The sequence below is a fragment of the Manis pentadactyla genome, chromosome 6, assembly GCF_030020395.1.
Source record: "Manis pentadactyla isolate mManPen7 chromosome 6, mManPen7.hap1, whole genome shotgun sequence".
Classification (NCBI taxonomy): domain Eukaryota; kingdom Metazoa; phylum Chordata; class Mammalia; order Pholidota; family Manidae; genus Manis; species Manis pentadactyla.
The window spans coordinates 140045548-140333905 of record NC_080024.1 but is presented as its reverse complement, the minus strand read 5'-3'; the positions used below and the strand labels follow the sequence as shown (position 1 = coordinate 140333905).

The window sequence follows — 288358 nt, the reverse complement described above, 5'->3', positions numbered from 1 at the left end:
GCATCTCTTTGGAGTGGTGTTTGGAAGTATTATTATTATTTTCCATAATAGTAAAGATGACACAGCCCACATTGTGGGTTGAATAGTGTTCCCTGTCCAAATTCACACATTGACATTCTAACACCTAGTACCTCAAACTGTGCCTGTATTTGAAAATAAGTTCATTGCAGATAATTAACATGAGGTAATCAGGACAGGTCCCAGTTCTGTATGACTGGTGTCCTTATAATCAGAAGCAACGTGGACATAGACACACACATAAGGGAGAGGCCATGTGATGGTGAAGGCAGCAGTTGCACTGTTTCCACAAGCCAGGAACACCAACGATTGCCAGTGGACCCCACACAGTAGGAGGGAGGTGCAGAACAGATTCTCATTCCGAGCCCTTGGAAGGAACCAACCGTGCTGACATTTAGCCTCCAGAACTGTGAGGCCATAAATTTCTAAGTCACCCAGTTCATGGTACTCCTTATAGCAGCCAGCAGACTACTGTGGCTCCTAGGCAACAGCACAGGGTCACAAAACAGGTTTTCCGGGTCCTTGTCTACTACTACTTTGGGCATGCTGTGGCAGTGGGGAGCTGAGAGCACCAGGGTCAAGTGCTACTTGTATTTCAAAAGCTTGTGAGAAAGCATCTTTGCCTTTCACATGAAGTTGCCTGGACTTTAATGACTGAACCCTGAAAATCACAAGTACCATTTTCTCCACAGTCTGTTGATCAAAGCAATCGCAGAGGTCCACCCAGATTCTGGGGGAGGCTCAGAGCCCTCCCCTCTTTATGGGAGGAGAATCAAATACCATGTGGCCGTTAAACAACAACAGTGGTGCTCTACTTTTCCATCTGCTGAGGGACAGAGAAAAGAAGGAAAATCTCTACTTTTTTCCAGTCTCTACTGTTCTGTTCCCAGGACTTAGATAGAGCTGGCAGGTGTGGGGTGTCCTCTGAGAGCCACTCACAGCTGCCTATTTGCCTGCCTGATGGTTGAAATGGTGTTCTTAGAGATCAAAATCTAGGTCCAAGGGGTGTCCAGCTCTAAGCTAAGAACCTCAGATGGAAAGGCCCACGTGGAAATGAGAAGGTATTGAACAGGACCTCTTCACAAGTCAGCAAGCTCCTAGATATTTATTATCTTGGCCCATCATCTTCCTGCTTCAGAAATTAGTCTCCCAAGGCTTCTCACATTAAAAGCAGCCATGAATGAACCACTCACCTAATTTATTTACTATCTGCAGAAGGTTAATGACAGGCCAGGTAGTGTGGAATAGCAAAGCTCCTAGGAGAAGAGGAGGCCACACCATCAATCTGTGTCCTTCTAAGCACACTTCTTAAAACATCAGCTCTATAAACAAAATGCATGAAGAAAAGGAACTGGGTGTTTTGTTCTTTTGGTGCTTCCATTTATTGTACTGGTCTCTCACCATGTCTGTCTTGTTTGGGGCCCCCAAGTCCGTCTGGATTACCTGGGAGGGTGACACCTACAGAAACCTGAAACTACTGAGGGTCATTATTCAAAGCATTCTACCACCTATTTGGTCCTATCATACAAGGCACAGGAAAAAAACAGACCACATGCAATCACTGTTTGATCCCAATATTATAGTCTTGTGTATGTGTGCATACATGTGTGTGAGCATGAGTGTGAGAAACAGAGGGAGAAAAAGAAAGAGAGTCATATATCACTATCTGGAGAATAAATTTCTTGAAGAGAGCAACTATGTGATAACTTACTTTTTGCCTTCCCCCAAATCCATAGTAATGTGCTTAGCAGATAGTCGGTACTCCCCAAATGTTTGTAGGCAGAAAGAAGGGTCAGTCAAGCCAGTCTACCTTTTTCATTCCTTGCAGGATTATAGTGGAACCCTGGTATATACCTGTGCATGTGGTGGCATGCAAACAGGAATGGAGAAGAGGAGATATTGAAGCTGGAGATCTTGAATTGTAAAGAGTGACTGAGAATGAGTGGGTTGGTGACTAGCTCACCTGGATTAGCTTTGGACATAAAGTGACAGGGACAGGAAAGGGACCTAGACTCATCACCCATTGTAAGAATGGAAAAATTTTATCAGGTGCCAGGTTCACCTGCTATTTGAAGAGATGCAGGGTTGGATTGTCCATTTTTGGGTTTCCCGTAAGGGAAATGCTGGTTTTTGTGCCTTTTTAAAACTTGTTGCCTATGTGTCCTACGCAGGCCTGCCTTCCAGCTGCTCACAAGATATTTCCTCTTCACTTGCCATACACACATCTGCCATGGAGCTTTTAGCTCCAATATCTTACTGTAACTTTTCTCTAAAGTATACTGATAAGCTTGAATTTTAAAAATGGGTTAAGTTTTCTAGTTTTGATTCTTGTAGGCTTCATCATTTAATGAAGTACCCAATCTATACTTTTTTTTGAAAAAAGTTATTTCATTATATAAATATAATTGCTCATTGTCAGCTCCAAAGTCCACAATGACAGGTAATTCCTGCTGCTCTGGTAGAGGCCTCAGAGGTTTGTTGTCTGCCATCATTTTAGAAAGCTTAATGTCAAGGTGGTGGCCAAGCTGGTGGCAGAGTCACGTCAGGAGGGCTTGGTAGTGATTCAGTGGGGGAGGTGATAAAAGCTGATACCAAGTGGACACGAGAGGCAATTTTGAAGAAGAATAGACAGTTTTGAAGAAGAATCAAAAATATTCACTGAGTGACTAGATAAGAGAAAGTAATCTGAGATGGTTTTTAAGGTTTTGAGCAGCATAATTATGATATAACAGCTGACTGAAACTGAGAAGTCTGAAAGGGGATTTGGTTTGGGGGAAAAGATAATGGTTTGGTTTTAGACAAGCTAAGTAAGAGGCTTTCCAGATAAGAACTGTCACGTTGTGGATGTGGGTTGGTGGTACCCATGAAACTTTTGCTCCCCTCCTTCTGTGCCTGAGGAGGAGCCCCAATATGGTTAAAATCATACCCAGACATTTGGGGTAAAGGCATCAGGGAGGAGCAGGGTGGTTAGGGCTCTCTTCTGCATGCAAGGGCCATTTCCTCTTTGCATGGTCTCCATCTTAGAACGGTCTCTTTATGCAGCTGGTGTGGTAAAGCGGGTGTTGGAACTTTCCCTTCTATGGAAGAATTCCATTCTATCTTTAAACGCTTCATATCTTAGAAACCGACACAGAAACCAGGGCAGGGCCTTCCAGAAAAGTGGGGGAGAGTCTTACCCTGACCCTGTTTTTCCTCCTTAGGTCTTAAACTACAGGGACAAAATTAATCTTTATATTTTGCAAATGGTCCAGAGGTAGGAGACGAAGGGTTATCTGAGTCCAACCTTCCAGCTGGAAATAATGTTTTTTTGCCTGGGGCTGTAGCAGGAGGGTCAGTCCACAATAGGGGAGGGGATGTAGCCAAGGACTTGAACCTGGACTTTTTTATGACTGATGTGTAATTTTGCTGGTGCTTAGGAGAGCAAATAGGTGGGAACATAAAATTGTAAGTATAAAAACATAAAATACAAAGAATAATCCAATACATAATTATTGATGAAATGTGTGAAGCAAAATATGCTTAAAGAAGAAACAAAAATGGACAAGTATCTCCCAACCCAGCAATTCTACTCCTAGACAGTCACCCAACATTAATGCGCACATGCATTCACAAAAGATGTCTGTAAGAATGTTCATAACAGCACTACACATGACAGCAAAATAGGAATCAACCCAAAAGCTGATCAATGGTAAATAGATTAGTGAACTGTGGTTTGTTCATTTAAGGGAATAGTATACAGCAGTGGCCATCAATAGACAATAACCACAAATGGCACCGTTGAATCTCATAAGCATAATGCTGGGTGGAAGAGGACAAACTGAGAAGTGTGCATACTGTATGATCACCGTTATGTGAAGACCTGCTGTTAGCAGCCAGGAGGGCACCTACCTTTTAGGAGGGGCACAGGGACTCCTGGGATCCTTTTTTTTTTTCAGTCCTTGATCTGCATGCTTATATACCAGTGTGTTTTCTTAAATTTTTTAGTGGCGAACACTCATGTCTCACATCTGTCTATACATTATATTGTGATAAAATTGGCAAAAAGAAAAAAAAACAGAGGGCAGATCTTTTAGAAAATATCTCTTTTAGAAGCTAAGTACAGGAAAGTAAACTAGAAAATTCCTTTAAAAAGTAGCAGGAGTGCTTCATTCTGTTCCATAGATGCTGAGGACATTCTGAGAGATGTAGGTAACTACATAATAAAAATGTTTAACTTATTACATCAAAAGCAAAGAATTAATAAGATCAGAAGTCAAGCAACACTCTGGAAAATATACTTACAGCCATAAGAAACTGGCTTGCATGATTATGGAGGCTAAGTTCAGATCCAGGAGAGCTGATGGTATAATTCCAGCCTAAATTTGAAGGTCTGAGAACCAGGAAGGAAGAAGGTATAAGCTCCAGTCTGAGTACAGATCTAAAGACAGAAGACAGATGTCCCAGCTCAAAGACAGTCAGAGAGAAACAATTATTTCTTACTCAGCCTTTTATTCTATTCATGCCTTCAACTGATTGGATATGGCCCACCCATGTTGGGGAGGGTAATCTCCTTTACTCAATCGACTGATTCAATCTCATTCAGAAACATCCTCACAAACACACCCAGAAATAATGTTAAACCAAACATCTGGGCACTCTGTGGACCAGTCAAGTTGACACATAATTTAAGCACCACAACTATGTCTAAATATAAGTGATCAAAAGGCATGAATGGGGGATATTAACAGTTGATAGCAGCAGAGGACATCTCAAGTCAAGTATGCATATGGTCATACAATATGAAACTCCCAGCAATTCAACAGAGTCTGAAATATAACTTTTCCCAAATTCAGAGATGAAGAATTTAGAGTTGGAAATATGAACTAACTTGGCCAAAGGTTGGATACTCAAAGGGGTCAGAGGGTTTTCCTTAACAAAATAAACTAAGACAAAAATTGTTTAGAACTGAGTCTGGAAACAATAGGCTCAGAGGTGAGATAATTCAGGAATATAAAGTCATGGGTGAACACAGGCTTTTCACTAATTTTGGAATACAAGAACTAGGAAGCTGGAAAAGGCCAGAAGAGTGTTGACAGACCAGAAACTGGCTTTTCAGAGAAACACATTCTCTTGAAACTTGAGAACAAGCACAGGTAGCTAACTTGGAATGTGACTTAGCATCAGGGAGCCCACGTTGGAGCTTCCTCTGCTAGAGAAAACAGGAGCCGAGAAGAGTTGCACTAGCAACCGGTGTAATGCATTAGGGACATGACTTCATGTTTTGAAGTGGAGGGAAGTGAAGTGGAAGGGAAGTGAGGCTGCCTGCCAGATATCCTTTGCTGTCTGAGAATCAGATGGTCCCTGGATTAGTGCAGCGGTACCTTGGACTTTGCAGAGAACTCTTTCTCTCTGGTTTAATATCACTTCCACCAGCAAGTGATACAAAAGACAGCCCCAAGGTCAAAAGCAATGATGATGTGAATTGGGGCAGATGGGGATCCTCTGGACCACCCTTGGCCTTCGAGTTTCTGCAGTGTCAAGTTCAGTGGCCTCAGCAGCCCAGAGGTGGTGAAAGACGGACTGCACAGTGGGGCTGCCATTTGAATTCTACTCTGGCAGAGGTGGTAGGCAGTGGGGTGAAGGTCCACATCAGCCCAGCCCGCCGGTCCCCTATTCTATTCCTTAATGCTCTCTCAGACTTACACAAGTTTGAGGGCCACTGGCCTACCAGTGTCATGGCCAGAGTCAAGGTCAGAGGTAATATGGATGGGTTGGGTCACAACCACAAAACATTAAGATTTGCATTAGACTCCTATAGCTCACAAAGTATACTCATGGACAATTTTCATAATTTGTAAGTTCTCACATAATAGATAATGCAGTTTCTCTACGATCATGTGAAAAACAAAGAGATGAAAATAAACTTTAAGAAATTAATCTCATTTAGTTGAAACTTCTACCTCTCCATGCCATAAATCCCACTGGATTGCAAGGAGCTTAAGCCAAGGGATGTGTCGTCCACACCTTTGCATCTCGGCACCTAGTGTAATGCTTCAGTTCATGAATAAGCCATTCATGTTTGGCTCAGTGGGTTATGGTGCCCCTGGCTCACTGTCATGCCAGGCTGCCCTTGATTCGGACTGTACAACTCTCATTCGAATGGGTATATTGATCCCCTGGACAAGCCAGGGATGGCTTTGATATATCTATAAACATTGCTGCTCATTGGCTTCTTCCTAACCAGGTTTTTTTGGTGTGTAAATTTGTCTTACAGTCTTCACATGATCTAAGTCTCATTAAATTTAGATAGAAAATGTTATACCTCTAATTGAAAATCCCTAGTTCATTTTAGGACTCAGAGTTGTCACTGATAAGACAGAATGTGTCATTCTCATTGAATAGCAGATAGATATTAATATCAGTATTCTAAAACTGCAGCAGCTCAGAGGAATTTCAAGAGAAAAGAAATCACTGTAGATTGTATGGCACTGACATACACATAGATATGTATGCATATCATTTGTGTGGAAATTACTTTATTGCAAGTTCCACAGGTACCTAGTTGACACTACTTTTACACTTTTTACTCTTGGGAGAGTTAATTACAAACAATTTAATTAAGATCTCTTACTCATTAATGTTCTAGTAGCTTAGCAAGTTTGGGTTAGCTCAGCAGGTTGCAAAGGTTTAATTTTATCAGTTATCCTCCCATTAACTCATACACCATCACTACTGTGCTTGTTTTTTATCCTTCCCTGCCTGGGGTACCAACAGAATTTAAAATATCATTAAAACTAAGAATTCAGAAAAGCCTCTTAGTTGCCACCTGTCCTGATGAGGCTTGGATTTCCATTCTGAATCTTTAGAACAGAAGATCAAGGATGTCTCAAAAACATTCCCTTCCATAAGAACAAACACAAAAATTTTATTTTTATTTATACTTAGAACAATCATTTGGTTTTCATTAGCTTTGTGAGAAATAGAGATTTCAAAGAAAAAGAACTGCTCTATATTTATTAAAAGCTCAAACATTAATGATACAAGTTTTGGCTAAAAGAGAATCATAAGGAATATATGTAACACTAAGGAAAACATAAGTCGGGTCTTCATGAAATATTTTTCTCTTTCTGAGGATGTTATACATATAGGTGCAATTTACATCTTGAGCTTAAGTATCACTAACATGACTGCCTAGAATGGAATATTTGATCTGTAAAATAAAACCATACTTGTTAAAAGCCAGTGCAGTTTTTTGTATTTAAAAAAAAATTGACCCTTTTTCAGATATAACTGGTTTAGTAAATAAGGAGCAATTAGCTACCCAATTTAAAAAGTAAATAAAAAACAGTTAATGTTGTACTAAGCTGGTTTTGTCCAAGACTCTGGCCATGAACCTTATATTCTCTTATTAACTATTATGTTTACTAATTATTGTTGGGCTTGGCTCTCCTTTATGTTCATGGGAATGCAGGGGGATAGATACCAAACCTTATAATGCTTATAAGGAAATTAGTGGTGAAAGGAAAGACACTTCGGCTTCAGCTCCTTCTTTGTTTTTAGTTCTACAGGCCTTGGAATAACCTGGGAACATTTGTTTTGAATTGCATAAATTCTAATATTCTATGATCATATTCAGAAATGATCACATCTTCATAAGAAATATGATAGATTCAAAATGCCTTTATAATAATGGGAAAATAGAAATAATATTTCTCTAAAAATCTAAAGATTAATGATTTAAAAATTAGTTAAATTCAGATTAGCAAAAATACTTCCTGTAAACTGATAAAGGAAAACAGAGGGACAGCGAAGCCAGGGACTGTGAGCCTCTGAAGATAACGTGACCCAGGCAGAATTGCAAGACTGAGCAAATCAAAATATAGAACTTCCAGTTAACTTTGAATTTCAGATGAGCAACAAATAATTTTTTAGGTTTGCCCAATGTAGTGTTCGGGATATGTTTATCCTGGAAAAGTGTTTTATTGTTTATCTGCAATTCAAAATTAGCTGGGTGTCCTGTGTTCTATCTGGTAACCCTAGACTCATGGAATTCAGGTGGTGGGTTCAAGGTCATAGGACTACTTTTTGTGACACATTCACCACTAAGAACCTGGGGCTCACAGAATCAGATTATTTCCATTCCAGAATATGTTGCTATACATGATTGTCTTATGGACAAACATCTTTAATCAGTGATTTTTTTAAAATTAAACATTTTTCTTTCATTTTTTCAGCTGTCTCATGGGCAAAGACAACTTTTTCAATTCTATAAAATGGCACTATTATGACATTCAGCTCTCCTGATTGTTTGTAAAATGGTTATTTTAACATGGAGTTTCAAAACTGTTCTTCACTCTGTGATTTTATAGCTAAGTGATTTGACCATGTTTGAAAACTTAAGGAGAATCATAACCACAAAAATTGCAACTAGGGATCAGACTTGCAATATAAAACTTTGAAAACTCTCATAAAAGCCATTTTTTCCTCCTCTCTATTATTTTACCATCAAGAATGAAGGCAGAGGGTGGCTACTTACCGATGAAATGTACAAACACTATCTAAAAAGACAATGATTTTTGCAGCTGAGAAATCTAGATGGAAATGGGCAGCAGTTTGTTTCAGTGGTTGTGAGTTTATAACCTAAAGCTGTGTTTTCTGGCAGAAAAATTCAGTGCCTGGACGAGAAGTGTGAAGACATGAGGTCCTCTGCAGAATGCTGGGAAATGAGATTGGTGATTCCCACAGTGTCCGAGGCCACTAAAACAGTGGCCAGTTTGGGGATGGGGGTGCGACAAGAACCTTAAGAACCAGAATCTAACACACTGTAGTTTGTTTCCTCATGCTTTCCTGATAGTTGATCTCGAAGGGAAATAACAAAGGGTCTGATTTGCTTCCCAATGTGCCTGTGTGGGTTAGGGACTGAGAGCATAGCCAGCTGTGGGCAGAGGGGAGCTGATCTATTCAGTGCAGTATAATTTGACCAGCTTCTATCTGTAGGCTAGGATCTCAGGCTTCCGTGACCTTACCATCTAACACGAGAGACAGTCTGGAAATACGTGGACTACCAATTTTGTTCTAGTTGGGAACAAGTCAAGTATCATGGAAGCACAAATGAGGGAGCCCAGAGGTTTCTTGGAGAAGCTACTTCATTTTCTTTTAGAGAAATCCCCAAATATGTGCAAATGGTCTGATAGGATATTTGAGACTTGCTTCACAGTGATATTGCTGAGAGAGAGGGAGGGAAACTACATGAATGAAGTTAGCCATGAGTTGATATTATTTGAAGCTGGGTTTGAGTACATGGAGCTTAATTATACATCCTGTCTATTTGATATGTTTGAACTTGTCCATAAAAAAGATATAACGTGTGTGTGTGTGTGTGTGTGTGTATGAGTGTATGTCTCTGTGTCTATGTCTCTATGTGTGTATGTGTAGATAGAGAAAGGGATAGAGGTGGATGAATGAGATTGTAAGGCAGGGCAAAGGTGCATGGGGAAAGTGGTGCAGCCCAGAGAGAACATCGTTTCAAGGCACCAATTTGCAAAACAGAGGAGATTCAGTTCTTGCTCGGCGACTGCAAGAATATGAAGGAGGCCCATGCACAGACAGCAGAAGTTCCCAGCACTGCTCCTGGCAATTAGTGAGGTCTTTGAAGGATGGAAAGGGGGTTCTACTTATCAGGTTGGACAAAACTGCCCAATCAGGTTCACCTGTAAAGCCCATTATACCTTGATTGTCAAGTTCTTATGAGTTCTTCCCAGGACCTGGCAAAGAAAGCATGGACACCTGCAGTCAAGGAGCCTGGATGAATTCTCCAGACACTACCCAGAGTGCTAGAGCACAATGCAGTCCTCCTGCCTTTCTCCTGGAAAATCACAGGCTCATGAGCCCCTGGGCCAATGTTCCTTTGTTTTCTGTAGTTCTACATGCACTCTGTTGGTCAATATGGCCAGTATTTGTCAGCCTCCAGCTGTTTGCTGAGCACTGGGTTTGGGTATGTGGTGGATAAGGGGCTCACTGTCCCTGTATGAGGAGGTTCAGGGTTTGTTGATGACTTCACAGTCTTGCAGGGTGTGAGCAAGGGAGCCCGTATGCATGACCTCTTAGGAAGCAAATCGAGTGTACCCTTTTTAAACGTAGCCATTTAGTCACAAAAGAAAGCTTAGTTTGAAACCAGCCCCTCTCCGTCCTGCCTCGGCTGGGTAATCTAATTTGAATGCAAGGAAGTCTGGCAGTTGCAAATGCTAGCTGGCAATAGAAGCGCATTTTCATTGAGTTCCTGGGTTTCTCTGCCTCCCTCAAATATTTTGGATACAGAGAACATGGCACAGATTCTTCAGCCGGTGCTAATGATGAGAAGCACTGCATAATGGAGGGTGAGCCTCATCCAGACAGAGAGAAGTCGTGCAGATGAACGCAGCCCGCCCCAAAATGGAGGCCTCTTCCAAGGCTGCCAGGCTGGCGACCACGAGCGGCGAAGACTGTGACATCCAAGTGCCGCAGCTCCAGTCAAAGTCGGCGGAGTCTGCCAAGTGAAGACAATTAACAAGCGCGACTTCTCAATTGTGTTGACAGATGAGGGAGAAAAATCAAATAGATGTGAGAGCAGTGTTTATCCTGCTGCAGTGTTTTGCGATATTATGTCTATTGATTTTCTTTTTGTTCCTGAGTTATTGGGTAGATGGTGCACAGCTCTGCCTGTCAGCCCAGAGAGCTTGCTGTCACAGCTGCCTGGCAAGTGAGAATTCCTACACAAATCACCCCAACCTGTCTCACAGGGGACATTAGGCCAAAGATATTCTGTTATGATTTAATGGAAAGGAAAAAAAAAAACCTGGAGCATGTGGCTCAATTTTCTTTTTATAACAATTGGTTATAGCCTTTGAATTCTGTAACGTGGTGCAGCCCACTGTAATTGGTTTTGAGTGTATTCTACAATCCAGGAAGGTGGGCTGGCTGTGGGTGGCTGCTATCTGTTGTCATGGCTGACCCGCCTACGGAAATACGATATGAATTTCCATTGCCTTTCCATGCATCATCGTACCTCTCAAATGGAGATACAGTGGTCAGTCCATGGAAGGGTATATTTCAATTTCACAAGAATGTGAAACCTCTGAGATGTCCACAACTGTTAAAGAAACAGAATTGGCTTTTGCTGTTCTGACTTTCTCTGTCTTACAGTACCCCCTGCACTCCTGGGCACAGAGGAGCCCCCTCACTTCCCAGGGTGGGATGCTGCCCCCAGCTGGATCCATCCTCTTTAACAGGGCCCCTGGTCCCACACCATTTCTAATTCAAAACTTTATGTAAAAATGTATAATTCATGGACCATCTCAAAGAGCCCTGTCTAACATCAAGGAAACAGATTTGGGATAACTCAGGACCATATGATAAAAGCTTTCTACACAGTCCTCGGTGTCACATTTACTTGGAGACAGGACCTTATACAAAGGGACAGCTTTACAGCAGGAAGTCTGGAAGAATTTGGGGCCCTAGGACTTGGGAGTATCCCTCAAGTCAAATTTCACACTGGGCTTCCTCTCCTTTCATGGCTAGCCCCAGTCCTGCCATACCTCAGAATCATGGAACATATCCTTACTCCCCACCTCTGCATTTATTAATTTGCTTGTAAGTACTCCGCACACGGGCACAGCCATGGGGTGCCTCAGTTCAGCATCCCTACATGCGGGCTTCAAGGCACCCTCTCTGTGGAATGGGTGTTAAGCTGTGTCAGGAAGCTCCAGAAAACAGAAGCACATATTTCTCAGCTATAAGAACAATTCTGCATTGTTGGCATGTGTTCATGTGAACGAATTTTTTCTTGGTATTACACATCGAAGCCCCAGTGTCCAACTCATTCACTGGTAGAGAGTTAGGTGCATTTAGGGAAATGCATTACTTTCCTGAAAACAACACAGGGACTGTTAAGCAAACAGCAGGAAGACGGCTCAATTTTAAATAAAATTTACAGGCCCAGAATGAATGCCCCTCCCTAAATAACTAACATACTACCAGGGAATTTCTTAGGCACTGGGGAATTAGAAACACGGATTCTAAAGTTAATTACAATACATAAACATGTATTTAAAAAGATAATTATTTGACATTATTTTGGATCTTGTCTGAAAATTGCTTCCTAAGGATGGAAGCTCCTTCTGCAGGGCCTCATATGACTTAGTGCACAATGAAAAGGCATGTATCACACAGCAAGTGGGACTCTTTCATAGCCATGCATTCTTTTAAAAAATCAGTGTTTCCAACTCTTTGTTCTATCTCCCATTCCGTTATTTCCTGTCTCCAGAGGCATCTTCTACTGCTACCTAAAATGTCATAAATATCATCATGGGAGAGAATGCGGTCTAGTGCAGTTTTATTAAAAAGTCTCACACGTTTTGCAGCCAAATCATCACCAGCATATGCTGTTCCCAGCCTGTCCTCTGTTTCAACAGGTTCACAGGGAATAACATCAGTAGCATTGAACACTTCACAACTTTTCCACTGCTATTTTATTCATTTAGAGAAATATCCATTGAGCGCCAGTTATGTGCACAGCATGCTATAAATACACAAATGGGTTCCAGCAACAAAATGCCGACCGTCTAGCTGTGATCGGACGTTCACATGGAAACATCCCTCATGGGCTCTAACAAAAGGCAGGCACTCCAGGCACGGCCATGGGGCCGAGGGTCCTTCAGGACAAGGAGGCTGCCTGCCCTATTTCCAGGTGCGGCAGGTTACACGTTGGAAATCTGGCCGCAGTTAATCCTCTTGGCAAGTCTGGGAGACAGGCGTTTTCGTCTCTGTTTTACAGCAGTAGGATCTGAAAGCCAGGCAAGTCAAATGACTTGTCTAAGATGGCAGACCTGGCGACAGATGCCGAGCCCTGTGAAGGTCACAGCGGGTGATGGAAAGGCAAGAGCGTGGGGTCTGGTAGGACCTCGTCTCAGTCTCAACTCGAGTTCTTCCCAGTGGGGCAGGCTCTGCTGCCTCCAAGTGAGTCGGTAGCAGCTACTTCGTCAGCTTTTGTGAGAAATAAATGAGGCGCTTGCTTTGTATTTCCCCGGTTCTGAACTATCACTTATTATAAGGGACACTGTTATTTTATGTTTCACTGAGAGAGAGAAAAATGCTGCCAATTAATCTACAATCTTCCTTATTATTAATTCTGTATAATTAATTTACGTAGACTTTTTATTTATTTGCTTAGCTCTTTTAAACTTACTTAGACTTAGGCTTTCTTTTTAAAATCAAATATGACTCTGGAGCGTCTCTAAAAGGGAGAACAGAAAAGAAAGGAATGGGTTAAATATTTCTAGACTTCTTCATATCTGACCTGTCAAGGTTAAGGATAAGCAGAGAAATTCTGTAACTATGGTGGCATAAGAGTGCTTCAGTGGTACCTTTTGATTCAGAGTTCTCCATGTCTATGCTTTCCCTACAACATCATCTTCTGGGTTTGCAAGAGCAAGACTGATGAGCACTTCCTAAAGGAAAGTTGTACCCTAATAGCTGGGATTTCACCCACAATGCTCTCACTCATGGTGCCAGTTCTGATGCTGGGTGTCAGAAGGTTTTCCAACACTAACCAGAACTTTCTTTCCTTATTTAAACGGTCCTTAAGTGTTTTGTTGACTGAAACGGCAGAGGGTTGGAGTTGTCCAGTCATCCCACCAAAACTGGACAACGACAGTCGTGTTACAGCTGCTCAATGGTCAGTGGTGGCCAGACACAGCTGGTGGAGGAGCACCCTGATTTCAGAGGCATTCATATCTGAAAACTATTGTATGTTTTAGAGCCCATGAGATGCAGATCTATGCAGTAGAGTGCCCAACACTTAGATGGTTTAACAAGAATGGTGTTTCCCCTTCTTTTTCATACACACAGTAGCTGTCAAGTTGGTGGTATGGCCAACAGAGATGATGCTTCAGAGGAGGAATCAGGATCTTGCAGCAGGGAGATAAAAATCGCCTCAAGGAAGAAATGCCCTCATTTGAAAGAAAGGAGAAGCAGAGATATTCTGGAAATACAATTTACTAGCCAATTGCTTAGTGGTACTTTAACTTCCTCCCCCATACTTGCCATCAGCCCAGCCAGACACAATGGACTTGGCTTGGCAAATGCAACTTTAAGAAAAATTCTTAGCACCCTTCTTCCAACCTATTGCCATTTCTAACTCCAGAAATGCTACTGCAGTTGCAGACATAAGAACATATATGAACAAAATATATATGGTATTTTTGGGTGAGTGGGTAGTGAGCAGGAGCACTGAGACATCAACTTGAGTTGCAGGGTTGGGAGTGAAACTGACCTTGGTCTTAAGTCCGGCTCTTTGTCCTTAATAACTATGTGAACTTGGAAACATTTCTACATCTTTCTCTATCTCAGTCTCCTCTTTCATCACATAGAGGGAATATTTACCTATATTGGAGAAGTATTCAATTTAAAAAGAATATGAAATCAGGTATATAAAATAATTTGAATTTAAATTCTATTTTTAAATTAAGTCAAAATTTTTATTTTATATACATTCTAAAAATCTATATAATTTATATAAAATGTAAACAATAAAATACTATGTATATAAGATATTTCAAAGAGTGCTTGGTTCATATAAGCACTCTACAGTGTATTCCTGGTTAAGGTCCTAGTGGCAAGTGATGGGTCAGTACAGAGCTCAGAATAGCAAAGCCCATGTGCCTTCAAATGACACCTTCAATTAGTCCTACGTGTGCCACCTTTGACAAATTACTTAAACTCTCTAGGCTTCAGTTTTCTCCTTTAGAAAATAAGGTTACCAAAAAAATCTATTCCACAGTGAGGATTAAATGAGTATGTTATTTTTAGTAATTTAGACAAGGAGTGAATTAGGAAATGCCAAATAAATGTTAGCCAGTATGATCTGTCCTGGAGGTAGGTACCATTTGCAGAGGGCTTCTGGAGATGACAGTAGTTTAACCTAATCACTTCATCAATATTATAAAATACATACAAAATTATATAATACAGTAAAATGCCAGGTGATAGAGCAGAGAATTCAAGTCATTTGGGGAGTAATTTGTGAAGAGAGAGTTTTTAAATAAATACTTATTCTAACCATGGGTCTTAGCCTTGAACTCTACCCAACTTTTACAATCAGTTTGATGGGTCTCTATAGAGCTGAGTGTTAGAGCTAATACCTGCCTTCAAGCCTGAGTTAGAACAGGATTTGCTTTAGACTCTGACTCCCAAATCCTAACAAAATAGATTGGATGCAAGACCCTCCTCCCCACTCTCTCTATGTTCAGGGCACCCATTTTCCCCACAGTTGAGAAAACAAGGCAACAGAATCTTTCCCAACAATCAAAATCAATCTGGAGACTTCCCTCCTTTACTGCTCCAGGCAGCTTCTTAGAGCTCCATAATAAAATGTAACACCTTTATTAGCTCTTCTCAAATTATAAACTGAAAACCAGGAAATTGTATTGCCCTCTGCTGTGGTTCAAAATTAAAATTATGGCTCAGTACAGTTGCCATGCCACATTTACCAAAATGTTGTGTGCTCAGTCATTTTCAATGAGTCATTTATTTAATTCATCAACATTTTTTTTCCCCCTTTGGTTTGGGTGAAAAGCAAGCTAATCAGCGATGTGGCTCAGATGTTCTGATCCTCCAATATATTATGTTGGTTGCACTCCAGAGTCACATTTGAATTAAAAAAAGGAAAGAGCAAGTCATTTCTTTTCTAATAGTGTTTGTTCTCTTTCGCATTTAGTCTGATTCTTTTAGCAGGTACAGATCCAAGCATTTAATTTTACCATTTTCAATTCCCCAGGAAGACAAATGAAAATAGTATATTTCTCTAAAAAGATGTTTCAGAAAATGGAGAAAAGATAACCTCCATGAAGAGTCAAGATTTAATTTTTTCTGTCAGAATTAGATCTCTCATCTGGCTGCTCGTTACCTTGGCAGTTGCTTGCCTCGTGAAACTACTGTCCCCTCAAGTCAATAACTCATTATCTTTAGGACCTTGAACCTTTGTGTGCTCTGAGGGTCTTTCACTCCTTTCTTCTTGGAACACTCCCTTTTGTCTTTCAAGATACAAATAAGATGCCACCTTCTCAGAGGACTTTCTCCATCCTCACCCTCCTGTCCTCAGGACAGACTTGGCTTCTCCTCTGTGGCTCGTGGGCATTAAGATCTACACCTCTGGTAGAGTGCCCAGTCCATCAACCACCGGTCCATTTCTCTCTCCTACTCATCTTTCATGATCTGGACTACAGTTTTTTATCTTTTGTTCCTGACTTCTGAGAACATACCAGAATCAACAAGGGCATTCAATAGATACTTCCTACCAAATGGTTACCAAAAGCCTCCCAGTTTATTTATGGTGTTTTATGGAGAAATGGGCAATGATGAAATTCTCAGCAGTGATGAATATCTACAGCACCCTGAAGACACACTCATGAAAGCCAACTGTGTCGATTGATTTATTACCTCAAAATATGCCCTTCCTTGTGTACTGCTCTGTAATAATGGAGTTAGGCTCTGTAAATACTTCTCCTCTGCCAAGTGGCGAAGTGTTAAGTGTTGTCATTGTACAGGGAGGGAACCCGGAGGGGAAAGGGGCTTCTCTCCCATATTCTAGTGTGCCTCACTTGCCAGATTCCTGCCTGGTGCAATTTCCCTGGTACCTGGCTCCTGTGTGGGGAGGCTGTACTAGATCCCAGGTCCTGAAGCTTAATGTGACCCACAGCAGCCAGCGGTTTCTGGAGAACCCCGTCTGAGGGCTTCAGAGCAGGGTGCTGCCAGCAAGGCACAGGTCCACAAACAGCCTTTCCCACAGCTCTCTTGGGTGTCTTTACTGAGGCAGGGTACCTGCCTATGGATGGCTTTCCCTAGCATCTCAGAGGACGTATTTCCAGCAAGTCCTACCTGCATGGCACCTCAGCTACTTCTTACAATCAAGTGAGCTGCAGCCGTGCCCTCTTCAGTGAAGTCTGTTTCTCAGCCTTGTCTGGGGAGGGCTATTCTTTGGGTGCTCTGTCACAGCTGGAGGCATCGTGGGTGCTCCTGCTACCTGGTGTTTTAACTCTTACTAATCAAGTCCCTGTTACTCCAACCCTCTGTGAATTGTTCTTTTTATTACACCATCCTTAAACAGGGAGGACACTATGTGGTTTTTGTCTTCTAATTGGGCCTTGACTAAACCATTAAGTGTTAAATAAATAAATGTACAAAAAATTTTATATACTTATTTTTTTAGTGAAGTATAGATGATATATAATATTATATTGGTTTCAAGTATATAACATTGTGATTCAGCAGTTATACACATTATTAAATCCTCAGCCCAACTAGTGTAGCTACTATCTGTCAGCATTGAAAGATGTTTCTGAACTATTGACTGTTTTCTCTATGTTGTACTTTCATCGCTGTGACTAATTTATACTATGATTGAGATTTTGTCCCTTTTTATCCCCTTCATCTATGTCACCCACTCCAATGCCTCCCCAATGGTAACCACCAGTCAATTCTCAGTGTCTATGAGTCTACTGCTATTTTATTCATTTTGTTTGTTTTGTTTTTATATTCCACATATAAGTGAAGTCATATGGTATTTGTTTTTCTTTGCTGGCTTATTTCACTCAGCATAATACCCTCTAGGTCCATCCATGTTGTTGCAAATGGCAGGATTTCTTTCTGTTTTTGGCTGAATAATATTCCATTGTGTGTATGTACCACTTTATCCATTCATTTATTGATGGACACTTTGGTTGTTTCCATATCTTGGCTGTTGTAAATAATGTAACAATAAACACAGGGATACATATATCTCTTCAAATCAGAGATTTTGTTTTCATGTATATTCCTAAAAGTTGAATTATTGGGTCATGTGGTATTTCTATTTTTAGTTTTTGAGAGCTTCTATATTCTTGTGCTAATCCCATACTGTTTTGATTACTGTAGCTTTGTAGTAGAGCTTGAAGTCAGGGAGCATTTATACCCCCAGCTTTGTTCTTCTTTCTCAGGATAACTTTGGCTACTTGGGGTCTTTTGTGATTACATACAAATTTTAGGGTTATTTTCTCTAGTTCATTGAAAAATGCCAATGGTATTTTGATAGGGATTGCTTTGAATCTGCAAATTGCTTAGGGCAGGATGACCATTTTGACAATATTAATTCTTCCTGTCCATGAGCATGGGATATATTTCCATTTACTTGTGTCTTCTTCAATTTCTTTCACTAGTGTCTTATAGTTTTCAGAGTCCAGGTCTTTCACCTCCTTGGTTAGGTTTATTCATAGGTATTTTATTCTTTTTGATGCAATTGTAAATGGAATTGTGTTCCTGATTTCTCTTTCTGCTAGTTCTTTGTTAGTATATAAGAATGCAACAGATTTCTGTTTGTATATTTTGGAACACTGGAACCAATGTCAGAGTTTAGTGATGTCTATAGAGCTATCTATCTCCACATCAGACATTTAAAGTCAATTACACTAAATTTTGAATATTGAATTTGGAGATGGTCTCTTATACTTATGCCAGGACTGGAACACTTGAGAGAAAAATTATGAATTCATATGCCCCCAATTTTGAATGTTTAATAATTCAGATGGGGGATGAATCAAAGCTCTCCTTACAAAAAATGTCTTGTATTTTAGTATGAATGAACAGCATGGTTGTATCTGCAAAGATGAGGTTTTGAAAGGACCATCCTGTACTCAGTCATACACAATATTTTCTACATGGGAGGTCCTTAATAAATGTTGATAATGCTCTAATTGCTGGGGGTGAATTCAACTAAATCTTTCAGTTCATTAAATGAGTTTTTCTAAGACCATTTTCTGTGATAACACCAAGCCATCCTATCTGGATTTACTCATCTACACAGAAGTCATATTTCTCATAGCTCTAAAAATAATCTCAATCTCTGTTAACTAGATCCAATTAGAAGAGTATTAATGTTTGTGGCTCTTGTTGCTGGTGCCCTTTACAGTTCTTATATGGTAATTTAAGAATGCATTGAGTGTTTGAATATAAATTTTACCGAATAGAAGAAAATTTAGAGTCACCTACACTCTACAGACTCTTCTGAGAAATCAGAGACACATTAGAAAACTAAGTATCACTTAGATTACATTACTGAGCTAGGGTTTCATGTCTGAATCAGTTAGTTGCATTAGTAAAGATATCTCCCATTATTAAAACCTTGTAAGGATCTCATTCACTGCCAACTGCTACTTTCAGACTTCCAGCAGAAATGCATGCAACAATCGGGGACAATTTACCCTTATATTGGTTTGGATGATAGCGTTTGTTTGTAATGGCTCATTCTGTCTGACTAGAGTATTATTTGTAGGCTTTTCTCCATATATGATTTTCTTGGCTGTAAAATTTAATGTGGGCCTGCTTATTGATGAAATGGATTCCTCATTTTTATTTATACAAAGAGAGAATTTTTTGTTTTTGTTTTTGTTTTTGCCAGTATTCATTCTTTTCACCTTTCCAAGTCTTTTCCAGCTAACGAGCACATTTGAGGCTGACCATCCTAACTGCTCTCTCTCTCTGATTTATTTACAGAAATTTTATAATATCTGGAATAGGAGTCAGCAAACTTTTTTGTAAAAATCCAGACAGTGACTATTTTAGGCTTTAAGCACCATACAATCTCTGTTATAACTACTTAGCCCTGCTGTTATAAATGCAGCCATAGACAATATGTAAGTGAATGAACATGGTTGTATTCCAATAAAATTTTATTTACAAAAGCAGGCTGCAGGACAGATTTGGCCCATAGCCTATAGTGTTCCATTCCCTTATCTAAGCAAATGACCTCAGTTTGGGGTGCACACAAAAGCTTTTTAGAGGGTGCCTGGACACAGATAGCTTTAAAGGAATCACTCTTCTAATTATGAAGTTCAGTCACACTGAACTGCAATTAATCTGCTTGAGGTCTGTGGTGGTGGGTCAATGCTCAGCCTATTTGGTTATATGGGAGATATCGTCCACAAACTGAGTGAGCTAAATCTGCAATTCAATTGCAGCCCAAAATATTTTGATAAAAATATATTCAAAACGCTGAAAGAATATATACTATAAAACATCTTTTTGGAATGACAAATACATAATAAAATGTGTGTACACACATTAAAAATGTCTAAGGTGTACACATTTTTAAAACTTTAGCAGGTACATAAAAATTTTTTTGAATTTTTTAGTCTAGAAAAATCTTTGACAATTACTCATGGATTGCTTCTTTGTGCCTGTATTTTGTCTTAAAGCTTATTGAGATCCTTAATTGTGCAATTTTTCATATATGTTGGGTATTGTCTCCTAAACAGATCAGAAGCTTCTTAAGCTTTGTGTTATGTGTCTATGCCAATTCTCTCTGCACTTCCTTCAGTTTTGAATATGTATTGTGTACAAATAAATGGCAGTCAAATTTGCTGATTTAGTTTGACTTGAATGTAGCCTATCCACAAAGGAAGCTACTGTTCCTGGCTTTTCAGAAAAGAACTGAGAATGAAAGAATGCATTAAAGTGCACAGATCAATCATTCAGGAAACATTTACCTGAATCCTGATAGTAACTGAAGGACTTTGCTAGAATCAGGATGTAACGGTAAGGAGAAACATGCCCTGGTTCTGCCTTCAAAGACCTCAACATTTACTGGATGGAAATGAGCATTAATTAAATGGTTCTACAAGTAAATACAAATTGCAACCTTGATAAGGCTGCACAGGAAATATTTGTTCCTCATATGGTTCATTAACTAGGGTAGAATGGCCTGTATTATTTTTTCAAGCTATACACAAAACTTGGAACGCGTTTTAAGTACTCTTTGAACAAAGTAACAAAGTCTTTTTTTCAGACTTTGTAATTACTTTTCACTCTTAATGTTTTCAGAAGGTGGTAGTCTTCTATCATGTTTTCACAATTTTTCTTTTGTTAATGCTTTCTCATATTTCAAATCATTTTTTTAAAATTGTTCAAGGCTTCACTTTTACCCCATCTCCTTCATTTTCAGTAACTGAGATCATGGTCTTTTGATCCTGAAATCCTTCAAATTTCCCATTTTCCCATTTTTCTACCTGTCATCACATAATCTCTACCATCTCTAATTTATATTTATCTTTCCTCTTCACCTCTCCCCTCTCTTAGGAAAAAGAACCCTTTCTCCTAGGTCCAGCTTTGTACATTTATTCCATATCCCATTTTTTCCTTCTCTTTCCCTTTGAATTATCTCCTCTGTGACTAGAGTCCTCAGGGCCCTCCTCTTTGTTTCTCTCACTCTTCTGTTAAAACCATTTATCATCTCTATCACTTCCTTAACCCGTGATCTCATTTTTCTTAGTTTCCATCTAATAACAAATATTTACAGTTCCCAACACCTCCATGATTAATCTGGTGTCTGACCCAAAACTGCACTAAAATGGTTTCCAAAGGACCCAGTTGTATTCTGTCCCATTCGAGTAATCTTTCCCTATATCCACCCCAACTCTTCTGCTGCATTTGACACTATCACCTTCTTCATGAAAGGCTCTTCTCTCGTGGTGGTCATTATACTCCGCTACCCTGGTTGGTCTACAAGCCTTTAGATGTATACTCATTCTATCTTCGTTCTGTCCTCAGGAATTTGTTTCAATGTCCTAACTTTTGTTGAATTCCCCCACTTCAACTACAAATGATTCCTTCACCTACAGCCCTGACTTGGTTTCCAACTTGATCATCCACTAACATTAAAAACCAAGTTATTCAAAACCCAATTGTCATGTTTCTCCACAAATAAGCTCTTGCTTCTGACTTCGCTATATTTGTTAAAAATTGTCTCCTTCTGGGTACTTGGGCTCACAGTCTTGAAGGCCTCATTAGCTTCACTCTTTCCTTCATCTCCCTGTCCATCAGTACACTCCTTTCCAGTCTCACCTCCACTTGTCTAGTTCAAGACCTTCTTTTATCACAGTTGAAATGTTTCACTAGCTTTCTCGCTAGTCAGCTGTCAACCCCAAATGCATGTAAATATCACGTGGGGAGGTTTAAAAAATCTCAATGACCAGGTTATACCCAGTCCAATTACATCAGAATCTCTGGAAGTATGTCAATGCACCAGTATTTTTTAATGCTCCCCAAAGATTCCAATGTGCACAACACAGGATTGGGAACTCTGCCCTGGTCTCTCCTTTTGCAATTCATTTCATGTGTCAGAGTTGGTTTGCATATCCTAAAGGGCAGATCTGATTTTGCAACTCACTCAAACTTTGTTCATAATTCCCTAATGACTAAAGTATAAAATGAGGTTTCTTTGCTCATACTTATGATTATGGGCTGCTATCAAACTAATTTTCTAGTCTTAATTCCAAATATTCCTAAAAATAAATTATAATCTAGTTCATCTAAACTACTTAAACAATCTGACAACTCACTGTTTTTCTTTGATGTTCTCATTATCTGACCTGACCTTCTTGTGTCATCACATATTAAATTACTACATATTTTTTAAGAAACAACTTCCTCCATGTTGCCATCTAATATGTCACCAGCCAGGAAGTGTGTCTGGTTCTTCTCTTTCATCCTTTTATTTAATTTAGTGTGCAAACATCATGTGACACTTAGAATACTGTGTGTGGCCTTTGGTGTGACTGTCTCTTGTCTTCTGTTGAGTTGAAAAATACTCCAAGACTTGAACATTTCCTAAATTTGTACTGTACATGGCACCCAAAACAGTACTTTCTCCTTAGTTGCTGAATAATTTGTTGGAGGAAAGGATTAATTTCTTCTTGACATAACTTGTTATATGTTGTTAATATATGTAGGGTGCCTAGAAAATGTCTATCATATAACGAATGATCCAAAAAATCTTATTATTATAATAAAGTCTCTGAGGACAATGATAAGTTAAAGGGGAAAACTGAGATCCTACAACTAACATCATCCTTGTCAAACATCAAAAAGAAACCCAGTCTCAATATGTTATGTGATTTAAAGAACTTACTAAATATTAATGCTAGGTTATTTTTCAGAAATAAACAATCCCCAAATCTCAGTAATTTCACACAGCAAGAGTTCATCTTTTGTTTCACTTGCGTCGTCAGGGTGCTCTGCTCCACCAGGTAGTAAGGGATCCAGGAAGGTGAGACTCCTACATGAGACTGTACCATTTTGAATACAGTCTCATTAGTTGCTAAAATAGGAGAAGAGTGGTTGTCATGCACTGACTATTAATGCTTCAGCCTATTGGCTCAAATGACATGAACCTTCCTAAGTAGGAGTTTGGAAGTGCTCTTTTCCAATTGCCCATGCAGTAGAGGCACTGGATATAGATGAGCAATAGTCATGTATGCCACACATGGTTCCATAACTATGGGTGTGCTAGAGATTTGCTTCAAGTATCACTTTAAATATTCACAGAGAATGAATTATAAAAATATTCAACTATGAGAACTGCTTAAATTTAGTTACATTGTATCTGTATGGTGGAATACTATGCAGTCATAAAAATGTTCTAGAACAACACTCCACAACATGGGAATATGTTCATATTACAGTAAGTGAGAAAGAAGGTTCTAAAAGAGAAAGCTTAGTATAATGTCAATTTGGGAAATAAAATACCTCCAGATAAGGTTAGGAGGTTAAATATCAAAATATCAATGATTATTTTTGAATTGTGGCATTATAGGTGATTTTACTTATTCTTGGCACTTTTCTTATTTTCTAAGTCTTCTATAATGAACATATATTTGTTATCAGCAAAAATTATTTTGAAAAAGTGTTTCCCATATGTGTACTTGAACAAATAACGTTGTGTAATATTTTATTTTTTGTCTACTTACCTCTGGTATGCCTCCTCTTTCTAACATGACTGCAATTAAAACTTTCCTTTTATACCAGCTTGCCTGTGTAGCCTAGTATAAAATCAGTCACATAATCAACTCTCCAAAGTGATTCATGGTAGAAGGATTTTCTACCCAGATTAAAAACAAACAAATAAACAGCAACAATGACAAAAAAAAAACCTAACATTTTGAGAAAGCTCAGACTTTTCTCTATTTTTAATTCATGAAAATATTTAAATAAACAAAAATCAGAATCTAAGCTCCTCATTTTTCTGAAAAAGACTGCCATATTTTCTGAGGTTTATTTTCTCCACTCAATTACCCTGCTGTTCTTTGGAGTTCCAGTTTCCTTTGGAAGAACTATGAGGCAAAGATGGGAAAGCGATATAAAAATCTCAGGACTCACAGGATGCTTAGAATTTGGGACAGATGATTTATTTAGTTCTGAGATCAAGATAGATATTATAATATGGTGCAAATTAGAATGAAGATACTAAATAATTTACGCTAATGCTCTCAGTTATAGATAACTGCCTCACTTTGCAACTGATATAAATTAGGGGAATATATTTAAATGTATATTTTAATCAATCAAGAAGGTTCAGTATGCCAGCCAGCCGGTGTCAGATGCTAATGCGTACTCTCAATGAAACGGTCTGTTTTTTTAACTAATTAAATGCCAACTGACTGAGTCACTGAATTCAGACAGAGAAATGATGACAGTGTATTGTTCTGGTCATTGGGTATGTTTCACAGTGAGGAGTTCAGCCTCTATCTAACTGTGAAACAGAGTTTATTGCTAAATGTCCTCAGCTGCTGTTTATCCAAGAGGTGAGGTCTGTGATGGGATTAGGAGAAATGAGATATCAGAAGTAAGAATTTACTGCAGAAAGTACTGTTAAGAAGGACTTGCTCATAAATTGAGATCCCTGGTTCCCTGCTTCTGCTGACCAGCTGCTGAGCACACAGTAGGATGCTCAGGGAAGATTTGTGAACTGAATGCAATGAAGCTGCATGCATGATTAGATGTCCTGATGAGCTGGGAGAAAGACATCTTTTCAGGGAAGCTTGGGGCCTTGATAAAAAGCATATCTAAATAACTGCCAACATCAAAGGAGGTAGAGTAATAAAAGAGATGGAAAAGTACAGGTATAGGGAGTGAAAGCAGAACCAACAAATTAGGTACATTAACAGCTCAGGGAGCACAAAACACAGAAGAAAAGGCTTTTGAAAGGAAAGCCAGAAGAATGAGATGAACTGGAAATTCACAATCAGTACCATTTCCTTCCTAATCAAAATCCATTTTTTCAGCTTTTTATTTTTTTCTGCACTGGCATTTTTCTCACACATCATGGGCATAGAAAATAAAATCAGCCAGAAAAGTGGCAGCTCTTCGACACCGCCAACGAATCGCTATCAAACTTATCTTATTTTCAGGTTTCTTCTTCTTCTTTTAAAATTTGCCTGCTTTATTTTTGAAATTAAACAGGAAAACCTGGAGATGATTCATACTGAATCTAGCCTGCTCAACTAATATAGTTACTAAAGAAAATCCCCCTATCCAAATTTCATCCTCAAATGAATTGCCCTTTTCATGATATGTTAATTTTTTTGCATCTTAAGGACTCACAAAACACTTTAAAAATGAAGATTAGTGCACTGACTAGAAGGCAATTATGTGAAATGTGGTAGTTACTGAACTTAAAGCAAATGTAAATATCATTTTGATTGGAAGTAGTTAATATCTTTTTCAGCCATAAATGTGAAAGCAGAAAGAGAAGCAGAAAACCGTTAAGTAGCAGATACTCTACAGAATTCTTAATATCTATAATTTTTGAAGTTTTATTTTTGTCCTTTTATCTAGCTGTGTTTTGATTCTCTATACATCTGGAAAAAGCTTCCACTAAAGGGTCACATCAAACTGGAGGGCTTATCTAGAGGGAACATCCTTTTTCATGGAATCTGGGGGTGGGAGAACAATGCAATGGTCTTTTCTGGCACTTGGTCATTTGCGCTACTTTGATGAAGGAGAATGGCTTGAATAATGCCTGCCCCCACAGTCCTAAGATGGGTGTTGAATTGATTTTTAAAATTACAGTGCTGTGAAAGCCCTAAGAAAAAAGATAAGTCAACAATGCCTAGGATGAGTTCCTTAATTCTTCTTAACTTAGGTAAATACCCAACATGATTTTGGATTTGTCCTGCTAGTAGCTTAACCTGGAGTTATTGCCTATATGGAGGACAAAGTGCTGGTTCTGGAAAGTCTAAGTGAATTCTGTAAATGGCCCAACTTCAGTCAGGATGCTCTGTGCTCAAATTTACTTCTTCAGAGAAATGGTGATAAAACCTCTGTCCTCAATCCAGCATTTCAGCTCAGAAAAACCATGGATTTTCCAGAAACTATAAATACTTTCTTTGTGTCAAGTTGGTATCAACCATGACGTTAATGTTTATGTTGATGAGAAGAGGAATTCTAATGTTGCGTAAGTGCACATGGCCAGGTCAAGATCGGCTGTACTTTCTCCCACAGTTCACGGGATTCTGAGGCTGGTCGCACCTGTCAGAACCACGCTATCTCAGCTTCCAGGACTGAGTCCCAGGGCAGTGCCATTACAGTTACTCAGCTTCTTTTTATCCCAGTCTAACAGGGATAAAGAGATGCTAACATCTCTTTGCAGGTCAGAAATTGTACCAAGGGTGGCCAATGACTTCTTACTGATGAAATGCCAGCTAATAAGGAGCTGGATTCCAGTTACTTTGGAAGCTTTTATCTTTTTCTCCTTCTCTCCCAGGCCCTTTCACCTAAGGATAACATTGTAAAAGGTTGAAAAGGAAGGTTTGGTAGGAGTTAGGGAAACAGGATCATTTTCATTTTATTCCAGGCCATCAACATTTTGACAAATCTATCTTATTTGGTTTCCCATTTTAACTTCGCTGTCTCTTCTTATTGCCCATTAGCAAGTTAACGTAGCATCGTATCATTGATGCGTTGAATAAAATATTGAATAAACATTGGGTACCTAGCGCTGCCTGACATACTCTCCATTCAAAATGTTTCCTTTTGAAAGTAATAAATATTTCCTTTTATTTTGAATTTTAGGAAGAAAGGAATATATCTAGCAAGTTGTCCCTATTTATAAAATTAAGTGGAATGTACCACAGAGCTAGTGATATTGAGAAAAATTGCATGTCAAAGTTGGAAGTGTTCTTAGGAATTAGATCTTTAATTGTCTCATTTCATAAATGAAGAAACTGAGGCCCAGGAAGGGAAAGTTATGTGTTAAAGGTCACACAAGCTTATTAGAGGTAAAGCAGGAATTTGAACCTAGATCTCCGAGTCTTTGACCTGTATATGTCCTCTTTGTCTCATTGTATCTTGTAATAGTTCTTTGAGGATATATGGGATACTTTAATACCATAGTCCCAGGATACGAAAAAATATTCAAATGAAAGGTCTGCTTTGAGCTATAGTTCTTCTTTCTACATTTGTATTTAAGATCAGCACTTTATTTTGCCCTGAAATAAAAAGAACAAATGTACAATATTACATGTGAACATTTCTAAAGTGCCATGAATCACTGGAAATGATATAGATGCAACAACATTGATATAGTCTATGCCAATTATCGTGCCTCTCTTATGGGATAATTAGGAGATGTTCACTGAAATATGCTTTTCACTTTCATTCACTGGTAATGACCATGCGCTCCTTCAGAGATTTATTTTCCCTCCACCTCTGCTTCTTCTAAGCTAAGCACTTATTCTGAACTCATGTAAATGAAAGGTGTATACTCCATGCAAGAGAGTGTGTGTGTGTTTGTGTAATTAAGACATACATATTAACTTTTTAGCTGACACAGAAGATACAACTTCAAAATATTGGAAATTTGCTTTAGATAGAACACATCTTCATGTGCTCCATTCTATATGAAACAAGCGATATTTACAGGAATAATTCTCTATGTAATTACACAATTATTAAAAACATAGTAGTGAAGTAGGAGCTTTTATCAAGTCATTCAAATTAGTGCTATTTCATACTAATCACTATCTACTTGAATGTGTATTGCTTGGATGTGACTGTAGAAAGCTCATTAAATAAATTTTCTTTAAAATTTAATTACTGGGAACTTCTTCAGATAATAATGATTATGGGTATAATTAGGATCTTTGTTCCTCTTTGTTGTTAGACGAAAAGGTACAAAGACTCAGAGAAAAAGAGATCGAAATTGCAAATCCAACACTTGGAGAAGTAGTTGTCACAGGCGTTGTAGAATATTAAAGAGCCCCATCCTGTGCTGGAGCCCCCAGATCGAAGTATGGAAATTGCATTTTGGCGTTTCGTTATTTAGTCTTTCATTTCCTTCCTAAATTGCCTGGGTTGTATCAGTGGACTCTAAGTGAGAAACAAGGAAAGGCCATTGCCTTTAATGTCACTGTAGAAGATGTTCGAAATTTATATCTCCCCTTGCAAAGACTGCAGGACCCAGATCCTGCACTTGGTATTGAATTAGCTTACATGTGATGTGCTGTGTGTTTCCCTTGCCGTGCTGAATACAACTAGCATGGATGCTCACTGGCATTAATGCCTTTGGACCCTCGGATTGCAGAAAAAGGCAAAAACACCCCGACTGATGAAGTTTCTCAGACCCTCTTTATAAAATGGTGATCAAACTTTTGTATAAAGGTTAAAACAAAGTATTTCTTACGATTATGTCATTTGGAATGATACACACTCTGAGCAGAACTGCTGCATGTAATTTCTGGATTCAAATACTATGACAATCCCCCAAATCCTCAGTCAAAGACAGTTCCAAAACAGTATTTGAGTATGCAGGAACGCTCTCCACTAGGAAACTCTGAGCTAAGAAACGGATTGTGAATATTTTGTCAAAGACTTCTGACAAGTGTAAAAAGTGAATATGCTTTAGCTCATCTAAACCTGACACAAATTATGTTTGTAAAGTATTCATTATAAGAAGTTAGGAGATACTATAGCTAGACTGGAAAGCTGCTATGTACGAGGGATGAGGAAGGCTAGACTCTTGTTCTTACATCAGTGGTAGAGTAGAGGATGCAGGGGGGTCCATATATGTTAGCAAAGACGAGGACTTTAGGTGGTGACCCTCTGACCTAGAGCCTTCCCATTAGGACCTTTGTGTGCAAGCTCCTGTGCAGGGCATCCCGGGCGGCATTCCTACTCTCCATGTCATCAGAAGGGTATGGAGAACCAGAATGTCACCGAGCAGGTCCACGCATGTCCAGAAAGATATAATGAGCTGTGTGAGAAGGAAAGTAATTGATATTTACCTTGTGTTTGGGTTGCTCTTGGCATTAAGAGTCATACAATTTACTTAGGTCCCTGAACTCAGGTAGAGGTAGGTTAAATAACAGACCCTTGTTTTCCCTTGCATATGGGGTAAATGAGGAGAAGGAGAAGGTATACCCCCACCATCCTCAAACCAATAACAACCAAAACACCACCACCATCCACCAGCACGACTCGGACATTTTTTTTCCTCATCCCCGAAAAAAACATTTTTCTGTCAGGAATGCTGGAATTTCCTTGACTGGAAATTAAAGTGTGGGTGCAATCATCTTCTTTTGGACTCTTTCCCCAGGTTTCTGTATTATTTCCCCAAGGATAGACCTCTCTGTTTCATCCCAATGCTCAGTGTGAAATGTAGGATGGCTGCATTTACTGATGAAATTCTCGGTTTGTATCAGTAGAGACAGTTTTTAAAGCCATATTTAGCAAAGGGCAGAAATTGGAGGCCCACTTGGCAGTGGGGTTGCCCTGAGATTCCTGTTGTCAAGACTGAGAAAATGAGATCATGGAAGAGCCCAGCTAGAAATCTCACTGTCCATTTTAGTGGCCAGGATATTTGGCCTGGCTTACTGATGTATCAGAGACTATGGTTCTGCGTCAGCCTTTCATTTCTCAAAGGCCATCAGTGGGTTCAGCGTGAAGAAAGGTGCAGGATGTGGTCTTCGTAGGCAGCCAAGTCTGAGATTTATGGGAGGCATGGGTGATAGCTTCTGTCTCTGGGCATTTTAAAGAACTTTGGGACAAGTGCCTCATCTACCTTTGTGATTACCATTTAGCACAATGAGAGATGCTATTCTCACTCATACTTAGAGACTTACATATAAATAATGCTTCATTCTTTTTGGATGACTGCTGCTTTTATTCTCTAAATCGCTAAAATCTGTTTAGGCAGAACTATTCAATTGTAGTAGGAGTTTTGTAACTTGAATTCTTGGATTTGAGATACATAGATAAAACTGCTATGAAAATTATATACAAGTCTTTGTGTGGGCATAAGTTTTCATTTCTTCTGAGTTAGCTGCCTAGGAGTTGAATGGCTGAATCATATGGTAGGTGTATGGTAGGTGTATAATACTTTTTAAGAAACAGCCCAACTCTTTTCCAAAATGGTTTACAATTTTCTCACCAGCAGTGTATGAGAGTTCTATTTCCTCCATATCCTCAGTAACACGTGGGGGAGTCAGTTAAAATAAATTTCAGTCATTAAAATAGGTATATAATGGCATCTCATTGTGATTTCAATTCACATTTCCTAATGACAAGTGACCTCAAGTATCCTTTCCTGTATGTATTTGCCATCTGTATATCTTGGGTGAAGCAAGTACAAATGTTTCATCCACTTAAAAATAGATTGTTTTCTTATTACTGAGTTTTGAGAATTCTTTACATATATTCTGGATACAAGTCTTTTAACAGGTAAATGATTTGCTAGTATCTTCTCCTACTCTGTAATTTGTTCCTTTCATTTTCTTAACAAGGATTTTTCAAGAATACAACTTTTTAATTTTGATGAAGCTTGATTTATCAGTTTGTTATTTTATGGATCATGCTAAGATATCTCTGCCTAACCAAGGTCACAGTGATTTATTCATATGTTTTTCTTCTAAAGTTTTAACAGTATTTGGCCTTACATTTAGATCTGTAATGTAGTTTGAATTAATTTTATACTAATGCTAGGTATAGATCAAAGTTAATTTTTTTTTTTTTTTGCATCTGGAAATCCAATTATTCTGCCACCATTAGTTGAAAAGACTCTCCTTTTTCCACCAATTGCTTTTGTATCTTTGTTGAAAATCAATTGTCTGCATATCATACATGTATATATGAGTCTATTTCTGGACCCTATTAAGTTGCACTGACCTATTCATTTGTCTTTATGCCAATTGCCATATTGTCTTGATTACTATGGCTTCATAATAAGTTTTGAAATCAGATAGTGCTTGTCCTTGAATTTTGTTCTTTTTCAAAGTTGTGTTGGTTTACTGTGTTTTTTTAATGTATCCTTTTAAGTTCCTGGTTTTACAAGAGCACCATAACCTGAAAGAGTGGGCCATGTTTTATTCTATCTCACCCACCTGAAAATGTTACCACGCACACTAACTACTTAGCCATTCTTTTTCTTCTAGTGATTTTATCTGATTTACATTTTCCTAATAAATGTAGAAACACGGCAGCATTCCCCAGTCTCTTGGAACTTGTTCTTGGCATTTTTCAGAATTCTCTGAGAAGTTTTGAAGTGTGACAGTTTCCCCCAACTTTAATCATACATGAAGTGCTCACATGCTGAAAAGCCAGCCATTGTATATGTTGGAGGCACGCTTTTCAGCGTAGAAGAAAAAAGAGAGAAAAAAAGTCACACACATTAGTGCACAATGCCGCAGAAGGTGTTTTCCTGAACCCTAGACAATGGACACTAATGGATCGTTTGTGCTGTGTGCTGAAGCCTTTTGAATTCACAACAAGAGAAATCATCTCCAATGATGCTTTGCTCAGCCAAGTTCTCCAATCAGCCAAAATACAAAAACGGAAACTTCAAGGAATGAGAGCATCTTTGAGAGGACAGAAAGTCTTTCTGGCAGAATAGCACATGGAGCAAGCTGGAAAATTGTCTAGAAAGGTGCACATGTGTACAGGGTCCATCATTCTGTGTGTTAATACTGTTTGACCCTTCCCTTGTTTTAAGTAAGCAGTCTCAATGCTTCCTTTGTGATGCAGGGATGGCGGGCTTCTCTGACACATCCACCCCGACCCACCAGCTCAGAGTCCAAACAAAGCACATGACATAGGAACGAGCAAGTGTTAGAGCAGCTTTTCATTATCCTAGTCAGATTCTCCAGCCACTGGATTGAAATCACTGCCACCAGTCCCAGGAAGTGGTTTGGGAGCATAAAACTCTCCTTTTCATTAAACCCAAATGGAAATGCAACAGCTGGAATACCAGCTTTGTTCAGAATCAAGGCAAGGAGTCGTGACCAGGGCCTTCCCTTAACCAAGATACCCCACAGATGTGAGGTAAACACTTTTAGAAGCTTCCCCGATGAATGTACCTTGTAGGGGTAGGTGGAGAAAAAGGCCCGTCCCTGTCCTGCTATCCTGTCCAGAAAATGAGTCTTCATTGCCACTCCATGTCCTAGGAAGCTGGAGCAATGCTATCATGCGTGGTCATTTTATTGTGGTATGAAAAATTGCCCTCTGACATCTCCTCTTGTACTAAAGACTTCACACATTTTAAAAACAAGGACTTCTCATCAAAATATAAACACCAATTCTGTAACATTTCCTTGTTCCCAAACATAAAGTACAGCTACTAAAAAATTAACCTATTTTTTAGAAAAATGATTTTTCTTCAGCATAAACTCTCTCAGTGTAACATTGAGAACATTAGTGGAACAAAATCTATCTGGAGAGGTTTCTTTGATATTATTTTCATTTTCAGTAATGGATAATTCATCTATTTAACAAATAGGTGAGCACCTGTTATGAACCACTGTTTAGGCACTAGGAATAAAGTAATAGACAAAACTTCATGAACAATCATTCCTGTTCGTACTCTAGATGAGAGGAACCTGAGGAAGTTGGTTAGTTTGTTGGTATTCTGGTCATGAAGCTAGGTCATGATTGACAAGTTTTGATGATCTCCACAACAGTAAATGGTATACTAATGCCTTTGTGGCATTAAACTCTAAGCTCCACAAGGACAGGCTCGTAAGGTTTTTTCCCAAAAGTGGATATCCTGTGTTTAACATGGTCTTTATCATATATTAAGGTGCTCAGTAAGTACTACACAATATGAGTAAAATTAAGAAAATATAAATGTTGCCTGAGGTCATGAAATATGAGGGAAGAAACTGAAGATTCACAGAAGTTCAATGTCTTGGTATTTGTAAGTTAGGCAAAGGTCTGATAGTCTTTCATTTATCCTTATCACATTCACTTTTAATTTGTTGGTGAAAATCTTTGACATCAAACCAGCATTTGAAAACTAAGGGTCAGTCTTTGAGTCCACAGTAGTAAAATGATGGGTCTTTATTCTTGAGTTCCTTCCTCAATAATATACATGTGTCAAGGTACCTTTTATTATGGATGAATTTGACCATGAGTATTGTTGTTGCCAAGGCTAATGGTATTTGTAAAACCCAGTTTCACCTGTCTGTGTTTCCATTTAATTTACTCAAGTTTGGTGCCTTTTATTTATATTTTTAATATCAAACTGTGAAAGGAATAAAACCTAGTTTTACAAAACCCAGACCTTATTTTTGATGGTGTCTGGGAGAAAAAAAGCCAAAGCTCTTACTTGAGCATTTTTCATCTGGAGATGAATCATAGGCAATTAACAGGAACAATTCTAATTAACTGACATAATTAAAAAACTAATAATGTTTAACATTGTTTTATACAATGACATTAGCTTTAACAGCTTAGCAACACATCAAGGCCTCATTTCCATAGTCACAGAATATATTATTTATCCTGGGTTTCTCTGGTAACCAGTTTGACAATAGTAACAGCAATGTGGGTTCCTAAATTGTTTTGCCTTACAGCTTCATAATTTATGCCATTGGCAGTAATTGTAATGTCTGTATAATTTCCTTTTAATTATCAACTAATGAAATTTACATTCATTTGGGTAAAACAAATATTCACATTCAACTTCCAATCACCTGTCCATGTTTCCATTTAATTTACTCAAGTTTGGTGCCTTTTATTTATATTTTTAATATCAAACTGTGAAAGGAATATTAACCTTTATTTTCTGATTAGTGTTTAGGGAAATATTGATTATGTGGTTCTTTTCCCTTCTTTGCCTTTAAATTTTCAGTGTGTGAATCTTTTTAATTCTGGAAGAGACACATTTCCTAGTTTCTTTCACATTGAACTCCAAGGAGTTTAAGTGGAATTAATTTAGTAAACTTTAATTGCAGAATAATCTCTGCCTGCTCCCTTATCTCTTGATTTATTACAGGCATTTATTTCTACTTTGAAAAATTTTCATCAGTTTTCCCAGGGAATTAATTTAGATTTCTAAAAAGAAAAAAAAACAACAAATTACATCTAAATTCAAATTAAGATGCTAATTACAATAATTATTTCATCACATTATATAGAAACTTTGTACGTATGAGTATAGCAATTTTGAGGAAAAAGTGTTATTTTTTCACAATCCTGATTCTTGCAATTTTTGAACAGATGAGTTCCTTATTTTAATACACTGTACACAAAAGACACTGCCCCTCACAAGAAGTTATGCTCAATGCCAATCAACTTCTAATTTGCAAAACTGATAATAGATACTCTTTATCAGTGAGCTGAGTGCCAATATTAATCCACTGAAATGAGATGAGCTGTGATTAGTAAACCAGGGGGGTCGATCATTAACTGCATGAACAGTATGCTTTGGACCAGAGAGCGCCACACTCATGGACTGTACTTATCCAAATGGGGAAAATCTTATTTAAAAAGTGATTATAACTTTTTGTCATTATTAAAAAGGGAAATACATCAGGAAGAACATTAGTTTATTCTGCACTTGGGTCCGGATCATCTGGGACATCTTCCCATGGACCCAGGCCTTGATGTCCACAGGCTCCAGGTTTGAGTCTGCTGATGAAAGGGAATATGCCCTCAATATATCTGGGGAAGGAAGATTTTGCTAGTTCTGGCGTGGTCTTTTGATTGGGGGAAAATGTCAATGATTTTTTACTCTTTTTTAGGTGAATTCAGGTGATTTCTCCTCGAGCCTCCAAAGGTAAATGTATAGTTGGTGCCTACCCATAGGTAATACACACATACTCAGAGTAGTAAAAGGGGTGGATATGTTCCTATGCATCCTTTTATTTTTTGGTAGGTTAGAACAAATGTGTTTCAACTTAACATATTTGTACAATATATCAATTACAGTCATTCCTTGTTTGACCTTTCCTGGAGAGGAAAATCAGGTATTGGACCTAAGGTCTGCTACTGACCTATGCTAAGATTATGAGGCATGTTATATTAGGAAGACCTTCGGATTTGGACCCAGAATAAATAGGCCAGCTACTTACTGTTTATGGGACCCTGGAAAAGAAACTTTACTTTTCTGATCCTTGATTTCATATTTTGTAAATGGGGATGGATAATAATACTTGCTACTTCAGAATTCAATGAGAATTAAATGATATAGTAGAGGTCAGAGTCATTTATGAATTATACAATCCTGTTTAACTGTAAAGCATTGTTATGATTATTTTTCTCTAGTCTTCAGTTAAAAATGGCACTAACTTAAATACAACTTCCATTTTGTAGAATGTTTGCATCTATGAACAGGCACTTACGGTACATATTTTCTTAGAGTATATCTATAGTATATCTTTGGAAAGTGACAACTGTTTTTTCAATATAAATTATATAGACTTCCTAACTTATCTGTTCTAAATTAAACTTTTTGCATATTTCTATTTTTCTTCTAAAATTGTATACACTTTTAGTAGTAAGTCTCTGATAGATCTTAACAACCACAGTATTAATATTAAAGTTTTTTCTACTCAATTGATTTTAATAGAGACTGAGACTATACTGTTGACATTTTAACAGTGATGAGTAAGTAGCTATATGTTACTCCCTGAAGTCACTAAACTAAACTACAACATCTAAAATCCCATAAAAGTTCTCAGGTTAATTTTCTGCTGCTCAGTTTGGGAATATACTTCTCGATCCTTCAGTTTAAGAGATTTCTTTGCAATGTAGACAAACCCAAAATAGTAAATTCATTTAATGTACAAAATGAGCCACTACTTGTTAAAACTGAAACATGGGCAGTGAATGGAATATCTATGTCTTAATGATTATGTGAGCAATTATTTTAATATTTAGAAGGTTTTTGGCAAAGTGCATCAGTCAGCACAGGTGTGTGTTTATATTTGGGCACCATATTACTTGTGCCATATCCCTGTCACTGTAAGACAGCCTGGACTGTAGTAGAAAATACTATTAGAATCCGTGCCTCTTTTTGTTATCCATAGTTTACAATGCTTTCCAGCACAGAACATCATTGACATCAACACCGTCTGTTGACTGATAGTGTTTGAGTGACAAAGGTATGTTATATGGTTCTTCTTTTCAGGATGGTTTTATTTGATTTGGGAAAGGTGAAAAACTACAAGGTAGTTTATGGCCAGTGTGATACGAATGGCCAGGTAGCAGGCTTTAAAGGAAAATTTCAGAATTGTTGGTTCGGAGCAGAAATATCAGTGTACTTGATGAAGTGCAGGATGTCAGGGTGTGAATCCTATTGGAACTCTTACCACTCTGGGACCTTGAATGTGACCTCTGTGACCTTGAACAACTTTCTCTGCATCTCAGTTTTCTTTTCTGTAAATGAGACTAATTATAATACCTACTCCTGAAGATATTTTATATTATTATTTTTTATATTATTTTCATCTAGTATTATTATTTCTTCCAGATGAGGAATCTGAGGCACAATGAAGGTAAGTAACTTACCTAGAAATATGTCTTGGATTTAAGCCAGGCTGTTAAACCCCATGCTACCTTCTTCTCAGCAACTCTCTGTTTACAAATGTACAGACCACCTCTGAGAAAAAGTGCATTTCAAAGTTTAACACAGATGATAAAAATGTATCCCTAAGTTATCACCGAAACTTGAGTATCTGGAATTCATGAGTGAAACTCAACAATGGAGGAAGCCCCCAATTTAGTTGAAAAAAAAAAATTTAATACATGGAAGTACACAAGTGAGTTGTAATTAATGCTTTAAATATGAGTTTAAAACAATGACAATGAGAAATGTCAAAAGACAGTTCTTGATGAATTGCCAGTTAAGTGGTTTAGCTAACAATCACTACACTAGGGACTATTTAGAGAAACCAGGAGAAAGATACATTTTTCCCCTGATTGAGGAGCACACCACACCACCCCAGAGGTGATTCCAGCCTCTGTTAGGTTCAGAATAACCCAAATTAACAGTGACTTAAACAAGATAGAAGTTTATTTCCTTATCACTTGGTCCAGAGCTGGTACTGCAAGGACATGGTATCAGGTTTCCTTCTATCTTGTTCTCCCATCTGTGGCTTTAACTGGCAGTGATTCTTACGGTTCAAAGTGGCTGCTGGAGCTGCAGCTATTAAGTTCACATTCCAGCCGTTAGGAAGGAGAGGAGACAGAGAGAGAGCCCAGTGTTGGGAGTCCATCAGAGCATAGAGATGCTCAGGAGATATCATAGATGACTTGTCAATCCCAACAGGGCCTCTGATGATATGCCTCCCCCCTGAAGCATGCTTCCTGGAAGCTGTACATTCAATTTCTGTCTTTGCTATATTGGCCAGAAGTTAGCTGCCTGACTCAACTAAGTGTGAGAGAGCTGGGAAATACAGGCTCCTCCCCACCCCACGCCCCCGGTGGCTAGATGATCAGATAAAAGCATTTCTGCTACTGAGGAAGGTGTCAGAGACGATTGGCAGTCTCTTAAGTAACCATTTATAGGCACCAGCCCACACGTTTTTTGACAGGCCAGCCCACACCTGAAAAGATGCAGAAGAAAATGGATGAAAACAACTGTCATTTTCATGTCCTTGCCATAACATTTTTCTTGTCCTGGCTGAGTGGCTAAATGGCTTGGTGGAGCTAGGTTACCACAACCATGTCTTGTGTTCTCTCCGAATTTGTAGGCATCAATCACTTGCAATAGTGTTTCAAATGAAGGGTATTAGTGAAATAATCCCAAATCAACTTTTGCAAGCAACATACTGTGATCCCATTTTACTGAGGGAACAGTGGGCTAATATATTCTCCACTTCATTCTCAAAAATTGAATGTGTCCTCATCCTCACAGGCCTTCTGAGAAAGCCCCCCTATCTTTGTAAAGAGGAAAGGAAAGATAAGCATGAATTTGCAAAGGACCACCAGAGGCCATGCTTAGGCCTATGTTTAAATAAGAGACTGATTGTGTGAGCAGACGGTGGGCTAAAATGGAGTCCCAGATCCAAATTTGTAGTTATTGTTTTTGTTATATTGGTGCCCCACATGGTCTTGGAAGATTTATTCAATCTCTCTAAGTGTCATTTTTTTTCCTCTTCTGCAAATGAGAGACCAAAATTAGTACCCTATTCCTTTCCTCTCAAGGGAGACAGCTAATTAGAATAAAGCTGGAGCAATTATTTGAGCTCTGTGAAGAAAGGTATAAGCAATTTCTTATAAATTCCTGCAGGGAAGATCATCATTATTAATCTATATATGTTTCTCTACCTAGAAACTTCTTCTAATCCATCTCTGCATCTCATTCTTCAGGATAACGTCACGATCTCCCCCTGGTTAAATGTGGACGTGCTTCCTATTTCTCTGACACTCATGTGAGTCCCAACCCTTCCGTTGTGGATTTAAATATTTAACATGACTTTCAGGATCCTGTCTTGGACAGCAGTTTTGAGCCAGGCCTGCTTTTTCCCTGTTACCGACTGGATGGTGGCTGGTTAAGCACTCAGACTTTGGGAAAGAAAACGATATTCACACTCCACCTCTGACATTTGCTAATTTTGTAAACTTTAGTAATTCAACCTCATAAGCCACCATTTCCACAACTGTGAAGTGGATATAATTAATACCTGTTTCATAGGACTGTTGCAAGAATTAATTAAAATGATGTATGTAAAGCACCTTAATAGATCCAGCTACAGAGTAAGAGCCTAATAAGTGAATGCTATCACCCTTTTAGTAAAATTGTCAAAGATAGAGGTTTTCTTCATTGCTGTGTCCTCTGAGACCTAAATATTTGTTGGATAAGTGGTTGATAAAAATATTTAGCATTGCTTGTGTGAAGTGGGTGGTAATCATAAGATCGTACAGTGTACAGCTGGAATTTGAATCCTGGTCGTCTGACTCCAGACTTTCTGCAATTAGTTAGCACCCTCTCCTGCAGACCACTGAGATGCTCGTAAGGTGGCATATAGATGTCTCCAAGGACTCCCACAGGTTTTGCCTCTGATGATATTTTTGGGGCTCTGTTGGGATTGACAAGTCATCTATGATATCTCCTGAGCATCTCTGTGCTCTGATGGACTCCCAACACTGGGCTCTGACATTTAACCTTGACCCAACCTTAGGCCCTTCAGAGCGGGAGATGGTGCCATTTGCCACAGAGCACTGGAACAATTCTGCCTCCAGAACACGGTACCTTGCAAATCGCAATTGCTGCCCTGGCCCTGGTTCTGTAAATGCTCTTTCAGCAGCGGCCCATGGCAGCGCCAGCCCTGGTCCCCACGGTGCAGACGGAATGTTCCAGCATTTTCCCCCGTGAATGTGGAGCTAAAGTATAATACTGTTGATTCTCAAATACCCATGCTACTGGAGAGGAGTAGACATATTCACTGAAAATATTAGAATTGACTTGGGAGTCAGGGAAAATAGACTCTTAAAAAGATCTGCTCTGGTTGTAAATGTGTATTTAGAAACACACCTACACCACACACACACGCACACACATCCTTATTCACATAGAAGACCCCTCTGGGACACCCTGCCGCCTTCATTTCTGGCTCACCCTATGGGGAGGTAGAGCAGAGGAGTGTGTGTGTTGGGGGGCAAGGGCTTTTGAGAGATGGAGAAATCTAGAGTTCACCTGTTGCATAAATCACACATACAATATTAGGTCTTTACTCTCCATGATGAAGCGTGCCTGTAGACTGAATTGAATGGTCTTTGCAAAACTTACAGGAACTTCTACAGACACTTGAATATTTTACCTTCATCTGAGTATTTTCTATCTTCACAACGAGAACTGGAGGGTGTTGGTGCTGTCATCATTTTGCTGTTGGCCAAAACTGCTTTGAAATTTCTTATTGGAATAACAAAACTGTTGTACAAATTTCTAAGTAGTCAAATGCTGCAAGATACATCCTAGAGTTGGTTTGTCCATTTTAGAGAAATTGTTCGAGATCCCTGGAGCTAACTTTGGGAGAAAAGGAGGGAGATCAGGCTGGATAGCCACATTTAAAATTAAAAATAACCAGTGAAGACAAAATTATGTCATCTTCCTGTGCTGCTCAAGAGATAACTTCGAGGAGAGTTTTCAAACATGAGTTAGGAAAGTGTGTTTCTGGCAATGACACCCCTCTGGGAATAAAACGCGTGGACTCCTTAAAGTGTCTGATTCAAAAGGGCTCAAACAAAGCTGAATATACAAAATCTGAAGTTTGTTAGAAATTGCAGTCTTTCCTCTACAGTTATGCTTCATTCGCTTTAGCTCTTTACTTTTTCAGATCAGTGGGTGACTCTATTCTTTGGGCTCGACCTAATTTTGGGACTTTTAAAAGGAAGCAGTGAAGTGGATATTTCTTGGTGTGACCAAGAAAGGGAGACCGGAGCACTTTCCCTCTATCATTATTCACCATCTTGAGTGTTAAACTTCACCTAAGGGCTACCCACACTGGTTCCAGTCCTTGACTTAAAATAATCTTTTTCCAAAAATCTAAGCCATTTGATGGGAAAGCAGATACAAGGCAAACTGCTTTAAATGGAGGTGTTTTTCTAACTATTTTTATTACCTCCTTCAGGCAGAAATGAATGACTTTCATGAAAACCAATCATAAACCCATTACCTTATGTGACATGAGGTCAGCAGACCCCTCTATAACTTGCAGCCACATCAAAGTAAACAAGCATGATTTTGGAGAGGAAAGATTTCTTAAAAGAATTTGGCAATCATTGTTGCAATATCCAACATTTATCTTTGGGAAAACTTAAACTTTTTAGTATCCTTTGCTACAATCGCATGATTTGTTCATTGTAGCTTTTTTCTGTAAGAGAGGGAAAAAAATTATTAGTTGTACAATGAGTGGGCTTCATGTCTAGGAAGGGAAATTTGACCAAAGGTCTCCCAGATTTTAGTGCTTCTCAAACTATAATGCGGTCAGGAGCCATCTGAGGATCTTGCTGAAAATAGAGATTCGGATTCAGTTGGTTGGGCTGGAGCCTTAGTATTTAATTTCTAACAAGATCGCACAGGATGCTGCTGGTCTGAGGGCCGTCCTTAGAGTGGCGAAGATCTCAGGAAATATTCCTTTCTGAAGAGTCCTCATCAAAAATAAATAACAAATAAGAGGTATACCCTCCTGATTACAGCTTAGACACATGCTGACTATGAATCACAGCATCCGGAGGAGTCCGCTCTGGAAGTCATTAGGAAAGTCTGTGCGGCAACATCCACCTTTCCATGTGTACAGTGTGTGGGACCAATTAGGGCTGGACTGAACCAGGTGCTGTGTGATTGGTGAGCAGCCTGCGGAGTGAGCCTTTGTAGTTCTTTTAGATGTGGGTGTGTTCCGTTTTTAGAACAATAAGAAACAGAGCGTGCGGTTTTAAGGACCCTAAAACTCAGGGGCATATGGTACCTTTAGGTGAGCCCATAAATCTTTAATTTTGAGAATGGAAAGGAACTCGGGTTTCATTAAGAAATTTGTTAAAAGCAACAACCCTGTCAGATATTTTTGCTTTGATGTTAATTCTTCAACAAAATTAGGGGCTTAGGCATGATGAAGATCGAGGCGGTTACAAATGCAATGCAAAACATGAAAACAAAGAGCTCTCCCTAGGAATGCCATCAGGATTTTCTCTAGGTTTGCTGTTGGCACTTACTCGGCAGTGTGCTGTGTTTGAGCATGATATGCAAGGCCTAGGCCTTAGCGTCCAAATGTGTTTTCTTGTATCGGGGGAATTAATCTATCGGGGGAATTGATCAGCATCTCAAGAATGGAAGACACAGGCTACCATGGCTGGGTATTGTGGAAACACGGATACAAGAACGCGTACTGTTCACACAGAATCAGATCACAGTGAAGGTTTAACGGCGTGTTTAGAGAAGAGCAAAATCGCTTATCAGTTTGTAATAAGAGTAAAGAGTTTTAATCGATGTAGAGCTGGCAATTATTGCAAATGTCTGCTTATACGTATTTACTAAAGATACTCAAATTGACCAAGAACTTGAGTTGTGTTGGGCATATTCTTTGAAGGATATGGATCCAGTGTCTTATAAACCTCATAGATTAACCAATTTATGTTTTGTCAGAACCCCAGTCCTACATGGTATTTTGAAACATGAGTGCCATTTTCAGTGTATTCGAACAATGTTGCAGATAATATGTTCCTCATCAGGATTCACACCGCATTCTAATCAAGTAAAGGCTCTGAGGCATCCTGTGATGTAAGGGCTCCTGTTTAACATTATTTCTCACACTGGTGAATTGTTAACAACACTTTTGAGAAAGGAGATTCCGAACAAGCTTTTCTATATCAGTGGTCATTTTCATACTATCAAATATCTGTGACTTCTGTTTATTGTTTGACTGTAGCATGTTATGTTAATTGTATGAAGATTCCAGATAATTTCAGTGAGATGGAAAGGCTAGCAGAAAAGACAGTGCAGTTCCAAGCTAATTCCAAATCTGTAATACAGTGGTAATTTTCAATCTCTAGTATATAGTTATAAAACTGATCTCTTGTGGATCTTACATTTGCTTGTTTCTATAGGAATCCCTAAATTAAGTTTTAGAGTGAAAAATTAGGAGCCTATTATGATTCTTACTATAAAAATGCAATCAATAACCCTTTTATTGATTGATTGACTAAAAAGTGTCTATAGAGTAGCAGTTACTATAGGCCTTGGATTGTACTGCGTGCTTCAGAAAGCACAAAGGGAAAATTTTCTGGCCTTTAAGAATTGACAACATAATTAGAGAGACAAGACTGCCTCCTTTGAAAAGTTAAATAAAAATAAAGACCAGATGTGCTTCAATGCCACATGCATGTAGAGGTATTTTGTACAGAGGATATTTAGTAAGGAAGCTGTTGCATGCTCCTGAGGGTGAGACCATTTATTCCTCCTTCCTTTGCTCCCCCTCAGAACCTACCACAGAGTGTTGATGAACTGCATGGGATTTTATTGGTGGGCCTGAGTGGTCAAAGTCAGCTTCACAGAGGACAGTGGGGTCTTGAGCCATCTCATGTGCTGGATATGTGGGCTCATAAGGCCTTCCTTTATTTAGGTTAGAGCAGCCTCACGCAGAAGTAATTGGCACCAGGGCAAGCAGGAACCTCAGAAAAAAACCAGATGAGAGGATCTCCAAGCTTCGCCGTGTGAAGCCGCAGTGTTTGACATACAGGCTTAGCCGACGGAAGGTAAGCGACTGCTCTCAAGGGCAGGTGCCCTGTGTCCCGCTGCTCAAGGACGGCTCCCAATGGCAACCAGAGCCAGAACCCAAGACAGAATTCCCTTTGTGCAGAATGGTGGAGAAACTCACACAGCTATTTTTGCCTTCTCCTTCAAATAAATATTCTCACACATGGCACCCACTTCTATAATGTCAATCTTGTCAATCTTAGAACACATGCTGTGTCCCACACAAGATACTGTAGGTCCTACAGTCCTGATACAGCCACCACAAATGTATCTGTCCTGCGGGATTTTTTTTCATTTCCTCTGAAATGTAAGGGGAACAACTTCTCTTTGTTTCTGTGGATTTAAAGTTATTTTTAATTTTTACTTCCGCTATGTTTGTTTCTCTAACTTGGGACTAATTATGGAAGAGATTTACTGGCAGGGAGAGTAAGGGAGAAGAATGAAGAACCATTTGGGCCCAAGCGAACGACATCCTGATGCCTATGTACTGATTAAGATAATCTGTTACTTAGGGAGTAATTGGTTTCTCTCAGTTTTCTCTTGCCCATTATTCCCACGCAGGTGTTCAGATCCCACTGCATCTATATATCCACTGTGATGCATTTGACTACATTTACTCAACTCTGGGAAGGTTAATGGGCCATGGAGAAGAATCTGATGGACAGATGACAGGGGATGCAAGACAGTGAAGGGTAGCAGGGTTGGTGAGATGCTATGGTGCAAGGGACTTGGGGGAACATGGTCGTTCCCATAGGAGCTCCATTGACTCTTGCCTCTTATAGCCTCGCTGTCCCCTGTGACTGGCTGTGGGGCCCCTGTCAAGTCACTGAACCTCTCTGCGCTTCTCTTTTATGATGGTGAGCTTTGAATGATGCTGCCTACTAGTTTGTAACAGGCTTCAGGATCTCTGCATGCTGTAAATTGCTTGATATTAACAATAATTGCCTCCGGATTTTTCCAAACCATTTACATGAGGGATCTTTGCAATAGGAGTTTAAATTATCATATGCTAATAATCAATATCGGACAGTATACTTTGCACACTGAGCTGCCACTTAGCCTGCTCAAAGCAAGTGCATTCCCCTTCGTACTTAAGATTTTTCTGGTTCAGGCTTGTAACTGTCTTGGTGTTAGGGAACTAAAATCATCTTGGCATAAGCTTTTCTCTAACCCTTACACTGTGCCACAGTGCTTTGGAAACCACACGTGTATCTCCCTTCCTGAAAGAGTGATGGACACGTTCCCGTCCAGGTTGTGTGCAGCTGCGGTGAGACGCCATCAGAATTCTTGTGAACAAAGAAGGCTCTGTGCTGAAATGTAGCTTATGCTGAAATGTAGCTTAAAGGAAGGGCATTCAGCAAGAGAAAATTTGCAGGAATCTACCAAAAAGAGAGGTTGTATGAACTAAAGTTCAACCAAGAACAATGTAAATAAATCTAACTTGCACAGAATGTATAAACCAGAGAGACAGTGGAGAATGACTAGAAATGTAAATGACCTGGTCCAGGTTTCTGACCCACTTTGAAGGACATGTGGTGGGTGATAGGCTGCTGGAAAGGTATTTTTGGTAAAATTTACAATTTCTCCCCTTTGGCCAAGATATTAGTCAGCCAATGGGACTTTATTATAAAACTACCAAGTGGAAAAAAATGAGCCATGAAAGAAGCACAAATCCCAGTTTCTCATCTTCTAAAACTTCCCTTCTCTTTAACTGAAAATCCTCAATCCATAAATGGGCAGGCAGGGCTGATTTGATGTATTTTTAAGGTACAAATGAGGCTACTTGGTGTTACTTATATTTTCAAAGGTGGCTGGTATCTGAGTCTGACACCTCATTTGGAGAAAGCCTCTGAGAGCTAGTTTGGGGCCTGGGACTTCTCGAAATCCACCATGGCTGTTTCAAGCCACCATCCTCCTGTTTGGGGATATTTCTCTGTGCTCCTCCTGCACTGCTCCTGCCCACCTAGGAGCCAATGGGAAGCTGGTTTTGCAGCTTCTTTGCTATGCGCCTCCTTCAGCCTTGCAGGCATGGCTGCACAGGAATAAAATATGTGAACCCTGAAAGCCTAAAGGGTGAATTCACACTCATGAATATTTAGCAGCCACCTAAAGTTAGTCTAATCATAAGCACACCATACCGCAAAGACTAACAGGATGGACTTTGATAGACTCGAGTTTTCAGTTCAACCCTACAACAACCAGCCCCACTCTTGGCTTTTACCATTTTTTTGAACCAGACACTGTGTCGGGAACTTTACCTATATGGCAAGTACTTCCCAGAATTTCATAACCCATGAGAGTGAATTCCCTCTAGCATCTGAATCACAATAATTTGAACCCTCATCGTGCCTGATAGCTAGAGAATCTTTTACTTGGTGTTTCTGGAAATCCCTAGGGAACACTTAAACCTTATCCCCTCAGGTACCTGTGTGCTGTACTCAGAGTCTGTGCCCAGCAGCAGGGCTCACTGAGATGTTTCTCCTCCCAGTAATCTAGTGACAATGAACGGGAGGTACATGGTGGATTGTCTGTAAAGATGGCCACCATTAATGCTCCCCATTCCTCCATGGGCACGCTGCCTCTCCTATCAAGAGGTAGACTGTTTTCCCTGCCCTTGTATCAGGCTGATCTTGTATTTGCTTTGACTAATAGAAGGTGACAACAGTGACCGTTCTCCAGTTCTGGCCCAAGACCTTCAGAGCTCTGGCAGGGCCCACCTTTGTCTTGTGTAAGCCATTACCATGTAAAGAACTCAAAAAGCTTTCTGGAGTGAGAGACCATGAGGAAAGAGAGAGAGGTTAGACAAAATTCTTAATGGTAGATGGCTAGGCAGTGGTGGATTTGGGATTGGGACTCAATTTTGTCTATCTCTGAGGTGTGTGCACTTAACTTTTTCCAGTTCTCAGGTACTGTGTAATTATTTACCTCCTTATAAGACTACTTTCCTAATGGGAAGTAATGAATTTTTATATAATGGAATAGTTATAGATTCAGAGATGATTTTAAGAATTAACAGAAATAACATTTACAAAATAGTCAACTGTGTATGTATGTGCACAGTGCACAAACATATGAAATGCACAGAAACTTGAATGGCCACCACATTGACTTACAGAAATCAGATATTTGTATTGATACCAAACACAGGTCAAATGGTCACTTGTGTAAGTGATAGTTATTTTATTTAAATTACCAAGTGATACAGATCATTGCAGTCAAGATGCATGGCAAAGGATGCATATTTTCTCTAAGCTTGACAGTGTAGGATTTGCTGGTCTTCAAAGCTGCAGGACTGGTCATGTGTGTGGATAAGATGTGGTTGAGTAAAGGTCATATCAGACCTTCTGGAAACATAGCAACATCTCTGTGAGTCCCTCCCCATATGCAGAGGAGCTTTCTACATTAGTTAGTAGACATCCAGCCGGGCCACCTTCCCTGGACCAGGTACCACTCCTGGATCTCAGAGTGATGCATTGCACTGAAGGCCGCAGAGTTCTGTAAAATTCAGGCACAAATTCCCTGCTTGGGCTATTACACTCAGACTCCAGGGACGTACAACCTGTGTCCAAGACCTCACTAAACTCAAGGCCACAGAACTAAAACAAAAGCCATTTCAAATTTCCGTTCAATTTTCTAAAATTGTAGATTGGCGGTGTCTTGTATAATGAGATGTACTGGTGATTTCTTTTTAAACAGAAACATACACCAGGGGAAAACTGAAAAGTAGGATTTACAACCTTACGTATAATTACAGAGTAATGAGGCTGATAGGTGACATGTGGCTCCCAATCTGCGTAACTCATACATGTAGACTTCACCGCTGCCGCAAAGTCTTTCTTGCCCAAGTGCTGCTCAAATGCAACAGGGTTGTAAAATCTGTTCAAGGAACTAACTGTTAAAACTTCTTAGAAAGGGAACTATGGTAGGAAGGTCTATTTTTTTTCACCCATGTATACAATGTTTCATAATTTTATCACTTATATGAAGAAAATAACGGTCATCTTAGGAGGTGTGGAAAATATAGGAAAGCAAAAGAAAAAATGGAAGGCACCCCAAGGTGCATAATATTTAAATAACTACTAATATTTTGATCTATTATCTCCCAGTATTTCTCATACAAATGTATTTATTAATATTACATATTTTGTGAGCAAATATATATGAGCTCTGTTTTTAAGAGCTGGAGTGGTTAACATAATAAAATGAACATTTTATGACATTATTTAATTTTTTTTCACTAATTGGATCAATCCCATAGTCTAAATCCACTGACTTCTAAAGCAGGATAAACAACAAATACATCTACTTGAAGTGTTAAAGAATACACATCGTTCTTAAACCTATAAGCACTAAATCTTTCATTTTCAGTAAATAAAAATCGTTATCTCTTTAATTTTCAGAAAATAGTTCTGTAGTTACAAGAGATCTAACATTTTTCATGTGCTTATTGGCCAATTATATATTATCTCTTACAGATCCCTGGTCATGTAGTTTGGTGGGGAGGGAGAACAGGAGGATTTGTCTCTTACTGGTTAGTAAGACCTGTTTCTGTAAAAGAATAATAAACCTTTGTAATTCACTGCAAATATTTTTCTCAGTTTGATGTTTGGCTCTCTTACGGTCATTTTTAGTCATGGAAATGGAATATTCTTATGCATACAAATGTCAGGGACTTGGAAAGAACCACGGATGTGAACACGTAAGTAAATAAATCTTTCTAATCAGGACATTCCTGAAATAGTTTGGACAGGGTAGTGCGTGTATTTGTGTACACAGGTGGCTCCTGGCTGGTGCTGGCCCGGCCTCCTCCAGTTCCCCTAACAGAGTGACTGGGTTTAAAACTCATTTGCCAGAATCACTTAAGGAAACGTTCGGGGCAGGTATGGTGCTCTTTCTGCTGCCCAGAGATGGATAACCTCGCAAAGGACGCAGTCAGGGAGTGAGTTGCTTAAAATAAAATGGGATGAAGATTCGTAAGAGGTGAAACATCTGTGATAAACTAATTTTTGGGGTGGGCACCAATGGGACTGCCTGTCTGGGTCGGCTGAGCAGCGTCTCTACAGCAGTCGAAAATTCATTTCATTTCATTATCAGAACTGTTCAAGCACCCCGGTTTGGATCAGGGAATGCTTCTGAAACCTGCGGGAAGCTCATTTACCCCTGCTGAGGCTCCAGTTCCCTTTCTGGCGGGTAGGTAGACTCGGCTCGCTTACAAATCCTGGCAGATACGTATATTCCCTGATCATATATATATAAATATGATTGCATTGAAGGAACGGGAACATTTCCCAGCACCCTCCATCTCTAGCGGCCTTAATATTATCCTTTTTCTGTTTGATTTGGGTCTGTTTCAAGGCCACTTTCCCATTCCTCTCATCTGTTAAAAATACTGCTCTCAGCGCATTAGTAAGCAGAGCCGTGCTCTGAGGTGGTGTGCAGTGGAACAAAGAACAGAGCATCAATTCTCTCAACAGCCAGCAATAAGGCAAGTTGGAGAATTTTTCAAACAACAAACGCTGATTGAGAAAACTTTTAAAGAATCCCAGATGGCATTTACAGATTCAGAACCAAATTAATGGAGGGGGGAAAAATCCATATAATTGAAGCCTTTACAATGAAAGCCGTAGACTTCTATCTGTTCCTCGATTGCGACGCTTCTGTGCTCAAAAACCACAATTACAAGCACATTCTTGGATCTTCCATGACAGAGAAGGAGCCAGAAACCAGCAGACACATGGAGGAGGCTGACTAGGTGATACAGAGATGTGAGGAGGCAGCACACTGTTGGGATGGGGGCATGCTGACTGGGGGCACACGCAGGTACAGGTAACAAGAGATGCACAGTCAACTAGTGTGTACCAGTGTCCCAGGAATCAGGGAAGAGGTGCTGCAGAGAAATCCTGACAGCCGGGCTTAGATCAGGCTGAGGGAGTTTAGAAAGTGAGTAACGTCAGAGAGGAGTTCTAGAAGAACACTCAGCACAGGCCTGCATGCCCAGGTCACTGGCAGGAATAAGCCAAGTCTTCCCTTTGGAAGGAGCCCTAGGCAGGTTACTAAGGCACAGACCCAGGTCATGGAAACAGATATGGTTCCCTAAGAAGTGCAGCTGCCCCACAGCTAAGCATTGGCAGGGCAGGTCTGCAGAGGGTTCCACTTGAGGCTCCTTCTCCATGGCTTGGGTTCCGGCTCCTTCTGTTCATCCCACTAAATATAGGATTGGTCTCACTCCCAGGATGCTATGTTTGCAGGAGCCAGAGAGTCCAGTTGGGCTAAGAGCAAATCTCTGTAATAATGTGGCCAAGTTCTGCATTTCAGGGAGCTAAAACTGAATATACTGAATGAATAGTATTTCGCTAATTCTCAATGCCTGGCAGATTGTGTGGGTTTTTTTAATTGAACTTTCATGTAAGCTGATTAAATATTTCCAATGGAAAAGACCAAATTGGAAATTTGTAGGCAAGGTGAGAAGAGGAGGGGTAGGGATCAGAAGCCCCCTGTATACCAGAAGAATTTTAGCAAGAACCTTAGTTCTAAAGGATTTATTATGCTCATTTTGCCCCCCAATCTATTTCTTTTCTCCAAGAGTGAGAGCCATGTTAATGCATATTGCTAGACTAGAGACATCTCAGGAAAGTCAGGAAACTGGCATTGTGATAAGTCACTAGAACCAGTTCTGGCCCAGGGAGAGCTGGGCTACTCTGTGGGATAAAAGGGTGGGTCATGTGCTGATGGAGGGCAGTGTGGAAAACAAAACTGTGGCAGACGCCCTGGGATGATCACTTGCTACAGACCACTCATTACATAAACTGTTTCCCTTGAATTATTTCATTTACAAAAGCCCTATAAAGCTGGTACTATTTTTTTGGTACCCACTTACAAATGAAGAAAGTTAAGTCTCAGTGTAAATAAAACATCCCCAAGACTATACAAATAGGTGATAGAACTTGCACATAGATTTCTCTGACTTGGAAGCATACAGTGCTATATAATGTAGAAAGCCTTCTTGGGCTAGTAATATGCATTGTATATAGTCTCAGACTCAGCCTGATGGATTCACTGCAGTACTAAAAGTACCCATCACATTTCTTGCCAGCACAGTTAGGGTATCATTTGAATTCCCAACCTTCAACTGATTCACCCTTTCCCCATGTGAAATTAGTAAAATGGCTACATTAACATTTCTTTTAGTGCTCCTTTTTTGAAGAGTACATTTTTAAGCACGGAAATAATGCATTTAAATGTGCTCTACAAAATGTGCATTTGTTTCTAATAGGCCAAGAAAATTGCAAATGCAAAAGTACAAATTGCTTTAGACACGAGCAATTTTTATACTTATAGTACTTATAACAGCCTGAAATACACATTTTAGTGTATATGTGCTGAGAAATGTGTTTTTAAATGTTGACTTGTAATATAGACATATCAAAAATTTCTCATTAATTCCAAATATACCCTAGTTATTACCTATTTCTCGAATTGGAACAATATCTACCTCATTTTAATGATGAATGTGGAACAATTCACATACATGTAATTTATGAGTAGGAAGCAAGGTGGAAAATAAATGTAAAAATATAAGTCTGCTACCTCAAAAGACAAGCACCTTTATTTTATGTATTAAAAAACCTGCACTTGCACTATATGAACAATAAAAGTAGAGACAGGGAGAAAGAAAAAAAGAAGCTATAACTGAAGGAAGGAAACAGGAATAAAATTAATGGAGAGAGGTAAACAGGTAACATTTATTTATCCACATGACAAATACAAAATGAGTGGTTTTCAGCAGAAATACTTTAAGATAGACCGTGCCCTTTTTACTCATTTATGTTAGGCTTAAGTGCCAGAAAAATGTTATTATTTTGCCTAATCTTATTTATTAGAATTATTTTTTAAATATAGTTTCCAGACACCCATCTGTCATATCAGGACAAAATTTTCCTCTTTCCTTCTTTCTCTTTTTCTTTTAAAATATGCTAGAAGAAATGAGATAAACTAATGTAATGTAATTATTTATTTTCTCCACTATATATGAATGCATATGTTTATTAGGAAAGCTTTGAAAAAAATAGAGAACAATCAATATTCTCACCACCCAAAGAAAAACAAATCTTGACATTTTAGTGAATGTCCTTTCTTCCAGCCTTTTCCCCTCCCTCACTACATAAGGATTTAAACCAACATTTTAGCAGCCTGTTAAAATATCCAGAGTTTAATAATTGTTAGGTACATCATTACTATTTCCTTCCAAATTGAAAAGAAGTAGCAAATTGCTTCAGGATCCCTAGTTCATGTATCTTGCTCCGAGTCCAATAGAAATGATGCTTTTGTCTAAACTGAGTTAATTTCAACCTTGCATCCCTCACCGCTCTTGATCAACCATACATGTGACCGAACAGAGCTTATACTGTCCCCAAGTCTCTCTCCCAAGCTCACTGTAATGATGGTACAGCCATGAAGGCAGTATCAGTGAAGAAATTACACAATTCACAGCATCAGTGCAGAATAAATCTAATGGACTTAACATCTCAGTAAGTATCCATTGGTTCCAAATTGGGACATAATACATGGTAAGAGTTTTCTTCCTGGAGACGGTAGCAAGTAACATGCCTGCTTTGATTCCATTAGCTTAATTTAAAGTGTAAGTTGTTCCCGGCACCACTTAGTCGTTTACCAAAGATTGATGGGGAAACCATCTACGTCGTCCAAATGAAGGCAAGCGTCGATCGTTCTGTGGGAAATTCAGGTCCTGGAGGAGCAGACTGTGCGTCTGAATGTGCCATCCATGCTTTACCTGCACCTTAAGTTTGTGCTTGAGTGACGACTCATGAGACCTCAGAAGTTCAGTCACTGAGCAGCCTGATCCTTATTCTGTTGTCTTCAGCAGGAGGGAAGTTATTCTAAATCTGAGAATGGAGATTTTGCATTGATCATAACTGATGTGGTTTACAGACTTAATCATTACAAGTGCAAACAAATTAAGCATGCTTATTCAGATGTTAGCATTTGGTGTCTTCATACGCTGGTGGCCAACCCTACACAAGAGCAGAAATTTCTTTCGTACGAAAGTAGTTCTGGCCTGTTGTTTTACCTGACTTTTTGCTGTGGAAAGGTGAGTAACGTTAGAGAGGAGTTCTAGAAGGACACTCAGCGCAGGCCTCAGTGTCCTGGGTTCACAAAGGCTATATAACCTTGTGCAGAACATTATCCAACCATTATCTCTGGGTAGGCTGGATGTTCTTATGATCTTCATATATTTCCCAAGAGGTTGAAGTCTACTTTCAGTTAGTCAGGGAATTTGATTTTGCTGACCTTTCTAGGCTCTGTTTTCTCTGCCTTAATCATTTTATAGTCAATGTCAGCATTTGTGATATGCACACACAGATACATTTTTAATGGGTATATACATCGCTGATCAATTTCTGTATTTTATTATTGCCATGGAGTACAGACCCACATGGCATTAAGATGGCCTTCTTCGTTAGCCTTAGTTGATAATAGGAACTCTTCCTTATCCTTCCCCCATCCCTCCAATGGGATTCTGCCCCTTGGCCTCAAAAAAGCCACCTCCTGTTTATTCCTTGATGTTGTTTGCTTATGTAATCACTTGCATCCATAGTGGTTACTACTACTGGTTTGCTTGCTAAAAAATGAATCAGGGTAACTGACTCTCAGACCGTCTGTCTCTTCCTTTAGTATTTCTCTTAAGTGTTGCATTTTCTTCAGCTCCCATACATTCTTCTCTGATTCCTTGTATTGTCTTTATGGTCTGGATGAGGGGATGACAAACTTTACCTGTTGAGGGCCAGATAGAAATACCTTAAGCTTTGCTGGCTATGCAGTCTCTGTAGTAACCACCCAAGTCTGCCACTGTAGCACAAAGGCATGGTAGGCAATATTTAAACGAATGGGTGTAGGTCTGATCTAATAACATTTATTTATAGAAAGAGTCAGGAGACCAGATTTAGCCTGTGGGTCACAGTTTGGCGACCCCTGTTCTGAACCATCACCTGCCAGGTCAGACTTGCCATTTTCCCTTAACACTTCTGGCACATGAGGAATTTATAAATAGTTACCTGCACAGTGTGTTAATTATTAACCATAATTAACCATGAAAAACTAATAAGAATGGTGATGGTGTGGTGGTGACATTTCTTAAACATGTACTATATCCTAGCACTGTAATAAGCACACTAACGAATTATCTTATTTAATTTGCTCCTTGCCCTTATGAGGTCAATTCTAATATTAGCTTTATTTTATAGATGGGGAAATTGATACACAGAGAGGTTAAGTATCTTGCTCGCGATCGCCTGTTAAAAGGAATCCAAGGGGTCTGCCTCCAGAGCCCCTTCTAGTACACTGGTTAGTGTTGCCTCTCTTACACAGGAGCACATGACTAGATGTGAGGCCTATAAGCCCCATGGCACCATGGCCAGAATGGCCACATGAGTTGGTTTTAACTAGCGATGACCAAAGAAATAGCGACAGTGCCACTGCTGATCGCCTGCTCCTCGGTGATATTAATGGCTGAGTATAAATACTTCAGAAACCCCATAAAGCATTTTAGCCAATTTCCCTCTTTTTCATGCTACTTTTTGATGATCCATAGAGAACTGAAGGGGAAATTAACTATTAGTCTAGAACATATTTATTATATGGAGCACCAACATAATTTTTAGTTTGCAGAAGCAACCCACACAAGTGTAGGAATAGCCCATCCTCAAGGGTTTACGCTGTGAAACTGGTAAATGGTATGCTTTTTGCTTTTTAGGCTATAGATACGAGGTGAGGGATCAGCCATCCATATTTTATCTCCTAGTAGACCCCTTTGCCTCTGTGATAGATGTGTATGTATTTTTAAAAGTCTTGGTCTGTGTAAGAAAGCTACAAAAAACTCTCTCTTAAGTAAAATAGTTTAAGGGCAGCCTGTGTATGAAAATGTCCTCAGAATTTTTGAGGCAATGTTTTATGCAAAAAAGGGATGGCTGGTCTCTTATCATTCATTATATAAAAATATGTATTCGTTGCTTAATATGTCACAGGTACTGCTAAATGGGACAATAAGTAGGATATCTATCATACAATTTTTAAAAACCTCAAATAACCTTTAAAAAAACCTGATGATAAAAAATTTGTTCATTGTAGAAAATCTGAAAAACAGAGAAAGACAGAAAAAAATGTTTTGAATCCATTTTAATTCTCCATCCAAAGAGAAACATGCTGCCAGTTTGAGGCATTTCATATTTCCCTGTGCATTCTACATGCAGATCACTTGGAAAAAAAATAGATCAAATATCTACTATTTCCTGTACTCACTCCATTCATAGATCTCTATTGGAATAATACAGAATAATAGCTGTACATCTTCTTTTACCATTCAACATTATAGAGTGAGCATTTTCCATATCATTAAATTTCAGGCAAAAGTATCATTTAAATGGTGCATTGTATTCTAATTCATGCTCACAGGGTAATTGGATTTCCTTCTCACAATTATCTGGGCTTCACTTGGAATCCTCATCTTTTAAGAAATGAGGAAAATTTGAGACCTTTCCATTACAATGGTTAAAATAAAAACTTTGTGGGTTTAATTTTGGTTTTCTGGAAAACTCACTTATGCAAAAATGTGTAATGGTAAATAAATGAGCTGTTAATGAATGCACATTGTGTCTAGTCCAAAAATGTCTATCTACATGACAGAATGAAATTACTATAGCTTTAAATCACTGTGGAAAGGTAGAAGCCGTGCTATCAATAAAGCTGTATTTTTAAAGGAAAATCCAAAGGATGATAGGTGTACAGAATACAAAGCAAATGGATTACTTGACAAAGTTAACTGATGGGCATATTTACTGGAATTCAGACATCCAAGAAATTTTTTTCAAATTAACATTTTTAATCTTGCCACTCCATTCCCCTTCAAAATACATAACACTCACACAACACATACACAACAGGCACACACACAGACTCATGAACACACATCATATCCCTGGTTTAGTCAATCAATCCTCCATGTTGCTAGAGTTTAATCATAAGGTTTAGTGACAGATATTTTTCATATCTTGTCATATCTAACTTGTAGAATCACATACATATGGTGAATTTTGGTGCAGAATCATGACCAGATTTTTTTCTAAAAGCACCAATCAAAACATTTTGATCTTTCCTTTAATATAAGCATTAACACCCCCTTGCTTTACCTTTTTTTTGTAGCTTTGTCAAACGTGATTTAGGGTGGGGGTGGGAGCTGGTTTCACTGTATCAGAAAACATCTTGAATCCCTCTGCCTTTTTTTCCCCCTCCTCCTCAAAGGTTTTTCAACTTGGAATTCAGCTCAAAATCTGAGTCTAACTAAAATTCAATTTAGTTGTTAATCCCGTAAGGGGATACAATAGCTGCTACACATTCTGGCAGACTCAAAAATCTACAAATTTTTACTTTTAATAATGTTTTTTCTGTCTCTAATTTCCTGTGTAAGAAAACATTCTCTTGGACAATTACCCCCGTAATGGCCTCACCAGAATCAATTTCAACTTTAGCTGTCTCAGAGAGTTCAGTAGCAGAAGGAGGTATTTTTCCTATAATTTTCATTTTGTTGCACAAGAAACCTAAGTTTCTTTTTCGTTGAAATGCTTTCACATATTGTTAAATACACATAGGACAAATCTGTATTAACATTATTTATTAGGACAATATTCAGACATTCAGACTGTCTCCTACTTACAAATGGGTTAAGTTCTAAAAATTCTTTTATCATTCATGTGGAGCATGTTACATATCTCCCTAGATAAACAGTAGTAGCATTAAAGGGTAGATTCCAAGAAAAACAAAAATACTTTAAACCATAACGCATCAGTATAAAGCATGTTAAGCAATATTTTAATGGCACCTAGCCACCAGTGATAAGAAATTCATGCTGGATTCCAGTAACAGATACCAGGAATACATCTCTCCCCATTCAATGGTTTCTCTGCAGGGGACACAGGAATGGCATGTGGAGTTAGGAATGGGTGACACAGGCATAAATAATCTCTCTGCCAATATCTTGTTAACACTCTCCAGCTTCAAAAGGAAGCACATTTTCCAGATAAATCACACTCCAGGGGGTCCAAAAAGGAAAAAAAGGATAAATTTATCCAGAAGAAATGGGAGCTCTAGTCTTCAAATATGCATTGGCCTGGTATTTGTCTATCAGATTCTTTTATTCTTCCAATAAGAAAAGAGTAAACTTTTTTCTTTTTTAGTAACTTAAAAATGTAATGAAATTCAACTTGCACAATATTGGAAGCTGAGAAGCTACTCTCAGTTCACTGCTGCACGTATGAGAATTTACTAAACAGAAGTGACCAGAAAGCTGGCTTCAAGGAGGCAAGATAGAAGCATTACCTAGGGAATACATCACCGCCGAGGGACCAAATGGCAGCTTTGTGGCATATTCACTTCCTGTACCGTCACTCATCTGTGGCCCTATTGTTGCCTGATGAGCCTGAATGAGTTTTCAGAATCTCTTCTTACAATGGTGCCAAATTATTTTATAAAAAGAATATATCAAAAACCAATAAATGTACTCTACCATATTATCATACCAAGCAAGAAAAAAACACATGATCATAACAAGAGATGCAAAAAAAGAAGTATTAGACAAAATTCAATCATGATAAGAACTCTTAGCAACCCAAGAATAGAAGAGTATTTCCTCAACTTGATAATGGACTCTGAAGTTTTTCACAGAAGAGTGCCCAGAACTCACTTAGGGTCAGGAATAGGACCTGCTCCCATTAGCCAGACTGAAAAAAAAAAAAAAAAAAAAACATCTTGTGATTCACAGGGCATTGGATAGTAGCAAACGAACTCAAGTTGATAAGAGTGTCTACAGAAATGGGTAACATCTTATTTAGTGATGAAAGACTAGATGCTTCCCCTCTAAGATCAACTAAAGGACATGGATGTCCTTTTCACCACTTTAATTCAATATTGTTTTGGAGGTTCTAGCCAGCAAAATACAACAAGAAAAAGAAATAAAAGACAACCAGATTTGAAAGACAGCCTTATATGGAGAAAGACAAATGCCATATGATTTCCCTCATTTGTGGAGTATAACAACGAAGCAAAATTGAAGGAACAAAACAGCAACAGACTCACAGACTCCAAGAAGAGACTAGTGGTTACCAAAGGGGAGGGGTGTGGGAGGGCGGGTAGGGAGGGAGGGAGAAGGGGACTGAGGGGTATTATGTTTAGTACACATGGTGTGGGGGATCACGGGGAGAACAGTGTAGCACAGAGAAGGCACATAGTGGATCTGTGGCATCTTGCTGCACTGATGGACAGTGACTGCATTGGGGTATGGGTGGGGACTTTATAATATGGGTAAATGTAGTAACCACATTGTTTTTTTTATCTGAAACCTTCATAAGAGTGTATATCAATCATACCTTAATAAAAAATTCCAAACAAAAAGAAAGACAGCCTTATATGCAGACTACATGATCCTATGTGTAGAAATTCAATGGAATTTACAAAACAAGACACTATAATGAGTAAGTGGGTTCTGTAAGGTGATGGGATACAAAATCAATATAAAAGTTAATTGCATTTTGATGTATTAGTAATGAAAAAGCAGAAATTTAAAGTAAAATAACATTACCATACATTACAATGAGAAGTTTAAAAAGACCTAAATAGAGAAATATATTGTGCTCACTGGTTGGAAGACTCAACAGTGAAGATGGCAGTTCATCTCAACTTCATCTGTAGACTTAATGCAATCTCCCTTAAAATCCCTACACCTTTTTTAGTAGGAATTGGCAAGGGATTTTGAAAAACACATGGAAATGTAAGGGGCCTAGAGAGACTAAAAACAATTTTGAAAAGGAAGAGCAAATTTGGAGGATGAATGCCACCTGATTTCAAGACTTACTATAAAATGTCAATAATTAAGTAGGGTGATATTAGCATAAAGGTAGACAAATTGGTCAATGGGATAAATAGAGAATCCAGATGTAGACTTATACATACATGGACAACTGATTTTCAACAAAGGCACAAAGACAACTTTTTATTAAAAATAGTCTTTTCAATAAAGATGTTGGAAAAATTGGCTATCTGAATGCAAAAAAAACACCCAACCAAACCAAAAAATAAATAAATAAATCACTTTGATCCATACCTGCATCATATGTAAAAAATCAGTTCTCAATGGATCATAGACTTAAACATAAAACCTAGAATGATAAAACTATTAGAAAAAAATCATGGAAGAAAGAAAACCTTTGTGGCTTTAGGGTAGATAAAAAATTTTTAGATATAAGCCCCCAAAAAGGGATTCATAGCAGAATAAATTGATAAATTGGACTTAATCAAATTTAAAAGTTTCTGCTATTGGAAGAAAATTATTATGAAAATAAAAATCAAACCAGACTGTGATAAAACATTTTACCTCACGTGTTTGACAAAGCATTTGTATCCAGAATATATACAAAACATCCTTAAAACTTAATTACATAAAACAAAAGAACCCAACTTAAGAACTGGCAAAAGATTTGGACACATATTTTACCAAGGAAGATCTATAAAGAGATGCTCAATATCCTGAGTCATTAGGGAAATGCAAATCAGAGCCATAATGTGATACCATCACACATCAAACAGAATGCCTAAAATGAAAAAGTCTCACCACACCAAGTGTTGGGCAGAAAGTGAACTCCTGGCAGGAATATGCAATGGTGCAACCATTCTGTAAGACTATTTGGCAGTTTCTTGAAAAGTTAAATACACACATAGCATATAAGTCACCCATTCCACTAGGTATTTCCCAAAGGTATTTCGCTAAGAGAAATTAAACTGAATACCCATTTAGAGCCTTGCACATGAATGTGCATAGCAGCTTTATTTGTCATAGCCGAGTATTGGAAGCAACCCAACCATCCATCAGCAGGTGAATAGATATGCAAGCTGTGGTGTATTCATATGTTGGAATGAACAAAAAAGAATGAACTACACAGGGAACATGAACAAATTTTAAAATCATTTTGCGAAAAGAAGGCAAAAAGAGTACATACTGATTATATTTACATAAGATTCTAGAAAATGTAGAGTAATCTAGAGTGACAGAAAGTAGACTTGTGATTGCCAGGGGACCAGGGGGTGGGAATGGTAGGAAAAGATTACAGAAAGGTACAAGGAAACTTTGGTGTTTCACAGGTGGATTCATAAATCAGAATGTATCAAATTGTATACTTCAAATATCTGCAGTTTACTGGATGTTAACTATGCCTCTGTAACGCTGTCAAAGTACTAAAAAAATGTTTAAAAAATCATCATTAGGAACATGTATTCAATTCTTCAGAGAGGAAGCCAATGGATGGATAGTTCAGTTTCATGCAAGAAAGTGGGATTAGTGTTCAAAACTGTTAAACAGGCAGGAAGTTAAAGGAGTATTTCAATTCCTGTCTAACCCAGCAACTCTTACCAAACTATACTAATCATCTTTTTAAGTAAAAAATAAAATGGGCTATTTATTGGCAATAGTCAACAAAAAGGCAAATGTACAATGATCTGCCTGGTTTTTCGTCCATTCTTCTTTCAGGGCTGAAGATGGTGAAAGTCTAGCTGGGCATCTCCAGCTCAGAAATGGATGTGACTAGTGATGGGGAGCCTTCTTGGACCATTCAAGGCCCCCAGGGGAAAGAAGGCATCCCTTGTTTTGGGTCTTTGAAGGGAAAGCACAGCACTCTCACCTCCAGACCCAGACTCACCTTGTACGGTGCTCCCATTTCTCTCTCCAGCCCTTTCAGTCCAGGCCGGCTCCTAACTGCTCCTTCCCTCCCACAGCCGGGCCTTTTCTCATCAGCTGACCCACTTGTAGTGAAGCCATCAGTTCTGGTTCTTTTTCCTGCAATGGGAGAGAGTTTAATCACTGTGTAGAATCCCATCTTTGTTACACTCAAGTCTCGCTGACCAGCACAGGTGCTGATTCAACATTCTAAATAAAATTTAAAATCTACACCTGAACTCCAGGGTTATGCTTTTTACTACTCCTACATCTCACGGTGAGAAAATCCTGAATAAGATGATATGCTATATAAAAAAGTCCCTGGAAAAAGCTCCAACCCATCTCCTTTCCTCACCAATCAAAGGGAGATTAAAAAAAAACAGAATTTAAGGAGCCCCCCCAAACCCTAGTGGTTGCATGACCTTGGGCAAGTCACAACTTACCAGTCCTTGATCATCCCAGCTGTAGAAATGAAAAGATGATACAGAATGATCTCGAAGGTCTCATTCAATTCTATGTAGACACATATGTTCCCAGGCCTCAGTGGGTTGGCAATCTGGTACGAGGGGAAGACTAACCATCCTGAAAAAAACAGCAAGCATTACTACAAAAAAATACAATTAGGTGTTCAATTATGTGGTACGGATTCTGAATGTTCTAAGAATTTGGTGCACCCTAATTTCTGAGGTTGAAGAAACAAGTCAATGCTTCATGGAGAAGTGGTTTCATTTCAGTCATAGACATGATTTATTAGCGCTGTAATGCCAAAATCCATTGGGGCGGCGGCTAATTTTCAGGGCAGGAACTGTGTCTTCCTAATTGTTGTACTTTTCCTCCCTTGAGCTCCCTGTCTACGCCATCGGATTTAGCTCCAAATCCAGTCTGTCTTGTCCTGTTTACTGTGGACTCTTGCATGCTAGTCCAGCTCTGTTGGAAGCTGAGAGTCAGGATCTTGGTGTACATTTCTGGATCCAGATCCACCAACTCTGTGGTTCAAACCAAAGTAAATCATACTCTTTATGTCACGGCCTTTTCTAAATTCATTTCATGTAATTGAAATAAACTTACAATGTGTGAAAAGGGCAGGTTTCAAAGGAAAAGAAATTATTAAAGGATTATTAAAACCCTGGGAGGCTGAAAGGGAAAGAGGGCGATTGTGGTACTTCTGTGGTACAGGTTGATGGGCATCCACACCATCCTTTGATGGTCACGGGCTGAAGAATATGGGCCTCAGGCTTTTTGATTGTTTTGTTGTCTCTTGTTTGTGTTTAGCTCTATGGCTTTCTACCCTGTTTCCCATCTTTTAAAATCCTTCCTTCATTCTTCATAATCTGGAGGCCATGCTGAGATCATTAGAGAATCGTAATCTAGTGATAACTGTGTCTGCCTCCCTCCCCTAGCCTCCACTGTGGGGCTGGGTGTAGAGTGATGCTTTATAAACTATCTGTTTCTTCATTGATTTATTTATCCCTTACATTTAATTTTTCCTTAGGTAATTGAAATGTTCTTTGCTTTATTAAATTAGGATGGTGTCAAATTTTAGAGCAGAATTAATTCTGATGCAGCAATTGGCTGAGGCTACAGGTTCCACTGAACCTAGACCTGCTGGAACAGTGTGGACATTTGGGACATGATAGCTTAGGGGACTTGAGCTTGGCACTTGAGTATGGCTTATGATTAGGCTCTGTTCAGAGAGTGGGCCAAGAAGGGTGCGGTAGGTTGTGTTAAAGGGCCCAAATACTCTTCATTCCCTCTTTATCCCACATGGTCCTTTGCCATGTGATTTTGTAGTTTTAATAAAGAGGTGAATTCTACTTCCCCGGCCCTTGAGTTTGGGGCAGACTTACAACGTGCTTTGGCCAAGTGAATGCAGCAGCAGTGACCGTGCCGGTTGGAAGCCTGCACCCCAGGACTGCTGGCATGTTGCCACTTGCTCTGCTCTTGCTCCTCAGCCACAGCCATGAGAACGTACCCCGTAAGCCTGCTGGATGCTGAGACGCAGGAACATCTGTGCTGCCCACCCATCCCAGCCAAAGCCAAACTACACAGAAGATCCCAAGTGTATGTATAAACCATCCAAAAGCAGCTGTGCCCAGCCTGTGTCAACTGAACCCCACAAACATGGGAGTCCCCAAAACACTCTTGTTGTGTATCACTAACATCATGAGGTGGTCTGTCATGCAGCATTACTGCGGTGACAGGTCACTGATACAGGAGGCTTCACTGCGGCCATGGCAAGGAGGGTTGGCGTTCAGCGGCAGCTCTTTGCAGTCACTCTGACAAACCCCTGCTAGGGGAGTGGTCAGACTTTACGTTCCTGGACTTGTCAGTCCTGTCTGTTGTTCAGAAGCAGAGCTGGCCGCTTCTGGACTGATAAAAGTTCTTGGGCAAGTGGGGGAGCACAAAAGCCTTCAAGGTGGAGATATTATACTTCCTGCTCAAAAGAGGGGAGAGGTTTCTTTTTAGTTAGAAAAAAGTAAAAGAGATACATATTTTGTACAGAGGCCATGCCAATTACGTTATATTTACAGTTAACTTGGGGAAATAAAACAAAAAAAAACAACTAAGCATGGTAAAATTCCTATCTAAAATAAGGTCTTTTGTATCTCTGAAAATGTCTCAAGTAGTTGGACTGATCTGTTCATCCATGCAACAAGTATTTACTCAGCTACTACTATATGCCAGACACTATTTTGTATATCGGAACTACATCAATTTCCAAAACATAAAATTTCTTCTACTTGTGGAGCTTTTGTTCTAGCGGAAGGAGAGATATAATAATAATAAAAACTATAATAAGTACATTTTATAATATGCTGAAAGGTGATACATGCTATTTTGGAAAGAGAAAAAAAATAGAGTCAGGTCGGGGGCACTGGAAGTGCCACAGGGGAGGGTGGGGGATAGTTACAATTTGAAGGTGACCCTTGAGCAAAGATTGAGAGGCAAGAAGTAAGTGACGTGTGTGGAGATCCAGGAAGGAGGGTCCAGGCAGCTGCTGAAGTGATGGTCCAGTGTGGGGTGTGTGAAGAAGAGCAAGCGTGGATTAAGAAGGAACGGGGTGTAGAGGAGTAGAAGAAGGTCGGAGACGTAGCAGGGGGCAACATTGTCTAAAGCCACAAAGTCTATGATGAGAACTTTGTCCTGGAGAAAAAATAGGAGACCTTGGGGGGTTGTAAGCTTGAAGATGGTCATGATCTGACTCAGCTGTCAGGCTAGACAGCCTAGGGCATGGTAGAGACCAGTGAGGAGACTCTTCCAGAAATCCAGTGGCATATGGTGGCACAGTGCTGGCAGAAGAGATGGGAAGAAGGTGTGGATCTTGGTGCATACTGAAGGTAGACCAAAACGGTTTGCTGATAGATGTGTGTGGCACATAGGACAAAGAGAGGAATCAGGACGACCACAAGGCTCTGAGCCTGAGAAACAAGAATGAGATTGCCCTGAACTGAGCTGGGACACTGTGGAGGGACAGGGTGCAGCAGAAAGTGGAGGAGTTCCACTTTAGACGTGCTAAGGTTGGGCTGTCTGCTAATTCGAGAGATAGCCTCTGCCAAGTAAATCTGGGACCTAGCTTTCTGTATGCAATGGAAAAACTAGATTCTCCTCTTGAAATCATACACGCGAACCGAGAAATCCATGAATTTCTGGTTTTCTAGAAGGATGGTGATTATTAATATGTTTGCTTTTTGCCTTTTAAATGACATCTCCCTTCTACTGAATGAAACATTTGCATCCACAGTGTAATTATTCCTCATCCAGATAGGTCCCTTTATTTATTTCCAAGTCTTGAATTTTGTTTGGTGACGCAAATTACCAGTCAATATCACAAAATCTCTCAAAGCGTCCCCTACATCATTCCAGGTGCAAAGTAACAACTGATTTGAGGAGACCAACTCATCATCAAATTGTATATTTAGGATTTTAATTTTAGATATATCTATGCTTATTTTATTCATCCAATATTTGCTGAATAAATACTCTGAGCCTGGCATTATGCCAGCTACCAGAGAGTCCAGAACTATTTTTTAACTATATAAGGTGGGTTGGGAAAGTGAGGGGTGGTGACAGGGTTGGTAAGGGGTCAGCAAATAGATTGAAATGTTCATTATAATATATCCAAGTGCTCTAAATAAAGCTTTGAACAAATTCTTCAGGGAGCATTGGAGGGAAACACAATCTCTTTGCTTTGTTCCACATGAAAATGACTTGATTTACTAGTTCTTAGATTCAACGCTCCCTCGCTTGTCTCCCAGCAAGAGGAGCTGGATGGGCTCGGAAACAACAGGCGGAAAAGGGCTAATTAGATCCAGTGTCCACAGCTCCTGGATTTCCCTCCCAGAGAGCAACGTTTTAATCCTTAAAAAGTGGCCCCTAGGGTTTGAATCCTGGCCGTGGGCGGTGCTTTCTCAGGCAGGAACTACTCCAAGTATCGTGCACGTTCGATAAAGAGCATGAAATCACCCTCCCAGATGCCGTATTTTATAAAATAAGGTCCAGTCCCAATCATCTGCACAGGATAAAATGAGGGAGTTACCTCTGTTCAAAGAGGATCTGGACTCTGCTTTTGAAACTCAGCTCCACAGCTTGGGGCCAAGGGTCTTGGGTAGATTCTTTAATTGTCTTACGCACTGATTTCTTCATCTATTAAAATGAGCATTATAATACTAAAAAGGTTGCCATGAGGATTAGATGAGATAATCTGGGTAAAGCCTGGCACAAAGTAGATACTCAAGAAACGTTAGGCATTTCTATCTTCTCACTTAAATCCTTAATTTTAAAACTCAAATTTTGGTGAGTCTAGAGCCTCAACAAGCGAGCTCTTGACAGCGTCAAAGTTCCCTCTAGGCCTACGTTTCATGATCCCTAAGTACGGATACCAGGAAACTGAATTTTATAAAATGTCCACTAGGTGGCAACATGTCGTCATATTTACTGTCCTAACCGTCTAATTTTGTAACAGGAATCCGGAGAGATGACTTTCACCTTATGTGAAAAAAAAGTTATCACAAACAAAAATGGGTTGGCTATAGTCTTGATCTGGAGAAAAAAACTCCAATTAGTGGCTTCTTGTTTATAAAATAATATATTTTTAATTCACATGTTTGAATTAGTTGTCTTCATATCAGAAGAGTAATACAATGTTGACTATTACACGCCAGGATTTGTCTATTTCCTATTTTTAGGCTTTTCTTTGTTTGATTTTTAAGTGTTCTGCTTTAACTCAGTGGTTGCCTGAAAAGGATGAAGAATTTAGGAGATGTTCATCTCGATGATTGACAAAACGTCATTGAGTGCCCTTCTGTTCATTTGCTGTGAGATTTAAACTTCAGGGGACGAAGGATAGTTTTCCTTCTCATGGATTTTATGTTCTCAGATAAAAGTATTGGTGCAGACATAAAAAGTCAGGTATACAGCACATGGGATTGAATGTGTGATAAAACAAGGATGGCATTTTTTCACACATATTACTCTCTCTAAAATGAACCAGTGTGTTTATTTAGAGAGGGCATAGAAAAAGGAATGAGGGGAGAAGTTGGTGAATCTGATATAAAAGGAGGCTTTAGGAAGCAGTTATCAATGAGAGAGCAAGGGATGAACAGGAGTTTGTGAATAAGGAGAAAACATTCCTAGATGGGTACTGGCATTGACGAACTCCATCCTGAACCTGAAGATGAGTTTAGGTTTAAATGTGAGACACAGTTATGTAACAAAAGCACTATAAGGGGATGAAACCATTCTAATGCAGTATTTGGATGAGGAAATTTTATAATACTTTATATAATACATATTTGAGCATATTGCTGCAAGTGCTTGAGAATGTTATGACACATTGGATTGTTTGCTCACATTTACTGTAAAGCATTAAATGGTTGGGGAAATAGCTGATGTTAACAAACGAATTTCCTGAACAAGCGTGGTCTGTGGGCATTACTTTTGAAATCCCATTGCCTAGAATAAGCAGTCATGTGTTCTTGATCAATATACATGCTGTCTTTACTTTTTAATTGGAACAGTCATTAATGATCCAACTAGTGCCTGGAAGTTAACCTTTGACCTATTATAAAATTAACATTCTCGAACTTACATTTTTGATCAAACTTTTAAAATTACTTTTGCTGTTGTCAGTGATGGTGCTGGGGTCCATGGTGTAAAAAGAGGAATATTGATTACAATACGTGTTATTAAGGAAGGATCATCTAGCATAAGCCTCTAATTACGTTGACAGTTACCCTGTGGTAATACATAAATAATTGCAAATGTATAGTAGCATTATATCTGGTTTGCAAAGACTACACTGTCAATACATGAAAGGCTTAGAACTATTTAAAGTTGCAGTTGAGAGCTAGACACAGCCTTAGCAAGGACAAAGTATATCGTTGTTCATTAAACAAATATTAATGAGTTCCTGATACAGGCCTGAGGAATTCAGTGGTGATCCAAATAGACATAGCCTCTGCCCTCACAATTGCTCATAGGTTCAAATAGGAAAACAGACAATAAATAAATGATTACAATACCTGTTGTAATGTTGGGAAAGCAGGCTAGTGGGAATTTAAAATAAGAAAGTTTACCTGGGGTACACACTATAATTAAAGTCTACTAAATAAATGACTTGTACATGTAAAACAAAACAAAACAAAATAAAAATCCCATGTTGTTTAATAAAACTCATGAATAATCTTTCAGATAATCAGTCAACAAGTTGCACTACCAATTTGTTAGTACCCTGCTATCCTTCAAGCTAGAACAGAATCGACAAAAGAAACTCTTTATCTGATCCCTACCTGACTCACTGAATTTAACCTCTAGCAGTTGTTACACTGATAAAATCCATGACTAATGCTTAACAGCCACTGGATACCGGCAGCTGGTGAGGTAACTTTCTAGAACGACCATCCCCCCCCACCCCCCACCCCCCAAATACCCTCACCCGGCAAGTTTGCTCACACTAGTGAGTTCTTTCTTTATTAAGTAGCAATTGCATTTTTTTCCAAACCTGTTTATGCCAGTTCTACTCAACCCTATAGTTTTGTAATTTTTAAAAATATTGTATAAGTTGATGTAGTGCAAAAATGAGTAGTTGTTTTAATGAAAAATACATTGAATGCTTTGAAAAGACTCAAAGGTGAGTTGCTAAAAAATTTTTGCTAGGTAAGAAAACTGATGGATTAGGAGAAATGGTAAAAATCTGGAAAGATCCTGCACTTAGAGTGCTTCACAAGGGGGTTGAAGCTCTTGCTTTTCTTTAAAAGAACTGAATTTGAACATTTCAGGCCATGCCCATTTGGGTGTGTTTATGTAAAATCAAGATGCCCCAGAATGATTCATCAGAGGTCAGCCACTTACCAAAGACTTGAGCCCTGCTTCAAAATACTGGTGGATAAGTGTACCCTTATGTTTTAAAGTAAAAATGTTGAAAATTTACATACCATGTTTTATGATTCTACCACTTTAACCAACTTTTTGGATTCCACTGATTTTTTTTTTTTCTCACCAAAAAATTCTTTAAAGAGTAGTCAGACGTCCCCTCCGTCCCTTTCTTTACCTCCTTGTTCCTTAATCCCTTGAATCAAGGCCTCAGTGATCTCAAACGGTTCCCCAGAGAGTCTAACCACCAGAGCCACGGGCCTGCTCTCGCCTGTCTTTCATTTCCTTTCCATTCCCTCCCATTTCCTGTGCAGTCCAAGTTCAGGTCCTTACATTTTTTAAATTAAAATATTGTTGATATACAATCTTATGTTGGTTTCAAATATGCAATACAGTGGTTCAACATTTACCCATATTATTAAATCCTCACCCCCTCTAGGGTGGTCACTGTCTGTCAACGGAGTAAGATGTGACAGAATCACTAACCGTATTCTCCGTGCTCTACTACCGTCCCGGTGTCAGGTTCTTAGGTTTTGCAGAAGCCTCCTGGCTAGCTCACTGACTCCAGCTGGCCCTCGGCAGAGATGCCAGATTAATCTTGCTGAGGTACAATTTTATTCAGGTTGTCCAAGTCCTACTTGAAAAGTCTGTTGGGCTTGGCAGGAATAAGTTTGCTGAAGGGGAGTGGGCTACGGGGAGGAGGACCGAATGGGGAGGCTTCCGGGGGTTCCAGAGCCAAGCTGAATGAACCATGTAGACCGAGTCAGTGAAGTCAGCAGAAAAATCTAGACTGTGGTCAAGGGGAGCCAGGGAAACCATGCCTTATGAGGGAACTGACGGGAAAACCTTTATGGAAATAGGATTAGAGGACAGCAAGTTGGAATGTAGTATGGAATGTGGTCTGAGTAGCAAGAAGGCTGTATGGAGGAAGGCGAGCTGGGGTTGGCTCTCTGAGCTCTGTGGCATGTGGGCTGGGATCAGGCTTGAGGTTAGGAGCTGTGGTGCCTTCTGAGTTTGCTACCTATCTTTGAGGATTCCTTGGAATATTGTCTGTCCCGACACATTCTTGATTGGACTATTGAATAAGATGCTTTTCCCAACATTGGCCAAATGATGAACAATTGACACATACAAGCCAATAAGATTCTCTCTCTTAGAAATTTGAACCTTGGGTAGAGAGAACCAAATTGGTTGGAGTTGACTCACTAACATCCGTGTCTTGGGAAGACTTCCATTGGATCCTGCATCTTGGTCCCTAGTCTAGGAGAGCTGTCTGGGTTTCTTTTCTTCCTGAGCCCTGGTTGTTTGTTCAGCTTTTCCTTCGATTCTGTGACCTCTTTCCAATTTATTAATCCAATTAATTCGGCTTGGGGTGTAATTTCTGTTGCATGCTTCTGAGAGTCCAGTTTAAAGAGCTATCCTGGACCAAGAGTATAGGGCTTTTCTGCTCAAACGTTCAATCGTTCCCTATGATCTGCAAAGTAAGTGTACACTCCTCACCATGGTATTCCAAGTCTTTCAAAAATAAAATGGCAATCTACTTCTCAAGTATTATTTCCTACCATTTCCCTTATAGCCTGCTCTATGGCAGTAAATTACTGTCTGGGGTAAATCATGGTAGTAAAGACTGACAGTGAATCATGCTCCTGGTACTCAATCCTTTGTGGAGTTCCTCCAACATTGAGTCTGGGCTTGGCCACATGACTTGCTTTGGCCAAGGGGACATTAGCAACTATGACAGAAGCAGAGGCTTGAAAAGTGCTTGTGCACTGGGGCTTGACCTCTTAGAACATTGCTGCCACGAGGGACAAAAATCACATCTTTTTGAGGGTGAAACAGCATTCTGTGAGAGAGGCTCTGATGTCCCAGCCTCTAGACAGCCTCCAGAGGACGCCTCCTGAGCAACCCAAAGAATCAAATCATAGGAATTGATCAATGATTGTTCTCATAAGCGACTGAGTAGTTTGTTGCATAGCCATCCATAACGTAATTGTTCTCATCTCCTTAATCAGAGCCATATGTTCATTAGATATATTTTTTTATCTTCCAAGTTATCTTTCAGGCACCCGCTTGCTCACCTGGGTCTGGCTCAGCATCCGTCCCAGTCTTGCGACGTCGCTGTTCTCGCTGCCCCTCCTGCTGCCACCAAGTCTCCTTCTTGCTCCTTAGCCTCTGCCTGCGGTCTGGTCACAAAGTCAATTCCACATGTTTTTAGTTTTTTGTTATGGCAGCATCTGCACAACCAATTTCTGTCTCTTGAAAAAAATTGCAGTCATATTTTTGAATGTAATACATTTTTAAAAACTGACCTTACCTGCCACCTCTTCCATGAACCTTCCCTTGTTTACAGTGTGGTGTTTCCCATTTCTGAAACCTTCACAGTACTTTGAACCTCTCTCCTGGGACTTATGCTTTGCATCATATTTTTTCTTGATGTCTTCTGGGTAGCTTCCTCTGTGGCATTTTACCAGATGTGAGACCATCGTCTCTGCAACAGTTATGCTTTGCTCCTCAAAATGTGGTCCCCAGACCGGGAGCAACGACATCACTTGTGAGTTTGTTAAAAATGCCAAATCTCAGGCCCCCTCCCAGAAATACTGAATCAGAATCTGCATTTCGCATGGACATCCCGATGATTTGAATGAATATTAACGTTTGAAAAGCATTACTTTACTTTAATGCACAGTATGCTGCTGCACATTTGAATAATTTGAGGCTTAAAAAAATACATATAGCCCAGTGCCTGGGTACCACACCAGATGAATTAAATTAATTTATGGTTTGGGCTGAGACCCACTGTTGTAATGTAGAATTGGCAGATTTAGCAAATAAAAATACAGAGCAGCCAGTTAAACTATAATTTCAGATCCACAGCAAAGAACTTTTAGTATAAATATGTCTCAAATATGGCATGGGACATACTTATACTAAAAAATTGTTTGCTGTGGATCTGAAATTATAATTTAATTTAGCATCCTAGATTTTATCTTATCTAATGTTTAGTCTGGAACAGTGAGTGGTTTTCAAACATTAGAGTACAACAGAATGACTTGGAAGGGTTTACCAACATAGAGTCCTAGACTCCAGTCAGTCCTCGGAATTTCTGATACCATAGAGCTTGGAAGAGGCACAAGAATTTGTATTTCTGACAAGTTTCCTGGGTGAACCTGTTGATCAGGGAACCATATTTGAGATTCATTGGTCTAGTATTAGATTTGGCTGAATGGATGCTTAAATGTACACAAATCAGTGATTGGAAAAAAACTTCTAAATAGACACCATGGCTATATTCATCAGCAATAAGGAACATGAAAAAAAAACTTGTAATGGTGATAAAGATTATGTAAGGATCAGGTGCAAAGGTAAGAGAATAAATTCCTCATTGGACCTAATGAGCTTCCAGTACCTACTGGGCCCCTATGTGGAGGACTCCCTCCTGGGGCAGTTGGAAGCTTGTCTCTTCTCTAAGGATATGGCTCTAAACCAGAGCTGTCCCAGAGAAACACAACGTGAGCCACAGACATCATTTTCAAAATTTTAGGAGTTATATTAAAATACTTAAACAGATAAATTAATTGTAGTAATAGATTTCATTTAACTCTATATATCCAAAATCTCATCATTTTAATCTGTAATCATTATAAACAATTATCAATGGGATCATTTGCATTCTTTTTTTATTCTAAGTCTTTGAAATCCAGTGTACATTATGCTTGAATCACATTTCTATTCAGACTAGCCACATTCCAAATGCTCGCTATCCACAGGTGGCCAACGGCTGCCTTATTGAACAGTGCTGCTAGAAACTGCTGCCTGACCCTGCACTTGAGGACATGGTCCAACCTTGAACCCACCACCTGGTCCAAGCACCTTATTCTCTGACTACAGGCTTGGACTAGTTCCCAGACCGTTGTACTCTGTGATGTTTCCTTTTCCCTAATCCCTAGCCTTGGCCTCCCCTTTCTCACTCCTCAGCCCTTGCTCGAGGGGATACCACATGAATGGAAATCTCAATGCCAAAAATAACTAACGAGGCCTAAAGGGACCTTGCTGCCCATCCACAGTAATGTTAAGTGGCTGCAATGTTGTGTGAGACCATTGAATTTTTGCATCGGACAGGTTTTTCCATCATACAGGAGGCTTAACCAAAGGCTCTGCCAAGATGCACTGTTGAGGCCTTGTTTAATCTAGTTTTAGAATCATAAAGGCCAATGAGACTAACATTTCCCTAGGATAGCTTGAATCCTATATCTTTCATTTTCAAGGAAATTGGCCCTATATAAGTAGCACGAGAAAAGAAGAAAAATCACCATAAAGTAATAGGCCAAAAGTCTTAAGTTTCTGGAGAAAATTGTAATTTTGTTGTAAATGAAACCATCATTTGCATTTTTTTACATTCAGTGGCATATTTATCCCATATTTGAAACTCTTTCAGTTGTCAGGTATCATAGACTTTAGTAATTTTACAGTTAAAAGTCAAAAGAAAGTATTTCTCAGTATATATGAGACAGTAAAAGGCATATGCACAGATTTTCTGTGTATGGGATCGATTTTCTGTGAAAGGAAGGTTCAGCTAAGTTTCAGCTGTGGGCTCGAGACGCAGGGAGAGCTGGAGGTTGACCACTTTAATGGAGGAGCAAAGACACACAGAGAAGATTCTAAAGCTATGATCACTGCTGTGATCTGGAATTATGTTTGAGGTCCTGAGACATGGGTTAAATTTAACTTAGATCATTAACTAGATGAATTTTCGGCTAGGATTTCAGCTGTAAACAATCTGACAGGGTGATTGGCAGCCTCTCATTAGAGAGGCATAGTGATTAATTAACACAGAGCTTAATTAATTTTGTAAGGCAAGGAACAGTATTTCTTTGCAGGGAAAAATCAATATTTGAATACTTGGAACCCCTTCTCTGAATTAATTTAACTCAGATACTTAACTCACTTTAAATTCTCACTTCTTAGTAAATGTTATATGCTTCCAACTATTAAGATAATTGGGAATATTTATGACATTCTACCTGAAGTTATTTTTGGAAGATTGTGAATTGTAAATAAATACATCCCTTTATTGTTTCAATTTCAAAAAACGTGTTTCTATTATTGTCCTCATCAGCACATTAAACTGCATTATTGAAGGCAAAGATGTACATAGAAACTATGTACAACTATGGAAAAATATCTCCCCTCACCCACATTGCGTTGGGTAGGAGTTATCTCAGTGTTTTGCTCAAAGCATATTTAAATCATTTTGCCATTGTCAAAGCCTGGAGAATTATTTCCTTAAATATTGGAGTGAGTCTTAGGGACCCCAAAGAAAGGAGTTCATTCCCTTGGTATGCAACTTAGCAGCAATATCTATTCTGCAAATAAGCCAAATCAGGAGGTTTTCTTCAGTCTGGAAAAGTAATTTACTGGGAGGGTCTGAAGAGAACTAAGAGGTTGGAAGTGGAAGTGCTGGGATTCTCTTTCTGGCTGGGAAAGATAGATACCTACCAAGCAGCTCAGGATGAAGACTGAGCTAGTTAGGCACTTGGACCACCTGAAGTCCAGCCTCAGAGTAACGGACGAAGATGTTCACTTCCCTGAGGAAGACAGTGATGAATGTGACATTGACCAGCTGTGCTGTGCAGAGACTCAGAGAGAGATGGGACAAGGTGGGCACTCTGGGACATCCCTGTAGAATGTGCAGGAATGTGTGACAAGACCAGAAGTCCAGCGAACACAAGGGGTCATCTTCTTTCTCCTTCTGTTAAACCAAGAACTAGAGCAAAGCTTGAGGGGCCCTAGAAGGGCAGATTGAGGAAAGCAGGTAAGAAATGACTGCTCAGAAAGGGCCAGGAGGACCGGCAATTATTAGGGCAGTTTGCAGACTAACAATGTCCTGCCACACCTAAAACCCGTGCGCGGCAATGGAACTTTACGTCTGTGAGAACTCCATGCAAAACAATTCTCTCCAAAGTAATTTAGTAATTATTTGGTTAAGCTAAGTTTTTAAGTAACTCACTGTTAGAGGCTCTGTAAAGCTGTAGAGAGGGGACCAGTGTCTCCTTAGGACTCAAGTGTGGGGTGTCAGGAGTGGTCTCCCTGCCTAAAAGCCCAGGGAGAATCAGCTCCGAGGGACAGGAGCAGATGAGGTGCCAGAGGGAGAATTTCAGGGTCATCTCTGGACACCCGAGGCCCCCAATGTCTGCTCGTAACCAAAGCCAGCTGGAAAGTTACTCCCCAGGCATCGGTGACCACTGATACCAGTCAAACAAATCATGTGTCCACGATAAGCACATTTATTGCTACTAAAGATAACCTGTGACCTTTGGTCACTCTCTGCTTTCAAGAACAGGATGCAAATTAGATTTCTGTCCAGATTTTAAACTGATTCACCTGTTTGAACCATCCTAAACATTTTCCTTTTTAATTTTTAATAAATTATTTCACAGTTTGTCATCATGAGAACATAGATACATAATCTTTAAATGGTTAGATACTAGTCTTCTTATTTATTGGTTATTTAGACTTCTGATCGGACCCTTCTGTTTTCATGACGTCATGGAATTTACAAACAAAACTTGAGACTTCAACACTATGTAAATCCAGTTTTGCTCCCAATTTGCTGACTGTTTTTTCTCAGTCTTTCTGATGGGATCCTCCACCTATTTCTGTCATCTCAATACTTCCTTTATACTCATTCGCTCGATTACTTCAGTTTCTATATTTTTTCTATGCCTTTAATTGTTCATATATTCTTAATTTTATATGTGCATATTCAGTTTTGAATTCCAGACTCAAACATTCAACTGCCTAATTGTTACCTCTCTCCATTGGATATCTAATAGGCATTTTAGTCATAAAAGTTGGAAAATGAAACATTCAGTTTTCCTCTAAAATTTGGTCTATGTTCTATTCCTCCAACTTCAGAAAATAGTTTATTTGGCAAGTATTGCTGAGTATACCTTTTATGCCAGCCATTGCTTAAGATTCACCAGCGATCAAAAAGAGAGAGGAGGCAGAAAATAGGCAGCAAATAAAACACCTAAATAAATAACTGAGTGTGTAAGAGGGTAACAAGTACTTTGTAAAAATGAAAAAGAAAATTAGATTGGAGTTTAGTGGGAAGTGGTGTGCATCCTTAAATAAAGTGGTCAGGGAAATGTCACCAAGAAGGTGGCATCTGAGTAAAGACTGGAAATGGGTGAACTAGTTCAGCATTTGGAATTGGTTTATGAGAGATTAAGAAAAGAGAAATTTGAGATAATGATTTTTTAAGGCATTTTGCTGTACATTGATACAAAGGAAAGGAGATATAACTGGCAGAGAAGGTGGAATTGAGACATTTTTCTTTGGTTTTATTAAATATTTTAATGGAAGTACAGCAAAATACAGAGTGTACAAAAATTCTAAGTGTAGACTGTGAAGTGTGAGCTATGTAGACTATTCACATGATGAACTCTACCCAAATCAAAATACAGAATAGTACTGGCACCCCGGAAAGTGCCCTCGTGACCCATCCAAGGCACTACGCACCCACAAGTAGCTACTATACTGACCTAATTCCATAAATTCATTTTTCCAGTTTTTGAATTTCATATAAAAGGAATCATTTAGTGCAGACACTTCTGGGGTTGGCTTCTTTCTCTGAAATATGTTTGTGAGATTTATCTACACTACTGCTTACGGGAGGAGCTAATTTAGTCTCACTTCTGTACATATTTAATTGTATATTATGCCACTCTGTCATCTGCTTTTTACTCTTTTAATGATGAAAACTGATGAAAAGAATTTATTAAGTTTAACATACTGACATTTATCAGTCGTCTCCTTTATGGTGTGTGACTTGATGTCCTGTTTAAGAAGCGTACCTGTGCCGAAGTTATGAAGATATTCTCCTATGTTAATGTCTAGAAGCTTTGTTCCTTTGTCTTTTAAATTCAGATCTATAATCCACCTGGAATTAATTCCATGTGTATGGGGTGAGATAGAGTATAAGATTCTTTACAAGCACTGTTACTGAAAATAACATCTTTTCCAACCACTTCCTTTCACAAATTATGTGACTGGATATATCTGATGTGTCTCTGGACTTTCTATTCTAATCAGTGTTTGTTATTGTCTATCTTTGGGCCACTTACAAAGTTAAGAACTGCAGCTTTTTGCAAAGCCTTGATATATGATTGTGTAAGTCCTCCAACTTAGTTTGAGTTTGTCTTGACTATTTTTGGACCTTCACATTTCCACATAAATTACATCAATAACTTGTCAACTTAAATTTAAAACATCATTTTGATTGTGAACTTATTAAATCTAAAGATATGAATATGAGGATAGCTAACATCTTTATAGTTTATCTTTCACTTTACAAATTAGGCTTCCAACCTATGGACCTATCATAGACCTCTGTTTTTTATAGACTTTTTCAGTATGGCTCAGTCTATTTTGTAGTTTTCTTTGCAGAGACCTTGAATTTATTTTGTGTGATTTTTTTCTCCAGTATTTTATGTTCATTGGTGCTATTGTAAATGATATTTTTCTAAAAATCGTCATTTTCTATTGTTTCTATCCAGAAGTAGAATTGATTGATTTTTGTGTGTGTGTATTGATCATATATTTGGCAGCATTGATAAACTCTCTTTTTTTTTTGGAGGTAATGGATTTATTTTATTTTACTTTTTAATTGAAGCATCATTGATACACAATCTTATGTTAGTTTCAAGTATACAACACAATGGTTCAACAGTTTCCCATATTATTAAATCCTCACCCCCTTTAGTGCAGTTACTATCTGTCAACATAGGAAGATGTTGAAGAATCATTGGCCATGTTCTCCATGCTGTGCTACTACCCCCATCACCAATTTACGTTATAACTGAGAATTTTTGTGTCCCTTTATCCCCCTCAATCCCCCCAACCACCCATCCCAACCCCATCCCCATGGTAACCATCAGTCACTTCTCAGTGTCTATGAGTCTACTGTTGTTTTATTCATTCTATTTTGCTCTGTATTTATATTCCACAAATAAGTGAAATCATACAGTATTTGTCTTTCTCCACCTGTCATATTTCACCGAGCATAATACCCTCTAGATACATTCATGTTGTTGCAAATGGCAGGATTTCTTTTCTTTTTATGGCTGAATAATATTCCATTGTTATATGTACCACAGCTTCCTTACCCACTCATCTATTGATGGAAACTTTGATTGCTTTCATATCTTGGCTATTGTAAATAATGCAGCAAAAAATATAGGGCTGCATGTATCTTTTCAAATCAGGGATTTTGTTTCCTCCAGGTAAATTACTAGAAGTGGAATTACTGGGTCATGTGGTATTTCTGTTTTTAGTTTTTGAGGAACCTTCATACTGCTTTCCACAGTGGCTGCAGCAATATACATCCCCACCAGCAGTGTGGGAGGGGGTTCTCCTTTCTCTGCATCCTCACCAACACTTGTTATTTCTTGTCTTTTGGATAGTGGCCATTCTGACTGGTATGAGGTGATATCTCATTGTGGTTTTGATTTGCATTTCCCTGATGATTAGCGATGTGGAGCATCTTTTCATGTGCCTGTTGGCCATCTGTATTTCTTCTTTGGAGAAATGTCTGTTCATGCCTCTGCCCATTTTATGATCATTTGGCGCTTTTTTTTTTTGGTATTGAGGCATATGACCTCTTTGTATATTTTGGATGGTAACCCTTTATCTGAAGAATCATTTATAAATATATTCTCCTATACTGTAGGATGCCTTTTTGTTCTGCTGATGGTATCCTTTGCTGTACAGAAGATTTTTAGTTTTTTGTAGTCCCACTTGTTCATCTTTGATTTTGCTTCCCTTGCCTGAGGAGATGTGTCCAGGAAAAAAATTGCTCATACTTATGTTCAAGAGATGTTTGACTATGTTACATAAGTTTTATGGTTTCATGTCTTACATTCAAATCTTTGATCCATTTTCAGTTTACTTTTGTGTATGGAGTTAGACAATAATCCAGTTTCATTTTCTTGCATGTAGCTGTCCAGTTTTCCCAACACCAGTTATTGAAGAGGTTGTCTTTTTTCCATTGTATATTCATGACCCTTTTATTGTATACTAATTGAACATATATGCTTGGGTTTATATCTGGGCTCTCTATTCTGTTCCATTGATCTATGGATCTGTTTTTGTTCTGGTGCCATGTTTTTTGATTACTGTAGCTTTGTAGTATAGCTTGAAGTCAGGGAGCATAATTCTCCCAGCTGTGTTCTTGCTCAGAATTGCTTTGGCTATTTGGGGTCTTTTGTGGTACAATATGAATTTTAGAACTATTTGTTCTAGTTCATTGAAAAATGCCATTGGTATTTTGATAAGAATTGCATTGAATCTGGAAATTGCTTTGGACAGGGTGGCCATTTGGACAATATTAATTCTTCCTATCCATAAGCATGGGATAGATTTCCACTTATTGGTGTCTTCTTCAATTTCACTCATGAATGTCTTGTAGTTTTCAGAATATATGTCTTTCTTTTCCTTGGTTAAGTTTATCCCGAGGAATTTTGTTCTTTTTGATGCAATTGTAAATGGAATTGTTTACCTGATTTCTCTTTCTGCTAGTTAATTGTTAGTATATAGGCACACAAATTTCTGTGTATTAATTTTTTATATTTCAACTCTGCTGAATCCAGTTATTAGTTCTAACAGTTTTTTCATGGAGTCTTGAGGGCTTTCTATGTATAACATCATGTTATCTACAAATAGGGACAATTTAACATAATGATTACCAATCTGGATGCCTTTTACCTCTTTTTGTTGCCTGGTTGCAGGGCTAGGACCTCCAGTACTATGTTGAATAAAAATGGTGAGAGTGGACATCTTTGTCTTGTTCCAGACCTTAGAAGAAAAGCTTTTAGCTTTTCACCGTGGAGTATGATGTTAGCTGTGGTTTGCCCTAATGGCCTTTCTTATGTTGAGGTATATACCCTTTACACCCATTGAGAGTTTTTATCATGAATGGATGTTAAATTTTGTCAAATGCTTTTTTAGCATCTACTGAGATGATCATGTGGTTTTTATCCTTCTTTTTGTTAATGTGGTATATGATACTGATTGATTTACACATATTCCTTATTTATTTTCTGTCTGGTTGATCTACTGATGCAAGTGGTGTGTCTCCTAAAATGAATATGTTTTAATCAATTTCCCCCTTTAATACTGTTGTATTTGTTTTACATATTTAGGTGCTCCTATGTTAGATGCATAGATATATATAATGATTATATCCTCTTGTTGGACTGACCCCTTTATTATGATGTAATGTCCTTATATGTCTCTTGTTACTTTCTTTGTTTTGAAATCTAGTTTGTCTCATGCTTTTTTTCTCCCTATTGTTTGCATGAAATATCTTCTAGCTCTTCACTTTTAGTCTGTGTATGTCTTTGGGTCTGAAATGAATTTCCTTTAGGCAACATATAAATTGGTCTTGTTTCTTTATCCATTCTGTCACTCTATGTCTTTTGATTATATTCAATCCACTTAGACATTTAAGGTAATTATTGATAAGTATGTACTTATTGCAATTTTATTAATTGTTTTCTGTTTGTTTTTATAGCTCCTCTCTGTTCCTTTCTTCCTCTCTTATTCTTTTCTCTTGTTATTTGATAGTTTTCTTTAGTGTTGTGGTTGGATTTCTCTTTTGTAATTTTTTGTGTATGTATTATAGGCTTTTGGTTTGTGGTTACCAAAGGTTCAAGGAGAGCTTCCTGACTATATAACAGTCTATATTAAGTTGCTGATTGCTCTATTTCAAACACAATCTGAAAATACTTTTTTCTTCTTCCTCTTCCATACTCTGTATATTTAGATGTCATAATCTGCACATTCTGTATATTCTTTGACTGATTTTGTCTACAGTTGGTTTTACTACTTTTGTTTTGTTCTAATTTCATACTTGCTTGGTAATTAATTGATCTACTACATTAACTGTGGTTTTATTTTCACTGGTGAAAACTATTTAGCCTTAGGAACATTTCCATCTACAGCAGTTCCTTTAACATATCCTGTAATGCTGGTTTAGTTGTTATGAATTCTTTGAGACTTCATTTATCTGGAAATTGTTTAATCCATGCTTCAAATTTGGATGATAATCTTACTGGGTAGAGGATTCTTGGTTGAAGGTCCTTCTGCTTAGTACATTAAATATTTCTTGACACTTCCTTCTGGCCTGTAAAGTTTCTACTGAGAAGTCTGCTGATAGCCTGATGGGGTTTGCCTTATAAGTAATTTTTTTCCTCTCTCTGGCTGCTTTCAATACTCTCTCCTTACCCTTAACATATTCCACTTTAATTATTGTATGTCTTGGTGTTGTCTTCCTGCAGTTCCTTTTGTTAGGGGCTCTCTGCTTCCATGACCTGAGTGTTGTCTATTTCCTTCCTCAGACTGGGGAAGTTTTCAACAATTATTTCCTCAAAGAGACTTTGTATCACTTTGTCTCTTCTCCTTTGGTACCCCTATTATGTGAATATTGTTTCATTGGATTGATCATACAGCTCTCCTATCATTCATTCATTCCTAGAGGTCTATTTTCTCTCTGTTCCTCAGCTTCCCTGTGTTCCTGTTCTCTTAATTTCCATCTCATTGGTTGTCTCCTCTACTTGCAGCAATGTGTTATTCATTCCCTCCATTGTATGTTTCATTTCAGTTACTTTATTCTTCAGCTCTTGTATCTCTTTGTTGAAGTCCTTACTGAGATATTTAATGCACATAAAGTGAGCATATTTATGACTTTTACTTTGAAATATTTATCAAGAAGATCAATGATCTCTGTTTCATTTAACCCTCTTTCAGCTGTCTTATCCTACAGTTTTGTTTGTAACATATTCCTCTGTCTACTCATTTTGTCAGGGTTTCCGTGTTTCTTTCTTTGTATTAGATGGATAGACTATGCTTCCTGGTCTAGAGAGTAAGCTTTATGAAGAAGGCAGCCTGTGTTGCCCAGAAGCTCAGGACACTTTCCTCTCCAATGCCTGGTACTCCTTTGCTGTGAAGCCTCAGTTGCTGTTGGTGGGCTATGGGTGGGGCTGCCTTTCTGTCTGCTTGCTGCAGTGGTTTACCTCAGCCTGCTGAGGTTTATCTCAGGTTGCCTCAGCTGGCCCTTTGTGATCAGAGCAGTGGCTATTGCTGGGATTGCCACCCTCTGCCTGCCCTGCCATGATGGTGTTGCAGTTGCATAGAGAGCTGTCCAATGGCAGGGTACACAGGCTTCAGCCTACAGCAAGTCTCCGGGTTGTGGAGTTTGGGGGCATTCAGCAGTGCGGCAAGTGGTACAGCAGAAGGACACATGGAAGCAACACATGCAGTGGGAGGGCACAATGGCACACATGGGCTCATGGTGTGGGAGGCCACAGCAGAGCAGCAGCATACAGCTTCTGCAGCAAGTTGCATGGGTGCCCCTTTGCAGTAGTGAGGCATGCAGCACCAGCTTGGCTACCTTTGAAGGAAGGAGCTCTCAGAGCTGGCACCTCCCCAGTTGGGCTGAAACAGGGCTGTGAAAGTTGGGAAAGTCTCCCTCTCCCCACCAGGCAGCAAAGTCCATAGCTGTGGTGCACAGGAAGTGCTATGGGGCTGAGCTGCCAAAAATGGGTATGGAGCATCTGCAGCTCCCATGAATGCCCAACCTGTTGGGCTAAGGGTAGGCTGGGGAGGTGTCATCCACCTGCCCTTTCTCCTGCAGGGATAGCTTCATCCAACCCTTGCCCCTCTGGCTCCCCTCCCACTGCTGACATGTCTTTCAAACTGCTGCCTCTCTGTTGGGTCTCAGCGGGACCAGTGGAGCTGCCTGCCCTCCACAGGTGCTGGGGTCTCAGCCTCCCAGAGTGCTCCAACTGTCCCTGGTGTCCAGTCCTGCTAATCACTAGACCCCAATGCAATGTGTACCTGTGTTCCCAGAGCAGAACTCCAGGGCCAGGTATGCAGAGTTCCTGGGCACCTCTGCCCTCCCTGCGCTGTTCCTCTTCCTCCCACCTGTGGGCTGGGATGAGGGAAGAACTTGGGTCCCCTTTGATGGAGGCTCTGTCACTTTACTCTTCTCTTCTTCCCCAGGTATGGGTGGGGTGTTCGGCAGTCCTAAGTTCATTTTCAGGGCTAGTTTTATTTGCTGTAGTTGCTTCCTTGGTGTGTGTGGGGGAGGAGGTGTCCACCTTGCCTGCTTACTTGGCCATCTTGAGCCTCCCCTCAAACAAAATGAATTCACTTCTTAATCTACTAGTTTATCTGTAGACTCTTATGGGTATTCTACATATACAATCACATTATCTGCAAATAAGGATGTAATTTTCCTTTTCAGTATTTATATATTTATTCCCTTTCTTGCCCTATTTCATTATATGATCTCCAATATGCTATTGCATAAAAACTGTGAGGGAAGCATCCTTACCTCATTTCTGATCTCAGGTCAGAGGCTGTCAATTTTTCACCATGAAGTGTGAAGTTATCTACAAAGTTTTATAGATATTCTTTAATCAAACTGAAGAAGTTTCCTTCTTAGTTTTCTAAGAATTTTGTTTTTAAGTCATGAGCAAGTGCTGAATTTGGACAAATGATTTTTCTCCACTTGTAAAATTATCAGATATTTTTATTTTTTATTTTCTTAATGTGGAGGATTATGTTGATTGATCTTTGATAGTTAAACCAATCTTGCAACTTTGGAATAAGCCCATCTTGGTTGGTATATGTGATACTTTTTGTATCTTGCTGGATTCATTTGATAATATTTGTTTGAGAGCTTTACATATATGGTCATGAAAGTCATTGGCTTGTCACTTTCCTTTTTTGTAGTGGTCTTATTACATTGTACATGGCCTAACTGTGAGTGCCAAGACATCTCCTAGCAACACCAAGAAGAGCTGATAGTTCCATGCTGTCCGTTGGCTGACAGGGGCTGACTTTTTCTTTCTTATTCCCTGCCTTTTGGGGCAAGGGTAAGCAATGTTAGATCCCTGGGGCATTAACCTAGGATATGCAGCTCTTTACCACTGCCATGATTTTGATGATCATGTGGTTGCCTGTAGTAAAGGAATAGTTTGTGTTTTCTGCTCTTTTGATGGCAGGATGAGTTATTCAAGCCTCTGATGTCACAGTGGCTGAGCAATAGCAATTAAGAATCTGGAAAAGATGTATTTTGTTGTTTCTGCAAACCAGGTGATTACACAAACTGGCCACCTGTGTATTAGACTCTGAAGCAGAGAACTGGATTATTATGCCAGTATATAAAAACATGCCCCAAAGTTCAGCTGGTCTTTTCTAGAGACCTGGGTGGTTTTCTCAACCTCACAATACAGGGGGGAGTGACGTTTATCATTCCAGCTACTACTAAGGTGGAGTGAACCAAGCTCATCACAGAAAGAAAGGTTATAAAAATCAGAATCTATTAAGTCCAAATGCATATACCCATGTGTGGGCTTTGAAGGGGTATTTTTACAGGAAAATAAAAGAACATTCTGTTTTGCTAAGGGAACAGCAACAGTTACAAATAGTGATGTCCAGGGCTGACTTTGAGCTGTTTCACACTGGTTCATCCCTACTCGTTCATTCATACCATTATAGCTGGCAGCTTTTCTAAATGGTTGGTGCCTTTGCTCAACCGGCAGGCACGTATTTTGAACATGACATTGGTTATGTCATGGTTTCTGTAGCCATTGTGTAAAAAGAATCTTAGACAAAGATTCACCTGTTCAGATAGACTTGAATATACAGACACTTATTTATTGTTCATAAACATTTGCCAAGTGTTTCACTAATGAACTCACAGCAACCAGAGTTTAATTTCCTACAGTGATTTTTTTCCTTCCTCTCTTAGCTGAGACGAACAAGAAAAATACACCACCTGAGCCTTTTGTCTTCTGCACAGTCTGCTCCCACCTTCCTGCTTCATCTCCTGCTAGTATCCTGTGGTCCAGCTGGATGGGTCCACTTCGTAGGTCCCAGATCTGCCTGAACATTACTTGTTTTGTGTCTTTGTCTGTGTCTGAGCTCAAAAGGTTCCCACAGAATTGAACCCTAGGGGCCCCCTGAGTCCCAAAAAGATGGAAAAGACCAGAGAATGAATTCTTCCCAAGAGCCTCCAGAGAAGAGCACAGCGCTATTGAAGTACTGATTTTAGCCCAGTGAGTACCCTGTCGGACTTTTCACCTACAGAGCTGTAGGTTCATGAATATGTATTTTTCAAAGCAACCAAGTTTGTGGTCTTTTGTTACAGCAGCCATAGAAAACTAATACAGTAACAAATGCAGTTGAAGCATTTTGTGGGAAGGCCTACGTGAGATGCCCTGCGTAAGCTGGGGGCTCAGGGAAAGGCTTCCCTACATAAAGCAAATAAAGTGAGTTTGCAGGGCCAAGAGGAGGGGGAAGGGCATTCTAGTCTGTGGGGTGAGGGTGTGTATAGGAGAAACAAGAGCAAAAAGCGGTAAAGTGAGAAACAAGTGCGGGTTTGGATCCCACCTTGCTAGTTAATAACTGTGGTGGCAATGTGGCAAGACAGGAAGCAGGAGAGACAGGGGCCCCAGGACTTCTCTGCCCTGGGGAGAGGACTAACTTTAAAACCGAGGTTGCCAGAGGGTAGTGAGGTGTTTTAATGAATGAGTGGGGGGTGTATTGGAGGGTTGGAATGACATGGTACAATTTGCATTTACAAATATATACTATATTTAACTTCCTTTTAGCATATAACCCTCACACAGAAATAAACAACTGATCTCACATACGAGCCCCAGTCTGAATGTCACAGGACAGGGCTCTGACTGTGGGAACTTGATCTACAGTTAGACCCTCTTTCAACCTGGGCAACAGTATGTAGCAGACTCCAGGAAGGCAGACTGCGCCTGGGCCTTTCTTCTGCCCCCTAACTCTCTCCTCCTTTTTGGATGCCCCGCACAGGGGCACAGTATTTACTCAGTGAGGATGCTGAGAGTGGTTTGGGGGTACCTTAGTCCTCATACAATCTCCATCCAATCCACCCAAGCCATTCCAAAAAATATGTAAATCTACTACTTTTTAAAAAATATGGATAATCTGAGGTAAAAAGTGAAGAAAAGCAACTTTAGAAAATTTGGCTCTTAAAAATAATTTATGCATATTCTGTCATAAAAATAACAATCAAATGCTATCGCTGGAAGAGAAATCTGTAAACTTCTATCTGCCCTCCTATAATTTCCAACCTCTGAGACACACTAGAGTTTTAAATTAAAGGATGCCTAATAGAGCCTACTGCGCAGCACTGTGGAGGTTACTGATATTTTATAATTCCACATTCTCATTAGTCCTGAGTGGTTTCCTGATCCCCTCTATATAAGACTTATTAAAATTGTTTAGGTAATAGTGAGACAGGGACCATGGATGTAGTCAGAGTAGGGTGAGGGCCTCTGGAGGGGGCAGGGCGGGATATTTGCAGTCAGAGCAATGTAACTACATGCAAGGAAACCCCCCTGCTAAAACTCCATGTTAAACATTGAGCTCTAGAATCATTCTTCAGTGAAATCAGTTAATGTTCCCCAGATAAAGAAGAGTAGCACATGTTTTATTATGCTAAACATTTGTAACCATGTGGAAGATTCACTTTAGCATACTAAAAGGCCCAGGCCTATGTGCTGTTTTTCCTCCTTCAGACTTGACTAGGTGATTCTGCAAACTGAGCAACTAACTTAGCATGCAGACCCAGCTGTAAACAGCATAGTAAAGGGCAGGAAGAATTCCATCTTGAAGATAAGATTGCATTTTAACACCCAGGAAGTTCAAGAGGCAGGATTGTTTAGCAAGTAGACAATACCTCGGCCCACCTTGGGAGCTGAGCAAGCAGCCTTTTGATATGCTCCCAGACCCAGGTGCCGGTGTCCCGGAGAGAAATCAAGGCAGGAAATTCCTTATGTTAAGTTAATTTTCAATATTCAGGGTCCACTTAAGAAGTCCACACCCCTAAACTCTTTTTCACGTTCTCGAAATATCCTCAGCTGCCTATAAAACCCCTAGACAACGCACCAACATGGGCTCTCTTGTCCCCTCCTGGCGTGAGCCGGGAGCTCTGTCCTTTCACTGTATCTCTAAATAAAAGCCTGTACCTTGCTCTCCTACCTTGACTGTTTGTGAAGCTCATTCTTCGGCTCCGCAAACAAGAACCCCGGCATCAACAGTACATGTACTATGAAGTACAGTCAGTATTCCACACTCATTATAATTGTTGCTTTCAGTTAAAGTCTGTCTCCCTCCAGAGAAATGAACAGAAGCCTCACATTCACCTCTGATCTTGTCAGTTTCTTCTGGGATATGGTGGAGCTTAAATACCAAATGGAAAACATTTTTCCAAAATGGGAAAACACCTTAACTGTTATTATTTTTAGTAACTTTGTAAAAAAAAATACTTGAACGATAAAAAATTACTTAGTTTCTGTGGAGCTGGGTCACTTCCTCAGCCATCCATCCTGTGTTTACCCGGTAAAACCTGGACTAATGGAGTAGATTTCCTCTCCAAGTAGAGGTAAGGCCAGGAAGGGAGGTGATAGGGTCTCAGAAAGCAGGGCAGCATCAAATGCTGAGTCAGACCCCAGCTCAGTAGGAGGAAATGCCGTGTTGATGGGACCAACTAGCAAATGCAAACACCAGCAAACCGAAGCAATATAACAAAGGCTCCTCCACAGCGGGATTTCTTCAGTGTTTAAAGTCGCTATAAACATCCATGACTATCTTTGGAACACCATTTGCCTGTTATTTCTATTTAATGAAAGCACAAGGGTTAGTTAAACAAAACTCACCTGAGAAACATTAACTTTCACTTCTCCATTTGGGTCCCAATTCACAAGTTCATGTGCTGGGAAAACAAACAAGAGATCATTTCTTTTCCCTTCCTCTTACTGGAGAGGGTATCAGTCATTATAGGATTCCCAGGAAGATTTTGAAAAGCACTCGGATATTGGGGGATTGGGGCTGCAGTTTTCCAAATCTGTTAAATGTGGAAAGGGCCGAGCAAATAATTAATGAGGTTTTTTTCTTTTCTCCAGCCCTTAAAAGTTTCAGAACTTTCAAAGAGACACAGAAGCCAACCTGAAAGAGTTCCCAATGGTCAAAGGAGGAACAACTTGAGCAACAAAATAATGTGGTATTAAATTATAGCTCAAAGCATAAAATAAATATACATGAGCCCATAATGATATAAATGATTGAATAAAAAACTGGGGGAGAAGGAACAAATCTTCCCTACAGAATAATTCCAAATAATATATGTAGATATCCCCATATCCAGAGTTGAAGTTTTATTCTCTCACCCACCGTTCTTGGGAGTACCCTGAACTTAGTGACCCTATCCAGAAAAGAGAGTATGGAAGAGGCAAATAGTACCTCTGCGGGAGGGTCCTGGCAGATACTACTTGAATCAAGTGGAAAAAGTTAGTATCACTGGTAATAAGCGAGCTTGCTGTCATGCACCCCCTGTTAGGAGGCTATATGGGAAAGGCACTTCACTTTTGTGGTCTTCCTCCAGCAAACCCATAGCCACAGTCTAATCATGAGGAAATCATTAGACAAAACCCAACAGAGATATCCACAGAATTGCTTGTTATAATTCTTCAATACTTACTGTCAAAGTCAAGAAAAACAAGAAAAGGCTAAGACACTGTCACAGACCAGAGAAGATGAAACGGACCACATAAATGCGGGGTGGAATCCTGGATGGGATCCTGGACTAGAGAGATATTTAGCGGAAAACTAGTAAAATCTGTACAAAGTCAAGTTTAGGTAATAGCAATGGACCAATGTTGATCTCTTAGTTTTGACCCAAGTGCCTTGTACACATGTAAGGTGTGAATATTACGGGACACCGGCCCAAGGGTTCAGAGCACTCTGTACTATCTCTGCAACTTTGTCGTACATCTAAAATGACTTCAAAATGAAAATGTTTATTATAAACCACAAACGCTGATGAACTTTGAGAGCAAGCGGAACTCTCTGGGACAGCCGCGGCAATCCGCCTTGGGCTCCGCCGAGGAGCGCGCGGCGGCGCCTGGGGCGCGGGGCGGGGCGGGGCGTGCGCGCGCCCGGAGCGCAGGAGGCTCCTCCCCGGAATCACCGCGCCCGCCGGACTCTGCCCGGGGCGGGTCCCGCAGGGCGGGGCCCGGTCTGCCGGCGGCGAGGCCACCAGAGCCCCGCGGAGACGACCCTGACCGGCGCGAGAGCCTGTCCATCTGCCAGCGGCGCGCCCCGGTCACCCCAGGTGAGTGGCTGTCCTGGTGCCCTTGGAGCCGCTGCCCCCCGCGCAACTCGGCGCAGGTCCTTGGTGAGGAGGCTGTTCCTCCCTGTGCGCTTCTCTCCTGGGCTCGGATGCCCTGGGCCAGAGGCTCTGCTCCTCCGGGAAGAGAAAGAGTTGCTTTCCCCTCGGAAAGGATGGCCCCTCCTTAGCTCGATGCACACCTCCTTTTTTAGGTTGCTGTTATGAAATCCCTTTGCCAGGGGTCGCCGCGATTCAGAGGCCGTGGAGAAAGCCCTCCGGGAAACTCGCTCTTCTGTGTCTTACCCTTCATTCATTCGTGCGAGCTTCTGCAGCTGCAGGTGTTCCAAATAGAGAACAGCCCATTGGTTGACAGTTTCCACTGTCATGGGCTGTTAAGAGTTGGAAGTTACAGAGACCTAGGCAGTTGTACAAAGGAAAGTATTACTGAAAAATAGTACAGGACAGTGCAAGGTAGTTTCTGGATTGGTTGATGACATGGCTGTGAATTTCCAGCCTTCTGCAAAAGGAAAACACACACACACACACACACACATATATAGAACATAAGAATCAGAAAAAGCAATTAGCCCCAAACATAACCGAAGCTATTTATCATTATATTATAGTTTTATTTTAGGAATCAAAACCTCCTTTACTTTATTGTTACATATAGACTAGATGCAGCGTCCAGAAGGGAATTAATTATTCTGCATTTGCAAAAGAGAAAAGATAACCTGTCCTTTCTCTGTTACCTGATGCTTTTAAATATTCAGTTCTGCAGAAGCTTGGTTTTTCAGAAATATGATCCGAGCTGGAGTCCCAGGTACCCTGGCAGACACAATTGGTGCTTTGTTTCCTGTTGCTTACCTGTCCCCCACCTCTCCCCCTGCATGCTGGGAGTTTTGAGAGTGAACATTACTGACACAGAGGAATTTGTGCCTAAGGCAGGGAATACCTGTGTGGCTTCTCAGCTGCTTCCAAAAGATTGAAAAAGCTTCCGCGTCCCACGACCCTGGTGACCTTCATAAGAAGGTCCCTACTTTTGTGACTGGCTAAATAAATTTAGTATGTACACCAGCACTAACTAAAAGGAGATGTTTAACATACAGACACCAGTGGTATTATTCACCTTTATGATTTTGTGAATTAATAATAGGCATGCTATTTGTTACCTTACTGATTTACAATGTGCTGGACAGTGGGCTTGAGTTGTAACCCAAATTCTGGCCAAAGCTGAAAAATGGGAGCTACATTTGGCCAAAAATGAAAAATGAGGTGTATATTTATTTGCTTGGGATAAGGACTGATACAGGATAGAACTGAAGCTTTTGAAGGACATTTAAAAGTTTTTTAAAATAATGGATGCAAATCTTTTGCACTGAGATATTTACATCAAAATTACATGGTGATTTATTGACAGAAAAATTTTGTGATGGCAAATTGTTACTGTCAATTTAGTAACACATCTAAGTGAATTTACATTTTACTAAGTATGAAAGTAGTGATTTTCTAGATGGATTTGGAAAATAAAAATGTGTGTGTACATTCAGTTTTAGAAAATATTTGGTCTGTGGACTTGTGGGCCTATTCATGCCTTCTTTGAACCGATATTTACTGTGTGCCTGTTGTGCAGGGCACCATGTTCTATGTTAGAGATGCAGGGGAATACATCCTTGTGTAAATAAGACACATTCCTGCCCTCATGGAAATCCCCCAGCGTTGGAGTCCTCCAGGACACCCTGAGACCATAAATTAGGAACCACATCAATGTTGACAATGACTGAAACTAGATTTGTTTCAGATCACACTCTCTCTTACACTGATTTAAATATTCAAATCTAAACGTTATGGAGGCATTTATGTGTTATTTAGGTTGGTAGTTTTCCCTTTTGCTGAGGCTGGGGAAGAACTTAGGAATCATGTTCTGGGTTTAATATTATGATATACTGAGATATTAAACCTGAAGAACTAAATATCAATTCCATGCAAATTAAACAAAAACTAAACCTGTGGTAGTGGATACCAATGATATGGGGGGAAGAAATCAATGAGTGAAAAACTTTAAGTCAAGAAGATTCTATCCATCAAATTAGTTTTTCCTGTAAATTAGAAATCTATGACTACAATTATATTTTCCCCCAGAGGAAAAGACTAACTTTGTTCAAGGCTTTCTTGCTTTTTTTCTTTTAAGCAGCTTTATTGGAGGCATAATTTATGAAGTATAAAGTACATCCAGAGAGTGTACAATTCAATGATTTTCAGTAAATGTACAGAACTGCGTAGCTGTCTCCACAATCCATTTTCATCATCTTGGAAAGATCCCATGTGCCTGTTTGCAATCACTCGCCATTCAGCCCCAGACAACCACCTATCTACTTTCTGTCTCTTTAGATTTGATTTTTTTCAGGCATTTCATACAAATGGGATTATATAATATATGGTCTTCAGCATCTGGCTTCTTTCACCTAGAATACTGTTTTGAGGCTCATTCAGATTCTAGCGGTAGCTGGATCCTTTTTATTCCTAATATTCATACCATGGTATGGCTCTACCACATTTGTTCACCAGGTGGTGGACGACATTTCTGCAATTACATTTTAATGGTAAGACAGATACTTTGGACCAGCTTCCAAGGTAGAATATTAAAAAATAACTGATAGAAGCCAACCTCTTACTTATATTTATGAAAAATATATTCCTGGTATGGATTACTGGTACTTTTCTGAATGTGACATAACTGTGACCTTTCGTGATACTCCCATGAAAATCGTACACAGTGTACTCGTCCAAGTACAAGAAAGCATCCATCATTTAGCATTCTAGGTTGCACTTGGAAGATGTTTAACTCTTGGCATTAATATTTATAAAGAGCATACATTTCCTGTGCTATATTTTCTCCACAAATGGCATGCCTTTAGAGTTGGGGAATTTCAATGATTGTTTGACTTAACAATGATAATTGAAGTACTCTTAAACACATGAATGCTTCTTAATGACTCATATGAGTGGCTCACATCATAAAGGGTGAGACATGCATAGTGTAAGGCAAAAAGTGGAAGGGAGTGCATCTGGATTTATATGTTTTAGTTTTATCATTTTGTAGTTTCTCTGGCTGTGCTGAAGAATGAGCCTGATACAACAGTTTTGGTTTATTTACCAAAAGAGGCACTGGTTTGAGCTCTTAGATCAGAGTAAATCCAAAACAGAAGAAATGCCACTCCGTTTTTCTCATGGACCTTAAGAGCTAAACCAAAATTTTAAATGATTTCTGGTTCCTATGAAGGAGTGGTGTCTTTCTGTGTATAGTCTAGAGTCTAGAAAACAAATCAAGTAAGAACTTTCTAACACTGCGAAAGCATTGACTTTTGGTCCACTTCTTTCAGGAAACAGGAACCTAGAACCTTCTATAAAAAGTTGGGAGATTTATGAGCTAAAGAGAAGACTGATGCCTGTAAGTTACTGCTGAAATTGCAGTTCCTACTGGTGAAAAAAGAGAGCATTAAAATAACTTGAAGGTCTATTTTACTGATGACTAAATGAAAAGAACTTAATTTTTAAACTTCTAAAATTAGGAAACAGAGTCTTCATTAAAAAATACAGTTTTCCAACGTTGGATGTGCTTATTTGGAGCTCAGTTTTTCTGCCTGACATATGAATACAACTTGCTAAAACTCCTGGATGAGAACACTGTAGTCTTGAGGATCTGTGATTAGATGAATTTATCAGTCTCCATTGGTAATGTCTCTTCTTTTTAACTTGGTAAGGGTTTAAAAGTTTCTAAAACAGATGCAGTTTTTCTAGTCTTACACTGACAATATCATTCCAAATGTCCTCTGAGTCATACGCCAATTACAGGAGTCCATTTTCATTTATCTAGCCTCCATACACTTCAGAACTGAGCGGGCACACTCCCTGTATTATTTCCAGTTCACCAACAGGAAGATGGCTCGGCTCCATCAGCCTTGAGCTGTAAACGGTCTTCTAATGTGTTTGATCCGCTCACTCACTCATCTTTTATGTTGACACAATCTGGCTTAAAGAACTTAGTTCTACCCAGAATGAGAAGCTCCTTCTCATCTTTGTATCTTTCTGTTATCGCCTGGATTTTAGTAGGATCCTGAGCTCCAATCAGTATGACGTCTTCCTGATGAGGAAGGGTGCAGGCAGGTGGCTGCAAAGCATAGTGTCCGGGGTGCTTCCGGTGGTGGCCATCCTGAATAAGCTTTGTCATCACTGACCCAATAGTCTACGTGCAGATGGGCAACTGTGAAGAATGAGAATTTGTTATACATTTAGGAACCTATTAGGGAAGGGATGGGTAGATGAGCTGAGTTCCAGGTTCATGAATTAGATTTAAATCTTGTTCTACATATTCTTACATGCTTCTTATATAGTCTTAAATATTTTCTCCTACTTTTCCACCTTAGTAAATAATAAATATGATTAACTTTTTTAAATGTTTAGGATTTCCCTGGACATCTGTCACCACATTGAATGTCAGGCTTCACTGACTAGTGTAGCAGCAAATTTCTCCCTACCTATCAGCAGCTTCTTAACAATCCTGATTCTGCTGCTATTTTTTGACATTATAATTCAGTGGGTCAATAATTTGAATGAAGGAAACCAAATCCAGCTAATTGTGGCTTCTGGTTAATTACAATAAAATCAATGAATGTCCTTAGATTTTGAAATTGCAATTGCAATTGTACTTTGCTTTTTTTTAAGGTATTAAAAAAAAATAAAAGTATATCTTTCTATAGATAGACATAGAAATAGATATAGATATATGGATAATAATTATACCACCGCATGCTATAATGGTTAAGTAATGATTTTTTGGTAGATGGCATAATGCTTTGTCCATAGTATGTGTTTGCATATTGTGTTTGTACCAATATTTCAATTCTTTTCTTCCCAAAACAAAATAGCTTTTATTTCACACCTTAGAACTTTCTACAACTCTGGCTATGGCATAAATATATGTGTGTGTACAGATGAGTAGCATTTACAAGTGAATAAAATTAATTGTACTTTAAAAATCTTAGATTATTACTTTAAAAGTTTGTATTGCTAGGGTTCAGAGTTCACATGCATGTCTTTGCATCTCTGGTACATCATTTTCAGGTAACCTGCACGGCCACCTGAGATTTAGCCAGCTGACACTGGATGTCACCATTGTGCTGTGTGACATAGCTGCAGAGCAAGTGTGCAGTTTAATATTCAGGAAACAGCCTCTTCAAGTGTTTGGAGGTGTGTTACCTTTTCCCCCTCCTGTAATCTAAGTACCCTTTCACTGTAGCACTTTTATTGTAACTTACTTTTTCAGTTTCTAATATCTGAGCTCTGTATCATAGTGATGGGGAATGATGAAATAACATTTAATATTGTTAGCTCAGAACTGAGAAACTGAAAATTCAAAAACTGTGCAAAGAAACCATCAGGGCTCTTGGTTGCAAACCAGAAAATTGACTCTGGCTAACTTAAGTAGAAAAGGAATTTACTGGAAGAATTGGGAGCAGCATTAAGAAATGGTGGGAAAACTAGGTTTGGGAATGGGAGAATCCAGGGTGCTAGTACTTTGGCAAAGTTCAGGCTGTAGTTAAGGCCTTCTGGCATTGCCTCTGGTCAGGAGATACAACCACTGGTGTTCCTGCCACTGGACACACAGCATCTCTCTGTGCCAGACCCCTTCCCTTCCCAGAATGAGAACAGGGTTTTCACTGCTTCCAGCTTCAGCTCACCTAAGGGCCAGTCCCTTATGGGCATTTGCAGGTGGGAGTACTCTGTTGCCCCAGGGAGGGAGGAAGAACAAGTAAGGGGCCTTTCTTGCAGACCTGTACAGATGGTGGCTCTGCATAGCTGAGAAGGGGATTCACGCGCCGGACAGCCACAACATGCCGCTCTTCCACCGTGGTTCTGTTCAGTCAGCACCCGCCAAGGTGAGCTGAGAATACCGCTGTGTGCTCAACGGGCCTTTGCCCGCTCTGTGGACTGACTTGGAGTCAGCTGTATATGCCTGTGGCACCCAGCAGTGCCCCCGTTTGCTGCACCCTTCCTTTCCTTCAGCCCAGAGGGAACCGCACCGGCCAGAGCTACAGCTGTTTCCAGTAGCTAAGGAGACAACTCTGGAGGTCTTAACAGGTTTCAGTCTATTAAGAAAAAATCCTGCTATTAAAAGAAAAAGAAAACAATATGCTAGGCAACCGTGCATGCCTTGTTTTTAGGACACTACTTTAGGCAGGTTCCTGCCTCTGCTCTTGCCTCTCCTTTGCCCACAGTCTTTTTCTCCCAGAGGACCACACAGCCTTACCTCCTTTCATTCCAGTCTTTTGCTTAAATGCCACCTCTCCAGCTTGGACTTCCCTCACCACTCATCCAGAGCAGCACCTTCTTTTATTCTGTTACCCTGCTCTGCTTTTCATCATAACGCTGTCACCACCTGTCCCCTAAACATTATGTCCCCTAAACATTTGTTGTTTTGTTTAATGTCTGTTTCCCCCTCTGAACTGTAAGTCCCACGAGGGCAGGATTTCTGGTTCATCTCTGTGGGCACAGCTCCTGCCCCTGCTGTGCCTGATCAGTATTTAATGTATGGATGAATGAGTGAAGGATTAGCTAAAGGAAGGAAAAACACTTTTGTTAGACTCTCTAGAATATAAGCGGTGCCTGTACTCATTTCCTAGGGCCACTGTCACAAAGCACCCCAAACCGAGTGGCTTGAACATAGTAATTTCTTGTCTTACATTTCCGGAGGCTGGAAGTCCAAGACCAAGGTGTTGGCAGGGTTGTTCCTTTTGGGGACTCTGAAGGAGAATCTGTTCCATGCTGTCCTCCAGCGCCCGGTGGTTTGCTGACAAGTCTGGTGCTCGTTGGCATGGAGAAGCATCACTGGGTCTCTGCCTTTGTTTTCACATGGCATTCTCTCTGTGTGCATCTGTGCCCAAATCTCCCCTTTTGGTGAAGACACCAGTCTTGTTGGATTGGAGGTCCACCCTACTCCAGTGTGACCTCATCCTAACTAATTACATCTGCAATGACCCTATTTCCAAATAAAGTAACATTCTGAAGTACTGGGCGATAGAATTTCAACATATGAATGGGAGGGCAGGACAAAATTCAGCCCAGAATAATGCCTGTGTGTTTATTGTATCATGGCTCAGCCATCCTTCTGTCATTAAACAGAGAAGTAGGTTTGGTTACATTACCCTGGGTGCCCACCTGGTCACGTGTTGGTTTATCACACAGGTGGATTACCATTCACAATAATGTATATGAATTGCTTTGTAAATTATGAACTATTCATTAGCTGTTCATGTAATCAGTTTGGGATGTTGGTGAATTATTGATGCATTGTCAAGAAAGACCCAATACCATGGATTTGCTAGTCTCAAAATCCTTAAAGCTGATTTTCCTTTATAGCCCAGCTCTATCTGCAGACTGTTTAAATATTAGCTGGCTGTCATTATTATTATCATTCTTATTATTAGCTGGTTATTATTAGCTGTTAAATATTCTTCTCTATCACTCAAACCACTTGTCAGCAGTAATTGTGGATAATGGTATCATGTTTTATTCACTCCTTTGACAAATGCATGCAAATCATTTATTATGTGCTAAGTACTGTTATAAGTGCTTGGCAAATGTTAACACTCAAGCCACCCTGTGTTGTTTATTATTTATGTTATTATTAATCATTGGTGACTAATATTATTACTGTTACCTGAATTTTATTGATAAGGAAAGTGATACACAGAGAGGTTAAGGAAGTTGCCCAAGGCCACCCAGGTATTGAGTGGCAGAGTCAGGCCATGAAACTAGGCAGTCTGCCTCCAAACCTTTTAGTTGTAAAACACTTACCTCAGAAGTCGTCTCATGGAAAAATTCAGTGTGTGACAGAACAGAGCAGAGATGCTTTGGTTCAAGTCCAGACGGCAAAGCCCTATTGCTCGTCGCCTCCCGTTCCTGTTTTGAAAAGCCCTATCTAGGAAATAACACCAATTGGCATGATGCCACTTGTAAGCTGTCTTCAATCCACTCTAGCGTAAAACAAATAAAATTCTTTTTTCACTTTAATTAATGGATTGTGTTTTCTTTTGAAAATTTTATCTCCCTAATCTACTTCTGGCAGAAATAAAATGCTAAGATGGATTTTCCCCAAGATGATAATGCCATATGGCAATTTGGACTTTGCTGGCTTAAGTTCCCCTTGGGTTTCTTTGTACAAATCAAGGATTGTGGTCACAAAAGTTTTCTGAGCCAGAGAGAAGTGGAATTTCAATTCACATGAATAGAGTTGGGTATAAATTTTGCAGATAGTCATGAACTGTGCTCTCTGTCATAGGCTGCTTGTCTTCTCTGGTTATTAATAATATAAAATAATAGGAGCAACAGTATTAACCATTACTGTCAATTGAGTGCTTTCTGCAACCAGGGATTTAAAAAACCCTCATTTTCACAACTCCAGTTGTTATCACTCCTATTTTACAGATATGTAAGTTGAGGCCAAGATTTTAGATAACTTGTTTAAAGATGGCCCAACCAGTAAGTAAAAGAGGTAGGGTGTTTGGAGAAATCTCAGTGATTGAGGAACAGAATTCCTTCCTTGATCTTAAGAATTAAGGTCATGTAAGAGAGTTAGGTCATGTTAGGATGTGTAATGTGAGGCCCCATGTGTTTTCCAAAGTATGAAAGACTGTGAGAATGCAGTGGGATCCATTCTAAAGAGTGATTAATTCCTATGACGAAATGCCTCTTGCCATTTCTTAATGTACACAATATATAGCATACGACAAAAAAAAAAAAAAGAAGATTAAATCAATCTAACGGGACTGTAGATCAAGGGGGATGGAACTGGGGAACAAAAAAATTTGGACCAGATTGATGGCTCTGCTTGCTCCTATTTTCCCATTGGTTTACTCCCAACCCCCTGCCACACCCTCACTCAGGGGTCAGCAGACTTCTTCTGTAGAGGACCATATAGTAAATATTTTAGACATTGCTTGTCTCATATTTTCTCTGTCGCAACTACTTGACTCTGCTGTTGTAATGCCAAAGCAGTGTAGACACCCAGTAAATGAATGGCTGTGGTTATTTTAGAGTAAAACTTCACTTATGATACTGAAGTTGGACTTCCTATAATTTTCACTTGTCATGAAATGTTATTTCTTCTTTTGATTTTTTTTTTGAATGATTAATAAATGTAAGAACCACGTAGCTCATAGGCTGTCCAAACGGGGGAGGCCAGATTGGGCTCATGGGTTGTTTGCTGACCTCCCACCTCTGGTTTCCAGACAAGTTGCTCATTGTCTCTATGGGCGTTTCTTTTACTTGCAGCATTTAAGTGCAGTTTTGCATCAAGACTTAATCCCAATATCAGGCAACAGAGGTAATTCCACTTACATTCTGCCAAAAGCAGGCGTGTAGAGCTGCTGCTGACAATCAGCTTCAGCCAGAACACACAGAAGCCATAGTGGCTGTCTAAGACGATGATGATAAAATGGGAAATTCTTGATATATTCTCTCAGTTTCATCTATGATTAAAGGATAAATGCAAGTCTTGTGTTATCCCCCAGAAGCTGTCTAGCAGTAAAGTGACATTTGCAAATATGAAAACTCTCTGTGCTTTAACAGCACCGGTCATTGTTAAATTCTAAATAATTTTATTGTTGTTTTCTCTTACCAGGAAAGGTAGCCTTTGTGTGATGGAAACACCCTTGAACTTGGTGTCCAAACAACAAAGGTTTGAATTTGAGCTCTGTCAGTTTTACTGTGGTCTTGGGTAAGTGAACAGCACCTACAGGAGGCTTGGCTTCCTTCTCAGTAAAATGAGATTAATAATCCTACATCGTGGGGCTGTTGGTTTATTTATTTATTTTTTTAATTCTTTACTATTTGTTATGGAATTTCAAACAGAAACAAAATAGGTAGAGGAGCATGCTGAACCCCTGTGCCTTTGTTCAACTCCGCCAAGTCCTTGCATTTTGCCTAATGTCTTTCATCTTTACTCCACCCCATTTTTCCCTCTCTGCTAGAGTATTTGAAGGCAATTCCAAGAGTAATATTATTTCACTTGCAAATATTTCTTATGTATGACTAAAAGATAAGATCTTTTAAAAGAATATCATAATTCCATTACAACCCCTAGCAAAACTACAATGTTTGGTGAACATCAACTTTCCCAGTTGTCTCCAAAATGTCTCTGTTTAGCTGGTTTATTTGAGTCAAGAGTTAAAGAACATTCAGATACTGCATTTGACCATGTGTCTCTTAAGACTTAATTTATGGCAGTTTCTTTTCTCTTCTCCCCATCTTTCTTCATCTAATTACTTTGTAGAGGGAGCTAGTTATTTATCTCAGAAAATTTCACAGAATTTGTGTTTGGCTGATTGACCTTACAGAGTCATTGAACATTGTTCTCTTGTTCTGGTATTTACTCTTGTTAGACATAGAGGCTAGATTAGATCCGCAGGTATGTTTTTTAAAGCATCCTTCATAGGTGGCACTTTCCACTTGTGACTGGGCCACATCTAGATGACACAGGGTCTGGCCGTCTCTTTTTTAGGTTAGTTATGTTACGTGTTTTAAAGTCACTCCAAAGAATTCAGATGGATATGCCACCAACTGGATGTGCAGATACACTCATGCTTTATCTTTTTTTTCTCATTTTGGAGGATTTCCTTTTTTTTTTTCCATTTTTATTTGGTTTTATTTTATACCTAGGTGAAACAACTACATTCTTCAATGTCAGAACTGTAAATCACCGATTTTCTCCATCCATCCATCCCTCCCTTCTTGTAGAAATTATGGTGCTGTACATCCTTCTCTGCACCATGACTTTTCACTGACTCTAAACAGTAGATAGTTTGACTCAACCAGTCCTCCGGTGGGCATTTGGGCTTTTCCCAGTCTTTTACTATTACAAGTAGTTCTTTAGTAAATGGCCTTTACAGGCTATTGAGAGTTAAATAAATTGCATCTGATAAATGTTAGTCTGTGTGAAGTTTAAAGTGATATACATATATGTATATAGGTGAACACGTGATTTTGTTGCAAGTATATTATTCTAGTCCTACAGACATTTATTAAGCACTTTACAATGTGCTAGAATGTAAAGATGAACAAGATGTAAGAGTCTCTACTCTTAAGTCTAAAATGTGGAATAAAAAGAAAATTTTCACATTTTTCCTTAGATAATTTAATTTCTAAGTTGCTAATCAGTGTTTGTTTCAGCAGGTGTCATTTTTTATATTTAATTAATTCTTGGATTTATGGATAAATATACAGAAATAAATAATTTATAATATTTTCTACTATATCTGATTACAGTGCTAATACAGAACTTTCAGTTTATAAACCACATGATCAAAGAAGTCAGTTTTGTCTAACAGATTAATGTTTTCTGGAAGCCAGAATTCACAATGACAACAGTAACAGTGACCACAGAAATTCCCCCAAGGGGTAAGACAGAAGATAATTCTGCCTTGTATGAGTCCACATCAGCTCACATTATTGAAGAAACTGAGTATGTGAAAAAGGTATGTGAGACCTGGAAATCATGTCAGCATAATAGGATTTTTCATAGGGCTTGGTGGGCTTTGTTTCTCCTTCCATAGGACACGTAAGGAAGAACAAACCTAGTTTGGCAAAGGACAGTCTTGATAGCTGAAATTTAAATACATGTTTAGTAGTTTCTCTTGAGGATATGAACTTCTGCTCCTACCTTGGAATAACATTGAATAACGGGCTGGAAGGGTTCGGAACCCCTATCAGCACTTAGTTTGTCACAAGTATTCACCACTGAACTTCCTACTGTTTTATATCATTTCTCCATTGTTTCATGAGTGTTGACACTACGTTTCCAAGTAGATGTTTGCACTTCCTGTAGAGTTTCTGTCTCTCCTTACCTGTACCTTTTCACAATTCAGGGTTATTACCACCAATGATTACATGTTGGCATGTTACTTCATTAAAGCTGTGAAATCTTTTGGGGATCCAATGATCCTGGCTGACAGAAGTATATACTTTATGAAATGTTTCTTAGAACAGAAGGAAAAATTTGGACGTAGATAGTCTGTAACTTATTCAGATCGATTAATTTATCTTTGAGTGTCTTGCAATTCCATAGGTCACCAAGACATGGGACTTATTTTTCATGCATAAATTCATATTATCTCCTCTTAGTAATTATTCTGTAGTAATTACTAAATAGTAATTATTCTCTAGTAATTACTAGATAGCAATTATTTTGTAGTAATTACTAGATAGTAATTATTTTGTAGTGATTACTAAATAGTAATTGTTTTATAGTAATTACTAAATAGTAAATTAGTTCTAAATTACTACATAGAAGAAAATAGAACTAAGTGGTATTAAATACTAATTACTATATAGTAATTATTTTGAAGTGTAATATGCATTTAGGTAATATATTAGGTTTGACTGAGAAATAATTACAAAGACCAAATGCTCATTTTCTGTAATCTCAACAATCTTAGCCTAAATTCAAGTTAGGTTGATGGCACTTATTTACATCTGAGATCAGTATACATGTATTACTTTCTAGTAAATCAAGTACACTGTATCCGGTATAGAGGGAAAAAAAGTATTTGACATTAAATACCTTTGAAAAAAATATAAAATATTTTTTGCTTCTAGATTCGAACTACTCTGGAAAAGATCCGAAATCAAATTTTTAAAGATGACATAGGACACAACAGTGCAAATCACAAACTGGATATAAAGGTAAAGAATTTATAAAAATCTACCACTTTAATTCCTGCAGTGCATAAAAATAAAGTCATATAGACTATATTTAAATAACTTTTTATGATTATTAAATTACTCTTTGAAGCTTTGAAAAATCTGCACTCATTCTTGCTGGGTTTTGCCAAGTTAAACCTCAGGAGAAGCCAGGTGTATCTCATCAGTGTCATTGTTACCGACCCACTCTGTGGTATGACCATAGAGTATATACCAGAACATAGGGTATGAGGCATAAACCTCATCTCTATCATCCTCAGCCTCCCAGACTAATACAACTAGCTCCAATTATTTTCTTAAGTTAAGTGCTCAGAAACCGGAAAAAGGTTAATGTTTGTGAATGATGGGAGAAAACAGAAATTCAGTTTGGGTTGAGTTGAGTTGCCTATTGGACCTCCAAATGGAGGTTTCTAGTGGGTGGCTGGATATCTTATTCTGGAGTTGAGGGTAGAGGTCTGGGTGAGAAGGTCCAGGCTACCAAGTAGAGATTTGGGGAGTACAGATGGTATTTAAAGTTCTGACACTGGAGGGAAACACCAAATGTGTGAGTGTGGGAGTTCCTGAAATTTCCAATATTTAGATGTCGGGGAGAAAAGAACAATCATCATCACTGGAGGCTGAGAAAAGAAGCTAACAAAATAGGAGGAAAAACAGGAGAAAATGGTGTCACTGAAGACAAGTGAGAAAGGGTTTCAGAAAGTGGGGAAGGACCACTGTGCCAAATGTTGTTCATAAGTAAATTGAGGGCTAAACCTTGACCATTGTAAATAGCAATGTGGAGGGAGGGGGGCTGTTGGTGACCTTGGTAGGAGGAGCTCTTAGAAAATGAATATGAATTGTGCTGCCAGGGTGTCTGCGTTGGCCATCTCAAACCACAGTAGTGCAACAGATAGACCAAGCTTCAAAATACCAGCCCCTTCCCCTTCAGTACCTGGGCAATATGCCTTTTAGGATATAGCCATAAAAGATGTAAGGCTTTGCTACTCTCAGTGTGGGGTCTGTAGGTTCAACAGTTCTTAGTATAATAAATTTTTTAAACCCATCCCTTCTGAATCAGAATCTGTATTTTAACCAGATCTGTCCCAAGTGATTGATACGTACATTCAAGTTTCAGTTGCACTGATCTGTGACTTTGTAGCTATCTACCACTGCCAGAAATCTACGTACTGCAAGTCTTTCCGTCGACTAGTTTTTAACAAATTAAAAAGTAAAAACAGAAAGTAAATAAAAAAGAAAAGAAAATACTCTGTACCTGGAGAAAGAGAATATACTGAGAGTATACCAGGGTCTGGAGTAGAAAAAACAAAACCAGGACAGAATTATGGGAACTCTATTATTTATAGACATTGTATTCTTTTTGTTTTTTATTTCTAAAAATGTAACCCATACATTGTACTGGAAAGAAATACAGGCTTTGTTGTTAAGCGAACTTGGATTCCAATGCCGGTTCTGGCAGTTACGGCCTTGGCCTTGTTTAATGACTCATTTCAATTTCCTCATCTGTACAATGGACATAGTGTCTGCCAGTGTTTTGAGTATTCAAAGGAGTGTACATAAAACATCTAAAAGATTATTTTGCACATAATAAATGCTTAATAAATAGAAGTTGTTATTATAATTATAGGGAATGTGTAATTGCACAATAATTCCTCTGTGTTGACATAATTTGGAAGAGCAGAAAGGATCGGGTGGACAATCAAGAGACTGTCTCATGAGCTCTCCCACTCTCCTGCTATGTAAACTTGGGCTCTGTACCTCAGTGTTCATATCTGTAATATTGATGTGACTGAGTTAAATGGTTTCAGATTTCCTTTCCACTTCCACATGCCCTTGATGGCATTTGAGAGTTATTTTATACTTCAAGTGTATTTTCAGTGAGCTAGAGCTTACATAGAGTTACACTGGCAATAATACTGAGTTCTGATATCTGATTAGAAATTTAGTATGGGATGATTACAGTAAAGTATCATTGACTATTGCATATTGTATACTGTAATCATCAGGTCTGATTATATTAGTCTGTAATGCAATGTACACAAAGTGCATTTATATTTACAACTTAGATTTTTTTAAAAACTGGCTTTGTAGATATTGTCTCCTAAAAAAGACTTCATAGTATACTTACAACTGTAAAAAGTACAAAAGATGTCTCTCTACCTCTTTTTAATACGAGAATCTGTTCAAATTTGAGCAAATATAGAGGCCAGTGTTTTGAGTATTCAAAGGAGTGTATATAAAACATCTAAAAGATTATTTTGCACATAATAAATGCTTAATAAATAGAAGTTGTTTCCGTCGACTAGTTTTTAACAAATTAAAAAGTAAAAACAGAAAATAAATAAAAAAGAAAAGAAAATACTCTGTACATGGAGAAAGATAGAGAATTCTTCTTCATAGAGAATTCCTCATTGATATTTGAGATTCAAAAGATTTATTTTACTTGTGCTCCCCTGAATCTTCCTTGATTTATGTAACACTGAGTGATGACTATTGTTGTTAAAATTTGTAGAGAAAAGGAAAGTCAGGTGTCTGATATTCCATGTTTTTTCATTTCAGCACTGTGGGAACACTCAGAATGGCTGTGATTCTGAAATGGATTCCTCTTGTTGCAGTTGGGACCTGCTCATGGAAAGGGTGAAAGGAAAAAACCTACAGCTTGTAGAAATGAACAAAGAGAATGAAGTATTAAAAATCAAGGTATGACTGTTAGGAGACATTTCTAGTTTTGTGTTTTGAGCCTTTGAGCCAAAAGCGCAGATTCATGGATCTGTGAAAGCGGACAGACTTCCACACACATCCAGAGACCCAACATGCGCTCACATTTTTTTAGACACTATTTTATTATTAAAAAGATCTTACAAAAGTTCAGCAGGTATAAAGGTTCAGTTGTGCGAGATGAATGAATTCTAGAGATGAGTTCTACAACATTGTGCCTACGGTTAATACTATAACACACACTTAAAAATTAAAGAGGGTAGGTCTCATGTTGTGTTCTTAGTATAATAAATTTTTTGAAGTCTTTACATACTTAATATTAATTAGAGCACTCATAGTCAAATATCTCATTATTTTGTTGAATTCCTCTATTGTTGGATGCTTTATATTTCCATTTTTTTGGTTCATTATATACTCGGTAGGTAAATCTTTGCAGCCATTGTTTCTTTAGATTAAATCCTTGAAAGATTCATCAGACTTCAGCTTTATTGGCCTTGGTACTCCAATCTTGTCAGGAAGATACATCTTTTAATACTGTTGTGGACATCTATGATAAAAGGCTTGCAAATGAGTGGATAAGCTGATAGGGCTTTGAAGGGTGTGGCCTATAAATGCAGAGCACTGACTGCAAATCCACCTGCATGATAAGGTGGGGTTTCTCATTTTACGTTTTCCTCTTCCCAGGTAACAGTGTCTTTTCTCCTATCCATTGTCTACATGGGTGCAAAGGGTATAGTTACGGCCTCTGTGTTTTTAGTTGCCCATCAAACTGTTCTACCTTTAATCCTTCTTACTGTAAATGTCAAAACATACACAGCGATCTTTTTTTTTTTTCCCAGTTGGAAGCCTCCAGAGAAGCAGGAGCAGAGGCTCTGAGAAATGTGGCCCAGAGATTATTTGAAACCTACCAAACACAGTCTGCAGAAGTTAGGAAGAAGTATGAGGACAGTAAACGCCTACTCCAGGTATGGAGCTGGCAGCTTGTCTGGCGGAGAACTGACCTCCGGCAGGTCACGTCCCTCTGTTTTAGAGTCAGATGTGAAGCGGTGGACTTGGCAAGCCCCTCTGGACTTGATTTCCTTGTCTCTGAAATGAAAGAGTTGGGCTAGATACATGGTTTCAAAGTGTTTTTGTTCCTAGAATACATTCTTCAGGCTAAACAAACCAAAAACATATATGTATGTGTACCTATATATTTTAAAATACATTAAAATAATATATTTCATATTTTAATATGTAAATGTTTAAAAATGTAAAAACCATTAATATGTATATGTGTGGGTGTATATATATATGTATATATATATCATAGACACACACACACATTCTTTTTTTTTTTTAAGTCTGAATGAGACATTCTGGACCAATAAGACTTTATCTATAGAATATATATATCCTAGGACTGGAAAAGAGGAGAAAAAAATGTGTGTGTGTGTGTGTGTGTGTGTTTGCCAAAACTCAGAATTGGGAAATTTTTTTATGCTGTGGTAGGGTGCCTGGGTGTCTGCCATCTCAGGCCCTAGGAAGGTCCCCAGGGCAGAGCAGTAGGAAATTCGCATGTTTTCATGCCTCAGGATGTAGTGATAACGGTCACAAACTCCCGTGCATGCAGATGCAGATGAAGAACCTAGTCCAGCGAAGTGAGCAGGCTTGTGTGGACCCTCCTTGTGGGCGGTGGGTCCGCAAGGGCTGGAGTGCAGATGTTCCCGCAAAGGGGGTCAGCCCACCCTGGAGCTGCCCCGCAGGACTCCCACTTGGTGTTTTCAAGGGAAGCCAGACACTTTTTTTTATACCATAAATTCTCAAGTTCTGTTAAATACAGATGTGTCTGTGTGTGTCAGTTAGAAGTCAGTGGAGACACTCCCAAATGTGGCCTGTGGGCTGCCAGATGAGGACTTCTCTGGCCTTCTAGCACAGCTCTTGCTGTCTGCCTAGGAAATAACCCCCTGATACCATGGGGATAATGATTCTGCTTTCATGACACTTTCTGATTAAAAATGAAACATTTTTTTCCTGAACATATAAGATTTTAATTTTTGTTATAGATAGGTTTTCTTGAGAAAAAGTCAAGAGTTGCTTTTGTTCGTGTCTCTTTTTCTTATCCCAGTTTAGGTGGTATGCTTTCTGGTAACAAATGTAATTACTCTAAGAATAATATTTATATATTATGAATTCTGCTGTGATTTAGTATTATAGTACATTAGATTTATTTGGAAGGGAATACTGAATTCAAAAGACTAATTCTAAACAAGTGTGAGTTATTAATTTTTTTCTTGGCTACTCCGAAAATTACAGAGGGTGATAATAGCTGTACAAGTATAATAAAAACAATAGTCTGACATCTGTTTTTCTGACCAAAGGTTAACAAACTTGAAAAAGAACAGAAATTGAAACAACATGTTGAAAATCTGAATCAAGTTGCTGAAAAGCTTGAAGAAAAACATAATCAAATCACAGAATTGGAGAACCTTGTTCAGAGAATGGAAAGAGTAAGTACCTTGGAGAATTAAAGGGACAGGATCAGGATGAAAATTAAAGAAAATAACACTAAAAGAAGATAACATTAGGTGGAGTGCTCTTTGCAACTCCTAAGACTTTAGGCACTACTCAGTGATGTTAGTTTCTTCCCTCACACATTTAATATGATCTGCACTGTTACTGATTTACCTCTACAAATACTGCAGTCACGTCACTGTGACTTTCTCTTTCTAATAAATATATGGCTTAGAAAGGGGAACCAGGTGAGGCTGTAGATGGAAACAATGGAGAAGGTCATGAAATATACCTATTGCTAAGAATAATGTTGCGGATCCCTGTAATCATAACATTTTTATGACTTACAGTCAGTGAAGTGTCCATTTTTTGGTCAAGTCTGCTTTAGGTTTGTAAAAACCTATGGCTGCAATAGGACAGATATAGTTCACACTGACAAATAACAAGCTATAGACATTAGAACTTTCAAAAGAGACCATTTAGGAAAGAGTAATAAGAGAACAAACATTGTAAGTTTCACGTAGTATTCCTGCCAAGTAGATGGCACTCCAAATATATACAAAAGGTGAGCACATAAGTTTAATTTTGTGTGTCTCAGAATTTAAAATCCAGACAAGCTAAGGGATATTTTTAAATAGCAAAACAAATAGAAAATTGGCATCTTTGAAACTGAATTGGGGAGGGGTAGATAAGAATATAGGCTTTGATTCATAGACACTGAGAAGTAACTAGTGACTACCATGGGGGAGGGACTGGGGTGGATGGGTGGGGAGTGGGAGGGAAATTAAAGGGCACAAAATTTCTCAGTCATAATGTAAGTCGGTCATAGGGATGGTAGTACGGCATGGAGAATACAGCCAATGATTCTGTAACATTCTCCTGTGTTGACAGATAGTAACTGTACTAGTGGGGGTTAGGGTTTAAAAATGTGTGTAACTGCTGAACCACTGTGTTGTATGCTTGAAACCAGTATAAGATTGTGTATCAACAATACTTCAATTAAAAAAAGACTAAATCTTAAAGAAAAGAATATAGGCTTTGACTTCTAATAAATATTGCCCCCCACATTTTTATATTTATTTTATATATTTAAATTATTTTATTTAATTTTTATATTAGTTCCCTGATTTTCCTCTGTTCTTCTCAGCCTTATTTTGTGTTATGAGTCTGCCTGAGTTGTTGCCATTTTAGAAGTATCACTTCCAAAGCATCCCATTTCAGTATTCAGGTTTCTTGCCAAAGGAACTTTGATTAATTTTTTACGTATTTCCCAAGAATCTAATTCATAACACTTTGGATTTGGTTGAGTTTTTAATCTTCATGAAGGTCTTATGTGGACATCACAAAAATTAAATAAGCCCAAATTTAACTGAATTTAATAATAGTAATATACAACTATGTCCGTTGTGCAGTGGGTCTCTGAGGGTTTTACTTTAGCCAGAATCACTAGGCTAGAATGTCCTCAAGCAGCTAGTTTTCCCAGATATGACAGTTTATAATTATGATGTTTTGGACAAGCTGTAGCATTTAGATGAATACTTTTTAATAAGTTATCCTGTATTAAATAGTTTAGCAAACTGAGATAGCCCAAAGAATGTTTGAATTTCAGAAAGGAAGACAATTCCGGAAAGCAAGTCAGGTTGATTAACCAGCTTGACACTTAAATTTAGATTTGGATCACCTCAAACCCGGTAATATGGGGTCAGGGTTAGTGGCCAGCTGTCTGCTCTGAAAATTAGCTAAAGAGCAGTGGAATACAATTTCTATTTCCTACAAACCCTAGGAAGTCTGTACTAGATGTGAGTTTGTCTCAGAATTCTGGGATGCATTCCACAAATACTTGAGCACCTACCATGTACCAGGCGGAGCTGGAGGCTAGACATCGGTTGTGAGTGAACCAGGTATGGTGTCCATGTGGAGATCACAGTGTAGGACACCTGGGCTGTCTGGGACTCAAGACACGTCCCAGATCTCCCTTCTTTCATTCTGCTAGGGGTTCTTAGGGAGGCTGAGTATTGAAGGTAGGGGAATGTATCTCAGAATTAGGTTAATTGGGCTTAGATCCTGGCAGATACATTTAGAAAGTGATGGCCTGCCTTTGGCTTAATATTGACCCGTAACTGTGGGCTGTGACAGCATAAGTGGACAGGGTGCCCAATGGGTAAGCAAGGCCTTGCAGTAACCTTCCAGAATAGTCTAGTTCAGTGTTTCCTAGAATGAAGCCTACTGGAATCTCTGAGAAGTGGGTCCTTGAGTGCAAGGACAATGTGCAGGAGTTTTTTTTTTTTTTTAAACATTTCTGCTTCAAAGATATACTATATTTGTAAGGCAAACAAACAAATAAATAAAACCAAAGAAGCAAAGCTTAGTGACATCTTAGTTGAAGGAAATACTGAGACTACGGGCTGTGATAAAGGATTTCTTGGGTGGGGAGTGTGTATCAGAATGAGAGGTGGTGGATGCTGAGAACTTCGTACTAATAGAAAAAGACATAAGATCCAAAAGGAAATAAAAATTTTAAATTGAACATCCACTGTGAAGGGTGATAAATACTGCCCTGGTACTGGGTGGCCCCTGGAGAAGGATTCATTTTCTACTCACTTGAGCAAGCCACTGCTCCAGTAAATAGCCATTAGTGGTATGAGGTCTGGTAATGAACACATTACTTAAAACCTTCACCATCTGTCGCACTTTAATCAGGAATGCAGTGAGAATGAATTTCATAAATACAGTGATAAGACAGCAGAAACACCCAATAAGAGCATTTTAATATGGCATATGGTCCTTTCACTGGCTCTGTAATTCTCTTGCATCGTATTTGTTTTCCAGTGTCATTGATTTAGCTCGATTAGAATTTTAGAGCTCGAAGGCTCTTTGGAGAGCACCTAGTTCCTCCCCATCATTTTGTAAATGAGGACGTGCAAAAAGGAACTATTCCACAGCCTTCCATTCCCAGTTCAAATCCTTTCCGTTATGGCCCTACCTTCTCTGATGCCAGATAACAATGATATCACTGGTTCCTAAATCATTTAGATGTTAACATATGGCAGTGATTTAAATTGGTGTCCACCCCATCTTGGTTAATAACTCTTGATTTCCCTAGTGGTATGGTTTTGGGAGAAGGTATTGCCTACTGGGAGGTGCTGTGAACTTCTTTCCCTTTCCAGAAGACACTGTCCCTGAAGTGCTAGCTGGTATAGTCTGATTTTCTGTGTTGTCAGAGAGGATGTATAAAGAGCCCAGGCTACATGCTAGAGCTTTGGCCATGGCAGAATATTTACTGGTCCAGTCATCAGGTCTGCCTGAACTCTAGTTATGAAGGCCCATTAATTGGAAGTAACTCCATTAGGAAGAATGTTTACTTAATGATCATTTCCCTCCATACAAAGTCAAAATATTTTATCAGTGATGTGTTCTTTGTTGATCAAGTGTTGTCATACACTTGCAAGGCTTATCTGTGATCCCTCAGAAATAATTTGAACACAGTTAAAGCTACACCAGAACAATCCTATGTGTAACAAGAATGCTCCAGGAAAAATCTGAGGAAGTATAAATTTAAAAAACGAGCACATAAGATATAAAGTGTTTGGCAAATTAAAAATGTTATGTATTGAGGTCCTAATATGTGCCAGAAAAGCATGGGAACCTTTCATATATTTTATCTCCCATCATCCCAACATTTCAATACAGGTAATATTACCCTCATTTTAGGGACATTCAAAAAGTCAAAAGCATGACTCAAACAAATAGAGAATGAGTACATATCCTTGGATACCAACAGCTCAGTCTAATGCAGGAGAAGCAGGTGTAATGGTCGGAGAGCCAATGCTGAGAGATGAGCAAGCAGTTTGCATTTGGGGTGCGAGGGAGAGAGGCAGGAGATGTCTTACTGAGCAGAGGGTATTTCAGCAGTGGGCTGGAGAGCAGAAGCGAGTGAGGGGAGTGAAGACAAGTAGTCCTGAGCTGTCATTGAGCTACTGGTAAACCGCCCAGGAGCATGCCCAATAGGCTTCGCTGGGGTGGGCTGTAACAGCACCATGTGAAATGAGCTCTTTAACTCAAAACGTATTTCTAGTATTACAAGAAGCACTTTTTGTGAACAGTCTGCAAGAATGCCTTACCAAACACACACACACAGAAAAATAAGCAAAAATCATATTTTATTTTCTCCTAGGAAAAGAGAACACTGCTAGGAAAAAAACTGTCTTTGGAAAACAAGCTGCTGCAGCTCAAATCCAATGCTACATATACTAAAAGGTTTGCAAATCTACCTCCTGAGTAAAAGCAATTTCTACTACCTTTCCTCTCCATTGGTCCGCCCAGCCTCCCCAAGGAAACAGGAAGCCTGAAAGTGCTGGAGGAAGGGCGATTTCTTAGGATTAATTGTGTGCCTCCCTCCCCACCCACCGGGAAATCGGGAAGAGGGCAGAGTTCACCAGGGGTAAAGGGAAACTAGTGGGAGGGTTAGCCATTCTGAAGAGTGAATGAGCCTGCGCCCTCCCTGTCCGCATTCCTAGAGGATGCTGTTGGGATCTCAGCCCCCCTGATGCTGCTGATTCTGTTCATGGGTCTCTACCACAGCTGGCATTAAGTTGGCCAGCCTGCAGATGGAATTATAAGATAGTTCTGTGGTGCTTCCCAACTTTGCAGAGAATGAAGGAGCTACTTTGAAAAACATCCTTAGTTCTTTGGACTTACAAATATTCACAATTCACAAGCAGTCACAGTCCTTAGTGTGCTGCGGGTGGGGATGGATTTATGTTTATCACCACAACTATCTTATGCTCAGCCACTGTTAGAACATGTCTCTGGAATATCATGGAATAACTCATATCCTAAGAAATTTCCTGAAGTTTTACTTTTCTTTTTTCTTCTTTCTTCTCTTCTAATGCTAAGCCTATCACAGTCATTTGATGTTTTGATATAATGGTTAAAAGTTAAATCCATTTAAAGATCTTATTTCATCCATCTAGAGCTATTGCTCCTTCAGATAGCAACACTGTTATGAGCCACAGAATGTACAAATTCCTACTCTCATTTGGTGGTATTTTTTCAAACACTCCTCTCAGTCTTTTGATTGTTTGATTGTTTTCTAGCATTTCTCTTTCCTGTTATCTGTCTTTCTCTTCTAATCTTCATGTACTGTGCCTTTTGTCTGGCTTATATTCATGTATTGGACCAAAGTTCAGAACTGGGCTGACCCTGACAATTGCATATATGTGTTTGAAACACACCGGGACACCACTAATATTAATTTCCCCATATTTTTCCCTGTGAACAAGCATATAGCCCTGGAAGGTGGTTTTCTGAGAGTTTCGTAGTACTGTATGTCTCTGTAGAGAATGAAGGAAGCTCTTGGAAAACATCCATCAGTCTTTGGAATTACTCACATATACTCATAACTTAACTTGAAGTAAATCTCCAGCTTGCCCATCTTTTTTTTTCCTTAAAGTGAATTTTTCCATACAGCAGAACTATTGGCTGGTGCAATGTGCCTTCTGTTAGGAGTCCAGACAATCTAAGTTTAATTTTTTTTCCTTTAAAAAATGATTTTTTTATTGATAATAGGTTGGTCAGTCTTTGAGCCAGAAAATATAACCACTTTAAAAACCAAACTGACCTATTCTTTCTGTTCTATTATATATAAGCAGTTGTTATAAAGAAGTCTCAAAAGATCTTAAGGTTTTAGAAATATCTTGAAGGAAGTGGATGTTTTGTGTTTCCAGAAAGGTGTTTGCACAGCAAGGCTTATGCAATTTTCATAGATTGTTAGGTATCACAAATAGTTATCTTACATTGACTGTGTGTAGAGGTAGTCACTTTGCTAAGAGACAAAGAAAGGAAATTAGGATGAGTTGGACTCTTTTGGCTAAAGTGGTAGACTCATGGTGAAGCGACCACAAATAAAAGGATTTCTGTTGGATTAAGATTGAATGGATACAGTCATAAGGAAGATGTACCTCATGGGAAGACAGGAGGGCTGCCCTTAAGCACTTAGGTGATTTTTAAAAACCAAATGAATTTGTTGCTCCCATTCCATCATTGATACAGATTCACTTTTTCTCATTCTTTGTTCTTCCTATATGACTTATTACCTTGCCCCTCTGTTTTTCACCATCTGGTTTATATCCTCGGTATTTTCCTTTCTTATTCCAGAGGAAAGAGTCTTCTGGCCTAATACTACCCCCCGTATTGGGCAGATTGATCATGCTGACCAGTCGCTCTGCTGTCATCCAACCACTGGCCGTTTGGCTGGTACCCACTCCCCGTCCTGTGGGTGGCTTTCCCTTCCCCAAAGAATAGCCTATGGCTGCTTCCCAGAGAAAGGGCTGTGTGGGTCAAATTTCCCTTAGATGTAGACAGTCTTCCCTGAATTTCAGTGAGCTTCATTCTGCCATTTTGATAAAAATATTCAATATGCTCTAATTTGGCATTTCTAATATTAAAAAGCATCTCTGTTTACTTAGCAGTAGTTATAAAAGAATACCCTTTAGTGAGAAAAAAAAGCATCTTTAAGGAACATCTTTAATTCAGAAAAAATGAGTTTTTCCCTTGTATATGGATATGTATGTATCATTATAATATGTAATTAATCCCAGAATCAGCTCTTATTGAAACCAAGATGACTCCTTATTTCTACTACCATCACTACTAACTAACTATGGTGGTTTGCTGTTATAGAGTAATGCCAGGTACTTTATTTAATGTAATCCTTCCATCAACCTTTCAGGGAAGGAACTGAGCTTCTAATTAGTTAAGTGATTACACAGCCTCTTGGAAGTTGTTGGACTGGGAGTTTTGGCTCCAGAATTCTCATAGCAAAGCCTATGCTCAGTCTGCTATAGAGGAGATTTGACTTTCATTTCTGGAGACCTCTGAAATCTTTCAGATAGGTTTCCTCAGTCCCCTATGTGTCTGTGAGCAGAAGGCAGTTTCCCAACTTGTCCCTTTGCCCTATGACATCATACACAGGCCCATTTAGAGTTGCCATTTGGGGAAACGCAGAAGGTGTACCTCAAAAATCCATTAAAAGAGGATAGCATGATGCCAGAGAGCAATTCAGTCAAAGCCATTATAATAGCAAGGAGCAGGGAGAGATACAGCAAGGCTCAAAAATGCTACCCTCTGATGGTACAAGTTAAGCCAAAGATAGATTTTAATGTATACTGACAAAGGGATGGAGAGACAATCCTCCATGAATGCAAATTTCCTTTGACCAAGTCTTTAGCAGCCATTGGTTAGCAGAGAGATTGAGAGTATGTCTCTTGCCAAGTACTTACTCTATGGTCATCCCATGTTACTAGTTAGAGGCAAGGCCATTTGGTTTTACATTTCTGTGAGTTAAAAATAGGGCTGACTTCCTTTCTTGAATAAGGAATCTAATAGGAAGAAGACCAGAAGTGGTACTCTGTTCACTCTCTCAGGGGTGAATTGAGAGAGCAACCTCAGTTCCCTTCCTCAAAAGGGTAGGGTAAAGATTTTCCCACTTTTAATTGGAGCTTTTTTTTTTTTTTGTCTGCTCCCATTGGCATTTCTAGGCTGCAGACTCTTCCAGCTCCAAGACTGGATATAGGAGTAAAAAGAGAGCCCAGGGACTCACTCCTGTGTCGCTCCTTGGATCCCAAGGTCCAGAGGTAGTCTGTCTTGTCTCCCTGCTTTCGAGTCTTCTTTGTTTATGTATAATCTCCAGGTGTTTAGTTGTACATAATGGGAAAAATAAGGAAAAATACATCTGCTACATCTTCCCAAAGCAGAAGTTTTCCGATTCTATTTCATTTCAACATTTACTTTATATTTATATTGAGGCATTGGGAGGCAGAGCATGAATCCCATACAGACATTTGTTAGAAGGGCTTGGCCTCTCTTCCTAGGCTGTCCTTTGTTACGCCTTCTTCCTGCTGGTTGGCTTTAGTACCTCTTTGCTGAGACTGAGTGCTTTAACTGAAAGATAATTAACAGAAATAAAAGGGAGCTCAAATGGCAGCTTATTTCAGTGAAGTCTCACATTCATAGACCTTAAATGGATGACTAGGTTTCATGTTTATTGAACAATCCTGAGAGATTTTCTGCAACTCCTTTAGTCACTGTTCATTAATGCAGGTTTTAAGTGTGAAAGCACTTGCTGAGTGTTCAAGAGTGCTTCTAGAAATGTTTTTCTTCCATCTTGAGACGTTTTCATATTTTTATTTGTCTACTGTGACTTGTGTATGCACTGGGAAATTTCCTGAGCTTCCTGTTTTGGAGAGCATAATATCTACCCCACCTTGTCCTTCTAAAACTGCCCTTTTTCCATTTGGACCCGAAGTTTGGGGTTTTCACAGGACAGTGAGGCCATTTTGAGTACTCACTTAAATGTTTTTATAAATTTATTTTTTAAATTTTTAATGAATTTATGAACTTTTTATCAATATTCATAGCCAGTCTACCTCTGCAAAGCACCCCAAGTTCCTTCTCATTATTTCCCAGGGAAGTCCTGTATCTGACTGTTCTTACCTCCTTTCTCTTCTTTCCTTTTCCCTCCCTCCTGGAGCAGTGTTGGGTCTTAGCACCATCTGTGGGCCAGAGTTCTGTTTGCCTTCTGTGTTCTTGGGATCTTAGTGTCCTCAACTCATCTTCTTGTGGGATGCCTCTTCAGGTCACTTTCTAGATTTTCTGCTGGGGTACCTGTCCTATTGATTTATAGATGTTCCTTCTATATACTGGATTCAATGCCTTTATTAGTCACTTGTGTGACCAATATTCTGAGGCTATCCTGTTCACTCTCATTTGATAAACAGAAATTTTTCAGTTTTGTTCAATCAAACTCAACCAGTCTTTCCCTTTGTGGTCAGTGCTGTGTTGAGTTCTAGTCCCAAAAGCCTTTATGACAAATTCAGGCAGATGCTCTTCTATATTTTCTTTTGAAAGCTTTTTGGATCCCCAGCTTTATTTATAATTGAAATGGAATTTATTTTGATTATGAGGTGAGGGTAGGGTTTTTCTTTTTTTATATGACTATCCAGTGCTCTCAGTACCATTTGTTGAAAAGACCATCCTTTTTATAACATTCTGCAGAATCTTCTTTGATATAAATCAAGTCTATTGGTCTACCTCTGTGATATATATGTATATGTAAAATAAAAGTGGCATGGATAAGGCATAGTTTGTTTTATCAGTAAGACTTCTATTGACGAACATTTACATTGTTTCCATTTTTTATGCTATGTACTATAATGAACTACATTTTACAAATATTTTGTGACATATGTTGTGCAAGTGTACAGTATTTTTATAGTATAAATTATTCAATTCCATAGGCTACATCATGACGGCTATCATTGCATATTATTTTTACTTGTGCAAGGATTCCTATAGTCTTACAGAAAATTTTTCTACAGTAAAATGAATTCTTGAAAAAAAATCTCATGTAACACCAAAAAAGTAAGATCATCTTAAGTGTTCCAAGTTCCCCTGCAAATTGCTAGGCTCTGAAATACTATGTTATATATTAAAAGGTATTGAGACACCAACCTTAGTGGTTTAGAGCTGTGCTACTCAAAGCACTTAAAGCATGGTCCTTGGACCAGCAACGTCACTGGCAGCACTGGAGCATGCTGGAAAAGCAGAATCTCAAACTCTGCTCCTGCCTACTGGGTCAGAACGTGCATTTTAGCAAGATCCCTGTTGATTTAACAAGATTGTCCCATGTCTGTTAAGTTTGAGAAGCAATATTTTAGTACATTCCATGAGACAAAATGGACATTCTTTTTTCTTTTCCTAATGAGATCATATTCTATAGTGTCACACGGATCTCCATGACCTTTGTAATATTTGTGGAGGCTAAAAAATCTGAATTGCAATTTCAGTGCATGTTGGAATTATTATATCTGTTATACCAAAGTTTAGAAAGCTTGTGTGAGTGACTCTGAAGTCCCCCATAACTCCCAAGTTCGGTGATCTTGCCACAGCGCACGTGGCCTCATAACGTTAACAGAATTGGCAAGAAGAGAAATAGTCAAAAGCTGTATAATCAGTTACCTAAATGGAGCTTTGGGAAAGTATGAATAATCTAAATTCAAACTCAGCTACCCTTTTTTCACAACAGTTGACATGGACTCAAAATAGTCAGAATTCAGTTTCCTTCCTTTTTTTTCTTGCCCTATCTATAGGTAGTAGAATTACTAAATGTAGGAAGCCCCCCCAAAAAAGGACAAACATAGGAGATCCACAATAAATAGTAACCCGGTATCATCGGACTTGGTTTCTGATATGCATGTAAATTCTCCATCCCTGGCCCCATGTTCACAGCTAGCCCATAGGCATCTGTGCATCCTGACAGATGCCAGGTCTGCGGATGCTCATAGGCAAGACAGATGAATATGTAAGTGCTTCACCTTCAACTTATTCATCTACCTGCTGGAGGCAAGGAGTCACAGGGGGCCAGAAAGGAGCTATTAACATGAATCGATATGGTCATTTCTGAGCTAATCAGAGGCTGCTTCCTGGCTGTTTATCCTCAGTGCATCTTGTGTGGCATGTGGGGCCCCGGGCGTCTTACCCACTTGATGCCCAGTAGCAGTGTAGGGTGTGAGGAGAGCCAGACAGCACAGTGGAAAAGTATAGCTGTAAAATGCATTAGCAAATCCCTTTCTTTCTTTTTCCCTTTGCATCTCCAGCTGCCAAGGTCTTCAAAAGGAGATTTCCCTTCTCCAGGAGCAGATCTCTCATCTGCAGTTTGTGATTCACTCCCAACATCAGAACCTGCGCAGTGTCATCCAAGAGGTCAGACTAATCAAGTGTGTTTCTGTAGCAGATGCTGTGTGTACAATCAGACGACTGAATCCAAGTGACTTGTCTGGACTTAGCAAACAGGGAGATTTTTCTGCCAACATTCTCTTTTTATTGCCATGTAACATGGCTCTGTTTTTATAATGCTTTCTTTGTTTGTATGTCAACCCCTGTAATGGTCTCAATGAAGATCATTGGGAAATTGCATTTAAACTGCTCCTTCAGTGTTTCACTGATTTTTTTTAAAAGTGCTCTGAACCAGGTAATGTACCCTGTTCTTCAGATTTTGTAGTTTAGGAGATTTCAGCCCTTTCTTGAGGAAGAAATGATCTGTTTTCATAACCTCATAAACAGTAAAATGACTTAGGAGGTGTGTTAGGACAGGGGTATGGCCTGGCCCTTCTCTGGGGACATCCAGGCAGGTAAAGAGAAAAGATAATTGTGGTGGCAGCCAGATGGATGGTGGATTTGGAAGTGATTGAAGGTTACTCCAATGTATGTGTTGATCTGGTTTGGGGTCTACTTTAGACTTAAAATCAGACCTTCATTGATTTTTTTTTTACTACCTCCTATTTGTTTCCAAAAGGAGTCCTTCTAGATAACTCAAATGCCTTCCTGACATAAATGTAGCACTTGTATTTTCTTGGCTAGGACTTCACCAGAGGCCTGGGAAATTGAATCATGGCATTGGAGAGGCAGGAATGACTTAGGAGGCATCCCCCACTCTCATTTTACAGATGAGAAAACTGAGTCCACAGTAGTCAAAAGACAGAGCTAGCAGTGGCCCCACTGGCCTTAGAATCATGTGTTTCCTCTCTTCCTGCACCATTCTGAATTTTGCCCCACCTTCCCAATTCCAGGCTGCCTCTTGGCAGACATCTCTCTTCCAAAGCAAAGCAGGCTCACCTCATCGGGCTTCCGGTTGGCTAGATCTCTGCCTCAGAGAGCTTCCCCTGCCCGACAGTAGGCTGTGTCGTGTCCCCTGGCCTCTGCCGCTGCAGGATGAAACGTGACATGGCTGAGACATAGGATGAGCAGAGCTGCTTTCCCCAGGCTGCACTCCGGCTGAGTTAGGTTTAAACAGGTTTCTGTCTGCTGGCTCTTGTCCCCAGGTGCCTGTTTACTCTGCTACTTTCTGTAGCCCACTGAGTCTGTGCATGCTTTGGGATTTGATTGGTTTTTTTTTGATGAGCATCGTTTGACCACAGAATCCAGTACAGTTTCTGACTTAAGTAACTATTCCCTCTTGCCTAACAAGATTGTTCCAATTGTGTTTCCGAATTTTTAGATGGAAGGATTAAAAAATAACTTAAGAGAACAAGATAAACAAATTGAAAATCTCAAGGAAAAGGTGAACATTCTTGAAGCCCAGGTAAGGAAGGAATCTGTTGTGCATTTCAGCGTGAATGTGAGTATGTGTGTGTGTGCGTGTGTGTTTGGTGTATCTGTGAGCCTGTTGTGAATGTGTCGTGTGTGTGCTTGTGTGTGATGATGCTCCAGTGTGACACTGTTGCTGAGTATGTCTATCTGTGAATGTTGTGTGGTGGTGTGTGATTGTCTATGTGTGAAGGGACATGCATGGGTCTGTGTGTAAAATATGAGTGCCTTTTTATGAGTGTTGGTATATATGTACATTTATGCATAAGAAATTACAGCTTTGTGGGAGAGGTGCTCTTAATAATTATTTTCCACTTCCTAGTTTTCTGAATTACGGAAACAAATACATTTTTCTGTGGTATTCTTTCTATCCTAGCAGTTTTTCCCCCATCCATAAGGGGAATAAAATTCACTCATGTAACTATCCTTTAAAAATGAAACCAAAGCCTTTAAGGTTTTTAAACCTCTTTTAAATATCATCAGAAAATTTCTAACTCTACCAAAGTTGTTTACTTTTCTTTTTTATTTTGCCTATCTTTTATCATCTAAGTGGACAGTTCTGACATTCATCTCATACCTCATACATTTTTAGCTTCTGCACTAATGACTTGCTCATATGGAAATATATCTTCAGAAATTACTCCATTTTCTAAACTTTGAAGAATTTCCTACTTTATATAATTACCAGCATCCCTAAAATTTAATTTAACTCCAAGAATGTGTTGATTGAAGATTAAATATGCAAAATTAGGTTCTCTTGGAAAATTGTATCAGTAAACTATCCTTGGATAGAGTCATAATAATGATAAGACATTTCTGGCCCGTGATTTGTAGTTATGTAAAGTAATGATGTAATAAAACTCATAAATATGGCTTTTCTAGTTATAGGAGAAACAAGGGAGCCCATGAACTAAAAATAAACACTTAATCTAGTAGGTGAAATAAATAAGCATGGAAGTTGAAGTAAAAGAAAGACAGTCTAATATCATATCTCTAATGCTTTTGTATTGTTTGGCACTCAACATCTTGAGAAACTAAGTTTATTTTAGAAAACATACAATAGCTGGAACTGTCCAGCCACAGATTATTTTTATTCCAATACTTGTTGTCATCATGATAATTGTGTTCCAAATTGCTTCATGATTTTTAAAGTACTGCATAGAGAGGAGTTTTGCTTAGCTGTGCACTTGACCTTGTAGCCTGCACATGTTGGGAGCGTATATTTGATCTATCTCCATTATATAAGAAACATCTTTAATATCAACTTATCAAACCTGAAGTTCATTTCCTGGGTGAGACTTAAGTGCTTAACCCATGAGATATCACAGTGAAATGATTGATGTGTGTGAAGAGATTCGCTCCATCTTTTAATTATTACTCAGTATAGATCCTGACAGGCAAGAAGGGGTGAAATGCACATCTTATCTTTGCTTTCCTTACTCCAGTGGTTCTTCATCTTAGCTGCACATTAGAAGCATCTGTGGAGTTTAGAAAATGCCAGAACCCAGACTGCAACCAAATTAAACAGGATCCCTAGGAGTGGGGCCCGGGCACTAGTAGATTTTAATCTGTCCAGGTAACTCCACTCTGCAACCAGCCCTGGAAACCACTGCTTCCGTCCAAGGGTTGTCAAACTTGAGTAGCCATCAGAGACATCTGGTGAGCTTCTTAAAATACATTATCTGGCCACTCTGGAGTTACGATTCAGTAGGTCTTGCTGGGGACTGAGGATCTGTAGTTCTAAGACGTTCCTGTGCTGACAGTGGTGATCCCAGGATCACAGTTTAAGAACTGATACCGTGGACTTTCTTTTTCCCTTCTTTCCTACCTAGGCCATTTCACTTTGTCTTCAAGGTCAGCTAAATCTCCTCATGTATAAAAATGTAAATTTTTTGATTTACACTGCTTTCTGTTTATACCTGTTATGTCATGATTACCTGCTGCCTTATGGCATCTCCTGAATTGCTTTTATTTATTTGTCCATTTATATTTTTTAATGTTCCCATGTTTGTTTTCTCACATCGACCATACTATGCATATACTGAAAGGGAAGATAACCATGCTTTCTGTGCCTCCTCATATTCCCTCTGCCTCTGGCTTGGTGCCATAGACATGGCAGGGCGTAAAGAATCAGATATGCATGGCGCTAGATGGTTGGGGTAGATTAATTGTTGATTAGTTGCCTGACAGTTTGCTTTCTTCTGTTTCGTATTTATCATACCTGGAATCCCTTCAGAAATCGCAGAATCTCTCTCCCTCCTGGGGCTCACCATTTACTCATTTGTAATATAGGAGGCTAAACTAATTCTTCTGGTCACAGTAGAATAACTTCCTGCAGGGAAGGAAGCATGGCACTTGGAGTGAGACAGGCCTGCACGAGACCGGTGCTCTTGTGTACCACTGCTGCATGGGCCACCTGTGGGTTGCTGGAAGCAAGTTACCCAACCATTTTGAGTTTTGCCTTATTTCTTTAACATGCATACTAAATACATAATATGCATGTAGCAATAATAGTTACACTACAGGGCTGGGTTCTTATCAAAGAAAAGAGTGTATGGAAAGCACTTGGCAAAAGTCTTGACCCTTTCTAAGCACTCATAATGATTAACTCTTTTGCTTCTGTCAAAATTCTTATGTCTGTTCCCCAAAACCTTACACTTTGGGGTTGGCTTCCTCCAGACCATCAGGTGGACTCTTAGGAAATACCTTTAGAACTTCAATTATCTGGCCCTCTAAGTCCCTCGTTTCCCACTAGGGAATGGAGCTGGTGCGCCTCCAGGTCTTAAAGCTGCAGCTTTGCCTGTCACTGTGCCACCCAGGTACCCTCCAGTCCCACTCCTTCTTGTACTGGTATACCCTTTAAAGACCTCTGGCCGGCCAGTGCTGCCAACTGGTAACTCAACTTTAGACACGAACCTTCACTTCTGTAAGCCTCACTTTCCAGATCTGTGAGATGGGAGCGCTCAGCGTGGCTGCGCTGTAGCGGAAGTACCAGCCCTGGCCTTGGGAGGACCACCTGACTTGGACTCTGAGTTCTGCCATGAAAAAGATGTTGGCCACTTAAATTCTTTGGACCTCAGTTTTTAGCTATAAAAATGTTACTTGGACTAGAAAATTACAACCAACTGACTCTAAGTTCTAAAATCTGCACCAGGAAGCTGAATACATATTTTTGTCACCTTTGAGAACTTGTGAAGAATTCTCTATGATTGTATCTATTATACTGATGAGGTGATTAGGTACATAGAAGCTGACTAAATGAGGTCACAAATAAGCCATTGTGGTAGGCTTCGTGTCTGAGTACTTAAACTCTTACTCTCCCTGTTTTTAGCTATCGCATTATCTCCCAAAACTTTGAGAGGGCTTCCAGATTTTAAATATTATGATTATATGATACTTGTTTCTTCCAACAACTTATACATGATAGGCAGGTCATGTATCATTTCCCACTAGTATAGAAAGGAAGAAACTGAGGCTTCAATAAGAAAATGAGGCTAAAGATGCCATGAACCATATTGTAAAGAAGAGACGGTGCTTATTTTCCTGGAGTTTATAATAAGCCTTTGTGCAAGAAAGACAAACCATGTAGTCAATATCGTGGGTATCCTTAATAATGAGGTTCCTTAATAAAGTTATTTCATAAAGTCCTTTGCATCTCTCTTTATAAACAATACTGTAAAATTAAACAGAGAGTTCAGCTTTGAATTTCAGAGGTTAAAGCAGAATACTCTATGTTAACCTCTTGGTAAATTATGCATTTTTCAAGGTGTGTTTGTAATTTCAGAGATAACAGTGATTCTCAACTGGCTACGTTCTGTATGTTCATAGAGTGGCTAGAACCACAAGCTTACTGCGAAGGAGTGATGGAAGTGGTGGGTGGATCAGAAGCATTGCTTGATAAATGGGCTAGCTATGTGATCTCTGTACATTTTTTTCCAACTTTAGAATAAAGAACTAAAATCCAAGGTGGCACTTTGGTCAGAAACTCCTAGGACAGTGGTATCTCAGGCCGTGTCTACAAGGTAAGGTCTTCCCCCCCCCCCCGCCCCACCCCATCTGCCTTCTCAGCTTCTGTTGAACAGTCATGAATGTTGACTTTCATCCCATTTTAGAAAGATTCTAATCTCTTAACAGGTATGTAAGCATTTGTTTACTGTTCCCAATTCTTTTGAGAATAGGAATTGTGTTAATCTTGTTCACCACTGAATCCTCAAAGCCTAACATAAATATTTACCAAATCGAAGAATAAATACATTTGGATATCTTTTTTCCTCTTCTGCTGTGAAACAAGCCCAGTGTCAGCTTCAGTACTTTCTCCAAACAGTACAGAGCATGTCCTCTATTGTCCTTATTCTTCCGCTGCTCATATTTTCCATGCCACTGATGAGCCCTCTCCTTCTTCAGACTCCCTGCAATAGCTCCTCGCTTTGCCAGTGACATCTGTAACTAGAGACCAGAGTCTGGGTCCCCAGATACTAAGTTATGGAATTCTTGTCCACTAGCCCTGCAACTTCTAATAAAGAAAAGAAATTAAGTCCCAGAAGTATTAAAGGAGGAAGTGAAATGCCCACATTTCAGAAATGGTCACTTCAGTGAAGGAAGAGAAGAGTTTTTAAAGGGCAGGCATGACTTTCCCGGGAAGAGAGGATGGTTGGGGTTTTTGCTCCCTCACCAGATACCATTCCCCTTGGGGCGGTGAGGCTTTGCGGCCAACCTGAGCTGCTTTGACCCTGACGGCAATGGAGCCAGAGAGGAGAAGAGGGGGGAGCACCCGGTTGGCTCCATAGTGTAACGACAGTACTGAAGGCTGACACCCTGGCTGGTACAGAGGGGATGTTTTGGAGAGAATGTTCTATGGCCAGTTTTCTAACTGCAGTTAATAAATTGTTAATGGCCTTTTAACCATTTAACTGTTTAACCACCTAATGGTCTTTTAGTTTTAAAGATCTTTTCTCTCCCTGGACAGGAAAAGTCAATGGGAAAATTTCCTCATTAGGAAAATTAGACTGAATATGCCCTTTGTTTTGTGACTTTTGATAGAAATTCCAGTATTAATGATACAATGATAGGTATCATGTTTGCAAAATGAAATATAGCCAATTGACTATTTTGAGAATGTAAGTGGTAGCATGCTTCGGTAAGTCTGGATTCACCAATAGACAATGGAATCACAACTCTAGGGAGGGATTTGAGTACAAAAGTAGCCATTAGGCCAAAAAAAAAGTCACATAAATTTTAAAATTAATCAAAGCAGATCTCTCAAGTCACCCATACAATATTGTTCTATGTTTTCTTTAGTATAGAAACAAAACAAAACAAAACAACCCAAGGCTTTGTCCTGAAGCATGGTGTGTCTTGAGTTGAATACCAGAAGTGGTTTGCTGGAGATTAGGGGTGTTAGACAACAGCAACTACGAAACACTCATATATGTGTGTGCACGTGCACACACACACATACACACTTACTGGGATGTGTATGTGTTTCTTTTTTTTTTACATACTAGAATCACACAGTGAGGGGAGAAGTTCAGACTATGAGAAACCCACAGAACTAAAATGTCCTGTTGGAAGAGTTGATTTATATTTCCCATCTCCAAGTCACTCCAGTGCACATGTCCACAGAATAGAAGGGCAGACATAGCATCTAACTCTCTCTTGTTTCCCCTTACTCTTCTCACTCTTGCATCATTACAACTAGCTGAATTTACATAAGGTTTAATGCTTACACAACAAGATTTTACTATGTCTGATGGGGAAGTCATCACAGTCAACCAATTAACCACCACCTCTTAGATTTAAAGCAATTAGTTCAGACTTGGTTGTACAGTGGTAGTAGCCATGGTAATGCTGGGGGTGCAGAATTATATCACTAAATTCACTAAATTTTAATGTGCTCTATTTTGATACATGTGTGGTCTTTCCTGCAGTGAATTGAAGACTGAAGGCAGTACCCCCTATTTGATGCTGATAAGGCTACGGAAATGAGCTACCTGGGTGAAGATCCACATGAGAAAGATCACTATCTGGGTCTTATTCCTTGAAACACAGTCTAAACTTGCATGTTAAAATGACTCAATGCCAGTTTTTAGTGGAATTTATTATACATCAGTAGCTTTGCAGGAAGATGACATTCCAGACAATCAAACAAATATATATTCAAAAGAAGGAACTCGTTCTTCAAACCTTACTAAATGGGTGAAGAAGTGATGTACTTTTCCATGATGGAAGATGAATTTTGCTTTAAACGTAAAAAAAAAATCTGAATCTTCACAGATTTTTGCTGAAGGGGGTGGCTTAAGGTTAGGAACTTCAACATTTTGATACTGTTATGCATATAAATAGAAAGAAGAGTGTATATGTGTATGAATAAGTGATATTTTAAAGTCCACTGTTGGATAACAAGAAGTAGGTAACAAGAAATATATCTTAGCGTGATATAAGTTCATCTCCTGACCCATTGTCAGTGGGAGAGTCATTCTCTACTGAATGTGGTGCGGGAGGAGCAGGTTCTTTCAGCTCACTTCTCCACCTACACAGCTCTCCAAAGTTGCAAATCGTGGCTGCCTCAACACACCGTAAGAAGCCACTGTTCTTCCCCTGAGATCGAAAATTGGTTGCTAGAGCCAATCCATACATAAACACCGAAGAATGAGCTTTGTGTCTCTGTCTTTGAGACTCATTTTCTAATTGATATTCATTATATTACCTAAGTCAAATATTTGGGAAAAAGATAGAACACAGTGCTATTGGCTCATAATTCCATAAAAATGTATATTATTATGGGTTCAAAGGAAGAGTGGCTGCTCTCTGAATCCAGGAAGAATATGAATTCATGGTTTGGAATTATATACCTAGTGCTTTTGTGAAAGTGTGCTTAAATTTTGACACATGAGTTCAATACAGGTGGAGTCTGTGAGTGCTGTGAGTAAAGCCAAAGTCTAAATTGTAGAAATGCAAAATACTGACACTTAGGAAAACAACACACTTCAACTGGAGGACTAATGGGAGACCTTAGTCACCTGAAATGGTGAATTACTTTTAAGCCTTTTGCTCTTCCTCTCTGGGGTGTAACTCTAAACATTTCCCAGGGAAGTCTCTTCAAGCCTTTCAATGTGGAATGTGAAATATCAGTATTATCTATGACATATTTTAAAGTATGTACAAATGAGAGGAAGAAATGTATTCATAAATTCAAGGTACTGTAATCCTTGAAATGTTACATAATTGTGAGTTTTATGCTTCTCGCTTTTATTGCTTGTTAGTTTTTAAGGTGCTGTTATCTAATAGCATTTAGGGCATACTTACCCTATACCAGGGACAGTTTAAGTACCTATCTGTATTAATTGCTTTAATTCTGGTACGACAACCCTCAGAAGCAGGTCATACTATTATCCCCATTTTACAAGGGATGATACTGAATGGTTAAGTAACTTGCCCTGGTGCGAACTGTGGAGCAAAGATTGGAACCTTTTGACTTGACCATCGCAATTCCTCCTACCTGCTCCGTTGGTAAGCTGATGCATTTCTTCCTAGCTATAAAATGCCTCTCTTTTTACTACTTTAACAAATACAGCTTCCTAGTTGGATCTCTGCACTATCCTGTGGTTCACAGTCAGAAACAACTCTTAACTAATAAAGGAAATATTTTGTCGAGATCAAGTGGCCTTTCACTTGTTGGATGACTGTTGGGGGACCTTAGCTCAGAAAAACTTCCCTGCTAAAAACCCACTTATGGTACAAGTGTTATTCATGATCTGATGCCACACTGAAGATTTTTTTGTAATACATTCTCAGGAACATTTGTAGGGGAGATTGGGATCATGAATTCTGCTTCAAGCATTTGCAGTATAGGAGGAGAAGTCACCTTTTACTTGGAGACACTTAAGTTCCTCTTATGCCTCAATCATCCTGCTAGATTGTAATAAACATGAGATTTTGGAATGACTCATGTAACTGAGCTAACAATCTGGATGATTTCCATTAGAATAATGCATACTAAAGTCAAAAATGGAAAAACACTGTTGGATTTCATTTTGGCTCCCCTGTCCTCTTTTTGGACATGGAAGCACAGTTGCACATAATACACATGGGACCTGCCCATGTGGCTCTGGAGAGATTCGCTTTGAAATGGTCTTTGGATCTCCTGAGAATAAGACCAAGAAGGAGTGTCAGAAAAGATCTGAACTCTTCAAATACAGAAGTCTCTTTTTCATCAGATTTCATTTTGGTCATCATCATTTATTTATCAGAGCATCATTTATTTGTCATATATGAATTATTTCCCATAGCCTTATTGTTTCAGTTTTTATTGATTGACATGTTTTTTAAATAAACATTTCTGAGTGATCAATTACAATGGAGAATGAAGTGGATTAGTCTAGAAGTAGTCCCACACAGGAAATACAAAAAAACACTAGGTCAGTTGTAGCCTAGATCATTGTACTTGTACTAATCAATACATTGGATAAGAAGTTCTGAAGTGGGCCTTGAAGTGAATGCATGAAAGTGGGAAATGGAGAAGAAACTGCATCACTTTGCATACATTGCTATAAATCATCAAGAAGTGTTTAATATATTATAGGCATAATAGGTATATCTTCTGAATAATTGTTTATAATATGACTTACAATAAAAATCATACTTTGTGAACTTTTTGTATTTCTATGTTAAAATTATGTATAATTTTTTATGTGGTTTTAAGTAGTTTTTGATTATTTATAATAAATGCATTGTTTTCATCAGTGAACAGATATTCAGATAGCCCCTGAAGTTTCCACTAATTTTCCATGGATCCAAATTAGTAACAAAAATAATCTAAGATTTTATTCTAAATGTGAAAAAAATAGTTTATAAAATTAAGAACACACACACTTCTCAAATTTTTTCATATCTCTTTGCTTGGAAACTCTTACCTCTCCTTTGACCTGGAAATAATTATAGAATCGTCATCTGTATCGAAGTAAGGAGCCAGCCATCAAGAACTGAAAATTTCTTCTAATGATCGTAATCATTATAATTCCTTCCCTCCCTCCCTTCCTCCCTCATTCCCTTCTTCCTTTCCTCCCTTCCTTCTTTTCTTCCTTCCTTCATTTTTGAATGGGAAATAGTAAGGATGCAGTAACGATTTAAATAATTTCATTGCTGTGTTTAAAGTGTGTATTTGTGTTTAAAATGATGGTAGAATTATGGAAAATTTGGGATTTATCCTAGGCATGCAAGATTGGTTTATCGTTTGAAAATCACAGTGTAATTAACCTCAGACACATAATAAAGAAAAGTCATTTTCATAAATGAAGAAAAGAGGAGCAGTAATGGGAAAACTGCTCATGAAGTAAGTGTTCAGTTGAGTGTTCCTGCAACCTATGCTCTTGGCCTCCAGGACTCATAAGGAAATGTTCTTGGAGGTCAGAGGAGGCGGCGGCAATTCGTAGTAAGGTAATGTGTATTCATAGTCCAGTGTGTTAACTAGCACTATTCCAGATCACTCCTGGCTCATTTTTTCACAAGAATGAATGAACTCATAAATTTCTGTGGGCAGATTCAAGACTTCAGCAGTTAATAAATGTACTGCTTTTTTATTTTTATTTTTTAAACCCTCAGTAAAGTGGAGTCTTTTTTTGAGACCTACGAAAGTTTTCCAAAGCTGATTATTTCAAAAATCGGATTGTTCAAAAATCAGAAATAAAAATGTTTCTATGCCTGTAACACAGCCTCAAGCAAATTATAATCAGTGAGTTGGCTTCCTAAACCATAATGCAAGTCACCTAAATGAGTTTCTAAGAGAAGAGCAATGCCCACACTCCTATTACAGCTCTTCTTTCTCCACAAGTAGCAGTTCATATTAGAAATGAAATTTTCCTTGGTATAGAGAACTGCAAATAATACAGATACCTCACATACAATTTTAAATAGAGAAAGGCTCACTAAAGGCAATGTCAAGATGGCATTTATTTCTCAATATAGGACATGCCTTTGTTTAAAATTCCTGTGAAACCTTTAGGAACAGCCCAGCCCCAGTGACTTATCTTGAATTAAGATAAGCCAAGGGGGTACAAGATTCCGCCTGTGTGAAACGGCGTTACTGCTATCAGGAGGGAAGTTGGGAGAACAGTGCCAAGGGTTTATTTGCTTGCAGTGGGATAGTTGTTTATCTTTACACTAAAAACTCATTACCTTGGCAACGTCTAACTAAGTAACATGGAATGAGAGAAACTGGAAACAAGGCAGTCTTTGCAAATGAACATTTAAAAGGAAGCTGTATGGTTGTGCTCTCGAATAGGCCTTGAGCATCGGTCCCTGCACCAGTCTGACTAAGGGAAATACTACCACCTGTTTTAGCACTTTATTTTGGGGAAGAAATACTTATAATATACGGAGGTGCGTGTGTAACAGAATATCTCAATAGGGTCATTGCTTATTTTCTAAATACAGCCTTCAAAATTAGAAAATTTCCCTTGCAAAGGCCAGTCTTTAAATAAATAATAAATGAGAAAGTTTAGAGATATGGATAAAAATGACTTGGCTAAATCCATATGGCTGCTGCTTTTCTAGGCCCTAATGGATACCATTTTTAATGCAATACAGGTTCCTTGTTGACACCGGTTCAACATTCTCCATCCACCATACATGCAACCTCAGCTCAGAAATAAGGTTGCTTTGAATACACAAACTAATTGATAAAAATGCGTTTTTATTTGAAAAGTATGCAGAAACAATCACTGAATACAGTTCTCAACCATAGTATTCAAACCCAGACACCACAAAATCATTGGATGCTACGATTTCTGAAGCCACTAGAACTTTAGTACAACAAAATAATGACCTAATTGTGTTTGTCAGGCACCACAGTCTATTCAGGGGCACACAGAATAAAAACTCCATGTTTAAGGTTTTAATTTACATTCATAACACTGGACAAAACAGGGACCTGTGTAAATAACAGACAAAGCAATCAAATGTGGTTAGACTAAAAATGAAGATAATATCGCTTAAAGGTAGACCATTGGGATATACAGTGAAGCACTTCATTCAGTGTTATATCAATATTGTCTACTTTTAACACGGTCAGAATAACTTTTCTTAAATAATTTCAGATGCAGTCAGTATCTTTTACAGAGCTATGGATACAGAAGCCCTAGTTGTACACGGAGGAGTTTGACCAAGTTGATATAGGTATGTTATCTAGAATGTAACTGGACTTCTTGAAAGAAATATAAGATGACATACAAAATGAAAGAGAACTTATTTTTTTAATAAGGAGATATATTAAGCATTTTCAATCAAATACAAAGACCTCAAGTTGACCATTTGTAACTTCTAATACCACTACTAAAATTAATGTTTTGTTCCTGCTATGACATTTCTTTTCACAAGTGGTTTAAATAATGACTAATTTTTTTATTATTCTTAGCTTGTGATAATTGTGTCTATTCATGGAACATAATTTACAAATCAGTTTCTTGTATATGTTCTCCTGTAAGCCTATCATGAGTTCTGAGAGGCACACAGGATTTATAAGCACATATAAGGAGAAGCCACTAAGATATTAAATGACGTGCACATGGTCCCCAAATGGTTCTTTCTGGCCACTTGCCTTTCTGCATTGCTAGCCTTCTTCTCAAAGAGAGTTTGAAAAAATAGCCTGAAGAGAACAGAGGGTAAAGATAAGCATATGTTACTACTTTGTTAGAGACAGACACTATATGGACATGTCAACAGACATAGGACAAGAGCCTGAGGTTAAAGAAGGGGTACATTAGGTTAAGGACAGACATTCCCACTCCTAAAGAATGTACTAATGATCCTTAAAGACTAAGGGACAAATATTAGCCGTAATCTCCTTAGCCTGTTGGAAAGCAAATGAACTGGAAAACAAGTGAAATGACAATCCAAAGATGATTCCTTTGTATATACATAGTTTTTTTTCTTCAAAAGATGATACCCTTTTAAATAATTCCACTATTTTGGTACTAATGTTTTGTTTGCTTTTTGTTCTCTCTATATATGAAATGAGAAAAGATCTCAGCTATAGATGGTTGGTAAAAAGAGCTCCGCAGAAAAACATTTTGTGATGCTACTCCTTGAAAAATCCATCAAAGTGCAATTTCTGAGAAAATTAGATTCAGGTGAGCAATCAAAATGTTTTTAAGTTTCTCAAAATTTGATGCCAATAATGAAATATTTGGTGTTTATTTTTTTTAGCTTAAAAGCATGAACTTCTACTTGGTAGATAAAAATGATGGATAAATATTTGTCATGCACCTAGTTACAAAAACTTTTTCTGTTACTAAGTCATTTATTTTTCCTACCTAAAAAAATCAACCTTTTAAGTATGGCCATCTCCATGTTCTGTCATTTTAAGAACTCTACTCAGCCTTTAAATCTAATCTTTCTTTATAGTTCTTGCTCAGCAATGTCATCTTGGTTGGGTCTCTACCCAATTCTAAATCAATGAATTTATAAAATTCCTTACATATCTAACAATTATTTTTATCAGTTCTATTTTATGAGGCAAGTATCCCCATGGATTTATAAAGCATCGAGACAACCTTATCTCAGATAATATTCTATAACTACTTTCCATGTTCAAGAGCTAGCACTATTCCAGAAATAAGCATCTATAATTTTGGTCAAAGATCAAGAAAATACAGCTTTTGATGAGTTCTTAGACAAACTTTTCAAGTATAGACAGCATCTTGGCATCTTTAAAAATGATAAAGCTTTCCCTACAATATTCAAATATACTATACTTCTTTTTAATACTTTAAAGCTTGGCAGTAGAGGGTGAAAGATGACTTTTTATCACTTTGGCTAACATCAGCTCTCAGACCTTCCTTTTTTTAAAGTTATTAAGTATCTTAGGGAACCAGAAACTTCAATTCTTATCTCTTTACATGAGTTTTAGATTACAACTCCAAAATTCTTTATGGATGAGAACTTCCCTTCAGCGATTCAGTGTAATACACATTGGGTTTTTTAAGTGAACAGACATATAGAACAGTGAACAATCTTGTTTCATGGACACAAGGTTCCAGGTTATACATGACCCCTAGGTACGTACTGTGTCTATTACACATACTGCTTCTCGTTCTAACTGCTACTCTCAGTCCTTTGGTAAGAATAGATGAGCTTCATCAAATGATTCCCAGTGGACTCAATTTACAGTTTAAAGAGTATGTAGGCTGTTATTAAATTACTTTTCAGTGTAGTCACATTCTTCTCTATGGCCAAGCTTCTCTCTCTTATAAAGGAGACAAGAAAGAGCTGATTAAAACTCTTGCCCAGTTCTTCCCATCCATACAGGTTGGTAGAGAATAACTCATACTAGAAGCATAACAAAGACACCCGTGGATGTCTGATCAATCTAGTTAAAAATAACAGTAGAAACCATTACTGTAGAAAACTCTGGTTTTGAGTTTTTTGTAGTGAGATAGCTGATAGTATGGCAATGATAGAAAATTGGCTTGAAGAATAACTTGCCAACATTTTAAAGTTCTTATATAGAGACCAACAAGCTCACTTCCCAGCATCTAAGATTTCCTCTGCCAATTTGTGACTTGTTACCCTTGTGATCCCAAGACAAACATGCCCTCTCAACTATTTTTGATACATTTTTCAGAGGATTTTTTTCTTTCACGTTGAAGGGTAAACATGTATATAATTACAGTCTCAAGCAATGCCCACTCCATGAGAAGTGAGTCAGGAGACCAGGAGACAGTGAAAATAAACTATATATTCCAATAACATCCTTCTAACCTTTGCTGAAGACATCAGAATACCTTTCTGTTAGTGTCTCCGTGAGGCCTTCCTCCATTATGACATGGGAAATGAGCAAGGCCGTTGGAGACAAATTTGGTCACAGAAAGGAATTTCATGTCCATTTTAAATATTTCTCCAAAATACAATATGGTTTCCTAAAGCATTGGGAAATAATAAGTAACAGGAGATATCTTGGACTAAAAATACATGCCATTGTAGATTAAAGGGGTGTGCAATTCTTTAATCTTGCAATACACTTCAAGACCTCAAATCAATTTGAAATTGTTAATATGAATTCTATGGATTGATTACCTCTAGAATAAAGAGTGAAAGAATTTCTCAATGGTTACCCAGAATTTGGGGTCAGATGTCAACCTTGACAGAGAAAATATTTTTTTAGACGAAGTCTTTGTAAGTAGTAAATCTATTTTAAATTAATTCTCTTGTCTGTTTTAAAATTCACTCCTCTTGAAATTATTACCCAATAATTGTTATTTTTATAGTCACAGTTCTATAATTATAGGCATCATCACCCTCTGCTTCATGCTACAGCTATCAAATAATGATCTTAAAATAGACCCTGAGTAAATGCTTGTTAAATCACTGACAGTGACAGAATCTTGGCATACGTAAATCGATCACACAACTGGAAAATGACGAGACACAGAAAGACATATTCCCAAATAGAATACCTTTAGGATTTTAGAAAGCTAAACATTCCCTGTTAAGAAAATGCAAAAGGGGCATCAATCTGAAGGCAAAGAAGCTGATACAATGACCACGAAGCACACCAGATCTTGCCACAGCACTGGTTATACTGTGTTCACTTTCCCTCCAGACAAAGCACATTAGCTAGTAGCTTTCTCGCTTCATGACTCCAGACACTGAGGTCATGAAGAGCAACACAGAGGAAAACGCCATTGGAGGAAATACCCACGACAGAGCTCAGAAGCTGGCATCATGCTGTAGGAATCAGAGGAACTGAGCACTTAACACTGAGAAATTCACAAGGGGCTAATCCCATCAAAGCTCCCAAATTGCCTTAATTCATGGCACATTTCTGGGTCTAGTACAGCCGAAGAGTATTATAGACAATCCTGTGGATCTGTGTTCCTAAAATGGATTCAATACCAGATATGGGTTGGTAAGGAGAAGTTAAGGGGGTGATCTGGAATTTAGGGTTCCAATGCTCATAACTTAACAAAACAATATGCACGGAGTATGGAAAAATGAAGTTTAATTGGCAAAATTCTGTAGGAAGATCATATATATATGAAAAGTCATATATGCATGATAAAAAGAGAAAACTTGAAGTGTGATGCCTTTGTTATTGGTAGAATTGACTGAAATATTTAAAGAATAGTTGAGTAAGAATTGCTTATGTTTATCAGAAACTAAGATAAAAAACTAATGTAATATTTGTTCAGGCACAATAATAGGCCAATGGAAAACACTTTTGTGATCATCTTTAGAAAGAAAAAGCAGCTTTATGTGGAAAAAAAATTGATTAGCCAAATCTTTGGTGAGAAAAGATACAGCTCCATCTCTGTCCAACTCTCAAAAAGAGTTCAACCATGCATATTTTGCTTTAGGTAAAATAAAAGCAAATGTTAAACATACTGTAATATAGCATGAGGTATCATCAATTTCTATGTGATTAATAACATGAAAATTCAGAGTGACCATAAAATTGATCCATCATTATTTTGAAGTCATTGATCTACAAAGGGATACACCTGTATATTTACAATTGATTCAAAGCCAGGTCTGGAGGTGGGTTGAAATGGAAAAATACAATTTAGAGTCTCCAGAGCTTTTGTTGTAAATGAAAAAGAAACCCACAATTAATAGTCACTTTTTGTTTCATATCACTGGCATATTTTAATCTAAAAATATTTTAGGTGAAATAGTTTTTCCTGATGGCCTTTTTAAAGAAATATTTAATACACAGCAATCTTTACTTTCTCTTTGTGACTATCACCATTTGCTAAGTAAGATGAAATGTGAAGCTGAAGAGTGAACTTATTTTTAAAAGTTTGTTTGAAATGGAACTCTCTGGAGAGTCTCTTAATCCCAACTGATAAAGTCAGCTTCTAATAGGCTTGCATGAAATTTGCCTAAGTAACTCTTCCAGACATCTGTACCAGGTACATTTAATTTCATTTGTCCAAATGCCATGTTCCCATACTTGCATTTCTCTCCCAGGAATTTCTCTTGTACTTTGTTTCACAGTCCTGTTCTTGTCTATCTGTCTATCTTGTCTATCTATTAAGAATATAAAAAATGGCATTACTACCCATTTCAGCAGAAGTCTGACCTTCATCTTCTCAAAACTATCCCAGTAAGTTAGTCACCTTGGTACTGCCTATTGGGTGTACCTAACAATGTCATTCTCAGTGATCTATTTAGAATTCTTTATTGTGCATCCATTTCTCGCTAATGTATGTTTCACCCAAAGTAAACCTAAATGTATGAATTGGATTCTATGGGAGAAGTAAATCTAATATTTTGGGAAAAAAATCATCTTTCTTTGTTTTCCCTTTATAACTGATCCCTTTTCCCAACATGTCATGGTCATTTTTGTTCTGTTTTAAAACTCCCTGACATTTTATCTCATATACTTTCTTATACACTTATCTTCTTTACAAGAAAAACAAACTGAGCATCCACGATAGTGAGATCACATTAGGAAACCTCTGATCTTGTTGGAGGGGCCCCGGGGACCAATTCTTTTGAACACTGTTGACTATTCTGGTTTCTTATAATAGATTTCTGTCCGAAAAACAAAGACATGCCGTTATGTATGGTCTATGCAACAGCAACTCTGTGGTTTGTCACTGCTTTTGGAAGTACTGTTGGGGGTGGTTCTTGATGATCAGTTCCTGTGCACAGTCTAGCAGGCACATTTCTTCTCTGCCGGTTTTTCCCCTTCTAGCTTTCCGGAGTTTCCACCGTTGACAGTCTCGGGAATTTGTGTCTTCTCTACACACTGCTCCATTCGCTTCATTATTAAGTCCAGAAGGGTTTCCACAGCTTTTTCCACATTCTGGCCTGTCGCTGCACTTGTTTCAAAATACAGTATGCTAGCATAGAAGAGATGACAAATATTTTTGAGAGGAAGAAATCAGAAGAGATTATAACAAGATGTACAAATGAGTCACACACACAAAAATGTGGCTGGCTTAGAGATTGTGAAATAATGATGATTTTGCTGGCTTTCTGGGAAAGCGTCCTTGTGTGTTTGTTTCTCAGTGCATAAAAAGTGGTGGGCTGCTCCTTAGTATGTGTATAACCAGTTTGATGGGCAAGGAAACTGATATAAGAGGTACACAGGAATTTGAAGCCAAATCATTATCACTGTTAAAAAAAATTAAGAGGGTAAAAATGCCTAAACTAGTGAGTAATGTTACCATTAAAATATTACTTCCCTTACAATCAATTATCTAGAAATTCGATTTAGAAATGAAGCAGGTACTGAATAGGATATTCATGTGAATACAGTCTATATTTATTTGGAATCAAAAGTTACAAGAAGACATATTTTTAAAGTGCTTAAGGAGAATCCTGCAGGAAAAAATTGGCAGAGAGGATGAAACTGCTTTATCTTTAAGAAATATGAGAAAGTCTGTTTTAGAAGTCAGTTTGCAATTGCAAGGGTTTAGGCATTTTTTAAATCTGCTGTAAGTTCAGGTAGGATAAAAATAGCAAAATTATGTCCATGTGAGGCATAATTCCTTAGACTTTTGCAGCTATTAATTGAGATGCAGTAGAGTGTAGTATTAAGAGCCTGCGGTCTGATCTCAGATGGTCTGCATTGAATTTAAATTATGAAATGTATTATTACGAGGGGTAATTAATGAATTAAAGTCTAGGAACAGTTGCTAGCACATAATAAGTATTCAGTAAATGTCACCTGCTATTAGTATTAAATCATTGATTAAAAACCCCCAATACATTTCTCTGGAAGATCTTTTTCAATCAGGTGTCATTCTTGATTCAAGGGGATTCCTCCTGGCATCACCCTCAGGTCCCAGCCCCATTACTCAGCAGCAGCAGGCAAGGTCAGACGATGGCGCCGTGAACTCGACTTACCCGTATTTGTCAGCCAGCTCCTGGGCTTGCCGTTCATTGACTTCCCTCTGTTCTGGCAGGTCTGCCTTGTTGCCAATCAATACTATATCTGGATTTTCACAGTAAGCGTTTGCTTGCAGTTGGCCTTACAAAGAAAGCCGGCGGAACAGCAAGTTGGTTATAAATAAGTGACGTCAAATCACCACGCATACTTCACATTCCTCATCTAATCGTTCGTCTCTAGCTTGGCTGCTTACTAGTTATTGTTATGTCAGTTCCTTAACTTTTTCCAGCTGCAGTTTGCTCGCCTGGAAAATGGAGATACTGCCTCACAAAGTGCAGACTGAAAATTAATAATAATTGATATGAAGCACCTGTCTGAACACCACTCAGCATTCTCCCACACCTGGGGAAATGCTCTCCGAGGTGGACATAGTGCTCCATGCCATCTGTTCCCCAAATATGAGTGGGTAACCGAACATGATTTTAACGTGCGTAAGTTTGCCTCTTCCTTTAGGAGGCCGCTACTACATTTCCGTCTCCTGAAGTCCCAGGTGATCGTCTATAAAAAGTAGGACATTGCTGAGCCACCACAAGTTCATGTAGAAACTATTTTAAAACAGGTCACCTGTTTTTCTCTTTTCTCTAGGAAACACTGAGAGAGAAAGAGAAGAAAGAGGGAGAGGGGGAGGAAAAGGAGAGAGAAAGGGAAAGAAAGAAGGGAGGAAGAAAGGAAGGAAGAAAATCATGAGAAATCTGCCAGCCTTAACTTTGAGGTTACAGGGATCGCTTGAAAGTCTGTCTCGGGGCACGTTGTATGCCCCTTTGCTGAGGAGGATGACAAAGGCTAACCCTGTACCACTGATGATTTGGGTGTGAGAAACGAAACTGTTACTAGACATGGCATTTCCTTATCTTAAATCCCAACAGCATCCTTCTGGAGTTTTTAAAAAACAAGGGAGGGTCTCATCTGCTCTGAAACAGGATGAGCAAGTCATTTTCTGAAAGACTCGGATAATCTTATTATCTCCTTATCTCCTCAGAATCTAATAATACCATCAAACTTTGGGTAAAGAAATGTAATAATAAAAGGAAGTAGAGACAGATCCCAGGATAAACACTCATTTGGAAAAGCGATTAAGGAAGTCAGAATTTGTTGATCTTTTTCCCATGGTAGTAGCTGTGTTACTGAACTCACATTTAAAGCAGTCATATATATTAATTATTAAATATAAGTAATATGTAATAATAAGCAATATCTATGTTTTGAGCATCTACCCTGTGCCAGACACTCCTGCGGGCTTCGGACTGTTGCCCATGGAAGTCTGCATTCGCACAGTGCTCACATTCTAGCAGTGGAGTCAAAACCACGTGCAAACGAAAAAACACAGAATAAAATATCATGTCAGGTGGTGGCACTCCCCAGAGGAAGCAGAAAGTCTGTTGAGGGATTATGAAGTAATTAAAGAGTACTATCTTAGATGTGGTGAGGCAAAGAGAGCCCAAGAGATAAGTAAGGTTTGAACAAACACTTGGAGATAAAAGGATTAGCTCACACTACAAATGGCAGAAGAGGAATCCAGGCAGAGAGAATACACAGTACAGAGGCCCCACGGCAGGAATGTGCCCTTCTTCCTTCAAACAGCACAGAGACATCCGACTAGAGGCCAGTGAGCTGGGCAGAGTAAGTGAACTGGAGAGGGACCTACAGCATGAGCACCACGGCCCTGTGGGTGGGTGGGTGACGCTGGATTGTATTCCAAGTGAGCAGGGAGGTCCCAGAGGACTTTGAGCAGGGGAATAACATGATCCATGACTCTGGCTGCAGAATGGCCCAAGAAATCTAGAAATGGCATGACTATCACCAGCCCTGTAGGATGGCTTATATATCCCATTAGAATCAAAATTCATATTTGTAATAAAAAAGCAAATGTAATATTCTCTTCAGTGCTAATCAATTTTTAAAAAGGAATAATCAAATACTACTCTTCTCTGTGGCAGGTATCAACCTGGCTTTAGTAACTGGTTAGGCTACTTTTAACTTCATAGATTTTTTTTCTACACGAGGCTTCCTCACATTTGAACATTGTTTCAAAACAGAGTAAAATTTCAATATGAGCGGCTGACACACAGAAGCTTATCTTCAGGTGGCTGGTCTGCTCTGAAGCAGTTTCCCACTCAATTAACCCATCAGTTCCTTAACCCATTAATTAACCCATGTGCAAGGACACATATTTTAGGTGCCAGTGTACCCTCTCCAAAACCACTGCTGTTTTTCTCTGTCTCCCCCAGGTTGATGTGGTAGCTCATGTGGCTGTCAACAAGTCCTTTAAGGCATACTGGACAAGTGGAATCAATGACCTTGCAATTGCAATTAATAAAGACCTTGCACACAAGTGGAGATGAAGCCACATAGGCTTCTAAGAGTATCAAAGGAAAATGCAATTCGAAGCCACCTAAGGCCACCACTTTGAAGATGACACAGGAAACACTAAACCTGTGACATCCCAAGGTTAATCCGCGGTTCTCAACCTGGTTTCATCTCGTGAGGCAAGCAAGCAGCTAGAGCTGTTGAGTCCCAAAGTAGCCGACACAAGTTACTCGGTCCCACTTACTCATCCAGTTCCTGACATTTAAGAAGCTCTGTTGACTGGTGAGGTCAAACATTAATAAGAAACCCATGGCATCTCTGAAAAACGCAGTGGTGAGGCTCCGGAATCTGTGAACAAAGCACAGTGGATAGTTCTGGAAGTTAGTTCCCATTAGGTCATGATGGCAATACAAACAGTACAATTTCCCTTTCAAATATGAGGTCTCCTGGTACTCCTTAAGGATTACCCTATAGAATGGGAGAATGGGCAGAAAGAGTGCTGAAGGGTCAGGGGAGGACATCTGGTGGTAGATTTCTTTAAGACCACACCCTGGCTTTATGTCTGATAGCACTTATTAAATACACAGACTGTGTAATATTCGAGCACGTACTGTTCACACAGCCCCTTGGACTGTCTCTTGTTGGCTCCTGGGCATCTTGTGGCCCACAATTAAAAGCTAAGCCACTTGAGACTGGGGACTTTATAACTTATGCTGGTTACTCTCCCTGGCCTGTGTCCAGAAGAATAGTTGGCTCACAGTGTCCCGAAAGTGAATGCCTATGATTACATGCAGAAAACCACAACTTGTTAGCAGCTGGAACTAGGGTTCTTTCAGAGGGAAAACAATATTGGTGAGAAAACTGTCTCATAAGCATTTTGGGGGGTCAAATTGAGCCTTAGGCTAGAATCATGTCTCATGAGGAAGAGTGAAGACTCGGAAGAAAGGAGGAAGAGAGAGATGATCAGTGGAACTGAGGGAAGGTCAGAGAGGCTTAGTAGTTGGGGACAAAAAGCAAGAACCTGCATCTCTAATGGAAGATTTTAAAAGAAGCCATTCTGTCATGTGCAGTAAAGAGTGTCTCTTCCCTGCTCCTACCCTCCCCACCCTGGTGTCACCAGTGAGGTTGAACATGCGCTGAGCCCCACTTCAATGTTAGGAATGGGGAAAACAGGACACCAAACAGGGACCAAAGGAGGTTTAGGTTACACTGATTAAGTGGATTTGACAGTGGGTTTTTAGAAAGGCACATAACTTTGAACAGAGACGGATACCACTTGCTATTCTAAATGTCCTCCTAAGTTTTGGTCTCCCGTTTTGGTCTGTTTGTATAGCTTCTCTGGTTTCTTCAGGTTCTATACTCAACCCCTTCCCACTCCAACTAAATTCACTGGGTAATCTCATCCATATCCCCGGCTCAATTATCACCAGTATGTTGAACCCCAAATGTCTAGGTCTAGATCTTCCCTGTCACCCTGTGTGCCCGACGACTTGTTGGCTAAATCCACTTGAAGGAAACTAAGGTATCTCCAACTTCACTTGTCCAAACCAAACGGACCCCTCCTCCTGTCAATTTCTTTTCCTGTCAATGGCATCACCACCCTTCTGGTCTCCACAGCCTCTTTCTCCTCCAGCTGCTGTGCACAATCAGTCAACAAATACCTCCTGACCTTCTCACTTCTGTCCATCTACCCTGCCACTACTCTAGTTTCAGACTCATATTTTCACCTGAAATCAACAACCTTCTTCTTAGGCTTCCAGTTTCCAGTTTTGTTTGGGGCCCATCCCTTCCCTGCTTTCTTTCCACTGACTATATTAATCCTCTGCTAAAAACATTCTAATAATGATGCATTGCTCTTTAGATGCCTGATCTCTTTAATAAGCTGTGAAGGCTCCACATGAGCTGACCCTTGCTCCTCTATCCAGCTTCATCCCTTGACCCCCACAGGCATGCTGATCTTCTTTTAGTTCTTAGAAAGTTCATTCTGTCCCCTGAGCTTCACACATGCTGTTCTTTCTGTGGGTAACCTTACCTTCTACCTCTTTAGCCTGGATAAGACTCACTCATACGTTGTGAATGAGTATATAAATAAAAGCATCAGAGGAAATATCACCTCGCCAAGCCGCCTTCCCAACACCCACATCTGGGCTGTGGGTTCCTCCAGGTGCACCTGGCTATCAGCCTTTGTTCCTTTATTGTCCTGAGTCTATATTGCAATTGTTTTGTTATCTGCCCAAATTCCACCCTAGACCATAAGCTAGAAGAAAGGAGCTAGGTTTCTAACTTGCTATCCACTACGTTTTCATGGCTCTGAATATATAGTATTTGCTCATTAAATGTTTGCCAAATCGAGAGGAAGAAATATAGAGAATATCAAAGGGTATAAAATTATTATCAATTCCAATGACTTCAATAGAGAATAATACCTTTTGGGTTTTAATACAAAAGCAGGGAGAAGAGATGTTTTAATGACTGTTTTTTTCTTTTCTTCTTTTTATTGAAGTATAGTTGATATATAGTATTATATTAGTTTCAAGTGATTCAACAGTTACATACGTTATTAAGTCCTCACCCCAACTAGTGTAGTTAACTATCTTTAAATGACTATTTTTAATGACTATGTATTTCCAAATTATGATTTCTTTGTTAGGACAATCATGGTGATTATGAAATACCAGAAATTTTACTCATTTTTTTTCTTATGCATTTTTTCCTACCACTTGCTGAGAACTCAGAGTTTACAGTGCTTTCATGGAATGGTGTTCTCTCTTTGGGGACTAGCTGTACTTACAAAATTGTCTCCCAGTCAACCACAATAGTGTGGCTAAGAAACTGCTTTCTGTCCTCTCCTGAAGTGCGTGTGTGTGTGTGTGTGTGTGTGTGTGTCACCTTTGAGGACAACACAGTGCCATATCTCCCTCTCACTGCCCACAGCACATGACCAAGTTACTTGAAAACGTGTGTTTTATGGATCTCCTTGGAGCACACACTTTTTATCTGTAACAACACGGAGAGGATACTCTCGCTCTGGACCAGGTTCATGCCCTGAGCCACTCTGCCCAGGACCTTTGTTATCCCCCATTCTGCCCAGCATTTACTCCAGTGGAAAGGGAGCTGATTTCCAGCCTTGTCCACCAACCTCATTCTGTTCAGTGGTCAGTAGGCAGGGAAAGCTAGGACCACATTAAAAAACAAATCCTGGAGTGGCATTATCCCACTTTACCCCTCACTGGGAGCTAAGGCTTTGCCCTGGATTCTTTAGGTTGACATAAGAGGTATGATGTTTCTCTCATTCCCATGATATCATTTTTATCAATAAGCGTTCTTTTATATGGGGTATGCTGTCAGATGTCAGCACAGAGATGAGGTGTGAGACATTGTTTACCTTATTACCTAACTACACCTTATATATACAGGATGCAAAATTATCAAGGGATGAACAACCTCAGTGCTATAGGAGTGTCCCTAGTATTCCCCACTTCCCTCATGGAGCAGCTGTCTTGGGGACAGAGGAGAGAGGCCTGTCGTCATGCTAGGCTGACATATCATTTGTGAGGACATATGGGAACCATATTTTCTCATATTACTTCTTCAAAAATGAATGAAATTGGTCTACAAAACATACATCTTTGTGACAAAACTGACATATGAACAGAGATTCTTGTGAGGAATGACTTCGGAAGAACCAGCATGTTGAAGGATGTGTGCAAATGGAATTCACAGTCAAAAAAGCTAACGGAGAGGGCCCAGCACCTCTCCTGGCATTTACACTCACTGAAAGTGAGAACATTTTGGATGCATTTCAAAAACTGAAGTGTTTACAAGCATAAACATTCTGAGACATGTGATGCAGAATGTGGAGGTATGCATCTTCTAAATATCTTCTCTGACAATCGATTGCCAATTTTAACCTAATCTAATACGGAAAGCTTCACTAGCCTGGGGTCTTTAGCACCTTGAAACCTTGCCTCCCCCCAAAATAATACTTTTTTGTCAGATAATGGAATAGCACTTCCAGCTCTAAGCAATCATCTCTACTGCCTACAGAGTATTGCCTGTTTTGGACATGGTACCAGGATGATGCTGAAAAGCCAGGCATGGTCTCTGCCCTAACAAAGCTGACAATTTTGACATTTATAGGAAGGCCACAAGTAAATCAAAGAACAGTGTTAGAGACAAAAGTAAAAGATTCGCTTTACCACACGATGGTAGGTAATTAATTCAGAAACTTAAGGGATGGCAGGGTAGGCATAGGAGCGCAGCGGGTGTTGTAGTCCGGGTGTTCAGAAAGGCCCCCCAGAGGAGGTGGAATAGAGCCAGGTCTGGTGGAAGAGAGGATCAGGGAAGGTGAGAAGGGAGGGAAGCATTCTAGCTGGAGGGCAAGGGTGTGGCCAAAAGCTTAAGAGAACAAAATCAAACGGCCATGGACAGAGAGGCTGTGGCTGGACGGAAGATCACCCAACAGAGATGAGCAAGATCTTAACACTCTCCCTCAACAACCCCTGCCTGTAACAAGTAGCACTGAATTTTTCACTTTAATTCAATTAAATTCTGGAGGATAGTTTTTTTCCTTTTAGAAAGTACAAAGACAACACCTAACAAGAATCCTCACAAAGATTTTTGAAAATCTAATTTTTGAAATCTGTACCAAATACACAAGGCTAGTTGTGGTTAAGTAACTATAAATAACTTTTCTTTCTTGTTACAAATATCTATTGTGAAATCAGGAGACGAGTAGCCTATCACTTGGTTTTTAAGTTCATATATAGCGTTCACTTTAAAATACATTTTTAAAATCCACTTGTAGCTAGAAACAAAGTAATTTATTATTACCGCTCTTGTCCTGCAGTGTCCCAAAGCTGAAGGTGTACCTTAAATGCTTTCCCTGATGATCCATTTGGTCCCTGTGTATTATAAACCTGAAAGATACAATTTTTATCAGTTGACACTACTTTGGATTTTGTTGACGTTCAAATTCTCTGGGTTCACTCAGCATGTTTTTCTCAATCACTATAATCAAAGTTCATAGTGCAGAATAAATATTTGCTCTGTTTTTTCCAGAAGTATCACATATACTCTCACTTTTAAATGTCAAGTACAAGTATGATTTTCAACACAATTTAGGCATACTGTAAACTTAAATTAGACACCTTCTGTCATTTCCTCAACAGAGGCAGCAAACATTAGACTTAGGACCCAAGCTCCAGGTTCAAATATCAACTCTCAACATCTTTAAACCTTATTTTCTTATCTGCAAATTGATACCCCTAGTCTCTTTCTACTTTACAGTGTTATGGTAAACTTAAATGATATAACAAATATAAGGGCATTTTTAAAGCGGTAGAATGCTTTACAAATAGCTCTCTCTTACTGGGAACTGGACTTTCAAAATGACTTAGCCATGACCTATGCACAGAATTTATTAATAAGCTTAGGACATTTCAAGTCTTCCTTTAGTAGCCATTTCTTCAAATGATCTTTTTAGAAAAGTTAAAAAAATTTTTAATTATGGACTTTTGACTTCGCATTTAAGCAAAGCACAACAATTTTAATATTTCATCAAACTCTCCTGCCAGGTATGGTTTAGCGAAAACGTTTTAAAGGGAAAACTTGGCAAAGACTTACACCTAGATCAGCAGGAGCGTTCGGGAGGGGAGAAAGCACAAGAAAACCCCGGACAGCCATCTCGGCGATCATGAACACCTTGGGTGGCAGCAGATCTGGCTAAGCTTACGTGTCTATGCTGCCCGTCTCACATGTCACAATATCCTTATTCCTGTCATTAGCGTCTAGCAAAGGAGAAGAAAGTGGCTGTGATTCTCACTTAAACTCCTTATCTTGGAAAACAGCATGGATTGGTCTCACATTCTGTTCATAATAAGCCAGTGATTGATGGCTGAGTCTACACGTAAATAAAAATGCAGCAAGAACTTAACAAAGCTCATGTTCCAGCTATTTGCCAATCATCCTTTTAACCTTTTTCTTAAGAGTAGGGAAATGAACACTTGCTCTTATTGAGGAGCTTAACTCAGAGTTTATCAAGAGTTAAGATTTTCAAAGCCTGTATCATTCAAGTTTGAAACACTCCTTAAGAATTCAAAAAAGAAACACATTACAAAAACCCATAAATTATTTATTTTAGTTGCCCTGTATACTTTTGGAGACAAATATATTGTCACTCAATATTTTTCGAAGCAAAATGTTATTTTTAGTTGACAAAGTAAAAGTTAATATTCTAAATTAAAGTGATGGGTTATGAATTTCATGTGATAACAGACAGACACCTTGCAATGCAGTAAACACAGTTTCTTAATTCTTATTTTTTTTAAGGGAGGATCAGCAGCAAGGTTGAGAGTATGGCTAAAAACTCACCACACGTTTTTCCCGGAAGTCTATTCCTACTGTCGTGATGAATTTAGGATTGAATTTATTGTCTGTGTATCGATAAAGAAATGTTGTCTTCCCCACCCCTGAATCTCCAAGGGCCAGGAGTTTGATCAGATAATCATAGTCCCCATCGGTCATAGTGATGGTCTTGGTGGGCCTGTGTAGGAGAGGAAAAATACTATGTTATGATTAAAATTGGTTTCTTTTGCCTTCCTTCAAAATACAATGTAAGTTTAGGTTTCAAGATCAAAAATTTGAATGCCTCTATTCTGCGAAATTCTGAATTAACTTATTCGGAACAACTTCAGGACTAAGGACCTATCTGTTATTTTACTCAGTACAAATCTTTTTCCATCATGTCAGTTAATATGGAATAAAAAAAACATCTACAACCCATAATAGCCATTGTCCAGCAACAGTAGAACTTTAAGAGTCATAGCTTTTTGTTTTAAAGTCAGTGCCCTTTGGGATCAGAAGTATGGTACCAGGAAGTGGAGTCACAGGAAACAGAAATCCCCCCAAGATGAGGCAGGTAGGCTAGAGACAGACTGACATGTATATGGATAATGGGAGAGAAAAGATGAGGGGAATATTTTGCATCTAATCATGCAGAATGAGCTTTTTATTATATGCAAAGTATCCCTTTTTAACCTAAAAAATTAGCAACTGGTATAGCAACCTTTAAAAACATCGATTTGAAATCATTTCAAAAGCAATGTTTAAAAATGTTCTGTTTTGAAATACTGAAGCCTCTGTTCTCTAGTGGCAAAGCTGCTGAATATTTTCCAGGTCTCAGAAAAGGAAAAGAGCTATTAACAGGCACAACTATGGTAATTCTGCCAATATTTCCTACTAAAGAAATGTCGCTTACCATTTCAGTCATGCCCTAACCTCTCCTGCCTCAGTCTTAATTTCTTCTATTGTCACAATGACTAAGGGCCAATCAATGCCAAGAACACCATGACACCAAGAACTTGGTGGCTTCAGGACTCCCGCCACACTCCTTTGAAATACACCATCACCTTCTCAGAATCTGGTGAAGTTTCCACTCTTGGGGTTAGCAAAATGATTGGTCATTTGGTACAACTTTCTGATTCATTGGTTATAGAAATGGATTCACCATATCCTGAGTAGAGGAGGCCTGTGAAGATGCTGCCAGAATAGAAAAGTCTCTCTTAATATCTGAAAAGGAGGGATGCTTTTCTATTTTATAGATCCAGAAAACATTATACTCTTCAGGAGTTCTGGGGTGATTAAAGTTAAATTTCAACAGTGGGTTATTCCATGGACATATCTAAGAAACACTAGATAATGCTAACCATTTTCTATATGTAAGAAAATGATGCACATGTTCATCAATTCAAGCAAAACTTAATTTTTTTACATGGTCACTTTACTTAGGGGTCAAAATTGAAAGATTTCATGTGTTTTGATAAACAGTGTTGAAGAAGATAATTAGTATGTAGCAAATCAGTTATCATGATATCATTTGGAAGACTTGTAATACTTTTACATTAGAATTTTCTAAAATTTGAGCCATACTGCTGCTAAATCCCTACTAAATTTATTATGGAAGTACGTTTCTTTAATTAAAAAGGGGTTTGAGGGATAAGGTGTTTTGAGAGCTGCCAATACATAATTTGTGCTAGTTTTCCTCCCCTTTACTATGCTTTCTTCACTGAGTGGGACTCTCAGGGTGGGTATTTGTTGACAATGAGTATGTTCTTCTCTTCCACTTTTTCTATGTCTATACAAGTATAATCATGGCTCAGGAAAAGAAGCTTAGTGGCCATCAAGATCCAGCCTCCCTTAATCAAAGAACACAGATCTCTCAACAATTCACATCAGATTTTTCTTGGAAAAATGTCTGCATTGATTTGGCTTCTTAGCAGTGACTGGTTCTGAGTTTGGATGGTTCCAAGTATCTTCCCCAGAGCCTCCTAGTGAGAGATGTCGACGCTCCCAGTCTTCGGGTGGTGAGAGGAGACGGCTGCCAAAGGAGCAAGATGCTCCCCCATTCAAAGTCGATCACTCCACCACTATGGTTCTACCTTCTCCTCTTTCCCCCTCAAATGTGCTCATGTAAAACTCCTCTGAAGGGTGATAAAGTCTGTCCTTTTGTGGTGGAATTGGATGAAACTGTTAATTTTCTTGGGAATGAAAGATTAAATTTATTCTTCCTAAGATATATGTGACTAAGGCCAAATTCTTCCCTGGGCACAAGCCTTAGGAATCAGAGGGAATAAACTGAAGCCACTGCCTAAATATAACACAAAGTTGGAGAACACAGTGCCTCCCCCGAAAAAATGACAATTGAACAGAGTCAAGAAGATCCATCAGCATACTTTATGAAGTTTTGCTTAAAGTTAACTATGTTTTGGGCAATATTTTTTTTTGCCAGTGTTAAGAAAAGCTGAATTTAAGCAAATCTAGTTAAATATCTTCAATATGTAGTATCAGGCCCAAAGATGAAAATTCAACTGTAATTTATAATCTAGTTTCTGATAAAGCGGGCAGAAATGTAAAAGTCAATTAAAGATGATAGAAAATACAGTATAATTTTCCAAGATGGAACATGATTAACTGATAGATTACTCAAATAGTTGTACTTTCAATTCAAACAAAACAGTAATCTTCATGGACTGCAGGGGTCTGAGAAGATTTTGTAGAGGAAGATGAATTTGCATTTAACCTTATAACATGAGGAATTAGGAGGAAAGGAGATACAGGAATTTTAGAATTTTTTTTTCTTAAATTCTATGGGAGAATATTTCCTACTGTACAATGGAACTTTCACCACTTGCCAACTGCTAACCTATCATGTATCCCCGATTTGTGGGCAATGTGTTATCCGCTGTTTGTACATAAACTTGCCTGGGGCAATACAGGGTTGCCCAGTCAGGCTCTCATCCAGAGTGAACAATCTTGGCTGACATGGGTCACTTCCACGGTGGCCCAAACTGGCTGTTTTCTATAAGTGAAGGATTGTGGAGACTTTGTGGCATTTAACACAAATTCCACCTGAAATGAATACAAAGCGTGGCACTGTGGATAACCTTACTTCAGTGTCTCCAATAGACTATTTAAAGAAATGGACACTTTAAGTTTGGTAAGATATAGTTCACCTCTTAAGTTTCTTTTGAAAATGAATTTTCTCATTTTTGTAGCACTACCTATAATTATTTTGTGTTTAGTGTGCTTCTGCTTTTCTTACTGTATGATTTTCTGAGTCCTAAAAATCACATGACCTCATGATTCTATCCTTGGGACGGTGAACCCACCAGCATGCAGTTAAATACAAGCCTTGGCAAACTTTCCCTTTTCAAGAGCTTGGCTTAAAAAAATGACCTTGAAAGGATCCAAAAAACCGAGATGTTTAACAGTATTGTTTATTCCTTCACAATGATTGATGGTCTTGTCAGTTCTTAGTTCTAGGCATCTGAAAGGGAAGAAAAAGGCAGAAGATTTCTGTGTTTCAGGAAATGTGTCTAACTCCCCACCATTATCAGTGTGTCACAAGCCAGATCACAATCACAAGAGCCAGAGGTCCTGTAGATACAGAAACCAAAGTGTCATCCTCAGCACCCTGCACGGGACAGAGAGGGGGTGGCAAGAGGAGGGAAAAGAATTCAAAACACTCACGAGGCTCTGTTTCATGTAGTCTTAAAGGTAGAAGGAAATTTAAGTAATCACATGGTCTAGCTCTTAGCTCAAAGCAAAGAAGTGCAAAGAAGTCATATGATTTGTGGGGTGACAGTTTCTAACAGAGGAAAATCCAAAACTTTTGCTCATTGTAATTTGAAATGAAACGTAAGTTAGACAGGTAGAAAGTAGACATTTTTCATTCTATGGGGGAAGGGGATTTTCCCTGGATATCAACAGGAACATGATTTTCATAGAATATTTTAAATGAGGTTGCCCATAGTTTCTTTTTTTTCCCTGATATGCTTCATTCTTGTTCAACATAAATTCCTTTAGCTCAGGAACTTAGGATCTTTTGTCCACTGTTGGACCCACAGGGCCCAGTGCAGTGGTTGGCATACGGTAGGAGCTCAGTACACGTATGTCGAGTGATTACATATATTTGAGCTTCTCACAGCCATGCAAATGTTACAGTGAATAAAATTAATGTTTGAGCAGTTGGTGGAAGTGGAGTCCCTTCATGTTCAGAAGTTGTATTCTCCCTCCTTCTTCATTTGTGGATATTTAGATTAAATGATCAGTGTTGTACTTTCTGGTTCTGGCTTCCTGAGCTCATTTTTCTAGTTTAAGTTACACAAGGGTATAAAAGCCTTCCAAAATGGAATATTTATATCTTCACAGGAGCAGTTTCAAATAATCTGGGAATAGAAAAAGTACAGAGGGACTGTAATTTTTGAAAGTGAGATTTGTGCTGGCTGAGAACATATACAGATGTCAGTTGAACAGTGCCCTGGGTTTCTCCACGAAACCATCCATTGGCCCATCTAACTCACTCACTGGTGTACTTATTGCCCAGCTTGTAAACTACCAATACATGGACCAAGCTTGTTTCATGTACGTGACACTTTCCCTCTACAAGATTATTTTGAAGGAAATATCAGGCATCATAACATTTGTTTTCACAAATATTAAATAAACAAATATTATTTGTTTTCATAAAAATACACATCTTTAAAGATTTTTCCACTTAGCATTATTAACATTGTGCATACCTACTGAGAAGGTTGTAAAACATTTTGATGTTTGTATGTGAGAGGTCAGTAATCACAGATTAGTAGTTGAGCCTGTATGTACATTACAGTGTTCAAGGACAAGCATCTTTTCATGTTTAGGTTACCTGCATTCCTTTTTCCGGAAATGGAAAGTTCATATCTCCTGTCCATTTTTATATTTGGTTTTACCTGTTCTATTTTTAGAAGCTCATTGTATGTTAGAGATATTAAAAGTTTGTTGTTTCAGTTGAAAATACTTTTCCTATTTATCTCTTTGCTTGTGGTGTTTATGCCCCCCAAAAGACTTTTACTGTTCTATGTTGTTTTGCAGGGAGGAGAAATCAAATTCTAAGTCACATTTAGGAAGGTTTTCTCATCCTAGGTTATAGGCAGTTATTCATATGTTGTTTTGCAAGGAGGAGAAATCAAATTCTAAGTCACATTTAGGAAGGTTTTCTCATCCTAGGTTATAGGCAGTTATTCATATGTTCTTCTGGTACTTATTTGGTTTTAATTTTACATATAAATCTCTAACTCACCTGGAATTTATCAGCACATATGTTTTGAAGAATTGATCTAAGCTTGTTTTTATAGCTGTTCCAGTACAACTTATGTACAAAGTCATCTCTTCATCACTGATTTGAGATGCTATCTCTATCAGATAGTAAAATTCTATATACGATTAACTGGATCTATTTCTGGAGTTTTCTGTTCCACTGTTCTGATGGTCTCTTCATGCACTGCCATTTTAAAAATGATTATTCATAAAATACTCAATATCTGAAAGGGTTATTTATCCCTTTCTCATTATTCTTAACATTTTTGTGATATTGAATTTTCATGTCCAAAAACATGTCTTCCGTGAGCTCAAGTCCTTAATTGCAAGTTTCAGGATTACTTTATGGGTTTCCTCCTATAGATTTTGGATATTTTTGTAAAGTTCACACCTAAGTATTTTATTTTCTTTATTTTTATAATTTGGAACTTACCTATCATCTGTTTCCTATTGTTTTGTTGTTTATATGTAGATTATTGACTTTTGTGTATTGGTTTTATTACCTAACTAATTTTCTGCTAACTTGCTAAATTATTATAGTGGTTTTTCAATCATTACTTTTACAGATGTACATAGATTTTCCAGCTGTATAATCGTATCCTTCACTAATAGGTATGGTTTCAGTTCTTCCTTTCAAATTCTTACGCTTCAATTTATTGTATCTTATCTACTTTCACTGACTAATACCTCTATTATAGAGTTAAAGAATAGTAGAGATAATGTGCATCCTTGTTCCCAATTTTAGTTGGAAAATCTTGAGTGTTTTCCCATTAAGCAAGATGCTGGCCACTTTTAACAATAGTAGATAATGAATTTGTTAACTACTTGTTCTTTCCATATTGAAATGATTTTCTGATTTCTCTTCATAGCTTGATTTCATTAATATGTTTCCTTATATAGTAATGTCTTCACATTTCTGAAATAAATTTCACCTCTTGATGTATTATCTTAATGTGCTGTTGGGTTTTTTCCTTATGTTTTATTTCATTTCATCATCAGTATAAGTAAGATTTATCTTGTTTTTGAAACAATCTTTGGTTTTGAGCTTTATATTATATTCACTCCTTTGAAAGAATAGGAAAGTTTTCCTTCTTTTTCTGTGCTCTGGAGTAATTTAAGTATTCCTGAGGTTATCTGATCTTTAAATGTTTTAAAGAATTTCTACATGAAACCATCTTGTCCTGATTATTTTGTATGTGTGTATTTTTAAAATCACCTTCTTTGGTAATTGGTCCATTTAATCCTGTCTCTACAAGATCAGTTTCGTGAAGTTGTAATTTCATAGAACATTAACCATTTCCTCTAGGAATTTAAATGTATTTTATGGAGTTTTATAAACTGTTCTCATATGATTTTTTAAAATTCCCTCTGTTTTGATACATACTTTTCCACTTGACATTTCTAATTCTGTATATTTGTACTTACTTGTGGAAGGCTTTGAAAGTACCCATCTTATTACCTCAAGAGTTTAATTTCCATACTCTAGCCCAAAGTCCAGGAATCCTATTTCCTACTGTCATTCATTTTCCCCAAGAATGTCCTCTCTACCGTTACTCTTTACCTTCTAGATTCAGTCATATCCACAACTTCCTTGTTTACAAGTTCTAACACTTCTCTGATTTTACTCCAGTTTCTCTATAGCCACAGGGACATAGTGCCATGGGGCCAGCTTCCAGTGGACCTTGGGATTCTGGACTTGAAATTGCTAATACCCAAGTTTGCTCAGGGACGATGCTTACTGAGAACACACAGCTGCTAATATTCCTCATAATGAGGGTCAGAACAGGGCTGTTCCCTGATCTAAGACATTTTTACCTGAGTTGAAGGAGCTTTTAAATCATTCTGTTTACTAGCATCGATCCATTCAGATCATTGCCTTTCATGTGTTTTGCCACTATTGGGTCATTACAAGTGGGTGGAACCAGCCAAGCACTGAGCTATTCTGTCCCCAGCTGCAGTGCAGTATTGACAGGTATCCTAAATAGAATCTTTCTGAGAAGGACAGGAGAGCAATGGGCTCACATTATCCCTAAAGTTCACGTGTACTCCTGGAGAGAAAGCATTCTCTAAACGGATATGTGCTTAAAACATTGCTTAGCAGATATGACCCAAATCTCAGGGTTAGTTAAAGCAATTCAGGCTTTTGACTTCAAATGGGTAAACGGTCAGTAGGAATAAGTAGTACTTTACAGAGCTGCTGTTTCAGATTCCGAGGAGCCTCTAGGAAGGCTTTGCTTACAGGTTAAAGGTAATTGAGGAATATGTCAATAAATGTCAATTAACTGACATGTCAATAGACCAAAAACCAAAAGAGAGAAAGAACTTCACAGCCTTCTTGGAAATGTAAACGTGTGCAGTCCCAAAGTGTGTCCAGGGTCACACTGTGGCCACAGGCCTTGAAGCTCATGTAAGTTGTCATTGATCTGCCAGCTCACCTTCTTGGCACAGAAGAAAAACTGGGCCTGCAGCTCCTGTAGCTTGTTTAGCTTCTCTGAATCCTAGACCTGGTGTGGGGCAGCTGTACAGAGCCTCCACAGCCCCATCAGTAGGCCTTCTGCACCATCAAAGTTAGAGGTGGCGAGAGACAGGCATCCTTGCGGATTCCAGTTTGTCCTCAAGGGCTCTTTGACCTTGCTTTCTCCCACTTCCTGTCCATCTTTCTGTCCCAACCCTGATCCTTTTGATCTCAGGTGGAACAGAAGCCTGCCTAGCCAGCTTCTATAACCACATAAAGTCTAACCTGACTAATAAAGCTCTTGCTCTGTATCACTTACACTGATTCTGCTTTTTTGTTAAAACCCTCACTGGTACAAAATTATAGAACATTGAGAATTCCACTTGAGGTATATACTTTTATTTTTTAATGTTTAAAAAATTAAATTACATTGTTAGAGCTGAGACAGTGTCATGGGAAGGACACTTTTTGTATACTTTAGCACTGTGGATTTTATGGTATATGAACTATATCTCAATTAAATTGTTATTTTAAAAATCCAACAAAGTAAGAATATTTTATCATATTTTATTTTTAAAACAATTTTTTGAGCTAGCTGCACTAGCTGGTTGTTAGTTAGTACTCGTTAACCATGAAGTCACTTACTAATAAGAATCACATGTACTCACACAATAATACCCTCATGAAACCTAATGGAAAGGGCCTGTAGAATATACTCTCTATAAGCCTAATTCTCAAAGTAATTTCTTATGTATAAAAATATGTGTTATTTGACAGAGTCCTGATAGCTCATCTACTGAGAAAATAAACTCACAAATCAGGACTAAGTAATTGAGATCACTGAGAAACAGCAGGGTGGACTTGTTATCAGAAGCCAGGGGACTAATACTGAAACAGAACTTGAGGACACATATGATCAATCCAGTGGGTCTCAACCCTCGCTGATCATCATAGTCCCTCAGGAGTTTACAGGGACAAATTCTAGGACTTCTCAGACAGACTGAGTCAGATTCTCTGCAGGCAGGTTCTGGAACTTAAGAGTTTAAATATCCCACTAAGGTACAAGTGAAGAGCAGCCATGTTTGAGAAAACCATTTTTCTCCATCATCATTTTTCACCTTAAGGCACGTCTCCAGGAAACTATTCCAGAAGGTTGAGACTCTAATCTGCTTCAGCTACTTATTCTAGTGTAGAAAAACACACCGGTCAAAACATGAGTCAGTTTATCTGATTTGATCTTGCTACAGTTTAGAGCAACTTCCTCCTGCTGATTGCCATCAGCCAACTGTGCACATAAGCTAGTAGATTCCTTTTTCTGCAGATATGCGCTATTGCAATACCCTTAACATGCTTTCCCAGCCACATAGCATTTTTCCCTTGCATATCCTAAATTTTCTTTCCCTGAAAAATAGGAATAGCCCCCAAAACATTTACTCACTTGAAACACATATTTATATGCACCAAAAATATTGCATAAAGGTTTGGATGAAGTAAATTAAGCTTCAAGAATTTTTTGAAAGATTTAGTATTTGACTTGAAAAGCTTTTATGCTTGTCTTCATAAGCTGCATGAATTACTTTCTATAAGGGAGTCCTATTTTTTAAAATGGTTTCCTAGATCCTTTCAGCCATGACTTCAGCTAGGGAGCAAGAAAAGTAATGTAAATACCTTGAAATTCTGTAAACCTTTACATTGTAAGTATCTTTGACATATAATATATCTCTTCCAGGACTGAAAAAGCTTGTGAGTCAATACGGCAGATTAGGAAGCATATACAAAGAGGCCAATGTCTTCCCTGAAATCAGTAGGGAAAACCAGAAAATGGGGTCTCCTGACTTAGCAACTTTGGCTGCTTTTAAATGCCCAGGCCACAGTCCAAACCAAGTAAATTTGGCTCCTGATGGTAAGACAAAAGCACTAGTATTTTTTAATGCTCTCCAGATGATTCTAACATATAGTCAAGTTTGAGAACCACTGCCCACATTTTAGCCCAGAGATTCCTCATTGCCAACAAATTATTCCTAATTTGAAAGTAACTGCAAGTAACCTCCAGTCCCCCACTAGAGGTAACAGGAAAGGGGAGGGCACCACATTCATGAAGAGAGATATTTTCACAGGACAGGAGCTGGTTGGGAAGATGGCTTCTTTCCCACCATTGGTACCTGCCTCAGCGGGCCACCAGCCCCAGTAACAGGCCAGTCCCTCTCCCTCATCATGACAAGGGAATGCCATCCTCTATGATTGCAGTCAGTCCATCTCTTCTTTCTGTAGTTATTTGGTATATGAAAGGATGTTAAATGTATATATACAGATTGAAGCTTCTACTCTAAAACAATGCTCCCACATAGAAAACAGTTAAAGACATGCTCATTTAATAAGAGGTTTCACTAAGTTTTCAGACATTGGCCTAATAATCTTGGAAACTGGGTTCATTTTCCAGCTGGCTGCTGCTTTGAGGAAGACATGCCAAACTTCTAGTGCTTTGCTTCATTATCTGAGAAAGGGCATATTAATCAAAATATCTGTCCACAAATTCTGCCTCTCTGAGATGTGAGGAAGCCAAATTAGATAGCATCTGTGGGTTGACAGGCACATAGCTATGAAAATAAGATGAGTGTCACATTATTACAGTTTTCTCACTTAAACATAATTCTATGTAACTCACAGAGTCATGTAATTCCAAGATGAAGATAAAAATATCCAAGACCTCTTTAGGAAAACCATGTTGGCTGGTCATTGCTTTAGCTGTTCTTTAACATGGAGCATTTTATGAGCTTAATAAATACTGGAAAATAAAGATTATATCTACAATGAATGAATTTAGGCCAAAGAAAGCACTTATTTGTCTCATAAGGGTTCTTGCTAATTTATGTAGATGCTTATGTTAATTGAAATTTCTAAATTGGAATTTTATTTCTGCAAAGTGTAGGATATGAAGATGAATGGAAAATAAAGAAGGCTATTACATGTGAAATTCTGTAAACCTTTATATTGTAAGTATCTTTGACATACAATATATCTCTTCCAGGACTGAAAAAACTTGTGAGTCAATATGGCAGATTAGGAAGCATATACAAAGAGGCCAATGTCTTCCCTGAAATCAGTAGGGAAAACTGATTTCTTAACCTTCATGTGGTTGGGGAGAAAATAAACACGTTAGTAAATCCCTTCACCTGATAAGTTATTTGAAATGAGCTCTGCACCAGAAAAATCTCGGGCTCAAAGTCTAAAAGGCGTTCAGAGAAGAGAAAAACTCTTAAGGGATGTGCACGCTGGGGGGAGATATAATCAGGAGGGCTTCGTGGAGGAGGTGAGAGGAGAGCAGGAGTTTGATGGGGGAGGGGAGAGAGGGGTGGGATGAGGACAGCACTCAGTGGTCCTGGAGGCAGTATGTATACCAGTGTCATCGGCTACAGGAAACTTGGCTTAGATGGAAGCCGAGGCTGCATCTTGGGCTGTCGAGGTTGGAGCTGGAGCATCGAGTGCTGACGGCTGTTATGTTGGAGGCAGCTGCTGGAGTCCACAGTCTGGGTTTAGAAGTTCAGTTTCAGCCATTTAGCCACCAGGTGGACATGGGCAAATTATACAACCCTTGATTCTTAGAGTCTGTATCTGTATTTGAAGTACATAAAAACTAAGATGTGTGATAAGTTCTTATGAAATTAGCTTTTCATGTTTTCCAGAGTTGTTATAAAGTGAGAGGAAAGCTTGTAGCATACTGCAAAGGGTATTCGACCACCTTCAATTCCTTCTCCTTCTTGACTTGCCAGGAAAGAGGAACCATCAAAACACATTCTGACCAACGACACAATGTAACAAAAGCACAACATAATTCATTAGGATAGATTACCCTGTAACCTTAAAGTGAAGTCACCAAATTTCTCAGAACAAAGGTGGTGTAGAAATTCCCAGGAAAGGCAGGGCTAAATTTTTAGAAAGCTGGTTGTTCTTCTACTTAACAAAGCACTAGATTATTCCAGCCACTTCATCCCCTGCTGGAGCTCTGATTAAAAACACACTATGTCAACAATGACTAATTATAGCTTTAATGAGTCTATTGTTTACTTCTTGGCACTAACCTAATCAATTGACCATGTCTTAAACTCGCCTAGCATTTTCCAATAGAAAACATTTATAATTTTATCTTTGACAACTTTCACCCCCAGCTGTTCCTGGTGAGAAAAGCCATCCCTGACGCAAAGGCATTTACAGCCATGGCCACCTTTGCCTGCCGCTTGCCGCATTTGAAAGTCGAATCAGAACAAATCAGACAGCAGCAGCTGGGCGCCTTGCTCAGAATGTGGTTCTCCCATCTCCAGGATCCTTAAACTTTAGAGTTGGTGAATATTTTTTGGTAAATAACTATTTTGGGCTGAGAAAACTCATGAAACATTCAAAACCATGAGTGGTTTACTGAAAGAACACATAAAAAGGCTGCTACCAGGATTTTGCATTATGCTTTTGCCAATTTTTCTTTAAACTGAGAAAGGGACTTCAGGTGAGGACATCCTCTCTTGACTGCTCAGCGGCAGAGTGACTAATCTCGCTGAAAAGGAGTCATGACTTCAGCAAAGAAATGCCAGGAGTTGGAGTTTCCATAAACTAAGATCTGTGATAAGACAGTTCTTATGAAATTAGATTTTCATAGTTTCTGGAGTTCTTAAATAGTGGGAGGAAAGCTTGTAGCATCCTGCAAAAACAGATCGGGGTATAGCACATCTCTCTGCAAGATCTCTCTGAAGTTCATTCCCACCCCAGGAAGAATATGATTAGATTTTTCCATTAAAGATTTACATTTTACTTTCTGGTAGTTTTGAACAAAAGGACAAAATAATTTACCACATTAAGTCAAAATACTGAAAGGTAAATGTTAAGATTTTAGTGAAGGAAAAGGTCACAATGAGCTCTCTGTCACAAAGAACACATTTGCTGTATCAACACTTCCCTGTTTACATAAGGTCTGTGTCTCAAAGGAACACTTGGGAATCTATCTATTTCCTCATCAGCAAATAATGCCCTTCCTATATCATTTCCATCAATTTTTTAAGGGGAAAATTCAAATATCTTTCTTTCATTGTCTTGTTTCTTAAGGTTCCGGTAACCTTAACTACAAGCAAAGGGTTCCTTACAGCTAACTAACTAAAGGCAGTAATCCCAGCCTTCTTTCCTGCTAAAATCCCAGCCCATTTTGGTAGGTATGATTATTACAATAAAAGGTAAAATTATGAGAGGTAAATGTTTGCATATTAAATTTCAGGACTATAAATTCTAGTTACATAGGATAATAAGATAAAGAAGTTTCACGTGTGTTCTACCTACATATTGCTGTTGAATACGTTCAGGTGAATATACCATTGTATGTACCATTGTAGATATATTAGGGGGGGGATATTTCAGAATAAAGTTGGCTCTGCCCTTATTGAATAATGTCATTTAGCAGCTCATCTTCTAGTTCATATTTACACAGTGACTAAGACTAATATTGAGTACATTTTCTTTCCCCTAATTAAGCAAAGGGTGGGACTATAATATTATACACCCTAAAATATTCCAACATCATCTGAAAGAGCTGACTTTCCCTAGGATTTAAAACAGAGACTAGTTCACAAATCCAACTATAAGTAAGGTTTACCTGTTAAGCGATCACAATGGCAGCAAATGATATACTCAGTCTCCTGGTAGAAAGGTTTACATTTTCTTAATACCAATAAGTAGCATAAATATGAGGAATGAGGGTAAGAATGCAAGCTGGAACATTTTTTCTCCAGCATAACAGCATTGACTAGGTTACATCAGTTATTGATGTGAAAGCTCAGTGGGGTCATAAGTCTGCTTTGCATGTTAATGGAGTAAGCCAAAAACATATACAATTCACAATATGAACTTGGTGAGATACACAGATTTGAATTTTTTCTATGCCTATAATTCAAAGTAGGAGAATGAGATCATCTTTGGAGAGATTCTGGTGCAAGTTATCCCACACTGAAGTTACCTTACCGGCAAAGCAAGTGCTAGGGTGCTATGGAAATGATTTCTAGGTCTCTTTGGCTGGGAGGAGAATGGTACCAACTTCCCGGATGGGCAGAAGAGGACAGAGGGGTTGTCTGTGTAAGGATTGAGCAGAGCGTTAGGGCTCCAGCCTTGTTAACTGGACCCTGACAGATTGCCCAGGTGGAGGCCTCAGGAGTTTGGGCATTAAATGTAGCACAGGGTGCTTCACAGGGAAGATCAAAAAGTTGCCTGGGGACTTTATACTGTCAATGGCCTCTGATTCTTGTCTTTCATAAGGACTAGTACAGCAAACACACATGCAGAACCTCTGTGGGGAGCACACTAAACCCAGGAGAGAGGAGGCAATGAAGGAAGAAAATAGAAGTACCTGTGAGACAGTTGAGAAACATTTGAAAAGCAGCAACAAGGAGGTATTAGGCAAGCAACTGAAGATGGTGGGTGGGTTTTATGATCAGCACTGGACTCCGCAATGTACCTGCAGCACAGCTCCTTTTCTAAAGCAAGGATACTAATCTCACCCAGATTCACTCAGTCACTCACCCCAGACATGTGCCCTGGGAACAGAAGAGTTTGTTGTGGGGATTAAATGAAATGGCATAAAAGGCTCCACTACCTACCAGGACAACTGCAATAGCTCAGCTCCCACATGCCCTGTCGTGCTCACCACAGGCCAGCTGTGGCCTCCTATGCTGCTAATAGTGTCCCCTTCCTTCCCAGAGGCGTCCCAGTATGGACACACTGCATGGCCACTGCAACTAAGAAGAGTCAGTTTTGCCTCTCCCCTTCCCGTTTGCCACAGAACAAGCAGAGTTATCTTAACAACGGCAGTCAGACCACGACAATATTCTGCTTAACCTTTTTCAATGGCATTCCACAAAACCAAAAATAAAACCCAAAGTCCTTCTTTGGCCCTACAAAATGCTGTATGACCTCACTGACTGTTCTCTACTAATTCTCTGCTCCTTGAAGGAACCACATTTATCCTGTCTTCGGGCCTTTGCCCTCACTATTCCCTTAGCCTGTAACCTTTGCTCCTCCCCTATTTTCACAAGCTGCTGCCTTACTATCATTCAGTTCTCAGTTTAAATGTTTCTTTAGCAGCAGAGATCTTATAAGGCCCCCCAAATCTAAAGAAGGCTCCCATTCCCTTTCTGTGGCATCACTCTATTCTACAGTTTTGAACAGCCCTTCTTCCCTGCTAACATCTCTTTTCCTGTTTATTACCTCTCACCTTCCCATCCAGAATGCAAGCTCTTGGAGGGGAGAGTCCTTACATGTTTCATTCACTTTGGAGCCTGGCTAAAAATAGGTGCTCAACAAATATTTGCCAGGTGCACAAATATAAAATATATGCCCTGCCAGATCTAAATTAGTGGGGTTCTGTAGTAAAGACTGCTATTCTTAGAAAACTTCAGGGTGTGCATGAAAAACCCTGAATACTCTATGTAAGAAAAAGTATATCTTAACATCAAAGTTACCTGATATGTTGAATCAAAGAAGAAACCAATCTAAAACTCACAAGTATAAAGCTAGAATTAAAGGACTCTGATAGGTGAGCGTACATTTTTTCAGCCCAATTAATAGCAGTTTTGAAGACAGAAAAGGGTTTTATACCTACCTGTACTTCCTTGATTTTCAGAATCATGTCCAATAAAAACAGATGATGGATGATTCTGACAAGGTGCTAGAAAGGGTCTTATTTAAGCGCTTCAGGGGTAAGGTTACTGAAGACAGAAGCTCTTATGGCTCCTGGACCCAGTTCCAATGTGTGTGGATGTGGAGGCTCCCCCAAACCAACAAGCAATTCTCAAGTACCAGCAGGGCATCTCCAGAGATGGCATCTGAGTCCACAGGTGAAGGGCTCTGTCCCACAAGACCACCTTCCACTTCAGATGCCACTCGCAAGCCCAGGTTGTGCTTCACATCAAGCTTCAAATAGGAGCTTCCAACAACCCCATCCAACTTGTGATGCCAATTCCAAGTGTTGTTTGTATTTCTGACCAACTGGCTCTAAGTCAAAGGCTCCCATGATACCCTCCTCAGGTTCCATTGACTTGCTCACAGAACCCAGGAAACCTGTTTACTCATCAGATTACCAGTTTATTACAAAGGACATTAAAGGACACAAATCAAGAGCCAGGTGAAGAGATAACTGGGCGAGGTCCTGGACAAAGGAGCTTCACCCCCCATGGAACTTGGGACCCTACATGGTGGCATGTGGAAATAATCTGGCTCCCCAACCTAGAAGTGCTCTAAACCCCCTCTTTTTGGGTTATTATGGAGCCTTCATTATATGGGCATGATTGATTAACCCGGTGTCATTGGTGATTGACTGAACTTCCAGCCCTTCCCTAACCCAGAAGGTGGGACTCAAAGTTCCAACCCTCTATTTGTAGTTGATACCCCGCCAACCAACCCACAAAAGTCACCTCATTAATATGAACCCACTGATGGTTCAGTGGGGCTTGTAATGAATAACAAGATACCCATTTCATCTTTATGGGTTTGAAGTGTTTTCAGGAACTGAGGACAAGGGACCAAATATTTTAACAAAAGATACTCCCATTGCTCTTATCACTCAGAAATTCCAAGGGTTTGGGGAGCTGTGAGCCAGGAACTGTGGATGAAGACCAAATATATATGAGAAAAATATGTTAATCATCTGAATCACCAAATATATATATTTCTACCATCCTATATGCAAGGCTTTTAATGGAGCAACACATTATCTTGGAGGATATGTATTATCTTTTGAGGATATGTAATAATAATAATCTGTACTTCAGGTAAAAGCAAGAGTCATGTTTTAAATGTACAAAAATGGCTAGTGTTTTGGGAAAATTCAAATTCAAGAAAATGCAAATAATTAGGATGCAAATAATTCCCATTCTATGTAACCTGAAGGATGAAGTTTGCTTCTGAGCCACTGTTTCTTCTTTGGACTTAATTGTTGAACAGAGAATAAACTGCTCAGTAAAGGACTGGACCCTGAGGCAGGTCTGCCTGTGGACAAATTTTAGCTGTGATGATAGAAATCTCATGGAGAATTACAACATTTTTTTACTTAATTGCCCTGCCTTATTTTTCATCCTCTACATATTTTTTAAATAAAGGTTATGGTTAGTCTTCTCCTGTATGATACAAAGGCAACCTGCTGGGAAACCTCTTGTGTTTTCCCATTTTTTTTCCTATGGTTGTCTAAAAGTGGCCCCAGTGACAGTTTTTTTGAGGTATATTTTCCTGGATCCCAGAATCTGCCCAGCTACTGTGCCTGAAATCTTCATGAAATCCTCCTGAGACAGACATTCCTAATGGGTCTAGCGGAAATAAGCAAAGTTAACTGTATTAAAGCAAGAAGTTACCAAGCCGGTAATACATTAACCAGTTTACATACTAGTTTGATTAAGCTAATTCATTAAACTCACAAGGCAAGTTTTGATTAGCAGAGTGGCTGATAGAAAGAGACACAACATATTTTGCTGAATGGATAATGAAAAAGAGGCAAAAATTAGAACAGCATATTTGTATTAATGAAATTCCTGAATGCCAAAGTAGAGAAGAAACCCAGTAGAATAAGGTCAATGGGCCATGGGAGGGACATTGAAAATAGGGTGAGGCTAGGGGTACAAAATCAAGCCTCTATGTCCCCTCCTTTGCAGTCTGGCTCCTTGCTGGCCCTAAAGATGTCCTAACACGTTCTAAATACCGATATTGTAACTGGCCTCAGCACACATTTGTTGAGCTTTTCAAATTCTAAAAGCTATTGTAAATAACTTACTTGGGAAAACCACTCTGCCCTTTCCCAGTGGCATTTAGTGGAACCTATAATAATCGATACTTTTGCTAATACCTGAAATCTAAGCTATGTGTTGAAACAGAATGCAATGAAATGGTGAGGTGTAAAGGGGAAATACCAAATTGTTCAGCTAGAATTTATCAAGACAGATTCACATTACCGGATTCCTGATGGAAAAGAAGCCGCAGGCAGAAAGCTACCAAGAAATTCAGATGAAAGTATCCTGAAGGGAATTGATGAAATAAGGTGACAACGTTGGGCGTTGAGATTTAATGGAAGGCGTGGGCTGGATGAAAGGGAATTTGATAAACTCCCAGCAAGGGCTGCGTATTGCTCGGCGCTTATAAGGGCCAGTCCTTCAGCCAAAAGTGTGCTAATCATACTACAGATGAAGGGACTGTACGGTAAAGCACACAGGATTGTGATGCTTCTAAAAAACAGAATCAAGAAACTCAGACTGGTTCATAGAACTAACAAAACACTAAAAGACTTCATAAAACATTAAGAAGTTGACCTGGTTTCCATTTTTTTCCTTCATAGGCTTTAGAGCAAACTGTACTTATGATTTCTTCGTTGCTGTCACAGCATTATCCTTTGGATTCTGGACTAAAACCTAATTCCAAAGTACTGGAATCACTCACACTGTGGTTTTGTGGATGATTCTTTTTTTTTAAGCAAGTCCATACTTGCCATTGACTGTAAGGAAACTCACTAGACCCTGAAGAGTGCTTTCTCACCTACTTTCTGCTAAACATTAAGATTTCAAATTTAGCTGATGTTCTGAAGATGCTTCTGAACTGAAATTCCCAAAATTAAAAAAATTGAAGATCCCACTGTAGCTCTATAGGGTCTCCAATTCTATTATTACTATGCTTGCGGACTCAGCCCCACTGATATCTTCATGTTGCCAAACTACCCAGAACCCAGTTTATTGCATTTTGAAAGATAATGTCAAGACAGTCCAGTAAATATTTACTACATCAAGTATATGCAAGAGACTTCCTAAGTGCTTTCAATACAGGGACAGATGAAAGCAGCTAAGCCGGGATAGATTTCAGTTTCTTCTCTCCTCCCTGAATCTGTGCCTCCAGTTTACTGGAAGATTTCATTATCAGGAAATGACCTTGAAACAGATCCTCACATTGTGTTCTCTTTTGCTGAAACTAGAACAGTTTTGTGGTTTGTCTCTATATCATGCATTTCACAAAACATGTCCACAAATGAAGAGAAAGAAAATATTTGGCATGTGCAGAAACAAGATTTCCACCCCAAGTCTTTTAATTCAGTTCCTTCATTTAGTCACACATCAAGGCATGGATATGACATACACACAGTTTGAGCAGAAAGATAAGGTTCATTAGCAACAAAAGACCCTGCTCCCTTTCCCCCTAAATCACAACTCGTAATTATACCTGTTCTACTTTTTTGCATAAGCCCTTCACACTCAGGTGATCCAAGGCAGGTGAACCAACAAACACAGAATCCAGAACTACCTTGTAGAGGCTTTAGAGAGAAGAAAGAAATTTGAACCTGAAGGCATTTTACCTGTTTGCTTTCTCTGGCTGGATCGCTTGGAAGGCATTTCAGTTGAGAAAGTCATTCACTGAGAAACAGGAACACCTGTTCTGAACCTTTTTCCAAATTCAAATTAGAAGTTCCTGAGCAGTGTTAATAAAAATGGAATCTCAAAACTAGGTCAGATAGCTAGACCCCCTAACCAGACTGTGGGATCAGACATGGGCATGTAATGCTAGTAATGCTAATTACTAGCAACATGGCATGAATAATTTCTTTAACCTGAGCCTCAGACCTGTGGAAATGGGGTCCTACAGTCTATGGGGTAACACTGTGTAGGTGGAGATGATCTCAGGATAAAGCACTACTGACATTTTCTTTGCAACCTTTGCCTTTCTTTGTAATTAGTGTTGTAATTGCAAACACTTATTAATACCATTTCTGATTTTGTGCATTAAACCTAAATAAGAGCTGCAATGAAGGAATCTATTGCTAGTCAACCTGATTTCTCTGAAACACTAATAGGGTGCTTAGGTCCTATGAAGAAGAGAAGTAACATAAAATATGAGACTTCTTCTAAAGGGTTTACAATTTAAGAACTGATTTTTGAGTGATTGGCAAAATATATTGTTAAATAAAAGCAGTTGCGTGCATGGTCAAAACTCATTGAACTGTACACTTAAAATAGGTGCATTTGCTGCAAAGGAAATCATCAACAAAATGAAAAGGCAACCTACTGTATGGGAGGATATATTTGCAAATGATATATCCAATAAGGGGCTAATATCCACAATATATAAAGAACTCATATGACCCAACACCAGAAAAACCCAAATAACCCTATTAAAAAATGGCAGAGGATCTAACAGACATCTTCCCAAAGAAGACAACAGAACAGGGACACAGAAGATGCTCCACATCACTAATCATCAGGGAAATGCAAATCAAAAGCACAGTGAGATATCACCTCACACCAGTCAGATGGCATTATCCAAAAGACATAGGTTGGTGAGGATGTGAAGGAAAGGGAACCCTCCTGCCCTGTTGGTTGGGATGTAAATTGGTGCAGCCACTGTGGAAAGTAGCAAGGAAGTTTCTCAAAAAACTAAAAATAGAAATGCTATATGACACAGAAATTTCATTTCTGGGAATTTACCCAAAGAAAACAAAATCTCTGATTTGAAAAGATATATGCACCCCTATGTTTACTGCTGCATTATTTACAATAGCCAAGATATGAAAGCAACCTAAATGTCCATCAATAGATGAATGGATAAAGAAGATGTGGTACATATACACAATAGAATATTATTCAGCCATAAAAAGAAAGAAATCCTGCCATTTGCAACAACATGAATTAACCTAGGAGTACAATGCAAAGTGAAATAAGCCTGGAGGAGAAGGACAAATGCCATGTGATTTCACTTATTTGTGGAATATAAAAACAAAACAAAACAAAATGAACAAAATAGCAGTAGACTCACAGATGCTGAGAAGTGACTGCTAGTTACTAAGGGGGAGAGGTTGGGATGGGTGGGTGACATAGGTGAAGGGGATAAAAAGGCACAAAATCTCAATCATAAGATAAAGTGGTCAGTTAAATATGAATTTCAGATAAAACACCAACTGATTTTTTAGTGTATGTCCCAAATACTGCATATATAACTGGATGCTGTGAAGTTCTTTTGGTAATCCTAAATAGTATGCTAACTTTTGTGCAGAAAAAGGGAGGAAGAGGAATATGTGTATTCAGTTGTTTAATTAAATATGCATAAAATGGATTTTGAAGGTTTGCTTCTGGGAAGGGGAACTAGACTGGAGTCAAGGGAAGGATACCCTTTGTTGTATATTTTTTGTTCCTTTTGAATTTTGAACCACATGAACATATTACATATTTTTAAAACAAAATTATAAAACGTAAAAGAAATTTTGAAGAAGAGTGAAGAATCAAGATAAGAAGGATGAAACTAATACATATGATACACTCAGAAAACAGAATAAGAATGTGCCCAAAGCCTTTATTCTATTATACTCTGGCTTTTCAGTGTAGATAGATGTAAGTAGAATTAATATTAACAATTACAAGTTGAGTTACCAGATTATAATTGGAATTAATATTAGCAACCTCCTGTTGAGTTGCTATTTTGCTAAACACTTTACACAGATTAGTTCATTTAATCCTCACAATAATCCTTGGGGTTTTTCAAATGAAAAGGCTGAAAACTCAGAAAGGTTAATTAATTTGCCCAAGTTCACACAGCTCATGATTGGTAGACCCGGGGTTTGAACACAGGTCTGTCACAATCTATAACCTGTTGCTTTTAAACACAAGAGAACACTGTACTGTCTTCCAGAATATGTCTTTCTAAAGTCAGGAGATTTGCATCTGGGCATGAAAACCAATACAAAAAGGAAAAGCAATGAATAAGCACTTTTATATATGAACATCAGTCACTGAGCTATGAAACATGACACACTGGTGAGTGATTTGTTTTTTCTTTTTTCAGGTACATCAACAGGTATATTTCACTTTATGCAATATGCTTGTGTTCTCAGACAATTGTTTATAAATGACATTTATGCCAGTGTAATAATATTTAGAATAAAATTGGGACTCTGCTTTTTAGACAAATTCTGTTAAATTATCTTTTAGAAGGAAAGATATTTTTGTACTGTGACTGAACTCTGTCTAGTTGTTATCAGGCAGGTTACAAAATGACTTAATCTAGGAATGTGTTCTTTGTCTTTAGGAGTTAGGAGGTCTTAATACAAAACATGACTGATGGTTTATATGTGGAGAGGATACTTTGATAAATTACAAAGAATTTAAGTAGTTAAAATAAGTTTCTAATTTGAGCCTACCGGTAGCTATTTTATTGTTTAAAAAGTATGAGTAAATATTTGCCATGGAGAAGCAGAATGTCACTTATCAAACCAGTACTATTTTCAGAGCGTATCAGGGACAGGAATATATTAGAGGGCTATTTGGTTTTCTATTGTGAATGGTTTTTAAGAAATTTCTCCAAAATCTATTTCGGTCTACACATCCTAGTATTCCCAAGTGATCTGCCTTCCTTACAATGGCAGGGTGGAGGGGTGGAGGAAGGGGTTTATCTGTTGGACATGACCATCCAAAGCTAGTACTTCAAGACTTTTTAAAATTAACAATTCTAAAAACAGTTGACCAAAGCTCTCATCACACTGAGAAGAGAACCACAGACGCCCAGAGGCATCGTCAAGATTCCTGTCAGAATCTGGGACGGGAGAGCTGGGAAGGCAGGTAACGGTGCTCTGCAGCCCAAGTGCAACCAGAGCAGGGAACGCGAAGGCTAAGGTAAGCCCTGACTTCCCCATGGGCAAACGTGGCACTGTCTCCCATTGCAACTCACCTCTTCTGAGCAGCCAGTATTATGACACCGAATGCAGTCTTTTTAAGAATCAGTTCAGAAGTGAACATTTAAAACTATGCCCCCAAGCAAGAGCTCTATCTGTCAGTGTCAGTACACATCATTGTAGAGCAGTATTTGTACCATCATCTGAATATTCTATTTTTTTTCTTCTTTATTCCTTATAAAAGGGAGCATTTTCTTTGAAAGAACAAAATTAATAAAATGCTAGATCTATACCATCAAAGATTATGTCTAAAAAGCTGTGATTAATTGAGGATTTTATATTACTTTTAGCTCCCTGGAAACAGACACCCTTCTACCTCTCCACTCCTTATCACCCCGCAGCATGCCATGAAATTTATTTATTTATTTATATTTATGTATATTTGATAGAAATTTTCCAGAATGCATTACATAGTAATGCCAGTAGTTAACCTGCATAAAGCTCTTCTTATTTCCAATAAATCAAATTGCATCTCCTTTAATTGTATTTGTTATATCTAATTGAATCAAGTTTTTTTTGTTTACTTCTTAATTTTAAAAATTGGGAAATTGAATTGTTTGTGTCTTTTATAAACCATGCTGGTTGAAAAAAAAAGTCCCTCAATTTTCTGAAGCTCTCATTTTGTTTTCCCTGTAGGTCAACAGCCTGTTTTTACTTAAATGTCTCCTTATCTAGAGTCTGGGGAAATATATGCACATTTATTTACAAGTAAGTTCCATGAATTTTCCCATTTTAACAACATGAAAGCCCATGACTCAATATAAAAATCTCTGTATAAAAATTGCTGATTATGTAGGGTTATGAAATAGTCATAAACTCTTAGTTTTTCAGATTCTGAGAAGAATTGGGTTAATAAGCAAACCAGGACAAACTAAGCTCAAGAATTTGGGCATCAATAATCCACCCATGATAAACATGTGGGAAGATTTAAGAGAGTTTATAAGCTTTTGCTAAATGTTTTGTTTTTCTTTAGCATTTTTTTACTCTGTATTGAGCCTATACTTTATACCTTCCTCCAAACCTTAACAGACGATTCTTAGCACCAGTGGTAGGAAGAGTTAACAAATAAGAATGAGCATCGTGTTCTTCACTGGAGTAGTCTGGTATGGGTTGGAGGTCATAGCTTTCTTCATTTTTCTGGGATGTGCTATGTAAACTCTCCAACCGATAGAAAAAAGCAGATTTCATCTTTCTATAGTGGTTCCAGAAGCACCAAAACAAGAGCCTGCTCATGCATATTTCCCCCTCTAATATACCAGAGAACTAGGTAATCCCACTATTACAATAATGTCATCTGAAGCTCTTTAAGAATGTAAATGTCAGCATACCCTACGTGAGAGTACTGCATTTCAGGTCAGCTTCCAACAGAACACAGAACTTCAGATCCCTACGGAAATCCTTCAAGAGCAAGGAAATACTATTGTGCCTTGGGCTTTATTATTGCCAATATAAAAGCAGTGATATGAGGTCCATTTCTACATCATTTATAAAACTGTAATTACAAACAGTATCCATGATGTGCTTTGTGCCCTAAAATTACTCTCAGAATGTAATAATGGGAAAAAAATATAGAATGTCTCTCCCAATAAACTGATATATTTCTTTAATCTGATAAGAAAAGCTATGGTGCCTTTTTTTTTTTTTTTTTGCCTCTGTTGCCTGGATCATCAGAATTCAGTTTCTTGCTTAAATGTAATAGGCATCAAAGGTTCTCTCGGGAAACTACTTCTTGATACTTCCAGATCACATAACTCCATTTTTTGCTTTTTAAAAATTCTTTCTTTAGCTACTTGACTGCATTTTAATCTCTAAACTATTGCCAAGCCTCTCATAAGAGGAAGTAAACAGTCAATTCTTGTTATTCACAGTAGTTTCGTTCTTTAAAGTCACTGCAAACACTGAATTAGTGAATACTGAATCACTGCTCCGAGGGGAAATACAGGGTGAAGTTCCTGGGAGCCTCTGGTCACAGTATTTTCACCAACTTACCAATACAAACCTTATTTCATGTATTTAAGGACACCTTATTTAATGCATATTGTTGATTCATAAACATTGAACTCATGGCTGACAGCACTCTAACTCATACCTGAAGGGACCTTATGTAACCCACACACTTGCTCTGTAAGGCACATCCCCACCGTCTTGCACTGGAACACTGGACATCACTTCAGCAGTATACTTGGGGGCCATTTTCAACAGAAAAACTACCACCAAAGAGCACAAAAGTGTGAAAATCGTGGCACTGAAGGACACTTGTCAAACAAAAAAGTAGTGTCAACTTGTTCAATGTCATCCAGGAATGTGCGTATCAGGAGACTTAAATTTTTCACCACTTCCATTCAAAAACACTAGGAATAGTGATTTTCAATTACAAACAAATTTTACCCAGTAGGCAAATTCACAGATGTACAATCAGCAAGTCATGAGGATTGACTGTATATTTTCCCCAAACAACACGATTATATTTGGGACATTAACAACAATTAGAATATCAAATTATGGAATAGAAAGGAAGGCCTTGAGGGAATGGAATAGGGCAAGTACACTTTGATAACCTTGGAAATGAGAGAGAGTTTAGAGCAAAGGCAAGAGGCAGAGACCCCAGGGCAGCCAGGGAGGCCCCCCAGGGACTCTGGTTCCTGGAAGAGTACAGGAGAAGCAAGGGGAGCCTAAAAAGGAGACAGTGTTAACCTATTTCACAATTTTATTTTTTTTCCTATCACAACGTCCCTTTTATTGTATTCATTACTGCTTAACTAGGGGCATTCAGAGGGATGTTTTTTCCTCCCTAATAGATTCCTGTCCTAAACTTAGAAAAATATATCAGGTTATATGACCAAGTATGTAATGCTAATATGTCTGAGGGAAAAGCAGCCTTTTATACCAAATGAGTTAATTTGGGCCAAATTGTTAGTAAAAGTTCTAATACCTGGTTCTGAGGGGAGACTCCTCTTTCTGGTGCTGATGAAAACAAACATTATTAAACCTGGAACAGCCACTCCCCTCTTCCCTACCCCTCCATTTTCAGAGTAGCATCAACCTAAGACACTCTAGGCAAACATTGGTAGAAAGGCGGGTTAGGAGATACATGTGAAGACATGTATACATCGAATGGCAAATCAGTCCGCTCCATGAGGATGTTGCACTTGGTAATTCAGGGGTCAACTATGTAAGAAGTAGCTCTAAGTTGAAACTAATTAGCTCAAAAAGTGAAAATTCAGTCTGGTTTTCTGTCTTCTACTTGGTTTATAACCAACACTAATTAGCCCTCTTGGATTTTCCATTCAGTGAAAATTATTAGGACTATTAACACCACAGTGCTTTGTAGATGTTTAAATTTATGGCTGTTGGTCATGGCTGATGACAAATTCAATGTCTTTTTCCACAAAGTTATTTCCTGTAGAGGATCTTGATATACAGATAGACCATAATTATACATTGTGCTTTCTTCATGAACTGGGCTTGGTTCTTAAAGTCACACCCATGTTATTTCAGACCTCACCCTGATTACTGTGTATTATTCCTCTCCTCTTCACTGAAGCCATCTCAGGGTTATGGAAGTTCTTTTCTTCTAGTTCTGTGGCACTTACACTGCCTGTCATCCATTTGGACTCAGTCCTAAATCTATTGGGATGAGCAACTGATGTGCAGATGCCAGCCTATGAGGGAATGTTGCTCTAATATTTTTAAATTATTTTAATCTTGATTACCTGAAAAGGAAGAAAAATGGCTCTAGTTTGGCCAAAGTTTATGCTAGTTGAAGACATATTTCAAAGAAGACTTCATCATTCACATTTTATAGTTCACAAGAATAAAATAATCCTCCTGGTACCATGTGATACTTTGAAGTGTTAGAATCAAGTTAATTGAGCTGGAGGGTCAAATGAGTCTGATTTCCAAATAAGCCAGTTTGCTCTGTTTAATTTTATAATAGTTGGACATGGGCCCGTGGACAAGCTGATACACAGGAGGTACATACCAGTGGGGCCTAAATGTTCCTATTACTCTTACTGGTCAGCAGGTGCTATGCTAGCTGTTCAGTGTGTTTAATATTAATTACCCTTAGTCCCTGGGCAATCAGGAGAGGAAACGGAAGAGATGCATACAAATACATCCTGATGCTATTTTAAATCCACTTCAAGGGCACATTCTCCTGTCAGAAGCAGCTTCTTAATATAGGGTAGTTTACCACTGATAAAAAAAAAAAGAATGAATTTTGTTGAAAACCTAAACTAACTGGTATACAAGTTACCATAAAGTTTTTAAAAATATCAACTGTACATGGTGATTTATTTTAGTGCCTTCCTGAGCCTCAGTCATCAGGACAAGTTTTACCACAGACTCTCGTCATGGTAACCCTACTTGCTAACACAATACTCAGCAACAATAGGACAAGTCCATTTGAAGGACAGTGATTAACGTCGTAGAGGTTTCCAGTTTCTGCTCATTAAAAAGTAATACAGATTCATGAATTCAAGACATAACAAAGATTTTTTGTCTGAAATGAGCGAATCTAATGTGAAACTGTTGATCGCAGCAGCCCTCCGTAGTTAAGAGTGTTTCTAAATAGGCATTTTGCTCTCAAAAGTGAAAGAGAAAACTTAAAGGCAGTAGATATCTTAAACTATATTGTAGTCGGTGATTTGATTTCTGCTTTGACCCACAGGGAAAAGGATTTCTATCAATCCTATTGATATGTTGTCCCCCAATGGCTGTTTTCCCCATCTTTGATATTATCCTCTAATCTTTAATGAACTTGAATAAACCACATTATGCTTAAAAATCACTTGAAAATACATATCCCAAATTTCCTTTCAAACGTAAAGCTTTAAAGAAATATTTTTCTGAAAAATAGTTCAAAAATTTCATGTCATTGATAAGAGATCAGAAGTGATTCCAGTGCATTTGATTAAGTTTCCAGTAGTTCTGCAATAAACGATGCATAAAATCCTCCTAAAAATTTCAGAGGTTGTGTGATCTAGGCTTTCCTTTGGAATAAAAAAGAAACTGCTTACATATCCCTTCTCACAAACAAGTGTGTCAACCACTTGCATGTCATTTTTCTACATTTCAGTGATGAAGTTAATTATTGTTTGGGAGATAAGCCAAGTACAGAGAGAAAAGCAGTCCTATGTTTCTCCATGATGAACTGATTAGTTGTATGGTTACAGTTACTTCTTACATAGCAGTGTTCTGCCATTGGACATTTGACTTCCTTTGCTAGCTGGTAACACTCACAAATTTGTTAGTGTGGCAAATGCTGGACTCCATTTTGCTTACTATAATTATACGATATGTTTTTATCTTTAAGGAAAGTCAAAATGTTATCTCTTTGTGATGCCCGTGAATTGTCTAAATCATCAAATTTGAGCCATTTTATTCTATGTAGTAAGTCTGCTTTTCTAGGCCAACAGGCTAGCAATTGAACTGAATAGTATATTGGTGTCTATTTCTAAAGATAACAACTCAGAGGCCCATAATAGTTTTATGGATTACTCTAAAATTACCAAACTCAAACAACTACGAGATCCTTTGCTATCATGTATCCATGAGTTGGCTGTTTAGTTAGCGACTGTGGACCTGGACCTATTTAGAAATCCTACTGTTGTTTATAAGCCCACAGCATATGCTAGCAGTTGGTTGAGGTTGGCTCAGAAAAATGCCACCATTCTTGATGGAAAAATGCTTAGGCCAGTTGATCAGTTACTATTACTTCAGTCTGCAGACTAACCACAGTATTTGGCAGCTTTCCAACTCAGTCTACTTACATACATAGTTGATGCTTGAACAACACAGGAATTGGAGTGCCCAACCCCCTACACAGTGGAAAATCTGCATGTTACTTTTGACTTCCCCCAAATTTAACTACTAATAGCCTACTATTGACAAGAACTCTTGTCAATAACATAGTCGATTAACACATATTTTGTATGTTATATGTATTATGTACTATATTCTTACAGTAAATAAGCTAAAGGAAATGCTTTTTTTCCCCCAAATTGTGTCAAGTCTCTAAAAGATTCTCCAAACTATTTGATGAAAAAACCCACATATAAGTAGACTCATGCAGTTCAAACTTGTGTTGTTCAAGGGTCAATGTATTTGTGATATTCATCGATGAGACAGGAGACCTACTATCAAAGACACACAGTCAGGTGCTGTGGATAGTATTGGTGAGCAAGCCTCAAGCTCTAAGAAAGGACCGATTCCCTTCCTGAGGACGGACTTAAGAGGCCCTGTAGAAGGGAAATCAATGACCCTTTAAACAAAGGGTTGTGACTGTATTTTCAGAACAAGGGATTTGAATACTTATTTAACCCAGAGTCTGTCCGTATAATGGAAGATTTTCAATGGTAGCTGCTCCAGAAATTCCAGGCCATAGCGTCATCTGCCACCTAAGCCCCTAATGTGAACTTTTATTTATGAAGTTCTTTTTTCCTTCAAATAGTTCCCTACAATTCTATTCTTAAGCCTGCAGCTTCTAACATTAGGCAGGCCTTTGAATTGTAAATATGCTTACAAAGAAGAATAATTCAGTAGTGTTTTCAGCCATAACTACTTAGGCAGAAATTAATTCATCAGAAAGACTGGTTCACAAGTCATTGATTTCCCAGCTTGAGAGCAACAAAATATCAAAAGAGAGAAAAATAGGTTCTGAGATGATGTTCTGAGAGAGACCAATTTTACCCATGACTTGTACTAAAAAGAAAGTTCTTTGATCCACTTTCAGTGAAAGTCAAGGAAAAAAAAGACTCAAGGAGACAGTCTTATCTCCAAGTAGACATGTAATAGAATTACTTGTTCAGACAGGAGTTCAGGGCTGTAGGGAATGTTTTGCTTTGTAAAAAGCTTCACTATTTCTAGGTTATGTAGGAAGAGCTGAGAATATATCAGTTCTTTAAAAAGTCTGCAAAAAAGAATCTTTTATTTCTTCCTTAATAAAGCTTAACAACAATTGCAACTATTCTTCAGAATGTTATAGATTTACAGATACCATTGCAATAGTGTAAAGGTAGTTCTGGAAACCACCATGGGAATGGATATCATAAAAACACTTACTCTCCTCTTGAATTCTAGCATCAACTCATTTCAGATCCAGTTTAAACATGGTAACTTTAAAGCAATGGGTATGAAGTAATGTTTGCTACTTAAAAAACAAAAAGATATTATTCAAGATCCAGTCTACTCCTTAGAGTTTCCTTAATTAGTACTGGATTTGATATATGCTCTCAGTATCTGGGGTTACTGGAGTTCATCAGGCCAACAGAAAGGCCCTAACTAGATGCAATCTTTTATTTCTGCTTTTATATACCTTTAATTTGGGGACTCCAGGGTCTGGAGAAGACCTCACTGTCACCTGAACCATTCATTCAGTTCAAACTTTGCCTTTAAATTGTTCCTTGGCAATTGTGTTAAAAGAAAATAGATTCATAAAGATTATGACTAGAATGAGAGAAATGTTTGTTTACTTTAACCTTCTTTCATCTTTTTCTGTATGAATGGCCTGAAATCTCAATAAGCTATAGGTTAAAATTTATTCCAAATAGGAGGCAGTCGTAGAAAAGGTAGAATTTGCAAAACTGTGCCTATTAAAATGAAAATGATCAAACTTTCAATTTTCTTTTACCATGGCCTAGAGCTGAAAATTGGTGCATTAAATGAATTCATTCTTTGGGTGATAGTATTTCACAGCTGAAAATGATGGTGCTTCTTGTCAGTCTTTAAATAAGGACTTACTGTCAATGCAAATTTTCACCCCTGCACCCATGTCAAACGGTCATAATTTATGGTGGTCCAGAAATGTCCATCATAAGTCCAGCACATTTGTTCAGAACTACATATCTGAAGTGATGTATCCATAACAAAGAATGCTTTATCACAGACCTTGAATCTAGAAGGAATAGAAAACATCTCAATTGCACAAATGGGCATGCAGAATGTTCTCATACTAATTATATAATAATAAGAAATACTTGTGAAGAGAGTGAAAGGCAGTCAGATGATTGTATAAAGAGTGCTTGTAAAGGTAAAACATATTGCCCCAATTTTTCAAATTGAACCAGAAAGCGTATGATCTTGGGAATGGCATTAGGATGGGGAAGAGGAGGAAGGAGAGAAAGAATAACTTTCCCCAAACGCGGTCAGTTACCTGACATGCATTTACAAGTCAATCATTTGACAATATTTTACATATTATCAGAAATTTCAAAGGAAATCATTACTAGAAAATTAGTCTTTAATTCTTTTAGAAATAGGGTAACATTTCGTTGTTAGGCAAGTAGTTTAGATTACAAGAGTCATAAATCCAATCACTGTAGAGCTAGAACAATGCTGTTGGGTAAAATGAAGAGAATGGAAGTTAATTTCTCCTTGCCATTAATAATGGCTGGGCATCAGTTATTATGGCATGATATTCATGAACCCAATTCAATAAATTCGACCACTTTAAGAATCTATTAGGTTTTCCATACTTGAACACATTCCTGAGATAACGACTTGTCATTTTTCACAAGGATGGCTGAGAGAGAATATGGGTGAACAGAATTATAGAGAAAGGAAATGTTTACTTAAAATGATTGCCCTACCAAAGGGAATAAATGATGTCATATTCATAAACTAAGAGCCATAGGCATATTTAATATAGCTTCCTGATTTAACAATAATAATGATGATAAATATATATAATTAGGCATAACTTAACATTTCCCCTAAGTCCTTTCAGAACCTAAAGGTCATTTTTTGCCAAAGCAGATCAGTGCTTACAGAAAAGAAGAAAACTAGAGTCCTATTTTATGGCTCCTCCTCCTCCCTTGGTCCAGGATCTCCCTGAGGGATGGCATTTGGTCTTGTGGATTTTGGGGGTCATCTGCATTCCATCATTTCCTAGTTGCTCTTCCCAGGCTGACGTTTCAATTTCAGGGGCCATTTTCAATGAACTATATCCAATTGAATGACCATGGGTACCACACATGCTGTATGTCTTTCTGCTTCAATTTGCTTCTCCTTTTCTAAACTTAATTGCAATTCAGGGGACCACCATACATCCATCTATTACATCCTTAAAATCAGTACTTGAGACTTTATAAAAACTTTCTCCTTTCTCCTACTATCTGGTCAATGCAACTCTCATTACTTATTCCTCTAATCAGACTTATCTTCCTCACCCTTACAATCACTGAGCAGATTTCAGATTTTTTTTTATTCCCTACTCTGGACTGATCTTTGTTCAGTTTTAACCCCCTAAATCTATCTTCCTCTTTACCACCACAATGCTGCATTCAAACCACTAATTCAAACCTTACCAGGTAACAATGACGTGTTCTCTGCATGTATCTAACATACCATATTCTAAGTTTCTCAGGAGCAGAAACTATCTTAATCATCTTTATAACTGAAGTACCAATAAGCTAATGACATGTAAGAGGCACTTAATGACTTTTTAAACAAAAAATTCAGATATATCAAAATTATACCACAGATTAAATTGCTATCATAAGTTTTATCATGGTGCTCAAATCATTTATTATAATAAATTACATTGTCACTTTTGATATAACTAATGACATTTTCTATAAAGTTTATGCTAACCATGTAAATCTGTGCTACCCAGAGAATATCAGTGATCCTTGGAGTTCTTACTTTTCATCTTTTGGATCAAGTGTCCATGTGCAGTAACACATTAATGGTAGAAAAGACTAATTAGAAAGCAGTTTTGAGCTATTTCTTTAATTCTCCTATTCCAATTTCTATTCACTTAAAAAACATGGCTCTCGAAAAATAAGACAAATGAAATGTTTCTATTTGTTATAAAACATTATGTTATAAAGAGGGCATCTCTCTTCAAATAAATAGTTTAACATTTATGAATTTCAATTGCTCCTTTTTTCTTTGGAATTAGTTCTCTTTTCTCAAGATGCTAAGACTATCTAAGTATGTGAACATTTACTACATTGATTTTAAGAATCAACATTACTACTATAGACTAATTGTACCATCCTTCAAGGCTTTATTTCACTAAAGTCACCCTAATCCAATACCTTCCAGGAACTGAAGGATCCGAAACTAGTTTCTGGTTCGCTAGACCTCATGCATTAATTTTAAAAGTCAAGGTCAGAGTTTTCTTGGTTTTGATTTTGTAGTGTCCCCTAAGGAATCAAAACCAAGAAAATTAAGTATGATTAGAAAAACTGTTAGAAACCAGAAAGAAGAACATTACAATTCAAGGGAAATTCCTTTTTACACCAACTCAGTTATTATCATATAGTTGTTTTACAGGGAAAACCACAATATAGAATTTAGCTTGCACAATTAACAGATGTGTGCCAGGCTTGCTCCACGTCTGCAGGGGAGACAAGCTCAGGGTTGCTGTAAGTGTCCCCATCAGCCATCAGGATTTTATTAGATCCTGTATGTAGCCTCTTGAATTTCTCGAGTGGCCTCTCTTTGGGAATTACATGAGATGCTATTTCCAGAATTATTACAAGGTAGGATATCTGAATTCTTTAGTTTTAAGAACTCCATCTTCTGTCAAAGGTACCAGCAGCTGCCAATTGTCACAGGCGATAATCACTTCCGATCCTCATCTCCCTCTTCCTCTACAATGTCTGACACAACGGACCCTTCTCTTCTTTTTAAAACACTTCCTAACTTGGTTTCAATGATGACACTCTTCTTGGGGTGGGGAGGGAGTAAGAGGAGTGGCTTTTTATTGGTTCCTTCTGTGCAAGATCCCTCAGTGTTAGAATAAGCCAGAGCTTGGTCCTGCGGGCCATACTTCTCCCTAGTATCTCTCTTGGTGATTTTCTCAAGACCCTGATTCTAAATTTGCATCCACAGACACTGGATTCCCAAATGTCTATATTCAGCTATGACTTCTTCCAAATGCTCCAGATTCTTATACCCAAAAGCCCATTTTGACATTTCCACTTAGATACCTAAAAATGCCTCAAAGGGCTGAAAATGAATCCTTCAAATGTGTTTTTCTCCTAGCTTTATCCATCTTAAGAAATAGCATCACTGCCTACCTAGGATCATCAGTATAAAGACTGGGGATCACTTCTGTTCTTCCCTTTCTTCATCCCCACCCCCTATCCATGTCATCAGCAAGTCCTGGCAGCTCTGCCTTGAGATATTTCCTGAATCTGTCTACTTCTCTCCAGGACCACTCATCTATGCCCCTGTCATCTCTGGTCTACTGGAAGAGCCTCCTAACTGGTCTCTCTTCTATTCTCTCTTGGTACACTCTACAATATATTCTCTTCAAGAAGGCCAGTGTGATCTTTCAAAAACCTGGCATCCTCTGAGCTGAATCACACAGAGTCCCTCTTCCTTCCCAGGTCACTCTCATTATTTTACATTTGAAAAAAATTTGTTTTACTTGCACTGAAATTTTCATATTTCAGTTCGTTTATTGACTTAGGTGTCTATCTCCCCAAACTAGAATGTAATTTCTACAATTTTAGCCTCTATTATCCACAGGCTTAGAGGAATACCAAGGTTTGTAGTATGTTCAGTATTTGTTCAATGAATTTTCAACAGACAGTATATAAATCATAGGGTCTTCTCATTTTATTCAGAGTAAAAATCAACAGCCAACATGTTTAATTAGGATTTTCAAAGCCCTTTGTGATCTGGTCCCATTATCACCTCTCTCCCATTTTTTATTACCCTTCCCCTCACCTCTCTGCCCCAGGTACACGGGTTTCTTTGCTGTTCTTGGAAGATAACAGGCAAGCCCCTGCTTGTTGTTTGGAAATCTCTTCCTCCTCATAAGGACATGGATCTCTCCCTGACTTTCTTCAGACCAATATTCAAGTATCACCTTTTCTATAAGCCTTTCACTGGGCACCTGATATAAAATTTCCACACACCGTGGGCCATGCCACTGACACTTTCATACCTCCTCTGCTTCATATTCACTCCTTAGCCCTTATCTCTAATATACCCCAGAGTCAACTTGCTTGACACTATTAATACAAGTTTGTTGAATTAATGAATAAGAAACTTAAATTATTTTTTAACTAAGTATTGAGTAATTGCTTATTTAAAAAAAGACAGTTTATTGAAGGTATTTTGGCTATGTGTTAAAGTTTTTTCTCATTATTGGTAATCTAGAGAAGTTTCTTTCATTTAAGGAGGGGCATATGAGAGAAGGTTAATATTTGGAGAATATAAATGATGATAACAAAGGGTGTGAAACAAATGAAGTAATACTGTTAACTCCATTTATGGGCTTTACAGTAGGTTTTTATTATGCCTCATGATGTTACTTCCTGTTACTAGATAATAAGTTTCAGTTCCACACATCAATTATGAGTAAAAAGGCATTTTCATATAGCCACCAACTCTGGAAAACGACATAATCTTCATGAGAAACAGTTGGCTTGTCCTATTTTTACTGCGATTGTTTTCCTGCACCTCAACCTCAGAATTACTTGCTTAACCACTGAACTATGGCTAACTTACCTCAATGGGTCAATTCAAGAAACTGGATTAATTGTGAACTAAGCTTTATGTGAATAGCTGGTCTATGTTTCTTATTCTACTGGTCTGAAAGTCCAAAAAACCTAAGCAGAAATTTGCCAGAGTAAAGATGGGAAAAGAAAACATTTCTGTTCTGAACCTCCTGGGGCTTTGGACGACTTCCTCTTTTCCAGAAGAACAGTTAAATTAATGAAAAGTAATTCAGAAACCAGCAGATAATTTTAGCATCTGCTGGTATGCCAAGGAGCTGAGAAGATCAATTATATTGGGGTTACCTTCCCTCTCAGGTCAAATATTCCTGTTCCAGAAATGACCTGTCAGAGTGTTGTGGTTTGCTTACATTTGACAGATTCCCTTTATTCCTTCTTGGCAGCTATGAGAACAGGCTCATCCAGTTTCATCTGAAATGTTTTCTTTTTGAAAGCAATGATGGCAGTATTTTATGGGAAACCATAGTTAGGCAAGACCCCTTATTAATATTAAACTGTCAAGATTATCCATTTTGAGTCATCCATAAGAACCCCTCTTGCCTCCAAGAAGGGCTGTTCACATCTGGGTAGAGGATATTAGGATACTATGAAAAATTTTCAGGGGGAATGGCATGAGACATGTATGGCTCTCACTGCATGCTATAATTTGGACTTTATAAGTAACAATTCAATAAACTTAAATACCTGAGGCTAGACTGCTGAAGTTCATCTTTTCTGTCACCTTTTAAAATTTAGGACTACACAACCATGTCTATCCAAATATTCATGTTTACGCATGAGTTAACTAAACGTTTAAGAACAGTACACATTTTTGTTTTAAACAGAACTAAATCGAAATCAGACTATTATGTTAAATAATAATTGTGTTGCTAAAAACCCTGAAACTATAGATTATTAATTTGGGCTTAATTTAATAATGCAGCATTTAACCAACAGGAATCTTGTACCCTTAATTTTAGATCTTGAAATTAAAAGCTAGTAAATATGTCAGAGGTGTGGTGACTTTTAACCAAACCCAGCTTTTTTCTAGAAATGCAGCCTCTAGCTTTTGCTAGTTACATTTCACCTGCTCTAATAGTTTTCAGACCATTAAATAACCTACTGGGTGCAAAACTCTTGGAAGCTATTGTGACCACTGGAGGAAATACACATGCACACAATCTAGTAGCTTGCAACACCTGGATCAGAGAATGCAAATAACTGAGCACGGACATTGGAAGACAGAAACTACTTTGATTTCTCTGCGGCTCTTTCGCCTGAGGAAGTGCAGTGGAAGTCCTCTCTCTTGCCTGGCTTTCCCCCACTATATCTGCTCTCCTTATATGAAACTCTAAACACAATACTGTTATTATTTTTTGGTTGTTTCCGAGATGCAAATAGAAGGAAATCGACATCGCGGTGCCCAGTTTTGCTTTGCTGTTTTATCCTAACCAGCTGTTTGCTGTGATCTGAAAATACCTGAAGACGCATCTAGCTTTCCGGTGCCCGGCGTGCGCCCACACCGCGCCTACCCGGCGGCCGCCGCTCCACGTTCCACTTGCCCGCGCGGGCTCGCGGCGGAGAGCAGCCCGGATGCGGGGCAGCGCGCTCCAGCTGCCGCAGCCCGGCCTCCCCAACTCACCAGCCTGCGGGGCTCCCCGGGAGCCGGCTGACGTCTGGTCACAGGGCTCGTTGCCCTCTGCCCGCCCTGGAACCCCGGGGCTTCCCAGCAGCCGCGGCCCGGGCTCTGCTCACAGCGCGCCGCCGTGGGGACGGCTCCGGATGATTGCAACCTGCGGCGCAGGATCGGCCCCCGGCCCCTGCCCGTCGGCACGGCAGGCGGAGGACCTGTGGCGCCACCCCCTAGTCGGCCGCGACGCTGGATCGGGAGGCTCGTGTGACCCGAAGGCGTGTCTCCGGGTCCGACGCGGACGTGCGGGGCTCCCCTCAGGCAGCGCGCGCTGGTGACTCAATTGCGCTTGGCCTGGGGATGAATGCTCCTCACAGCGGGGCCCCGAGCCTTAGCAGCGAGCTCATTTTTATTCCTTTATTTTGCCGAGTTTTCTTTGCTATCCCTTATTCAAGGAGCCCAGGGCACTGTGAGAATTACTCCCAGGGCATTACTCCGTCTCCTCCCGGGCATGACTCATTAATAGAGAGTAAGGCGCTGCCAGTGAGCACAGGGAGAAGCCTCCGGGAAATCAAGCAGGAGTTGCAAAGAAATTACTATTGTAAAAGTTAGTATCTGTTTATATGAACGTGAATACATTAATCAGCAGCATCCTAACCTTTGCCTCCTAAAGTCACGTCAGAGATGGTAGGTTAGTAAATAAGAGGTCGTACCTATGAGAGCAAAATCAGGAGCACGCCCAGTCACTGGACAAATACCGATTAAGGACCTGTTACGTGGCAGACCCCGTGGCACACACCTCGGGTTCATTCCAATCCACAGCAGAGGTCCTGGCTGGCTCTCTTGAGGTCACAGACAGACCCTGACGCCCCTAGTTCACAGGCTGATGGTACGGGAAGACGCCAAGGTTGTATGCGTGTAACAGCATTTGATTTATTCCCATGTAGAAAATTTTAAAGTTCCAAACTCGTTGCTAGCATGTCTTGGTAAACAACGAGAAGACTGCTTACATTTTGATTGTCTGACCCAGTTCTGGGAGGGTGCCTTAGGGACAATCCGGGAGGCTCTGCCATTATCTGCTAGGGAGCATCTCCCCGGAACAGCCCAAACCAAAACCGAATGCAAACAAACCAGAGCAAAGTCATAGAAAAGAGACCTGAAGAAGCCGTCCTGTCCCCTGGGACGATATGGAGGAAAGCATTCGGTCCCCTAGGAACATACGGAAGAACTTCTGTTTTTTGTGCAATTATCTTGAAAATGAGGATTAAAAAATGCCTTTGTAGGGTGATTGTATTTGAGTTCATGTCAGCAAAGTGCATAGAACAGTGCCTGGCACAGTAAATTCTAGGTGTGTGTTGGCTTTACTTCTAATTTTGGTAGCACTTGTCTACCTCATTCTCCCAAAGGAAGGTCCACTTCACAGAAATCATCCTAGTATGCGAGGAGAAAACATGGGAGGTTAGGTTATAGATTTTTTCAATATATGTGCTGAGAATCTATTTTTATGGTAATCTATTTTGGATTCATCAGCAATATCTAAGTTTATAGCAAGTGTGTGCCAATGGGCCTGGAGAGAGAGAAAAGAACATAACAATATTGAATTTATTCCACTGCAGACAGCACGTTAATTTACAAGGGTTCTCTGTGCTATACCATGGTAATCTATATTTGGCACCTAGTTTATATGTTCACTTAACTCACATTAATCCTAACAGCTATGGTTTCCTATATCAAGAGTTTTAAAGTATGTGACTAAGGAGTTAATAAATAAAAATATGACTTTGTCCATAGATCATCTCTTTGACTTTCACAACATTGCTTTTTTTAGGCAAAGCATCTATGTTGTTTTTATTGTTCCCATTATAAAAAAGGAGAAAATGAGGTTGAGAAAATCCCAGCAATGTGCCCAGAATCACGAAGGTCCATAAAAGTACAGCTCAGTCGGCGGATCCTGAAGGCGGAGCTCCCAGCCATCACTCCACTGTGCTGCCTCCCTACTGTTCTAGAAAGAGTGGCTGCCATGAGAAAGTCTAACACATATGTTTATCATCTGTTGTCCTTGTTGCCCTTCCCAGATAAGTGTGTCAGCTGCCTCGCAGGGTTAACTCTTACACAGAGACAGCTCTCCTGGAATCACCTGCCACATAAGCCTGTCTGTCAGGTTCTGAGGCTCAGAGTCACTAAGTGATTCACAGCAACGCTACTCAGCTATTGGAGGGGGTAGAACTCTTCTGTCCCATTGGGGAGAGAGGTCCTGAGGAAGAGGTGGTGGGAGAACATGGGAGAAATGATTCTTGGCCACCGCATAAAGACTGCTTTGACTAGAGGTAGAGCAGAATAAAAGATCCTGGAAAAGCAGTGAAAACAAGGTGACAGCATCATGTGTCGTAATGACAGACAAATACCTTCCTGTATGTGGAATTTATGTAGTGCAAATTAAATAGACATAATTTCTGTCAACAGGTTTATCATTCAATAAATACAGCACTGAGGTAAAAAGATATGTAAATGCACTTGGGAGACTTCTGGTTAACAATGGCCAATTGATCACGTGTGATTCATTTTCCCTACCCTAAATTCTCTAACACAAGAATAATGTTTTCAGTGTTATTAAATCATAAAAACAAATAAAAGGGAGTGGAAACATTAAAAGACAGAATAAACCGTGATGAGTGGTTGGAAAAACCTAAGTCAGATGGAAACTTGGTAAGTGATTTGGAAAAGAAGTATTTATGCACGACTTGTCTTTAGGAGGACTTGTGGATAAGCAGCAAGACAATTCTCCCTGCACAAGCCTGGAGGCTCAGGAGGCAGAAATGCTACCATAGAAAGAGACCAGGTGGTGGGATGGACACAGCTGTTAGGTTAGATGCCTGCATACAGATTTCTTGACCCAAAGTTCCCTTCCCCACTGCCATGCAATCAACCAACCATTAGTTCCTCCATCTGCTCAACTCAGCCTACAGGAGATGGGAGGTTTATTTTCTGGACAAAGTAAACTAGAGTAATTTGTGGTTTAACAAGATGAACTGAACACATACATTTTTACTCTGCTCCTGTAGAAAATAAACTAGCAACAAATGTATATACAAAACAGGAAAAAAACTCTGCAAGTTGAAAAAAATTTTTTAATATGGTCGATGGGTTGTAAGATTAAGTTGAAAACAATCTTCAGGAAAATAGAACAGAAAGCTATGTAAATAAGAAATTGGAGAAAAGGGAAACTTTTTATGACTATGGGAATCCTGAGAATTCCAGAAAAGAGTTCTTTTTATCCAGAAAGGGATGGAAAAATTGATTTAAAAACTAATGCAAAAACAATTCCAGAAATGAAGATCATGAATCTTTTGGATCAAGAGTTCCTCTAATAGTCCAGGAAAATAAATTTTTTAATTAATTGATTAAACTCACTAATCTACATCATTTTGAGATATTAGAAGTCCAGCCAGGAATAAACAAAAGAGCCTAAAACACCTTTCAGAAACATAAAGCAGATCACATACAAAGGAAAAGAATAGAAATTGCACTGGCAGTCTCAAGAGCAATAATAGATCTAGAAGATTCTTTAAATGCCTTCACATTTTAACAATGAAATTATTTTGAACTTAGAATTATATTCCCAGAGAAAATGTCAGCCAAATGTGATTTAAGATATTTTTAAGACATGCAAGAATGAAAAAATACTTCTGGGGCCATTTTTAAAGAAGGATTCCCAAAACAACCATATAAATCAAGAAAGAGGAAGAGATGGGACCCAGGTCCAGCACAGGAGATTGTAAAGTGAATTCTCCTGAAAAATTGTGAGGCAGGCCTAGAGAGAATCAAAAGGATGGATTGCAGTAGGGAAGACTCCAAGAAAGAAAAGAAAAGAAAAAGAAAATAATGTGGACTTGATGTACACATACATTTGAAAAGTCACTGATAAATATCTGTGCAGCAGAGCTTAAAAAGTGTTCATCTGATCCCATGTTCTTCTCTTTTTCTTTCTTTTTCATTTCTTAGCCCTTTGCAAGTAGGGAGGCGTGTAACTGAGTTCTAGCCAATGGTACACGGGCAGCAGTGATGTACACCACTTCCAGGTCATTGCCATAAAATGACCTATGAGATCCTCCATACTTTGCCTCTTCCCTTGTTAGTGTTCCGACACAAAGATTAAGCAAAGAGCTCCGAGGATCTAGAAGACATTAAAGTCTCAAGATAAAAGAAATCTGTGGTTCTGAATGATTATGTGGCATAAAAACCCTAGCTGCCACATTTTTGCACTGCGACATGAGCAAGAAAGAAACTTACACTGTATAAAGCCCCTGAGATTTTTGGGTTTGCTTGTTAGAGCAGTTAAACTATTCTGTAATTGCTTGAAAAGTCATTTGGGGGCATTTTTCACTGAATAATTTACAGTAGGTACAAAGCATGCTAAACAAAGTGAAAAGAGGGTATTACTAACTCCAGGAAAAACAAAAGGTTATGAACAAAAAGAAACTTGATAACATACCACTTCATTCAAATGTAGATATAATCAAAATAATAGGAACAAGAGAGGAACTGCAAACTATGGTATAACTATATGTAAAGGGTGGGGATAAGGAAAGATTTGCATACATGTGTGTGGAAGAAAGCTAAATCCTCAACTATTATAATAAAGTCAAATGTGTAAAACTGCTAAATAAAGAAATAGGGTAAGCAAACTGTTTTGAAATATGTAAGTCTGAAATAAGAAAACCACTAAAAGAGTTAAATGTTTTCCTTTGGGGATTGAGACTGGGGCTGAGGAGATCTGCACTAGTTTATAAGAACTTTACACCTTTTTAAAAAACTGTGAGATGTATTATCTTGATAAAAATAAAATTATACTGCAGTAGTCTTAAAACATACAGAGGGAAACAAAAGCTAGTTGTTCAGTAGAGAAAACATTACAATTCAGTAAATGATTTGCATATGTTTTTTTGCCTAATTGACCTATAAGTAGTGGGGAATGTGAATTTGGGAGGCAGACCACAGATAGATTTAAGAGATTTGCACAGTCATTTATTCACTCAACAAACATTCGTTAAGTTATGTAACATGTGCCTGATACTCTGATAGGCATGGGAATAAAGTGGAGAACACGAAGGGACAGTGTATGGTGCTCTAAGAGAAAATGAGCATTTTAAAACTCAACAAATGTATTGGCCGCCTTCTCTCTTGTGCTTAGTGACAGGAACCACTGACTTAATATTTTGGTCAAGATACTACCTTTTATCTTTCAAGATACTCTTAAAAATTGCCATCTTGTTCCCTGACCTGAACCCCACACTGAGGAGAGCAGAGATTTCCTCACCCACCCCTCTCCTGGGATGGCAGGGAAGGCTTTGTCAGGTAGTCATGCATGGATTGCCTCCACCCGCCGCTTATTTTCAGTTCCTATGAAATCTGTCTAATCACAAATAAAAATCAACCCCTCCCCAGTTTGAGGAAATCCCACAGCATGACTAACAGTTGTACAACAGGACTCCCAGGTCATGCCAGTTTCCCTAACTACTTTCAAGGCTGTAACTTCAAGCAATATATCTGTGTAAGTGAATTTCTACAAGCAAATTACTTTAAATGTGCAACACATCAAAACCTATTTCAGGCATCAAAGTGAACTTCACATAATTCTACCTAGAATAGCTACTCTACGCTGAGGTCTTCACCTCCCCATTTCTAACTTCATTTTGCTTCAGTTTCTCCAAATGTGAAATGAAAATACGCTTCTGTGGATTTCCATACCTTATATGGAAATACTTGTAACTTAGTCTATTCTTTCTTTCTATGTTAAAGGAATATTCTATGGGAAAGAACCAAATGGCTTCATGAGTAATATTTGCATATAGCCTTTATGCAAGCCCTGACTTGCAAAGATGTCACAGTAGTGTGGCAAGCCACAATTCTGTTTACGAATAGTATTAGAATCCCTTATAAACAAAAAAATGCTATAGTTATTGATACAATTACAAAATTGTTTAATCAATTTATCAACTTGATTAAGGAGAAATAACTCTGTATAATAAAAACTAAGCAGACAGAAAAGAATGTCATGACAATACATATACACACAGGTGTATAGTCATATATCAACATATGTAATTGAATGTGTGAACATATAGTCATATACAAGCACATGTAAAGTATATACATATATTTGCTTAATGCTCGCTTTATAGGGAGTTACAAAATGTTATATGTGCCTACCATATAAGTGTAAATGAATATATGGTGATTCCTTCTTTTTCGTAAAATATGTGACCAAAAAACAGGGTACCTTGTTCACAATCTTTGCTACTTTTTAATTGTATTTTGAATTTAATGACATATACTCAGGAATAATTAAATCTTTTTCAAATTCCTTTGCCTGCCTATTAATGAATTACTAGGTAATTTTTCCAAGCATCCAAACTAATACTGATTGATGTAATTTCAGGTAAATATGTCTTTGCCCCAAAATATTTTTGTGATCAAATTACTTTCATGAATGTATCATGATAATAGATCTATGGTGACACTGACATAAGATAAATGTCTCTTTTTAAGATATAATTTGGGAAATTTGGTTGCCTTACATTTGATCATACATGATATTTTACAAAAATAATTTACAAAAATAAAAACTAGTGAATGAAGATTTGTTCATAGCAAACAATCCCATGCTAAATGATTACTTTTTAAAACTGTATTTTCAAGAAATAGTTATTACTGTCTTAATAAAGAACCTTACATTATAATTACATGAAACATGATTTAAATGCAGATATTAGTGTCACTATGAGAACCTGAATGTGATTCCTATAGTGTCACCACTTGATTCTCTATATTGACCTATGTAGATGGTGGATGGGTCTTCAAGAACGACAAAGAATACCTGTAAGGTTAATCAGTTGATAACTTTAACTGCAGCAAATACAACCAATCAAATAGATGCAGATTCTAATAGAATTGGTATACTTGGGTAGCTGGCTCTAAGTCACTTATTTACTGATTTACCTGCAAGGCTCTCCAATTGATCCAGATTTTAGACAAAGCACTTCTGTTTCTTGTACTTTACACCCAGGAGATATATAATAAAAGAATTATCTGTAGTAGAGTAGGGTGCTATGTAAAGGCTTTGTCATTTCCTAGTAAAGGCATCATTTTGGAAGCCTGTATGTACAAAATGATACAATTGAGGGTCTTCCCAAGTTCTTAAGAACAGAATAAGATGAACAAGAATTCTAAATAAAAAGTATTGGGTTTTACTCCAAGTTCTGCCAAAAGCCATTTATGATGGATTCTTCCTTGATCTTGCATGTTAAAAACAGAACGTTTTAAAATAATTTGTCCTGCTTATGAAGATTACACATGTCCAACACCACTACAGATACTTCAAGAATGGATGTTTGTTCAATGAGTTGATAAATAAATGAATCTGTTCAGTATCTGGGCATCTTTAGCAAGGAAAGTCTCAAGGAAAAGGGCAGAAATTCTCCATTCTGTGCTTTGCAATTCAGCAAATTTATTTTTCATAACTGAAATACTAAAAACTGGAAAAAAGATTTGTGAAAAATGATTCAAAGCACTATATATTGGACTTTCAAAGTAGATGTGATTTTCAATAAAAGTGCCCAAGGGAAATTAAGGAAACTCCTTGAGGTGAGGCATAATGGTACAAATTTTTTCTCAATGAAAATTATTTTTTCTCAATGAAAATTAGGAAACCTGACTCCCTCATATTAGTTATTATGACCGTATGTCACAACTAAAGGTAAAAATATTGGCAACTCTCTCTCCCACTATTTAATCTCAGAAAAATTAACAACAGAAATGCCTTGAGTATTGCTGGGCACCCTCAGCCTTGCTTCAACTCATTAGTGGCAAAACTGGATTTGCAACAAGCTGAAAGGACATGGTTCAAACTTGCACTGAATGATCTAAGATCTTTTAACGTGGGTCATCACAGTTTGCAATCTGTTTTCCCCAGCTAACAGCAAGTGTTAGCAAGTTTTCTTACATTCTTCCTCACTGAGTCTATCATTGTGAAGATAAAATTATACTTAAAACTTCCATTTTAATGTTAGAAATGAAACTAAAATATTTGCTTTGATAATTTGTTAGATTATTAATGACCAGCCGATAAGTCAGAGGAAATTTTAGTATGTAACTTCACACCTGTCCATCCTTCAGTTATTTTGGCTTAAATATACTTACAGATTCGAAAACAGCACAAATAAAGGCTTTTGATAATAGGAGAAATATCCAATCCTTGTCTGCATGAATCCATGGGGGCTGTAAAGCATTTCTAGTCCCCTAAAGCCCTCTTAATTTTAAATCACAGACATTTAAACTATTGCTGGCACAATTGATGGATTTTGACTATGACAAGGAAGTACATACTCTATTTCTCTGCAGTAATTCCAGAAGATTTGCTGCTTTCACCTCAGCATATTAAAATAGTGCTTTATACTGCCGATAGAAATTATAGCTTCATTTAAACTGATTTTGTGTCATCACAGCAATTAAATGAGATTCAATAAATCAGTTGAAGAAGGCCAAAGATTAAATAATGCAAATTTAATAACTACAAACACTAAAACAAAACAAGTTAATAATTAAAGAACGAAGCTTTACTTAGCTGGCAACTTAATAATATTAAATGGAATAACAAATTACCTGATAATGTCATACAAGTCAAACATGTATTTTTATACATGTTTATACTTTAGCCATGAAAATTAAAATCCACACTTTTGGATCTCATTGGCTAGAATAGTTATCTCGTTATTTACTCATCCTCAAAATAAAATCACTGTGGTATTAAAATTCACGGTGGGGAGCCAGGCGGCAGTTATGGAGAAAGAAAATGACTGAAAACACTTCGTGGAGGAGGGGGTGTGAAATAAAGGTTGAGAAAAACTAATGTAGTCAAATGCCAAACACAAAATAGTAACGGCCACCTTTCCTCTAGCTCCTGCTCAGAGAAACATTCACAGCCATTTAAACATTTAAACTAGATCAATATAACCTCGTTTGGTACATCCTCCAGTATAAACTGTTTGTAATGTGTGTTCTCAGGTGAATGAATGAGCTAATTTACTTATGCAATTATAATATTTAATTATGTGCAGTTAGTTTTATGTCATTTAAACTTCAATAAAGCTGGCTGAAAAAAAAGGAACATAGACAAAATTAGGCTTAGATGTCAAGCATTTAAAGAAGACATCATCATCTTTTTATTTAAACTTTCTGCCTCCATTTCAAACCTCCTCAGTATGGGCACTTATTTTTATATTTTGAAGATCTTTACTTGTTCTCATATGGTATATTTCCAATAATATTTTTGGATCAATATTCTTAAAATTTCAACTTATATAAATGCTGAAAAGTTAGAAGAATAAAATTATGATCATTTAAATGACTAATTAATGGTAAAACCTAGCTTTTTTAAGCTTATAAAAAAATCAGCGTAATCCAAAATATTATTACCTGTACATAAATGGGCATGAATGTACTGTACAAAGCAATTAAAGAAAGCTCATTTTTAAAGAAATTACTCATAATGTAGGATCTATTTAATAATACTTTTGAGTAGTGTCTTATATAGCATATTGTCAGGTGCTCATAGATGCAGTATTGTACTGAAGTGAAAATTATTTTCTAATCAACCATTACCTATTTAACTAAAGCATTTCTAACCATGCTTGCCTCCAAACACTTGCTTATGACTTTTGTACTAGTTAGGCTTGTATTGCAATAATACACTATGATAAATTCCTCCAAATCTCTGGCTGAAACCAATGTTCATTCTCCAACTGGGGAAATTTTGCTCCAAAGATTTAATCATGTACTAATTGTTTTAACCACTATCTGCCCTTAGAAAAAGTCCTGTGGATCTGGGGTTGCAAAGAAAAAAGAAAAAAAATCTTATTTTAACATCAGGACTTTTCTTTTGCTGTCTCTTAGCAATTGTGCATAGTTTCCGGTTTCTTAAAGGCCCTTTTCATTTCTGAGCACAGCTAGCTATTAACACTGACCACTTTCCATGTTTTATCTGTTATTTTAATTAAAATGCCATATTAATTATTTTACGTTAGTGAGGTGGTGGTATTTAACTCTGTATTGAAATTGAAAATTAAAAGGTTTTTAAGTATGTATATGTATTTGTGTGTGTACACATGGAAACTGTTTAATATTTTTAATCATATATTGGAAAGAGTAAATTGACTTACTTTGGCCACTAACGAACTGCATGATCAATCATATATTGATATATTTTAAAACATATTCACTAGTATATTGGCTTTTTTGAACAGGTCGGCATGTAGCATCCTTACTTGTGGATAACCGCTAGAGATTTGTAGTATTCCACAATATCTAGGTCTTTTCTACTTCTGTGTCAATGAAAGTTTGCACTTCCTTGTCCTTTGAAGTTTGCTTTACCTAACTAAGCAATTGGTTTTAACCAATGAAATACAAACAGAGGTGATGTGTGTGACTTCCAGGAGAGAACATTTTTAAGCTGTGGCACACTTTGTGATCACAGAAATGTGAGTTGAGCTGCAGATGCCATGAGATCACAGCAGCTGTAGTGCTGGGCCATCACACGGATAACGTGCTCTGGAGGGTCACCTACCCTATATGTGACTAAGAAATAAAGTGCTCAGATACAGGAATTGTTTGTTACCACAGCATTACTGACTCTATCCAGAGGAGTACAAAGACTGCATATCTTACATAGCAAACAAGGAACCAAATTTAAATATTTATAATGGAAAATTATATAACCAATTTTGTTTTTCTATGGGGTAAATGGAAGTTTCACCTAGAATTTCTGCCTGGCTTTCATAGTGGTGTGTGGCTAAGGGCCCATTTGCATGTCAATGTGCCACGGCAGGGCCGCCACTGGGGCAATGGTGAAGAGAATGTGGACATTGTCTCCTCCTCTCTGTTCCTGGTACCTAATTGGTCTGGTGCCCTGCAGTCACCAGGTACCCACACATGGAGTTCCTCCCAGAAGTAGCCAGTGGGGAAAGCCAGCATGCACTGCGGCAGAAGGGACTGAGCAGGGGCTGACTAGCAAAGCCGAGGGAGAGACTGAGCTGTGATCAGTAAAACCCTTCCTCCCAACTTGCCTTTTCCCTTGTCTTCCTTCAGTTTTATCAGATTCATTGGGAACTTGCCCAGGCAGGGAACCCCCTCACTCCAAGGACTTCAGTTCTTATGGGTTACCTTACTTTCATTATGATGAAAAATTCTCTGGCTTTTGACTAGATTTTTTTTTTTCATCAATGCTTAGCATGTGATGAGTGCAAAATAAACTCCTATTTTAAAAGATATAAACAGACTGAGGTCAAGAAAAAAGATCCAAAAGACCAAAAGCAAGTGCCATGCATTCCTGTGCCCAGGCATAGAGGATATTCCCTGAGGTGATGAAGTAACAAAAAGCAAATTTGAAGGTCTTATTTATTTTCTGAACTTTGTTTTCCCCTAGGCCAGACATGGGTGGTTTTCACAGTGTATCCTCTGCCAGCATGGAGGTGTCCCATTTTTAGAAGTCACCTGCCAGTGCAGGAGCAGATGAAGGGTGTGGTAAACTTGGTCAGTTTCCCACTGAACATTCAGGAATAAAACTAACAGAGCATCACTAAGAAAACATTACAGGTGATACTTAAACCCCACAAACACATCATTACTGGTACCCTTCGCCATTAATGAGATGGGTTTGTTTCCACAGCTGCTGTCAAGTGACTTGCTTGTTGATAGAGCCAAGAAATTAGCTGGCTTTGTCAAAGGTGGGGCTTAATGGTGAGTCAAGTTGCTGAGGTCACCCCTGTATAGCTCCAGGCTCCTGAGGGGGTTATTTTCTTAGGGCAAAAAGGAGAGGGCTTGCACAAAGCCTGCCCAGCTCTTCTGCCTGCTGCTGACTCCAAAGAAAAGCTTAACTCTCAAGAAAAGACTTATCCTCAAAGTCAGTACCCATAAACACACTCAAGACACTTTTCTCTGAATACGGATACTGCCCATGATGAGTGATATCTCAAACTGGAAAAGAAAAGTTACATTAAAACTAAATGCCAGTTTATTGACTAAACTTTCAAAAGTGGGCCAGCATTTCAGAATGTGCTTGACATCTTCTAGTCAGTTCAGTTTGCTCAAACCTACTTATGTTTGCTCATAAGAGGTTTAGAATGTTTATTTCTGATATTGAGAAGGTTGATATTGATGTAATTCTTTAATTTTTTAATGTTAATTTTGCTAGTCACTAACAGATTAATATGGTGATAATGACTCACGTTTCCTATCCACTTAACTATTCCAGATTGAGAGTAGCTAACAAAACATCCTGAAAGCAAATTTAGATCCATTATACACCTGAAAGAAGTTGTAAAATTACATGTAGATAGTCCTCAGATATGGATTTATATTCCATGTATGGTATCGTCTTTGATAGGTTTGAAAATTTCAAAGTTTTTGATTAATATATTTAGGCATTTGATTTTTAACAATTCTTCCTTCTATTGTTCCTGTCAACATCTGTTCCCATTTTCAACACAGATTTGTCTTTAAATAAGCTTTTTCTATTGTTTTAACAGTATAATATAGAAGCAATAAAGTTCACCTTTTTTAGTGTATAGTTCTGAAAGTTTTGGTAAATGTACACAGTCACTTAGCACATTCAAAATACAGAACAGTTCTATCTATCATCTTTAAAAATCCCTCTATGCTTCCTGACCCAGCCTCCGAGTAATTATTGATTTTTTTTTTGTCCCCATAGTTTCGCCTTTTCAAGAATGTCAAATAAATGGAATCATATAGTGTTTAACCTTACCAGTATGGTTTCTTTGAGTTAGCTTAATGTGTAAGTGTGGGTTACTTTTTTAATCATGTCCTGCCATTTCTCAAATTTTGATTTCTTAATTCCTAGAGCATTAAATATACATTTCTGCCTCACTTTCACAATCTGATGTTTCTTAACTAATAATTTCAAATGTAAATTCTTTATATCAATCAGATCAGTTTCCTCAAAGTTTGTTGAGCAAATTGCTTTCCATATCAGTATCTTACTTCAGGTTGTTTTCCCCTCTTGCAATACCAAACCCATTGAAAACAAGATCCCTGATTCAAAAAGACATATGCACCCCTGTTTATTGCAGCACTACTACAATAGCCAAGAAATGGAAGCAACCTAAGTGTCCATCAGTAGATGAATGGATAAAGAAGATGTGGTACATATTCACAATGGAATATTATTCAGCCATAAGAAGAAAACAAATCCTACCACTTGCAACAGCAGGGATGACAATAGCCAAGAAATGGAAGCAACCTAAGTGTCCATCAGTAGATGAATGGATAAAGAAGATGTGGTACATATTCACAATGGAATATTATTCAGCCATAAGAAGAAAACAAATCCTACCATTTGCAACAACATGGATGGAGCTAGAGGGTATTATGCTCAGTGAAATAAGCCAGGCAGAGAAAGACAAGTACCAGATGATTTCACTCATTTGTGGAGTGTAACAACAAAGCAAAAACTGAAGGAACAAAACAGCAGCAGACTCACAAAGTCCAAGAAAGGACTAAAGGTTACCAAAAGGAAGGGGTTGGAGAGAGTGGGTGGGGAAGGTGGGAGAAGGGGAGTAAGGTGCATTATGATTAGCACACATAATGTAGGTGGGTCATGGGGAAGGCAGTATAGCACGGAGAAGACAAGTAGTGACTCTATAGCATCTTATTATGCTGACAGACAGTAAGTAACTGCAATGGTGTGTGGCGGGGGACTTGATAACACCGGTTAATGTTGTAGCCATAATACTGCTCATGTGAAACCTTCATAAGATTGTATATCAATGATACCTTAATAAAAAATAAAACTAAGAAAACCTCACAGACAAGAAAAAAAAATACCAAACCCATCAACTTTGACTAGTACAAATCCTTCATGTATTCCTAGAGTCTCAGATCAAGTTCTGCCTCCTCGAATAATTTTCTCTGAAAAATACATCCAATAATAAACTATATGTTGAATTGACTGATCATGTAATCCTTGAATTGTTTCAGATTTACTTATGTTTTACCTCCTACCAGACTGTAAGTTCCCTTAGAACAAAAGGTCCTAGCATGAAAAGGGTTACATATAGATGTTCAAAGGGGTAACCTAAGAATTCTTACAAAGAGTAGAGGACTTGCATACCTTCATACACTTGATCAACTGATGTTCAGGTAGGGTGAGATGGTATACCAAGGTTTGGATGAGGTGCAAGAAGAAAACTTTAGTTTCTTTGTAATCATATGGCTAATTGATGTGGCTTTGTGGAACTGGTAGAAATTGGTATTGCCCCTGTTCATTGATTCATTGATTGCATGAACAATCCTGGTGACTTCTTGTTTTCCCTAGATTTAACAACTAGAGGGAGAATGCCAAGTTCCCAACTGAAGAGCACATGACTACAAAAAATGTTGTCAAATGAATACTATTGCTTCATGTAAAGATGGCAGAACAAAATGTGAAATTTCCTTTGAGATCCATGAGATGCAAGAGACTGAACTAGTTAACCCAAGACAAAGTTATAGGTCAGCGTTAGTTATCAATTATTCCCTCAGATTTCAGGGAAACTCTTATTTGCCTCATAGCAGCTAAGAGCCAAGGGTATCCAAGATGAAGCACATAGATATGGCGATGTGAGTCACACATTTTTTACTGTAAGAATTTTCCATTCTGCTGATACTTTGCATTAGTATTAGCAGTCATATTAATCAATCATAAAAGAGCCAGATATAATTAAAATAAACAATATTTCTAAAGTCTTTATTTCAAGAAAATTTATTTCTCCAAAATAGGGACAAACAGTAGCTCTTTATGCTATCTTATTTAGTAAGCAATTTTAGAAATATTTAGGATGAACAAACTTTAAATATTTTTCCAAACACATTGTATAAGCAGAGACTACTGGATAGTGATAAAAGTATGTGCATCAGCCCCTGCTTCAGTCCCTTGTAACTGTCCCCTCTCTAACAGAAGTCTTAGAAACGTGTTTAATTTTCTTTGGGGCGAAGCAAGTGAATACAACCTTATTGTTAACACATTCTCCATGTCTAGGTCACACTGGAAGTGAGAAACATATCAAGTAAGTGATGAAAAAAAAAGCATTCTTTTTTAATACCTAAGTTCTTTAGAACCAACAAGAAAAGAAAGAAGCTGAACTAAAGAATCATTATTATACTAATTTTCATTGTGATAATTCTGTGATGAAAACTTTTGAATAAGGCATCCACTGAAGCTCTTAAAAATATGCATGGGAAAGAGATAACAGTGTCCAAGAGCATTATTAGGAAGGCTGCAATTTTTTTCATTTGGATGTTCATGCTCGTGTACACTTGAAACCAAAGCAAATAGTGAAACAAGATAAAAGGAATGGCTTCCCTAATCGAAGACTTTTGTGCCCCTAACACACAATAGTCTCCATATCACATGAGGCTCATCTGCCTTAGCAGAGGTGGGTTCTGCCTGAAGCTGTTGAGTCAGATACTAGCACAGTTTCCAGTTCTTGACCTAAGGCTAAAGTCATTGCTTGTCTGTGCGAGCTGGCAACATATTTCAAAAACTGTGACTCTCCACAGAGCACAGGATGTGGGCCATAAAAACAAAAAAGGAGGCGGCAGTAAAGTGTTTCATATCCCTGAAGAAAATCCCACAGCTTGCAAGCAAACCAAGTGGACTGAATACCTCGTTCGCTTTTATCACAGTGGGTTATGATGAAGTGGCTCAATCAGATGTTCTACAACAGAACAACTTGGAAAAAATGAGCACATGATTTCCTGTGAAATGGGATTGTTCCCAACTTATGAGAAATAAATATATGATTTTGATAGAGCAGTATTGACTTATTTAATCCATGCATTTGGGGACCTACATTATATTTTCCTGTGGAGAAAAGATAAATACTTTTCTGAAGCGTTTTTATTACTCAACATGAAATCCAATCTCATGAAACCTGATCTTCGGTTTAGGAACTCAAGGTGCAAACAACAATTAAACAGCGAATGGTAGTTGAGCTTGAGATTACATGCAACTCTATTAATATTTTCTAAGAATTACTTGACCTTCTTTTCAGGGCATCATAGCACATGATCTCTAAACTCACAAATGATCTATGCTAGGATTTTCAAGCCAACATTACTGGATTGCAGTCTTTTCAGAGAAGTCTTCGAGCACATTCTAATAAAGACAGAGTAGCCTCTGGATTCTCCAAGTATATGGAGCAAATCATTACCATCTATGGTTGTGAAAATTGTGTTTGTGCTCTGGAGATATACCTAGCATAGTACCCTGACAATTTTAAATAGAAAGACATTATCTACAAGTTCAGAAAAAGGCAGGTATAAAGTTTTTAACATTATACACTCACTGATGGAAAAAATGAACTAGAAGGAAAAGTTCAGAAATATAAATGTTTCTATGGTGTTTTCTCATTCCTTTTCGGGAATGAATGCCATAGCAACCTCCAAGTCTACTCAGATTTTTCTCTTGTCACCTTTCAAGCCCTTAATAAGGCTTCTCCTTCCTTGCCTGCAACACCACTCAGAGTAAATGCAAAGAGGTTTGCTGAGCACTTTGTGCACCTGATAAGGTTTTGTGGCCCACTAGCTGTTTTAAGAAGGGTGTTCTTGGGTTGACGTGAGGCTGCCAGAGAACCTTCCCACAGCTCTATCACATCTGTCTCAACACTGCATGCACATGGCCCCTAGCAGTCAAAACTAGAAAATAAAACAACCCCCCCTCAAGATCTTCAAACACATATAAAGTGGTTGGCTGCACAGTGAGAAGATTACTGACAAATTATTTTGTGGAATGTCTCCGTTTGGATTTGCCTGATGATGTCTCATGATTAGGTTCAGCTTGTCCTTCCTAACAAATTTTGGTGTGTGCAGGAATCTCATGGAGATCTTGTTAATATGCAGATTCTGATGAGTAGCATTCTGGTGAGGGCCACTTTTCTGATAAGTCCTCAGGCCACAGATGGTACTGACATTGTTTTGACTAAAAGGAGCCTGTAAGATGGAGCAAGAAACATGAAAAACGTCGAGAAGATATAAGGATCATGGATTTGGTCAGAGAGAGAATCTGATTCATGCTAACCGTTCTACACATGCCGTGGAGAAAAGAGAAGGGCCACCTGGAACATACATGAAAGGCTTCCTCAACAAGTTCCAGAGAACAAGTCAAGTCTTGAATCACCACATACCAGATGCAAGAGCAGGCACTCAGACAGTGGGTGAAGGCCAGCAGAAAGGCGAAGGGACAGTGCCAGTGCCCCCAGTGCCAGGTAACTTGTCTTCCAACACAAAGGAACAAAGGAAGAAACAGCTCAGCCCGGAGTAAAGCCTCTGTGTTCTCCCGCTCAGGGAATTCCCTCCCTACCTCTCACTGGTAATTATTGCTGGAGGAAAAACACACTTTACAGTGATACTGTTGGGAGGGGCTGGAGCAAAGAAAAGGATCCTGTGACCTCTACTGTGGCCAGGCTTCACGGCCCCTTCAATAACTGGCAGAAATGGAGGCTTTGCTGGTCAGGGAATCCCGCAGTCAGTATCTTAACGGGAAGGGAAAGGATCCAGGGCAGCTAAGTGCTGACTGCTCTTGGCCTATGTCTTCTGAAGGAAGCTCTTCAATCTCCTGCTCACAGGTCCCAAATTCAAGCTCACTCTCAGTTCACTGCACCCTCGTTCACACCTAAAAGATAGGAGGGATAGTTTCCTTAGGGGATGGTGCCAAGTGATCTACACCATTGCTGGCTGAGCCCACATCTTCGACAGGTTTTAAACAATCTGGGTCAGAGGCCCTAAACTCTGAGGTGGTAGTTCTTACAGAGCGGCTATTTGACCCCCCCTCCCTGGGGAATTTGACAACAGCTAGAAACATTTTTGGTCGTCACAACTGGGTGGTAAAGGGTGTGCTACTCACATCTAGTAAGTAAAAGTCAGGGGTGCTGATAATCATCTTAAAATCACTGAGCAGCTTCCCAACTCCTGACAAAGAATGATGTGGCTCAGAACGTCAGCCATTCTGAGGTTTAGAGATACTGCTCAAAGGTCAGCGCTCCAGGTAGGCAAGGGTAAATGTGGGGCTGGCCCCGAAGCAACAGGGCATCAAGGGGACAGGGGTGGACTGTGACACAGCAGTACAGCTCAGCGATGACACATTTTCTGATCTTTGAATAGAGGGGAAGAGTCTGGGTTTTTCATGGGTAATTTATGTTGTTGCAAACCAGTTTTACAATGGTTTTTATGAGTGTTTGAAATGAATTTTATAATGTTGAAAAACAATGCAAATTAAAATACAGAACAAAACAGATAAAAATAAAACCACTCAACATGCCAAAAAATATTATTATGTCAGCAGTCCAGATCAGGCCCGTGGATTATTGGCTTGCCATTGCAGATTTAGTACATTATTTGTTATAAATGAGCTGATTACTCTATTAAGTCTGAGCACCTAGGGGGACAGCAGTTTAAAAGTGGGCATTAATCTGAGCAATAACCAGAGAAAATGTCTCCCACTAAAAAACGGTACTATAAACAAGAGCTAAATTTAAACATCATATTCTTGATGAGATTACAGACGATGCCAAAGAGGAAAGCAGGAGCCAAGGTTTAATATCCATAATCTGTAACACTCCTTCAAATAGATAATGCAAAGAATATGCAGAGGAAGAGAGGCCAAAAGATAACAACAGGTAAATCTCCAAAGAAAGAATTGCAAACTGTTGCAACAGACGCTTTGTTACAATGACAGTCAAATGCATGCAAATAAAATGAGAGTTTTCATCAGTGAGATTAAAAAGGAAGCAGTGCCCAATGTTCAAGCAATGGGGAAAGAGAGACGTACACTAATGCACTCTTCACAAACACACACCTTCTGCACAGTCTAGAATTTGTGTCGAATTTAAAATGTATTTCTTAAATACATTTTAAATTAAAACAAATTCAAAATATTTTTTCATGTACAGGCCCACATCGAGGAAATTAGCTTAAGGAAATAACTGACAGGTGATACAGATATACATATAATTCTGTTTATTATAACATCATTTATAATAGCAAGCAATTGGGAATAACCCTATAATAACAACCACACAGTAGAGGGTAATATAGCTACCAAGGAGAATGAGGTATCCATACTTACTGAGGGAAGATAGCCTTTGGTCTTTTTCAAGTAAAAGAAAAACTCAAAATATTATAAATGCATAAAATAGATAGGAGGCATGAGATAAATGAATGATAGAAGGCATTGAAAGGAATGGTCCCAACAACTCATGTTCTTAACAATCATGTTGACTGATGTCCTCACAGCCTATGTGTGAGTGGTGAGGTAATAGTAGTTTATCCTGCTTAAAAGATTATCTATATCTCTTAAAAGATAATCTATGTGCACTATTTTTTCCTACATATATTGCAAGTGTATTTTGCTTTTGTAATAAGAAAAAGAAATAAAAGTTGCTGTTACTTTTATGCATAAATCAATCAGAAGCATAATATATATTTAAAGGTGGAAAAATTCATGTAGTCAACCCAAGGGGAAGTTTTCTTCATATAAAGTTGTATGTCGTGTTCTAAAAAAATGATTAACACCAGACTTGACTTGGTCTGTTAGGAAACAAGACAATTCCAGTTGGTTGATTTGTGTCTTTATAAGTCTGGGGAAACATAGTTAGCTGAAGAAAAAGTGCCATAAAGTTAGAAAAGGAGACACTTTCTGTCCCTGATGATAAAATAAGTGGCCCAAACTGAACAAAGTAAAACACGTTTTATTATATTCACCAACCCCCAATTTTAGAATCATTAACTAATACCAATGGAAGTAAGTCATAATTTTAATTTTAAAAAATTATTAGTCTAATAATATGGAAAGTTTAAATCTTAAAACTTTATACATTTTATAACTTGAGCACAAAACAAAACTTAAAATAAGAAATTTCTTGCAGGTAGAAACCAACTGGTTATAGCAATCTCATTTTACTTTTGAATAAAAATAGTCAGAGAAATTGAACAGAAGATATTTCCTTAGGCAAGTGATCCTAGAGTGATTACATAAAACTTTGAAAAAAGGTACAATTTGATCTTTGCCTTCATCTCGACTCCTCCGAATAATTTCAATTTTTTGGTCCTCTCTTAAATGTCAATAATACAGTCAAGAAATGGATATTTAAATTTCTCTTTGACTTAGAGGTATACTACATTAATATCTAATAATATGAGTGATAACAATAGGGTTATAAATAAATAGTATTATTCAGTATTCAAACAACTAGTAACTTTGATATTAAGTTTAGATCACAGGTGACCTAATACACAACTGAATGTTAACAAGCGAGAAGCTTCAAACTTATAAGACCTCTCCTCTACGTAGTGAGTAGGACTTTGAAATGTTAACACCGCTGACAGTATTTTTCCTATTTTCTTTGAAGGTCTTACACATGGAGAAATTTAACAAGTGTAGGTTGACTTAGAGTGTGACTTTTCCCTGCCCTGACACTCATTTGAAGGGACTCATTACTCTTTTATCACAGGCGTGGCGTCAGGATGGGGTAGAGACAGAGTAAGCCTGGACGCCCTGTGGTCTTGGCTCTTATCTGGCCTCTGCCATCACTAGTTCTGTGATCCCTACGTCTTCAGGTGGCTGTCTCATCATCTGCAAAATGAAGAGCTCTACAACACCGTAGCTAAGGTCCCTTGCAGAGCCTAACCCTCTATGACTCTGTGAGCAGAATCCAGAACATACTTGAATCCTGGATTCCTTGGGATCTTCCTTTAGCATCTCTCAGCCTTTGTCTATATGTTCAGCTTGCTCTGAGGTAGATAATTGTCTCCTGAGCTCCTAATGTTCTTGGGAGTTGGGAGATAAATTGCTAAACAATAGGGAGCTCTGTGAAATATTAATGGGAAAGAGAAGCAGAAAGAACAGAAAGGTGGGAAGAGAGGTCAGTTGCTAGACTGCAGATTAGACCCGTGATTTTTACATTATAGCCACCTAGGGAGTTTGGAACAAAATATTCAGCTCATCCCAATCAATTAAATCAGAATCTTTCAGGGCAGGGCTAACACTGATACTTAAAGAAGAATAAAAGTACTAAGACCCCCAGGTACTTCGCTTGCTTAGCCAGTATTGAGAATCATAAGACAAGATGAGGGTGAGAGTATCATTTGAAAAAGAGAGGAAATAAATCAATTCAGAAATATCCTCATATAAATGGAGATTTTTTAAAAGTCTACAAACTTAAAAATATAAACTGTTCTTGGTTTATAAAAAAAACTACAAATCACTCCTTTAATGTGGGCAGCCCTGGTTGAGAATCACTAAGGCCTAAAGCACTGTACATTATTTTAATATTTGCTCCTTATTAGATTCCAAACTTAGGTCATTGGAGAATAGAAACAGATAGTTGTTTACTTAAATAGGAAACAACTAATGTTACCATAAATAAGAAAGACTAATTTGGACTCAGCTATTCTGGATAAAAAAAAAGGAATGAATTAGCATTTTTGCATTTTCAAAAAGCTATGGTTCCCTATAAACAATTCCAAATTCTTAACGGTCCGTGCACATACTGGCACACTTAAATGACCACTTGCCTTTCTGAATATATAATTCATTTGCACATACTCTTATAAGGGCTGGAAATATATTTTTTGATGTTGACAGGTTAGATGTTACATCAGAGATGAATAGCACAGATAAAATTCTACCTCCCTGTTCCTGAAATGGAGCAAAGACTGCATTGCTTCCTCTTAAACTCTGATGTTTTAGAAAATTATCTGTCTGTACACCCTGCTCAGAACCTATGACCTTGTGACGCAGTTATTACAACTATCACACAGCTACTCTGTCTTAATTTCACATCCACTAGAGTGATTGAGTAGTTCCTGAGTATAGTTTTCCTAAACTGTAGGTATAAATTGAAAGAGTATGTAAGGAGAACGTATTTTCACATAGTTCTAATCTCTGATGGTTTAAAATATCTGTTGAAAAGGATTAGACCTCAAACTTAATTATATTTAATCCATCAATCTCTTGATCAATCAATATCCATATTTTTCCATTAGAAGTTTATATGACTGAATCTAGATGATGATGATATTAACAGTAATAAAGGTAGTACTTCAATTACTAATTTTGAATTGAGGACAGATTTTGAGGCATTAATCCCAGAAAGAGGGGTCTCAAAGTGAGACTTCAATGCTATTGATTCAGCTTATGACAAGGGCCATCATGGGAGCATTACAAATTCTGTAACATTAACCTGAAGTGGAAAATTGAAATGACTCTAAAGCTCAACTTCCACTCTGACATAAGGATGGTTCGTTTCCCTACTTCACTAATTTCCCTTCAATAAGAAGGTTACCTCACGTTAAGGTATGTCTAAAAGGAGCTATGAAATCCATCACTTTGAACGAATTGATGGATCAATTAAGACAACTAGACAATTTAGCCAAAAGACAGTTTACAGCAATAGATCTCACATTGAATCAAAATAGCCCACAGCTCAAATGTAAAAGCAAATCTGAGTAAATGTGGAATAGACTTGGGTAGGATTGGAGTGTTAACATGAAAAAATCCTTGTAACCGACTGTTTCATTTTATTAATTTCAATTCTGCTAATGAAATAGGAAACAAGCAGAAGGTAATTTGAATTTGAACATGGCCAGTCCTGATACGCTAATTACGTTACAGAGATTGATCTGGAAATATGGAAGAATGAAAGGCCACTTGTAATGTATGTTTTTTCTAACTGTAGTCATTTAAAGCATCTTACTAAGTTCATTGTAAAACACTATTTCATGTTGGAAAACAGGAAAAAGACTTTGAAGATAAGATATCTGAAAAATTATATTTGGGCAGTAATATAATCCAAAGTGTGGGATTCACATATAAAGTATAAAAATCAAATGAATAATCATATCTGACTTGACTGTTTATAGTTCATGATTCGTGATCAAAACAGAAACAGTTTCTGTGATATGAGTGCTGTTGCATTGTTCACCATGTAAGAACTTGTTCCCTATGTAAGAATTTGTTCGCCATGTGAAAACTTGTTCGTTATGCTTCAGAAGATTGGAGACTGTTGAAAGTTAGGCTTCTAGTTGATTAATGATTGTGCATTGAGTTGCCTATACAGAATTTTATTGTTGTTAACAACCATTTGATCAATAAATATGAGAGGTGCCCTCTCAGCACCACTCTTGTGCAGTTAAGCTTTGAGTACCCTGGCTGGTCCTTTCAGAACTTTGATATCTCATCGCATCTCCTCCCTTATCCACGGGTCAGAGGCAGGGAGGCATTGACACAAATAATACATGTTCAGGAAGCAATATGATCTTCTCCATCTCATCTTATCAAAGAGTTACTTAGAAGCACCCATAGATAGTAAAGTGGATGTTTATTGTTTTTGTTTGCACAGAATTCCTTCCCCTTTGGAAAATAACAACACTGCAGTTATAGGTGAGTGACCACTCTTTGCCCACTCAGACCACGTGGTTCTCGTGGGAAAGACACCTTCCCCAGAATCAAGGCTGGACACATGACCCAGTGCAACAGGCTCACAGGCAATGAGACCCAATTCCAGAATGTTTTTGTGTTAGTAGATGACAAACCTGGAAGAGCTAGCAGTCATCTTGCTCTTATGAGGCAGGACACTGGCTGTCATCCACGCCAGCCTGCCAGAGCTGAGCCAAGGGACGCAGAGAGATTGAATAAGCCCTAATGGCAATTTCTGATGGTGAATCCATCCCCATTTGCAATTCACTCTGCTCCCAAACCTTTCAGGACTCCTACTTTGTGAGAAATGCTTAATTTTCAAAGCAATGTTTTGATACAATCTACAGGGGACTCCCGTTTTCACTTTCAGTGTGTAAAATTATAGGGAAGATCTTTCTGAGCTGCTCTAACAATGGTACCAGAAATAAGCTTTTAACTATTTTCCATTCACTCTCCTTCTATTTAGTATTTATTTTATATACCTCCTACACCATCTTCAATATTTAGACCAGGTTCCTGGGCTTCATTACTCAGCAAATTCCCTGTACCTTGAAATAGTAAAGTGTCTTGGGCATGATGAATTAAGGAAAGCAAATAAGCTTTGAGTCAATTTCTAATTAATCAATGCATATGAGCACAACAGAGCTTTATTAAACTCTGTTGATGCAGAGATGTGCTTAAATAAGGTTATTCATCATACAAACACCTTGCAATAAATTGTAAGACCACTTTATTACAGCTGAATAACTTAATTTAAATTACTTATGAATATATATCCTCCAGTTGTAGTTGTCAAACCTAAAATACTTCATTCCTAGATAAATACACTTCAGGAATGTTAAAAAATAATTAATTGCAAAGTTAGGTTTCATATGATATTAACTCTCTCAAACATTTATTATGTTGACATTTCAAATGGCATCAGTCTACAGAATACAGACTGTTCTCATACATTTCCATTTCTTGTGCCTAGATGTATATCTAAATGTTATTTAATGAAGTATTGAAAGCTATTACATGATCAAACCTGTCATTTCAGTTGGTACATTCTTCGGACATTCTGATGGTACATTTTTTTGTACAAAAACAATTATATCGAATTGCTGATTTGTATATGAAACAAAGTAATGTGTTAGAGTGTCAGCAGGGAATCAGGCAGAAATGATGGCAAGGGTCTGGTCTCAGTGGACTTCCATTCCAACTAGACAAGACTTACACGTGGAAAGACAAGAGAGAACAGGTCTGGAGAGGCAAGAAGTGTGTCCAAGGCACGTTGCTGTCGACATTACTTTCCTTCAACAGCTTGAATTGTCTCGAGTAATTCTGGAATGACCCAAGGAAAGGAATATTGGCATTTTTTGTAAAGTCAAAAGGATGAAAGGTGGAGGAGAAGGACGCGCAGAAAATATAAAGGAAGAAGAGAAATTGAAGAAGAGAAGAGGCAGATTAGCCACAAAATGTGTGGAGAAAGAATGTATTTTTGGAAAGAGTTACTCCAGCTGGCATATGTTTACACCCCATTTCTGACATTTTGCTTGGACAACCTACCTCACTTTAGGGCCTCTAGAATTACAATTAAGATGGGGAAAATCTCCCATTCATTGGTTTGCTCTTTTTGACAAAGTATTCAAAGCATCTCATTGTTCACAGAAGTTTATTCCTTTTTTTCTTTATTCTTAGGCAGTGCCTATAATGTGCATTAATGAATTTGGGCAACAAATATTTCCTCAATACTTCCATGTTCCTGGAACTGAGCATGTAGGAAGGAACAAAACATAACCCCAAACTCTTATAGAGCTTATATTCTGATGGAAAAAGATAGCCATAAACAAAATAATAAATAGACTGTATACAAATTGGTGCACAAGATGATGTTACCAAGGGGAAAAAAGGAGGGAGGAGGATAGTCAGCATGAGGGAATCAAATTTTTTAAAGGGTCCTCAGACAAAGCCTCAATGAAAAAGTAACATTTTGAGGAAAGATCTGGGGAAATAGAGGGTGAAGAACATTCCGGTCAAATGGGAAAGCAAGTGCAAAGGCCGTGAGGCAGGAATGCATCAGGCTGATAGGCTGGGAAGGCCCTTGTTGAAATTTGATATTTGGAAATGGCTAGAAGGATGAGAAAGGGGACAGGGGGTTAGGGATGCGGTTAGAAAGGTAGAAGTGGGCAAGATCGTGGCAGGCTCTCACTCTGAGACAGAGAAGTCATTTGAGGGTTTAGTGGAGGAGGGGCACGATGTGACCTATGTTTTAAGAAAATCACTCTGGCTGCTGTATTGAAAATGGGATGCAAAGACGTAAAGGCTAATGATGACGGAAGTTTGTAATTTGGAAATTATTTGATTCCTTGGCTGAAGCTTAGCTACACGGTTGAACCAGATGAGGCATCTCTTGCTCCATCTTCAGTGCTCCAACTTCTGCCTTATTGCCTCAGTTAATCATATAACTCTCCAGCCATACCTTAGCAATCATTTTCTGGAATGAGACCAAATTAGCATTCCAGAGTTGATTCCTTATGGATAGGCTTCCCAGTACTCTTGTTTCTGGGGTCTGCCCTCCTCCTTTCCTTCTCATCTTTTCACATGCGCAACTATTTGGCTAATGGACTCTGCTTTGGTCACAGCTGATTGGTTCAGGGTCAGGCACGGGACCCAAGCTGGTGCAATGGGCTGCTTCCCAAGGGCGTTGGTAATTGTGGGAGTCCAAACAGAGTCTGGCGGTCCTCTTGAGGAGTGGAGGTGTAAGCTTGGAACATGTTATTGGCTTCCATCTCCCACCATGGAGACTGAAGTGGAAGAATTTGGTTTCCAGAGAAAGGGAAGAATAAAGCCCATGCCCAGAGGGAAGCACGTGATGAGAGAGGGAGAGAACAGATATACTTTCTTCCAGGTATTTGTCATCCAGTTTCCTTGGTTCCCATTAGACACCCTTGTATCCTCATAATAAATTGCCTTTTTGAAATCTGTGAGCTAGAGTTTATTACTATTATATGGAATCAAAAACCTTTCATACAAGAATTTGGTGTGATAACTAGAATCTAAAGTTATAAAAATCACTCTGCATATGTATAGACATATAAATATAAATATATCTGTGGGGTATATGTGTGCATGAGTGTATCCACAGTCTCCATGATTAACATTTTAAATCTGAAAGCAAAGTATTTACTTATTCAGCCACTACATTCAAAATGTTTTTAAGAAATGGCTATCAGAGTTGCAAAATCACAGTAGGGGAGGTGATAAAGCATATTCTTCAAACTCTGAAAGAACTGCGATCATGACAGTCATCAGCTTGGTGTGTTCCACAAAACAGTTTAAAATGTTATGGGAATCTTTTCAGTATTATCCTAAGAAATCCATAATGACCCTGTCACTGTGTGAGCTACACATTTATTTCTGGTTTTCATACAGGATTCTGATAGTTGATATTTATCTCATCAATGAAACCAAATACTGCATGGCATATTTCTAATTTTAAAAAATACATATGCTGCTTTAGCTATTTACTCATTTGTTACTATGATTTTCTGCACAAGAATCAACATCACTGCTATTCAGAAAATGGGGAATGTATGAACAGTCTGTATTTTACAGTAACATTTAAAGAACCCCTGGAGTTTTAAAAAACAATTTTGAGAATCACTAGAGAGGTTTTCTTAGAATTTATAGGATAATGAATGAGAAAATAACCATAGACTTGTACTGTAATGTTGTTTTATACAAGAGAAGTAAGAAAAGACAAAGAAAATAAGTTTCTTAGAGTATTTAAAACAAACTAAATTGTTGCAAAAAGCATCTCACATCTCTTAGCATGAAGAATGAAGAAAGGCTGTGTATGGTTGCTTGAGTCTGTATAGTTAGACTCATTTGTTTGGCATTGGATTTTTTATTTTCTTCTTTTGATTCAGCTTGTAACAGGGCTAAAAACCTCAATTTATGTTCATGACAATGGAAATTTTTTTAATGGGTACAGTCTTTCTAATAAACTGTTGGTAGACTTTTACAAATATAAGAAAAGAAACACATGGTGACCATCTGCAAGTCAAGAAGAAACCAGCCACACTGACACCCTGACTTGGGCAACTAGTCTCCAGCATGAGAAAATAAATTTCTGTTGTTTTAGTCTCCTGTCTGCAGTATTTTCTCATGGCAGTCCTAGCAAACTAATGCAGTAGGTCTGAGGCGAGACTCAATAACATGCATTTCTAACAAATTCCCAGTGATGGGATGCCGCCGGTCTGAAGAATCACACTTTAAGGCCACTGGTCGAGTCCTTCCAGCTGATGGAATGGCTTCTCAGTTCTGGACCCTTGTACTTTGCTGTGTAGATTCCTCTCTGGATGAGCTGAACTTGATTTTAACTGTATCCTCCTATCACGAGGCCTTAATCTTGGGATTCTGTCTGTGCTGGTCCCACAAAGCCCTGGTTGATGTGACCAGCTTCCCTCAAGTCCCTGGACCTGGAATCTCAGTGGGAGCATAGAAATGGTGTTCTATCATGAGTGTTACTTTGTGGGTTTCCAAAGTCTGTGCTTTTTATCCCAACAGTACACAGTCTGGAGTATCTCTTCAGTGCATGGGCATTGCATTGGCACCAAGATCAGTAGGTGACTGGTGTCTTACTCAATGGTGAGGACCATTGTTACCCAATATCAGAGGGGCAGGAAAGAATTGCTATCTAAAATAATCTGGAATGACTTCAAGGGAACCAACTGACCCTTAAAGGTTGAAAAGGATTTACGTGTATAGAAAGTAATGAGAAAGACCTCCCAGGTTAGTAGACGCAAGGTGAGCAAAGCAGAGAGGCAAGAAAGCCATCATATATGGAGAATTCACAGATCATCTTTACCGGAATGAGGATGCAGGGGAGAGAAACAAGGGCAGAAAGCTGGGTTTCACCAAAGTGAGATGGCATTGAATGTAAGACATAACCATTGATGACTAATAACTTCCATTTATTAAGCATTTACTAAGTGCTAGGCTATAAACTCCAGGAGGACAGAGTCTTTCATCACTAGAACCAAGCACATTGCCTGGTACATGCAGATACTCAATAAAAATAGGTAGAATGAAGGAATGGTAAGCTATCTGCTTCTTAGCTGGTTTAGATCAGTGATTGCGCCAGCACTGCTATCTCCTTTTACAGGCTCACAGAGGTTAATTAACTTGCTCAAGTGTTTAAGGTAGATTTGAATTCAGAACTGTGTGAGTCAGAGATGGGTTATCACCTTCATCTCTGCTGTGCGCTCTGAGTTAAGGAGTTAAACTCTGATGCAGCAGGAAATGGGGAAACAGGGAAAGATTTGATCAAGGGTAAATGGGGCTCAGGTTAAGTATGTTCAGTTGGAGGTCATGGCAGGATGCCCAAATGCAAATTCTAGAAGCACCTAATAGAAAGGAGTGGCAATGACTATGTTTGTGAGGTACTTAGAGAAAGAGCACATGAGGTACTGACCAGCCAGAAGGAACTCACCAGGTCTTTCAACATTACGCAGATTTTTGAGAGAAAAATGATACATAAATTTATAATTCTGAAAAGCTGGACATTTTTATAGCAAATTGGCAGTGGAGGGACCCTTTTCTGTTGTACTTTGACTTCTGTAAGTTGACTTGCTAAAAGTTTTCTTTGTCTGAAACATCTTGTTATTTTATATGTTTACCAGGTTAACAAGTGGAGGTGAGAGACAGACTGAGAGCAAGAGAAGAGAAAGAGGAGAGGGAAGAAGGGAGGGAGGGGGAGGGAGAGAGGGAGGGGAGGGAGATGGAAGGAGGGGGAGGGGAGGGAGAGAAGAAGGGAGACTGAGGGAGAAGGGGGGAGAGGGAGGAAGGGGGAATGCCAATCTATTATACCCAAAGGAGTACTTAAAAACCAAATAGTCATCTCTTACTTAAATTTATGGGAACCTTGTTTGTTATTTCATGAAGGAAATAAGAAAATGCAGTTTGCAATTTAAGTCTAACTTAAAGGAGGTAAAAGGGGAAATTCAGACAACTAGCAAACACACCATAGGTAATGCTTCATGTTAAACATGATCACCCTACAGAACCATGGCCAAGAACACAAATAATACACTTCCATTGTACACAACTACATCCGCATTTCTTTTATCTAATTACTTGAACAAAAGGTAAGTTATCTCCATGCTGCTTATGAAATACCTCCTAAATCTTTCCTGGTTTTATTTGAGAACTTGCCGCTGATTTAAGTGCAGCTGGAGCACAGACTCTGCAAGCCCGCCAGGCTGCCAGAATACTGCCCTCGTTTCTAGCTCCATAAGTGTCCAGGTCAGTGCATTTGGGGTATAGCTTCTCCTTCCCCCACTGCATGCACCCCACTCCCGTTGGGCTACGCATGAGGCAGGTTCTGCGCCTGGAACGGACTTGCTCTTCTCCTTTCTCGCCATTCACACATTACCCTTCTTCACTCTTCTACATTCACAGGCCAAACCTCTAATTCTCTGATGCAGTCACAGTTACTTCACCTTATAAATAAGAGTTTAAGAATTTCTCTCACTTCTCCTAAAATGTATGTGAATAAAGAGTGCTTCTAAGTACCCTGCCTTTATATATGATCGAGGTTACTGTGATCATTCATCTACTCACCACATCATCCTGGACTGCTTGGGAGCTGGAGCTGTTCTCGGCACTGTGGACACAAAGATGCAGGCGACGCCGAAGATGCTCACAGCCCAGGAGACAGGCACGGGAGCTGACAACGGCAGAGCCGTGCTGACGGCCCGCAGAGAACCTGCCCCGGCACCACGGCGACACCCCCCTGGCCTCTATCTCTCAGAAAGGTAAGGAAGTCTGTTCTGTTCTCTGCTGGTTTTGCAATCTCCCAAAAGGGTTGTCCTTGTTATAATTCATTCGACCACAGGAGATGGAGGATTCAGGAAACCCCAGACAGAGACAGGCCACTTGAGCTTTACTGATGCCTGTTACCTACAAAATGCAGGGCCCAGCAATTCTCACATGTGACTCTGGCACTCCTGCTTTCTGAAGGAGAAGGGCCTGCTTTTATGAATGATCAAGGCCTCAGAGAAGGGTCAGTTCACTTGGTCTTGGGGTAGAATACAAAGGTGTGTGGGGAGCAGTGGGTGGGGTGGGGGGGGCTTGGCTGGAAGGGAGTCCTGACCTGTCTGAGCAGGAGACTTTTTGAGGGAAGAGGCACCCTACCCCTTTCTTTCCCTGTAGCTGAGATCAGGAAACTTCCTGCTCTCACTGGAAATACTGAAGGGCCAGTTTCTCTCTGCTTTCTAAAAACACGGCAGTCAAGCAAATTCAGTTTGCAGAAGTATAGGATTTATACCAAGAGATCTGCAAATACTACATGATCTGATTTTTGTGTCACATATGGTCTGTTTTCAGATTAAGCAGCACATAAATCTTGGAGTAACTTACTTAAGAGCTATGATCACTGTATATTAACTCCAGTGTCTTTTCTAAGATAAATAATTTGTGGAAACGTCAAAGGGTCTTAGCATTTTCCTGAGCATATCTTATAGCTCCTCAGTCTCTGGCACACTGCAAGGCACATAGATGCTTAACAGATGTGTGATGGCGAATGATGGCACACAGGCTGACCGTGCCCTCATATGGGGTGGGGGCAGCATCAGGGAGGAGGTTTAGGAAGACTGGAAATCGGCTCGGTCAGAAGAGGGGCAGTGATATGGGCATTCAGGAATCGGAAAGAGCTTGAGCCAAAGCTGTGAACAGGGGCAGCATGGCAGACATGCGGGCATTACAAGTAATCTGACAGCAGGTGGAGGGGAGTGAAGAGGAAGCAACTGACAAGGAGTAGTTCAGAGGATATTAAGTCCAATTCAATTCACAGGAACAATGAATATTCTGGGGTCAGACTCCATGTGGCCCACACACATCAGTGGTACCCCAAAGGCCAGGATGCAAAACTCAGCAGTTGAAAGATACAGGGAGGGTTGCTGGGTGCTGAACGGGTCACGTGTTTGCCTGGGGCAGCAGGCTTTTGGAGACAAGTCCCTAGGCATGCTTTCCTTGGCAATGTGATGCCAAGAGGACAAACATTAGGCCACGATACCCAGGCTGTCCCCTGGGAGAGTAATGGATGGACTATTGTTCTTTGGCATCAACTCCACTCTCAGGTAAAAGGCCTGAAGTGCAAGGGCTCCTTGCCATCATTTAGCTGATGGGAGCTTGAGCATTTGCCAGACATTGTTGCGAACTTTACCTGGTTTCAGAGCAGCTTTCTGTTGATACCGTGACCATCACCTCCTCTGGGCAGGGGCCATGCGATAGGATAAAGCCAGACACACTCCCAGGGTGAGCCTTGGTGAAAGGCTGAACTGCCTGCTCCAAGATCAGGCCCTCTGAAGAAGCAGGGGAAAGAACAGGTTTCTCCCAGGCTGCAAGGGCAGTGACTGACAGCCTCAAAAGCACATAGGCCCCTTTTGTATTTATTCATTCAACCGCTGAGCAGATATTTGTTATGTGAATCATGTTTCTAAGGCACAGTTCTTGGCTCAGGGGATGCAGCAGGGAACAAAACACACGGAGCCTCTGATAGAGCAAGGGGTGACTGACAATATACTGTAAATACAAACTGTTAGATGCAAGTAAGTTCTATGAAAAAAATAATAAAGTAGGATAAAGGGATATAGAATGACAGGAAAAAAGATGCTATGTTAGGGTCTTGAGCAGTTATTAAGCAGCTATTCTTCACTGTAAAATAAACATGAAAATCTCATTTTCGTTGTAGATTTAAATAAACATAATTGCAGCACCCTGGAACACACAAATGGTCAGTTATGGGTAAATAACTGAGGGTGAGGCCATTATGGTAGTTAAGTTCTCTTCGCACTGAGAACTCTGTCAATCTTCTTGCGCTGGATTTTGGTTCTATTCTTTAAAATCCACCCAGCCTTCTACAGTTGCTCTATCTCTCTGAGTCTCTGTTTCCTTGCCTGTAAAATGGAATAATAATAGTATCTTCCTTATTAAATTACTGGAAGGATTAAGGAGAGAATACACACAAAGTGCTTATCTCTGAGCCCATCACAAAGAACAGGTACTCAATAGAAATGATCTATTAATATGGTAACCTCTTCAGGGAAGTTTTCCTCAGCATGAAAATCAGCCATCCAGGGCTATCATAGTAATATATAATGTTTCTGAATAGTAATATATGCTTTCTTTTCTTGTAGTGCTCTCCTTTGTAGGGGAGGGGAAGTGGAGTGTTGGTCAAGAGTACAGATTGGTGGAGATACCGTGTGTGTGTGTGTGTGTGTGTGTGTGTGTGTGTGTGTGTGTGTAGCTATTCATTCACATGCAGTTTCTTAAAGACACCTCTGGTAACCATTTGAAGGCGATGATATGTTAGCAAAAATTAGAAGGTATGTTTCCTGCTATTCAAAAGTTAACTTACAGCCTTAGAAATTACATATTTCCTGCTGTATGTCTGTATTCTCTGCTAAAGCATGCATTCTCATGTAAGGAAAGCTTCCTTAGTCATGTATCTCCGAAACACCTAGAACTGTGTCTGGTGGAGGTAAATGCTTGGCAGGTAAGGTTAAGTTGGCCTGAGGAGCCTGATGAAAAGGAATACATAGGCAATAGCCACAGTGACAGAGCAGAGGCCGTCACACCAGGGTACTCTGTATGCAATGGAACTGGGGCTCACCACCTTCTCTTCTCTCTGCAGACACTCCCCGGGCTCTTTCCTTTGGGGAGAATCAAGCCAAAGTCCTCTCCGCCTTTGGTGCAGTCAGCTACTCTGCCCTTCAGCGTCTTCCCCAGGCAGCGTGCCCTGGGTGCCGAGCTGTGATTTAGACGGCAAATCCAGGAGCGCCCTCAAAGAGCACACACCCTGATACACTGAATCAAGGCCTTAGGACCTGGAAAATATTGATCCCTCTGACTGCTTGCTTGACTCATAAAAACATTTATTTTCTTCTAGTAAATGAGATTTTGAAGCCAATGTCCACTCAATTCAATTAAATTCAGGACAAAAATATGAGGTGATCTTTGCCAAATGAACCAGCAATGATTGGTGAAGATAAAGAAGGAAATACAGGCATGACAACTGGTCTATAGCCTTTTTTTAAAAATTCTGAAAATATATTGGATTTGAAATTGCATATGAATAAAGCAATCAAGTACAAAATGCATGAAAAGAACATGGAATTAAATTATGAAGGGAACTGGCATTATTCTTCCAGACAGCGAAGGGCAAGTTGTATGAAGAATGAGCAAACAAATGAAAGGAGTAAGAAGCAAATGTAATGAACAACAGCCAGCCTAGTGATCGTACATAGTACAGCTTTAATCAAAGCTTTTTAGTAAGTGGATGAATAAGAAACATGGCTTATTAAATATGCAACAAATTGAGTATAAAACATAATATCTTAAGCATCACTTTGCAATAATTAATAAAGGAGACTGGGTTTAGGGTAAGGATTTTAGCTGTCCTAATTCAATGTTAATTGGTTCAATGCAAAGCATCTCTCCTTCTCATACTAGATGTCTATTTGACGTTTGAATGCATACAACATTTAAAATGAAAGAGCTCATATTTTGATTCAAATTGCTGCATGGAAATGTAGAGACAATCAATATGCATAAACCTAGAGGCCAAGGCAGAATTAAGGATGAGCCACCAAAACATTCTCTTTTCTCCAGCAGAGGAAGGAGGGCTCTAATTCCCAGGCATCATTTGCACATGCTGTTATTCACAGATGAATAAAGCATGCCACTTTGTAGTCACCCCCTGGGTCCCTAGCACGTAAGCACAGAGAGGAAATGGTCCAAGAACCATTGGCATCCAACCCATGATACATTATGTTACTAAATATCTGGCATGGCAATTGGCTAAACCTCATCAGCCAGCTGCCAAATGTCATTTAACAAAGCAGTCCCCATCCAGGACCTCTATGTGACTATACTGATAATATTATCACTGGAGGTGAAGAGACACATTCCCTAAAGAAACTCATCATTAGAAATAAACATGGCAGCTCATCAAAAAGCAAAAGCAACATGACAAAATTGAAGAGGAGCTTTTAAACAAATCAGTGTGCATGTGGTGGGGGAGGGGGCCTTGCACGTGCGTTAGTATGTGTACAAATGCGAAAACTTTGCTCCATCAAGTAATACAGAGGATACACTTTTTTCTCTTCATTGCCTAAATTCGGACTAGACTTTCCTAACACTGTAAGTAAAACAAATAACTAATCTTGCCAGCAGTCTTCAGCTCACAGTATCCAAGGCTTGGGTTTTAGTCCTTCCTTCTAAGTATTTTGGGAAAACTGAGGGAAGATTTCTCCTCAGTCTGGTTTCTTTACAAGTAGAAATATCCTTTGTCAGTTTGCCAAGCATAAAATTAAACGTGATGCTTTAAAGAGACAGTAGAAAAGTTCCTTTAATGAACTTTTATCTTTTTTTTTGCATGGTCTTTAGGGAAATATCACCCTCCCCGGCCCTCCCCCCCACCCGCCCCTCAACTATCAGCTCTGCCCTTCTGATACTCCCTTTACACTTCTAACCCAGATCTCTCACCTCAACTCCAAATTCCCATCTATTATTAGGTGCTTCTTAATGAAATGTGTCCAGTATTGAGCTCCTTGTCTCTGTGCTCTTGGAAATGTTCACCTTACTCTCACTTCTCCTTATGAATGGCACACACATGAATCCAGTCACTATTCAGTCAAGATCCTGAGTCATTAAATATTCCAATGTTTCCTACAACTTCTGAAGTAGTTGCATTAAGAACTAATGTTGATTTTTAACTGCAAAGTAACTCTCTTTTCAGTCCCCTATTGGTCAGTCTGTCACTGCCTCAGCGTGGACTCAGTACTTTCTGAATGGTGGTAATAACCACAAATGGTCTGCCTCATCCAGTCTTACTGCAGTCTAAGCCATCCTCCATCTGAGGCTGCACAGAAACTTCAAACTATACATCTCATCCTGTCTAGCCACTGCTGAAGATCTTTCAGTTTAACAGGAGACAGAACCTAAATGATGGACACCATAGTATCTTTGCTCCCAAAATTAATACATAAATTTAATGCAATTCTAATTAGAACCCCAGTAAGATTTTTTGAATTGGATCAAATGATGCTAACATTTATATAGAATAATAAGTGCTGGCAAAATTTTGAAAAAGAATATCGAGGGAGAGATAAGTCTCACCCAGCCCTACCTTACCATAGAAAGTACTATAAAACTGCTATTAAAGTACATGGTATTGATAAAGGAATAGAGAAATGGATCAATGAAACAGAATTGAAAATCCAAAAATAGATCCTAGAATATAGAAAAACTTAGGATATGATAAAGGTTCTATTTCAGTATAGCACGGGAAAAGGTAGTATATTTAATAAATAGTGTTGGATCAATAGGCTACGTAAATAGAAGGAAATAAAATCGGACCCCTGATATACATTACTTACAAAAATAAATGCCACATGAATTAGATGCTGAGTTATAATATGTAAAACTACAAAATCATTAAAAAATATCTTGGTAAATACATGTGCAATATAAGAGAAAGGAAGATTGTTTTAGCCACAACCATAAACCCCAGTGCTATACATGAAAATATACCATGTAAAAGTTAACTATTTTGTATGGCAAAATATACTATTAACAAGGTCATTAGGCAAACAATAGACTTTGAATAAGTATTACTATTGCAGAGGATAGACAAAGAGCTCTAAACATTAACAAGAAAAAATAAAACAAAATTAGACAAAGAATAGAAAGAAGCTAGTCCCCAAAGATGAAATCCAAATGGTGAAGAAATATAAGAAAAGATGCTCTAATGTAATAATGGGATGGTGTTTGGTACACAATAAACTGTCCAAAACAGAAAGAACTAAATTACTAGTGCAGGAAAAGTTGTGGAATAAAGAGTACTAAAGACACTCAGATGCCACTGGCAGAAATGTGTCTTGTTACAGCCTCTTGGGAATGTAATCTGGCAAGTTATTAACATTAAATCTTTACCCTAGAAATATAAACATGAATTTGTAAAAATGTGTATGTACATGTATGTGCATACATAAACTGGAAACAAAGGAAAACCATATCAATAGATGAATATGTGCATTCCTAAATAAAATATGGGAAATATGGTACATGCACATTTTAGGTAAACTTAAACATGTGAGTTGACTTGGAGGAATTTCAAAGAGGCATTAAGTGAGAAAAGCAAAATGTGGGAAAGTGTATATAATATAAGCAAATTCTTAAAAAAAATAACAATGCTGTGTATATATGTCTGTGTTTTCTACATATTTGCTTATGATTATATGAACTGTGAGAAACACATGAAGGTCAGATTACACTGTTAACAATGAGGATCCTGAATGGATCATTTGGTGAGAATATAGGAGACGGGAGGCAAAGGTGGGAGCCTGAATGGGTTCATTGTTGGTATATATGAAATTTATATAGTTTTTGAGTGTAGGAAAGAGAATTTAAAAGTTTCAGTGGCTTTCTTTATTGACTTCAGGCAACTTTTTTTAAATTTAAGAACTGTTTGCCATTCATGGCTCTTTACTAGATGACCATTGCCTATTATTATTCAGCCTTATAGCCCTGCATTTTCACAGACACCTTCATGCTTTATCCATAGGGAACATTTTTCCATTCTCAAAACATGCTTCATTCTCTAACCCTATCTTTTCTTTGGTTTTGCTGCTATAAGGATTTCCCCTTTAACTCCCTGATGTAATTCCCATTCATGCCTCAGTGTGAGTGCGTTTCACTTCCTCCAGGGTGTCCAGCCAGTCCCTGCATTCTTTCCTTGTCTTTGCCCTGCAAAGGCTCCTATCAGACAGCCCTGTGATTGCTGTTTCCCTGTCTTTCTGTCCCATGTCTCTGTTAGCGTGCGATTCTTAGAAAAAAGAATCATCTCTTATTTATCACTATCTCCCTGATGATCATTTAATCTTCCCACTAGCTCCCTCAGCACAGGCACTGCCTGAAATGAGTCTAGTTTCTTTCATGGAGCAAAACATTTCTCTATAATCTGATTTCTTCATTCGAGATAAGACTGAGCTCACTGTGTGCACACAATAGGTAGACCTCAATCATACGATAATGCCAACATTCCATATGCAGAGGGTGAGACTGGTTATTTTATGTGCTCTTGGGTGAATTGTGGGAAACAGGCAGAAGAGCCAGTCTGTCTTCAGTTGGTTGAGGACTGACCACATGGAATGAAATGAGTGTATACTACATTAAATAAGATAGAAATGGAAGATAACACCCTTCACTGACTTTGTGTTATTCAGGGTCATGATCTAAAATACAGAGGCAAAGTGATTACCTACCTAATTGTGTTTGTGAACACCTTGATACAAACAGTTCCTACCTAAAATATTTTTAGTTGTATTTTATTGTAAAGAAAGACCATTAGTCAGCCACCATCTACTGGTGGTTCTCTCAAAACACAGGTTGCTAAATAACTACCGCAATTAAATACTCTCATAGTTGTTATCTTCCCAGAGAGCTATACTATGACCTCTAACCATTTAGTTAGTTAGCACAGCTGGGTGACTCCTAAAAAATCAATAGGGCCCACTGCACATCAGTGTGAGCCACTGGGTAAACCTTGCTTGTGTGTGGAGTTATTTGCCCTTCCAGGCTATTTACCCATGTGAAAACCTGCTTGGGGAGAAGTAGAGCAAACATTTCCGAGAGTAAATGGAGAAAGTAGTTCAGTGTTTCATTTCCTTTCAGCAATATATGAAAAAAGCACAGGAAAAAAGAAAAGAAAATTTGGGGCTTCCAGGGTGGGAAAAACCTTTGTAATGGACTAAAGTTTTCCTACTTTCTTTGAGTGTGGACTCCACTTTGTATTCATTCACAAATTAAGTGAATCGGATAGACTTCAAAAAGTTCCTCCATCAGCTGTGGCTAAATGCCCACATACTTCTCATTTGGTACAATTAAAGAGCCAAAAATGAACCAGTAACAACTTTCTAAGGAACCCATTAGAAAAGTCACATTACAATGCATTAGATGATTTATCCCTGTGATTCACACTAAAAAAATCCCTAGGCGGCCATTGCTTCTTCACTTCAGAAGGAGTAACTAAAATGACATTTCAAAACTAACAAGCCGAGTTTATTATATCTGGGGAACCAGTGCGCAATCAGAGGAGATGTGAACATAAGCCAGTCACCTGCACACAGCTTGTCACAGATTTCTAGTATCTCGTGCACTATGTCTAAGTCGTTAGGTATGTTTCATGTATTTGTATGCAGAAGTAACACACAACTAAAATGTAAAGAACCTGCATTAAAGAAATACTGACTCTTGGACCTGGGAGAGTTTTTCTTAGCACTTGTTTAACCTAACCCCCTTCATTTTATAAATGGAAAAAAACGATCCAGGCACATTAAATTACCTGCTCAAATTACAGGGCAGTTGAGGATAAGGCCAGGAATGGAACTCAGGTCTCCTAAACCCTAATCTGCTGCCTTTTGCCTATGCCTGCCTGCTTTCTACTCCATGTGTTCAGCAACCTCTACAAATTTACAGGGTCATCACTGCCCTTTTACTAACCAGTAATAATCCCATCTATAATATTTCATATTTGCTTTGATTCATATTGGCTGCTTTTGTTAATCTCTGGAGGGTTTACTATGAAGATGATAAAAAGGTGACATGGAATAAAGCCATGTTACTTCATGCAGCTATTGCAAAGCTGGAACTGAGCTCCAGAAATTCTTAGATTTCCTGAGATCTGAAACTGGCAGTTCCAGAATGTGATTGTTGAGCACTAATTCTAAAAATGTGCCACAACAAAAACATGTGTGTTCTGTAGTAAAGTTAGTTGAGAAACTATAGTTGCCACCAGATGGACTCAGTGTTTATTAGCATATTAAAGGACCTGAGAAGTCCTGCTGTAAATCAACCAGTTCAACTTTATTTAACCCTTTATCTCTCAAACATATTTGAATATGAAAGTGCTTTTATTGTGTGTGCCTATTTCTGACTAAACTGATCTTCCACAGAACAAACATTAGTAAGCTGCCTTCTAGTGAGCAATAGGGTGTGGGCCAACATCTCATCCTTCAGTACTTCATTTATTAAAAAGTATCTGCAAAATGTTTCCTGCAGGCAGCTTATTGTATAGTGTAGGTGGGTACAGAAAGAGGGGAGGGAAAAGGAGATACAGGAAGTTAACAGTCACTGTAGACCTGTTAAGTTTATAATCTCATTGTGTACAGGCAAAACAAACACACTAGCAAAAAAAATCTTTAGGCAATGAATAATTCAGCATCCAGGATCCCCATCAGGTACAGATGAAGGCATTAAGATTTTGAACTTGGGCGCAACTGGGACAAAGTATGTTTTCAATTAGACACTAACGTATATGCAAAAAGAGAGAGAGCCTTGCACAGAGGTGATCAATCCATGTTTGCTTAACAAATGAAGGACATTCTGGGCCAGGGAGCAGCATGAACAATACCTTGAGGTCAAATTGAAAGTAGTGTGTTAGTCATCGAAGAGTGAAGAATCTAGGTTGCCTACAGTGGGGTTAGGGGGTAGAAATTGTGCTGGAGGAGGAAGGAAATTAAGATCAGAGGGGCAGGATATATGCAGAATTCAGAGATCTTTATTCTGATGAGAATTCAAGAGTCTTTCTAGTTGTGGGTCTTTTTCTCATTCATCCTTAGCATCTTGCACATCTTTCTTGTGGGCATGAAATAGGTATTAAAAGAACAAGTGAATGAGCATGAATTTTGAAATGTACAATGGAGAACAGCTGGAGGATTTCTGTTTGGAAAGTAAGATGACATAAGCAGTATCTTTTGAAAATAAATCTGGTTGGTGCTGTTTGAAGTGGGGTGGGGGATAGGAGATACCTTAGACAGTAGTTGTCAGCTGGGAGACAAAGGTGGGCATTTAGGATAAACCCCTACCCTGAAGTGGACACATTTGAAATGCATTCTGGAGGAAGCATCCAGAAGCCTAAAGAGCAACTAAATAAAGAAAACAGAGAAAAGGGACAGTAAAAAAAGAGCAACCAGCTGTAAGTCTAAGAGAGAGGTAGTGTCATTAATAAGGAAAGGACAATTCCAAAGAGGAAGAGGATTTGTGGAGGGATTGGGTGTTGAGGCGTGATGGCAAATACCCAACGGGAGATGTCCTACCACCACAATGGTGACATAAGAGGGCACAACTCCTCGCAAAGCACACTCAGCCATCTGAGCTTATTTGCCAAGTGAGATATGGATATGATTATTATCACCCCTATTTTGTGGATGAGAAAAGTGAGTAGCAAAAATAATGAGGTTTGCTCAAAATACACAACCTCAGCAGACAGCATAGCCAAGACTTGAATCCTTTTCTCATGATTTTATATTCACTGTTCTTTTATCATCTACACTTCAGGTGATATAGGATTGAGGGAAAATGTCTGGACAGAGATGGAGATTTGCAGTCTGCCCACAGAGATAGGAGAGCTGAGTACTGAAATAGGACGATGACAACTTGGTTCAGTGCGATGGACTTTAACTGGGTGGCTGGCATATGCTTGGCTCTGTGACCTTGATAAGGGAGTGCAAAGTTGACAAGATCAGGATCAAGACCTTACATCTAGGGAAAGCTACGAGAAAGAGAAAGGAATCAATAAACAACCCAAATTAAATGAAAATCAAGTTAACCTCTGTTTCATGAGACCTACTACCTGCAAGACAGAGCGTGGTTGACCAAAGAAGAATGTGCAGGTGAGAAATTGCAATGTCTCTGACGTCAAGGCTGGCTAAGAAGGATGGCTTGATCAGAGGGGACAAACACCACAGCCTTGGAGTGGGGACTTAGAACATTTCCCTTCTCACTACTTCTCCCTTTTGGGCAAACCAAGAATGAAAAACAGATTCAATTAATGCCTCTCATTCATCCAATTTGTCAGTTCCTCCTAGGGCCAGACTGCTGGAGTCCCAGACTGGGCCTGGGACTTCAGTTAAAATGGATGGGCCAAGGGAGAAGGAACAAATGATGCCCAGGGATTTAAGGAGAGAGCCTGAGCCATAGAGGCTTTCAAATATATTTGAATGGCAAAGACATCTCCTACCCCTGTTTCTGTCCCTCAAACAGAATCAGAGGATTTGAATGAAAATAACACCATTTACAGGATCTTCCAGACTACTGCCTATCTTTCCAGGCATCTTTTCCACTACAACTGGACACACAGCACATTTGCCAGATCAGTGTATTATTATACAGTATATTATAGTATTATTTGCTATCCTTGCAGTACATTTTGATTGTTTCTACCAACCAAAATCGTGCTTAGAACCTCATGGCTTTGCTCAAATAGCTCCTCCGCCAGGACACCCTCCCTGAACACCAGATGTGAGCTCTCCTTCCTCGGCTCTTCGGCGCTTTGTGTAGTTGGAAGGAGGCTGTCACTCACTGGTCTGCACTGTGGCTTTCCAAAAACATCATCTATAAATATATGAATGTATTAAAATATAAACACCCTAAGTAAAGGCAGACACAATGTGAGCCATGGTACTCTCATTTTAGAGCCTTTCAATTACCCTCATTTACTCTTTTTTGCGTTTATTATTTACCCTTTAAAATTTTAAGTTACCTGATAGAAAGGGCAAAGTCGTATGGGTCATAATATTCATGAAAGCCTTGAGCTTAGAGACTCAATACAATGGATGGATGAATTAGAAAAATAAATGTGAGGTGAAATAACCTTCTTTAGACTGAGCCTCTATTCATCCCTGCCTGGGTGTGCTGTGACACACACAGGTACAGGTGTTAGGGATTTGGGTGTGAGAGAAACAGTAAAATCCCCACCCACACAGCCTACAGACTAGAGGAAGGAGCCATAAAATATGCACATACAGGAGGAAAATATTTGTCAAAGTGAAAGTGCTAAGGAGAATAAAGCAGGGAAGGAGGATAAGGAGCAGAGGGAAGGAGGAGGGAGAAGGGCAATTTTAAATAAGATGCTCAAGGAAGATCTTGAAGAAAAGGGAGTCTGAGCAGAGCATTTAACAAGCCACGCATACCTCTGAGGGCACGTGATTCCCAAGAGAGGGAACGGAGTGTGTAAAGGCTCAAGGCAGGAGTGTACTCGGGCTGTTCAGGACTAGCAGAGAGGCCAATGCAGCTGAAGCAGAGTGAGCAAGAGGAGAGAAGGAAATAGGGTCAGACTGTCAGGGAGGGTAGGAGTCTCCTGGGGCCGTCTTAAGCAATTATCACAAAGTTAAAACAACAAATGTATTAGAAGTCCAAAATCAAGTGTCAGCAGGGTAAGTTCCTTCTGGACACTGAGGCAGAAACCGCCCACACCTCCTGCTCCCTTCTGTGAGAGCTGGCAGTATGTAGCGCTCCTCGGCTGCAGCTGCATCCCAGCCATTACCTGCTTCTCTGTGTTTCTGTCTCTTGTAAGGACACTCCCATTGGATTTGGGACCCTCCCTAATGCAAGACCCAGCCTCACCTTGAGCCTTACCTTAATTACACTGCAAAGACCTTAAGCCAAATAAGGTCACATTCTGAGGTTCAGGGTGGGCGTGACTTCGGGGGAGACACTATTCAACCCAGTGTAGGGATCAAGAGTGACATATCAAGAGCAGTGGCTTGAGTTAGTAACAGTGGAGGTGGAGAGAAATGCTTCTGTTAGATTTACTTTTGAAAGAGTCAATGGGATTTATGGGCACACAGGATTACTGACTTGCTGGCTTTTTCATCTTTCCTGCTTTATAAATAAGACAAGCTTTGGTGTTTGAACTAGAAAGGGTTCTATAGCAGCCCAGGAGAAGCCACTGCCTGCCTGAGTCTGATGAAAGTAGACGATAAACCCAAACGATGGTTTATAAATAACTGTATGTAGGCAGGGGAAGGAAGGGCCCTTTCCTGTTTTATTTGTTTATTTTTATTGAGGCAGAGTTGATAGACAATATTATTCCTGTTTCAGTGTTTGGTGTTTCTTATTAAGTATGTCTATGACAATATATTTTTGTTGCAATTCAAATACAGCAAAATTTTAAAACTAAATAAATTGTTTTGAGGTCAGGAAATACATTCGCAGGACAGGGATGGATAAATACATTTCTTACACAAACTGTAAAAACCCAAACAGCTCTAGGTCCTGACTCGCTGTATCTATTTGAATGGAAATATTTCTCTTTAGGGAAGGAAACTGATCTCACCCATCTGAGAAGAAAGGAAAGACTTGCATCTTAAAGAGCCTTAGGAGTTGAACTCAGCTGGGAAAATAATGAGAATCCATATGAACTTCTGAGTGCTTTGGTAACAGTTTCAGCTGAAATCGTGATTTACTTCCCAAGTTATAACCTCAGGGAGACAGAACATGCAGAGAGAATAAAAGAAATGAAATACTATAAATTATCCCCACTGTGTTGTCAGATCCTCAAGAAAATTTCTTGGTATTCCATACAAAATAAAGACCAAACATGTCCCTTATTTAATGATTGCTTCTCCATGGACCTTTTTCATTGATTCATAATGGTCTCCTGTTACTTATTATCTAAGGAATTTTCTCCCTTTTTCTAAGATGCACATCCAAAGGCCTGTCCTCTGGCTCTCACACTTTCTCCTCCTTCCTTAAAAGAACTCAGGGCTGCAGTTAAGGCCACGCAGTGTCCCTGCAAATACAGCATCCGCATTACTGCCGTTCTGTCTGAAGAGGCCACCATCTCTCTCACTCAAAGTTCTTCTGGTTCTCTGTTTTTATTTTCTTCTCTCTTTTTTTCATTAGAAACAGCTTTATTACAAGTCTTTTTTTGAGGTCTATAGTTGACATAGAACATTATATTAGTTTCCAAAGTACAACATACTGATTTGATATTTGTGTACACTCATGTTGTTTGTTTCCGTGTATTAGATCAAACAGCAACCTCTGCCGGTCTTGAGGGCGTGCTTTTGTGTAGGGGATGAAACTTAGCATTCCACCATGCCCTAGATCTTGGTTTTCCTGTGAACATTTGTGACTGTCTGAGCTGCCTGATTTATTCTTGATAGGTCTCAGTTGTTAACAGTGGATCAAAACCTGTGAGTATTTCAAAGGGAGGGATCTCAAGAAGCATCTAGTTCTAGGCTGGTTGGAAGCCAGACCCTCAGACAGCAGCTTTTAAAGTATACAAATATAAAACAGATATATCCAGTCCTGTGGAACCAAATTTGTAAACCCCATTTGTCCCTGGGTGACAGTTGCAGAAGTTGGGGCTCCAGACAAATACACAAGCTCCCTTCTGGGAGGCAATGGTGAACCGCAGCAAGGCTGTGGGAGAGCACGGATGTGGACAAATAAATAAGCCCGTTTCACAGAAAGCCTGGGGAAGTTTTTCAGTCTGCTCTTTGGGCAGTCCCCTGGGTGTGGTAGCCTGCCAAGAAATGTCTCTCTAGTTACCATAGTCCCATACAATCCAGGAGCACAAGTCGCCCCGGCCACCACAGCCAGGGGACCAACGAGCTCCCTCCGTGTGGACCGCGCACACCTGCCGGCTTCCTGGAGGCAGCAGGGGAGCGCAGGGACTGTGCTTGTCCGCTGTGCTAGCAAAGGAGAGGCAGAGAGTGCCCTCCGGGCCTGCGTCCACGTTCCCACAGGCCCCGCCCTCCAGCAGAATGAATCTCCTTCACACACAGGTTAGGCACTTTTCGAGCTGTTGCTTTTGTGCTGAGCCCCGTGGTGAATGAGTCTCCTCATGAGCCCTGTAAGGGCAGGATCTCAGTTCCCCACAGCCCCTCGGGTCTCCTGGACTGATGTCCCACTGGCTTTCAAGCCAGATGTTCTGGGGGCTCCTCCTGGTTTTCTTCTGAACATTTGTGATTGCGCAGCCTGATTTCTTCTTTCTGGGTCCCATTGTTAAGAGTTGGTCAAAACCTGTGCGTCTGGTTCAGGTCCAAGGACTGACCTTTATCATTTGTCATGAAAAAGTTGGTCAGCTAGTTTTCAGGTCTTTTTGGAGGAAATTATTTCACCTGTAGGTGTAGATTTGGTGTGTCCTTGGGACGAGGCAAGTTCAGGGTCTTCCTAAGCTGCCATCTGGGACCACCCCATCTTCTGGGTTTCATGGTCCGGTTTGAGTCTCAACTCCTCTGCAATATCATATCCTGTGACATCAATTCACACATCAAAAATTTCTCCTTTCCCTTAAATGATCATAGTCCTTCAGTGTCCCAAATTGAAGTTCTTATCTCCTGCCTGGAGTAATGCCAGAGCCTCCTGGCTGGCCTCCCCACTGCCGTCCTTAACATCCTTAACAGTCTTTTCCAAAGATAGCAGGCAAAATGATATTTCCAAAACATAAGTTAACTTACGTCATTCCTTACTGAAAGTCCATTGAGGGGTTTTCCATCTCACACAGAGTAAAATTCCAAGTTCTCTCTCCTATAGCCCGACCTCCACCTGTAATACAAGCCATTCGCTCTTGGCCCCGTCTTCTGTACGCAGGCTCCCGCCTACCTCGCCTGACGTGAAATGAATCTCTTGCCCAGTTTCACTTTCTTCATCCTTTAGATCTCAGCTCCAGCCCCACAAACTCAGAAGTCAATCAGACTAGATCAGGTATCGTGCTTTCGTGTGCTCATTCTACCATATTATATTTTTTCATAGTACTTATCACACATGCAATATATGCTTGAATGATTATGCAATTCACTATATGCAGATAAGGGGTTATATCTGAGTTAGTCAAGGTTGTCTCCAAGTGTCTGAGAGCTCATCTTGCATAGAAAGAAGTCACTGAATAAACGTTTATTAAATGAATAATAATTATTTTCTCTAGCACGACTTTGATATTTTATACTATGTTTTACCTGGTATTCCTAATCATCCTGTATTTATATCCTTTGATGTAAATGTAACTCAATGATTATATAGAATAGAAAAGTTTTTTTTCAGGTTTATACATTTTTTTTGGTAGTATCATATAAATGTATAGAATTGTAGACAAATTTGGTAAACCTCTATCATGCTTCTCTCATAAACGAGCTGTAAGATTTTAAGACATTTCAGATTTTCTTGTGCAGTGTCTAATTTTAAGTGCTCTTTCAACTGATGATACTCATTTTACCAGTTTTCCATTGATATCCTTGTTGTAATGACTGACATATTTTGAGTTTTGTGTTATACTCATTGTCATCCACATTTTGCATGAAATCAGGAAGAAATTCGCAAAGCACCATGCCTAACCTTCTTGGCACCAGTAAGTGACTTGCCACAGTTCTTGACCCTCGTGGTGATTCAGCAGGTGCCTACTGCCCAACTACTGTGCACAAAGATCAGAACTATATGCACTGAGAGAATGCACAATAAAAAAAATGGAAAGGAAACATTTCTTTACCTCTGGTATAAGAAATTGAGGCTGGGTTTGCATTTAATTATACAATCCCAGAGCTACAGAGAGAATTCTGAACTCTTTAAGCTTATTTTAAAATGAGACATCAAGGCCTGAGCCAGTTAGTTGACACACAGCTAACTAGTGACCACTCACCACCTACTGTTTGCTGCTCTGGCGTTTGTTTCTACTTCAGCATGTGACAGAGCACGTTAGAACCACCAGGCCAATATCTTTATCTTAGGAAGAAGATACATGAGAGTAATGTGTTTGTCCAGAGAGGCTACTAGTGTTCAGGCAAAAATTAGCATTAGTATCCGGCAGGGTCTTTGGGGCTATCTTCTTCCTCTGGTTTTTCTAAGTTTGTAGTCATTTGCAAGCTGGAGAGAGGCTTCTTGGTCTCCTGATCCCCCCAACTTTTGAGACCCATCTCATGATCCTTCCTGATTCCTTCTAAACCTGACATGTTTTTTTCTTCTTTAACTCTTAACACTTTGTTTATGACTCATTTTATGGATTTCTCATATTGAATTGTGTACTATATTTGGATGCTTGCTTAATTTCCTTCATTGAGTTGTCAGTTCTTTGAAGGTAAGACTTTTATCTACCCTATTTTCAGACCATCCACAGTTACTAACCCAATACCATACACATAATGGTTTTCCTAAGTATTTGGCAATTGAATGGAATCAATGAGAAATTATCACATATTATACCTATTCTATACATGACTGTGAGGGCAGTTTTTGCATCAAATGACCAGCAAATTGACAATGACCTTAACTGCCATGCCTCCAACTAGAATCAGATTCAAGTACACTTGGTTATTATCTAAAGAGAGTAAATAATTGCCTGGAAAACACATGAGAAAACCTAGGTTACAAGGCACCCATTAACCTTACACCTAACATTCATCAGATTCTCCACAGATAGTTCTTTTGTCCTAACCAAAATCCTTCCTCATTCTCCAGAGAAAGGAAAGGTACCACACTCACTGAGTCACAACTGGTTTCACAAAAGGATTTCTCCCTGTTTCAAATGCATGACAAGATTAATGACAGAAAAGTACAATTCTTAATGTGTATTGGTTTTCCTACAGCAAGCTGTCTTTTCTGAAAAAGACTGCATTGTTATTTCCTTAGGGGAGGAATTGGGGGGATCTGCTAAATAATACAAATGTATACTTAGAGAACAACATTCAATGAAGCCTACTTGATGAGTTAGGGAAAGTTACGAATCAAAAGTGTAATGGAAAATTTTTTAAATGTTTGATGAATTAAAATAATAGTTGGAGCTTTTAGAAACTAAACTTTGGTTTAGATGAAGTCATTCAAACAAGTTTGCTGCCTATGGAAATGCAGACTTTGCATTTACTGGGGGAACAATTTGAGTTAATCTAACTTTATTTTTGGCAGGTACAATAATTTGACTAAAATGTCCAACAGCTTTTAATCTACTAAACATTACAGAAAAGAATCAATTCTTGTTTAGATGTGCTTTACAGTTAATATGACATTAATAACCACTTCTATTGATTTCACATAACTTGAAAGAGTGTTGCTCAAGTTAGAAGATGTGGAAAAAGAGCAGGGTCCCAGAATGCTTAGTGGTAGGGGTTGAGTTTATGTACACAAGCTTTAGGCAAATTGAGATTCCAAGAGCCAGATTCTTAAACAATGACATACTGGCTGCACTTAAAAATAGATAATAGCACCTGAATGAAGTCCTAATTCAGTTAAAATCAGCCAATGTTTATTGAGATTCTGCTCTGTTTAGGGTTTAATCTGTACAGTTATTTAGGGATAGAAGGAAGAATCTTACATTCTTTCTGATTCAGTGTCCAAATTAGAGTGGACCTTTTTAGTTATATTATGGCAAGCATGCCTGAGAAGGTTTAGGGAAATGCTGAATTTGGGGTTTAGAAACATCAAGTTATGGTTTCCTGATATTTCTCTGATCAGATCTCAGGGAGGATCACATCACACCACTGCTATTTAAAACCAGTCCTGCATCATTCTCTGCATACATGTATGTGACCTGTATATAACTTTTATTTCACTGCTTTTCAGGTGTTTTACTGTTTTTCTCCTGCTTCTTATGTCAGTGTATTTGCAACACTAATACAGATGTAATTGCTTGTAAAAGAATTTTAGAGGAACATGTCTTTCTCAACTGGAAATTATGACTTTTTTGTGCATTACAAAGTGCCATCCAGGTTATATTTTAAATAACTGGGTCATATTTCATACTTTCATATATGAATTATATATGTACATGTTAAGGGTCATCTATGAGAAGATTTGTCACAAAGCCAGGGAAGCATAAAATTCTGGTCCCCTTTCTTGCATGGGGTAATCAAAAGGATATTTTAATTGCCACTGGTTAAGGACACTGCCCAATTCCATTCCTACTTTTCCTCTGTCACATATCCTTTTACATCAGATATATATGAGTGGCCATGAGTATTTTGAACACTTGGCTAAGGGAATGTTAAGTTGAAATTTGGCCGTTTTAACCACAATTTAGATGGTCTGAGTGTTTACAAACTCGACTTAATACATGAGGAGAATCTTTTATCTCTTTGACAGCGTTAAAGATCTGAGAGAAAACTCAGATAAAAAATTAACTGAAATTAAGCACAAATGATCATAACCCATGATGAACTCTGTCTAGTGTAAAGAAGAGAAGTATAATAAACATATCATAAAAAATTATCTGCCGACAGCAATAATTTATTAAGAGGAGATACATTTTAAAGTGAAGTAATCAATTGACCCTCTTTCATAGAATGATAATTTAATTGATAGAGATGAGCACTCTATGAAGACTAGAAAAGGATTTAAACTTCTTGATTTTATACAAAATATGGATGACAACAAGTATAACACAAAACTCAAAATATGTCATTACAACAAGGACATCAATGACAACCGGTAAAATGAGTATCATTTACAATTTAAAGAGTACTTAAAATTAGATACTGCACAAGACGAAATGGCTTAAAAATGTACAGGTATTATATGAGAGAAACTTGATGGAGATTTACAAGTTTGTCTGCAGTTCTAAAAATTTATATCACGCTACCCAAAAAAGGTGTAAAACTGAAAAAAACCTTCTCTACATAATCATGAGGTTAAACACACATGGCCCGCCGCCCTTCTGGTTCCTGGCTCTATCCTGACCCCTAGTGACCAGTGCCGGGACCACCCTATCTGAAGTTCTTTCCTAGTGGGATATGTGAGATATATTTGAACTGTTTTAATTCGGATTACCCTAGAAATTTTTTACATCTATGAAGTATGAAACATGAGTCTGAGATAAAAGAAACTTTCTGAAAATTAAGGTGATTGGGACAAGTAATTCATCCTCATTTAAACAAAATGAAGTTTCTGAACAGACTTTAGTAATGTATTCCTTATCACCTTTATTCTCCGGTCATCCAATCATTTAGCATGAGTATTTGGCAAAGTGCTGAGGTAAGCTAGACAAATTTACACCACAGACAGCCCTGTCCAGACTCCCCAATACATTCAGCCCAGAATGGGGCACAGTAGGTTTCTGTTCACCACCACCAGTTCTGGGCTGAATAGCCACCGTGTTCTCTTACTCTCCGCATGGAATACGGGGCTCTGGGAAACAGTAGAGTTGGTTCTCAGCAGCTAAAGGAAGAGACTGAGACACAAAAATTCTAGAAAAGAAGTATTTTAGGGTCTGGAAAAACTGAAGCAGCATTCACACTTCTGAATGAATATACGATGTAGAGTTGCTTAAAATAATCTGGGACCTCTTATCAGTTAGGTGCAAAGGAAAAAAAAGGCTTCTAGTTGAAAGAAGAACAGATTGTAGACATCAAGAAAAGGCAGAAGGTGTCAGTGATTCCAAGGAAATGTAAAATGGTGCTTTCATGCTGTGATTTGTTGCTTAGGGAAAATATCACTGGGAAAGAATAGGCAAGAGCTTGGCTAATTCCTCAATCTTCCCTGTTGACTTTTGTACAGCAGAGATCACGTAAAATAGAATCATCTGGTTGACAGATCAATTAGCATCTCATACCTTTGTCAATAGGTTGGTGACGCTACTTAGTCATCATTCTTTATTAGTCACTGATAGATGTTTTCGCTTTTGTGCAGAGACACAAATCAGCTGCAGATAGACAGTACTACCCAGATCCCGCTTGAAACTGCCAATCAAAACAAAGTCACTATTAATGAACTGAGGTTAATTATTTTTTATTTCATGCAGGGCTCTGGACAAAGAAGAGATTGTGGTGACAATATAATATTCGGCATCCTTCTGTGGAATATTTTTACATGGTCCTTGCCCCCTGACATCTAGATTACTTTCTTACAGATTCATTTGGCTGATGGAACTCTGATGGCTGTGCTGAAACAGGGGCACTTGCTCCTGACTTTTCCTACCAGGACTTCAGCCTGAGTGTTAAGGAAGATGGGGTCCTAGGGTCAGACCAGGCATTTGCACAGTAAAAGTCCTGCTGAGTGATGATTCCATGCAATCCGTATGCTTGGCCTTTTTTATTTGGACCATCCTCATCTCTGAAAATGGTTAAAAGTTTGAGGTGCCTAGAAAGAGAAGCCTCCCACTTGTCAGTTAATGGGATCTGTAGTTGTGAGGAATACATTGTCACATAGGGGAAGAATCCTAGACACTCACTTATAAACCAATCATAGTGTAATGCCAGAGCAAAACTTTCTGGACCCCAAAAACCTCCTTCAGTTGGAAGTGGCAGGTCATGTTTTGAATGCAAGTAAGAACGCATTTCCAAAGTGCCAACAGACCAATATGCCCTGTAAAGAAATGTCCCATTTCCAACCTTTCCCTTTCACAGGAGGGTCAATGCTTCAGAATAATTATAACAATAACAACAACCTATATTCACACAGCTAATGCAGTTTATAAAGTAGTTTTGTAACAAGGACGCACATCCAAGAAAATAGTCTCTCTAAGACATAATTCCATAAACAGGGCACCGTTTTCCTTAGTCTAATCTCTCTAAACAGCAGTAGAGAATCCACAAAACAGTAGGATCTGCTATTAAAATATTTCTTCCAAACACTGAGTGTGTGAGCCTGTCTGGGACTGGGGGTTTGGGAATTAACTTAGGACTTTACCATAGCCAAACTATTGGATGTGAATAAGTGAAACAAATTAAGCAGTGAAATAAGTTGTGTACAAATTACCAAAGAAAACATACACCAGTTACTTTCTTACTTATTTGTTGTTGTTCATTATATAGAATGCACCTGTGAAACTCTACAGAAATGTTTTTGTTTTAGGGAAAAATCTCAGGGAGGAGAAGATAAAGAAAGAAAGAAAGAAATGACAATGATGTCAAGAACTGCAGTGTGGCTCACAGATTTTTCCAGATTTTACAATTTCTCTAGCACCGTGCAAAACACTTTAGATATATTATTTGATTCACCTTTTACAACAAACTTGGGTACAGATGAAGAAACAGTTGCTTGAGGAACCCAAAGGCCAAGCAGTTATTAAATAGCCAAGCCTACAAGTTAGAATAAAACTCTTGGAATGTGTTGTCTGGAGATACATACAGAAAGTGGAGAAGCGAATGGATATAGCTTAGAAAACAGGCAAAAGGCAAAGAAATCCCAGGATAGGCGATTTTAAATAGAGCCAGCTTAGCTATTCTGTCTGTGTGGGTGGGGGCCGTGTAAAACACCTGCTCTGCTCCGACAGGAGGGCTTTCATAGACCTCTGTGGTCTCTGAAGCACTGAAGGCTGCTGTAAGAAGCATAGATACTTCCAGGCTGCTTACTTTCTGAGCCAGTTGCCTATCTTGGCACAGGTATTTTTTAAGGTTAAAAACAACAAACAGAACAAAACCAAAAACCTCTTTCATGCTGCTTTCTTAGGATTTCGCTATTTCATTCTCTGATAACCTCTCACAATGTGATTATACATACACACATTGTTTTTATTTTATTTCTTCCTCGCCAGTCTGCTCTGGGCAAGGCAGGTATTTCCTTACCTGACATCAGTGATTCTAAATCTTGTCTGCACTTTCGAATCACCTGACGGAGGTTGTGTGTGTGTGTGGGGGGGTGCTTTTCAAACATATGAATGATTGGGCCCCAACCCAAAGAAATGACATCATCATTTCTGAGGGAGTAGGTCAACACGCATCATGCGTTATAAAAGTTCCCCGGATGATTCTAATAGGCAGCCAGGGATGAGCTGAGCTGCCACTCAGCCTGAATGAACATAGGTTCATACATCAAAAATGGGCCAACCACCCACTGTGTTCCCTGCCTCAGTTTACATGTGAAGTGAGCACAGAAACATACACAGTGGTGTGCTGTGAAGTGCTAAACTGAACGGCTGCAAGCAATAAGTTCTTCGACTGGAAGAACCATGTCCACATCTTAACCTCACAACATAGATCCTGAAATGTAAGCCAGAAGGGGTCATTGAGGACTCAAAATGCCCAACTCGTATGAACTCTTAATTTGCAGCCAGAGGAGTTTTAGTTTCAGGAACCATTTTCCCAGATCAGCATTTTCTCTAATTGCTGTGTCACTTCCCAATTGCTTTCTCACAAACCTAATAGATGTGATGTTCAGTTTTTATGGATGTTCTTTATTCTGTGCTTTGTTAATTTCCTTTCATCTTTTACATCTTTCCTCCAGCACCTGGCAGATTTAACCACCTCATTAATCATATTTTGTGTAATCTGAGAGAAAAACTATCCACATATATGCTGCTGGTTTCAAAAATGTGTCTCACTCACTTCTGAGTGTTTAGACTTGCATTGCCACATTCCAAAGGGTCCTTGAATTCATTCTGCCCAAAAATGAACTCAGATTTTTTTCAACGACTTCTATAGTCCGGTGAGCCTCAAATCTATATCCCCTGCCTAGATATGAATATCCAATCATCTGTGATCACTTCCCCCAAGAGGGACCCAGGCATCTCAAACTCAATGTATCCCAAACCAAATTGATCATCTTCACTTTTTTCCTATTTCTCCCCCAAATTTACAATCAGTGGCATCACCATCCATCCAGTTAACCACACTAGAACTCTGGGTGTCAATTTTGATTGTTCCTTCATCATTACTTCCCACAGCAGTGGATCCCTAAGTCTTACTGATTTCATCTCCTCTCTATTGCTCCTACCATCCCCTTAAACACTGCTCCCCTGCCCTCGTTAAGGCTGTCATCTCTCACAAGCACTGTGACACTTCAACACCCCAAGCTTCTAGTATTGTCTTTCTCAAGCCTATCAGCTATGAAAATGCCACAGCATAAAATGTAAACTGTTCCATTGCTGTCTTTCAGCGTCTCCCCAGGGACAGGATCAAGCGCCTTCTCTTCAGCTGGCTGTGGGTCTTCCTGTGCACTGGCACCTGTCTCCCTCGCCATTAATAACTCCCATCGGCCTCTGTCTAGAATCCAATTCTCCAGAAATAATAGTTTGCAGTCCCCGTCAGACCTGCTTTGTGAACTGTGCCTCTGGAACCTCTGCCTTTTGTTGGGGTAACTCCTGCCCATCACCTAAAATTGATTCCTTTTACATTCTTTCTCAGGAAACTACACCTTGTCCCCATTGTCCCCTAGGTCCTTCTTTGCTTTTGTAATGTCTTGTAAATTCTCTGCCAGTGAAAGTAATTCTCATCCTTTACACTATGAGTTTCTGGAATTCAGTGACTATACTCTGTATCCTCAGCAGCTACTGAAACAACTGAAATAATTTAATATTCCCAGAGCTTATGACATAGTTAATATCTTTACATATCTGGCTGTAAGTAGAATATTTGTCTTTCTCCAGAGGTGAATTATAAGATTCTAAAAGGGATCATCAATTTCATTGATAGAAAATTGAAAGAAAGAGTTCCCTTTACATGTATGAATAGACAGAGAGGTAGTGGAAAGAATGGCTAGTAAGGAAACATGATCTTTCATCATATTCAAATGCAGCAAGAGCCATTTATCTTTTTAGCTTAAGCACAATGGTGTTGAAAGCATGACATTAATTGATGCAGAATCTCAAATATCAGTGATTAGGGATTCAAAAACATCAGGTATATTAAAAAGCTTGTCAGTAGGTATTTCAAAACAGTAGATATTTTTAGAAGCCCAAAGCAAAAAGCATAAATAACAAGAAGTATTAATTGGTAATAAAAATATAGCTAACACTGTTATAGCTCACAGCAAAAAACAGAAGTAAAAATACTCTAATATTTGCTCTGCTGTGAATACTTAAGAACATTTTATTCCTTTCTTTTTTCCTATCATCCCTCTTCACATCCAGACAAGTCACTAATGATTTTACCTGTTTTGGATTCTCTTATCCCATCCATTTAGTAGCTTTTTTCATATAATATGTTCCTCTAAGAAATAAAACAAAGTATTGTCAGTTTTCTGGGCTCTTATTTGTAGGTGAAAGTAAAACACAATTTAGAGAGGCCCTCTCCAATCTCAGTTAGTGTCACTGAGGAAGACGGTGACTCATATTAGGGATTGGCAGCTGTCAGCACCTATCATAAGAAGTTATGGTCTTTGAACCAAACCCTTGTGACTGAGCGCACACCATCACTTTGTAGACGAGGAGTTAGGACAAGGTATTCAGGCTGGAAGCCAGGAGATCTGTTTGAGACTAGCTGTTTTGTGTAAAATCAAACTGCTGTTTGTGAAAATGTGATCTCTATCCACCTGTGTCAAAATCACCTGGATTGTTTGTTAAAGATGCAGGTTTGTGCCTCAACCCAGACCTCCCCATGATATCAGATTCCTTGGAAGTAGGGCCCAGGAGTCTGAATTTTACCAGTTTCCCCAGAGGATTCAGAGGCACATTCAAGTTGGGGGGCTTCTGTTACAAGCCATATACAAAACATCTGTAACTACAGCCCCTTTTTTTCCCACTCAAGAGAACCACATTACTCTAAGGAGATCCTTTAATCCACTTGCACTGAGGCAGTTAGTTTGGAAATTTTTGTATTTTACTAACATGGAATTACTTGTGACATCTATATAGTGAATCTCAAAGGAACAGAAGTGAGAGGGGCCTAGAAGTCCTGGGAGAATCCAGCTCATTGAATTCCTACAACAACTATTCTGACTTTTCAATAGAGCATTCCAAAGGCTTACCTTTCAGAGCCATCCTCCCAGGAATTATGCTAATCCTTATGAGAACTCAGATGATTTTGTGGATGTAATACATTGTAACTTTAAATAGGATAGGGTCAACCATTGAGAAAGTCTTAATAAAGAGAATATAAAATACTTGAGGTGGAAATTCTAATTTCACAATCTAATGACTACCATAAGCTTTGAAATCCATGCATATTTTGGAATATCATAATTATTTGGTAGACGGGGTATACAAAGCAAAACAGAGAATTTAAATGAACTTATAGAGAGGTGTGTGCATGTACACACACACACACACACACATTGAAATGCCAAGAACTATCATTCAGTTTTGCTTAAAAATCCTCCCACATACTTCAGACTGAATCATCACAGGGGCATTTGTGAAACACCCCTGGCTATCATTCTCAATTCCTGATTCACATCCATGGCAAAATGGCACTGATCTTACTCAGTTTGGTAAGTTTTTATTTTTTTTAAATCTTCATTTAAGACTAAAATGGAAGTCTAGGGACTAAAAGACCTTTGTTAATTTTAACCATGTTGCCTGGAAGGAGTAACCATGGATATTAACAATGCCTAGTATGTGAATTTATTAATAAAATAATATGAAGAGAGAGTGAGACATTGGCAGATTTTGATCATGACAAGGGGAGAAAAAAAAAAACTACAGGATGGAGCCTCCCTTTTATAAGTTTATAAAAATAGAGACAATTCAGGAATAGCTTAAGGCTCTAGAGGATCTGAGATGGTGGAGAGAGGGTGCTGCAAAATGGAGAGGGGCCAACTATGACACATGTTCATGTTTCAAGCCCACCATGGCCATTCTGTCTCAGCAGGTCCTGGTGAAATGTTACAAGAGAATCTGAAGCAGATGCACATCTCTCAGCTGCATGAAGATCGGAGTCAAGGGCAGCTCAAGGAGGGACTGATTTTATTTTACTTACAAACATTAAATCTCTACTTTGTTTCTCTTTGCTATAGGAAGCTATTACCATCCTTCCTTCCAAAGAAGCAGGTTACATTATAAAATTTAGAGTAAAGTACTTGAAGCAAACCCGTTATGGAAATGCAGTGTACAAAAAGTGAGCTGAGGATTGAGTATAATAATAGTTACTGCTATTCATTAAGCATTTAAGATATGACACCCATTTTGCTTAGTGTTTTGTGTACACTAACTTCACTTTTGCCATAATCCTATGATGAAGGTACTATTAGCCTCACAATCTTCCCGATGACAAAACAAAGGCTTATTAAGTAAACAAGGTAGTGCGTAGGTGACAGAGCCAAGCTTACATACAAGTCTGACTTATTCCAGTCCCCTTTGTCTTAATTGCAAGCTAGAGTGCCTCCCCAGTCCGAGTGTTAACTACATAAAGAACATTAAGTGTAAGATCCCTATGTCTACAAGCTCCTCTGAGCTATATAAAATAAGGTCAAATTTATTTTTAAACCTCCTTGCAATATTTCAGGAATGTTTTCATAAAGTAGGACTTACATGGAAATACTTCAAAACAGGTCTTTAAAGATTGTTAACATCACTGAGGGCTCAGGCCTTATGTAACACAGATCCCCCGCCATCCCCCAACACCACCAAGAGCAGCTGTATCTAATAGGATTCTCACCATCCAGAAACCAAAATCAACCTCCTGGTTTTTATCCCATTCAATGGTGATTAAAAGTCTTACCTTATACCTGGAACCTAAGTAAACAATATTCTTGACACCTAATAACCTAGTGACATTGACAGCTAATGACATAACCTTTCTTCAAGTTGTCCCCCAGCTGGGGACTATTTCTTTCTTTACAATGAGCCCCTACAAATTTTCACTCTTCTCAGACAAGGACATAAGCTAGTCACTGGACTTCCTTGTTCACCTAGCAATCCAGCTTCATTTCTTACATCAACATCTTCCTACACTCCTGTGCCACATGCAGTGAGAGGCCCTCCCTCTCTGTGCTCCCACAGTACTCTGCATTTATACATTCTGTGTCTCATGCATCATGCTTCTAGATAGCTATAGATCACGTGCCACTTCACCAACCAGACTGCAATATCCATCTCTGCATGTGTCTTGGCCAGCATGGTGGCCAACCCACTGCCATACCTCAGTAAATATTTACAGATCAACTTATCAAATGAATGCTCCCAATGACTCCTTTGGAAGGACTATTGTTCCTCAAATGGTTTTGGTCCTGGCCTTCTATACATCCTCTTCCATCCAAAGAGACAAGGTCTAGATTAAGAGTGATAAATACAAGGTCACCTATGATGCGGGCCTTATGATTCCAGTATTATCAATAAAGTCCAAATTGTAAAGGAAAATGGCTTTTATCTTCTCTTAGAAGATTTCTTTAGCATATTTTAAAATAAAAATAAAAAACTAAAAACCTTCTCCTGAAATGACATAGATAGGAAAGATAAAAAGAATATTAAAAACCCATATTTGCTAATCCTCCTGTCTCGGTCCAGGATGAGCAGCTGAAAAGATGTACGTGTAGCCAGAGCTCAAAGACCTTCAAATGAATGGAGTCAATCTACTTCATCAATATAACACTCATCGCTGCTTTGTCTTGAGAGGCAGTACCATGGTTAAGAGCACAGACTTGGTGTAAATTCTCCTGAGAGATGTTTACTGGAAATCAATTGTCAGAATTACCCCTCTAGTCAATGATGACTCTTGTCTGGACTATTTGGACAGCCTGGGGACTTTTCTCCCTGCCTGGACCCTTGCTCTCCTGCCGTTGCTTGAGAGCTCACATCTCCCCTTTGCTCCCCCCAACGTCTCCCCATCTCACTCGGCATAGAGGCCACCCTTGCATGAGACAGTTCATGCTCTCCACTGGCTCTCTCGTGTATCTGATCTCACCTCCTGTTGTTGTCCCCTCTCTCGCTTTTTTCTGGCCATTTTTACCTCCTGGCTCTTCCTTGAACATGCCAAACCAGTCCCATGGAGACCCAGGGTATTTACGATCTACCATTTCCATTCCATCTGTTTTACATGCTTTTTCCTGCATTTGTTACCCATGTGGCTCATTCACTCACTCAACTCATTTCTCTGAACTCAGCTTTCTGCCTGAGGACCACAGGGTCAGTTTCCCTTCCCTAACATTGGATCTAAGTCAGCCCACTCACCCTCAGCCCCTTCTGTTATCTACATCTAACACGTGATAGATGCATTTGTATATTTTGGTGTACTATCCAGAGCTCTGGGATAACAGGGACTCTATCATCAGCCCCTAGAAGAGGATCTGGAACATAGTAAACACCCAGTAAATATTTAATGAATAAATAACTGAATACCTCCACCAAAAGCTTTTATTTCAATTATATTAAGAGGACATAAAACATTGAAAACTATAGCATATAAAAAGCTAAATAGCATGGTACGTTAATGATGTGCCACATGCCAGTACAGAATTAGGGGCCACATGTGCCATAATTGGCCTGGATAATGAACTTGATGTTCTTGCATGCTCAAGGCTATGTTAAATAGGACCAGGAAGGAAAATGATTCTGTTTGTGTCTAGGTTGCTGAAAATTCCTTCCCAAACTGGAAGACACACTTTTGAGGATGACCAGCTTTGACGGGCTCCCAAAAGCAGTTCAAGGTCTGATAATCTTGGTCAAAAGTTGCCCCCACAGCATGAATTGACATGGATGCCAAATTTACAGAGTTGTCTTGCACACGCTTGAGAAGATGAGACCTACCACCGGTGCACTGGGCTCTGGCCACCATCTATAGAGGAAACCAGAACGTTATACACTTGAGAACCTTTGGCCTTGACATTTAAGTCAGGAGTCTCCTCCTTGTGGCTTGACTCCAGGGACTGGCTGTGTTCTGTCTCACAGTCTAGAAACACAGAAAATGTGGAAGCTCAACTGGCTTACACCTCCAGGGCACCTGTTCTTATAATAAGTTGCTTTCTACTGAGAAAATGTAAAGAAGCTTGATTATTAGCAGAAGCAAAACACAGAAATGAAGGTAAATCTATTGCAGAAATAGCAAATGAATTCTTAGTAAATAAATAATGAATGATTTAGGTGACCTTCTACTTGTTAATATTTGTATATTTGACACTAACTTCTTCCTGCCTTCCATTCTTATAAATGCAGATAACTGCAGACATGTGTTTTTAGGTTTTTAAAAACAAGCCAGGATGCTTATAAACTCAGAAAGGTGAAACCTCCATCCAGAAATTTTCACTACAAAATAAACTGCATTCATGACTGTGACTCCAGTAACTGTGCTTTGCATACCAGCATGACTCAGAGGAAGTCCTCTCTTAGACTGTCTTGGGAGACAGTGTTCTAAAAAGTTTATAGCTTCCTCCAGTGTGACCTTTAAGTCATCTTTACAAACAGCTGCCTTAGGATTTCCTCCTGGTCATTTGCCCTAATCAGAAAGTAAGATGGCTTTAGATTCCTTTTCCCTTTCAAGCGTCACATGCGAAAACACTCACTCTTTAATGAAAAATTGCATTAATTTTCATGCTGAAATGCTGAAATAGAGTTTTATCTGTAGCACAAGTCTTCAGGCTACAATCAATCCCTCATGACTGATTTTGCCAGAAGGAAGAATGTGAGAATTTCAAGAGCTTGGTTTCATGAATAGGTAAAAACTCTAAAATATGTCTTCAAAAATTGCAGGGGCCTCAAGCTCTTACCTACTGCCACTTTCAGCTTCTGGGCAAGAGGAGAATGAAACCTTCAAGGTTGAGAGGTGGGCCATTTTTCATTTAGCAAAAGGATATGCAGGGTTTTTGCTTCAGCATCACATTCAGTAAGGCAGCAATCCTACATAGAAGCTTAGCCTGGTCACTCTGTAGGGGTGACCTGCTAATTTATAAGGCTTTCCATGTACAGATTTTTTATAAGCTAGATATACAACAGTGTATGTAGTATACCAACTTTCGTGTAACAAAAAGGGAGGAAAGAATATTTATGCATATTTTTCGGTATTGGTATAAAGAAAATTTAGATAACAAACCCATTAGCTTTAGGAAGCAGATAGATGGGGGGAAGTTGATGGGTGAGGAGAGCAATGGAGTTGAGTCTTCTTAATGTAGCCTTATTATTGCTTGAGTTTGGAGCCATGACAGTTTAGTATTTAAAAATGTAAAAGGTCCCATAGGGAGATCTGATGTCCCTTACTAATATTTAATTTGTCTTTGAAAATAATTGTGATACCAGTTGGCACTTTGGTTTTCTATGCAAAGGACATTATTCAATATTCATCACTGCCAAGACATGCTACTTGTGGAAGTGGACCACAATTACATTATTGTTATAACCAAAAACCTAGGTAGGATTTATTGAAAATAAAGGTCAAGTTGTTACTCGTCATCTTTTTTCCTTGCAGAATTTCTCAGTTCTGTTTCTTCTATCAATAAAAATGCACCAGAAATAAAATCTTTTTTCCTTTCCATCATTTATATCACCAATACATTTTAAAATTGCCATTCAGAAAGAGTCTACTATATTGTGATGTATATATCCTAGTCTTATATTATGCAGATGAGGGAAACTGTGGCTCAGGACATTCAAATGACTTGCCTATGTTGTTAACTTAACAATCACACCTTGTGCTGCCTGGTGAGGAAGCTCCCACCCTGCGCAGAGGCCCACTTTAGCCACTCCCAAAGCATGATTCCACGTGGAAGTAAGTGATACACTGGAGAAGTTCCACTGCTAAGCTGTGGAAACTCAGGCAGGCATTCTATAAATGAAGAATTGGGTAATGTTCCTTATTTCCTTTCCTGTTCTAATACCCAGATAAGTTACCGACATTGCTGCCTGTAATGAAAATGAGTTCTGGAAATGTGCGTTAGAAAAATGACCTGACAGCTAAAATGTTCATAGAGTGGACAGAAAGAATGTCTCATTATCTCTTTCCTAACCCTGAGGCTCTATATCTGTTTTGACATTCAAGGAGTTAGCAAGTCTATGGATTATTTCATTATCCAGGGGACTAGTTAATAAAAAGCATCAGATAAAATCACTCTTGTATGAAGATCTTCAATATTACTGCCTTACATACAATCAATCAAGTCACGAATTTAATAATATTAGCCATGGGATGAGTTCTTTCTCTAGTCAAATTGTGAAACTCTGCACAAACCATAGAAGAACAAAAAAAGGTGTTAGAGGAGGTCTTGAGAGGACTTGACTGTCAGTTGACTTGAGAGATGGACCTAGGCCACCAGAGGCTCAGGGCCCTTACCCTCCTCCCTGTTCTGGGAATATATGTTCTGCCCACCATTCCCACATCAGAAGGTGCTTTCAAGGATGCAACTTTGAGAGCGCAATGTGTTGTCGAGACCACCTGATGGTACGTGTGACTGAACCTAATTAAAGCCTCTAGGTGAACTTTTAAGATTTTGGCAGGCAGGTGCAGAGATCTACCAGTCTTGTAGCTGCCCAAGATAAGCCTCACATGTAAGTTTCCTTTTTTACTAAACCTGTCACCTACCCATTTGGGAAAGCCTGCTTCTTTCTTCAATCTCCCCTTACCCTTGGTGTATGGGGACAAGTTTCAGTTTTCACCAGGGCAACTTCTGAAGTTGCAAACCAACAAGAAGTAAACGGAACTATACCAAAATTGAAACCTACTAGTAAGGAACATATGGAAATGAAAAGGCAAACAAAACTAAACATACTCTTACCATGTGATCTGGCAGTCTTGCTCTTTGATATTTACTCATATGAATTGAACACTTATGTTCAACAAAACCTGCACGTGGATGTTTATAACAGCTGTATTCATAACTGCAAAACCTGGAAACAACCAAGATGCCCTTCAGTAGGTGAATGGATAAAGTGGGACACATCCAGAGAATGGGATATTATTCAGTGCTAAAAATAATGAGCTATCAAATCATGAAAAGACACGGAGGAATGCTAAATGCATATTATGAAGTGAAAGAAACCAATCTGAAGAGGCTCCATACTGTATGATTCCAAGGCATTCCAGAAAAGGCATAACTATGCAGACAGTAAAAAGATCAGTGGGTGGTTCCTAGGGACTGGGGACTGGGGAAAGGATGAGCACAGAGCACAGAGGGTTTCTAGGGCAGCATAACTACTCCATATGATACTGTAATGGTGCATACATGTCACTTTACATTTGTCCTAAACCATAGAATGCACAGCACTGAGAGGGAACCCCAGGTAAACCATGGTCTTTGAGTGGTCATGATGTAGGTTCATCAGTTGTAATGAAACTACTACTGTGGTGGGGGATGTTAGTAATGGGGGAGGCTGTAGATGGGTAGGGGAAGGCAGTATATATAGGAAAGTTCTATCACTTCCTCTCAATTTTGGTGTGACTTGACCTGCTCTAAAAATAGAAAATCTTAAAAAAAGAAGCTATAGGATGAGAGAATATATTTATGATACACGTATCTCACAAAGGATTTGTATCCAGAACATATAGACAACTCTATGACAAGAAACACAATATGAAAGTGGGCAAAAGATTTGAACAGATACTTTTTAAAAGAAGATAAATGAGTGTCTAACTAGCCCACGTAAAGATGCTCAACACCTCGAGTCTGTCAGAGAAATGCTAATTAAAATCGCAATGAGATCCCACACACACACACACAGTCGAAGGGACACATTCAAAAACATGAACACTACCAGGCGCAGGTGAGGAAAACTCGGACTCTCCTACATTTCTGCTGGGGAAAGGGAAATGCAACAAACACTTTGGAAAATGATTTAGCAGCTTCCTACACAGCTAAGTGTGCATCTGTCATATAGCTCAGGAATTCCACTCTTAGGTACTCATCAAGAGAAATGAAAACATATTTCTGTGCAAAGACTTGAAAATCAAGGGTTAGAGCAACTTTATTCTCAGTAGCCCCCAAATAGAAATTACCTAAATGTCCTAACAAATTACCTAAACAAATTGTAGTATATCCACAAAATGGAAAGCTACTCAGAAAGTTTTTAAAAAATCTTGAGCTACTAATACATGCAAGGATATGGGTGAATCTCAGAAACATTACTCTAAGTGAAAGCCATCCACAAAATAATCATATTGTACAATTCCATTTGTAATTCCAGAGAAGGCAAATGATTGCACAGTGATGAATAGCACAGCCTACGGCCAGGGTTCACTGCAAAGGGACATCAGGGAACTTTTTGTGGTGATGTTAATATTTCCTATATTGATTGTGCCCATGGTTATACAGGAGCATACATTTTTCAAGATGCATTGTGTTATACACTTAAAATAGGTGCAGTTTATTTTATGATAAACTACACCACAACAAAGTTGTTTTATGAAAAAATGTTCTCCTCCAGATTGAGTTCTGCACCACAACTACCAAAAGATGCAGATTAAAATTTTTTTAAATCTTGTGAATGTATTTATGTTCTTAAAAAGGGTTGAAGGTAGAGACACAGGATGTAAAATAATGCTTTCAATGTCTGGATGTGGCAGGTTATCAACAAATATTAATTTCATACCTTCTTTCCCAGTTGTTTTTATGTGGAAAATATAAGCAATGTCTTCAAAGGCAGCTAGCTAGTAGGATAAGATTATTATAAGTCAATGCTTAGTCTTCAAGAAAAATTAAAGGAATCTGGTAGTATGTGGACACCTTTCCCTCTTCTGTGATTTATAATACACCAGGGTTTTATAACTCACTTGTGATTTACCTTCCAAACTCTGGTATCTCTCACTTTTCATTGTTCTCATTTTATATTTAGCACACACTTCCTATATTAGTCATTACATTTTTAGGTACACATTATTGTTTTTCAACTTCAGCACAAATCCCTAGAAGGCAAGAACCATGTCTGATACCTTTTTTTTATGGCTGATCTGTATAGAGGAGGCATTCAATAGAAGTTGAACATATTGTTGATCATACTTATATCCTCATCTTTGAAAATTTCTTTTCTTATTAATATTATTTAGTCAAATAACTTAGATATTATTAAGTTATTTCCGTATAAAATGAAAAAAAATATTTCAGAGATTCAGCTAGGTAATTTAAGGTCTTTTTCTTTCTCTTGGTAATTTCACAAATCTATTCATTTATTATTTCATAAATCTAATCATTTTTCTACTTGCTTAGTCTCTCCATAAACATGTATGGAAGATCTTTCTTTGCCAAGCATTATATTAAGTGCTAGGAATACAGAGATTATTATGTGCTCACATTCTAGAAAGGATGTTAAATGTAGCAACAAATTTAGAATGGCAGGATAAGTACATCATGAAAGGTGTGTGGAAAGGGTGAAATATGTTGCCAACATAAAGTTCCAGATAAGGTTCAAAAATAAAGTCTGAATTCATCTATTCACTAATTAATCTAAAATTCTGTAATCAAATTTAACATCAGATATCTGAATGGAGATGACATATATGATACCATAACATTTGGGCATTAATATTGTGGTTATTTTCCCAGCAAGGCGAGTAACCCTCTTTCTCTGATTCCTTAGGCACCTGAAACTGTGCCTGAAGTCTCTAAAACTGTGCAAGGCTTGATTCTTACTTACAAGAAAGAACTTCGTTTGAATAAGCCCAGAGAGTCAAAGGTGGATGAATTAAATTACGATAGGATTAGAAGCTGACCTCTTCCATCTCAGGCCTTACTGGAAGGTCAAGGTGACTATCCAGGCAGCTTTCTTCCAGAGGGAAATATGTCTAGGTCACTAGGATTATGTCTACTTATGTATTTCCTTGATTGCAACTTAATATTAAGAAAGTAGTCTATGCCAATCTGTTCTCTTTCCTTTTGCCAAGAAAACGAAATATCAACATTAAAAAGCAGTTCTTTCAACTCAAGGCTTCATCCAATTGAGAACTCAAATGCTCATGCTACCTCCTTTGTCAAGAACCTTCTACATGATGTTTTCTTCCTGAAATTTCCTACCCTACCCCCTCCACAACCCTCTTACCTAGAAAAGCCCTACTTGCCTTCTAGATCCTAATTTAAGTGTCACTTTCTTAGAAATACTCTTCTTGACTCCATCCCTCTAAATGTATACCCAGCTCCTAGCCCAGCAGACAAGGAAAAGGTTCCCCACACATGCTCTCATAGAACTTCTTCATAAGACTTACATTTGTAATTAATTAGCTATTTGCTTATTTTTGTCTTCCTTAGCAGTCTGCACCCTCCATATGGGCAGACACTGTTTCTATCTTGCTTGTATAAGAGGCACCTACTATTTATTTGTTAAATAAATGATGACATTTATAAATAATAATGAAATTCAGGGAAATAATGCTTTCATTTTGTTAACAAAAAAATCCAAGGTAAAAAAAAAAAAATCCAAGGTAAAGTTGTTCTCTATTATAAGATTAATTTTCACAATTTTCAAACATCATCCTATTTGATAATATTGTACTTCTTTATAGCATAACTGAGTGTTATTACAAAACCTAAGTTCTATTTAACATAGAAGTTACTTTTGCAACGGCATTTGTAATTCCAATCTATCGTAATTGAGCACAAAAAAATAAAATTCTATGTGAAGCAAACAGCTATACAAATTGCCTTAGATAGTATGGTTGCCCTGACTTACATCTTCTCTGTTTTGACCAACTCTGGTTTATCAGAACCATTCACAGTATTCACAGTATCCCAACTTCTGCGTGTTTTTTTTTTTTAAGAGTTGATAAAATTACAAATGATACATTATATTTTGGTAGTATTATGCTCTTAAAAAATATATATTGCTCTAAAGTCATTTTTTATAATACTACCAAAATATATCATGTATCATTTGGTTTACTCATATAATTACCCCACTTCAACATGATCATGATACATGTAAAGTCTATTTAAATAGCAGGCATTTACTATATAATTTTACTTTAGGTGGCTATGAATTCTACCACAGTTAAAACTATCAGAAAACTTCTCTGAAACTTGGAAAGATGGCAAAACATGGGCAGCATATTCTTTTAATATCATACAAGGTCAATGATCATCTGAGATTGATCTAGGAAGACATAGTGTTGTCCAAAAACGCTTTTTGTTAAGATAGAAATGTTGGCCAATATTGTAGCCACTAAGCAAGTGTAGTCACTGGGCACATGAATAGTGGATGGTGTGATTGAGGGACTAAATTTTGTACTGTATTTATTTTTAACCAATTCAAATTTAAATTTAAATAGCCACATTTAATTAGCTAGTGGCTGCCTGATTGGACAGCATGGGTCCAAAAAAAATATAGTGCTCAGTTTATCTCATGTTTTGTTACTAATTAAAGTCCCAGACTTAGTAAAATCACCTATTGATTTATAGAATTTTGTACATTACATGCAAGTCATTTTCGCCCAGTGGAACAAATAACTCCAAAGATGCATGGCCTGTTGGCTATTAGCCAGTTTTAAAATCTGACTCAGTAACTTTATCCTAATATATCTTTGTTAAATTGCCTCTATAGACTAATTTCTCATATTTTCTCTGCAACAATCATAACATCTGGTTCCTTTATTAATTAACACATTATATGAAATTGTTCACATATGTTCATTTTCTATTTGCCAGAGAATTATGATTTGAAAATTAGACTTTAACAGGTTTGGAGGTCACCCCCAAAAAACCCTAACATTAACTCATAAAATTACTTGTGAGAGCATCTGAGAAATCAGAAAGATTTGTTGTTTCATATTATGAAAGTAAAAAAAAAAAAGATGCTAGAAATAATTAGTTTGTTTGGCAACTTCCTGGTTACTAATTAGTTCAATGCTATTGTAAGAGCTGCCTGAAAGGACCAGAACGTCAGAAGAGAGGCTCAGACTTCCTTAGGCTAATTTGCATAAGCAAAATACAATTCATATAAATATTTCAGAAATTAGATGCTGCTTTGGGAAGGCCCTGGAGATTCTTCAGTGTTTTCCATAATATAGTTGACCCTCAGGGAAAACATTGGCCAAACCATTAAGAGAAACTATTAGAGATTTTTATTGTCCTCAATTCTGATGTCATTGGTTATCTTCATAAGCTAACCACACTCGATCAGTCTCATCATAAGACAGTTCCCTGTTTTTTGATGCCTTCCTGAAGGCTCTGCTATGAACTGTAGGCTAGAATTGGTGCCTTCAACAAAGAATAGTCCCAGAGTCTTATAAAACGGACAGTACCAAGTACTCTTCAGTGAATAAACCCCTGGTGATAGTTTCTAAACTCACACGATTTACACAACTTTCAGGATGCACCAGTGCAATGAGTCAGGATTTGCTAGACCCCTAGAGTTCAGAAGCAGACATACTACATGAAAACAGACTGCTGGTCCTAGGTCCAGGGAAGCAAGCACTAAATGAGCTCATAAGGAATATTTAATTGTGGTTATTTGTCTGGAATACGGTTGACATTATTTTAACTTTCTATTTGTGAATAAATATATAAGGAAACCCTTTCTCTTTCTTCTTCGACTATCTCTTGTCCTAATCTCAGAAGCTTATGTTTTGTAAACTGAAATTAAATGTTCTAAATGATATCTGAGTCTCTGTGACCCATTTGGAATTTGGGAACAAGTATTTTTACTGAATCTCCTTACTTTCCATGGCAATAGGTTATTTGCAAATTAGATCAGTGCGAATCTATGCTAATTTTTACCAGGACATAACTGCACAAATTAATGTTGCAACAGAAGCTATGCTTGGAGGTTCATATTTGAGAATGATTCTTATTTAATCAAAGATGGCAGTGCATCATTAAAGACCATGCCTGGAATGGATGCCCACAAAGCCGTTCTAGGAAGCTGATCTAGTACCTGCTTCCAAAGTCCCTATCGCCCATGTAGTTATGAGGTTACTTCCAGTAGGCTGGGAACCTTGACAAATTTGAGAGAGCTCTGAAAGAGATTTCACCTAAATTCAGAGGTACTGCAGGTGAAATCTAGTGGATGGTGTTTTGGGATTGGTTTCCTAGCCTTCAAATAGAAGAGGTACTAAAAGAGAACTTTAAATAAAAGTCCAACCCAATATTCCTTATGAAACTTCCAGACAAAAGTAAATTCCATGACTTTGCTGGTTGTTCAATACTGTAAGGCCCTATATTTGCAGAGCGAACTCCAGGAGGCCTATCTGGTTAATTGACACTCTTGAACTTATTGAACTTATGGAAATAATCAGGTCAAATGTGTGTGCTGATTAGACTTCATTGTAAAACAGGTGACTGGCTGGATTTCGCCACAGGCTTAGTTCATCAGCTGTGATCTAGACCTTGGAAATGATGCAAAAACCTGGGCAGGAAGTTCTTTCAGCAACATATGGAGACAAAGATTACTAGGAATTATCAAAGGGAAGGCATTTAGTTCATTTCATTGTTTACTACTGACTAAAAGTCCCAGATTTACTGAAGTTACTTGCTAACCTGCAGGCTTTTGTTCCATAGAAATGCAAATAATTTTTGTCTGGAAGAACAGAGAATCCCAAGATTAAGCTTTCTTTTTTTTTTTTAACACAATCTTATCCTCATACTTCTTTAAAATATTTTAAAGAAATATATATATATATATATATATATATATATATATATATATATATATATATAAAGTTTCTTAAATGCTTCTCAAACTGCTCATTACATTTTACTGATATCCTTCATTAGTAAAATCTTTTATACATGTCCATTTTATATTTGCCTGAGAGTTATGATTTCACATTTTAAAACTGTACTTTAATGAACTATATACTGACACGGTAAGGCCAGGTTGAAAAATCTAAGACGGCTTTTCCTTCAGTATCTGGCACATCATGACCTGACTACCTGGAATTTCAGGATTGTCATCTCTAAATAGGAGATGGTGGACCAAGATTTCACAAGTCCCTTCCAAAGTTCATTTTAAATATTCGAAAACTGAAACGTTTGAACACATTAATGGAAGCAGAAAATTACTGAAAGAAAGAAATTTTAACATCGTGAAAAGAACTTGAAAAGACTTGGAATATATGGTCTTTTTACTGTAGTAATAACTAAAGGGATGCATGCAAAATGAAAAAGCACCATTTAAGGGATCACTTTGCCAGGAGCAATTGCTCTTTAATTGAGCCATTTGTTCTTCAGATAGATAACTTTTGACATACACAGAAAAGGATGCAAGATTTATATCTTTCTTTGAGTTTTTTTCTTGTCAAGGCATAAAATAGGATCATTCTTTATCAGAGAGCATATGTAATGCTCAGTAAGTTTCCCTGCCCTTTTCACAGAGAGCAAAGTTGCTATAAATCTGAAATGGAATGTTGATCCAGTTTGAATTTAGACAACCAAAAATTGTCTGTAACTACAACTTTTTCAGAGAAAGATGTTGGAGTAGTCTGCTAAAAATCCTAAAAAGTTCTATATTTTAAGATTTTTAAAACATTGTTTATAAAACAAATTGAAGGCAAGATACTATGTAAAACAAAATAGATAAAAGCGTAACACCTAAAATATTCATGATGAAGATTTGAGGATTCCATCAATAATGGATTTGGTTGGTATTTATTTGCAGGGACTGAATATTTTCTATATTAAGAAAATATAGGACATTGCAGTTTAGACCATCTTACATGCAGTTATGAGTTAATTCTAACCAAAATAAGGATTTACCCACAGAGCGTAATAGTTATCAGAGTAGGCCCAGTAGAAATTTGGCCTCAGAATCAGAATTATGCAGTTATTATAAACCAACAGTTTATTTGTTGTTGAATGGGAGAATTTCAAAGGTGTTCAGTCCAGAAATCTGGTTGTTTTATCTAAACCCTTACACAGTATCCTGGGGTAAAAGATGAAAAATATGCGTGGTTGAAAAATGATCCCACTGAGATGCATGGATAAAAGGGAAGTTTTTAATGGAATTGAATGAGATTTCATAACTATTTATAAGTCTAGACACTATTTTCTAAATTTTCAAGTCTGGATTTATTACCTTTTATATTGTATATGGCTAATTTGAACTATATAAATTTCTGATACAAAGAAATGTTTAATGTTGTGAATTTTAAATGGTAGTAACTGTATGATATTGATCTTTGTCATTTACTGAGGCTTACTCTGTATTTTGTGTCAGTGAATTTTTATACATGAAAAGGATGTTTACATATGCTTAAAAAGAATAAATATATTGGTTGCAGTTTTCATATCTGTCCATTAGATTTAAATTATAAATTGTATTGTTCAAATTTTCTATCATTATTTATTAATTTTGCCCATTTTCTGAGATAATTTTGGTGAAATCTCTCACTATGATTGAGAATTTGTCACTATCTCCTTGCTTTATATATTGTTTATATTATTTTAGTTTACATTATTAGGTGCTTACAAATTCAAGATAAACAGAGCTTACTGGTGAATTGCATATTTAATCATTTATTAAACAATGCTTTCAAATCCTATGCTTTCTGCTTTCAAATGTGTTTGCCTACTATGATTATTGCTACTCTAACTCTCATTTGGTAATTATCTGCCTGTTAGATATTTATGAATGACACTTATTCTTCATTTAATGATATTAATTTATTACTAAAGTTCAATATCTTGTGATAAAGAAACTAAGACCTAAATAGATAAAATTACATTTCTAAGGACACACAAAAAGAGCATGACAGGGCTGCAGAGATTTAAGTACTGGCAGCTCAACTTCTCATGAACTTGATTTTGACTTCCTGATCTGCCCCTCTCCCCTGCCCTCTCCACCTTCAGCAAGGGCGTTGGCTCTTTTTGCCGGTTTGTCTGCGGCTGCCACTCCCGAGGATTCTATCTTCTATGAGAGGAGGAACTTGGCCAAATCAAATCTAGATCTGTCAGGGACTTTTCCCCCAACCATATGCCTCTTTTCAATGCCAGCCTCTTTCATGCTTTTATCTTAGTTTACTTTTCTATTTTGATTTCTATCTAATAAAGTAGCCTCAACTACAGCCAGCTGATAACATCCAGAGTTAATGGTCTTTGAAATCACTAGGTGAAAATGTTGAATAATTTTGCTGTTATACCTAGCTGAATAGGCACCCCTAGCAATTTTTCACTAAAAAAAGATAGATAAATAAATAATATTTATTATATATTATATATAAATAAATATTATATATATATTTAAAAAATTAATAATATTCTATATACATGTGGCCTTTTGTCTGCAAGTATATATTCTATGGTTGCATGTTGATAAGACAAACTCTAAAAGTGTAAGTCACCCCAAGTATCAAAGAACTTGCTTCTTCATCACCAAATTCACTTCGACTTGAGCCTGTTTGTACACTGTGAAGTGCCGTGTTCATCTCACTGACCTTCTCGAGAAGTTGTGTTTGACAGGTCAAGTCCAGTAAGCACAGTCTTTCTGCCAGGGAACACATGTCTAGCCTCCTTGGAGGTGGTCACCTCAGTCCAGCATTCCCTGAGGAATAGCATCTTAATTAATTCCCATCAACCACCATATTGATGGTTTCTGAGGAGACAATAAAAAATCTACCACAACTGCATCTAACAAAGCTAGCTGAGACTTGGTCTTTAGAACAATCAGGAACAATGCTCTCTCTTTCTGCTGTCTGTGGGAGTGGCTGTCTTTTCTCCCTCAAGTGTTTATATAGAGTCACCAAAAGAATTTAAGGAAGGAGGTAGAGGAGCAATAGTCCAGCACTTATTTATTGACTAGGTGTTCAAAGAAGTGAGTTCCTAAAGTGAAAATAACATTTTATAAATCAGAATAGAAATTAAATTTGCCCCAGATATTGTTCTGAACTCTCAACATATGTTCTCATTCTTCTCAAAACTCTATAATGTTTTATCAAGGGATAAAATGCTCAAGGTTTCACGGCTTAAGAATGATACAGAATGGACTGAAGTTGCAGGAAGCTGGCCCCCTTTCCCTTACAGCACACGGCTGCTTGCTACTTGGCTGCCTCTATCACATGGCTCCCCGATGATGGGTCACGTTTCTAGGGAGTCTTCCAGACAACCACATCTAAAAAAGCCACCAAATCATTCTTTATTGTAGAACTCTATCTACTGAACATCTGTTAATGAAAGACGCCCCCCCAAAGCAAATATTGTGTCCATACAATTTTACACTGACTCCAAAGTATGAACTATAATTATTGTATTATATTTTGGGGACTATATCAAAGCTCATTTATAACTTAAACATGTATGGAAGCACGATTAATATTTATCAACATTTTCCATAGAGTTTTTAACTTCTTCCCTATTAAATAAAAGATGGACAATGTCTTAGATAAAACTGCTCATCAATAGTGCTCAGTACACATTTCATATTGCTAATTGGTCTTCTATACCCAAAGGTTGAATCTCATATATTTAAAAGCTTTCTGCTGGACCTACAAAATTATTTCTTTACCTTCAAACTTTATTCTTAAAGTCAATACTGGAAACAAAACCTTTGTTTTCAAGACCTTACTCCCAAAACCATGTAGATAGTAACTTATCTCTTTTGCCAAATTCCACCAATACATAACTTAACCCTCCTGGTGCACAGAGCTACAATTGATATGGACGTGGCATGCCACTATTATACTCTCTTTCCTTTCCCTTTAACTTCTTTGTTTAAAAAGGAAAAATACTAATTAGATTTCAAGAAAATTCTCAAGTTACATATCAATCCCATTATTATGGTTTATATATGTGGCCAACAGTTTCACAAAAATTCACGTTAGCATTGTAATCACCTTTCAGGACAAATCAAGAAGGATTATTTGTCATTTCTTTACATTTGTTTCTTTATCCCTACAATAAACACCAAGTGCTTCCTTCAAGGCTTACCATTATAAGTCAGCCCGCAGTTAACTTTATGCATTTTCTATGGCTTCTACTAGGAGACATCTTTTCTTACTCAAAGCTCAGTGTAACAAAATAAAAGTAAACTGAAATGCCAGACAACTTTTAGTAATATCCCTCTTTGTGCTTTACATTAACTCCTTCTCAGTGGTTTAATCATGCAAAAACTATCCTTTTCCAATCTCTTTCTTAAACTTCTTCCTAAACCCCCAATTTATCTGAGAATCCCTACTGTGAATTATGTTATGTCCTTCAGGCAAAAAAGGACTACTGAGGGTGAAATGCGTGTAACCAGATTTACTATTTGCTGAACCTCTTTTAATAAAAATATGTATGTTCAAATTAATCCTTCAGAAATATCTACCTTACTATTATCTAGTAAATGTAGATAGTGTTGATATTCACCTGGTTTACCCAGGCAGCCAGACTTTTCAAGGCCTAAGGAGATTATCTTCAGGGATAAAAATCACCTGATAATCACTTTCACATGTGAACACATTCATTTTAGCTTTTGCATTTTTTTCTCAGCTTAAGCCCCACTTATTTACAAGCAATTACAGACTTCTGCTGAGCTTTGTTCCATTGTCTTCAATCATTTAGATCTAGCCAGTAGACTTAATGTTAGGACATAAATTCAGAAAGAAATTCATGTTCTGAACAGAGATCTATGTTCTTGAATTTTTTTTTCCTTATCATCATTGAATTCAACATATGATGAAGTTATTTTTAAATAATGTATAATAAGGCATATGTAATGAGTATGACATAAAACGAAAGTTTAAGGCCACACATCTCATTTAGCAAGAATTTTCAAACCCAAGTTTTAATTTGAAAGAATCAAGTCCTCTCCCTAGACTTAGAATATAGGGAAAAAAAATTGTTGAAGAGAGAGATTTATTAACATGAACTTCATGGAGCCTCTGCAATATATTGTTATACCAACCAAAAATAAGTGCAAAAAATTACTTTTGCTTCATGAAATAGTGCCAATCTGATTTCCCTAATTTCCTCCAAATGAAAAGATTTTCTCTGCTGAAGAAATATAGCAATATTAGCACATTTTTATGTATATTCATTTGCATTTAAGGATATTGCAAGTTAATTATTATAACCATTTGTAATTTTTATTACATTTTTTTGAAAGTAGGTAGCATATTTATATAGTAAATATTCAACCAGAATGTTCAAAAAACCAGATAATAAAATTAGACTCAATCCCTTCCTCATATCCTGTTTCCCTCTTCTACCAAATAGTTTTAGAATTGTAGGTATATTTTCAAAAGTTTAATACCTAAACAACTTGAAATCTCATTTAGAGTATGTCAACATATCAAATGTAATGTACTTAAAGTATATAATTTTTGAACTATTAAAAGTATTTAAAATTTCTTTAAAAATGCTTTCCATTCAAGTCACATTTTCAATATAGATGCTTTACTTTGGGGTTTAGTTTGATATTTTCTTTCCTGAAAAAATGTAATGGCACTACTTATCTTAAAATTTCCCCCAAATTGACAATTAATATGACTCAACATTTTATTCATTTATAAATATGTCTACCTATCACATTTTGGTAGAAGATACCTAAACTTTATCTAATTCCTAAGGTAATAATCTAGCCGAAAAACTGGACGAGGCTTTAAGGTTTTCAAATACATGAAATTGGTATCAAGACCTGGCAAAGCCATCTTCAATTTATTTGTAAAATATTTAAAGAGAATGTCCAATTTTCTCTCTAGAGTCATCTACATTTGGGTTTCCTAACAGCAAACCTGCCTTATCACACATAACCACATTTACTATTGAACAGGGCAGGGAATCTCAGGTTATTAATTCTTAAAAATGTTTCTGTGTATAATCTACTCATTGTAGTATTGAGCATAGTATGGTCAAAAGAAAGCAAACTAGATGTCTTTTCAATGGCTTTTCACTGAGAGGTACAGAATGGTTTAACAGCTTTCAGTCAGCCCCATTTATGAGTATTGGGATGCAGAGATGAAGAAAGCGTAAAAAGGCTCCTACACTGCAGCACAGCAGTGATTAGAAAGGATAATCTTTGAGCTGTGAAGCCAGAAAGCAGAACGCAAGCCAGCAGTCTGCAGCCCTGAGCACAATTTCTTTCCCATGAAAACTCTTGTTGCAAATCCAGCTTCTCCTCTCCCAAACCCACAGGCTAGAAGAGGGGACCACATCCACTCCAGAGTGGAGTTTCAGGCCCGTCCTTAGTGGTTTCTGTCACCGTCTAGGTGTTTTCCTTCATGAATGAAATGTGCAGATGGCATTTTACACTGGCTCTTTCAATGAAGAAGAAGCCGGTCAGGAGACAAGACTAACGCAGCCGGCACCCTAAAGATCTGTGACCGATGTACTTACACCTCCAAATGCCTCCAGATTTCAGCCTCTGGAAATATCTAGCCCATTTCTTTATGGCACTGTTGCTTCCATCAGCTGTGGAAATTAACATAAAATGACATAGTAAGCCAACAAGTGCTGGAAGCACTGCGGAGCAGCAAATTAAATGAACACCACAGGCACACTGACAGTGTACAAAATCTGCACGATAAACAGCAAGTAAATACCTTCCAGTCGGCCAGAAGGGGGGCGGACGCTGAGCTGTGCGGCCGCCTGCTCTCTTGTGTAACAGCGAAGGCGGCTCCATCCCTCCGACAGGCTGGGAAGCCAGGCTGCCTACCGGCGTCTGGGCGGTCCTAGCGCCTGCTTCAGGTTAGCACACCAGTTTGCTCCGAGAGCCTCCCCGTTCTTGATGCTTCTAGGAAATGTCACCAAGGACTTTCGGAGGTATCAGCTTGTTAAGCATCAGCGGAATTGGGGATTGAGTTTGGGAAAAGTCATTAATAAGCAAGGTCTGCTAATGTTCCCAGACACAGCGATAGACACTAAAAAGGCTTACAGGTGATTTTGTCTGTTCAACAAACGGCATGCTCTTGAAAACGTTAAAGTCAGAAGGCTTTTAGCAAGAAAACTAATTTGCACATACACTATATCGACTGTAATCCATTTATTTTGGTTCCCCGCCCCCACCCCCCAACTTAAAACATAAAGGGAAACAAGAATAAAAAACTAGGGGATTTTTTTAAACTTTGAAATATCTTTTCTTACCATTTGCAAAAAGTGTTTGATAAAGGCTTGAAAACTCCATATTTAGCATCATCTTCTGTTCAAAGATCTAAAATAAAATAAATGTGAAAACAAGCAAGGTACAGACCTTCAGAAGAATAAGACCTCTTATTCTCTAAGAAGCAAATTCATAAGTACAACTCCTTAAACACCACCCTTCATCCTCTAGATGTTTGTCCCACTGTTTTTTCTCTGTAGCAACTTTTCTCAGTAACATTCACAATTTTTCACGTAGTTTCTGTGTAACTCCCCCACTGATACATAATACCTATGAGGGAATCTATTCTATTTGCTTGATAGAGTACTTGGAAGATTACTCAGCATGTAACAGGCCCTCAGTAATCATTTGTGGAAAGTAAACTGGGAAATTACACTAAAGAAATGAAGGACAAAAGTTAACCTTTCAACTGATTAAATTCAATTAGTATATCTCTCTGAGCAGCTACTTTTAGAACTGTGTTAAATATGCACTTATCTTTAAGAAGCTTATAATTTAAAGGTAGAGAAAAACATTCATATATATATATATATATATGTAAAATAAAACAATTATGTATACACACACTGTCTGCCATTAAAGAATGAACAATATTAGGTCAGATTATGCTGTATTTGCTAGGGGTTTCTGTGCTTTGTTATGGATATGGTGTTGAAAATTCAAATTCAGCAATGATTTTGACCCCCATCCCATCCCCCAAATATACAGCTGGAGTTTGGTTTAGTAGTAGGCAGGTTGGTTCAGAAGGGACCAGAATCTAGAAAGTTAACACCAATAAGATTTGCCAGTGAAGTTAACACGAGTACTAACCCCGGTGAAGAGAGGGAGGGATCAAAGCCTCACCCCCACAGAGAGTCACCAGGAGGGTCCAGAATCCACCGAGAGGTGACCGCCTTCTGGAGCACAGAAGGATTGCTCATGCCTAGTGATCTGGGTGGTCAGACCCCTTAGGTGAGGGATGACAGCCAGTCCCAAAGTACAGTGGTCAGTAACAAGGTATGCTGGTGGGGCTGAGACTCAGAGCTTCAGAGGCCAGGAGGGGAGAGAGAGAGAAGATTGAAGATCAAGGTAAGAATCTCCCCATGGACACTGAAGGCCGGGTTTTCTCATAGGGAAACTAGAAACCCCAGAGGCACAGGGTCAGACTGAGCCCAGTGAGGAGGGACACTGATACTTTCTAAAACCTAAGGATCCAGAAGTCCGTCGTCTGGATGGATCTCAAGTCGCATGTCCTGACTGACGTTGGGGAAGAACTGTGTGCAGAGGGAGACGTGCTGGTCACTAGAGTCAAGTTAAGCCAGAGACACTTTGCCTGAATAAGATTGGTCTGTTGATCCGTTTGTCTGTTGCCTTTCCACTTCTTCTCAATTCTGTACTTTTTCTGAAATGAGATGCTGTTTTAAGAAGAAAAAGCTGACTAGAAGCAAAAGGCATTAATGTAGCCTCCAGAGATGCTGGTAAGAACACTAGGTGTGTGGACTAGACCTGAGCAGAGGTGTAGCTGCGCTGACTCAACAGGGAGGCGCTGCTCCCCCATCAAGTGTCCCTTTGTAGCCCGGGGTTTATGAATGCTGGAGCGCCTCCCGTGGGACTGTGCACTGTGTCCGTGGCTGGGCCTCAGAGTAGCACTGCCGTGTCGTCTGTGTAATGATACCAGGTAAGGGAGAAGAATAGTAGTGCTGATGAGAGAGATGTCACCATATATACATAAATTTGTAAAGATCAAAAAGCCTCAACACAAATGACAATCTCGATCTAGTGGAAATAGAACAAAACAGAGTGTACCTTCTTTTCATACAAATATGGAACATTTTTCAAAATCAATCATGTACTAGGTCATAAAGCAAGCTAACGAATCAGTATCACAAGACCACGTTCTTTGACCAGAGGGCAATTGCTTATGTCAATAACAAGATGATAAATAAAACAGTCCTAAACAGTTGACAAATAAGGTCATACTTTTAATTATTTCATTTTTTGATATTTTTATTGAAGTATGGTTGTTATAAAATATTATATTGGTTTCAAGTGTACAAAATAGTGATTCAACAGTTATCTACATGATTAAATCCTAATCCCGACTAGTGTAGTTACTCTGTCAACAAAGAAATATATTACAGTATTATTGCCTATATTCTCTGTGCTATACTTCATCCCTGTGAATAATTTATATTATGAATAAGATTTTGTGCCTCTTTATCCCCTTCACCTATTTCTCCTGCCCACCGAACCCCTCCCCCATGGTAACCACCTGTCACTTTTCCGTGTCTATGATTTTATCGCTGTTTTTTTTGTTCTGTTTTGTTTTTAGATTCCACATATAAGTGAAATCATATGGTATTTGTCTTTCTCCACCTGCGTATTTTACTGAGAATAATACCCTCTAGGTCCATCCATGTTTTTGCAATGGCAGGACTTCTTTTTTATGGCTGAATAATATTCCATTGCATATATATATCACATCTTTACCCATTCATCTATTGATGGACACTTAGGTTGCTTCTATATCTTCGCTATTGTAAATAATGTGGCAATAAAAATAGGGGTGCATACATATTTTTGAATAAGGAATTTTGTTTTCTTTGAGTAAATTCCTTGAAGTGAATGAATGGTATTCTATTTTTAGTTTTTTGAGAAACCTCCATATTGCTTTCCACAGTGGCTGCACCAATTTACATTCTCACGAACAGTGCAGGAGGGTTCCCATTCTCCACATCTTTGCCAACATTTGTTATTTATTGTCTTTTGGATAGTGGCCATTCTGACTGGTGTGAGGTGATATCTTCTTGTGGTTTTGATTTGCATTTCCCTGATGACAAGTGATGTGGAGCATCTTTTCACATGCCTCTTGGCTATCTGTACTTTTCCTTTGGAAAAATGTCTGTTCAGGTCCTCTGCCCATTTTTTAATTGGGTTATTTGTTTTCCTGATTTTGAGTCACATGAGCTCTTTGTATATTTTGGATGTTGACCCCTGATCAGATAAATCATTTATGAATATATTCTGTGATACTGTAGGTTGCTTTTTTGTTCTGTTAATGGTGTCCTTTGCTGCACAGAAGCTTTTTAGTTTGATATAGTTCTACTTGTTCAATTTTGCTTTTGTTTCTCTCACCCAGAGAGACCTAGCCAGAAAAAATTACTCATGCTTATGTTCAAGAGGTTTTTGCCTATGTTTTATTCTAGACTTTTATGGCTTTATGTCTTATATTTAGGCCTTTAATCCATTTTTACTTTACTTTTGTGTCTGGTGTTAGGGAGTAATCCAGTTTCATTCCCTTGCATGTAGCTGTCCAGTTTTCCCAACACCATTTATTGGAGAGATTCTATTCCTCATTGTATATTCTTGCCTTCTTTGCCATAATATGAATTAACCATATATGCATGGGTTTAATCCTCATTGTGCTGTGGCTTCCACACACACAAAAAAGAGAGATTTTTATCATTGAAATAATGAATGAATAGCTAGACTGATCAATAGCCTAATAGAGGATAAACCTGAAAGAATGAATGAATAAATAGACTGATCATTAGCCTAATAGAGGATAACCCTGAAGTAGTTCAAGACCTTGTGATTCACCCAGCATTGGAATAAAAACCAGAGAATTATGGATTCAGACTTCCTGGTAGTATTGCCTAACCTATCACATCAATGCTAGTACTAGTTACTCACCTAAAATGTTGTGCTTATTAGGCACAATACATATACCTCACAGTACATCAGCCGAATACTAGTACATCAAGCCAACCAGGGATGAGTCTGTTTCTTTCTAATTAGATTTCCTGAGGACATGTACTGCCAGTCCATTTCCCTGGGTGTGTGGTGTGTGGTGGGGCACCTACCAACTTGAGAAACAGAAGGAGAAGCAGGACTTAAGTTGGAGACACAGCCCAGCTCGAGAAGCAGTTCAACTTCTCAGTCCATTCTGGTTCATTACATTAGACATGAACAAGACAGTGGGTTCTGTTTTGTCGTCTCCCTATGGCATTAAATATTTGTTTACTCCAGATGATAGAGGGGCAAGAAAGGCCTGCTATTCACAATTAATAGTATCTATAGAATGGAGGTACATCAGATGCCAAAAACATTTGTTATCACAGGAAGTTAAAAAAATCCCCAGCGTGGGATATTAGCATGTTTGTGCTTTTGTTGCTGAACATTAGCTTTTGTCTAAGATGGAGAAAAAAAGGATCGGTGCTGCAAGCCAATTGTGTCTAGGGTCCTTCACTGTCCAGTTGTATAACCTTAGGCAAGCAATTTCATCTCTCTGAGTTTCTGTTTCCCTGCCAGTAAACTAGGTGAGATCTTAAACCTTTCTACCATTGAGCGTCCAGGTTCTATGTGTAGAAAGTGAGAGCAGCATCTCAATAGATGTGCTGAAACTGCCACCAAAACCCTACATTGTGTTAGGTGACTGCCACTATAAGTTTCTGGGTTAGAAGACCTCCCTGGGCATTCCCTTCTTCCCCAAAATTGAGCTCACATTGCTCAGGGGATTAAATAGAGCAGGTGTGCTGTGAAAGACCTGGATCAGCATCTTTGGGAATTAAATCTTCTTAGAAGCCACTGCACTATGAAGGAGTTCTACAATGTGAAAAATATGTTGTCCATTCAGAAATGGCTAGGATTTCTGGTCTTCTGCAATGAAGTAGATACAACATCCTGGTCAGGGGCATGAATTAATGGGTTTATGAAGCTCTCCTTGTTTCAGTGACTCTGTCAGCAAGTGTCACATGTTTTGCGTGAGTTTTACTTCATCTTTCTTTTCACATCTGTGTTTACCATAGTGTAGTTACAGCAACTTTTCTGAGCACCATGATGAAATCATCTTCTCTTCTGTAGTTGTCAGACCAGGACAGCACTTTTGACAAATATCTATTCTCCCTAGTTTGTTTTAGCTTGTTTTCCTTATGCTTTCAAAAATCCTGCTTGTGCGACCAGATCAGCCTTCTAACCATACTGCTTTGCTCAAAAGATTTAGTGATTAAATTATAATAATGCCATACTAGAATTTAACAGGATCATAGAAAAAATTTAGTTCAATTCCCTCATTTTATCGTTATTAAAATTGAAGACCATGGAGATTTAATATTTCAGGTCACTGTATCAGCCTGGGTTTCCTGGAACACAGAGCTTGAACAAACACCTAAATACTAATGCAGTACTGGGAGAGAAAACCCAGGCTGGGGAGAATAAGGAAAGGGGAAGGGAGGTAGGGAAGAAAGGAGAGCAACTGTACAACAGTGCTGTCCTACTGACCACTGATGGCCAAACTCAGTGCATCAAAGCTGGCTCCTCTGCAGACACATGTGCTCAATCTAGCAAGACAGCTCTGGACATCTGCAGCATGCCACAAAACTGTCAGAGAGAAGGAGGAGAGAATGTATCTGCTGGACCCTTCATGTTCCTCTTTCTATCACCTCTTCAAAGTCCATCCCATGGGGAGTTAACTCCCCTACACATCTTGGTTGTGTTATCTGGCTGCTTCTGGGTATCTTCTGGGAAAGTCAAATCCCATGCCCTGTGGCACATTGCCTGGAAATTTTGGTAAGCCTCAGGGGCCAGAAACAGGAGAACCCAAATGAAGGTGGCTGCTGCCATAACCGTCAAAGCAGAACAAGTGGCTGAGTATTTTGCAGATAGGTAAGCCCAAGAGAAAACTGAGGATGGGTCCAATACTGTCACTTGCTATGTGCAAACAAAAGCAAAATATTTATTACAGCTCTTTCTTCCTTACTTATATTTTTAAAATCATGCAACTTGGTAGCATACTAAATATAAAACAAATGGCTCAGTTATAAATGAAACATTGATGCAGAGGTGGAAGAGAACCGCAGGCTGAAGTGGTGTAAGAGGCATGTACGGGAGAGAGGGGCCAAGGTGGAACTTGGTCGGAGCAATGGCTACAGTCAGGCAAGGGAGGGAAGGCATCACAGGGAGGTCAGAGTCACAGGGAGCTCGGGCTAAGCTCTGGGAGTGCGGGAGTGAAATAAGGAGGCCTTTAAACCTTCAAGGACCAACGAGATCAAAATGCTACTGAAGATGGAGGAGGGTGTTTAAAAGGCACAAACTTCCAGTTATAAGATAAGTAGGTATGAGGTCTGTGATGCACAATATGACTATAGCTAACACTGCTGTGTGATATACAGGAAGGTCATTAAGCGAGTAAATCCTAAGCGTTCTCTTCATAAGAAGGAACTTTTTCCTTCACTCTTTTCTTTTTTTCTTTCTATTGCATCTGTATGAGAAAATGGATGTTAGCTGCACCTGTGGTGGTAATCATAATGGTAAATCAAACCATCATGCTGTATACCTCAAACTTATACAGTGATGTAGGTCAGTTATTTCTCAAAACACTAGAAAAAAAATATTCAGCCATATGGACAAAGCCCTGGAAATGGATAAAATGTAATGAAAATACTTGCTTTGTTAAGATGGTGAAATTGTGAATTACCAAATGGTTTTCTTTTACTATTGCTATTAGTTGATAATTAAAGAAGATAACTTTAAAATAAAAATGGATATTCATAATAGCAGCAATACTATATAAAATGCCACATATAAATCCAACTAGAACTGAGCAAAAACTACAATTGAGAAGAAAACTATAGACCTTTCCTAAAGGACATAAAAGAATGCTTGATTAAAACAGAGAGAGAAAAAGAGCGAGAGAGAGAGACTAAGTTCCTGCATTGGAAGAATTTAATTTTTTTTTTAATTTTATTTTGGTATCATTAATCTACAGTTACATGAAGGACATTATGTTTACTAGGCTCCCCCCTTCACCAAGTTCCCTCAACATCCCTGTTCACAGTCACTATCCATCAACATAGTAAGATGCTGTAAAATCACTACTTGTCTTCTCTGTGTTGTACAGCCCTCCCCGTGCCCCTCCCCCATACTATACATGCTAATGGTAATGCCCCCTTTCTTTTTTTTCCACCCTTATCCCTCCCTTCCCATCCGTCCTCCCCAGTCCCTTTCCCTTTGGTAACTATCAGTCCATTCTTGGGTTCCGTGATTCTGCTGCTGTTTTGTTCCTTCAGTTTTCTTTTGCTCTTATACCCCACAGATGAGTGAAATCATTTGGTATTTCTCTTTCTCCACATGGCTTGTTTCAATGAGCATAATACCCTCCAGCTCCATCCATGTTGCTGCATATGGTAGGATTTGCCCTTTTCTTATGTCTGAGTAGTATTCCATTGTGTATATGTACCACATCTTCTTTATCCATTCATCTACTAATGGACATTTAGGTTAATTCCATATCTTGGCTATTGTAAATAGTGCAGCGATAAACATAGGGGTGCATCTGTCTTTTTCAAACTGGAGTGCTTCATTCTTGAGGTAAATTCCTAGAAGTGGAATTCCTGGGTCAAATGGTATTTCTATTTTGAGCATTTTGAGGAACCTCCATACTGCTTTCCACAATGATTGAACTAATTTACATTCCCACCAGCAGTGTAGGAGGGTTCCCCTTTCTCCACAACTTCGCAAACATTTGTTGTTGTTTCTCTTTTGGATGGTAGCCATCCTTACTGGTGTGAGATGATATCTCATTGTGGTTTTAATTTGCATTTCTCTGAGGACAAGCGATGTGGAGCATCTTTTCATGTGTCTGTTGGCCATCTGAATTTCTTCTTTAGAGAACTGTCTATTCAGCTCCTCTGACCATTTTCTAATTGTATTATTTGCTTTTTGTTTGTTGAGGTGTGTGAGCTCTTTATATATTTTGTATATCAACCCTTTATCGGATCTGTCATTTTCGAATATATTCTCCCATACTGTAGGATACATTTTTGTTCTGTTGATGGTGTCCTTTGCTGTACAGAAGCTTTTCAGCTTGATATAGTCCCATTTGTTCATTTTTGCGTTTGTTTCCCTTGCCTGGGGAGATATGTTCAAGAAGAGATCACTCATGTTTATGTCTAAGAGATTTTTGCCGATTTTTTTTCTAAGAGTTTTATGGTTTCATGACTTACGTTCAAGTCTTTGATCCATTTCTAATTTACTTTTGTGTATGGGGTTAGACAGTTATCGTGTTCGCTCCTTGTGGCGGTGACGACAGCGATACGTACACAGACCTGGTTCACTTCAGTTCTTTATTGTTGCTCGGAAGGTCGGGAGAAGGTGAGTGAGAAGAAGCAACAGCCGGAGAGAGCGAGTGAGAGGAAGAATGAGAGGAGAGAGACTCTCTTTCTCTTTGCTGCTTATGCCTTATATAAAGGAAGCTGGCCTATGGTGAACAAGATCATGCGTGACCTTTAAGCTGATTGGCAGCATGCCTTCTGCATGAGTTGAGCACGAGCGCGGAAGCATGGGGCAAGCCTATAGCAGCAACTTCCTTATGCTAATGCCACCAAACCAGGAAGGGTGGCGCCCAGGAAGCGGGCGCCACCTTAGGGCATTGGTCAACTAGAGTGGAAGGGCGGTGTTCAGCCATAGTGGGACTCAGCCTCGGCCGTAGGCTGGCCCCTACATCTCCCCCTTTTTTGTTTTTTAACACAATGAGGCTCGGGGACCATGTCTGTCATAGGTTGTCAGGGAGGCGCAGCATCTTTACCCATCATAGGGCAACAGACAGCTAAGGTCTGCACCCTGTCTTAGGTTGGTATGCGTACCTCCTGATCTTACCCGTCTTTGACTACTGGTCCAACATATTGAGCCACACCGTAGGGGAGATGCCTTCCTCTATAACTGCCATGGCCTGCACCAGAGCCATCCGCACTTCCCGATGTTGCCGTTGCACGGAACAGACTTTTCTCCCAAGTAGGAGAAGACCTACAAGGAGTAATATACCCATAACACCCATGCCTGACCAGGCTTTGGTGGCATTTAGCACGGCTTCAGCAAACTGAGCTACAGACAGCGCCTCTACCTTTTGGGAACTAACATTCAATATTTCTAGCCATAGCTGAGTGGTGAGCACGTCAAACTCACTGGACCAATTGGTGGATAACATCTTGCCTAATTCCCTGGACAGATTGGCAGCTTTAGAGAGGTTATGAAAAGGAATGCCAGTAACACATAGAGCTGTCAAAGGGCAGATATGGGAGATTAAGTGTACTATTGGTAGAGAAAAAGGCGGGAAAGGTATGTGCAGTTTCAGTCACTGGGAGTGGTAGAGGCCAAGCCTTCACCAGACCCCATAGTTCTCTGGGTTCCGCTATCGTCTGCTGAAGGATCAGTAGCAGGATCAGCATCAGTGGGGTTGGCATCTCACACTTCCGGTTCTGGTCTTGCCACTCTCCGTGTCAGGCGTTCAGGCACCCAGATGGGATTGTTTCGGTCCTGTGGGAAAACACAAACAGAGCCTCGGTTCCAGATTAATACTGGATCCGGGCCTTTCCATGATCCAATACATCCTTCCACATAACTGCGGGCATGTCTTTAGGCCTGGAACGGCGATTATGACGCTCTGCTGCACTGTGGCCATCTTTGTCCAATGTCAAAAAATTTAAAATGAATAATATGATGTTAAGTTTGTCTCTGGGGGATCTGAAGTCTGCCCCTATTCCCCCTTTTTGTTTATAGAGAGCATTTTTAAGGGTCAGGTTGGTGCGCTCTACCACGCCTTGCCCTTGAGGGTTGTAGGGAATACCTGTGGTATGGGTGATATCCATTACCCTTAAAAATCTAAGAAAGGATTGGGATGTATATGCTGGTCCATTATCAGTTTTTACATGCTTGGGCTTTCCCCAGGCTGAAAACGCCTGAAGTCAGTGAGTTATGACATCTCTAGTTTTTTCCCCTGTATGGCAAGAGGCGAAAATGATGCCTGAGCAGGTGTCAACAGACACATGAATATATTTCATCTTGCCAAACTCTGGAATATGAGTGACATCCATTTGCCAAATGTGATTGGGTAGTAGTCCCTTTGGATTGACTCCCTCTGAAATGGTGGGTAAGAGTGTAACACACCATTTACAACTTACTACTATGGCTCTAGCTTGGTCTCTAGTAATATTATATTTTAAGCGAAGGGTGTTTGAATTCACATGAAATTGTTTGTGAAATTGTGTGGCTTGTTCTACATGGTCAAATATCACTGAGATGTTAGACTCACGGGTCAGGGCATCGGCACGTCTGTTTCCCTCAGCAATGGGTCCTGGGAGGGAAGTGTGGGCTCTTACATGTCCAATAAAGAAAGGTGTTGATCAATCCCAGATCAGTTGTTGTAGCTTTCTAAAAATACTGGCAACGGGGGAAGACTGGCTAATATAACTTACATTCTCTAAGATGGACACAGCATTCACTACATACTATCTGCTAAAAGGTTAAAAGGTTCCTGTGAGAAAAGTGTAAAGGCTTGTGCTACAGCCAACAGCTCTGTTTGTTGGGCTGAAGTGGTTGGAAAACTGAATGTCCAAGATTGGTCACCAGTGACCACAGTCCCAATGTCATTCTTTGACCCATCAGTGAACACCACCTTAGCCTTGGGTATGGGATTACATCTTGTGTTTTTAGGAAAGATGACAGGATTAGAGAGGCAGAACTGTCATTGGTGATGGTGTAAGCAACAGCCCATGCATCACAGCATGCAGTAAGACATTCAATCTGCTCAGCAGTATAAGGTGTTATTATTATGTTTGGGGGAATCCCAAATGTTTTTAAAGCTGTCTTGATTCTCTCGATGATCAAATCAGCTATACTCTGAGGATACCATCTTAATGTTTTTCCTGGAGAGTGGGCCAGATATACCCAGAGAATTGGCCCTTCTTGCCAAAGTACCCTTGTTGGGCTATTATTACTGGGTATCACTATAAGGAATAGCAATTTGCCATAGTCTATTCTATCTACCTGGGCAAACTGCAAGCGGGATTGGACTAGGCTCAAGGCTTCCTTGGCTTGCTTACTGAGAGAGCGCGGAGATGATAAATCAGAATCACCCTTCAGTGTCTCATATAATGGACTGAGCTCTTCATCTGTAAGCTTTAGGAATGGCTTTACTTAATTTATAACTCTAAGGAGTTTTTGAAAATCATTGAGGGTGCTTAGATGATCTGTTCTTATGATCACTTTTAATGGTCTAACAATAGTATCTTCCAATTTTATTCTTAAATACTGTTTGGTACAAGTTACCTGTACCTTTTCTGTGCTAGTTCTAAGCCCCATTGTTTAAAATGTTCTTGCAAGAAGCAGAGGCCTTCTTCTACTACACTGTTCCTTTCATGACATAAGAGAATATCATCCATATAATGATAGATAATCACTTCAGGGAACCTTTTTCTAACTTCTGCCAGGGCCTTATGTACAAACAATGGCACATAGTAGGGCTATTCGCCATGCCTTGTGGCAACACCTTCCATTCATACCGCTCATCTGGGTGACCATGATTGACGGCTGGTACCATGAAGGCGAACCTTTTACAATCCTCAGGATGAAGAGGGATGGAAAAGAAACAATCTTTGATATCTATTACAATGGTCTTCCAATCTTTTGGCAGGGCCATAGGCAATGGTAAACCTAATTGTACTGATCCCATGAGAATCATCTGATTATTTATAGCTCTTAGATCATGCAGCAATCTCCATTTTCCTGATTTCTTTCTTATGACAAATATGGGTGTATTCCATGGGGAAGTAGAACTTTGAAGATGCCCTGCGGCAATTTGCTCTTGCACTAATGTGTGGGCTGCTCCCCTTTTCTCTTTAGTAAGGGGCCACTGAGGAACCTACACGGGCTCCTCTGATCGTCATTGTATTTTTAGTTCTTGTCTGTCCTCAATGGCCCCAAGGAAAAACCCAGTCCTGGGCCTCCAATCCTACTGGGTACCACTCCTGAGAGCGGGATGGGTGTCTCTCTGCCAGTCAAGTTTTTTCCTATGCCTCCGGTCCCTGTATGGCCCTGCTTCCTCACAATGGACTTTGCCTGATTACTATAGAAGGTTTCTGTTGTTAGTTTAAGATTCATCTGGGTCAGTATGTCTCTTCCCCAGAGAGACACCGGTATGCTCAGCACATAAGGTTGAACTACTCCCTCATGCCCTTCCGGATCTTCCCAGGGGAGTGTGGCAGCACTACATAATGGGTCTTGAGCTATGCCCAGCCTGCTTAGAGTCTGAGCAGCTCGGTTTAGAGGCCAATCTTTAGGCCACTCAGCTTCCCTTATAATGCTGCAATCTGCCCCTGTGTCTAATAGTCCTAAGAAGTTCCTATCTCTAATCTTCAGGACAAGCATAGGCCTGTCTCCCAGCTCCATTGTGAAACAGGTCAGAGGGGCCCCAGATGATCCAAATCCTGATTGACCTCTTTTCATGTTTTTATGTCCATATTGTCTATGCTTACTAGGAAGCGTAAGAATTTGAGCAATGCGGTCTCCAGAATTGATGGCTGTAACGCCACTTGGGGAGGAGACCATAACCTTTACTACTCCCTCATAATCTGGGTCAATAACTCCTGGGTGTACTATCAATCCTGCTTTGGTTGTGGAACTCCGGCCCAATAGGAGTCCCACTGTATCCTTAGGTAATGGACCTTTAAAATCTGACTCTACTAACTGGACCCCCATCTCGGGTGTCAATACGAGTCTGGTGGTGGCACGGATGTCCACTCCTGCGCTCCCTGTGGTGGCTCTCCTTGGTTCTTCAACTCCAAGCTGGATCCTTGATCTGTCAGATGAAAATGTGTCCTGGGAATTTGTTGGATCACCCCATACATTTGAGGGCCCTGAGGTGGGGGGCCTGGCCTCCCGTTTTTTGCCTGCTGCAGGGGTAGTGGGCGTCCCTCCACATCTACTACTGATCTGCACTCTCTTGCCCAATGGTTTCCTTTTCTACATCTGGGACATAATCTCGGTTGTGGTTTGATGTTGGTCACACTGGCTCCTCCTCCGCCTAATTTCGGGCAATCTCGCTTTAAATGACCCATCTGCTTGCAATGGAAGCATGCCCCAGGAGGGGTACCTCTGCTACGTGCCTGTTGCAGTCCCTGAGTTATGGCTGTGGCTATCACTTGTCCTTGCACTACACTATCATTGATGTCTCGGCAAACTTTGAGGTACACATTTAAATCTTTATTTTTCCAAGGCCTGATAGCTTCTTTACACCATTTATTTGCTTGCTCATAGGCCAACTGTTTTACTAGGGGCATGGCTGTGTCAGCATCTCCAAATATACGGCCTGCGGTTTGCATCAGTCTCGCCAAGAAATCTGCGTAAGGCTCATTTGATCCTTGGAGTACTCTGGATAGTTGACCCTGTAAATCACCAGAGCCTTGGAGTGTTTTCCAGGCCTTGACAGCTGCTGTAGCTATTTGCATATACACTGCAGGTGGGTAATTTATCTGATTATGCTGTCCTAAGTAAGGTCCTGTGCCCATCAGCATCTCTAGGTTCCACTGATTGTTCCCTGCGGCAGCGTTGCGCCGGGCAGTGTCTTGTGAAAGCTCTGCCCACGCAGTTTTGAATAGCAGGTACTGACCTCCAGTAAGGCATGCTCTGGCTACATTAGCCCAATCATCTGGTGTTAGATTCTGAGTGGCTAATGACTCCACTATGGCCACAGTGAACGCTGCTTGCACTCCATAGGTGGTGGCAGCTTCCTTTAGGCTTTTAACAAGCTTAAAATCTAGGGCTTGATGGTATCTTTGCTGGGTGTTTGGATCTTCTATTACTGGGAAGGCTGCATTCCCCTCCATGGTTAGCCATTCCCTCCATCTATTCTTGCCCAATTGTTCTTGGCACCCCTGGCCACCACAACATGAGTAACTCTGGTAAAGGGGTGGCTCTGCTCTATAGGTTGGAGAGCAAAATGGATGATTTGGGGCAGTTGGCACAATCTCTTCTACCTTACTGCTCTTATTGGGGAGAGGGGCCGAACTAGTCTCTCCTTCCTCTCTGCTTATTCTCAGTTGGCTCAGTGAGGGGTACAATGTGGGCCGATGTCCTCTCTGAGCAGCCCTAGCCTCTAACTCTTCTCCTGATAATTCTTGGTCCTCTTCCTCATCAGAGGACCCCCCTGTGTAGATCCTCTTTCAGATGCTCTCACAGAGGCTCTTTCTTCTTTCACTTCTTCAAGAACCTCCTCTCCTTCCCTTATGGCCTCTCTACAACTAGGTTTATTCTCCTTTAGGCAGCTCCTAACCAGCCCCCATATGGGGAGCGTCCCAGCCGGGAGTGGCTCTCTGTGATCTGCGTTGCGCAGATCCTTGCCTAACTTTTCCCACACGGGGGTAGTGATTCTTCCTTCATCTAGGGACCACGGAGCATGCTTCTCTACCGTGTGGAGGAAAGCCCTTGCGGTTTTTGTTTTTAATGGTGTTCTGTTGGCCCTCAGGAGTGCTCTCAAAGGCTCTTCTGCTCTCAGTCTAGACCCTTCAGACCCCATGTTAACAGTGAAGAGATTAAGATATACTCCTGATGTCTATAGGTAGGGGGTACTCTTATCACTAATTTACATTCGTCACTATACCGCGAACTTTCCTTGCTTCGTCGCTATCCCGCGAACTTTCACTGGCGCCCTTACTTCATCTAACATACTTAGCAACAACAAACACAATAATAAGCACAAGGATGAACAAGACGAACAGACAGAATAGAAATCCCCACCTCGGCTGCTTACTTTCGCTTTGCTTGTTGATCCACTCACCCTCCTCTTTCGAGGTGCCCTCCTGAATGATCCTTCCGAATGGAGTCCACTGGTACTGCTTCAGGGTAAGAAGCTCTATGGCGTCCGCGTCCACCAGTTTCTCCTCTGGGTGGTTGGAGAAAAAATTCCTGGTTTTCGGCACCAGATATCGCGTTCGCTCCTTGTGGCGGTGACGACAGCGATACGTACACAGACCTGGTTCACTTCAGTTCTTTATTGTTGCTCAGAAGGTCGGGAGAAGGTGAGTGAGAAGAAGCAACAGCCGGAGAGAGCGAGTGAGAGGAAGAATGAGAGGAGAGAGACTCTCTTTCTCTTTGCTGCTTATGCCTTATATAAAGGAAGCTGGCCTATGGTGATCAAGATCATGCGTGACCTTTAAGGTGATTGGTAGCATGCCTTCTGCATGAGTTGAGCACGAGCGCGGAAGCATGGGGCAAGCCTATAGGAGCAACTTCCTTATGCTAATGCCACCAAACCAGGAAGGGTGGCACCCAGGAAGCGGGCGCCATCTTAGGGCATTGGTCAGCTACAGTGGAAGGGCGGTGTTCAGCCATAGTGGGACTCAGCCTCGGCCGTAGGCCGGCCCCTACAGACAGTGATCCATTTTCATTCTCTTACATGTAGCTGTCCAGTTTTGCCAGCATCATCTGTTGAAGAGACTGTCATTTCCCCATTGTATGTCCATGGCCCCTTTATCGAATATTAGTTGACCATATATGTTTGGGTTAATGTTTGGAGTCTCTATTCTGTTCCATTGGTCTGTGGCTCTGTTCTTGTGCCAGTACCAAATTGTCTTGATTACTGTGGCTTTGTAGTAGAGCTTGAAGTTGGGGAGTGAGATCACCCCACACTTTATTCTTCCTTCTCAGGATTGCTTTAGCTATTCGGGGTCTTTGGTGTTTTCATATGAATTTTTGAACTATTTGTTCCAGTTCCTTGAAGAATGCTGTTGGTACTTTGATAGAGATTGCATCGAATCTGTATATTGCTTTGGGCAGGATGGCTATTTTGACAATATTACTTCTTCCTAGCCAGGAGCATGGGATAAGTTTCCATTTGTTAGTGACCTCTTTAATTTCTCTTAAGAGTGTCTTATAGTTTTCAGAGTATAGGTCTTTCACTTTCTTGGTTAGGTTTATTCCTAGGTATTTTATTTTTTTTGATGCAATTGTGAATGGAGTTGTTTTCCTGATTTCTCTTTCTGTTGGTTCATTGTTAGTGTATAGGAAAGCCACAGATTTCTGTGTGTTGATTTTGTATCCTGCAACTTTGCCATATTCCAATATCAGTTCTAGTAGTTTTGGGGTGGAGTCTTTAGGGTTTTTATGTACAGTATCATGTCATCTGCAAATAGTGACAGTTTAACTTCTTCTTTACCAATCTGGATTCCTTGTATTTCTTTGTTTTGTTTGATTGCCGTGGCTAGGACCTCCAGTACTATGTTAAATAACAGTGGGGAGAGTGGGCATCCCTGTTTAGTTCCCGATCTCAGAGGAAATGCTTTCAGCTTCTCGCTGTTCAATATAATGTTGGCTGTGGGTTTATCATAGATAGCCTTTATTATGTTGAGGTACTTGCCCTCTCTTCCCATTTTGCTGAGAGTTTTCATCATGAATGGATGTTGAACTTTGTCAAATGCTTTTTCAGCATCTATGGAGATGATCATGTGGTTTTTGTCTTTCTTTTTGTTGATGTGGTGGATGATGTTGATGGATTTTCGAATGTTGTACCATCGTTGCATCCCTGGGATGAATCCCACTTGGTCATGGTGTATGATCCTTTTGATGTATTTTTGAATTTGGTTTGCTAATATTTTGTTGAGTATTTTTGCATCTACGTTCATCAGGATATTGGTCTGTAGTTTTCTTTTTTGGTGGGGTCTTTGCCTGGTTTTGGTATTAGGGTGATGTTGGCTTCATAGAATGAGTTTGGGAGTATTCCCTCCTCTTCTATTTTTTGGAAAACTTTAAGGAGAATGGGTATTATGTCTTCTCTGTATGTCTGATAAAATTCTGAGGTAAATCCATCTGGCCCGGGAGTTTTGTTCTTGGGTAGTTTTTTGATTAACGCTTCAATTTCATTGCTGGTAATTGGTCTGTTTAGATTTTCTGTTTCTTTCTGGGTCAGTCTTGGAAGGTTGTATTTTTCTAGGAAGTTGTCCATTTCTCCTAGGTTTCCCAGCTTGTTAGCATATAGGTTTTCATAGTATTCTCTAATAATTCTTTGTATTTCTGTGGGGTCTGTCGTGATTTTTCCTTTCTCGTTTCTGATACTATTGATTTGTGTTGACTCTCTTTTCCTCTTAATAAGTCTGGCTAGAGGCTTATCTATTTTGTTTATTTTCTCAAAGAACCAGCTCTTGGTTTCATTGATTTTTGCTATTGTTTTATTCTTCTCAATTTTATTTATTTCTTCTCTGATCTTTATTATGTCCCTCCATCTGCTCACCTTAGGCCTCATCTGTTCTTCTTTTTCCAATTTCGCTAATTGTGACATTAGACCATTCATTTGGGATTGTTCTTCCTTCTTTAAATATGCCTGGATGCTATATACTTTCCTCTTAAGACTGCTTTTGCTGTATCCCACAGTAGTTGGGGCTTTGTGTTGTTGTTGTCGTTTGTTTCCATATATTGCTGGATCTCCATTTTGATTTGGTCATTGATCCATTGATTATTTAAGAGCATGTTGTTAAGCCTCCATGTGTTTGTGAGCCTTTTTGCTTTCTTTGTACAATTTATTTCTAGTTTTATGCCTTTGTGGGCTGAAAAGTTGGTTGGTAGGATTTAAGTCTTTTGGAATTTACTGAGGCTCTTTTTGGGGCCTAGTATGTGGTCTATTCTGGAGAATGTTCCATGTGCACTTGAGAAAAATGTGTATCCTGTTGCTTTTGGATGTAGAGTTCTATAGATGTCTATTAGGTCCATCTGTTCTAGTGTGTTGTTCAGTGCCTCTGTGTCCTTACTTATTTTCTGTCTGGTGGATCTGTCCTTTGGAGTGAGTGGTGTGTTGAAGTCTCCCAAAATGAATGCATTGCATTCTATTTCCTCCTTTAATTCCGTTAGTATTTGTTTCACATATGTTGCTGCTCCTGTATTGGGTGCATATATATTTAGAATGGTTACATCCTCTTGTTGGACTGAGCCCTTTATCATTATGTAATGTCCTTCTTTATCTTTTGTTACTTTCTTTATTTTGAAGTCTATTTTGTCTGATACTAGTATTGCAACACCTGCTTTTTTCTCTCTGTTGTTTGCATGAAATATCTTTTTCCATCCCTTGACTTTAAGTCTGTGAGTGTCTTTGGGTTTGAGGTGAGTCTCTTGTAAGCAGCATATGGATGGGTCTTGCTTTTTTATCCATTCTATTACTCTGTGTCTTTTTATTGGTGCATTCAGTCCATTTACATTTAGGGTCATTATTGAAAGGTATGTACTTATTGCCATTGTAGGCTTTAAGTTTGTGGTTACCAAAGGTTCAAGCTTAGCTTCTTTACTATCTTACTGTCTAACTTAACTCGCTTATTGAGCTATTATAAACACGGTTTGATGATTCTTTATTTCTCTCCCTTCTTATTCCTCCTCCTCCCTTCTTCATATGTTGGGTGTTTTGTTCTGTGCTCTTTTTAGGAGTGCTCCCATCTAGAGCAGTCCCTGTAAGATGCCCTGTAGAGGTGGTTTGTGGGAGGCAAATTCCCTCAACTTTTGTTTGTCTGGGAATTGTTTAATCCCTCCTTCATATTTAAATGATAGTCATGCTGGATACAGTAGTCTTGGTTTGAGGCCCTTCTGTTTCATTGCATTAAGTATATCATGCCATTCTCTTCTGGCCTGTAGGGTTTCTGTTGAGAAGTCTGATGATAGCCTGATGGGTTTTCCTTTGTAGGTGACCTTTTTATTTCTCTCTGGCTTCCTTTAATACTTTGTCCTTGTCTTTGATCTTTGCCATTTTAATTATTATGTGTCTTGGTGTTGCCTTCCTTGGATCCATTGTCATGGGAGTTCTGTGTACCTCTGTGGTCTGAGAGGCCATTTCCTCCCCTATTTTGGGGAAGTGTTCAGCAATTATTTCTTCAAAGACACTTTCTATCCCTTTTTCTCTTTCTTCTTCTTCTGGTACCCCTATAATACGGATATTGTTCCTTTTGGATTGGTCACACAGTTCTCTTACAATTCTTTCATTCCTGGAGATCCTTTTATCTCTCTCTGCATCAGCTTCTCTGCATTCCTGTTCTCTGTTTTCTAGTCCATTAATGGTCTCTTGCATCTCGTCCATTCTGTTTTGAAGTCCTTCCAGAGCTTGTTTTATTTCTGTATTCTCCCTCCTTAGTTCTTGCATATTTCTCTGCAAGTCCATCAACATGGTTATGACTTTTGTTTTGAATTCTTTTTCAGGAAGACTGGTTAAATCTATCTCCCCATGTTCCTTCTCAGAAGAAAATGTTGAAGCTGTCTGGGTTAATCTTGTCTGGATCAAATTTTTTTGCCTTTTCATGTTGATAGGTGCAGTGGTGTGCTATCGACTAGTCTGTCAGCTGGGAGAGCCAAGACCCTTTCCACTTGGCTCCTGGCCTTTCTTTACTGGGACAACTGCGACCTCTAGTGGCTTGTGTTGGACAATTGCGTGTAGATTGGGTCTCTGTATCTTGCCCGGCCGGTATGGAGGAAGCTCCCTTGCTGTGCGTGGCCAGCCTCAGGCTGCTTCTCTGCTATGGCGGGGCCCCGGAGGGGTAATGGACAGGGGCTGTTTGGCTGTTTACCTCCGTGAGGGGTCTCAGAGCTGTTGCCCAGGGGGTTAGTGCGCCTGGAGTTCCCTGGAATTTCTAGCTGCTAGACTGTGACCCAGGATGCTTCCGTCCAGCTGTGGCATCCCTGTCCCTTTAAGACTTTCAAAAAGCACTCGCTTTTCTTTGTCACAGGGGCACCGGCTTCAGGACCTGCTCAGAGGTCTTACTATCCTGTTTCCCTAGTATCCAGGACCCCACGCATGCACTGTGTGTCTGTGCTCTGGTCTGGATGGCTGGGGCTGGGTGTTCAGCAGTCCTGGGCTCCTTCTCCCTCCTGCTCCGACTCCTCTCCTCCTGCCAGGAGCTGGGGGGAGGGGCGCTTGGGTCCCGCCGGGCGGGGCTTGTATCTTACCCCCTTCACGAGGCGCTGGGTTCTCTCAGGTGTGGATGTAGTCTGGCTGTTGTCCTGTGTCTTCTGGTCTCTCTTTTAGGATGAGTTGTATTTGTTGTATTTTCAAAAATATATATGTTTTTGGGAGGAGATTCCCACTGTCCTACTCATGCCGCCATCTTGGCTCTGCCTCTGGAAGAATTTAATTTTGTAGGAATAAGAAGTCTTACTAAGTTCATCTACAAATGTGATGCCAATAAATATCACCAAAATAATTTTTGTAAGAATTAATTTGGAAAAGAATAATTAGCTTTCTCCTGCTCTATTAGCTATCAAATCACACCATAAAATAATTAATTTTACAAATTGTGGCATTGGTGCAGAAGAAATCTACACATTTCACAGTGGAACAATTGAGCATGACACAGAGATGTGTAAACAGGAAAATATAATCTATGACAAAGGTAGAATTTAAAACCAGTAGGGAGATGACACTATTCAATAAGTAGTACTGACACAATTGGCCACCCATTTGGGAAAGAGTCAGATCTTATTATTCCATACACAAAAATAAATTCAAATGGATTAAGTAATTCAATATCTAAAAAATTAATTAAAAAGAAACTATACTGGAATATTTTTATAATCTGAAGAGTTTTTCTAAACAATAAACTAAACCTAGATTCCATAAAAGTGAAACATAAAGGTTTTTTGCATATATAAAAATTTAAATATAAACTAAATATCAGAGTAAAGGTTAACATCTATAATTAATAGAGAACAATATCCAATTAAGGAATATAAAAATAAGTCACCTAATAGACAAAGGGTCAGATTAGGTTGGGCGGCCAATTTCCTAAAGATACACAAGTGAGATAAATAAACTGATGCTCATCCCCATTATAAATCTGGAACATTCTAACTGAAATGAGTTCTCAGGTTTTGTCCATCACATTGTACAAAATTAAAGATTGAGCCCATACATAAGTGACAAGACAGTAGGGAAAGTCACTCACTGTCATACTTTATTTGTGGCATTGTGTATCTCTAAATCTTTTTGAAGAGCAACTCGATGTTATTATCAAGGAATAATACAAAATATATAATTGAATTTGCAGTTCAAACTTATTTGTGTGTATATATGTGTGTAAATGGTTAGAGATGGGAGGATGTCCAACCATTTATGTGATTACTTCAGTACCGAGAATAAAACTGAAAGAGGAGAGTACTTTCATTGACGTGATCTTGCTGGGAGGGAATGTATCAGTCCCATTCAGCATTAAAAAGTTTAATTCCACTTCAATATTTGTAAATGGAATGCATTGCCACTTGAGTATAAAACTGATGACTATAGTGAATTGGCATATGTAGAAAGCATAGGTGAATTCATTGAAAAAATAATACCCTAGGGTAACTTCAGAATAATATTCATTATTCTGACATCTAAGGAGACAGACTCTTTATGATGTAGAATACCAAAAAGGACTTAAAAGGTAGAACATGCCTTCAATGTTAAATTGAAAATCGTTATTGGATTTAGCAGCATAAACTGGAAAGCTCATTCACTATTCTTACTTTAAGCACTCTTTCGTTATATCTACTTCTTATAAATTTCCTTTCTCATTTTCTTGGATTAGCAAAAGGAATCTGACTAAAGATGAACTTTACTGAAAGAAATCAAGTTTTGTCTGTTTTCTTGATCCTTTTCTTCCTAATTCCTGGTGTTTTTTTATTTATGGTTTCACAGATTTAAAGAGCTCAAAGAGACTTTAAAGTCTTATCTTATCCATCCTTCACAAATATCCAAGCAATCTGAGAACCAATCCTGACTTTGTGGCAATTTGCCAAGCCTTCGGCTATAGGGAACATAATCATCTGGTTTTGTTTTTTATTTTGACTAAATAAAATATGAAGACTATAAACAATACCTAAAAATACTGAAATAAACCAGACAGTTATTTTATTCAATGTCAGTTTTTTAAAATAATTCCTTTTACTACTCCAATTTATTAAACGGTCACTGTAAAGTGTAAAGATTAAATATGTGTGACATCTGAATGAAGAAGATAGGTTCCATTATTTTCCTGAGGGTTTGGAAAGAAATTATATACTATTTCTTGTGTGCATCCTTTTAAAAATATTGCCACTTTTCACCATTTAAATCTGAAGCTTGCCACTTGAACATTTGACGTTGAGATAGCTCCCAGCTCCTCCCCATCTCCTTAGTCTCCTATGTCTCCAATGTACCCTATTCATTTTCAACTTCATCTTCTTAACTTATCCATTTTTATGTTGTTTCCTCTTGTTCTGTATCCTTCAATGGCTCCCTATTATTGAAGGGATAAAACTCAAAATATCTCAATTGAGCATCAAAGGCCTTTTAAAAACTGGCCTGAACCTGCCTTACCAACAAATACTTAATAAAATTGCTTGACAGCGGCATCTGATCCTTAGCATCACATACACATGCATCCTCACTTTGTATTTATAATCAAATAATTTTCCCTATTTCTGGGGTGCTTTTCTATCCCTTTTGCTTGACTATCTACTTCTTTCAAGCTAACATCAGGTCCTCTGCCTTCCACAACATTTTACTAATTATTCTTCTCCACGGATAAGAGTTTTTATGGAATTTATTGGTTTTGTCATGGATTTCAGATTTACCAAATACTGCCCGTCCGTCCACCCTTCCTTCATGCATCCATTTAGTTCGTGACTATGTGTTAAGAACCTACTATTACTAAACATTAATCCAGGCAATCGATAGCTAAGTCCTACTTTCATGAAGTTTATTTCTATTCTGGAGAGACAGAAAATTAGTATATATATATTTGTATATATACATATGTATTATGTATGTACATATATTTATATACATTTATATTTTTCCATATTTTATATACATGTGTATGTACATACATATAATGTATTCCGATGATGAAAAGCACTGTGGGAAATGAAGCAAAGTAGGGCCTTAGTGAAAGTGATACTGCAGGTATGTGAGCTGTTGTATAAATGAGGATCAGGAAAGACTAGAGACACGAGAGCAGGACTTGGCTCTCTGCTGCCTAGATTCATACACGCTAGGCAAAGTAGCTTTGACCTGTAATACCAAGTATCCGCCTATATCCATTAGGGAGAATATCACAGGCAAATCTCCAGCAAGGTATTCTGTTGACAAGGAATCCTACATAATTGTTTCTTTAAAATACGTATCTATCAGATTTCTATAGGGGAGACTTGTGTCTATTTCTCCAAATAAAGCAGCAGATCAAGGAATTTCTCCTAAGTGGAGGTCACAGCTCTGGGATGTTACCACACTGGATCAGAGGGTCTCCTGGGATTACTGTAAGGGTTGTCCGGGCAAAGTTGTGGGTAAATAGGCCAACTATTGGTCTTTCTCTGAATCCTATTTATGAGAAATCTATGTCAGTTCTGGAGCCTCAGATGATCAAAATGTATGAAGTTTCCCACCTACAGATAAAAGCCAGATAACAATGAAGGAAATACCTATATGCTTTGGTCATTATTCATAAAAGAGAGTAAGGGGAAAGGGACACATTCTGAAGATTATTTGTCTCCTATTGTCTAAAATTTCCTTGTCATTGTGATGAAAAGAATCAAGGTGCCCTCTAGGCAGAGAGTGTAAGAATCCCTAATTTTGGCAGATACTAAGACCTCAATAGATTAGTATGTAACTATTGAGTGAATGAATGAGATATTGCATCATCCTCATAGTGATTAAATACTGGAAAAGAATTAATATACGCAAAGATGTTCAATCCAATTTATGATTCAGTAAATAAGTGAGGACTAAGGTAGGAGCTAATCAATGCCAGGGTTTTATCCTACTTTCTTTGTTTGTACTTGTTTTAAATTCAGTACTTTTAACTTGGATACAGTACAAAGATGCTAAAGTGGGAAATACATATTTTTACATTTAAAATCAGTCTTTCATTTTTCTAGTATAATACGTTTTGCTATTTAATAGCAGGCTTATATTTCAAGCAAATCTAAAGTAACTTATCCTTCAGAAGTAATTCTCTGTATGACACTTTATGAAACTTGAGACTACTTTCTATTGGTACCAAGATGTTTGAAAGCTACCAGTTTTCAGAAATTACATAATTAGAATAATTGAAATGAGATTCTGAAGCAATTTGCGAGAATTTTTAAAAATCAGAGGCATTTTTTGGTATTGCCCATACTGCTTCTTGTTTCTTTCATTTTAATATTGAGTCACCAGGCTTGCTCACATCCTGAATTAATTTCTTTTCATCTCTCTTCTCTGTTAAGCTATCTGTGTAATTGTTAGTACGTCATTACTCCATCTTCACTTTTCAGTTGACTAAGCTGAGGGTGAATGACTCAGTTTGGGACCAAATTGTTAGCCCGGGTATACTTTGCACTCTCAGTTGGAAAAGCACTACTGAATGTAAGATTTTGTAATTACAATTTCCAGGCCCTGGTTCTGCAGCACGTTGCTTAGCTACTAATTCTCCCTCCTTGTCCTTGGGTCCATACATCCCCTTTTGGGCTATTTCTCTTGTTACAAACACTATGAATACATGCCACTGTTACTCTTGTCTTCTTTATATATGAAAATGAATAATTATAATCATTTTATTTCCTAAGAAAGTGACAAGAATCCATGGAAAGAAGTGTCAAATCATTTTTAGAACTCTTTATTTTCAAAATTACATGCTTGCTACATCTTTAATAAATCTGCAAAATGTTCCCCAGATTTGGGCTCATTCCTGTGAGTACAGCTTTAAATTAAATTATTATAAATGCATTTACAATATTCCCACAGTGTATTGACCATCTGTCTTCAAGATTGCTTTTTTCAATAACACTCATAAAAAGAAATTCCTTTCAAATTAAGCAATATGTATAAATAACATTTGATAATATTTTTATTTCTGAATTAAAATACTAAAATATGTTATGGTCTTCCTGCTTTCCATTACAATCTATTAATATAAAAAAGAAGGGACTTTTGTGTAATATATTTTGTGTTGAATAGGAAACAGACCAGCCTTGTCATTAAGACAACTCAAATCTAAATGGTGAAATAAGATTTACAGAAATTATATAAAAATGCATGTCACTGTATTATTAAGTGAATAATAAAATGGTTAAGATCCTCAGTGGCAGGAAGCAATCAAAATTAGGAATAGGTTCCATGAAGTCAGGCTAATCTGGTAAGGTTTTAGAGATTAGGGAAATAAAAAATGTGATGTGAATGAAATGTAACATAAGGAATGGCAAAAAATGATGTTGATAATAAGCAGATAAAATTTACATAGTAGAACAATACAGAAATAATGATAAAGAGATGAGCTATGTAAATTGATAGTTGTATATCCAGATGATGAGTGAGATGAGCAGAAATTAAGCCACCAGGTAGATTGAAAATATTGGATTTAATCAGTTAAGAAGGAAAAATTCAAAGTAAACCAACGGGAGAAATGTAGGCATAACATTATAAAAATGGACATTTTTGCATGGGCATTTTGAGTGGCATCTAGTACTGCATAATGGAAAATATTTTCTATTCTTTTCAGTGAGATGTAGACATGGGGGATCTTTATGATAAGATGACCATAAAATCATAAGATTTTGGCATTTTATTTGGCAATAAATAAAAATAAACACAAAAATGCTACCAAATAAAGAAATGAGAATGAATTCTATTGACACCTTAATTAAATCTGCTATGCTATATCTATATTCATTATTTTCACAGTACTATTACTTCAGGGAAAGTTTTCTGAGGTTATATAAAACCAGCTGCACAACAAAACATAAATAAAGGTGCCAACGTCGACACGTATTTGGTTGGTAGCCACAACGGTAAACTATTGGCCACAATTTGGTTTAATACTGTGACACAGATTGTTGCTACTCATCAGATATCTCATCTGCTGTTCTATATTCCCAATATCCCATGTAATTAGGTGAGGATTATGTGACTAGTTCTGGCCGATGGATTGTGAAAAGTGATTATGCCGTGTGCCACTTCTAGGTCAAGACAGTTAAGAATATGTGTGCTCCTTCCATCCTTCCTTTCTGCTCACTACAGCAGCCCTGGAGATGGGGACATGATAAGATGAAGAAAGTATGGATCTCCAAATCAGGTGGAAGACAAGTCCTCCAAAGACTTCCTGAGGAAGAAGTACTTCTTGTTTTAAACCAAGAGTTCACCCACAAGTACCCAATGGCCAAATCTAGCCTGCAGCCTGCTTTTGTACAGCTTGCAACCTAGGAATGTTTGGTCACTTTTAAATGGCTGAGGGGAATAAAAACAAGAATAATATATTGTGATACATGACATGAAGTTCAACTTCAGGGTCCATAAGGTTTTATTGGAACACAGATGCCCTCATCTGCTTGTATATTGGGTATAAACCGCCTTTGTGCTGCAACAACAGTTGAGTATTTGTGACAGAGACCATCTGGCTCACAAACCCTGAAAACTTGACTATTTGGCCCTTTATAGAAACCTTTGGTGTCAATGCTCCCCGCATCCTAGGCACTCAGGGATGGATCCCTAACGTCGTGTTGTTACTAGCTGATTCTTGCCTTCCCTCCATGGTAGCTGATGAGATGAGAGTTGAAAACTGAGCCCAGCTGAACAAATGAAATGACCTCTGCCAGGATATTGGATTAAATTTGTAACTCAAGAGACTTGGAAAGACTTATGTTAGGTATTTCTAATTGCTGGAAAATTGCACAAGAAAACTTAGAAACTAAGTTCAGCCATTGTCCAAATGTGCTCTGAGAAGCGGAGACGAGAGGCAGGGAATCCCAAGAAGGTGAGGGAGAGAGAAGCCCCCCTGGCCCCACTACCTCTCTTGTTCTTGGTTCCAGGCTTTCCATACTTCCTTTTTTCTCATATTCCACTAAACCCCTTTCTTTTATTTTTAAAACTCTGTAATTAATTGATTCATTTGTCTGTTTGAGCTAGTGTGAATTAGTTTCTTTTGCTTGGGAATGGAAAGAAAAAACATCCAGACACTGACCTCAAGAAACCTTTAATTAATTTTCCAGAAAGATTTCATCAATATTTAATAGGGAAAACTAGTTTAGAAAGAGGCAATGTATCATAGAGACAACATCCTAGAGATATCTAAAAGTCCTTTTGCAAAGTTTCTAATAGTTTTCCATCAGGTTTAATTAATTTTAAAAGTAGCTCTTTACTTCATATTTCCTTTTATAGTTTGGTTAATGAGAGATATTTCTGGTATGTATGAATATGTTTGGCCCCCAAATGCATTATTTACTTGCTGCATGACTGTTGTCACTTAAACATGTAAACTTCTAAGGGTGAGTTTCATTCTTAAACAGCAAGTCCTAAAATCTCCTGTTATATATGTACATATTTTCATTTTTTCTGTAGAGGACTGATAGCTCTCATCGAATCTGCAAAAGGGTCCATGCATGGTGCAAAACAGAGTTAAGAACCATTAACTTAAAGAACCATTATCAAGACCAATAAAAATATGTGAGGTTATTAACATAGTTCATATACATAGAACACTTAGTAAATGTTTGTTCACTTCTCTTTCTTTTTCATTTATTTAAACCTCCCACCTAGTTGAGCCTTCTCCCAATTATGTTACAGTTCTCTTGAGGGAAAAAATACCTTATAATTCCTTCTGTAGCTTCCACTGCAATTAAGTACAGTAGGAAACTGCAACAGATTGAATGTTTGTGTCTCCCCCAAATTCAGATGTTGAAACCTAATCCCCAATATGACGGTATTTGGAGGTGGAGGTCTTTGGGGGTGATTAGATCATGAGTTTGAAACCCTCATGAATGCGATTCACACTCATCAAAGGGGACTCGAGAGCTCCCTTGCTGCTTCTGCTGTGTGAAGATACAGGGAAAAGACAGTCATCTAGGAACCAGGTGGTGGGCCCTAACCAGACACTAAACCTGCCTGCATCTTGATTTTGGACTTCTTTTGCTGTTTTAAGTTTATTTGTCTGTTTTTAGGCAGGTAGTATATTCACATGGAACAAAATTCAAAAGGTACACCATATTATATCATTGAAATTTGCTTAGAGGATACTTAAATGCTCTCACTGGAAAAAAGAAAAGATAAATATGTGAAGTGATTGATGCATTTATTGACTAAATCTTGGACTTTTTAGCCTCTAAGACTGTGAGAAATAAATTTCTGTTGTATATAAGCTACCCAGTTTATGGTAATTCTTACAGCAGCCTGAACAGATTAAGACAGTAACTATTACATTACATAGATTGCCAAAAATGTGATCCTGTGTGTGTGTGTGTGTGTGTGTGTGTGAAGGATTTTCAATATCACAAGGTTCCTTTCCTTTATCAGTTTTTTCTTACAGCTTTTAAAAACATGTATAAATATACAAGATTGAAAAGAAAAAATCCCTCACCAGGTCCTTCTAGTATTCATTTGCCTTATAAAATTTCAAAAATGCTTACATTCTTGGAGTGATAAGAATCTCTTTATCCAAATAAGCCCATAACCTACTTTCCCCCTAAACCATAAAACTTTTCTGTAAATGTGGAGAGAAAAGTTTCAGTAGCTAGATCTCTTTTGATTTTTGAATCTGTGATTACATTCCCCTTTAAAACTCCAGGGATCTTCCTGTTGAGTGATTTCCCTCCAAATGCTGTTGCCACCCTGTTTGTGTGGAAACACCCTTGCCGATCCACTGTCACTGACCTCCTTCCTTCCAGCTACCACAGCCCTCTTGGTTGCTATGCAACCCATCTTGGGAGGCAGTCTTTCTACGCATGAGCTTTCTCTCAGATGGATGATTTACTTTACGTGTTTTATTCAGTCATAATTTGAATCTAATTCTTTCCAACATTCTCAACCAGGGTTCTAATCTTGGGTTTGGACACCCTATCGTGGTACACAAGACCTGAGATTTTTTTACTCTATTTATTTCTGATTTCTTCCCCAGAAAGCTTTCTTCCTACATGTCTTTCATGATTTTCCTCCCTTTTCATTAAATCTTGACGTAAGTATCACTGTCAACTGGTCAAGACCTCTCCAGTTCACATCCTGTCACTTTGGAACATCTATTTTTTTTTTTTCACTTGGTTAACTTTAGATTGCATTATAAACACCAAAAGAGTTACATTTAAGAATCATACATAACTTACTGACTTTGAGATTTTACAACGTATTCTGGAATTTTTCTAGGCTTAGGATCAAAATGTCAGTGATAAAATTAATTCATGAGTTAATTCTCTTTCCTGTAAACATGTATAAAACTAGCTGCAAAACGCATATGGTTGCTTGAGAGACAACAATAAACAATTTATATGTTAAAAGCCAAAATTATTTGTATACCCCTCCAAACGAACTAACATTAAAACCTAATTAAATGTAATAAAATGTTTCATATTAAAATCTAGGTACATTTTTTAATTTTTGGACCCCACATTATTAAAAAGAAGTTCAAAGAGGAAATTCTGATTACCTTAAAGTATGTCTTGGACTAGTGTATGTGAGCCCTAAATCAAATAACAAAGAGAAATCACTTCTAAACTCCAAATTGCCAAATCTTTTCGAAAAGGTAATGATTCGTGATGACAGAAGACAGTGAAATAGTTGTTCTGCCTGTGAAGCTTGGTAAACTGGGATAGCCTGTCTGGGGACAATTGTTAGGATGACAAGAGTTTGAAGTTATACCTTGATTTACCTTCCAACTTCTGGCCCCAAGAGATTCATCTCCAGATAACCTTCCCAAGGGGCTAACTGACATTCAGGCCAAGGTATTGAGTTCCATGGTGATCATCACAGGCTTATGAAATGGTCTGTGCTTGTGGGTTTTATCTTCTCTGCAGGCTTCCTCCTCTTCGCCCTTCTCCTCCCACCATTCCTCAGGGTGCACATGATCCAGGCCTTCTGGGAGCTTCTCTTGCAAATGATTCGAATTTTGAAAAGAAGGTACAGCACACAGCGGTGAATGATAACTGCATCAAGTCTTAAGACAACCATGCTCTGGACTGAAGTCCCTTTGAGCTCTTTCTACTGTGATTCCTTCACCTGCCCTGATTCCTGTCTCTCCTGAGACATGAGCATTTTGTTCTTTGTTCTTTTTTGCAGTTTGCTGGTGAGCTCCTTATTAGTCTCCCTCTTATCTATTTATTTGCATCTTTTTTACTTTCATTATTAGACAGTAGGCAAGTCCCACTCTATGATGGTTGCTCTTCAAATACTCTACTTACAAAATGAATTCAGGATGATTGTCTCCATGTTAGTGCCATCTCTAAATTCTTAACCCTCAAATGCTACCAAGGGTCAGAAGGGACTTGAGTATCATGTGATTTTTCCCCAGGGGCAGGTCCCCACCACTGCAGAAATGCTCTTGAGCTCTAGTTCAGGGGCCCAGCACTGAGGCCAGTGCAGGAATGCTTCAAAAGTAGAACAGCTGGGAAGCCTGAGCTCTGTGCGGCCCCCAGAACCTCTCCAAACTGTTATCTGTATGTTTGGTGGACTGCTTTCATGATGTGCTGTTTCCTTCCAGAGCGCCACTTCCTCTGCTATTTGGGGATTGGAACCCTGGAGTAGAAAATGATATTTTTTCTCGGGTCAAACATCTTTGATCAGAATACACACTGCCAAAATTACTAATGTGATCATTTTGCAAAAATGTGTTGACTGTTTCATGACTGCTCATCTTTGCAAGTAAAACACACTTTTGTGTTGCTGTATTTAAGAGGAGATCAGAAGTGCAGATGTTCATGGCTAGGCTTATTTTTAGATAGTATGGAAAACTCATTGGTGAAGAGTTTGGGCATATTTCTAGGGTGCTTTGGCCCCTCCTCCCACCTGCCTGAAATAAAAGGTACAAATCTTCAGTATCACTGCATTTCTGAAGCCACAAACATCTGTGGCTGATCGTGTAGAATATGATCAAACTGAAGCACCACAGAGACATCTACTG

General features: G+C 38.8%; 2 protein-coding genes across 14 annotated transcripts; one reads left to right on the top strand and one right to left on the bottom strand.

Annotated features, from left to right (window-relative positions):
* Window positions 1-87545: 87545 nt before the first annotated feature.
* Window positions 87546-126512, top strand: CCDC68 (coiled-coil domain containing 68). 11 transcript variants are annotated; one of them, XM_057504194.1, is made up of 15 exons: window positions 87608-87663; window positions 92785-92910; window positions 93493-93599; window positions 97343-97442; window positions 99066-99194; window positions 100315-100401; window positions 102976-103116; window positions 103974-104099; window positions 105495-105623; window positions 109802-109884; window positions 113166-113261; window positions 116283-116388; window positions 117683-117766; window positions 121717-121793; window positions 123699-126512. In XM_057504194.1, the coding sequence occupies exons 5-15, from the start codon at window positions 99078-99080 to the stop codon at window positions 123754-123756; spliced, it is 1104 nt and encodes a 367-aa protein (XP_057360177.1). In that variant the 5' UTR covers window positions 87608-87663; window positions 92785-92910; window positions 93493-93599; window positions 97343-97442; window positions 99066-99077; the 3' UTR covers window positions 123757-126512. The 11 variants fall into 11 exon arrangements, with proteins under 11 accessions (XP_057360183.1, XP_057360182.1, XP_057360179.1 ...); XM_057504197.1 differs by lacking the exon at window positions 92785-92910 and having other exon boundaries at window positions 87576-87663; XM_057504201.1 differs by lacking the exons at window positions 87608-87663; window positions 123699-126512 and adding an exon at window positions 119348-119430 and having other exon boundaries at window positions 90304-92910; window positions 121717-121791.
* A 1929-nt stretch (window positions 126513-128441) lies between these two features.
* Window positions 128442-257027, bottom strand: RAB27B (RAB27B, member RAS oncogene family). Of its 3 annotated transcripts, XR_008998363.1 has the most exons (7): window positions 180877-181363; window positions 144344-144515; window positions 142805-142890; window positions 138216-138319; window positions 135622-135745; window positions 134321-134612; window positions 128442-133790 (listed from the first exon to the last, which is right to left on the bottom strand). XR_008998363.1 is itself a non-coding variant. In XM_036918563.2 (6 exons), the coding sequence occupies exons 2-6, from the start codon at window positions 144494-144496 to the stop codon at window positions 134423-134425; spliced, it is 657 nt and encodes a 218-aa protein (XP_036774458.1). In that variant the 5' UTR covers window positions 144497-144515; window positions 256949-257027; the 3' UTR covers window positions 128442-134422. The 3 variants fall into 3 exon arrangements, 2 of the variants coding, with proteins under 2 accessions (XP_036774458.1, XP_036774454.1); XM_036918563.2 differs by lacking the exon at window positions 180877-181363 and adding an exon at window positions 256949-257027 and having other exon boundaries at window positions 128442-134612; XM_036918559.2 differs by having other exon boundaries at window positions 128442-134612.
* Between the last annotated feature and the right edge of the window lie 31331 nt (window positions 257028-288358).

Excerpts from the sequence above, each read along its gene's own strand:
- RAB27B (XM_036918563.2), bottom strand. The coding sequence starts at position 144,496 with ATGACCGATGGGGACTATGATTATCTGATCAAACTCCTGGCCCTTGGA. Across the intron at positions 138,320-142,804 it reads GACACTGCAGGACAAGAGCG|ATTCCGGAGCCTCACCACTG; the intron begins GTAATAATAAAT and ends CTTTGTTCACAG. Across the intron at positions 134,613-135,621 it reads GAGCTGGCTGACAAATACGG|CATACTGTATTTTGAAACAA; the intron begins GTAAGTCGAGTT and ends CTTCTATGCTAG.
- CCDC68 (XM_057504200.1), top strand. The coding sequence starts at position 99,078 with ATGACAACAGTAACAGTGACCACAGAAATTCCCCCAAGGGGTAAGACA. Across the intron at positions 100,402-102,975 it reads ATCACAAACTGGATATAAAG|CACTGTGGGAACACTCAGAA; the intron begins GTAAAGAATTTA and ends TTTTCATTTCAG. Across the intron at positions 121,794-123,698 it reads TCTCAGGCCGTGTCTACAAG|TGAATTGAAGACTGAAGGCA; the intron begins GTAAGGTCTTCC and ends TCTTTCCTGCAG.